The 288,358-nt window shown below is 42.3% G+C and overlaps 8 protein-coding genes across 14 annotated transcripts; 7 read left to right on the top strand and 1 right to left on the bottom strand.

Annotated features, from left to right (window-relative positions):
• Positions 1 to 22,771: 22,771 nt before the first annotated feature.
• LOC112222028 (von Willebrand factor A domain-containing protein 1) lies at positions 22,772 to 36,197 on the top strand. Its single transcript, XM_024384558.2, has 6 exons — positions 22,772 to 23,255; positions 26,066 to 26,623; positions 27,543 to 27,875; positions 33,431 to 33,706; positions 33,876 to 34,157; positions 34,597 to 36,197. Exons 1-6 carry the CDS (start codon positions 23,171 to 23,173, stop codon positions 34,623 to 34,625), a joined length of 1,563 nt encoding a protein of 520 aa, XP_024240326.1. The 5' UTR covers positions 22,772 to 23,170; the 3' UTR covers positions 34,626 to 36,197.
• A 13,071-nt stretch (positions 36,198 to 49,268) lies between these two features.
• On the bottom strand, positions 49,269 to 54,889 carry LOC112222027 (OTU deubiquitinase 3). Its single transcript, XM_024384557.2, has 8 exons — positions 54,733 to 54,889; positions 53,775 to 54,084; positions 51,775 to 51,923; positions 51,536 to 51,648; positions 51,007 to 51,129; positions 50,758 to 50,887; positions 50,258 to 50,448; positions 49,269 to 50,021 (listed from the first exon to the last, which is right to left on the bottom strand). Exons 2-8 carry the CDS (start codon positions 53,981 to 53,983, stop codon positions 49,857 to 49,859), a joined length of 1,080 nt encoding a protein of 359 aa, XP_024240325.1. The 5' UTR covers positions 53,984 to 54,084; positions 54,733 to 54,889; the 3' UTR covers positions 49,269 to 49,856.
• A 17,775-nt stretch (positions 54,890 to 72,664) lies between these two features.
• Positions 72,665 to 91,845, top strand: tmem240a (transmembrane protein 240a). The gene is made up of 4 exons (XM_024384556.2): positions 72,665 to 73,225; positions 73,646 to 73,752; positions 78,716 to 78,924; positions 90,745 to 91,845. The coding sequence occupies exons 1-4, from the start codon at positions 73,169 to 73,171 to the stop codon at positions 90,897 to 90,899; spliced, it is 528 nt and encodes a 175-aa protein (XP_024240324.1). The 5' UTR covers positions 72,665 to 73,168; the 3' UTR covers positions 90,900 to 91,845.
• A 13,988-nt stretch (positions 91,846 to 105,833) lies between these two features.
• On the top strand, positions 105,834 to 116,261 carry LOC112222024 (succinate dehydrogenase [ubiquinone] iron-sulfur subunit, mitochondrial). 2 transcript variants are annotated; one of them, XM_042303909.1, is made up of 8 exons: positions 105,834 to 106,010; positions 113,707 to 113,840; positions 113,974 to 114,059; positions 114,259 to 114,395; positions 114,572 to 114,688; positions 115,056 to 115,157; positions 115,390 to 115,512; positions 115,737 to 116,261. In XM_042303909.1, the coding sequence occupies exons 2-8, from the start codon at positions 113,707 to 113,709 to the stop codon at positions 115,839 to 115,841; spliced, it is 804 nt and encodes a 267-aa protein (XP_042159843.1). In that variant the 5' UTR covers positions 105,834 to 106,010; the 3' UTR covers positions 115,842 to 116,261. The 2 variants fall into 2 exon arrangements, with proteins under 2 accessions (XP_042159843.1, XP_024240323.1); XM_024384555.2 differs by lacking the exon at positions 105,834 to 106,010 and adding an exon at positions 112,436 to 112,589.
• An 802-nt stretch (positions 116,262 to 117,063) lies between these two features.
• On the top strand, positions 117,064 to 155,007 carry atp13a2 (ATPase cation transporting 13A2). 4 transcript variants are annotated; one of them, XM_042303905.1, is made up of 29 exons: positions 117,064 to 117,218; positions 126,622 to 126,704; positions 126,849 to 127,016; positions 127,103 to 127,161; positions 127,430 to 127,502; positions 127,627 to 127,706; positions 129,495 to 129,572; positions 129,749 to 129,818; positions 130,098 to 130,232; positions 130,460 to 130,526; positions 130,725 to 130,856; positions 131,088 to 131,249; positions 132,489 to 132,599; positions 132,768 to 132,814; positions 132,970 to 133,158; positions 133,991 to 134,197; positions 134,311 to 134,421; positions 135,136 to 135,292; positions 135,471 to 135,582; positions 135,734 to 135,858; positions 137,614 to 137,798; positions 140,566 to 140,658; positions 140,801 to 140,880; positions 141,146 to 141,298; positions 141,429 to 141,525; positions 143,429 to 143,652; positions 149,156 to 149,307; positions 149,647 to 149,819; positions 154,021 to 155,007. In XM_042303905.1, exons 1-29 carry the CDS (start codon positions 117,191 to 117,193, stop codon positions 154,186 to 154,188), a joined length of 3,519 nt encoding a protein of 1,172 aa, XP_042159839.1. In that variant the 5' UTR covers positions 117,064 to 117,190; the 3' UTR covers positions 154,189 to 155,007. The 4 variants fall into 4 exon arrangements, with proteins under 4 accessions (XP_042159839.1, XP_042159841.1, XP_042159840.1 ...); XM_042303907.1 differs by lacking the exon at positions 117,064 to 117,218 and adding an exon at positions 117,276 to 117,295; XM_042303906.1 differs by lacking the exon at positions 117,064 to 117,218 and adding an exon at positions 125,446 to 125,585.
• A 12,467-nt stretch (positions 155,008 to 167,474) lies between these two features.
• Positions 167,475 to 170,065, top strand: tmem82 (transmembrane protein 82). Its single transcript, XM_024384552.2, has 6 exons — positions 167,475 to 167,904; positions 168,066 to 168,138; positions 168,632 to 168,833; positions 168,942 to 169,356; positions 169,524 to 169,708; positions 169,831 to 170,065. The coding sequence occupies exons 1-6, from the start codon at positions 167,820 to 167,822 to the stop codon at positions 169,912 to 169,914; spliced, it is 1,044 nt and encodes a 347-aa protein (XP_024240320.1). The 5' UTR covers positions 167,475 to 167,819; the 3' UTR covers positions 169,915 to 170,065.
• An 8,643-nt stretch (positions 170,066 to 178,708) lies between these two features.
• On the top strand, positions 178,709 to 228,641 carry spen (spen family transcriptional repressor). 3 transcript variants are annotated; one of them, XM_024384550.2, is made up of 15 exons: positions 178,709 to 179,136; positions 187,924 to 188,244; positions 194,857 to 195,450; positions 206,391 to 206,548; positions 207,347 to 207,562; positions 207,715 to 207,866; positions 207,983 to 208,108; positions 208,241 to 208,354; positions 216,952 to 217,065; positions 217,196 to 217,296; positions 217,404 to 225,231; positions 225,402 to 225,740; positions 225,900 to 226,094; positions 226,291 to 226,449; positions 226,628 to 228,641. In XM_024384550.2, exons 1-15 carry the CDS (start codon positions 179,054 to 179,056, stop codon positions 226,757 to 226,759), a joined length of 10,632 nt encoding a protein of 3,543 aa, XP_024240318.1. In that variant the 5' UTR covers positions 178,709 to 179,053; the 3' UTR covers positions 226,760 to 228,641. The 3 variants fall into 3 exon arrangements, with proteins under 3 accessions (XP_024240318.1, XP_024240319.1, XP_024240317.1); XM_024384551.2 differs by having other exon boundaries at positions 206,388 to 206,548; positions 207,347 to 207,547; XM_024384549.2 differs by having other exon boundaries at positions 206,388 to 206,548.
• Positions 228,642 to 247,345: 18,704 nt separating this feature from the next.
• Positions 247,346 to 279,204, top strand: epha2b (eph receptor A2 b). The gene is made up of 17 exons (XM_024384547.2): positions 247,346 to 247,531; positions 248,293 to 248,372; positions 249,534 to 250,185; positions 260,936 to 261,091; positions 261,341 to 261,700; positions 261,934 to 262,061; positions 262,340 to 262,511; positions 269,972 to 270,071; positions 270,678 to 270,733; positions 270,825 to 270,950; positions 271,666 to 271,851; positions 272,007 to 272,068; positions 272,205 to 272,414; positions 272,615 to 272,764; positions 273,529 to 273,722; positions 274,637 to 274,792; positions 276,103 to 279,204. The coding sequence occupies exons 1-17, from the start codon at positions 247,450 to 247,452 to the stop codon at positions 276,209 to 276,211; spliced, it is 2,979 nt and encodes a 992-aa protein (XP_024240315.1). The 5' UTR covers positions 247,346 to 247,449; the 3' UTR covers positions 276,212 to 279,204.
• Positions 279,205 to 288,358: the final 9,154 nt, after the last annotated feature.

Genomic DNA, 288,358 nt, shown 5'->3' with positions numbered 1-288,358 from the left:
TTTAGAAGTTTAGCTTGCCTGAGAGAATATCTCATGATAAGCTGTAGACCACACTATTTACCAAGAGTTTTCATCTATATTTTTTGTAGCTGTCTATTTACCACCACAAACCGATGCTGGCATTAAGACCACACTCAACGAGCCGTATAAGACCATAAACAAACAAGAAAAAGCTCATCCAGAGGCGGCGCTCCTTGTGGCCCGGGGACTATAATACAGGGAAACTTAAATCAGTTTTACCTCATTTCTACCAGCATGTTATGTGCAACCAGAGGGGGAAAAAAATCTAGACTACCTTTACTCCACACACAGAGACTCGAAAAAAGCTCTTTCCCTTGCCCTCCATTTGGCAAATCTGACCATAACTCTATCCTCCTGATTCCTGCTTACAAGCAAAAACTAAAGCAGAAAGTACTAGTGACTTGCTCAATACGGAAGTGGTCAGATGACGCAGATGCTAAGCTACAGTACTGTTTTGCTAACACAGACTGGAATGTTCTGGGATTCTTCCGATGGCATTGAGGAGTACACCAGATCAGTCACTGTCTTCAACAACAAGTGCATTGATGAAGTTGTCCCCACAGTGATTGTAATTACATACAGCTTAGAAACAACCCCTACCTCCATACAGAGAGAATTGGACAGGTGTAACTCTACCAAGCCTAAGGTGGAACTGTCACCATGTCACCACCCATAAATCCCTCTCAGAGGATGTGAGGAATGAAGGAAATGCAATTGAGATTCTCCCCTTGTTTCCTCCATTCCTCACCTCCCTATCAAAGCACATTGGGGGAGAGGAGGGAAGGTTCCTCCCCTGGGGCTCCAATGCACTTTCAAGGAGAGGCAAGAAGTGGCGGAAACAAAGACACAGGAAGAATGTGATGTCTAGTTTTCACATGCACCCACCCACTGTTTGAAGAGTTTACTGATTTATAATGATTTCATTATTGGTTATTGTCAATGATTTTGTTGACAGAACTATTATATTATTGTGTGAATTGATTATATCAACTTATATATATATATATATATATAAAATAAATGCTGTTTTATCTTTTTCATTATTCTGGAATGTTTAGGATGGCTATAAATGACAGAAGTTGACCAAAGCACAACCAGACCTGGCTACTAAGAATGACAAAGAAACATGCAGTGTCCTTGTGAGATTATGAATGGCATGTAGATGTTTTGTTGTTGTTAGGTGTTATGCTCTCGTTGTGCCTATTTGGACTATTATTCCTGTAAATACACATGTGAAGCTGCAAGAAAATCATATTTAAATTAATATTTATATTAATATTTATATTAATATTTAAATATCAAACCATTTAGAGATGTTGACCCTGATGTCTCACATTGGCCCCTTTTATTTATAGAAATACCTATATGTTCTACTGTATTTGTATATGGTTATATTATGTAAGAACAATGTAGCCCTAAAAAGTCTGCAGTATGGTAGCATTTCATTGTAGTAAAGGATGACGCCAAAAGGTGGAATGCAAACCCTGCAAACAACAGTTTGCTTACCATAGTAATATAACATACCACTTGAAAACAGTAAATTAGCCAACTTTGTTTTTCTTGTTGCATGCCAAAATATTGACAGGTTTTATGTTTGACAGAGGATGCTGCAGTGGCACTCTCCAAGGTGCTGAACTGAATTTTCAGTGGGCGCTTTCTCCCACGTTGGATAGCGGTTGCTGTCCGCGGTTCTGAAACAATCTTTAGTGCGCTGTTGAATTGGCGCACTCTGCTGGTTTGCAGGTTAAAAAAAAATCTTCATTTTTACTTGGCCTTCTCAAATATATACACAAGGACTATTACCAGCAACTTCAAGAGCCTAACGGAAGAACCGATGAAGGCCAGCAGCACTGGGAGGAGGAGCGTCGGGAACAGATTTATTTTCTTCTGGTTATCTTGATCTCTGCCTCCCTCTTGGGTCATTTGTGTCTTAATTATTTCATCAAACAGTGCGCTTAAAGTATCAGACAAGCTCAGTGCTTGTAGTTGTAGTTGATTTTATTAAAGCACATAGGGTGTGTCTATTTGGAAAAATAAAAGTTTTCAAATTTCATCCAATCAATTGGCCGAAAGTACAGACTCGGCCAAGATTCTTTTTTTTTAGTCGGGGACAGCCCTACGCCACAGGCACAAACCTGTTCCATGCTAAAGCACCACCAGAAAGAAATATTCGAAAAGATTTGCCAGCATTTAGCCTCTGCCCAGGCTTTCAACATTATCTTTCGTCATGATTCATCCAGTTGTAGCATGCAATTTTGCGCTATATGGCTCAACCATGGTTTTTAGCTGTTTTTTTTTTCTTCACCCCAAATTATATTGGTTGGCCAATAGGGTGCGATACCATCACATATCACAATGCTTTGAGTACATAATCACAATAGGACAAGGGTTGACGTCTCGCTCAACTCTACCTGGCTGTGAACTGACAATGCAACATGCATTTACCGAACAGGTTTTCTTCAACTTTAAATAAATTGTATGACTCCATGTCTATTATATATATATATATATATAAAACAATTATTACTATAGAGACAGTATTGTCAAAAAGAGAGAAAGTACTAGAAAGCCTGACACCAACTAAAATGTACAATCGAACACGCAGCTAGTAGCCATCTCATCCCTCAAAATGCTTTAGTCTGCTGATAAACTCGAGCAATCAATGCATCCCGGCAGCACAATAATAACCGTCTTCAGATTTCAATAGATTGTCCTCTAACTACATTCCCAAGGCCGTGAAGTGATTTAAAGCCTGTTGCAATTGTGAAGCTACAGAGGTTTGGAGGATGAATGCATCACGATGTGAGTTGGTACTGCACAGTGATGTGTGTTCTCCATCTGCTCACACCTGGTAGTCATTGACCTTGAGGTAATTATTTTGTTAAGCAGCATCAGTTAGTGCTGGTGTTGGATAGAAAACAAATCGACTAAGCCCATGGCAACATTTTGGTCAAGCTTGAACCTAGTGTGATGTTGGTGCATCTACTTAAAAATGTAGCTAGCTATCACTTTTAATTTGTACAATAGTCTAACTCGCCACAGAAGATAGCCACGTTGAATATGCAGCAATCATTCAAGCTGATTGGCTGAAGCCCTGTGCGAGACATCTGTGCCGATGAACCCCTATACATGTATCCCAGGAGCCATTCCTCTCTGACCGGTACATGGACCAATGAATAAAAACCAATGCACTGTAACATGCTGTATACATCTTTTGCATCCCTAACAAAATCATCCAAGTGACAGAGAATCTCACTATCCATTCAACATAGGAAGCGCTGTGAATTTCAAGTTTACATAAGCTAATTTTCACCATTAAAATGCACCTTTTATAATAAAGCATTCCATGCATCATTGCATTTTCAGACTTATGTAAGATATCCTACTATTCCTAATGTGATGAATAGATTGGATAGATATATATATAACTCAAGCACTGTTGGCAAAAAAGGCCACAATCAGCCATGCAATTAACGTAGTGGCATAGAGTAGGCCTAAGCTATATCAGATATGTTTCTTCTCCTTTCTTTGCAGAGGAAAATGTGACCTTTTATGAACCCATTTCATTCAATTCTACCACACTATATTTTACTGGAGACATTTAACAGAATATGTTTTAATACAACAAAAATGACAGGGTAGCCTACCCTGCTGACTGACAAACATATCAATAAAAACAATGTTGTCCATATAATAGGCCTACGAGAAGGGAGACCCAAATACAGTATAACATCCATCTAACCTGGAGGAAATAATTGTCCAAAAACGAACTTTCAAGTGGCACTACCCAACAATGATAGAGTGAATACGCACAGTCACCGAGGATATGGCTGATGCGCTCCGCTGTTGAGAATTTTGATAACTAAAAGACAGATAAAGTAGTCTTTTCATTGGCTTCTCTTTTCAACAATAACCATTTGCTTTCCAAACTGTTTTCTCGCGATTATATTTTGAAATATTGCGATATGCCTGTCTGGGCCTCTACCTTCATTTGACAGTCGCAACTTAACAATCATCATTTTGGTAGGCTGTGCAACCTTTAAACCTTTTTACTGCCAAAATAATGGACACACTTGAGTAAATGAGGGCTACAAAGTGTATTGAAAACAGGTGCTTCCACATAGGTGTGGTTCCTGAGTTTACTAAGTAATTAACATCCCATCATGCTTAGGGTCATGTATAAAAATGCTAGGCAGGCCATTATTTTGGAAATATTCTGTTTTACAACTGTTTGGACAAAATGCTCTGCATTGTCAATCTGACATCTGCAGTGGCTTTACAGCATTTACTGTGATAAGGCCTCAGTCAGGGCATTCATACTTCATAATTCATACAGAGAAGCTGTCAAGGAAGGAAGTAAGTTTGTTTATACAGGACCTTCTGCCCCCACCTACCGTCAGCTATATGGAGCCCCCGGATTGACATGATTGGTTAACTGTAGGTGGGGGCGGGGATGTCCTATATAAACACAAACTAATTTCCTTGACAGCTCTGCTCCGCGAAGCACAAGAAGTATGAATGCCCTGACTTCTGCGGAGGACGGATCACAGTAAATGCTGTATGGCGACTGCAGACATCAGATTGATCATGCAGAGCCTTTAATGATTACACGCCTGATCAAAGAGCTGACGCGTCCACCTCCTGGCTAAACAGGGTCGTGTTCAATATCGTAACGTCGCGTCACAACTTGTACGGTCATATGCAGTGATCTGAAACATCTCGTCCATTCAACAAGAGCAAATTGATGGGGGGGGGAAATTATTTTAGAAAATTAATGGATAAAATTGTTAATGGACAAGTTCATGCTCATTCTATTGCATTTGAGACATTCTGAGGCATAGTGTTTGCACCTTTTGGATCTTGATAACAAAGTAAAAATTTAAAGGTATCAGATAAAGATTGGATTCATTTAGAACAGTGAGGATTAAGGGGTGCCCTGTCAAGCATAAAAAACGTAAATTTATTTCACCATCACTGCAAAGTTTTAAAAAAGGGTGAGAGCTTTAGCACATTCTAACATGCTTCAGTGAATTATTTAAGAAGATCAAGGAGGACAAGGATTTCTGGAATAATAATACAATACCATTTTGTTTGGTTCTGCCCCGCTCCCATTTGCTGAAGTCAGAATTTAGATATCGCTCAAGATATTCTTTTAAGCCTTCTTGGGAAGAAAAAGAAAGTGATAAAAAATATCCTCTTTGCTTGTTATCTATCACAAATATGGAATTCTGATGTCTATTTGTCACCCAAGGTCTGTACAATTACGTCTGTAAGACCTGTAACATGACATTTTGATTTATGATATTGGTACAATTGTCTTACCTTATCATAACCCCCCAAAAATGTAGGACCTAATCCTACATTGTTTATGTTACGTCATGGAAGATGTTGGGGAGGCAGCGTAACCTAGTGGTTAGTTAGAGTGTTGGACTAGAAAGGTTGCAAGATCAAATCCCCAAGCTGACAAGGTACAAAATCTGTCGTTCTGCCCCTGAACAAGGCAGTTAACCCATTGTACCTAGGCCGTCATTGAAAATAAGAATTTGTTCTTAACTGACTTGCCTAGTAAAATGTTAATGTTGCATGTGTTTTAGGCCTACAGTGATTCTGGTACATTGATGCTTTCCCAATCCCTAAAATGCTGTTTTTCATTCCAGTTAATCTTTAAGATAAGCATTAGTTGGCTATTGACCTACATTTGAAAGTGCTCTAGTGCTAATAAATGTTCCTTTTTCTCTCACGCCCGTTTCCCATATACCCAATGAGCAGAGAAGGCAAAAAACCTGCTGTCAAAATAAGTCACACTGTCAAATATACAGTGAGGATTGAAAGGTCGTACAAAGAAAATAAAAGTACAGACATTGTACAGACATTGTGATCTGACACGTCATTCTGGGTGAGTGGTAAAGGCAGGGCTCAAGGCTGTTTGGATCATTGAGGTTGTCAATGGTGAGTGAGTTGACATTGCTTTGTAGAAGAAGGTTTGTAAAGAAGAATCATCTAGTCTACCAGAAGAGAGAGGGTGTGGAGCTAAGGATACTTCTCACTGTCCTAACCTGTCACTCCCAGATGCCATCAACGTGACTTGAATGGGGAACATTCATGCTGAAGTCACTGTTTCTCAGCGAGAAAGGCAGTCAGCATGTCCATGTCAACTTCCTTGAGCCCTTCCTTCAGTTCGTTTTTGGCTCCAACAAAGTTGCTTCCTTGGTCAGATTTAATCTGGCGAACATCACCACGTATGACCATGAAGCAGCGCAGACCATTAATGAAGGCATCTGTTGACATGTCATTCAACATATATATATATATATTTTTTACATTTAACCTTTAACCTTTATTTAACTAAGGCAAGTCAGTTAAGAACAAATTGTTATTTACAATGACGGCCCACACCGGCCAAACCCGGACGACGCTGGGACAATTGTGCGCCACTCTATGGAACTCCAATCACGGCCGGTTGTGATAAAGCCTGGATTCGAACCAGGGTGTCTGTAGTGACGCCTCTAGCAGTGAGATGCAGTGCCTTAAACTGCTGCGCCACTCTTGGGTGGTGGTCTAAGGCACGAGAGCAAAAACAGGTGAAGAGAAGTGCAGTCTTCATCCTTTCTTAATGAGAAATGGGCCAAAACAATCCATACTGCAGTATGTAATGGGTGGTGATGAGTCCATGCGCTCTGGAGGGAGATCAGCCATCTTTTGCCCTTCTGTGGGTCTCCTGAGCTTTCTAGAAGTCACACATTGATGTAGATGAGGCTACGACCTGAATGATACTTAGGATAAGGTATCCCTTTGACCTGATCTCATTTATGTTGTGGCCTTTACTCTGGTGTTTGACCTTTTCATGGTAGTGAGCAATTATCATTTTTGCGATGTTGTGTTCCTTAGGAATGATTGCAGGTTGGTTGACTGAGTTAGGAAGAGAGGAGTCACAAAGTCTTCCTCCCACCCTGAGCACACCATTTTTGTCTAGGAAGGCATTGAGGAGGTCGTACTCATTTTAGTCTCAGCTGTCCCTTTACATAGTAACTTAGGCTCATCTTGATATAAAGTGCCTTGCAAAAGTATTCATCCCCTTTGGTATTTTTCCTTTTTTGTTGCATTACAACCTGTAATTTAAATGAATTTTTATTTGAATATCATGTAATGGACATACACAAAATAGTCCAAATTGGTGAAGGGAAATGAAAAAAAAATACAACATTTAAATGGAAAAGTAGTGCATGCATACAGTTGAAGTCGGAAGTTTACAAACACCTTAGCCAAATCCATTTAATCTCAGTTTCACAATTCCTGACATTTAATCCTAGTAAAAAATTCACTGTCTTAGGTCAGTTAGGATCACCACTTTATTTCAAGAATGTGAAATGTTAGAATAATAGTAGAGAAACGGATTTATTTCAGCTTTTATTTTTTTCACCACATTCCCAATTAGTATTTGGTAGCATTGCCTTTAAATTGTTTAACTTGGGTCAAACATTTCGGGTAGCCTTCCACAAGCTTCCCACAATAAGTGGGGTGACTTTCACCCATTCCTCCTGACAGAGCTGTACACAAATCAGGTTTGTAGGCATCCTTGCTCGCATGCACTTTTTCAGTTCTGCCCACAAAATGTCTATATGATTGAGGTCAGGGCTTTGTGACGGCCACTCGAATACCTTGACTTTGTTATCCTTAAGCCATTTTGCCACAACTTTGGAAGTGCGCATGGGGTCATTCTCCATTTGGAAGACCCATTTGCGACCAAGCTTTAACTTCCAGACTGATGTCTTGATATGTTGCTTCAATATATCCACATAATTTTCTTTACTCATGATGCCATCTATTTTGTGAGGTGCACCAGTCACTCCAAGTACCCCCCACAACATGATGCCCGCCACCCCCGTGCTTCACGGTTGGGATGGTGTTCTCCGTCTTGCAAGCCTCCCCCTTTATCCTCCAAACATAACAATGGTCATTATGGCCAAACAGATCTATTTTTGTTTCATCAGACCAGAGGACATTTCTCCAAAAAGTACAATCTTTGTCCCCATGTACAGTTGCAAACTGTAGTCTGGCTTTTTTTATGGCGGTTTTGGAGCAGTGGCTTCTTCCTTGCTGAGCAGCCTTTCAGGTTATGTCGATATAGGACTCGTTTTACTGTGGATATAGATACTTTTGTACCCGTTTCCTCCAGCATCTTCACAAGGTCCTTTGCTGTTGTTCTGGGATTGATTTGCACTATTCACACCAAAGTACGTTCATCTCTAGGAGACAGAACTCATCTCCTTCCTGAGCGGTTTAAAGGCTGCATGGTCCCATAGTGTTTATACTTGCGCACTATTGTTTGTACAGATGAATGTGGTACCTTCAGGTGTTTGGAAATTGCTCCCAAGGATGAACCAGACTTGTGGAGCTTTCTTTTGATTTCCCCATGATGTCAAGCAAAGAGGCACTGAGTTTGAAGGTAGGCCTTGAAATACATCCACAGGTACACCTCCAATTGACTCAAATGATGTCAATTAGCCTATCAGAAGCTTCTAAAGCCATTAAATATTTTCTGGAATTTTCCAAGCACAGTCAGCTTAGTGTATGTTTTTAATTTTTAATTTCACCTTTATTTAACCAGGTAGGCTAGCTGACAACAAGTTATCATTTACAGCTGCGAGCTGGCCAAGATAAAGCAAAGCAGTGCGACACAAACAACAACACAGAGTCACACATGGAATAAACAAACAGACTTTTTCTATTGTGTATGTACAGTGTGTGCAAATGAGGTAAGATAAGGGAGGTATGGCAATTAATAGGCCATAGTGGTGAAATAATTACAATATAGCAATTAAACACTGGAGTGATAGATGTGCAGAAGATGAATGTGCAAAGGAGCAAAAATAAATAACAGTATGGGGATGAGGTAGATGGATGGGTTATTTACAGATGGGCTATGTACAGGTGCAGTGATCTGTGAGCTGCTCTGACAGCTGGTGCTTAAAGTTAGTGGGGGAAATATGAGTCTCCAGCTTCAGTGATTTTTGCAATTCGTTCCAGTCATTGGCAGCAGAGAACTGGAAGGAAAGGCGGCTGAAGGAAGAATTGGCTTTGGCGGTGACCATTGAAATATACCTGCTGGAGAGCATGCTTTGGGTGGGTGTTGCTATGGTGACCAGTGAGCTGAGATAAGGTGTGGCTTTTCCTAGCAAAGACTTACAGATGACATGGAGCCAGTGGGTTTGGCTACGAATATGAAGTGAGGGCCAGCCAACGAGAGCATACAGGTCGCAGTGGGGGGTAGTATATGGGGCTTTGGTGACAAAACGGATGGCACTGTGATAGGCTGCATCCAATTTGCTGAGTAGAGTGTTGGGGGCTATTTTGTCAATTATATCGCCAAAGTCAAGGACCGTCAGGAGAGTCAGTTTTACGAGGGTATGTTTGGCAGCATGAGTGATGGAGGCTTTATTGTGAAATAGGAAGCCGATTCTAGATTTAATTTTGATGCGAAGCGCAGTCAGACAAGATGAAGAGTAATACAACGGGATGGTTAGTAACGGTGAAAGTATAATTTGTTTAGATCATATGTATAATGGATTATGCCACACAGAAAAGAAAATCAACATCACATTCACACTCTGTTGCCCCAGAAAGCCACAACGATTACTGCAACTTATAACATGTAACGTGTATTAGTCTCCTCATGGAATAATGCAGCACACCCTTATTATTTCATGTTATATAGTTCCATATGTTCTTAATTCAAGTCTGATTGTACATACGTTTGTATGACTTCTGTATGTGTCTTTGAGAATATCTACCATTTCCATAAGTCTCTCTCTCTCTTGGTATAGGAACTGCTTGGCATCCGACCGCAGATTGCTACAGAGGGTAATGCATATGGCCCAGTACATCACAGGGACCGAGCTCCCTGCCATCCAGGATCTCTATATCAGGCGGTGTCAGAGGAAGGCCCTCAAAATTGTCAAAGACTCCAGCCATCCAAGTCATAGACTGTTCTCTCTGCTAATGTACGCCAAGCGGTACCGGAGTGCCAAGTCTGGGACCAAAAGGCTCCTGAACAGCTTCTAACCCCAAGCCATAAGACTGCTAAACAGTTAATCAAATGGCTACCCGGACTATTTGCATTGACCCCCTTTTTTATTTGCACTGACATTTTTGCACTGAATCTATGCACACTCACACAGGACTCTCCCCACACACTCACACAGGACTCTCCCCACACACTCACATATACTACACACACACACGCATATTGACACCACACACACACACACACATGCATATTGACACCACACACACACACACACACACACACACACACACACACACACACACATAGAAACACTTTCATCTGTCCTGATTGCCTAGTCACTTTTACCCCAACCTACATGTGCATATTACCTAAATGACCTCATACCTCTTACCCCTGCACATTGAGTCGGTACCGGTAGTCCTTCTATATAGCCTCGTTATTGTTGTTTTATTGTGTTACTATTTATTTATTTTTTACTATTTAACTCTGCGTTGTTGGGAAAGGCCTTGTAGGTATGCATTTCACAGTAAAGTCTACACCTGTTGAATTCGGCGCATGTGACAAATCAAATTTGATTTGATCTCTCTCTGTCTCACCAGTTCATGCCTGGCACTGTCTGTGGGCCTGGCACATCTTGAGTGCATCTGATCTGTATAATAACAACGGAAAGACAGGAAAGTACACGTGGGTGGATTAAGAGCAAGGCCTTCATGTGGTGAAAATGTTACAACCTGTGTACTCTGTCAAGATAATATCCTGTCAGAGTGGAATCCCCAGCCTACGTACTGCATATTAAGTGTGCAGCCTAAAAGGCACTCTTTTCCCTATTTGGTGCATTACTTTTGACCAGGGCCCATAGGCCCATAGGCCTTTGGTCAAAAGTAGTGCACTAAATAGGGAATAGGATGTAATTTGGGATGTTGACTATTGTCTATCTGAAAGGCATCCTGTTTACACTGTCTTTCCAGTCTTGAGTCTCTCTTGTATCATAAACATTTCTTTATTTAGTAGACACAAATCATTAGTATACAAGTAAAGTAATTAAGTAAGTAGAACAAATAAGAATAAGGGGCATGTGAAATGTTTTCTAGTGAATCCGACTAGAATTGCTGTAATCTCGTACACCCAGCCGGCTCCCATATGCGGTAGCAACTGAGCCTGGGGATAAGGTTAGAATTTCTGTAGTCGGTGAAAAGAAGTTGTGGAGCAAGAAATGTCATGTTTGCCCTGCAATTATGTGCAGTGCAGCATTCAATTGAATCTTCATGTATCTGGCCATGCATTGTGTAGTTTTCTATAGCGCAGTCGATGGTACAAGACGGCACTGGCAAACATCAAGGGCGCGCTTGATTCACACAGCTGTTGTTAGACATTGACCGTGACCTTCAGTTAGACTTTCTCCACAGCGTCCCATGCCAGCTGTTCAGAAGGGCCATCAAGCTGCAGCTGATGTTGAAAGGAATAAAAGGAAAAACGGCAGCTTTGAGTAAAACAAATACTTCTATTTGGCAATTGTTCAAATAGCTCTGTTCACAAATGTTCCATTTCACTCTGGGAAAAATAGATTACATTGACTTACAACATGTGGCAGCAAATAGAAATGTTCTGATGTGGTTCACTGGTGACATTATGAAGTCAGTGTTTCCCAAAGGACCCACTGGTGGGTCGAGGCCCATTTACTTTTAGGTGTTGCAAGAAAAAAAAGGCGTGTTTACTTGGTGGCTAAAAGGAACATTGAAAGCCATACAACACAGTGAAATAAAGTTCTAATCGCTGTTATAAGCGATTGTTACAGTATATGTAGCCTATGTATGAAGTTTGCATTTGCAAAACAACTTTGGCATTATGTACTATAACAATTTTTGCCAATTAATTATATTCCTTGACACACAGTACGTCCCACTGATCCCATCTTGATTTTGTAGGAAACAACCCCTTAACCTTGGAACACTACTAACTCTGTCTCCTTTATCTATAACCCCAGGTAAACCATCCATTCTCCCATGCGTCTGAGCTATATGAAGCACGCTAGAAAGCCGTGTTCATGCAGACAAGTTCAAAGTTCAAAGTAACACAACCCCCCCCCTGGTACCATATCACTGACAAACAACGTGAGGACTCTTTTCGCCTCCTTCTGGTTCATTGACAAGTGAAAATAAGGCAGGCAGCTTCACCAACTGACCCTACGGCACAGAGGGAGGGAGAAAGAAAAGGGAGAAGATAAATGAGTGGAATAAGAGGAAAACATTAATAATAGATGACTGTGTTAACAGGCAGGATGAACTGGGCACATCAACTGTCATCTCCCTGTCATTAATAAGTGCTTTACACATATTGTGAGAGCTATGAGTACAGGTTTGCACTGCTGTATGTTTCCACAAGATGGAAACACAGACACAAACAAACAAACAAACACACATACACACACACACACACACACTGAATGAGGTCACACTACTGTTACGTTAAATTCAGGGAGATGTGGAGTTGTATGTACATCCGCAGTGGAATCTGTTAGCGCAACTTCAGAGAGGGAGTTGGAGAACTTGGCAACCAATCAAAGGTATCATAAAGCAAACCCACCCTTTCTTGCATCCGCTCAATCCAGAAACTCACAAACACATATAATTTAGCCCCCCACCTGGATCAGGAGAACACAATGGCCAACTCAGACTACCTTAGCAGATCTTTGCTTTGGTGACTAGTGAGTACATAGGTCCCAAGGATGTAATGGAAACTCAAATTTGCACATATGTGAATTGTGTGTGTTTTGTGTATTGATGAGTGTTACTCAGGGTGGAAGGCAGCTGTGAAACAAAGGGAGTGTGTGGGGTATGAAGAGTAAACTCATGATATCACAAAGGGAGGAAGGAATGGAGAATGCAGCTGCATTCGACCAAGGCCAAGGCGTGCTGGGAAATACACTGAGAGTACGAGATACGAGAGAACAGGGTCACATAAAAATACATAAAATAAGAGAGGAAAAACTCACACAGTATGGTTGGAAGATGGTCTGAGAAAATGAAGAATTGAGAGAGTTTAAGGGAAATGAGCACAGTGGTGTTTGAGAAGAAAATAGAAAATGAAGGATAGAGGTGGGCCTAGGTGGAGGAAAAGGGAGAGTGGCCCCACGGCCAGGTCGAGATGAGGAATCATTTTTAATGTAAACAGTGATATAAACACATCTGCACCGAGATGAGGGGTTTGTGAGCGCTTGTGGTGCTGTGTTACAATTTAATGTTGCATTCTTTTCCTCCAGATTGTATGATAGAACCTGGGAGTAAGGGCTTGGAGAACTCTGTCTCTGAAATTGGATGACTCATTGGGCCAGTAACCAAAAGGTTGCTGGATCGAATCCCCGAGCTTACAAGGTAAAAATCTGTCGTTCTGCCCCTGAACAAGGCAGTTAACCCACTGTTCCCCGGTAGGCCATTATTGTAAATAAGAATTTGTTCTTTAACTGACTTGCCTAGTTTAATAAAGGTTAAATAAATACATAAATAATACAAAAATGACACTGACCTTGGTCCATGGTTACTGAATAACGGGGCTTTAGTATTCCACATTTTAATGAACAAAATACTGTTTATTTTACCCAAGTACAAACTACTGAATGGACGTTCAAGTCACTATACAATAAAAAATGGCATTTGGCTGATGAACTTCCTATTAAATGTTATTAACAAAGTTAGTTTTAATAGTGATGTACCGAAATCATTGCGATTTTCTGTTTATACATAAAATGATAGAATAGCATTAGTATTGTAATCACATCTGTGCAAAATGTTTTAAAAAATGTATTACAAAGCAGTTGTCATAACTCTTGAACTGGTTATTTAAAGTAGATACAGTGCATTCAGAACGTATTAAGACATCTTGACTTTTTCCACATTTTGTTATGTTACAGCCTTATTCCAAAATGGATGAAATAAAAATTGTTCCTAATCAATAAACACACAATACCCCATAATGACAAAGCAAAAGCAGATTTTAAGAAATGTTTGCAAATGTATTAAAAACAAAAAACAGAAAAACCTGATTTACATAAGTATTCAGACCCTTTGCTATGAGACTCGAATTTGAGCTCAGGTGCATCCTGTTTCCATTTATCATCCTTGAGATGTTTCTACAACTTGATTGGAGTCCACCTGTGGTAAATCCAATTGATTGGACATGATTTGGAAAGGTACACACCTGTCTATACAAGGTCCCACAGTTGACAGTGCATGTCAGAGCAAAATCCAAGCTGTGAGGTCAAAGGAATTGTCCGTAGAGCTCTGTGTCAAGTCACAGATCTGGGGAAGGGTACCCAAAAATGTCTGCAGCATTGAAGATCCCCAAGAACAGAATGGCCTCCATCATTCCTAAATGGAAGAAGTTTGGAACCTCTTCCTAGAGCTCGGGAGAAGGACCTTGGTCAGGGAGGTGACCAAGAACCCGATGGTCACTGACAGAGCTCCAGAGTTCCTCTGTGGCAATGGGTGAACCTTCCAGAAGGACAACCATCTCTGCAGCACTCCACCAGTCAGGCCTTTATGGTAGAGTGGCCAGATGGAAGCCACTCTTCAGTAAAAGGCACATGACAGCCCACTTGGTGTTTGCCAAAAGGCACCTAAAGGACTCAGACCATGAGAAACAAGATTAATTGGTCTGATGAAACCAAGATTAAACTCTTTGGCCTGAATGCCAAGCGTCACGTCTGGAGGAAACCTGGCACCATTCCTACAGTGAAGCATGGTGGTGGCAGCATCATGCTTTTGGGATGTTTTCAGTGGCAGGGACTGGGAGACTAGTCAGGATCGAGGGAAAGATGAACGGAGCGAAGTACAGTGAGCTCATTGATGAAAACCTGCTCCAGACCGCTCAGGACCTCAAACTGAGGCAAAGGTTCACCTTCCAACAGGACAACGACCCTAAGCACACAGCCAAGACAACGCAGAAGTGGCATCGGGACAAGTCTCTGAATGTCCTTGAGTGGCCCAGCCAGAGGCCAGACTTGAACCCGATCGAACATCTCAGGAGAGACCTGAAAATAGCTGTGCAGCGAAGCTCCCCATCCAACCTGACAGAGCTTGAGAGGATGTGCAGAGAAGAATGGAAGAAACTCCCCAAATACAGGTGTGCCAAGCTTGTACCATCATACCCAAGAAGACTTGAGGCTGTAATCGCTGCCAAAGTTGCTTCAACAAAGTACTGAGTAAATGTGATATTTCCGGGGGGTTTTTAAAATACATTTGCAAATATTTCTAAACCTGTTTTTGCTTTATAATTATGGGGAGTTGTGTGTAGATTGAGGAAAAAACAAATGTCATATGTTTTAGAATAAGGCTGTTACTGTCACGCCCTGGTCAAAGTATTTTGTGTTTATCTTTATGTATTTGGTCAGGCCAGGGTGTGGCATGGGGTTTTTGTAATTGTGGTGTGTTTGTCTTGGGGTTTTGGTGGTGGTATTGGGATTGTAGCTTAGTGGGTTATCTAGCAAAGTCTATGGCTGTCTGGAGTGGTTCTTAATCAGAGGCAGATGCTTATCGTTGTCTCTGATTGGGAACCATATTTAGGCAGCCATATTCTTTGAGTTTGTCGTGGGTGATTGTCCTTAGTGTCCTATGTGTACTCTCGGTTAGTTTGCACTAGATAGGCTGTTTCGATTACGTTTATTGTTTTGTGTAGTGTTCGTGTTTCTTCGTTTGATTAAACATGAATCTAAATCGACACGCTGCAGTTTGGTCCGACTCTCCTTCATCACCACTAGAAAACCGTAACAGAATCACCCACCACCAACGGACCAAGCAGCGTGTTAACAGGCAGGAGCCACAGGAGAGGCAACAGAGGCAGCAGCAGCAGGAGCAGCAGCAGCTGCAGTGGGAGAGGCTGCACCACCTGGAGAAATGGACATGGGAGGAAGAACTGGACGGTAAAGGACCCTGGAATCAGCCTGGAGAATATCGCCGCCCCAAGGAAGAACTGGAGGCGGCGAAAGCTGAGAGGCGCAGATATGAGGAGGCAGCACGGCGTAGCGGATGGAAGCCTGAGAATCAGCCCCAAAAATTTCTTGGGGGGGGGCTCAGGGAGAGTGTGGCAGAGTCAGGAGTCAGACCTGAGCCAACTCTCCCTGTTTATCGTGAGGAGCCGAGGAGGAGACCAGAACCAGAGCTGGTGTTGGAGGTGAGCGAAACAGAGACTGTGAAGATCCATCAACCTGTCTGGTAGATCCATAATGGGTTAATGGGGAAATTGGAGGAGAGAGAAATGAGGGAGTTGCTGTGTTGGTGCTTTTTGCATGGAATTCGCCCGACGGAACGTGTTGGGGATTTGATGGCACCTGGGTTAGCGCTCCATACTCTTCCTGAGGTGCGTGTTAGTCGGCTGGTGAAGTTGGTGCCAGCCTCACGCACCAGGCCTCCTGTGCACATCCCTAGCCTTGCACGTCCTGTGCCAACACTGCTCTCAAGATCTCCAGTACGCCTTCACGGTCTAGCCCATCCTGTGCCACCTTCACACTCCAGTCCTCCAGTAGCAGCTCCCCGCACCAGGCTTCCTGTGCGTGTCCTCGATCCAGTACCACCAGTTCCAGCGCCACACACCAGGCCTTCAGTGTGCCTCGCCTGTTCAGCGCAGCCAGCGCTTTTCTCCTCTCCTGCGCTGCTGGAGTCTCCCGCCTGTTTAGCGCAGCCAGAGCCTTCCTCCTCTACAGCGCTGCCGGAGTCTCCCGCCTGTTCAGCGCAGCCAGAGCCTTCCTCCGACACAGCGCTGCAGGAGTCTCCCGCCTGTTCAGCGCAGCCAGAGCTGCCAGTCTGCATGAAGCAGCCAGAGCTGTCAGTCTGCATGAAGCAGCCAGTCTACATGAAGCAGCCCGAGCTGCCAGTCTGCATGAAGCAGCCAGTCTACATGAAGCAGCCCGAGCTGCCAGTCTGCATGAAGCAGCCAGTCTACATGGAGCAGCCAGAGCTGTCAGTCTGCATGAAGCAGCCAGAGCTGTCAGTCTGCATAGAGCAGCCAGTCTGCATGGAGCTGCCAGTCTGCATGGAGCTGCCAGTCTGCATGGAGCTGCCAGTCTGCATGGAGCTGCCAGTCTGCAAGGAGCTGCCAGTCTGCAAGGAGCTGCCAGTCTGCAAGGAGCTGCCAGTCTGCAAGGAGCTGCCAGTCTGCAAGGAGCTGCCAGTCTGCACGGAGCTGTCAGTCTGCAAGGAGCTGTCAGTCTGCAAGGAGCTGTCAGTCTGCAAGGAGCTGTCAGTCTGTAAGGAGCTGCCAGTCTGCAAGGAGCTGCCAGTCAGCACGGAGCCGCCAGAGCGGTCAGTCTGTAAGAAGCCGCCAGAGCTGTCAGCCTATATGGAGCAGCTAGTGCCGCCAGTCTGCCCAGCGCCACCAGTGCCCCCAGTCTGCCCAGCGTCGCCAGTCTGCCCAGCATCGCCAGTCTGCCCAGCACCGCCAGTCTGCCCAGCACCGCCAGTCTGCCCAGCGTCGTCAGTCTGCCCAGCGTCGTCAGTCTGCCCAGCGTCGTCAGTCTGCCCAGCGCCGTCAGTCTGCCAGCGCCGCCAGTCTGCCCAGCGCCGCCAGTCTGCCCAGCACCGCCAGTCTGCCCAGCGTCGCCAGTCTGCCCAGCGCCACCAGTCTGCCCAGCGCCGCCAGTCTGCCCAGCGCCGCCAGTCTGCCCAGCGCCGCCAGTCTGCCCAGCGCCGTCAGTCTGCCCAGCGTCGTCAGTCTGCCCAGCGCCGCCAGTCTGCCCAGCGCCGCCAGTCTGCCCAGCGCCGCCAGTCTGCCCAGCGCCGCCAGTCTGCCCAGCGCCGCCAGATCTGCCAGTCAACCAGACTCTTCCAGATCTGCCAGTCAACCAGACTCTTCCAGGTCTGCCAGTCAATCAGACTCTTCCAGATCCGCCAGTCAGCCGGGATCTGCCAGAACTGCCAGTCAACCAGGATCCGCCAGTCGACCAGGATCCGCCAGTCGGCCAGGATCCGCCAGAAGTGCTATTCAGCCAGGATCCGCCAGTCTGCCAGGATCCGCCAGTCAGCCAGGATCCGCCAGTCAGCCAGGATCCGCCAGTCAGCCAGGATCCACCAGTCAGCCAGGATCCGCCAGTCAGCCAGGATCTGCCAGTCTGCCAGGATCAGTTAGATCCGCCATTCAGCCAGGATCCGCCAGTCAGCCAGGATCCGCCAGTCAGCCAGGATCCACCAGTCAGCCAGGATCCGCCAGTCTGCCAGGATCCACCAGTCAGGCCAGGATCCGCCAGAGGTGCCAGTCAGCCAGGATCTGCCGGAACCACCAGCCAGCCAGGATCTGGTAGATCCATCAACCTGCCTGAGCTTCCTCTCACTCCTGAGCGAGCTTCCTCTCGGTCCCGGTCCCGCTTCCCCTCGGTCCCGAGCTTCCCTCGGTCCCTCGGTCCCGAGCTACCTCAGTCCAGTGGGGCCTGTTGTTAGGTTTCCTAGGTCAAGGTTAGCGGCGAGGGTCGCCACTCAAGGGACACTAAGGAGGTGGACTAAGACAATTATGGAGTGGGGTCCACGTCCAGCACCAGAGCCGCCACCGCGGACAGATGCCCACCCAGACCCTCCCCTACAGGTTTAGGTTGTGCGTTCGGGAGTCCGCACCTTAGGGGGGTTCTGTCACGCCCTGGTCAAAGTATTTTGTGTTTATCTTTATGTATTTGGTCAGGCCAGGGTGTGGCATGGGGTTTTTGTAATTGTGGTGTGTTTGTCTTGGGGTTTTGGTGGTGGTATTGGGATTGTAGCTTAGTGGGTTATCTAGCAAAGTCTATGGCTGTCTGGAGTGGTTCTCAATCAGAGGCAGATGCTTATCGTTGTCTCTGATTGGGAACCATATTTGGGCAGCCATATTCTTTGAGTTTGTCGTGGGTGATTGTCCTTAGTGTCCTATGTGTACTCTCGGTTAGTTTGCACTAGATAGGCTGTTTCGGTTTCGATTACGTTTATTGTTTTGTGTAGTGTTCGTGTTTCTTCGTTTGATTAAACATGAATCTAAATCGACACGCTGCAGTTTGGTCCGACTCTCCTTCATCACCACTAGAAAACCGTAACAGTTACATAACAAAATACTTTCCAAAGGCACAGTGTAAATTGCAAAACTTACCCCAATAAGTTTTTTTCTCTCCAAATAAGCCTTTCATTACTATGACCCCATTGAACACCAACTCTAATGACAGTCCACCATTCCCTGTCACAATAAGGCTATTTTCAGATCAGTCCTCTGGAGAATCCAGCACAGCTTTAGAGAGAACTTCCATTAGTCGATCTTGGCAATATGGGAAACTGTAATATTTCACTATGGAAACTTTAAATGTTACACAGAGGGTGTTGGCCCCTAGAATTTGGGAAAGACTCAGTGCAGAAAATAGCAAAACAGATGTGTATCCTTGCTAGTTGAATCTTGTAGTTGAATCATTAATTCACATGAAGACGGTACACAGATGAGTGTAGTATGTTTTCCTCCCTAAGTTCAACATACATGATGTTTGACATATCCATGATCTAAGTCAAAGGTACCATGCAATGTACAGTATGTTGTGTTTAATGTAACTTGTCATATTTGTTTAGGAGGTCTTATGATGAATCATTTCCTTTTGAGCTCGATGCAGTTTGGCTGTCTGGCTCTCAAAGCATGGTAGAATATCCTGCACTTGGTCAGCCATTTTGTCCTGAGGGGCTTCTTTAGAACCCCCCTATAAATCAGTCATCTATGTGGTAACAAAGTTCGCATGATGAGCAATGGGCAGGATGCACACCCCATGAAGAGCAGGAAGTTCCAGTGACGCAGGAAAGTAAGGATCACAGCGTGTCAGGAAGACGCTGGACATTTGGTCAATTAAGTTCAACACAGCCCAGTGATGGGAAACCTCTCTGACTTCCCCCTCCTAACTTATTTTTACTTTTATTTATGTCTGGTGTCCAAATCAAAAATAGTGCATGAGCTTTACACATGAGTGTTCTAGGCCTGGCATGCATGGGCTGTGAGTGTGAATGCTTTGGGCTTGCTTCTGACATCAAGCAGATTGGGGATTAATAATTGGTCTATTTTGTGGCCTATCAGATCGCCCTGTTCTTCACTCTCATATTTTCTCCCTTTGACCCACTTTCCCTCTTACTTCTCCTGATCAGATAGGGGCTCAATCTCTCCTCTCATTCATCGCCTGTCTCCTATCTTTGCGCTGCCGTTTGTTTCACCTAGAAAGGCCTGGAGAAAGTCCACACTCCACCTCTTAATTCTCACAACTCTACAAAACATGGCACGCTCATAAACCTAAAATTCCTCAAATTCGCGAAGGAAGGTGCAAAAACTGGCAAGGAGTGATGTGAAGAATTTGTCTTTACTACTGAAATTGTGTTTCCATTGTGATGTGATGCCAGAAGCACTGGAGCCAAAGTTTTAATGGTAAATAACAGCAGGAGCGCTGACAAAGTGTTAAGAGATTGTATAAACCCCAATTACAAATGGTGCATAGTTGTGTAAACTTCAAGTGTTCAGAATTTAACAAAATAGGTCCCTCCACTCACAAAATGCTGTGTGTCTGTGTTTCCATGTTGTCACACTGTGAAGGTTGAGCGGTGTCATACAGTAATAGACTTGTCATCCATTTGTCCGTCTCCACCTCCTTTACTCGTTCACCTCCCTTCCTCCCTTTTTCCTATTGCCTTGTCCACTGCCAAAAATGGTCAACTAACCTCTCTTTGCAGCTTTGCCCAATCGATTTCAATGACACTGTTCCAGAAAGACATGTGAATCTCAGAGGAGCACAACTACTCTTCCACAGGGATTGCTAGGGTATGTGCAAATAAGTGAAAACAGATAGCCAGTTTGGTTGCGTAACCTATGCTTACTGAGAGAAGATAGAAATGTGTCAACATGAGCTGGTGTGCGATTGAAATGATTTCCCTTACTCTGGTCTTTCTGTAACTACATGTGATGTGAATTGCATACAGCACAGACACTCACCTGATCCATTAGTCAAAACCTGCATGCCATAGATGCACATATGCGCACACACACACACATACAGTACACACATACCAATACAAAGTTATTCCAGGTGGGTATTTCTAACTGATTGACTGCTTACTGGACAGTGCAAAGAGCAGGACTCCCATATGCTGAGATAAACAGTGTGCTATACAGTGGACCAGACTGGGGGGGGGGGGGTTGTTAAGTTTAGTTCGGTTTGGCTAACGTTAGCTAAGTTAGGGGTTAGGGTTAATGTTAGGGTAAAGATTAGCTAAAAGGGGCAGGGTTAAGGGGCAGGGTTAGCTAATATGCTAAGTAGTTAAAGAGTAGTAAGTAGTTACAGTTGCTAATTAGCTAAAATACTAAAGTTGTCCATGATGAGATTCGAATTCGCAACCTTTGGGTTTCTAGACTTTCGCGTTCTATGCCCATCCATCCACCCCGTCCAACCACCCCCATTTCATTTTTTGCATTAAGTAATCATCTGTCTTCTGTAACCATACCAAAGTAACATTTCATACTAATTTGAGTGTCCCAGATTTATGTTTACTATGTTACGTCTAGTCTATGAGACCAGGCTGGTCAAACAAAACAATATTATTTTTGGAAAGGGTAAACTCCTTATCTTTCATAGAGCAGCCCCTATCTTTTACTGTTTTGTACAGACTCAGTGTTTAATTACTAGGTGTGTGGTGGAGTGTTCTGTTACAATGGAAATAAGCTTGGGTAATGTTGTGCACCGAGGTCTCTAGACATCAGACCTTTCCCACTGGGCATAGAAGTAATTTCAACCTCTTGTTTTGATTTCAGTTGACACCTGGTTGAGTTGTCAACTAATCTGAATTCAATGTGAAATCAACAAAACATTTCATCATGTCACTGGATTAAGGTAAAAATGTGGTTTCAAAAATCCAAAATTCCCTTACATAACTTTTCAAATCCAACCAGTTTTTCACATTGATTCAAATTATTCACATTAAGTTATTTTGTTGAAATGATGTGGAAACAATGTTGATTTAACTAGTTTTTGCCAAGTGGCTTGTTCCTTCTCTTAATTCCCACTTATGTCTTCTACCCTATTCCTACTCCTCCTCACCTCTCTCTCCCTCTCTACAAAAGCTGCCTGCTTTTCACTCTCATAGACCCCATCCCAATATCACATTCTCCAAGTCTCCCCTGAGGCACTATAGGCTGATGCAATTCAATTAAAAATAATATTTAATGGAATTTATTTTGACGACTTGAGCAAACCTGATGCTGAAGTCCAAGAGCTTGACCCCATTATTTTTGTCCACCAGTCAGTGAACAGTTTGTCATCATACTGTAATTCTATATTTAGAATTTTTTTACATGATCTTATAGTATCATATTTAACTAAGCATGCACATACACATTAAATAGAATATAGCCTACATTAGGCTTGTCATCTTGAGGAGGCACTCTTATTAAAATGATTTTGGTGCTGAAAGTCATTGGCCCTCTGGTAATAAAAGTATCCATAATTACAACGGCTCATAACTGAAATTCGTAGTTATAATAGGATAAGTGTACAGAATCCAGATAATTCTACCGTTGGCTAATTTCAAAGCTTAAAGTTACAATTCTTCTTTATGTTTCACATTTTCAAGACTCTTTACTTTTTTTGCGTGATTGACTACTCGCCATAAAATGTAAAGATAACCTTTATGAGAAAATGGGCACCTTTCCAGAGCAATGACGTTTGGCGAGAGCTCTCTTGAGCTTCTTGCTATTCGAAGTCTCTTGAAAGACTGGAAATAAAGACGATTGAACACTGGAAGGGGAGGACCTGGACTCACGACTGGAGTCAGGGCGAAGAACCGACTTGAACACTCACGCCCTAGTTCGCTCAAAGCGCCTTTTACCTCACAAACTCACGGAGGATACCCGAGCAACCAATTTTCTGGGGAAAATATTACGAGAATAAAATGTTCCAGAAAAACAGAAACAAAATTGGAAAAGTCTGAGTGAAAGTGAGGATATGTGAAGTTCCAATCTTTTTATAGCCTATTAGAAGCTCGAATGTAAGCCTGATTACCATTTCACTTGGAGCGACGGTCCAGGCAATGGACACTTTTTTGGAGGAAGCCCTTTCGATATCGTCATAATTCTTTATACTGGAATTGATCACAATTAACCCTTGCAATGAAGGGTCGGATTGTATTTACTTGCATGCTGGTTTGCGTGTTCCTGTGGTCGTCCAGTGGTCAAAACTCCGCACCAGAAGCAGGTGAGTTTTGCAGGTGATTGTCGGTGTTCTGGTGGTGGGTGGATGTTATAGCCTAGTTCTACATGACTGACAGACTAGGGAGGAGAGGTGCAGTCCGAGTATCTCCAAATGGTGTTATTAGATTGGCACAATCATTTTATCATAGACTACTGTTCATAGGTTACTGTCAAAATAGTAGAAATTCTATGTTGATACCTGTTCCTGGATTTTAATGAGAAGTTTAACGCTATGTTAAATGTATTTATGCATATGATTTATGGTGATGTAAATTAAAACATCTAATTGATTATAACACCATAATAATTACTGAACGCTTGTTACAACAATGCATGTGTTAGCTAGAGCTCATAACCGTAGTGGTGAAAACTAAACTTGGTGGTGAGTCAATTCAATCTGTCAGTGGTCTGTTTTTATGACTCAGTGTAAGGGTATAATGTACATAACTTTACACTTCTCACACCCTCTTCCATTTATAGACAAGACATGTTTTGTCTAAGAGCCTAATTACTTTCTATGCATCGCACTCAAACATAGAAATGCTTTTAATACTAAGGACTGGCTGAGAAGCACAATTTATTCAGGTTTAATCTCCTGTGATGTATTTTGATACTACATATAGCGGACTGATGTTTTTTCATTTTTATTTATTTAACCTTTATTTAACTAGATAAGTCAGTTAAGAACTAATTATTATTTACAATGACAGCCTACCCCGGCCAAACCCAGACAACGCTGGGCCAATTGTGCGCCGTCCTATGGGACTCCCAATCACTGCCTGTTGTGATACAGCTTGGTGATATAACCACATCATGTTTTAGAATCAAGAAGAACTGCGGATGAGGCCTTTTCTATCACATCTGGGCTGTCAATCTGAAGTACACACCTGTGTGTGTGTGTGTGTGGTGTGTGTGTGTGATCTTCCATGCATGTGAGAAAAAGGTCTAAAGTGTTATGGTCAGTTACTCCCATGCTCATCAAGGTTATGGGGTTTCATAATTTACATTCAGTGTAACCATTAATATATTAGTCAAACTTGTTCATGGTGGACTGTAAATCGAATACTGCGATAAAGCTAATACTGTACAAAGCAAATATTTGGTTCACAATCAATAGGCATGACCAGAGAGACACATACATACTGTAAATACAGTTTACAGGCGCTTTAACCTGGAGGCCACTAAGGCAGCTGGAGGAGTACAATGTCCAAACAAGAAGACAGATGTAGCGAATTCTTTAGGAAGCAAGAGAGTGAAAGAGAGAAAGGCAGTGTTTTCACACTCACTGCAATTCGTCCTTCAACACTACACACTTGTCAGTACAACCACCACAGATCGAGCGTCAAATTAAAGCCTGAAGAAATTCACTTTTAAGGGCCCAAAGAAAATAGTGCATTTCAAAAGTACTCATAGCTGGACAACGAACTTAGCATGTTTCGCTCTCGTTTTCTCTCTCTTTCTCTCTTTCTCTCTCCCTCACTCTTTCTGCTCTGAGCACATATGCTACTACTGCACATTCTTCCTCTTCTCTCAAATGGAACTGCAAAAACACACCTCCCCCTTATCCTCTCTCTCTCTCTCTCTCTCTCTCTCTCCACCTCCAACCCCTCCTTATACCACCAATAACTCCTACTGTTCCCCCCTCTCCCCTCTCTCCCCCTAAGCCCCTCTTCCTTAAATGAGAAGCCATGTTTCGTGCTACTGTTACGAAATATGGAAAATTGGCAAATCTGGAATATTTGGCCTAGTCTTCCTAAATGTTGTGACAGCATCTTTCATCCGTCCTTCATCCGCCCATTCCTACTCTGATCTATCTCACTTCATCCCTATTTTTTGTTTGTTTTGATCTGGTCTAATTTCTGTAATTACTTGGTTCTCGCTCATTTCCCTGTGTGGGTGTGCGTGCACTTGCATGCATGCACACTCACACTGAACAGGGAGGGGACCACTGGAAAAAGTTAAGGGAGGGAGAAGGAATCAGAGGGAGAGAGAAAATAGAGAGAAAGTTGGAAGTGGTAGTGGGTTTTTCCACAGATGCTCCACACCGTCTCAGTTTGCTCTAGGATTTTACTGTACATATCCCCGTAAATATGTGTGGCTAGGAGTTTGCCACTTCTCTATGGGAAGTTTGTAGGTTAACTAACTATACCACTATGTTTCCCACATACACAAATTGTTGTGTATCTCACACACTTATTATAAGCACTATGCTTATAGAAATTCACCCACCATGAAGTGGGGGAAGAGACAGACTGAGAAGGTGTAAATATTGCTACATTTAATCTCTAGGAGCATATTCTCATTCATTTTCACATATTATTAGCATGATGATCTGTAGCCGTAGCCTATACATACAGTGGGGCAAAAAAGTATTTAGTCAGCCACCAATTGTGCAAGTTCTCCCACTTAAAAAGATGAGAGAGGCCTGTAGTTTTCATCATAGGTACACTTCAACTATGACAGACAAAATGAGAAAACGAAATCCAGAAAATCACATTGTAGGATTTTTAATGAATTTATTTGCAAATTATGGTGGAAAACTTTTGTTATTGACCAAATACTTATTTTCCACCATAATTTGCAAATAAATTCATTACAAATGGTGTTCCCATTTTTTTTTCTCATTTTGTCTGTCATAGTTGGTGTACCTATGATGAAAATTACAGGCCTCTCATCTTTTTAAGTGGGACAACTTGCACAATTGGTGGCTGACTAAATACTTTTTTGCCCAAATGTATGTATCTATATTCTCGTATAGCTGTAAAAATCTACTGAATGTGTGTCCACCACCTGTAACCTTTCCTCTCCTCTTAGTGTTGAACTGCTGTGAGGGTGACGTCCTCTTCCTATTGGACTCCTCGGGCAGCGTCTCATCCTATGACTACTCCCGCATGCTGGGCTTTTTGTCCGAGCTCCTCCTTCCATTCTCATTGGGTGAGGACCAGGTGAGGGTGAGCCTTCTGCAGGTGGGCACCCAACCCCGCCTTGAGTTTGGTTTTGACAGCCACAATAGCCAAACTGGCCTACAGGGGGCGCTGGGGAACACCAAGCCTCTGAGGGGTGACACCAACACAGAGGAGGCCCTCAGGATGGCCAAGGACTGGGTGCTGAAGCCCGGGGGTGGTGCGGGGGCCAGGGAAGAACTCCCCAGAGTTCTAGTGTGGCTGACAGATGGGGTGAAGCCGGGTGATGTGATTGGACCAATGGAGAAGCTGAGAGAGGAGGGCGTGGCCGTTCTGGTGATCTCCACGGGCCACGGGAACTACCAGGTGCTGCGGCAGGTGGTCACCCCTCCTGTGGAGTCACACCTGTACTTTGTGGACATCGACGATATGAGTATCATCACTGAGGACCTGAGGGATGCCATTATTGGTGAGTGCGTGTTGGGTTCTGTGTGTGTGTGTCCATTTTGATTCCACAATTGACTGCAACTAACATGGACCTGACACCTTCTTTTGAGCTCTACTATAAACTGTGCTGCTGTACAAATCCATGTCTCTGTGCTACTCCTTTATCACATACCCACTCCTAGAGACAGTGAGACATAGAGGGAAGAAGAGACCGTGTGTTTTAGACTGTAATGAGAGAGGGGGGACTATTAATAAAGACATTATCCAACCCAGCCCCCTCTACCGTGCCCCCCTACGGTGCCAGACAGATATATATATATATATATATAGACAAGACGGTATTTTTCTGGTCAGATAGGGTAACAGTCATATCGACACACAGGCACTTCCAGTAAACATATGTAGCTCTAAGACATGATGCATTGTGATGGGCGGACGCAGAGTGTAAATACAGTTTGTTTACGACACAGAAGGAGAATCCAGGGTCCCTTTAGCGAGTGCCTGAGGTTCCTTTCCGCTGATACTGAAACCTGAATACTGGTTTGCTATTTGTTAGTGGTATCCTCCAGAACTGGTTTGTCTATTTCGAGGGTTTTTATGGCACAAGTTGTGAATGCATTGGAGAACCCACAGTTTGTCTGTCTGTCTGAGCTCCTCTCTTACTGGCGTGTCCTCCACAACTCATCCCTTTCCTCCCTCTCTTTTTTGCCATCTTGTTCTGGTTATCCAAGTATGAATGTTTGCCAGTGAGAGAAGGGAATCTGCACACTGTGTTAATATGGTATGGTACCGCCATCGTTTCAATATAAATTTCCATTCATTCCATTCCAGCCATTACAATGAGCACGTCCTCCGATTTAAAGTGAAACGAGTCTCCACTGGAGGTGTATATTGCACCAGTGGTTCAGTCCTTCGGTCTCAGTCTGTCTCTTCTCTAACAGAGATTCTCCGGGCTGAACGGCTCCAGGTGCGAGACGTGTCCACAGACAGCGCCATGCTGCAGTGGCGACCGGTTCTGGCCGGTTTGACCGGTTACTATGAGATCCGGTTTGGACCGGCTCCCAGTCTAGGAGTGAGCGAAAGAGAAGCAAGTGGGCCTGGTACCAGCCCCAGTACCAGTGGTAGTCATTACCAACGACTGACCCGGCCAGGGGACTCCAGCATGGCAAGGCTGATGGACCTGAAACCAGACACCACATACATGGCCACACTGACTCCCAAGTCCAACCTACAGGTGCTCAACCCCCTCTCTGTCACCTTCACCACTAAGCCAGGTAAGAGGAGGTGGCACGTTTACATTGTACATTTACATGGTTACAATTAACAATGTTGACTTGGAGTGTGATGTCTTTAGGGTTGTGTCTAGCATGGGCCTCACACTGTATATCGAAAATTCTTGAAGATGGAATACGCAGTAGGGGAAACAGCACCACTGTCCAATGCACGGCCGTTGTTATTGTTTTTGTTTTGTTGACAAGGTAGAGCTGGGGAAGATTGTGCCTCGTTGTAAAATTAGTACATGTGCTGCTGTTCTATTGCACTTGCAATGATGTCAGACGGGGAAAAAACTGTGTTGGTTGTTTGTAGTATCTTCTTTGTTGTAATATCAGAAACGGATGTGGCAGTTCCCCCGTTAAGGATTCCAGCTTTCACTTCCACTTTAGAATAAAATCACCTGGTAAATCATCATATTATATATATTTTATTATTACATACAGTTGAAGTCGGAAGTTTACATACACTTAGGTTGGAGTCATTAAAACTAGTTTTTCAAACACTCCACAAAATTCTTGTCAACAAACTATAGTTTTGGCAAGTCAGTTAGGACATCTACTTTGTGCGTGACACAATTAATTTTTCCAACAATTGTTTATAGACAGATTATTTCACTTATAATTCACTGTATCACAAGTTTACACACACTAAACAAGTTTACACACACTAAGTTGACTGCCTTTAAACAGCTTGGAAAATTCCAGAAAATTATGTCATGGCTTTAGAAGCTTCTGATAGGCTAATTGAGTCAATTGGAGGTGTACCTGTGGATGTATTTCAAGGCCTACCTTCAAACTCGGTGCCTCTTTGCTTGACATGAGAAAATCAAATGGAATCAGCCAAGACCTCAGAAAAATAATTCTAGACCGCCACAAGTCAAATCAAATCAAATCAAATTTTATTTGTCACATACACATGGTTAGCAGATGTTAATGCGAGTGTAGCGAAATGCTTGTGCTTCTAGTTCCGACAATGCAGTAATAACCAACAAGTAATCTAACTAACAATTCCAAAACTACTGTCTTATACACAGTGTAAGGGGATAAAGAATATGTACATAAGGATATATGAATGAGTGATGGTACAGAGCAGCATAGGCAAGATACAGTAGCTGATATCGAGTACAGTATATACATATGAGATGAGTATGTAAACAAAGTGGCATAGTTAAAGTGGCTAGTGATACATGTATTACATAAGGATGCAGTCGATGATATAGAGTACAGTATATACGTATGCATATGAGATGAATAATGTAGGGTAAGTAACATTATATAAGGTAGCATTGTTTATATATTTACCTCATTTCCCATCAATTCCCATTATTAAAGTGGCTGGAGTTGAGTCAGTGTCATTGTCAGTGTGTTGGCAGCAGCCACTCAATGTTAGTGGTGGCTGTTTAACAGTCTGATGGCCTTGAGATAGAAGCTGTTTTTCAGTCTCTCGGTCCCAGCTTTGATGCACCTGTACTGACCTCGCCTTCTGGATGATAGCGGGGTGAACAGGCAATGGCTCGGGTGGTTGATGTCCTTGATGATCTTTATGGCCTTCCTGTAACATCGGGTGGTGTAGGTGTCCTGGAGGGCAGGTAGTTTGCCCCCGGGTGATGCGTTGTGCAGACCTCACTACCCTCTGGAGAGCCTTACGGTTGAGGGCGGAGCAGTTGCCGTACCAGGCGGTGATACAGCCCGCCAGGATGCTCTCGATTGTGCATCTGTAGAAGTTTGTGAGTGCTTTTGGTGACAAGCCGAATTTCTTCAGCCTCCTGAGGTTGAAGAGGCGCTGCTGCGCCTTCTTCACGATGCTGTCTGTGTGAGTGGACCAATTCAGTTTGTCTGTGATGTGTATGCCGAGGAACTTAACTTGCTACCCTCTCCACTACTGTTCCATCGATGTGGATAGTGGGGTGTTCCCTCTGCTGTTTCCTGAAGTCCACAATCATCTCCTTAGTTTTGTTGACGTTGAGTGTGAGGTTATTTTCCTGACACCACACTCCGAGGGCCCTCACCTCCTCCCTGTAGGCCGTCTCGTCGTTGTTGGTAATCAAGCCTACCACTGTTGTGTCGTCCGCAAACTTGATGATTGAGTTGGAGGCGTGCGTGGCCATGCAGTCGTGGGTGAACAGGGAGTACAGGAGAGGGCTCAGAACGCACCCTTGTGTGGCCCCAGTGTTGAGGATCAGCGGGGAGGAGATGTTGTTGCCTACCCTCACCACCTGGGGGCGGCCCGTCAGGAAGTCCAGTACCCAGTTGCACAGGGCGGGGTCGAGACCCAGGGTCTCGAGCTTGATGACGAGCTTGGAGGGTACTATGGTGTTGAATGCCGAGCTGTAGTCGATGAACAGCATTCTCACATAGGTATTCCTCTTGTCCAGATGGGTTAGGGCAGTGTGCAGTGTGGTTGAGATTGCATCGTCTGTGGACCTATTTGGGCGGTAAGCAAATTGGAGTGGGTCTAGGGTGTCAGGTAGGGTGGAGGTGATATGGTCCTTGACTAGTCTCTCAAAGCACTTCATGATGACGGATGTGAGTGCTACGGGCGGTAGTCGTTTAGCTCAGTTACCTTAGCTTTCTTGGGAACAGGAACAATGGTGGCCCTCTTGAAGCATGTGGGAACAGCAGACTGGTATAGGGATTGATTGAATATGTCCGTAAACACACCGGCCAGCTGGTCTGCGCATGCTCTGAGGGCGCGGCTGGGGATGCCGTCTGGGCCTGCAGCCTTGCGAGGGTTAACACGTTTAAATGTCTTACTCACCTCGGCTGCAGTGAAGGAGAGACCGCATGTTTTCATTGCAGGCCGTGTCAGTGGCACTGTATTGTCCTCAAAGCGGGCAAAAAGTTATTTAGTCTGCCTGGGAGCAAGACATCCTGGTCCGTGACTGGGCTGGATTTCTTCCTGTAGTCCGTGATTGACTGTAGACCCTGCCACATGCCTCTTGTGTCTGAGCCGTTGAATTGAGATTCTACTTTGTCTCTGTACTGACGCTTAGCTTGTTTGATAGCCTTGCGGAGGGAATAGCTGCACTGTTTGTATTCAGTCATGTTACCAGACACCTTGCCCTGATTAAAAGCAGTGGTTCGCGCTTTCAGTTTCACACGAATGCTGCCATCAATCCACGGTTTCTGGTTAGGGAATGTTTTAATCGTTGCTATGGGAACGACATCTTCAACGCACGTTCTAATGAACTCGCACACCGAATCAGCGTATTCGTCAATATTGTTATCTGACGCAATACGAAACATGTCCCAGTCCACGTGATGGAAGCAGTCTTGGAGTGTGGAGTCAGCTTGGTCGGACCAGCGTTGGACAGACCTCAGCGTGGGAGCCTCTTGTTTTAGTTTCTGTCTGTAGGCAGGGATCAACAAAATGGAGTCGTGGTCAGCTTTTCCGAAAGGGGGCGGGGCAGGGCCTTATATGCGTCGCGGAAGTTAGAATAACAATGATCCAAGGTCTTTCCCCCCTGGTTGCGCAATCGATATGCTGATAAAATTTAGGGAGTCTTGTTTTCAGATTAGCCTTGTTAAAATCCCCAGCTACAATGAATGCAGCCTCCGGATAAATCGTTTCCAGTTTGCAGAGAGTTAAATAAAGTTTGTTCAGAGCCATCGATGTGTCTGCTTGGGGGATATATACGGCTGTGATTATAATCGAAGAGAATTCTCTTGGTAGATAATGCGGTCTACATTTGATTGTGAGGAATTCTAAATCAGGTGAACAGAAGGATTTGAGTTCCTGTATGTTTCTTTCATCACAACATGTCACGTTAGTCATAAGGCATACGCCCCCGCCCCTCTTCTTACCAGAAAGATGTTTGTTTCTGTCGGCGCGATGCGTGGAGAAACCCGCTGGCTGCACCGCCTCGGATAGCGTCTCTCCAGTGAGCCATGTTTCCGTGAAGCAAAGAACGTTACAGTCTCTGATGTCCCTCTGGAATGCTACCCTTGCTCGGATTTCATCAACCTTGTTGTCAAGAGACTGGACATTGGCAAGAAGAATGCTAGGGAGTGGTGCACGGTGTGCCCGTCTCCGGAGTATGACCAGAAGACCGCCTCGTTTCCCTCTTTTTCGGAGTCGTTTTTTTGGGTCGCTGCATGGAATCCACTCCGTTGTGCTGTTTGTAAGGCAGAACACAGGATCCGCGTCGCGAAAAACATATTCTTGGTCGTACTGATGGTGAGTTGACGCTGATCTTATATTCAGTAGTTCTTCTCGACTGTATGTAATGAATGTAATGAAACCTAAGATGACCTGGGGTACTAATGTAAGAAATAACACGTAAAAAAACAAAAAACTGCATAGTTTCCTAGGAACGCGAAGTGAGGCGGCCATCTCTGTCGGCGCCGGAAGTTGTCTGGTTCATCCTGGGAGCAATTTCCAAACGCCTGAAGGTACCACGTTCATCTGTTCAAACAATGATACACTAATATAAACACTATGGGACCATGCAGCCGTCATACCGCTCAGGAAGCAAACACATTCTGTCTCCTGGAGATGAATGTACTTTGGTGCGAAAAGTGCAAATCAATTACAGAACAACAGCAAAGGACCTTGTGAAGATGCTGGAGGAAACGGGTACAAAAGTATCTATATCCACAGTAAAACAAGTCCTATATCGACATAACCTGAAAGGCTGCTCAGCAAGGAAGAAGCTACTGCTCCAAAGCCACCATAAAAAAAGCCAGACTACGATTTGCAACTGCACATGGGGACAAAGATCACACTTTTTGGAGAAATGTCCTCTGGTCTGATGAAACAAAAATGGAACTGTTTGGCCATAATGACCATCATTATGTTTGGGGGATAAATGGGGATGCTTGCAAGCCGAAGAACACCATCCCAACCGTGAAGCACAGGGGTTGCATCATCATGTTGTGGGGGAGCTTTGCTGCAGGAGGGACTGGTGCACCTCACAAAATAGATGGCATCAGAGGAAGGAAAATTGTGTGGATATATTGAAGCAACACTTCAAGACATCAATCAGGAATTTAAAGCTTGGTCTCAAATAGGTCTTCCAAATGGGCAATGACCCCAAGCACACTTCCAAAGTTGTGGCAAAATGGCTTAAGGACAACAAAGTCAAGGTATTGGAGTGGCCATCACAAAGCCCTGACCTCAATCCTATAGAAAATGTGTGGGCAGAACTGAAAAAGTGTGTGCGAGCAAGGAGGCCTACAAACCTGACTCAGTTACACCAGCTCTGTCAGGAGGAATGGGCCAAAATTCACCCAACTTATTGTGGGAAGCTTGTGGAAGGCTACCCAAAACATTTGACCAAGGTTAAATGATTTAAAGGCAATGCTACCAAATACTAATTGAGTGTATGTAAACTTCTGACCCACTGGGAATGTGATGAAAGAAATAAATGCTGAAATAAATCACTACTATTATTCTGACATTTCACATTATTAAAATAAAGTGGTGATCCTAACTGACCTAAGACAGGGAATCTTTACTAGGATTAAAAGTCAGGAATTTAGAAACTGAGTTTAAATGTATTTGGCTAAGGTGTATGTAAACTTCCGACTTCAACTGTATCACTTTGTCTCCTCAGAGGTGTTGAGCCCGACTGTGGTGACGGTGTCTGAATCAGGGGCCAACGGTGTGAGGGTGAGCTGGGGTCCTCTGCAGCCAGAGTCTGTCCAGAGCTTCCAGGTGGAGTACATGGCCCTGCCGGGGGGGAAGCTCCACATGACTACTGTGGGCCAAGGGCAGAACTCCACCCTGCTGACTAACCTCCAGCCAGACACCCAGTACCTGGTCACCGTGAGCGCACGGCACTCCTCCGGCCGGGAGAGGGCCATGTCTGTCAAAGTGTGCACTGAGGAGGGTAAGGAGCATTGAGCATTGAGGATATAGTCTTAGGTATGAATGGTATTAGCCTTTAAGCTTAAACTGAAGTATTAAAAGGGGGAAATGCAAAATTGACTATTATACTTCACATAGAACTGTATAAATGCAGCACATAGGCCTTATTCCCTCCCTCCCTCCCTTCTCAGTGAGGCCGGCTCTAGCAGACCTGCAGCTGACCACGGTGGGCAGTGACTCTGTGCAGGTGGACTGGAAAGCCAGCGTGGACGGCCTCAGGGGCTACTGGCTCACCTGGGAGGGACAGGGCATCCACGGCTCTACCGCCGCCCCGCGCTCCTCCCTCTACTTGCCTTCCAACTCACTGTCCACGCGCCTCACACACCTGCCCCCCGCCACCCGAGTATGTGTGTCACCTGTCTACCGGACGGCACGCGGGGAGGGCCTCTGCTGCATGGCCCAGTTTCATTCAGGTGAGAGGACAGCATGCTGCCATTTTGAATAAGGAAGTGAACCCTTTCAGCACTGCTGGTTGGGGTTAGTTAATTTCAGTTGTTGAGTTGGTCAATTGGAGCGGGCATGGAATTTTTGGGGGCATTTCTAATTGGATCCTAGAATTTGCACTTTTAAATGCATCCAAGCCATCTCTCTGTTTGGATAAGGATGAGTTTTGAATAGCATTTTGAATCTGAAGAGGAGCAGTAGCCTATTTTTTTGCCTACATTTCAACAATGATCCGCTTATAGTGTGTCACCAAAACTTCTGATAATTTTTGGGAAACAACTGTCTGACCCCAAAGTAACCACACCAAAAATGTGTGGTTGTGGTTGTGCCAACTGGGGTCTCTTGGCTTGCTACTGGGAATGTCTGGTATGAGATTTTCATGTGTGTCTGTTTCCTTCTTCCTTTCAGATGCATCAGTTTGGGGCCACAGATCATAACATTGCTGAGCTCAACAGGCACTATGCCAAGGATGGAGGGATGAAGGAGAAGAAGAGAGAAGAACAATGCATCTGAACTTGCATCCCTCCTTCAGTTCATTCTCTCCTTTCTGGACAAGACACAAGGCCTTTGGCTTACAAAGCACTGTCTAATAGATACTGATACGATAGATAGATTGATAGATAGGCTTGCTGTACTATAAAGATCTTGCTATATTAGTAAGCACCCTAACTGAGTTGGGTTGCTATCTCCAGCGATATAGACATCTTGATTTTCACATTTACTTTACATTGCCTAAAACCTGTAATCACACTGTAAACATGTTTGTTTTAGATATAAGATGTAGAGAGTGGCCAAGCATATCAGTGTAGATCAAGGTCATTCTGCTTGATGGTATTTTGCATAATGTAGTTTTAATCAACAAGACCCACTGGGCACAGACATGGTGATTTACTAACTTGAATTCAACAGAAAATGTCACCAAGTCGTTGGATTTAGGTTCAAATTTGGGTGGGAAAAAACATGAAATTCCCTTAAATTGATAACTTTTAGCAAATCCAATCAGTTTTCCACGTTGATTCAACATCATCTCATACATTTTTGATGTTGTTGAAATGACGTGGAAACAACGTTGATTCAACCAGTTTTTACCCAGTGGGGAGGAATGTATTTTAACAAATTTTTCTAGCTTCTACAATACACAAGGAGCAACCATGTTTGCAAAATCATCTGAATATTTCCCAAAGCACCCACTCGTAATATTTTAGTAACACTTTTTACATGTGTGTGCCAACTCACTTTAATTGAAGGGCAAATGGACACAGAATCCTTAATAACAGAGGAACCCATCTAAACCAATGAAAAATCTGATTCTCTACATGGCTGCACTGATAAAACCACAGACAAGATGTTCTACCAGTGAGATGTTGCAGATGATTTTTCGATAAAGGATCAATCCATTATTTTCCAGGATTGTTTTGACACATCACTACCAAGACTTATACATGCAGGACTTACATTGGATGATGTTGTATATTCAGTGATACAGGTTGGCCATTTACTGATCCGTGAGGCCGGCTCAAATTCCTTGGACCGTATTCATACTGTAGGTGTAATGTTTCGACATCATTTCAACTTCAAAAAAGCTAAGCGATGTCGTTCAATCAACGCGGAAAACTGATTGGATTTGCAAAAAGTCATCAACGTAAGGAAATTCTGTCTCTTTTTCACCCAACTTTTAACTTAAATCCAATTGACATGGTGACATTTTATGTTGATTTCACATTGACTTCATGTTATTTGACAACTCAACCAAATGTAAATCAAAAATAGACGTTGAACTGACGTCTGTGCAGTGCGGTGGGTCTGTTATCAGCTGGTTTCTGCTGCCTCCCTGTGGAAGTTGTACTGATGCGTTTTAGATCCTTTTTAGATGGTTTCAGTGTTGGTTTGTTCATATTCATTACATTGAGAGTTGTTCATCACTATATTAAATGAACTAGTTTTACAACATAGCGGATTTTCTTTGAGAATTATCATGCATATCCAAAATGATTACAGGTGTAATACAATGAATTTGTTTGGTCATTTTTATTTTCACTCCTAACTAACTGCATCACATTTTTTTGCATTAACATTAACTGCATTAACTTCCAGAACTGTCTCTTAGTGCCTCGTATTGATGGATGCTGTTGGGTTGTTGCAGTCACCTCTCACAGTGGTACATCAGTTAAAGCACAGGGACTGAATGACTGACCATTTATTGAGGATCAGGATGCTAATTAGAGGAATTAATTGAGGAAGGGATGATATCAAAAGGGATTGTATAAATGATGATGAATATGAAACATTCATATCTGATTTGTGAGAAAAAGCTGGAAATAGAGGTTGTCAAAGGATGAGTCTTATTTCATGGCCTTCCCCTGTAAGACATTCTATGCATCTCTAACTCCCATTCTAATTTTCTCATCTCCTCACTCTTCTTTGCCATTTTTATCTCTGGCCTTAGTTATCTTTGTTTTCGTTATTATTTTGGTTAGGTCAGGGTGTGACATGGGGGATTTATGTGTTTTTTCCGTTCTAGGTAGTTTTGTATGTCTATAGTTGCCTAGATTGGTTCTCAATTAGAGGCAGCTGTCTGTCGTTGTCTCTGATTGGGAACCATATTTAGGCAGCCATGTTCTTTGGGTATTTTGTGGGTGATTGTCTTCTGTCTTTGTGTCATTGCTCCAGATAGGACTGTTTTGGTTTTCACATTTGTTATTTTGTAGTGTTCTCGGTTATCGTCTATATTAAACATGTTGAACACTAACCACGCTGCATTTTGGTCCTCCTCTCCTTCAACGGAAGAAAGCCGTTACAATCATGCTCATTTTCTTTTAATTGTCGCCTTCTCATCCTCGTCGTTCAATTGTTTTTTTTTCTCCTCCTCAGCTCTCTTTTTTTGCATCTTTTGCATTTTGTATCTCTTTCCCCCTCTTTCTTCTCCTGCTTATTTTCCCCTTCCCTTCTGTCCTTTCATTCTCTTCCATTTTCTAAAACTCTCTTTATTGTTCATTCTCTGTAGCTCCCAATGTTTTTTTCTCCTCCTTTTCCGTCATATCCAGTTCTTTCTTTTGCCTTTTCTCCTCTGCCTCCTGTTCTGCTTTTGCCATCCTGCTGCAATTTCTTGAGGATCTGCTATTTGTTCTTTAACTCCTGTTCTATGAGTTGTCTTTGTTTAACAGTCTATCCTCCTTTGGGTTGGCAGTTCCTCACTTCTCCTCATCACGATCACTCTCAGAGGAGGTCTCCTCTTTTTCGCACATTCTTTTAGGTACTCCTTTCCCTTCCTTCTCTCCTCACTCTCACTTAACTGAACAGAGACGGCAACTAGGCTATTACATTCCACTCCTGTCATTTGCTAAAGAGGTCCAGAGGAGGAGCAGCCATTGGTGAAAACAGCAGGAGGGGCTTGGTGTGTGTGGTACTGGAGGAGGGCAATGAGGGTGTCCATTGCAGGGGAGAGCTCCCCGGTCTGTCCAGGGGGAGGTGCAGATGCGTGTGGCAAGGGGGACAGTGGGGCATGCGGGGAGCTTGGTGCAGGCTCTGGCTGGGTGTTGGTGGTCTGGTCGGGCCCGAGTGGAAAATACCAGCTCTGCCGTGAGGAAGGATCGGCAGAGTTGGTGAGACGGGGCATGATGGAGGATGCTGACCACTGCTTCACCACGCCTCTCTGCGTGGAGACAGATAGATAGATGGACGGACGGACGAAAAGACAGTTCGGAAAGAGGCCAGAGGCCAAAGCTGGTTAAAGATTACATTAGGGGTGATGGTCTGGCCTTACCTCCTCCAATATGCCTCTTAGAGTCTTCAGCTCCTCCCAGATCACACCATCAGAGGCTGACTGGGACAAGAATTCAGCACTGGCAGTTTATCCACACCAGCCCATATCACTCCGGGAACCACCAATGCCAACTTTTTTTTTTCAATAGAGATGAATTACATACATCTTTATGTGCACTAACTAATATCATAGGCTAATTAATTTGGGGTTCAACACCTGAGGAAGTGGAAACTCAAAACACATTAACTTTGTAGATCTCTAACTAAATATTCCACTGCTAGTAGCCATGTATTCATCCAATAGTAAATTGAATATTGCAGTTGTAGGCTACTACCCATGAGACCTTTAGGCCTATGGCCAGGGCGCATTTAACATGTTGCTCCATATCACAAAGCCATATCAAATATCTTGGTTGTAAAATAGTTGCTATTGAGCTGAATATTGAGAGTTAAGAAGTAAGGATACCTACAGAAAGCTGTGTTTTTCCCTTAATTGCATTTAGAAATGTTATACGATCAGAACGTATTTCTCTCAAGCGCATGGGGGAGATAGGACTGGCTCACTCATCACAGCAGCATGCCACACCGAGGGCAAAGGCACAGGGGCGGATACTTTCATTACAGGCATCATGAGGATAATGCACTTTCCTGTTTGACCAAATCATGGTTTTAGTCGTCCAAAAAACAGGACGTTTTGAATGAGGTGACAATGTAGAATATGCTCTTTCTACGTTTACAGGCACCCTTTCCGTTTTTTTCCGATCAATGATCTTGGCTGTCTAGGAGCAGGTCTCTTTGCTGCTGCCGTGTTAGACTTTGCAAGTGAGTTTGTGTGACCCCAGCCCACCCAACAAAAAAACATTCCAGCCCATCTGGCATTTGCTAGAACTGCCAGATGGCCAATAGGCCCCTGCATATCAGTCCTCCTCCCTCTTCCTGAATACTGTTCACTCTCTCACACATGTCCTCCTGCCTCTTCTGCAGTGGCCATTCCACAGTCCCCTTCCATTTACAGATACTGGATATAACAGAATACATTGTTCTCCCTTTGGCTCTCCTCCTGAATCACGATCACACCATCCTACACCTCCGCCATGTATTTCTTCACAGCCTGGTCTCAGACTAGACGTAACACATGAAATGTAAATCCGGGATACTCAAATTAGTATGATATGGTTACATAAGACAGAAGGTTACTGAACGCAAAAATGAATGTAGGGTTGTTGGTCGGGGTGGATAGACGGACGTATGAAGCGAACATCTAGCAACCCAAAGGTTGCGTGTTCAAATCTCATCTCGCAAATTAGCAACTACTTAGCATGTTAGTTAACCCCTAACCCTAAACACTAGCCTAGCTGGCATTAGCCATCTAGCTAACATTAACTACAACAAACTGAAATTCGTAACATATCATACACTTTGCAAATTCGTAGCAAATTGTACTTTGTAACATATCATATGAAATGGATGATGGACATACAGAAATGAATACATACCATATGAAATGTAACATATCATACTCATTTGAGTGTACCAGATGTACATTTACAATGCTATGTTTACCCCTGGGACCAGGTTGTGCTGCATCTCTGTCTGAAAGACTCGGAAGACACATTTCAGTTGAATGCATTCAGTTGAACAACTGACATGGTATGCCCCTTTCTGTCTCCATCTGCAAGGCTTTCACTTTGGTTGTTGTTGCGACTCCATGCTGGAGAGTCCTGATCATCGCTGTCCATCATCCCCAGACTTTGCCTCAGCTACACCATGTCCCAGGGTACCCTAGCGATCTGGTTGAGCTCTGCCATCTTCTGGTCAAACTCAGAAAGCTTCTGGTTCCTCTCCTGAGCAGGAGAAACATGTTTCAAGATTCCAGAGGTGAATTTAGACAAAGATGTTGCAATATAGCTTTGCTGCGTAGCCTTGACATGTCCTCTCTAAAAAGGAAAACTATGCTTTTAGCTTGTGACCAGACTGCTTTGTCAATCAATCAATAAAATGTATTTATAAAGCCCTTCTTACATAAGCTGATGTCACAAAGTGCTGTACAGAAACTCAGCCTAAAACCCCAAACAGCAAGCAATGCAGGTGTAGAAGCATGGTGGCTAGGAAAAACTCCCTAGAAAGGCCAGAACCTAGGAAGAAACCTAGAGAGAAACCAGGCTATGAGGGGAGGCCAGTCCTCTTCTGGCTGTGCCGGTTAGAGAATATAACAGAATATGGCCAAGATGTTCAAATGTTCATAGATGACCAGCAGGGTCAGATGATAATAATCACAGTGGTTTTAGAGGGTGCAACAGGTCAGCACCTCAGGAGTAAATGTCAGTTTTCATAGCCGATAATACAGAGTATCTCTACCGGACCTGCTGTCTCTGGACAGTTGAAAACAGCAGGTCTGGGACAAGGTAGCATGTCCGATGAACAGGTCAGGGTTCCATAGCCGCAGGCAGAACAATTGAAACTGGAGCAGCAGCACGACCAGGTGGACTGGGGACAGCAAGGAGTCATCAGGCCAGGTAGTCCTGAGGCATGGTCCTAGGGCTCAGGTCCTCTGAGTGAGTGAGTAAGTGAGAGAGAATACTTAAATTCGCACAGGACACCGGATAAGACAGGAGAAATACTCCAGATAAAACAGACTGACCCTAGCCCCCTGACACAGACTACTGCAGCATAAATACTGGAGGCTGAGACATGAGGGGGTTGGGAGACACTGTGGCTCCGTTTGACGATACCCCCGGGCAGGGCCAAACAGGCGGTATTATCTGCCATGACTACAAGATCCGATAGGAATTCTGGGAACTCAGTGAGGAACGCTGTATACGGCCCAGGAGGCCTGTAAAAAGTAGCTATAAAAAGTGATTGAGTAGGCTGCATAGATTTCATGACTAGAAGCTCAAAAGATGAAAACGCAGTCTTTTTTTTTTTTTTTTTGTAAATTGAAATTTGCTATCATAAATGTTAGCAACACCTCCGCCTCTGCCCCGGGGATATGGTCACTAGTGTAACCAGGAGGATATTTCTCATTTAACACAGTAAATTCATCAGGTTTAAGCCATGTTTCAGTCAGGCCAATCACATCAAGATTATGATCAGTGATTAGTTAATTGACTATAACTGCATTGGAAGTGAGGGATCTAACATCAAGTAGCCCTATTTTGAGATATTGCAATCTCTTTCAATAATGACAGGAATGGAGGAGGTCTTTATTACAGTGAGATTGCTAAGAAGAACACCGCCATGTTAAGTTTGTGGAACTTACACGGCGACACTGGCAAGCTGTGGAGTGTCCTTTTTTTGTCCTCCTATCAAAACACACAAACAGACTCATAACTACAGCCCAGTGCTAATAGCCTTGGATTATTTACCTGGTCTGAGAGAGCTACAGTTATGTCAATAGGATCAGCAGATCGAACCTTCGGGAGCCGTTGGGAATTCAAATCAAATCAAATTGTATTTTTCACATGCGCCGAATACAACAGGTGTAGTAGACCTTACAGTGAAATGCTAACATATCAGCCCTTAAGCAACTATGCAGTTTCAAGAAAATATCAACAAAAAAAGTAAGAGATAAGAAAAACAAATAATTAAAAGAGCAGCAGTAAATAACAATAGCGGGGCTACAGTTGAAGTCGGAAGTTTACATACACCTTAGCCAAATACATCTAAACTCAGTTTCACAATTCCTGACATTTAATCCTAGTAAAAATTCCCTGTTTTAGGTCAGTTAGGATCACCACTTTATTTTAAGAATGTGAAATGTCAGAATAATAGTAGAGAGAATGATTTATTTCAGCTTTTATTTATTTCATCACATTTCCAGTGGGTCAGAAGTTGACATACACTCAATTAGTAGCATTGCCTTTAAATTGTTTAACTTCGGTCAAATGTTTTGGGTAGCCTTCCATAAGCTTCCCACAATAAGTTGGGTGAATTTTGGCCCATTTCTCCTGACAGAGCTGGTGTAACTGAGTCAGGTTTGTAGGCCTCCTTGCTCGCACACACTTTTTCAGTTCTGCCCACAAATGTTCTATAGGATTGAGGTCAGGGCTTTGTGATGGCCACTCCAATGCCTTGACTTTGTTGTCCTTAAGCCATTTTGCCACAACTTTGGAAGTGTGCTTGGGGTCATTGTTCATTTGGAAGACCCATTTGCTACCAAGGTTTAACTTCCTGACTGATGTCTTGAGGTGTTGCTTCAATATATCCACATAATTTTCCTACCTCGTGATGCCATCTATTTTGTGAGGTGCACCAGTCCCTCCTTCAGCAAAGCACCCCCACAACATGATGCTGCCACCCCCATGCTTCACGGTTGGGATGGTGTTCTTTGGCTTGCAAGCATCCCCTTTTATCCTCCAAACATAATGATGGTCATTATGGCCAAACAGGTCTATTTTTGTTTCATCAGACCAGAGGACATTTCTCCAACAAGTACAATATTTGTCCCCATGTGCAGTTGCAAACTGTTGTTTGTACAGATGAACATGGAACCTTTAGGCATTTGGAAATTGCTCCCAGGATGAACCAGACTTGTGGAGGTCTACAATTATTTTTCGGAAGTCTTGGCTGATTTCTTTTGATTTTCCCATGATGTCAAGCAAAGAGGCACTGAGTTTGAAGGTAGGCATTGAAATACATCCACAGGTACACCTCCAATTGACTCAAATTATGTCAATTAGCCTATCAGAAGCTTCTGAAGCCATGACATCATTTTCAGGAATTTTCCAAGCTGTTTAAAGGCACAGTCAACTTAGTGTATGTAAACTTCTGACCCACTGGAATTGTGATACAGTGAATTATAAGTGAATTAATCTGTCTGTTAACAATTGTTGGAAAAATGACTTGTGTCATGCACAAAACATTTGTGTAGTGGTTAAAAATCAAGTTTTCATGACTCCAACCTAAGTGTATGTAAACTTCCGACTTCAACTGTATATACAGGGGGTACCGGTACAGAGTCAATGTGTCAATGTTTGGGGGCAACGGTGGAGGTAATTGAGGTAATTATGTACATGCAGGTAGTTTTTTTAAAAGTGGCAATGCATAGATAATAACATAGAGTAGCAGCAGCTTGGGGGTGGGCAGTTTTTAGGGCCTTCCTTTGACACTGCCTGGTATAGGGGTCCTGGATGGCAGGAAGCTTGGCCCCGGTGATGTACCGGGTCGTACGCACTACCCTCGGAGGCCAAGCAGTTGCCATACCAGGCAGTGATGCAACCAGACAGGATGCTCTCAATGGTGCAGCTGTAGAACCTTTTGAGGATCTGAGGACAATGCCAAGTCTTTTCAGTCTCCTGAGGGGGAATAGGTTTTGTCATGCCCTCTTCATGACTGTCTTGGTGTGCTTGGACCATGTTAGTTTGTTGGTGATGTGGACATCAAGCTCTCAACCTGCTCCATGACAGCCCCGTCGATAAGAATGGTGGCGTGCTCGGTCCTCCTTTTCCTGTAGTCCACAATCATCTCCTTTGTCATGATCACATTGACGGAGAGGTTGTTGTCTTTGCATCACACGGTCAGGTCTCTGACCTCCTCCCTATAGGCGGTCTCATCATTGTCGGTGATCAGGCCTACCACTGTTGTGTCATCAGCAAACTTAATGATGGTGTTGGAGTCGTGCTTGGCCATGCAGTCATGAGTGAGCAGGGAGTACAGGAGGGAACTGAGCGCGCACCCCTGAGAGGCCCCTGTTTTGAGGATCAGCGTGGCGGATGTGTTGTTACCTACCCTTACCACCTGGGAGCGGCCCCTCAGGACGTCTAGGATCCATTTGCAGAGGGAGGTGTTTAGTCCCAGAGTCCTTAGCTTAGTGATGAGCTTTGAGGGCAGCTAGATGTTCTTTACCATTCGGCCATCAGATTTGCCACCAATGCTCCTTACAGGACACATCAATGCGCTCTATACTCCTCTGTCAACTGGTCATCTCTGTATACCCATCACAAGACCCATTGGTTGATGCTTATTTATAAAAACCCTCCTAGGCCTCACTCCCCCCTATCTAAAATATATACTGCAGCCCTCACCCTCCACATTCAACACCCGTTCTGCCAGTCACATTCTGTTAAAGGTCCCCAAAGCACACATATCCCTGGGTCGCTCGTCTTTTCAGTTCGCTGCAGCTAGCGACTGGAACGAGCTGTAACAAACACTCAAACTGGACAGTTTTATCTCAATCTCTTCATTCAAAGACTCAATCATGGAGACTTACTGACAGTGGCTGCTTTGCATTGTCTCTACCTTCTTGCCCTTTGTGATGTTTGTGCCCAATAATGTTTGTACACTCTTTTATGCTGCTACCATATTATGCTGCTACCATATTGGGTTGATACCATGTTGTGGTGCTACCATGCTGTGCTGTCATGTGTTGCTGCCTTGCTATGCTGTCTTAGGTCTCTCTTTATGTAGTGTTGTCAAAAATCCAATCAAACTTTATTTGCCACATGCCCCGAAGACAACAAGTGTAGACTTTACAGTGAAATGCTTACTCACAAGCCCTTAACCAACAGTGCAGTTCAAGAAGAATAAAATATTTACTAAAATAAAAACAATAACGAGGCTATATACAGGGGGCACCGGTACCGAGTCAGTGTGCAGGGGTACAGGCTAGTTGAGGGAATCTGTACATGTAGGTGGGAGCGAAGTGACTATGCATAGGTCATTTTCCGGTGGAGATTGTCATGTGTGTTTTGCCCTATATTTATTTTTAATCTCAGGCCATCATTGTAAAAAAAAAAAAAAGTATTTGTTCTTAACTGACTTGCCTAGTTAAATTTAAAATATATATATTTTTTTTAAATAAAAAAATGTTCTTTGCACTCTGAGAGGGGAACACCATGGAGTTGTCAACTTTGATGGAGAGGTCTTTGATCTGGCAGGCCTTCCTTGGGAGGAAGAGCAGCTCCATCTTGTCGAGGTTGAGCTTGAGGTGGTGGAACGACATTCAAGCTGAGATATCTGCCAGACACGCAGAGATGCATGTTACCACCTGGATGTCAGAAGGGGGAAAGGAGAAAAGTAGTTGAGTGTCATCCGCATAGCAATGATAGGAGAGACCATGTGAGTATATAACGGAGCCGAGTGACTTGGAGTATAGAGAGAAGAGGGCCTTGAACTGAGCCCTGGAGGACACCAGTCGTGAGAGTACATGGTGCAAACACAGATCGTGCACATTTCCATTGCACCAGAGTCCAATGCCGGCAAGCTTTACACCACTCCAGCTGAAGCTTGGCATTGCGCATTAGTGATTTTAGGCTTGTGTGCGGCTATGGAAACCCATTTCATGAAGCTCCCGACGAACAGTTCTTGTGCTGACATTGCTTCCAGAAGAGGTTTGGAACTCGGTAGTGAGTGTTATAACTGAGGATAGATGATTTGTATGTGCTTCAGCACTCGGCGGTCCCGTTCTGTGAGCTTGTGTGGCCTGCCACTTCGAGGCTAAGCCGTTGTTGCACATAGACATTTCCGCTTCACAATAACAGCACTTACTCATGCAGGTCAGAAATTTGATGAACTGACTTGTATGGAAAGGTAGCATCCTATGACGGTGCCATGTTGAAACTCACTGAGCTCTTCAGTAAGGCCATTCTACTGTCAATGTTTGTCTATAGAGATTGCATGGCTGTGTGCTCGATATTATATACCTGACAGCAACAGGTGTGGCTGAATTAGCCAAATACACAAATTTGAAGGGCTGTCCACATACTTTTGTATATATAGCGTAGGATGCAATCCAAGAGTGCGCAGAGCCTGAGACTCCCAGCCCTGAGAGGGTGGAGAGAAGGATCTGCTAGTTCACGGTGTCGAAGGCAGCGGGTAGATCTAAGAGGACGAGAACAGAGGAGAAAGAGTCAGCTTTGGAAGAGCAGAGAGCTTCCGTAACACAGAAGAGCAGTCTCGGTTGAGTGACCCGTCTTGAAGCCTGACTGATTTGGGTCAAGAATATTCTGAGAGAGACAGAGAGAGTTGGTCAGAGGCCGCATGCTCAAGTGTTTTGGAAAGAAAAGAAAGGGATACCAGTCTGTAGTTTGATGTCAGAGGAGTCAAGTGTTGGTTTCTTGAGGGGAAGCGACTCCGGCCATTTTCATGTCAGAGGGGATGTAGCCAGTGGTCAGCGATGAGTTGCTGAAGTAAGTGAGGAATGGGAGAAGGTCCAAAGATGGTCTGGAGAAGGGAGAAGTAGATGTGGTCGGGCGGGCAGATTGTTGGGCAGCCAGACCTCACTAGTCGCAGAATTTCATTTGGAGAGAGAATGGGTCAAGGTGTAGGGTAGTTCTGTGTGAGTGGGACCAGTGAACTCAAGCTGAGTGAGAAGCAGATGTCAACCTTCTTTTCAAAGTGGTTGACAAAGTTGTCTGCAGAGAGAGAGGGGAGGATTAAGGAGGGAGAAAAAGGTGGAAAATAGTTTCCTAGGGTTAGAGGGAAGAGAGTAGTGTTGAAGAGCCAGAATCAGGAGACAGCAAAGAAGGATTAGCAGAAGGGAGAGGGGATAGGAGAGAGAGTAGTGAGAGAGAGGGAAGATAGTAATGTGCCGTCACAATCTGGATTTGGGGTTGAGTGGCTAGGGTTGGAGGAGAGGGAGGAAGGAAGAAAGGGAAACAAAGTAGTGATCAGAGACCTGGAGGGGCGGTATTGCCTGCCTTGTGAGTGGGAGGGGACTGGTGAAGGGATAGGTCAAGAGGCAAGGAGGGGAAAGAGTTGGAAAGAAATTAATTGAAGGCAGACGTCAGGAGGTTGAAGTCACCAAGTACGAAGAGCGGTGAGCCATCGTCAGGAAATGAGCTTATATTGAGGAACTCTAAGGGGATTTGGTGGTCCATAAATGACAACAACATTATGCTTGAGTGAACTAGTGACAGAATGGAATTGAAATGAGGAAAAGGACAGGTGAGAGAGGGAGTAAAAAGAAAATCTCCACTTAGGAGGAATGAGTAGCCCTGTGCCACCACCTCAACGACCAGATGCTCTCTGACTAAGAGAAAACGTAGTCAGGTGGAGAGAGCAGCTGGAGTAGTGGTGTTCTCTGGGGTGATTCATGTCTCCATCAGGGCCAAAAAGTCAAGGGACTGAAATGCAGAATAGGCTGACATGAGCGCTTTGTTCTTGACTGCAGATTGGCAGTTCCAATTGCTGCTGGAGACCTGGAAATCCACATGGGTTATGCACGTAAGGCACACTAAATTACAAAGATTGCAGCCAAGGGGTGTGGAGCATCTGTAAAGCCTACAGGGAAGGGAGCAAACTGGGATAGAAAACAGTTGCCAAAGCTACAAAAGAGCAAAATGAGATGATCTATAAATAACTAGGTAGGATACTCAAGTGAGAGAGTAGTGTGGAGCCTTCCTCTCTTTCCTTCCTTGAATAACTCTGCAGAACTCGTTAGAACGGTCTTTGCTTCAGCGATGGTCTTACTTTTGCAATCAGACATCGCTTACAGCTGCCGCTGAGAAAAAAGGAGACAATGAAGTATTATTACTAATTGCCTTGCAAAGGTGAATTGCTGATTGCCTAGGAGAGGAAAAGCCACTCCCCCGCCAATACAGCCACTGATTACAAAAACAACAAGTCACAAATTGCCCTGCCCCTTAATCCTAGTTGATGTGTCAACAATCTGCAATTAATAGCAGTCAGCAGTTCACACAGCAAGTAGGCTACTGGGAAGACAGGCAGCACTTAAAGTAGATGGCCCTAGCTAGCAAAAAGACAGTACTAGACAACAGTTGAAGACCAAAATTATACTTACCACCCCTGTAGGTACAGTATCATGATAATGAGAAACTGACTAAACTGCCCTTAGTTGCTTACATAGAATTTATGTATTTCACAATGACATGTGTTCTATCTATTAAGTTGTTTTAATAATTTGCTAGCTGGTCAATTGCAGACTGGCAAGCCAGTATACATTTGTTTAAAGATAATTTGATTTATGCAAGTGAAAATGCATGACAATAATGGAAATACAGTAGGCCTGTAGCCTAACAAAATACTGTTTGTCCTCTAGCCTCCTATTCACCTCAGAGCCTAAAACTTTTGATACATTTATGCTTCTCACACACATTGCTCTCAAGGCCTACATGCCACTAACCTTAACATCTGTCCATCATGAAGAGGTTGTTACGGTTCTCTAGGTGTGAAGGATAGTCGGACCAAAATGCAGCGTGTAGATTGCGATCCATGTTTAATGACAAACACACTAAACGTAACAAAAACCGAAACAGCCTATACTTGTGTAAACTAACACAGAATAAGGACAATCACCCACGACAAACTCAAACAATATGGCTGCCTAAATATGGTTCCCAATCAGAGACAACGATAAACACCTGCCTCTGATTGAGAACCACTCCAGACAGCCATAGACCTTGCTAGATAACCCCACTAGCTACAATCCCAATACACACACACCAAAACCCCAAGACAAAACACACCACAATACAAAAACCCCATGCCACACCCTGGCCTGACCCAATACATGAAGAAAAACACAAAATACTTAGACCAGGGCGTGACAGAGGTACTCGCCACCTTCCAGATTCAGAAAATAATTGGAGTGTTTTAACCTCAATCCATAATAATCCATAATGGAGATTTTATAAATGCAACTGTGTTTTTTGTTTGCAGTGTGGACCACTGATGATGTCATACTATGTCATAATATATGTACCCATGTTGTGACATCACACTACATAGAAAAAGGGAGGAGTCAGTCAGCATCCTGAACATTGATACTGCTCCTATCTACATTATCCACTGTGAAATGATCAATCAGTTTTAAAAACATACTTGCAATGATGAGTATTGGCCAAATGTTGCCCAAAATATCAGATAAAATTACAGTGCAGCCAACAACAATATACGCTATCTTGTATAATCTATTGAGGACATCTATTGATTCAGTGATATGTAACTTTTTGTGCGACACAAGCAAATTCACAGCAAAATTGAAGTTTTAGTTTCATTCTCATTGAAAGCAAGTCAAAGAAGCGCTACATCTGTTCTATGTGCACTATTTATATGCTTCCCGGTCTGAAGTTTTGTTTTTGCATACTTTTGCATACTTCAGTTTTGTACAGCAGCTTCAAACAGCTTGTAAATACAATATTTTTGGTTATGGAAAAGATATTTCATAGCAGTTTAGATGGTACAATGATTCTCTACACTATACTTCCCTACATTAAACTGAAATTACGCAAACTATTAGAATTTTTGCAAAAGGGAAATGGTGGAATTGATTTCGGCATAGTGCATCTTTAATCAAATCAGAAATAAACACCACAACCATTTAAGACAAAATATATCAAAAATATGAATAAATCAAACTGTACATTTTTTTCATTTATTGCCTCATTACATATCATACCAGACAGAGTGCATCCCAATCATTCATCAGCAAATCTCCCAACTGAATAATTTATTTAAGCTTGATTAATAATACTGTAACTGCCATTAACCAGATAAAATATCAATTATTCACATACTGTATCAACTACATCATTTCAGTATCATTCAACAAACATTTCATTCTGTTTACAATGATGTCTCTTCCCGTTCCTTTCTTCTTTGGCTGGAATCAGAGAAATTCAACTCAAAACAAAAGCAAAGGAGCCCAAGATGTACTGCATGGTCGTAGTGAAAAGCAGCCCTCATTCACCAGCATATAAAGAGTCTAGACAGTGTGTCTCTAAAAGAGGAAACTATGTACACCATCTTGGGTCACTATCAAACACCCTCATAATCAACCACAACCCCGAACACATTCACACACAACCTATCGCAGGCACCATACATTTGCAAAGAAACTAAACGGTTTATGTAAGTCATCCAATGTGATTGAGATTGAAATTGATTCTGTGAGCAAAACATTGTAATCAGCCACCCGGTATAGCTTTATTTGGCCATGCTCTGTCTGTCTATATACTAAGTGTATTTAGAGCTGGCACTAGAGTGACCGGCTCCGAGAGGTTCTGGTTTTGGTCAGGTGTTCCTTTGCTTTGAAGAACCTTCTGTCGATGTCTTTCCTCCTGTCGCTTTTTCTTTTCCAAGCGCTGCTGCTCTTTCCTCTGCTTGTTTGAAGCCTGAGAGGTGTAAAAAACAGGAGTCAAGATGAAAAGGAGGGACTTAAGTCCCTTCTCAATTGAATAGAGAAATGCAGATTAATTTAATTTGGAACTTGAATTGAAAGTCACACAGACTCAGAATACTTATTCAGAATTGGAATTTGAGTGGAGAGTCATGGTGTAGTGGTTCCTTACTTTCTGAATAAAATGTGTTAAAACACCTTAAAAATATTTATTTAACAATTACAATTTACCTTGGATGTGTGTATGTTGCCTCCATCTGGTGGTACTTTGTGCTCACTGCACTCTGTCGCTGCCTGTCTACACGCTGAGCATGAACCAGAGGCACACTGGCCGTGACACACTTGGACAGCTAGCTCAGAATCCACCAGCCACTCAGCGTTGATGGTGGCGGCACTCAGCTGAAATAGATTCTCCTCTTCACCTGAGAGACATGGCACACAATACACATGGGGTCAGTTGCAGTGAATATACTGCATCAGATGCTCCTGTTGATCATTATCAAATGGTTTTTGGATGGTAGCTCCCTCTAAAAGATGGAAATCCCCAAAATAGTCAATAAACATCAGTTGTATTTACTATCAATGTTTATTATACACGGTAGGTGTAGACTGCAAATGAATGAAAGTTTTATATGAGTTGGGGTTAGAAAAGGACCTAAAACCTGCCCAAAACAGCTAGTAGACACTGATAATCACACTGCACTGGGGGAGAAGACAGAGGGGCCACTCACAGTTTGGGCCCCTGTTCTTCAGGGAACTTAGGATCACATTGTCCTCCTCGGAGGGGGTGGGCGAGGGGGCTTTCCGTCTGTCCCTCTGGCCGTCACCAAACTCACGCTGCCCACTCGAATTATGAAGATTCTGAAACGACACAAGAGAGGTGTGGGGGGAATAAGGAACATTTTATGAATAAGACTAATCCAATAAAATATTGAAATATTTGGGAGTGTGTTTTTAAATGAACCGCTTTTTCCCCGTACCTCTAAACGCAGCTGAGCAGGGCTCTCAGAGTTGTCACCGATTGGTCGTACACTGTCGTAATGGTCTCCATAGCGATAGGCAATGTGTAGCTCTCGGCCAACCAGCTTCTCAGAGCCATTTATCTGAATTGAAAAAACATAATGAGTAGGGCTTATCAATAGTGGTATTTCATACGGTCTGTTACATTAGAAGAGGACTTCGGCTTAAAATACAGTACAGTGTGCTACAATGTGGTCTAGTGGTAGGACCACATATACCACCTGGCGACAGGGATTCACGCCTCTCCTCCCCAACTTTATAAACTATGCCGTTTTTTTTTTTTTTACTACATCCCCATCCACTTTCCCATTCTTTCATTTAAATAAAAATGTAAAACATTTTTGGGGATTCCAATCTCCTTTAAAAACAGATACATAAAATAAGTGTGAATTTACCCTATTATGCACTACTTTAGCTTTTATACAGCTATGCGTCTCTTGACAAAAGTAGTAAACTATATGGGCAATAGGGTGTCACTGAGCTTCCTACCTCCCACAGTGGGGTGTTGAGCTGATGAATGACCACCTTGAGCTGTTGACTACGGGCGAACGCCACGATGGCATCATTGCCAGCAAACGTACCAGGCTGGGAGAGGTTTGACACTGATAGGAAGAAAACAACAGAGAAATATTAGTGAGAAACACTCGTCAGGATGACTGGCATACCATCAAAAACTTGGGCATCCCACAACATTTTTACATGGAAATAGCATTTGGTTTCTATCTTACAATGCTGGGCGAAGGGCACATCATCCTCCACAAAGGGCTCAAAGTCCTGCCGGTGTGCCATCATGTACTGCACAGTCTCCTGGCGCAGGCGCAGGTGTCCTCGAGAGTGTCCCTCCAATTGGTCACCCAGAGCCCGGAACAGGCAGTTACTATAGGATGGACACACAGTATTAGTCAACGCTGTAACAGCCATTTATAAGAGCACTTTGGTTGCATTCCAGGCTGACTACATTTTAGATGTTGCATTGCATCAACCAATGATTGTGTGCCATGTCATCGATTACTCAGTCTGGCATCAGATTGCTAGATCATATAATACAGTGGGGCAAAAAAGTATTTAGTCAGCCACCAATTGTGCAAGTTCTCCCACTTAAAAAGATGAGAGGCCTGTAATTTTCATCATAGGTACACTTCAACTATGACAGACAAAATGAGAAAAACAAATCCAGAAAATCACATTGTAGGATTTTTCATTAATTTATTTACAAATTATGGTGGAAAACAAGTATTTGGTCACCTACAAACAAGCAAGATTTCTGGCTCTCACAGACCTCTAACTTCTTCTTTAAGAGGCTCCTCTGTCCTCTACTCGTTACCTGTATTAATGGCACCTGAACTTGTTATCAGTATAAAAGACACCTGTCCACAACCTCAAACAGTCACACTCCAAACTCCACTATGGCCAAGACCAAAGAGCCGTCAATGGACACCAGAAACAAAATTGTAGACCTGCACCAGGCTGGGAAGACTGAATCTGCAATAGGTAAACAGCTTGGTTTGAAGAAATCAACTGTGGGAGCAATTATTAGGAAATGGAAGACATACAAGACCACTGATAATCTCCCTCGATCTGGGGCTCCACGCAAGATCTCACCCCGTGGGGTCAAAATGATCACAAGACCGGTGAGCAAAAATCCCAGAACCACACAGGGGGACCTAGTAAATGACCTGCAGAGAGCTGGGACCAAAGTAACAAAGCCTACCATCAGTAACACACTACGCCGCCAGAGACTCAAAACCTGCAGTGCCAGACGTGTCCCCCTGCTTAAGCCAGTACATGTCCAGGCCCGTCTGAAGTTTGCTAGAGAGCATTTGGATGATCCAGAAGAAGATTGGGAGAATGTCATATGGTCAGATGAAACCAAAATATACATTTTTGGTAAAAACTCAACTCGTCGTGTTTGGAGGACAAAGAATGCTGAGTTGCATCCAAAGAACACCATACCTACTGTGAAGCATGGGGGTAGAAACATCATGCCTTGGGGCTGTTTTTCTGCAAAGGGACCAGGATGACTGATCCGTGTAAAGGAAAGGATGAATGGGGCCATGTATCGTGAGATTTTGAGTGAAAACCTCCTTCCATCAGCAAGGGCATTGAAGATGAAATGTAGCTGGGTCTTTCAGCATGACAATGATCCAAAACACACCGCCCGGGCAACGAAGGAATGGCTTCGTAAGAAGCATTTCAAAGTCCTGGAGTGGCCTAGCCAGTCTCCAGATCTCAACCCCATAGAAAATCTTTGGAGGGAGTTGAAAGTCCATGTTGCCCAGCAACAGCCCCAAAACATCACTGCTCTAGAGGAGATCTGCATGAAGGAATGGGCCAAAATACCAGCAACAGTGTGTGAAAACCTTGTGAAGACTTACAGAAAACATTTGACCTCTGTCATTGCCAACAAAGGGTATATAACAAAGTATTGAGATAAACTTTTGTTATTGACCAAATACTTATTTTCCACCATAATTTGCAAATAAATTCTACAATGTGATTTTCTGGATTTTTTTTCTCATTTTGTCTGTCATAGTTGAAGTGTACCTATGATGAAAATTACAGGCCTCTCTCATCTTTTTAAGTGGGAGAACTTGCACAATTGGTGGCTCACTAAATAATTTTTTGCCCCACTGTATGTGGTTAGCTGATATACTAAATACCTATTCAGCCATTTATAGGTCTGCCAGGTGTCTGCAATGTAGTCAGACCTTCTCTCTCTGAATCTTACCCATCTCCAGGCACCTCTCTAAGTTTGAGCCCCAGCGCTTGGAGCTGGTTGGAGAAGCTGACAAACTCCTCTCCCTCGTCCCCGTCCTGGGGCCGGTTCTTGCGGTCCTTGGCGATTGCCCTGCGCGTGACCCGCTCATCCCGCTTTCGCTCTGCATCACACTTTCTGTTGCTGCCACGCAGTGGCTTTCCTGTCTGCTTCCTAGACATGGCTGCCCTGCCTACAGACACAGATCTCTACAGATGCAAGTAGATCTCTGTCCGTCACTCACTGGCAAATGTAGTTGGGTTACTTCCACACAGGTGGAATCCTGTGTTTCAGAAAGAAGAGGGAAAGAATAGAGAGGAGAGTTTGAATGTTACTTAGATGAGCTATGCGTGACAACTTAGTTACTTCCACATTTCACTGACACGGATTGGTACAGTAGCCAGCTACAAAAATATGGTTAGGATTAGCTAGTTGTTACACAGTCCGTTTAGTCAGTTGATATACCTGGCACAGCACGCAATTGCAACTCTACATGGGTTAGCTAATTATCTACAATGTGATAAGGACAACCAAAGACATCTACTGACCAGTTGTATTAGCGTGGTGTCTAATGCCGTAGCTGTCATGCTAGCTAGCTGGTAGATCTGGCATCCTGAATAACAGCAACAGCTGATAGGGTTTGATTTCGACTAGCTAGAGAGAGAGAGCCTACTGTACTGGCCAGGTTTGACGTAAGCTAGCTAGCTAATTATATCGGATAAGTAACTGGTTAACTAGCAACTGTTATGCTAGCTGAATATGACTGCTGGTTAGGTTAGCCGACTACTTAGCTAGTTAGCTAACTTTAACGTTAGGTAGTTTACAAAAGTCAGCGGTTAATGCTAATAGCGTTCTCATTGATTTGGAGTTAAACACAACAGTGATTAAATGTCAAGCAACCAGAATATAAGGAACATAACAAGTTACTCACATTCTACAGGGTGCATCCAATGATACGCAAACCACGTCCTATACGGCAGTACGTTCTTTTTTTTAAACTAAATAAGATCTGGCTCATGAGTTTGTTTACAATTCATGTTTAGCACTTCCGGGACTCGTCGTAAGAGTACGGAAGCCTGAGAGCATCATACTTTATACATTACCGTCCAAATTCATAACTGTCAACGAAATACAATACATACCCTTTTATTAAAAATCCTATCAATTTGTAAAACGTTTAGCTCACCTTAAAACCCCTACTTTCAACTGTCTTGAGAAATGTTCATTACTTGAATTTCACTAAGCAAGAATGGTGTAGCTAATGTTGGGAAAAACAGGGAACAAAGTAGGGCATTTTTACAGGGCAGGATGACCACTGTATAGGCCTAATTCACTATCTTTACGACATTTACGTAATAGTTATTGTGCAGACAAGGCCTACTTATTAAAGTTGGTTATGGTAAAGTTCAGAACAAGCTTTCTATGCTATAAGAAAGTGTTGCATGTCTATCAACTGAGATATGAAAACAGCTGGTACATGACAATCAACAGTTATCAAGTTAACAAGCTCTGAATTATGTTAATGTCTGAAATCTGTGTCTTTCAGTGTATGACTCAAGATAAAGTGGGAGGGTGTGTTATGTGTTGTAAAGGGAAAAGACTGCACTTTATTATCACTCTCTTTTCTCCTCTCCTCCATTCTCCTCTTAAAAATCTGTTATATTTTGAAACACCAGAATGCAGGCCCTCTTCTCCAATTCGCTCCTCCTTATGACAGAATGCAGTTGGAAAGAGTTGTGTGGAGGAGGAGTGGGTTGAGGAGGACAGAGAGTGTTTGCTATGTAGAATTATATCAGACAGTGTCAAAGAAGTCGCCTCAGGGCCTAAAAATGCATCAGCAGGCATTGAAAGGAAATAAGAATATATAGATCACAAAAACAAGAAAACACAGTCAGGTAAATACCTTCCCAGTTGTAATAAAGATTTACATTAGAAACTATAACGATGTGTTCTGGTTTACATGGTACGAATGTATTTGCTTGTATTTGTTTATGCACTGACATCTTGTACATAAAACAGCTATCTGCTTTGTTTAAATTCCCATATGAAGGGACGTCCTATACCTGCTCTACTCATTACCTTAGTCTTATACGAGGAGGTAAGGATCAACAACAAGGTTAACATGATGCCCCTTTGACTAAGTGTAGCCTACATAGTATATTGTTAATCTACAACTCTCATCTCAACAAATAGTGTACATTACTGAAGTATATTCATTCTAGTACATACAGTCTGAACACACTTTACAGAGAAGTACAATTTATAAATAAAAAGAACACCTGCTCTTTACATAGACTGACATGGTGAATCCAGGTGAAAGCTGTGATCACTTATTGATGTCACTTGGAAAATTCAGTTCAAAATGTGTAGATGAAGGAGAGGAGGCAGAAAAAATAAGGATTTAGTTTACCATCCAGAGGGTGAAAGGGCAAGACAAAAAATGTAAGTGCCTTTGAACAGGGTATGGTAGTAGGTGCCAGGTGCACTAGGTTGTGTAAAGAACTGCAACGCTGGGGTGTTCCTAATGTTTGGTATAATAAAATCAAATCAAATGTTATTTGTCACATACACATGGTTAGCAGATGTTAATGCAAGTGTAGCGAAATGCTTGTGCTTCTAGTTCCGACAATGCAGTAATAACCAACGAGTAATCTAACCTAACAATTTCACAACAACTACCTTATACACACAAGTGTAAAGGGATGAAGAATATGTACATAAAGATATATGAATGAGTGATGGTACAGAACGGCAGAGGCAAGATGCAGTAGATGGTATCGAGTACAGTATATACATATGAGATGAGTAATGTAGTGTATGTAAACATTATATTAAGTGGCATTGTTTAAAGTGGCTAGTGATACATTTTTTACATCCATTTTTCCATTATTAAAGTGGCTGGAGTTGAGTCAGTATGTTGGCAGCAGCCACTCAATGTTAGTGGTGGCTGTTTAACAGTCTGATGGCCTTGAGATAGAAGCTGTTTTTCAGTCTCTCGGTCCCTGCTTTGATGCACCTGTACAGACCTCGCCTTCTGGATGATAGTGGGGTGAACAGGCAGTGGCTCGTGTGGTTGTTGTCCTTGATGATCTTAATGGCCTTCCTGTGACATCAGGGGGTGTCGGTGTCCTGGAGGGCAGGTAGTTTGCCCCTGGTGATGCGTTGTGTAGACCTGACTACCCTCTGGAGAGCCTTACGGTTGTGGGTGGAGCAATTGCCATACCAGGCTGTGATACAGCCCAACAGGATGCTCTCGATTGTGCATCTGTAAAAGTTTGTGAGTGCTTTTGGTGACAAGCCAAATTTTTTCAGCCTCCTGAGGTTGAAGAGGTGCTGCTGCACCTTCTTCACCACGCTGTCTGTGTGGGTCGACCAATTCAGGTTGTCCGTGATGTGTACGCCGAGGGTCTTAAAACTTACTACCCTCTCCACTACTGTCACGTCGATGTGGATAGGGGGTGCTCCCTCTGCTGTTTCCTGAAGTCCACCATCATCTCTTTTCTTTTGTTGACGTTGAGTGTGAGGTTATTTTCCTGACACCACACTCTGAGGGCCCTCACCTCCTCCCTGTAGGCCGTCTCGTCATTGTTGGTAATCAAGCCTACCACTGTAGTGTCGTCTGCAAACTTGATGATTGAGTTGGAGGCGTGCATGGCCATGCAGTCGTGGGTGAAAAGGGAGTACAGGAGAGCTCATAACGCACCCTTGTGGGGCCCCAGTGTTGAGGATCAGCGGGATGGAGATGTTGTTACCTACCCTCACCACCTGGGGGCATCAGGAAGTCCAGTACACAGTTGCACAGGGCGGGGTCGAGACCCAGGGTCTCGAGCTTGATGATGAGTTTGGAGGGTACTCTGGTGTTGAATGCTGAGCTGTAGTCGATGAACAGCATTCTCACATAGGTATTCCTCTTGTCCAGGATGGGTTAGGGCAGTGTGCAATGTAGTTGCGATTGCGTTGTCTGTGGACCTATTGGGGCGGTAAGCAAATTGGAGTGGGTCTAGGGTGTCAGGTAGTCTCTCAAAGCACTTCATGATGACGGAAGTGAGTGCTACGGGGCACGGTAGTCGTTTAGCTCAGTTACCTTAGCTTTCTTGGGAACAGGAACAATGGTGGCCCTCGTGAAGCAGTTGGGAACAGCAGACAGGGATAAGAATTGATTGAATATGTCCATAAACACACCAGCCAGCTGGTCTGAGCATGCTCTGAGGATGCGGCAGGGGATGCCGTCTGGGCCTGCAGCCTTGCGAGGGTTAACACGTTTAAATGTTTTACTCACGTCAGCTGCAGTGAAGGAGAGTCCACAGGTTTTGGTAGCGGGCTGTGTCAGTGGCACTGTATTGTCCTCAAAGCGAGCAAAGAAGTTGTTTAGTCTGTCTGGGAGCAAGACATCCTGGTATACTCAGTGTGTGTATGTATATACAGTACCAGTCAAAGGTTTGGACACATCTACTCATTCAAGGGTTTTTATTTATTTTTACTATGTTCTACATTGTAGAATAATAGTGAGACATCAAAACTTTTAAATAGCCACCCTTTGCAATGATGACAGCTTTGCACTCTCTTGGCATTCTCTCAACCAGCTTCATGTGGAATACTTTTCCAACAGTCTTGAAGGAGTTCCCACATATGCTGAGCACTTGTTGGCTGCTTTTCTTTCACTCTGTGGTCCAACTCATCCCAAACCATCACAATTGGGTTGAGGTCAGGTGATTGCAGAGGCGAGGTCATCTGATGCCGCACTCCATCACTCTCCTTGGTCAAATAGCCTTTACACAGCCTGGAGGTGTGTTTTGGGTCATTGTCCTGATGAAAAACAAATGATTGTCCCACTAAGCACAAACCAGATGGGATGGCGTATCACTGCAGAATAATGTGGTAGCCATGCTGGTTAAGTGTGCCTTGAATTCTAAATAAATCACAGACAGTGTCACCAGCAAAGCACCACCATACCATCACCCTTCCTCCTCCATACTTCACGGTGGGAACTACACATGCGGAGAGCATCCGTTCACCTATTATGCGTCTCACAAAGACACAGTGTTTAGAACCAAAAATCTCAAATTTGGACTCATCAGACCAAAGGACAGATTTCCACTGGTCTAATGTCCATTGCTCATGTTTCTTGGCCCATGCAAGTCTCTTCTTCTTATTGGTGTCCTTTAGTTGTGGTTTCTTTGCAGCAATTCGACCATGAAGGCCTGATTCATGCAGTCTCCTCTGAACAGTTGATGTTGAGATGTGTCTGTTACTTGAACGCTGTGAAGCATTTATTTGGTCTGCAACCTGAGGTGCAGTTAACTCTAATGAACTTATCCTCTACAGCAGTGGTAACTCAGGGACTTCCTTTCCTGTGTCAGTCCTCAGTAGAGCCAGTTTCATCATAGAGCTTGATGGTTTTTGCGCCTGCACTTGAAGAAACTTTTAAAGTTCTTGAAATTTTCCTCATTGACTGACCTTCATGTCTTAAAAATTAATGATGGACTGAATGAAACCAAACATTAGGAACACTGATATATACCACTGAGTGGTATATGTCATACCACTCATATATACCATGCTGTAACCCCGGATAAAGCGGCGACAGAAGTTGACAAACCCCAGGAAGCGTTGCAGCTGCAACCTGGAAGTAGGCTGGGATACATTTGCACACGCCCTGTGGCGATGATGAGCCCCAGAAATGTGATGGTGGAACGGTGGAACTTGCACTTCTCTGCTTTTACAAACAGCTGGTTCTCCAGGAGGCATTTGAGAACCTGTCGGATGTGGAGCACATGTTCTTGGGTGGAACAGGAGAAGATGAGGATCGCATTGAAGTAGACGAAGATGAACCGGTTCAACATGTAGCGGAGAACATCATTGACCAGAGCCTGGAACACAGCAGGGGCGTTGGTAAGGCCAAAAGGCATGACCAGATACTCGTAGTGACCGCTGACCATGTTGAAGGCGGTTTTCCACTCATCCCCTTCCCGTATCCACACAAAGTTGTAGGCATTCCGTAGATCCAGCTTGGAAAACACAGTGGAGCTGCTCGAAGGCCGAGGAGATGAGTGGCAGCGGATAGCAGTTCTTCACTGTTATGTCCTTGAGACCCTGGTAGTCGATGTACGAGCATATCGTGTTCTTCTTCTCCACAAAAAAAAGAACCCTGCGCCAGTGGGAGAAGAAGGACGGATGAATCCTGTAGAAAGGGAGTCCCTGATGTAGGTCTCCATCGCCTTGGACTCTGGTCCTGACAGAGAGTACAGTCGTCCCCGGAGTCGTGCCAGGGAGAAGGTCAATCCTGCAGTCATAAGGTCAGTGCGGCGGGAGCGAAGTGGCCGGCCCTTGCTGAACAATTCCGGAGGTACTGGTACTCTGCGGGAATGGCAGAGAGGTCCAGGGCACCTTCCGAGCCCCCAGGAAGACGTCCCAGGGCAGGTTGTGCTGACATCAGGCAATGGGCATGGCAGAACAGGCTCCAGCCCAAGACAGCACCAGTAGACCAGTTAATTTATAAGAATCATTACTGTGCAGCCGTATTCATTGATCTGGCCAAGGCTTTCGACTCTGTCAATCACCACATCCTCATCGGCAGATTCGACAGCCTTGGTTTCTCAAATGATTGCCTCGCCTGGTTCACCAACTACTTCTCTGATAGAGTTCAGTGTGTCAAATCGGAGGGTCTGCTGTCCGGACCTCTGGCAGTCTCTATGGGGGTGCCACAGGGTTAAATTCTTGGACCGACTCTCTTCTCTGTATACATCAATGATGTCGCTCTTGCTGCTGGTGAGTCTCTGATCCACCTCTAAGCAGACGACACCATTTCTGTATACTTCTGGCCCTTCTTTGGACACTGTGTTAACAACCCTCCAGGCAAGCTTCAATGCCATACAACTCTCCTTCCGTGGCCTCCAATTGCTCTTAAATACAAGTCAAACTAAATGCATGCTCTTCAACCGATCGCTGCCTGCACCTGCCCGCCTGTCCAACATCACTACTCTGGACGGCTCTGACTTAGAATAGGTGGACAACTACAAATACCTAGGTGTCTGGTTAGACTGTAAACTCTCCTTCCAGACCCACATCAAACATCTCCAATCCAAAGTTAAATCTAGAATTGGCATCCTTCACTCATGCTGCCAAACATACCCTTGTAAAACTGACCATCCTACCAATCCTCGACTTCGGCGATGTCATTTACAAAATAGCCTCCAATACCCTACTCAACAAATTGGATGCAGTCTATCACAGTGCAATCCGTTTTGTCACCAAAGCCCCATATACTACCCACCATTGCGACCTGTACGCTATCGTTGGCTGGCCCTCGCTTCATACTCGTCGCTAATCCCACTGGCTCCATGTCATCTACAAGACCCTGCTAGGTAAAGTCCCCCCTTATCTCAGCTCGCTGGTCACCATAGCATCACCCACCTGTAGCACTCGCTCCAGCAGGTATATCTCTCTGGTCACCCCCAAAACCAATTCTTTCTTTGGCCGCCTCTCCTTCCAGTTCTCTGCTGCCAATGACTACAAAAATCTCTGAAACTGGAAACACTTATCTCCCTCACTAGCTTTAAGCACCAACTGTCAGAGCAGCTCACAGATTACTGCACCTGTACATAGCCCACCTATAATTTAGCCCAAACAACTACCTCTTTCCCTACTGTATTTATTTTATTTATTTATTTATTTTGCTCCTTTGCACCCCATTATTTTTATTTCTACTTTGCACATTCTTCCACTGCAAATCTACCATTCCAGTGTTTTACTTGCTATATTGTATTTACTTTGCCACCATGGCCTTTTTTTTGCCTTTACCTTCCTTATCTCACCTCATTTGCTCACATCGTATATAGACTTGTTTATACTGTATTATTGACTGTATGTTTGTTTTACTCCATGTGTAACTCTGTGTCGTTGTATGTGTCGAACTGCTTTGCTTTATCTTGGCCAGGTCGCAATTGTAAATGAGAACTTGTTCTCAACTTGCCTACCTGGTTAAATAAAGGTGAAATAAATCAAATAAAAATTTGGGGATTGTGTCGCTGGAGTCAGGAGAATCTCAATACCACAGGAATCTGAGGGGACTTGATGAGCAGGAACTGGATAGCCTCGTTGAGGTTCCCTGACACACATAGTTTGATGGGAGTGGTGTTGTGGGTGACTCGGCCTATAGGATGTGGTGACTTCGGCAGCCCTCGGGGCAGGTAGGGAAGTCTCGGGTTCTCTCGGCAATGAGACCGTTGGAGACTTCAAGGATGACTCGAAGGCAAGGGTAGGATCCCTGGGCGTGCGAGCAAAATCCAATTTCCTCTCCCTCCGTTGTTCCCGTAATCGCCCATTGATATGGATGGTCAAAGCGATGAGCTCATCTTTGACTTCCTCCGAGACGCTGTGAAGGAACATATTGAACAGTGCCTCTTGATTCCAAGCACTCTCCGCTGCCAACGTGCGGAAATCCACTGCATAATCAGCTACACTGCGGGAGTCCTGCTGAAGCTGGATTAGCTTCCAGGCAGCCTCTCGCCCGGAGGACGGGACATGAAAAACCTGCCCCACTTCTCCCACGAACCCCCCCAGACTACTGCATATAGCCGACTGTTGTTCCCACACCGTAGTAGCCCAGGTGAGAGCACTCCCGGACATCAGAGTGATGAGGTAGGCTATCTTGGAACAATCCAAGGGGAAGGAGGAGAGCTGAAGCTCGAAGACGAGGGCACACTGAGCTAGGAACGCCCGACAGGTGCTCGGCTTTCCATTAAAGTGTTCCGGAGGAGGTATGCGAGGCTCCCGAGAAGGTGGAGTGACTGATGAGACAGTGCTGCTAGCAGCTGAGTCTCTGAGGAGCTGTGGGGTTACCACTGTGGTAGGCGGCCTCCCAGACAACCCGTGGAATTACTCCAGCAAACTGTCCAACGCCCGGTCATGGCATTCAGCCAAAGTTTGGACCCTCTCCACAAGGCCACGAAGCAATTCCTTGTGCCTACCAATGGTGGCTCCCTGGGTGGAGATGACATTGAGCAGCTGGCCCGGGTCTGCTGTCATGGCCAGTTTGTGCTATCAGGTATGAAGGTAAAGCCCAGATGCAGACAACGTCGAATTACAATAGCTTAATGATCCAATAGGGGCAGGCAATAGACAGGTCAAGGCAGGCAGGGGTCAGAAAACCAGAGGTGGAGCAACGATACCGGATGGCAGGCAGCCTCATCGTCAGGGTAGGCAGAGGTCAATAATCCAGAGGTGGGACAAAGGTTCAGGTCGGCAGGCAGTCTCAGGGTCAGGGGCAGGCAGAGTGGTCAGGCAGACGGGCTCAGAGTCAGGACAGGCAAGGGTCAAAACCAGGAGTGTGGAGACAATCACAAAGACAGGTGAAACAAATCAGTGTGTGACATATACAGTTGAAGTCGGAAGTATACATACACTTAGGTTGGAGTCATTAAAACTCATTTTTCAACCACTCCACAAGTGTCACGTTCTGACCTTAGTTCTTTTATTATGTCTTGGTTTTAGTATGGTCAGTGAGTTGGGTGGATGGTCTATGTCATTTTTTCTATTGATTTGGGATTGCTGTGTTTGGCCTGGTATGGTTCTCAATCAGAAACAGCTGTCAATCATTAGTCCCTGATTGAGAATTATACTTAGGGAGCCTGGTTTCACTTTTGAGTTGTGGGTGTTTATTTTCCGTGTTAGTGTTGGTGCCACACAGGACTGTTTCGGTTTGATTACTTCACGTTTATTGTTTTGTTCAGTGTTCATTACTTTATTAAAAAACATGAACACTTACCACGCTGCGCTTTGGTCCTCACCTTCTTCCACCACAGACAATCATTACAGAAACACCCACCACCAAAGGACAAAGCAGCGTGGTGACGAGAGGCAGCGATACCTGGAGAACTGGACTTGGGAGGAGATATTGGACGGCAAAGGACCCTGGGCACAGGCTGGGGAATATCGCCGCCCCAAGGCAGAGCTGGAGGCAGCAAAAGCAGAGAGGTGGCGGTATCAGGAGGCAGCATGGCAGCGCGGCTGGAATCCCGAGAGGCAGCCACAAAAATGTCTTGGGGGGGGCACACGGGGAGTGTGGAGAAGTCAGGTAGGAGACCTGCACCAACTCCCCGTGCTTACCGTGGAGAGAGAGGGACCGGGCAGGCACCGTGTTATGCTGTGAGGTGCGCGTGCATAGCCCGGTGCGGTACATTGCAGCGCCTCGTATCGGCCGGGCTAGAGTGGGCATCGAGCCAGGTGCCATGAAGCCGGTTCAGCGCATCTGGTCTCCAGTGTGTCTCCTCGGGCCGGGGTACATGGCACCAGCCCTACGCATGGTGTCCCCGGTTCGCCAGCACAGCCCAGTGCGGGCTATTCCACCTCGCCGCACTGGCCTGGCTACGGGGAGCATTTAGCCAGGTAGGGTTGGGCAGGCTCTGTGCTGGAGACCTCCAGTGCGCCTTCACGGTGCGGTCTATTAGGTGCCACCTCCACGCACCAGCCCTCTGGTGGCAGCCCTCTGCACCAGGCTGTCTCTCCGTCTCCTCCCTACAGGTGCTCCCGCCTGACCAGTGCTGCAAGAGCCTTCCTCCTGCCCAGCGCTGCCAGAGTCTCCCGTCTGTCCTGAGCTGCCAGAGTCGCCCGTCTGTCCTGAGCTGCCAGAGCCGCCAGTCAGCCAGGAGCTGCCAGAGCCGCCAGTCAGCCAAGAGCTGCCAGAGCCGCCAGTCAGCCAGGAGCTGCCAGAGCCGTCCGTCAGCCAGGAGCTGCCGGAATCGTCCTTCACTCCGGGGGGGCCGGAGTCTCCCGCCTGTCCGGTGCTGCCGGAATCTCCCGTCCGTCCGTCCAGTGCTGCCGGAATCTCCCGTCTATTTGGGGCCCGTGGCTTGGGTCCCCAGTCCGAGGTCGGCGGCGAGGGTCGCCGCGTTAAAGAGGCCACGGAGGCGGGTAGAGAGGCGGAGAAGGACTATGGTGGAGTGGGGTTCACGTCCCGCGCCAGAGCCGCCACAGCGGACAGACACCCACCCAGACTCCCCCTATAGGTTTAGGTTTTGGGGGGGTACTGTCACGTTCTGACCTTAGTTCTTTTATTATGTCTTGATTTTAGTATGGTCAGTGAGTTGGGTGGGTTGTCTATGTAATTTATTCTATTGATTTGGGATTGCTGTGTTTGGCCTGGTATGGTTCTCAATCAGAGGCAGCTGTCAATCATTGTCCCTGATTGAGAAACATACTTAGGGAGCCTGGTTTCACTTTTGAGTTGTGGGTGTTTATTTTCCATGTTAGTGTTGGTGCCACATGGGACTGTTTCGGTTTGATTACTTCACGTTTATTGTTTTGTTCAGTGTTCATTACTTTATTAAAAAACATGAACACTTACCACGCTGCGCTTTGGTCCTCACCTTCTTCCACCACAGACGATCGTTACAACAAGTTTCTTGTTTAACAAGCTATAGTTTTGGCAAGTCAGTTAGGACATCTACTTTGTGCATGACACAAGTAATTATTCCAACAATTGTTTACAGGCAGATTATTTCACTTAACATTCACTGTATCACAATTCCAGTGGGTCAGAAGTTTACATACACTGAGTTGACTGTGCCTTTAAATAGCTTGGAATATTCCAGAAATTGTGTCATGGCTTTAGATGCTTCTGATAGGATAATTGACATCATTTCAGTCAATTGGAGGTGTACCTGTGGATGTATTTCAAGGCCTACCTTCAAACTCAGTGCCTCTTTGCTTGACATCATGGGGAAATCAAAAGAAATCAGCCAAGATTAAAGAAAGAAAATTGTAGACCCCCACAAGTCTGGTTCATCCTTGGTAGCAATTTCCAAACGTCTGAAGGTACCACGTTCATCTGTACAAACAATAGTACACAAATATAAACACCATGGGACCATGCAGCCATCATACCCCTCAGGAAGGAGACGTGTTCTGTCTCCTAGAGATGAACGTACTTTTGTGCGAAAAGTCAAATCAAATCAATCCCAGAACAACAGCAGAGGACGTTGTGAAGATGCTGGAGGAAACAGGTACAAAAGTATCAATATCCACAGTAAAATGACTCCTATATCGACATACCCTGAAAGGCCGCTTTGCAAGAAAGAAGCCACTGCTCCAAAACCGCCATAAAAAAGCCAGACTACGGTTTGCAACTGCACATCGGAACAAACATGGTACATTTTGCAGAAATGTCCGCTGGTCTGATGAAACAAAAATAGAACTGTTTGGCTGTAATGACCATCATTATCAATTAAAGCTTGGTCGCAAATGGGTCTTCCAAATGGACAATGACCCCAAGCACACTTCCAAAGTTGTGGCAAAATGGTTTAAGGACCACAAAGTCAAGGTATTGGAGTGGCCATCACAAAGCCCTGACCTCAACACCATAGAACATTTGTGGGCAGAACTGAGAAAAGCATGTGAGAGCAAGGAGGCCTACAAACCTGACTCAGTTACACCAGCTCTGTCAGGAGGAATGGGCCAAAAATCACCCAACTTATTGTGGGAAGCTTGTGGAAGGCTACCCGAAATGTTTGACCCAAATTGAACAATTTAAAGGCAATGCTACCAAACACTAATTAAGCGTATGTAAACTTCTGACCCACTGGGAATGTGAAAAGCTGAAATAAATCATTCTCTCTACTATTATTCTGACATGTCACATTCTTAGAATAAAGTGGTGATCCTAACTGACCTAAGACAGGACATTTTTACTAGGATTAAATGTCAGGAATTGTGAAAAACTGAGTTTAAATGTATTTGGCTACGGTGTATGTAAACTTCCGACTTCAACTCTCACTCTCTCTCTCTCTCTCTCTCTCTCTCTCTCTCTCTCTATATATATATATATATATATATATATATATATGTATAAACTCAGCAAAAAAAGAAACATCGCCTTTTCAGGACCCTGTCTTTCAAAGATAATTCGTAAAAATCCAAGTAACTTGTACACCTGTGGAATGGTCATTAAGACAGTAATAGCTTACAGACAGTAGGCAATTAAGGTCACAGTTATGAAAACTTAGGACACTAAAGAGGCCTTTCTACTGACTCTGAAAAACACCAAAAGAAAGATGCCCAGGATCCCTGAATCATCTGCGTAAACGTGCCTTAGACATGCTGCAAGGAGGCATGAGGACTGCAGATGTGGCCAGGGCAAAAAAATTGCAATGTCCGTACTGTGAGACGCCTAAGGCAGAGCTACAGGGAGACAGGACGGACAGCTGATCATCCTCGCAGTGGAAGACCACGTGTAACAACACCTGCACAGTACATGATGTTCGGTACATCTGAACATCAAACCTGCGGGACAGGTACAGAATGACAACAACAACTGCCCGAGATACACCAGGAACGCACAATCCCTTCATCAGTGCTCAGACTATCCGCAATAGGCTGAGAGAGGCTGTACTGAGGGCTTGCAGGCCTATTGTAAGGCAGGTCCTCACCAGACATCACCGGCAACAACGTCGCCTATGGGCACAAACCCACCGTCGCTGGACCAGACAGGACTGACAAAAAGTTATCTTCACTGACGAGTCATGGTTTTGTCTCACCAGGGATGATGGTCGGATTTGCGTTTATTGTTGAAGGAATGAGCGTTACACAGAGGCCTGTACTCTGGAGCGGGATCGAGGTGGAGGGTCCTTCATGATCTGGGGCGGTGTGTCACAGCATCATCGGACTGAGCTTGTTGTCATGGCAGGCAATCTCAACGCTGTGCGTTACAGGGAAGACATCCTCCTCCCTCATGTGGTACCCTTCCTGCAGGCTCCTCCTGACATGAACCTCCAGCATGACAATGCCACCAGCCATACTGCTCGTTCTGTGCTTGATTTCCTACAAGACAGGAATGTCAGTGTTCTGCCATGGCCAGCGAAGAATCCCATTGAGCACGTCTGGGACCTGTTGGATTGGAGGGTGAGGGCTAGGGCCATTCCCCCCTGAAATGTCCGGGAACTTGGAGGTGACTTGGGGGAAGAATGGGGTTACATCTCACAGCAAGAACTGGCAAATCTGGTGCAGTCCATGAGGTGGAGATGAACTGCAGTACATAATGAAGCTGGTGGCCACACCAGATACTAACTGTTACTATTGATTTTGACCCCCTCTTTGTTCAGGGACACATTATTCCATTTATGTTAGTCACATGTCTGTGGGACTTGTTCAGTTTATGTCCCAGCTGTTGAATCTTGTTATGTTTATACAAATATTTACACATGTTAAGTTCATTGAAAATAAACGCAGTTGACAGTGAGAGGACGTTTCCTTTTTGTTGAGTTTATATATAAACAGTGCATTTGAAAAGTTTTCAGACCGCTTGACTTTTTCCACATTTTGTTATATTACAGCCTTATTCTAAAATGTATTACATTGTTTCTTTCCCCTCATTAATCTACACACAATACCCCATGATGACAAAGTAAAACAGGTTTTAAGACATTTTTACTAATTTATAAAAATGTAAAATGAAAAATCACATTTAAATAAGTTTTCAGGCCCTTTACTCAGTACTTTGTTGAAGCACCTTTGGCAGCGATTACAGCATTGAGTCTTCTTGGGTATGGCACTTCAAGCTTGGCAGACCTGTATTTGGGGAATTTCTCCCCTTCCTCTCTGCAGATCCTCTCAAGGCCTGTCAGGTTGGATGGGTGTTAGAGGAATTTAATTCCTATATGTTTATTAACCAATTCAGTTAATACACTCAGCCCATTTCTAAGGATTTGTAAGATACTTATTTGCATAAAATGGGCAGAGACCAGTCTCAAAAATCAAGCAATAGCGGTTATTCTCGAGAGTACTGAACATGATACAATTTACAACAGGTTATAAACTGAAAATGACGTCATCGGTTTTAAACTGTCCGTCCCTCCTCCATTCTGATACAATGGCAGTATAGTTCACAAGCCTTCCTACACCGTCCCCACTGGTTTAGATAATTTACGACCAGGCCAAGGTCTGCCTGTGTAGATACGCATTCTAGCCAGTCTGACGATAAGTTAATTCGTTTCTACCAAGGAACAGACAGTCTTTGTTCTGATTCTTGATTATAATTACACACATTATATTCAGTACTAGGATTAAAATAAAATTCATACATCTATACAGTAACATAATAGTATTCTGATTAGTCAGTCCTGATTGAAATGTATACATAATTGAGTCATTATTGATAAAAATCCCTTAACAATGGGGAACGTTGCTGCACAGCTATTTTCAGGACTCTCCAGAGATGTTCGATCGGGTTCAAGGCCCTGGCTGGGCCACTCAAGGACATTTAGAGACTTGTCCCGAGCCACTCCTGCGTTGTCTTGGCTGTGTGCTTAGGGTTGTTGTCCTGTTGGAAGGTGAACCTTCGCCCCAGTCTGAGTTCCTGGAGATGGTTTTCATCAAGGATCTCTCTGTACTTTGCTAATTTCATCTTTGCCTTGATCCTGACTAGTCTTCCAATCCCTGCCGCTGAAAAATATCCCCACAGCATAGTGCTTCCACCACCATGCTTCACCGTAGGGATGGTGCCAGGTTTTCTCTAGACGTGACACTTGGCATTCAGGCCAAGGAGTTCAATCTTGGTTTCATCAGACCAGAGAATCTTGCTTTTCATGGTATGAGAGTCTTCAGGTGCCCTTTGGCAAACTCCAAGCGGGGTGTCATGTGGCTTTTACAGAGGAGTGGCTTCCATCTGGCCACTCTACCATAAAGGCCTGTTTGGTGGAGTCCTGCTAGGATGGTTGTCCTTCTGGAAGATTCTCCCATCTCCACAGAGTAACTCTAGAGCTCTGTCAGAGTGTTTATCGAGTTCTTGGTCACCTCCCTGACCAATTGTCACCTTCTGTGGGTTCTTGTCACCTTCTCCCCCGCTTGCTCAGTTTTGCCAGTGGTTCCAAACTTCTTCCATTTAAGAATGATGAGGCCACTGTGTTCTTGGGGACCTTCAATGCTGCAGACATTTTTTTCTACTTTTCCCCATATCTGTGGCTCGACACAATCCTGTCTTGGAGCTCTTCCTTCGACCCCATGGCTTGTTTTTTGCTCTGACATGCACTGTGAGACCTTGTGTAGACCGGTGTGTGCCTTTCCAAATCTCCAATCAATTGTAGAAACATCACAAGGGTGATCAATTGAAACAGGATGCACCTGAGCTCAATTTTGCATCTCATAGCAAAGGGTCTGAATACATATGTCAATTTTTTCAGTTTTTTATTTTGAATAGATATGCAAAAATTTCTTAAAAACCTGTTTTTTGCAAGGTCATTATGGAGTATTGTGTGTAGATTGATAAGAAAAATGTGTGTTTAATAAATGTTAGAATAAGGCTGTAACGTAACAAAATGGAGAATAAGTGAAGGGGTCTGAATACTATCTGAATGCACTGTGTATATATACAGTGCCTTGCGAAAGTATTCGGCCCCCTTGAACTTTGCGACCTTTTGCCACATTTCAGGCTTCAAACATAAAGATATAAAACTGTATTTTTTTGTGAAGAATCAACAACAAGTGGGACACAATCATGAAGTGGAACGACATTTATTGGATATTTCAAACTTTTTTAACAAATCAAAAACTGAAAAATTGGGCGTGCAAAATTAGGTTAAATAAAGGTTAAATAAAAATATTAGAAACTCAATCGAGATATCAACTTACTGCTGAGAGTTAGAAAATTAAAATGCACAAAGTGGAATTTAGAAATTTGGTAGTGCATCAACAGTTACCTCTTATGTCAGTTACTCAAATAGCCTATGTCAGCTAAAAAAAATGGATTTCTAAGTAAGATAGTTTAGCCAGCTTTCTAGACCTTAAACTGCAAGAGTTTCCCACCACCCCCTGGCAAAATGTGTAGAATTGCAGGAAAATAGCTTTAAAAGTACAAAATGTTCTCTGCCCCATGGCAAAATGTGAATAATTGCTGAAACGTTTTGCCGGTGAGGTCAGGAGCCCCGACCGAATCACGCTTAGGGCCACCAAAAGACTAGAGGTGGCATTGCATATCATTGAGGAAAAGTTTTGAATTTGTTTTTTCTTTTGAAATACATAGGCTATTATTCATTTTTGTGGCCATTTTGAATTTGTTTTTTCTTTTGAAATACATAGGCTATTATTCATTTTTGTGGCCATTTTGAATTTGTTTTTTCTTTTGAAATACATAGGCTATTATTCATTTTTGTGGCCATGGTAGAACAACATGATAAACAAAGTAAATATATTCAAAGACTAGTACATAGTATTTAGAGACAAAGAGGGAGAAAGCCATTGGCAGCATCGATTTCCATGGTCCCGAACTGTGTTGGGAGAAACCCGTTAATAATGGTGCTCTCCATGGTCCTGAACTGATAGCAGCCTAGTAGCACAACACAAAGGGAGAGTGGCAGGCTAATATTCAAGTTCAGTATGAGACTAGCCTCATGGCTAATTTTGATCGTTGAAGAACGTACAGCTATGACTATTGAAGCTCAAATGTGAGTGTTTCTACTTTGTGTAAATAAAGTTGATCTTCTAACAGTTAACGGGACGTCCTTGAGATTTTGTCCAGAATCGAACAACGGGTAGCCGTGTTTGATTTTCAATTGCTTTGACGTTTACGCTATAAAAGTAGCCTGCTAAGTAGTGCTAAAGACATTTGGGATTTAGCCTAAATATTGTGACATTTGTCCTCGGGTTGTTGTTACACATTTAGTGGATTTCGGTTGGGTCTGAATGAATGGAGCTCCTGGGAAGTGAATGAGAGTTATTTTAAGGACATCTGTCTTGCTTTTAACGGGGAAAGTACGCTCATCCACAACAGACTTGGCTATTAGGAAATGCAATTCGTATTGATTTCAACTAATACATCAATAGATCTAGTGAATGGCTAATACAATACGAGTATATATGCGTAGAGTCCAATAATGTACCATAGCATACAGTGCCAGCCAGAAATTCAGCCCGGCGAAATGGCGTAGAATCCGAAAATGAACTGCAACGATGGAGAGGGTAGAGACTAGAGAGACCGTGGTAGATCGAAGGGGAGGGGGTGATCAGTAAAGCTGGTGACGCCTCTGGAGGAACGGTATAGAGGTTAAACCATCGCGAATATTCTTGGAATTATTTGCTTGAATGTCTCTGAGTGTTTCACAGAGTAAAATGCCATAGGGGGGCACAGAATCGCCCTCTTTCTCTCCTTCCTTCCTTCCTTCCTTCCTTCCTTCCTTCCTTCCTTCCTTCCTTCTGTCCATCCTTCCGTCATTCTCTCTCCCCCCTCTATCTATCTATCTATCTATCTATCTATCTATCTATCTATCTATCTATCTATCTATCTATCTATCTATCTATCTATCTATCTATCTATCTATCTATCTATCTATCTATCTATCTATCTATCTATCTATCTATCTATCTATCTATCTATCTATCTATCTATCTATCTATCTATCTATCTATCTATCTCTCTCTCTCTCTCTCTCTCTCTCTCTCTCTCTCTCTCTCTCTCTCTCTCACTCACACACACACACACACACACACACACACACGCGCTCGCAAAGGGATGGTGGTGGATGCTCCTGACTGCGATAGCTAAAACAAGATGGGATAATCATGCGTGTCTGGCCCCGGGCGTTGATGCAGCTGCCGTTGCCTGATCTTTACTGGACTGAGGATAGGGTGGGTCTGGTTCCGACTTGATCTACATCTCGATTTGGCTTGACATCGATGTTATCAAGCCATTTACATGGTAGAAGACAACGACTGTAGCCCAAAACGCGCAATCGCAATAAATATGAATAATCTGAGTGATAGATTAATTAAATGCTCCCATCGATTGAGAACCGTATATATTGACAATTAATAAATTAACTAATTGATAAGACAGACGGGAATAACCTGCTGTCTTGGACGAAAGGTGGTGGTGGTGGTGGTGGGAGGGAGGAGGGGGGGGGGCAGTAGCCAGGGACATCCCCATGAGGCGACCGGATCACCCTTTCTCCTGTTTGCTGAGATTTTTTTGAATGAGAACGGTACCTGGCCTTCCGGGAAAAGAACATCATTGCATTTGTAGTCAGGCTAGGACACCCTCTCCACCAGCACCCAATTTTCGCCGTTCCCGCCACAGCAACCGCGGCACCGAACAGTCCACGACCCGGTCCGCGTCATCGAATCGACGCATCACTGGATGGGGTGTAGACTGTGAAGACCGTGAGTGCGTGTGTCAAAGGGGGTACTGAGGGAGACTGGGCGATCTCATCCCCTGTGCACTGGGTAATTGCACTCCAACCTGGCGAGTTTGGAGGGACGGAGAGTCAGGTACAGTAAGGGCGCCTCAATGACCGTCTCCTCCCGGGACAGAGCGCCTAAAGCCCAGCGTTTGCAGTGCGGCGGGTAGAGAAGGCTAGAGAACAGCGGCGAGTTTGGAAGTTTTGATGCATATGATCACAACCACCATGATTTTTATGATTCTTGGCGCTTCAGTTGTAATGGTAAGAGATCCACTTTTTTTTTGCACCCCGCATGTGTGTTTAACGCCTACAGCAATGATATATATGTTTTTACTTGTGTAGCCTATAATAATGAATAATGTAGTTATAGGCTAGATATTACAACTACAGAGCACATTTTATATAAGGACACTGAAAATAATTATGGTTAAATGCATATAGACTTGAGGAAGTAGGCTACACATAGTCTGCCAACAATTACATGGCTATCACGAATAAATCATCTAAATACCATTTAATAAGAGCGAGGGAGTTTTCCCTCGCAAATGATTGCAAGGTGGGTTTCCAATGGATTTTTCTATTTTCTCTTATATGGACTTTAGCTTAATGCAAGTCATATAATGGTGCTGCTGTGTTGGGAATAGTTATTGTGTCCCAGTTGACTCTTTTGGTTCTTTGCAGGCGATAGCCTGTTTAATGGACATGAACGCACTATTGGATCGCTTTCACAACTACATCTTACCGCATTTACGAGGGGAAGACCGCGTCTGTCATTGCAACTGTGGAAGGTAAAAAACAATATAATATATTGATTCATTTGGATAGCTACAATGTGCTGCATCTGCAATGAAAGGGTCGCCTAACAGAGTCAAGAAGGCTGCTATTTTTCTCGTCTAATCATAATCCCTCAATAGGCCTCTCGAATGATTTCTCCTGCTGAACTGTTGGTTTTAATAAGCATCCCAACCTGCTCCATGCATAATCTCTTGAAAATGTGCCTAATTGATGTCGACTGTGGTTTTATTCGAGGTATATGTGTGTCTGATGGTAGGCTACAGCCTCATGTTTGTGATGCCTAGGTTGTGACGGTGTTTTCAAGCCTATATTCAGTGATTTGTCTTTTACTGCATACGAAGGTGGTTGAGCCATAAATAAAGTATGTTATGATTTATGAGGAATGGGCTAAGGAATCATTTTAAACGAAGACAGCTCTCAATGATCGTTCTCGTGCTGTTTTGCATTTGCAATATTACCATATTTTTAGGAGGAAATGTTTTTGGAGAATGGACATTAGGCCTACCTATATTGAATCAGTTGTGAGAATTATAATATATAGGTATACAGTGATCTATTATTGATAACCCATGTTATGAAGGCTGAAAATGGAATGAAACATAAAATAACTATAGTTGAATGGTGATTAGGCCAGGTATCATATTGCTGTTGTGATTAGACGTGTAAATGTTATATGTGGCCTCACATTTTCACAATTGCTGGTAGAGACTCCTTGCAACACTGCAAAATCTTTCTAAATTCAAGTTCTACTCAAACATTTTGAGGAAAACGATCACCTAAATGTTGTTAAGAAACTTAAATAGCTGAAGTGAGCAGTACTATGAGAAATACAATAAAACATGCATTTATTTTTAGTAAGGTATACTTAAATTGAATGCCCCCACTAAGCCACGCCTCCAATAATTTCCCAGTGTGCCTTTTCGATTAAATTGTAGCGTAACCAACCATGACTGTATTTGTTAGTGACATGGGGTTGTTGAATTCGTTCATTTTCAGTCCTATGAACTTAACAAAGTAAGTTCCTAGGCAAGTATGCCAAGAGTGTGTAAAGCTGTCATCAAGGCAAAGGGTGGCTACGTGAAAGAATAAAATATATATTTTGATTTGTTTAACACTTTTTTGGTTACTACATGATTCCATGTGTTATTTCATAGTTTTGATGTCTTCACTATTATTCTACAATTTTGAAAATAGAAAAAATAAAGAAAAACCCTTGAATCAGTAGGTGTGTTCAAACTTTTGACTGGTACTGTAATTCATTAGAATATTAAGCCATGGATAAAGGCAAGTTTAGGCCTGAGTCTGAACAACTACAGTGGCTTGCGAAAGTATTCACCCCCCTTGGCATTTTTCCTATTTTGTTGCCTTACAACCTGGAATTAAAATTTATTTTTTGGGGGGAGGTTGTATCATTTGACTTACACAACATGCCTACCACTTTGAAGATGCAAAACATTTTTATTGTGAAACAAACAAGAAACAAGACAAAAAAACAGAAAACTTGAGCATAACTATTCACTAGAACCACCTTTAGCAGCAATTACAGTTGCAAGTCTCTTGGGGTATGTCTCTATATGCTTGGCACGTCTAGCCACTGGGATTTTTGCCCATTCTTCAAGGCAAAACTACTCCAGCTCCTACAAGTTGGATGGGTTCCGCAATCTTTAAGTCACACCACAGATTCTCAATTGGATTGAGGTCTGGGCTTTGACTAGGCCCTTCCAAGACATTTAAATGTTTCCCCTTAAACCACTCGAGTGTTGCTTTAGCAGTATGCTTAGGGTCATTGTCCTGCTGGAAGGTGAACCTCCGTCCCAGTCTCAAATCTCTTGAAGACTGAAACATGTTTCTCTCAGGAATTCCCTGTATTTAGCGCCATCCATAATGTCTTCAATTCTGACCAGTTTCCTTCTCCCTGAAGATGAAAAACATACCCACAGCATGATGCTGCCACCACCATGCTTTACTGTGGGCATGGTGTTCTCGGGGTGATGAGAGGTGTTGGGTTTGCGCCAGACATAGCATTTTCCTTGATGGCTAAACAGCTCAAATTTAGTCTCATCTAACCAGAGTACCTTCTTCCATATGTTTGGGGAGTCTCCCACATGGCTTTTGGCAAACAACAAATGGGTTTGCTTATTTTTTTCTTTAAGCAATGGCTTTTTTTCTGGCCACTCTTCCTTAAAGCCCAGCTCTGTGGAGTGTACGGCTTAAAGTGGTCCTATGGACAGATACTCCAATCTCCGCTGTGGAGTATCTTTGGTCTCTTTGTTGCCTCTCTGATTAATGCCCTCCTTGCCTGGGCTGTGAGTTTTGGTGGGCAGCCCTCTCTTGGCAGGTTTGTTGTGGTGCCATATTCTTTCAATTTTTTAAATAATGGATTTAATGGTTCTCCGTGGGATGTTCAAAGTTTATGATATTTTTTTATAACCCAACCCTGATCTGTACTTCTCCACAACTTTGTCTCTGACCTGTTTGGAGAGCTCCTTGGTCTTCGTGGTGCCCCTTGCTTAGTGTTGTTGCAGACTCTGGGGCCTTTCAGAATAGGTGTATATATATTGAGATCATGTGACAGATCATGTGACACTTAGATTGCACACAGGTGGACTTTATTTAACTAATTAAGTGACTTCTGAAGGTAATTGGTTGCACCAGATCTTATTTAGTGGCTTCATAGCAAAGGGTGTGAATACATGTGCACGCACCACTTTTCCGTTTATTTATTTATTTATTTATTGAAACAAGTTATTTTTTAAATTTAATTTCACCAATTTGGACTATTTTGTGTATGTCCATTACATGAAATACAAAAAAATACATTTAAATTACAGGTTCTAATGCAACAAAATAGGAAAAACGCCAAGGGGGTGAATACTTTTGCAAGGCACTGTATATATTGTAGCTTTCTGTACATGTTGGGTCATTGTTGTTCAGTGCAGAATCTGAAACAAATTGTTCACTTAACTAACATTCACAGAAGAGAAGAAAATCTGCTCTTGGCCCTGTATGAATACTGCTCCTTTGTTTTGACTGCCTACAGTCTAACAACCTGAGAAATGGTTCATGAAGTGTTAGTAAGATTAGTAATGGGTCATGAAGTGTTACTAAGATCATCATACAATAATATTGGCCAAACTTTTGAGAGGGCCTCTCTCTCACTCCCTCTCATTTCAAGATTTCCTCATAGTTAATGTTCAGTAATGTGCTATATTAGGCCTGTATGCCTTTAGACCAACATTTTTTTTTAAATTATACAAAATTATAAACGCAACATGGGAGTGCTGGTCCCATGTTTTATGTGCTGAAATAAAAGATCTCACAAAAAAAAAACGTATTACTCAAAATTTGTGCACAAATTAGTTTACATCCCTGTCAGTGAACATTCCTCCTTTGCAAAGATAATCCATCCACCTGATAGGCATGTAAAGAAACTGATTAAACAGCATGATCATTACACAGGTGCACTTTGTGATGGGGACAATAAAAGGCCACTCTAAAATGTGCAGTTTTGTCGCACAACACAATGCCACAGATGGCTCAAGTTTTGAGGGAGTGTGCAATTGGTATGCTGACTGCAAGAATGTCTACCAGAGCTGTTCACAGAGAATTGAATGTTAATTTCTCTACCATAAGCCACCTCCAACGTTGTTTTAGAGAATTTGGCAGTACTTCCACCTGGCCTCACAACCACAGACCACGTGTAACCACGCCAGCCCAGGACCTCCACATCTGGCTTCTTCACCTGCGGGATTGTCTGAGACCAGCCACCAGGACAGATGATGAAATGAAGGAGTATTTCTGTCTGTAATTAAGCGCTTTTGGGGAAAAATGTATTCTGATTGGCTGGGCCTGGCTCCCCAGTGGGTGGGCCTGGCTCCCAAGTGGGTGGGCCTATGTCCTCCCAGGCATGGCTGCGCCCCTGCCCAGTCATGTGAAATCCATAGATTAGGGCCTAATTAATTAATTTAAATTGACTGATTTCCTTATATGAACTGTAAATCAGTAAAATTTAAATTATTGCATATTGCATTAATATATTTTTCAGTGAACATTATCGCTGTCTATCATAGCAGCATTTTTTTGTGGTTTATTTTAAGTCATTTTTAAATATTGATAAAACCTCTGATACTCAATATTCAATGTGCAATGCTCACAATATTCCTAGCTTTGAATGAATTATATATTTTCATACTTGTGCTTGTTACCTTCCTGTTCCTGGGGAAATACAGTACATAGAGTCCTAAACTAGATCCCAACAACTGCATACAACACTGGTTGTCATTGCCTTTAATTAAGTCAATTGAAAGCGAGTGACACAGTGTCTGCTTCCAGGCTCTGGTCAAAAGTAGTGCACTATGTAGGGAAAAGGGTGCCATTTGGCACACAGCCACTTTGTCTTTTAGTGACCTGAAAATGCTCTTCAATAAGAGTTACTAATTTTACCTAAGATGTTTATCCTCTCAGTATAAACATTTCATGGAATAGACAGTCTGATGAGAGGCCACCTGATCTTGAAAGCCTACTTTTAGTGCATGTGGTGTTGAGGCGTCATCCTGGCGATGATGCACACCTAGTCAGGCCTGAGGCCACATCCAATGTCATTCCTTTACTGCTTGTAAACCTCAGGTTGTCATTTTATGAGATGTGCCTTTGAGGGGCACGTTAGGTAGATCGTTATGTTAGGCTTGGATAACACTCTGTGACAAAAGTAATGGTAATCATTTACAGAAGACAGGCTACACACCTTTCTGGAAATTATTATTTACCAGCACTGTACTGTGTAAATTCAGCATGTATTCCATGCCTTTGCATTCTCCCATTTGTACCAAATCAGTGTTGAGAATTCAATTTCATCACCTACACCCCCTAATTTGTCATCCCTTGCCCTATCCCCTCTTTTCCTTGTTCTTCCCTCCACCACTAACACTTTCTAACCTCCAGCTTTGTCTCTTCCAGGCATCATGTCCACTACGTGATCCCGTACAATGGGGACCATTCTCTGGTGGACTCGTCGGAGAACTACTTTGTGAGTGACAGCGTGACCAAGCAGGAGATGGACCTGATGCTGGGGCTGCTGCTGGGATTCTGTATCAGCTGGCTCCTGCTGTGGCTGGACGGAGTGCTGCACTGTGCTGTCAGGGCATGGAGAGCCAGTCGCTACTATGGTGAGTCAACCAGAGACTTGGTCTGTTTGACTGGGAAAAGTTCTATATGGACTGACTGGAACGTCAACAAGGTTGACAAAATGTGCAGCAGAATGAGAAAAACATTTCTCAATCATCTGATGACAGAAGTATTGTTTGGTTGATTCCCACGTCTGCAAAAAGAGAGATGTTGAGTGATGTGGTGTATGTGTTAATATTTCGACTGCCATATTGATCAGTGTTTCTCCTGCATATTTTCTTGGGGATGTAACGTGGGTGTGCAAATGCCCAGAATTGACATACAGGCTGCTATTGACCACTGTACCATTCATTGAAACCAGGCTTTCTTGGGTGGGCGCAACACACCTGGCTATAAGTGATGGTTATGGGAAACTTTACAGAACTTGAGGACATAAGGACTCAGTTGTTTACTCAAAGAAGCATTCATAGGGGAAAGTATATTCCAGACTAAATGTATTGTCTCACAGGATATTTACTGTTCAGTACTGTATACAGTGTGTTGTGGTCATAAATTAGAATTAAGACATTATACAGGTAATTACTACTGTATAACTGGGAGAAGGAATTTGGAAAAAGATTACTTTGTGTCCGTTGAGGGGGGATATATATGTGTGTAAAGTAGGCATAGTGAAACTGTAATGTTAATTATGCTGTGGAAATATTGCTGCCCTCAGATGTCATATGTTCAGTACATACTGATTCACTGAAACAAAGATTCCTTACCCGTAGCACAGAGGGCATGTGTCTGTACACCAGGAAGACATATAATTATTAACTGTCTCAATTCTTACCAATTTTAGTCTAGCAAGCCAGACCTTACTGGGGGAGAGTGTATGCCAATGTGAACATATTACATATTAGAGGACTTCTTGTCCATACTTCTTCTCCTGATTCAATAACTTGTCCAGTCCCACTGGGCACAGACGTCAGCTCAACGTCTAGTTTTGATTTACATTTGGTTGAGTTGTCAACTAAGGTGAAAACATTTTTTCACCATGTCATTGGATTTAGGTTAAAAGTTCAGTGAAAAAAAGACTAAATTCTCTTACGTTGATGACTTTTTCCAAATCCAATCAGTTTTCCACATTGATTGAACGTCGTCATTTTTGGTTGAAATGACAAGGAAACATCGTGGATTCAACCAACGTTTGCCCAATGGAGTGTTCTTATAATGTGTTGGAATAATCCAGTTGCTTCAGCTACACATTATCGTGTGCAGCTCTCAATGTCAAAACAGGTCTATATTTTGTAGCTGGCCTGGATCCTTTAGATATAAGACATTGCTGAAAGAGGTGATGTGACCTGGATATTTCAATTGCTGTTACGGTCAGAAAATAGAGGGGCATAATGTCTAGTGAGTATACAGTGGCTTGCAAAAGTATTCACCCCCTTGGCATTTTTCCTATTGTGTTGGCTTACAACCTGGAATTAAAATGGATTTTTTGGGGGGTTTGTATAATTTGATTTACCCAACATGTCTACCACCTTGAAGATGCAAAATATTTTTTATTGTGAAACAAACAAGAAACAAGACAAAAAAAAACTGAAAACTTGAGCGTGCATAACTATTCATCCCCCCCCAAAGTCAATATTTTGTAGAAACAGCTTTTGCAGCAATTACTGCTGCAAGTCTCTTGGGGTATGGCTCTATATGCTTGCACATCTAGCCACTGGGATTTTTGCCCATTCTTCAAGGCAAAACTGCTCCAGCTCCTTCAAGTTGGATGGGTTCCGCTGGTGTACAGCAATCTTTAAGTCACACCACAGATTCTCAATTGGATTGAGGTCTGGGCTTTGACTAGGCCCTTCCAAGACATTTAAATGTTTCCCCTTAAACCACTCAAGTGTTGCATTAGCAGTATGCTTAGGGTCATTGTCCTGCTGGAAGGTGAACCTCCGTTCCAGTCTCAAATCTCTTTAAGAGAAACAGGTTTCCCTCAAGAATTTCCCTGTATTTAGCGCCATCCATCGTTCCTTCAATTCTGACCAGTTTCACAGTCCCTGCAGATGAAAAACATACCCACATCTTGATGCTGCCACCACCATGCTTCACTGTGGGGATGGTGTTCTCTGGGTGATGAGTACCTTCTTCCATATGTTTGGGGAGTCTCCCACATGGCTTTGGCGAAAACCAAATGGGTTTGCTTATTTTTTTCTTTAAGCAATGGCTTTTTTCTGGCCACTCTAGCATAAAGCCCAGCTCTGTGGAGTGCTTAAAGTGGTCCTATGGACAGATTCTCCAATCTCCGCTGTGGAGCTTTGCAGCTCCTTCAGGGTTATCTTTGGTCTCTTTGTTGCCTCTCGGATGAATGCCCTCCTTGCCTGGTCCGTTTAATTTTGGTGGTCGGCCCTCTCTTGGCAGGTTTGTTGTGGTGCCATATTCTTTAAGTGTTTTAATATGGATTTAATGGTGCTCCATGGGATGTTCAAAATTTCAGATTTTTTTTATAACCTGACCCTGATCTGTACTTCTCCACTTCTTTGCCCCTGACTTGTTTGGAGCGCTCCTTGGTCTTCATGGTGCCGCTTGCTTGGTGGTGTCCCTTGCTTAGTGGTGTTGCAGACTCTGGGGCCTTTCAGAACAGGTGTATATATAATAAGATCATGTGACAGATCGTGTGACACTTAGATTGTACACAGGTGGACTTTATTTAACTAATTATGTGACTTCTGAAGGTAATTGGTTGCACCAGATCTTATTTAGGGGCTTCATAGCAAAGGGGGTGAATGAATATGCACGCCCCACTTCCGTTTTTTTATTTTTTAGAATTCTTTGAATCAAGTTATTTTTTACATTTCATTTCACCAATTTGGACTATTTTGTTTATGTCCATTACATGAAATCCAAATAAAAATACATTTAAATTACAGGTTGTAATGCAACAAAAATAGGAAAAACGCCAAGGGGGATGAATACTTTTGCAAGGCACTGTAAAAGTAAGAGATGGCCAATTAATCACCTCTGATTAATATGAAACCACCACACAAAGATGGGGTACTAAATAACCCTATTATTGTATGTCTTGAAAAGACTACATTAAAAAGTAGGGATGCCGTACTCTTTTGATGTGTCTTATTATTTATTTATGATAAACAAGAATTTGGAGATGTGAAGCATACAAATATTGCCAGACTTAGATTCTGTGATTCTATAAGTATTAGTCAAGATAAAACTGCTTCATATTTGCAGCACAGAATCAACCCATCTGCTATTCAGTGCATAACATCCACATAAAAAAAATACACCCAGATTTTCCATTCAAATGTTTCCCTCGAGGTAGAGGGGTGGCTCATGGCTTTTCTTGTGCTGGAATCCTTGTGAACGGAGGGAATGCCCCTTCACTGGTGTGTTTGGCTGTGACATTGATTGTGGGTCAGACTTGTTTAGCCTCCCCGAGATGGGGAGTGAAGGTGAGGCTGATGAAGCGGGAAGGTAGGGGGGTGTGGATATACTGTCAACCCCCCACACACACACACACACACCATTGCTCTCTCCTAGGGAGCTATAAATAGAGTGAGAGCAGCTGGAATGGCGGGTGAGGAAGGAACATGCACACCACACTGACACAGACTGCATTGAGGTGCACACTGATTCCTTTAGCTTTTTCTAATTCCATCTGTAGACCCTGCGTCTCCTGCTCTCCATTCAGTTATTGAATCTCCTTATATCCATTTTCTTTAAAAAGCATCCTTTTGGTGACCTTACTGTCTATTTCTCATGAATAACTGATTCATATTCTTTGGCACCATCAGTGATGAAACCATCAGTGGAAAGACATTTTATTTAGCAAAATAAGGAAAGAAAATATGATAACAAAAGAGGTAAATTATGATTTGGATAACAATGACCCCCCTTCCCTCCCTCTGTAGAAAGACCTTAACATTTCTACCCCACCCCATTTTCCGCATTATATTACCATTTACATTTTTCCCCTGACTCCATCTCCATCTCTCCATCCTTTTATTCAAATGAGAAGAACCTGTATCGTTCTCTCTTTTCCTTTGGATACCCTTCTGAACTGTCCTTGTGGATTGCATACCCATTCACAGCTATAAATAACTCACTCCTCCCTCCCGGCCAGCGACCCCCACTTCCCACCACCTGCCTCCCCGTACTCCCCCCTCTCCCCTGCCTCTAGCAGGGCCATGTGCTAGTGGGTGTGCTGCCTTGGGATTTCCGTCTTCTTTCTCTGCCATCTCAGCGGGACTCACCTCGCCAACTAAGCCTGACAGAGACAAATTCCTGCACTTCCATTTCTACAAATTCTACCTCACACTCATATACTTAGTGAAAGAAATCCTAAATCATTTTTAAAAAATCGCTATTTATTCATGCATATCAGGATATAGAAACTGAAACATACACAAACATGACCAAAAGTATGTGGACACCTACTCGTCGAATGTCTCATTCCAAAATCATAGGCATTAATATGGTGTGGTTGATGTGGTTGAGGTCAGGGCTCTGTGCAGGCCAGTCAAGTTCTTCCACACCAAAGGGTCTACCCCAAACTGTTGCCACAAAGTTGGAAACCCAGAATCGTACAGAATGTCATTATATGCTGTAGCGTTTAGATTTCCCTTCACTGGAACTAAGGGGCCTAGCCCGAACCATGAGAAACAGCCCCAGACCATTATTCCTCCTCTACCAAACTTTACAGTTGGCACTATGAATTGGGGCAAGTAACGTTCTCCTGGCATCTGCCAAACCCAGATTCGTCTGTCAGGCTGCCAGATGGTGAAGCTTGATTCATCACTCCAAAGAACCCTTTTCCACTGTGTCCAATGGCGGCGAGCTTTACTTCACTCCAGCCAACGCTTGGCATTGCGCATGGTGATATTTGGCCTGTGTGAGGCTGCTCGGCCATGGAAATCTATTCCATGAAGCTCCTGACGAACAGTTCTTGTGCTGACGTTGCTTCCAGAGGAAATTTGTAACTCGGTAGTGAGTGTTGCAACCAAAGACAGACCATTTTTGGGGGGGGGCGCTACGTGCTTCAGACCATTCTGTGAGCCAGTGTGGCCTGCCAGCTCGAGGCTGAGCTGTTCTTGCTTCTAGACGTTTCCACTTCACAATAACAGTACTTACAGCTTTTTTTCTTTCGTTTTTCTCTCTCATTTTGTTAGGGGGTGGATCAGCTTTAATATTGGGGATAGATTGTTGCTTCCATCAATGTAATATATATACTGTATATATATATATATACACACACACATAAACATTCATACATATACACATATATACATACAGTTGAAGTCGGAAGTTTACATACACTTAGGATGGAGTCATTAAAACTAGTTTTCAACCACTCCACAAATTTCTTGGTAACAAACTATAGTTTTGTCAAGTCAGTTAGGACATCTACTTTGTGCATGACACAAGTCATTTTTCCAATAGTTCTTTACAGACAGAAATTGTAGACCTCCACAAGTCTGGTTCATCGGAAGTTTACATACACCTTAGCCAAATACATTTAAACTCAGTTTTTCACAATTCCTGACATTTAATCCGAGTAAAAAATCCCTGTCCTAGGTCAGTTAGGATCACCACTTTATTTTAAGAATGTGAAATGTCAGAATAATAGTAGAGAGAATGATTGATTTCAGCTTTTATTTCTTTCATCACATTCCCAGTGGGTCAGAAGTTTACATACACTCAATTAGTATTTGGTAGCATTGCCTTTAAATTGTTTAACTTCGGTCTGTCACGCCCTGGTCTTAGTATTTTGTGTTTTTCTTATTTATTTGGTCAGGCCAGGGTTGTGACATGGGTTTATTTTGTGTTGTGTTTATGTATAGGGGTTTTTCGTAGGTTTTGGGATTGTGGCTTAGTAGGGTTGTTTAGGAGAGTCTATGGCTGCCTGAGGCGGTTCTCAATCAGAGTCAGGTGATTCTCGTTGTCTCTGATTGGGAACCATATTTAGGTAGCCCGGGTTTCACTGTGTGTTTGTGGGTGATTGTTCCTGTCTCAGTGTGTTTGTATTCACTAGATAGGCTGTATAGGTTTTCACGTTCCGTTTCTTGTTTTTGTCGTGTTTATTCATTCATTCATTAAACATGTATCGAACTAACCACGCTGCATTTTGGTCCGACTCTCCTTCGACGGAAGAAAGCCGTTATAGAATCACCCACCACAACTGGACCAAGCAGCGTGGTGACAGGCAGCGACAGCAGAAGCAGCGAAAGGAGAAATGGACATGAGAAGACGTTTTGGATGGCAAAGGTTGTTACACTTGGGAGGAGATACTGGCTGGAAGAGATCGCCTCCCATGGGAACAGGTGGAGGCACTTAGGAGAGCAGAGGCAGCCGGAGATGGGAGCCGACGATACGAGGGAACACGGTTGGCAAGGAAACCCGAAAGTCAGCTCCAAAAATTTCTTGGGGGGGGGCTCAGGGAGAGTGTGGCAGAGTCAGGGTTCAGACCTGAGCCAACTCCCCCTGTTTATCGTGAGAAGCAGCGATCAAAGGACTTCTGGACTTGGGAGGAAATATTGGACGGAAAAGGACCCTGGGCACAGCCTGGTGAATATCGACACCCCAAAGAAGAACTGGAGGCGGCGAAAGCGGAGAGGCGCTGGTATGAAGAGGCAGCACGGCGACGCGGATGGAAGCCCGAGAGTCAGCCCCAAAAATGTATTGGGGGGGGGGCTCACAGGGAGTATGGCTACGCCAGGTAGGAGACCTGCGCTAACTTCCTGTGCTTACCGGGGGGCTAAAGAGACCGGGCAGGCACCGTGTTATGCTGTGGAGCGCATGGTGTCTCCAGTGCGGGTGCATAGCCCCGTGCGGTACATACCAGCTCTTCGTATTGGCCGGGCTAGAGTGGGCATCGAGCCAGGTAAGGTTGGGCAGGCTCGGTGCTCAAGAGCTCCAGTGCGCCTACACGGTCCGGTCTATCCAGTGCCACCTCCACACACCAGTCCTCCGGTGGCAGCTCCCCGCACCAGGCTTCCTGTGCATGTCCGCTACCCAGTGCCAGCACCACGCACCAGGCTTTCAGTGCGCCTCGCCTGTTCAGCGCTGCCGGAGCCTCCCGCCTGTTCAGCACAGCCAGAGCTTTCCTCCTCTCCTGCGCTGCCGGAGTCTCCCGCCTGTTCAGCGCAGCCAGAGCCTTCCTCCTCTACAGCGCTGCTGGAGTCTCCTGCCTGTTCAGCTCAGCCAGAGCTGCCAGCCTGCATGGAGCAGCCTGAGCTGCCAGCCTGCATGGAGCTGCCAGCCTGCATGGAGCTGCCAGTCTGCATGGAGCAGCCTGAGCTGCCAGCTTGAATTTTGGCCCATTTCTCGAGACAGAGCTGGTGTAACTGAGTCAGGTCTGTAGGCCTCCTTGCTCACACATGCTTTTTCAGTTCTGCCCACAAATTTTATATAGGATTGAGGTCAGGGCTTTGTTATGGCCACTCCAATACCTTGACTTTGTTGTCCTTAAGCCATTTTGCCACAACTTTGGAAGTGTGCTTGGGGTCATTGCCCATTTGGAAGACCCATTTGAGACCAAGCTTTAAATTCCTGACTGATGTCTTGAAGTGTTGCTTCAATATATCCACATAATATTCCTTCCTCTGGTGCCATCTATTTTGTGAGGTGTAGCTCCCCCACAACATGATGATGCTCCCCCACAACATGATGATGCAACCCCCGTGCTTCACGGTTGGGATGGTGTTCTTCGGCTTGCAAGCATCCCCATATATCCTCCAAACATAATGATGGTCATTATGGCCAAACAGTTCTATTTTTGTTTCATCAGACCAGAGGACATTTCTCCAAAAACTACGATCTTTGTCCCCATGTGCAGTTGCAAACCGTAGTCTGGCTTTTTTATGGCGGCTTTGGAGCAGTGGCTTCTTCCGTGCTGAGCAGCCTTTCAGGTTATGTCGACATAGGACTCGTTTTTACTGTGGATATAGATACTTTTGTACCTGTTTCCTCCAGCATCTTTCCAAGGTCCTTTGCTGTTGTTCTGAGATTGATTTGCACTTTTCGCCCCAAAGTATGTTCATCTCTAGGAGACAGAACTCATCTCCTTCCTGAGCGATATGAGGGCTGCATGGTCCCATGGTGTTTATACGTGTCTACTATTGTTTGTACAGATAAATGTGGTACCTTCAGGTGTTTGTAAATTACTCCCAAGGATGAACCAGACTTGTGGAGGTCAACAATTTTTCCTGAGGTCTTGGCTGATTTCTTTTGATTTTTCCATGATGTCAAGCAAAGAGGCACTGAGTTTGAAGGTAGGACTTGAAATACATCCACAGGTATACCTCCAATTGACTGAAATTTTGTCAATTAGCCTATCAGAAGCTATGAAAGCCATGGCATCATTTTCTGGAATTTACCAAGCTGTTTTAAGGCACAGTATAACTTAGTGTATGTAAACTTCTGACCCACTAGAATTGTGATACAATGAATTATAAGTGAAATAATCTGTCTGTAAACAATTGTTGGGAAAATTACCTGTGTCATGCACAAAGTAGAGGTCCTAACCGATTTGCATAACTATACGCTGTCAGCAATACATTTGTGGAGTGGTTAAAAACAAGTTTTAATGACTATAACCTAAGTGTATGTAAACTTCCAACTGTAGTACACTTATCATAATTTGTTTTTAATCCAGAGAGGTTAGCAAAAGTATTTTGATCCTTTAGGAGGCTGTGGAGAGATTCTAATTGTGGTTTTAAAAGAAAACATGAATCATCAGTGTACAATGACACTTTTGTTTTTAATCCATGGGTTTCTAACCCCTAATACTATTGTTGGATCTCATTTTAACATAATAATATTAAATAGATATCCCGATAGTGGACAACCTTGTTTTATTCCTCTTGACAGTTTAAAACTTTCTGATATGTAGCCATTATTTACCATTTTAAACATAACTTTAACCCATTTTACAAGAGATTCTCCAAAATTGAAATATTCTATACATTTATCCAGTTGTACTTTAAAAGCCTTTTCAAATTCAGCTATTAAAACCAGGCCTGGTTTCCCCGATATGTAATAGTTGTAACGGTTTTCTTTAGGTGAAGTAGAGGCGGACCAAAATGCAGCGTGATTGTTATTCATGATTTTTAATGAAGAAAACTATACATGAATAAACTAACAAAAAAAAACAATAAATGTGAGAGAACCTAAACAGCCTATCTGGTGACAACAAACACAAAGACAGAAACAATCACCCACGAAACACTCAAAGAATATGGCTGCCTAAATATGGTTCCCAATCAGAGACAACGATAAACACCTGCCTCTGATTGAGAACCACTCCAGACAGCCATAGACTATGCTAGATACCCCCACTAAGCCACAAACCCAATACCTAACAAAACCCCAAGACAAAACACACCACAATAAACCCATGTCACACCCTGGCCTGACCAAAATTATAAAGAAAACACAAAATACTAAGACCAGGGCGTGACAATAGTATTCTATTGTTTCCAGTACTTGTCTTACATTATCTCCAATATATCGTCCATGTAAAAAACCTGTCAGATTAGGATGAATGATATCTGACAATACCCTTTTAATTCTATGCGCCAAGCATTTAGCTAGAATTTTTGCATCACAACACTGAAGTGTAAGAGGCCTCCAATTTTTTTATGAGCTGGATCTTTATATATAACACTTGGATCCTATTTCAGTAATAATGAAATCAGACCTTCTTGTTGCGTGTCTGATAATCTACCATTTATATAGGAGTGGTTAAAATATGCTACATTTTTTTTGGTATACTTCCCCTGGTATGCCATCCAGCCCTGGAGTTTTCCTGGACTTAAAAGCTTTAATTGCATCAAGAAGTTCCTCCTCTGCAATTTGGCCTTCAATTTGGTGAGTCTTTCTGTACAGATGTTAATTTTACATTATTAATAGGAAAGTTAGTGGAGGTGGAGGAGACTGAAATGAAAACATAGTCTTTAAATTGTTTTATCCCCTTTTTCATGGTATCCAATTGTTGTTAGTAGCTACTATCTTGTCTCATCGCTACAACTCCTGTACAGGATTGGGAGAGACGAAGGTTGAAAGTCATGCATCCTCCGATACACAACCCAACCAAGCCGCACTACTTCTTAACACAGCGCGCATCCAACCCAGAAGCCAGCCACACCAATGTGTCAGAGGAAACACTGTGCACCTGGCAACCTTGGTTAGCGTGCACTGCACCCGGCCCGCCACAGGAGTCACTGGTGCGCGGTGAGACAAGGATATCCCTACCTGCCAAACCCTCCCTAACCCAGACAACGCTATGCCAATTGTGCACCACCCCACAGCCCTCCTGGTCGCGGCCGGTTACGACAGAGCCTGGGCGCGAACACAGGGTCTCTGGTGGCACAGCTGGCGTTGCAGTACAGCGCCCTTAACCACTGTGCCACCCGGGAGGCTGAAAACATATTCTTAAAGTACTTTACTTCCTCTTTCAAAATATAAATCAGTGAATCATGCGTGAATCCATCATTTGTAACAGGTTTCAATACATTTTTTTGTTAGCATTTCTATGTTGAAGATTGAAAATTAATTTGGTGCATTTTTCCCCATATTCCATACACGTGGAAATTCTGTAAGAGTACTATATATGCCAAATTATGATCCGACTGCATTCTGTCCCCATCAACATTTCTTTAACTTTTGGTGCCAGAGAGAATGACATAAGAAAGTAATCAAGATGACTAGCTTGAAAGCTTCCGCCATGTATATCTCACTGGTTCAGGGTATTTAAGCCTCCATATATCCACTAATTCCAATATATCCGAGACATTCATGATTTCCTTAAGGGTGATAGTTTGCAATGTGATTTCCTATACACTTACAGTTGACTGGGGCAGCTCTAGCAGGGCAGAAATTTGACGAAATGACCTGTTGGAAAGTTGGTATTCTAACATGGTGCCACGTTGAAAGTCACTGAGCTCTTTTGTAAGGCCGTTCTACTGACAGTGTTTGTCTATGGAGATTGCATGGCGGTGTCCTCGATTTTATACACCTGTCAGCAACGGGTGTAGCTGAAATAGCCAAATCCATTATTTAAAGGGGTGTCCACATACTTGTATATATAGTGTACATACCACATACAGTATGAGTAATACTGCCATACCAGGCAAAAAAAGGAGTAACTGCTCATAGCATGGAACTGAGAAAAATGGCTTTTATTTACCTTGGTTTCATAGTAACCTTCTGCAGTTACTGCTAACATGACCCCTATTTTCTTCAAAACACAACACAATAGAGGCAGGATACTTGTCCACATGATTAAGCATGTATTTAATGTAGCAAAATGACATTAACTCCTTTTAGACCAAATGAGCAGCTACTGCCTTTTTGCTTGTTAGGGCAGAATAGTAATGTAACATTTTATATTTGGCATATTAATGTGTGTGTGTAACAGTATTGCAACCATCCCATTTTGGGCTTGAACCAGGGACCCTCTGCACACATCGACAACCATAACGCTCAAGGCATCGTTACCTAGCTCTCCACAAAAGCCACAGCCCTTGCAGCGCAAGGGAAACAACTCCTTCAAGGTCTCAGAGCGAGCGACAACACCAATTGAAACGCTACTAGTGCACATTGCTAACTAGCTAGCTATTTTACACCGGTTACATGGGCAACACATGAGTATGTAGGATTGATGTATTGTACTACCAACAATTAGGTTGGTGGGAGCATCAAGGATGTTTTGGACATACAGTATTGGGCATCTAATATACCTAACCAAATGCACTACCATTCTCTTATTAACCCCACAATGAGATAAATGTTCTAATCATTTATCTTTCTTCTCTAGTTTCTACCCTCCTATAACAACCTCCCTCTCTCCTCTTGTCCACCAGACACCCCTTCTTGGTCATGGCTCCCCTCATTCTGCAACCTTCGAGATCTGCGTCGACGAGCCCAGCTCAGACAGCTGGAGGACTCCAGTGGCAACATGGTCCACATCAAGCAGAAGCTCTACCACAACGGCCACCCCAGCCCACGCCACCTCTGACTCTAAAACAAGAATCCCCCATCCCAGCCCCCCCAAACTGCCCCATGGCCAACTGCTGCCTCAGAGACCCTGGAAGACTGCCCTCTCACTGTTCATAACACCCCTGTCACTGAGACTTTCTTATGACAACCCTGACACAAGTCAGCACCAACCAATCCAAACTCGAGCAGAAGAAGAAGATAGTCGCTACTGAAATCTTGTCTATGTCCACATTTTCTGTGTTCATTGTTGAAACTTGGCATGGGTACGATGCGGGCAGTGTCCAGAAAGTGGGGGGAGTACGAATGGGGTGCCACAGTGTGGGTTTTTCTCTATGGGGAGGGTCTTTGTCTAAAGTGGGAGGGAGGTAAATGGAAAGGGGTGTTTTTCAAGATTTTGTGATGGAAAGATTAGATTGCTGCTTCTGTAAATACTAATAAATATGGGGAAGTGGGAACACAGGGTATGGGGGGGTTTGTTTGTGAGTGTGATGAGTCAAGTGTTACGAGTAGAGCTGATGGACTGTATGGGAGGATAAACGGAGGGTAGGGAAGATGAGGATGACAGCCATCTGGGGTTGAAGAGTGTGATTTCTGCTAAAAACACAGATTAATTAGCTTTGTTACTTTGTGAATTAAATGAATGTATTAATTTACATGTAAATATAAGAAGGGGAGGGGAGCATACGTTTGTGGTCAGGGTTCTCTGCGCTGTGTTATTATTTATGAGAAGGTAGAAAATAAATTGATGCCAGCCCATATAAGACGGAGAGACAGTTCAGTGCTTCCCTTGTCTTCCCAATACTGTGTCCAATAGCACTTCCCAATTTGCTACATCCAATTGCCTCATACTTATCAGGAGCAACCAGCCTAGCAGCAGCGGGAACCTTCACCTAGTCCCCCTCCCCTCTCTGTCCAGACATTGCTGTTGTGAGGATAAAATGTCTGTTTTATTAAAAGTGCCATTGAAAAACAACAGTGACCCCTAATGTTTGAATGTGTCATTGCCTCAACATCAGCAGATATACTGTTCAATAGATATGCTTCCACACACAATTATTTAGTAGTGAAGTTAAATCTTTTAAATTGGTTCTATACTCCAGCATTTTGAATTTGAGATCAAATGTTTTATATGAGGTGACAGTACAGAATGACACCTTTTATTTGAGGGTATTTTCATACATATCTGTTTTACCGTTTATAAACTCAAGCACTTAATGTATCTGGTCCCCCCATTTGAAGGTGTCATAAGTATTTGGACAATTCCCTTAGTTCAATTTAGTCAAAAGTTTAGTACTTGGTCCCATATTCCTAGCACACAATGACTAAATCAAGCTTGTGACTTTACAAACTTGTTGGATGCATTTGCATTTTGTTTTGGTTGTGTTTTGGATTATGTTGTGCCCAATAGAAATGAATGGTAAATAATGTATTGTGTCCTTTTGGAGTCACTTTTATTGTAAATTAAAATAGAATATGTTTCTGAACACTTCTACATTCATTACGGATAATCATGAATGAATCATGAGTAGTGATGAGTGAGAAAGTTACAGATGCACAAAGATCATGTCCCCAAAACATGTTAACCTTGCATTATTACCAATAACAAGGGAGTTTAGCATTTTTTGGGGGGGTATGAAATTTACACCTCTGTAACTTTGACTAAATGTAATACACTATAAGTGAATTTGTCAAAAATACTTATGCCACAAATGGTGGAACTAGATACATAAAATGTTTTCATTTCTAAACAGTAAATTATATTTATAAAAATACCCTCAAATAAAAGGTGACATACTGTATTGGTGCCTCATATAAAACATTTGATCAATCCAAAATCCTGAGTATAGAGACAATTCAGCAAAATGTAAAGCTTCACTAAATAATTACATAGGGGAGTGTATGTATGGGGAAAAAGCATTCCCAGGAACCTTACTATTCAGCATCCATCCCTTCACCCATCCCTGTTAACTAGGATAGGATATAAACAAGGTACATTTGTAAGAATTGTTTATTATAACTGTATCATAAACAATGCATGCATTTATTATGACTGCTTATTGTTCACATACACTGAGCATACTCTTTCCATGATAGACTGACCAGTGAATCTATGAAAGCTATGAGCCCTTATTGATGTCACTTGTTAAAACCACTTCAATCAGGGTAGTTGAAGGGGAGGAGACAGGTTCATTAAAGAAGGATATTTAAGCCTTGAGACAATTGAAACATGGATTGTGTATGTGGGCAATTCAGAGGGTGAATGGGCAAGATGAAAGATTTAAGTGCCTTTCAAACGGGTTATGGTAGTATGTGCCAGGCACATCGGTTTGTGTCAAGAACTGCAAATCTGCTGGGTTTTTCACGCTCAACAGTTTCCTGTGTGTATCAAGAATGGTCCACCACCCAAATACATCCAGCCAACTTGATACAACAGCATTTCTAAGTTTTATAGAAAAAAAATAAAGTGAAAAAGTTCTACCTGATGACATCATCAAAAGTTTAAACATTTTAAAAACAGTGATTTTGCAAACACTAGGATGTGGGGAGCAAGAAAATACCCTCCCTCTAGCTAGAAAGTTGTTGCAGGTTTTGAAAATCACCGTTTTTCTTCATTTTAATCCTACCTTGTGATGTCGACAAAACAAAATACGTCGGTAAAATGTATTATGCGAGAAATGGTGGTGGAAGCGCTTTTATGCGCAAATATTGATATGATAACCATTAAATCGAAGTGAATTTGGAGTCACGTGATGACATGTTGTGTGATCCTGCCACTACGACTCGTCAGGAAAGTTTGCAGTTTATTAGGCTACAGATGAAATTAGTGATGATGAACTTCACAGGGGGGTAAAAGTGCAAGGAGATGAGCTTTATGCTGATTTCCAATAAATATCAAGTGTCTTATTCTGGTGACATGATCATCGATGCTTGACTGCCTTTTGACAAATAAAAATAATCTCGCTCTTTTGTCCATAATAATCTATACATGTAAATATTCCCGCACTGTATCAGCAAGCTGTTGGCTAGAGCGCACATGCCAACAATACCAGAGTGAGCACACTTCCTATATAACACAATTGTTTTTGTGAGAAAACCATCAGTAGAATAAAATGCAATGGAAACACATTTAAATTGTATTTTTTATTCGGTACATAGAAATGTAACTGCAAAAGTTATTTTTATATGCAATACGTCATCACACAGCCTTTTATCTACAACAAGTCAATTTGTTTCCTGCACAATTTTTCCCCTCATAAAGCTCTTTTGTGGAATAATTCAGACATAACTGTAAGGAATTAGTCATTGTTCTACCCCAGCTGGCATGAGAGAAATATTGACTTTGTTCTTGATATTTTCGACAACAAGGGTAATATTCTCACATATGAACAATATATAACATTGAAAGAGTTTCCAATACCTTTCAGAGAGTTTATTTCTGTGATCAAAGCCGTTCTCAGTGGTCTAACTACACTTATGAAAAGTCATCTTAATTTTGGGAATGATCACAAAGTAAATCCAGAACTCAGATTGGAAGGTGAGAAATCTTGTTGTAATAAATACACTGCTGAAAAAAAGGGAACACTAAAATAACACATCCTAGATCTGAATGAATTAAATATTCTTATAAATACTTTTTTCTTTACATAGTTGAATGTGCTGACAAATACTTTATACACAAACAAAAATTCCAAAATTCTATACCAGAATTTAATTATCTTATTAAAATACTAACCCTAGTGAATAACAAAAATAATAACATCTTCATGAATCATTATAATAAGATATTTTCAGAGTGAATATACAGTAATTGCACTTAAATTGTTTCTTTTTCGTATTTTCTTTTTATTTATATTTTTTGTATGTTTGAGCATTGTTAATACCTGTGTTTGGTTTGCTAGACATGTTTGATGTAGCAATGTAAGTTGATTTTTGTATTATGAATAACAAATATATATATATATATATATATATATATATATATATATATATATATATATATATATTAAATAAAATGTAAAAAATAAAAAAAAAAAAAAAAAATAAAAAGTCAATTTGATGGAAACACATCTCTAGTGGGAAAATGTCCATACTGTTTTTATGCAGATTTTAGAATATTTGCATGGAAATCTGTCTCCAATTGGATGGAAACATAGCAACCGAGAAGCATTTTTTGGGGACCTTTCTTCTTCTCTTTTTAACCACAGATCATAGAAATGTGCTGTTTTATAATAGGCACACACTGGTATGGTGCTGGAGATAATGAATGGTGTTGAAAAGTGGTGGAATTGTAATAGGGCGCTCCATCCCAGTCCATTTGATGTTGAGATGTATACAGGTCCGATCTGTTGTCATTTTCTTATGGCGTCCACTCTAAAAGTGCAATAAGACACCATTATTAACCAGGTTTAATCCAACCATTTAATGCAGCTGAATTACCTGATGCATTTAAAAAAAAACTCACGACAGGTCTTATGCAAACAGATCATTTGAATGATGCCGGTGACATGATGATCGGTGATCGGCTGTCAATTATCAAATAATCTGTCTTTTATCCGCATCTCATCATATCTTTTATCCGCATCTCAACTGTCTAGACCAGAGCATACGCCAAAACCAGATTGGGCATATTTTCTATATTATTGCAAAAATGTATGTGACAAAACCATCAGTAAAATCTAAAATGTAATGGAAACCCATTTAACTTGGGCAATTAAAGAACAACTGCCCCTAAAAAGCAACTTCTCGTTTTGAAAACTCTATGTGGCATTGATATGAGTAAGAAACATTTATTATTGTGTGAAAACTGTAAATGGGATCATTTTGGTCATAAAGTCAGTCTCATACAAAACTGAGATTTGCGAGATAATAGAGAAAAAGGGCATGTCACGGAATGAAGGGTATAGTAATCATTTTCCTTGGGCTGGGTTTATTTCCACATACCCACAGCTGGCAGCACCCAAGTAATCATCAGTTCAGAGCTCAGCTGGACGTGACCCGACTGTAATGCCCATGGTCAATTTAGGTTAACAGTTGATATCCCTATGGGGGCTGGTTAGGGACCATCAGTAAATTACGCAATATACATGGGGCAAATTTTTAAAAGGTCAATAGCTCCAAATTTCAATGACTTAAAACAACAGAACCAACAATAAATTGTAGAAATTCATATACAAATATTGAAAGCATTTAAATGGAAATGTTCTACTTCATATTCATTATCTCCAGCACCACCCCAACATCAACATAAGCGAAAATGCGCATTTCTATGTCTTGTAGTGAAAAAAGATGAGTGTTTCCAATGACATCAACCAGTTAGTCGACAATTAGTAGGCAGGCCCTACTCACAATTGGTCAATAACACTGATGATGTCATTGGAAACACTTACCTTCCTTTACTACAAAACATCACATATGTTGATGTTGGGGTGCTGCTGGAAATTATTTTATGTAACCTTTATTTTGAGAGGGAGTCAAAGCTGAGACCAAAGTCTGTTTTCCAGATGACCCCTGTACAGAACCACAAAACACATCAAAATACAATAAACACATTCAAATACATGTTATTATACACAACAATACACAAAAAGCAAAACACAATCATAAAAAACAGACACATTCTTCAGTAAAATGGTCCCCTAACAACTGTCTGAAATGACCTAGAGGCAACAATTCCTCCAATTTTAATTTTACAATTGTATTGTAGATCATTCCACATGTAAGGTGCAAGGAAATTAAAGGCTGATTTACCTAACTCTCTAGACACCCAAGGAGTCTCCAGAGTTAACAAACCTTGTCACCGGGTTTGATAACTTGTCATTTTAAATCATGACAGTGATAAATAAGTAAGTCAAAAGTTTGAGGAGCAGAGCTTTGTAAACAAAAAGAGTATAATGATGTGATCTACATGACTTCAAAGGGGTCCAGCCAACCTTTTGGTAAATAATACAGTGATGAGTAATAAAACAGTCTCCTGTGATAAAACAAATATGATGAATATGAAGTTGAAAAATTGTGAAGATTCCCTTTAACGAGTACTCAAAGGTGTGCAACATGAAAATATTCTCCCATTTACATTGTGTAATTTATTAACGGTCCCTAACTAGCCCCAGCTATAGGCTATCCAACGTCAAAACAACTTTGCCATGGTTGCACACCAGCTGGCTGAAGCTAATTGGCGAAAGAAGCCAGCTAGCACTAGCTAGCCTAGGCGACTTCAAGACAAGACCTGGTTAGGCTGTTTCAAGTTATCTAGAAGGGTGAGTGATGTACTGTGTACCGCTTTGGCAGACAATGTACAAACACTTGCCTTATGCAAGCACACACAAGCACGACACCCACATTAAACCAACCCACCAAGACAACTCTTGTTTGGCTTCAGTCTTGGCCACTGCATTTTTTAATGGTCAAGCCAAAATTGAGACCAAATCAGGAAGTTCAGCCCTCCTTCAATTGCAAAAGAGGTTGTGGTTTTTATTTTTTCATTATTTTACCAGGTAAGTTGACTGAGAACATGTTCTCATTTGCAGCAACGACCTGGGGAATAGTTACAGGGGAGAGGAGGGGGGATTAATGAGCCAATTGTAAACTGGGGATTATTAGGTGACCATGATGGTTTGAGGGCCAGATTGGGAATTTAGCCAGGACACCAGGGTTAACACCCCTACAATAAGTGGCATGGGATCTTTAATGACCTCAGAGAGTCAGGACACCCGTTTAACGTCCCATCTGAAAGATGGCACCCTGCACAGGGCAGTGTCCCCAATCACTGCCCTGGGGCATTGGGATATTTTTTTAGACCAGAAGGAAAGAGTGCCTCCTACTGGCCCTCCAACACCACTTCCAGCAGCATCTGGTCTCCCATCTAGGAACTGACCAGGACCAACCCTGCTTAGCTTCAGAAGCAAACCAGCAGTGGTATGCAGGGTTGTATGCACTACATCATCACACAGCCTTTTATCCGCAACAAGTCAGTTTGATGGAAACATCCCTCTGAGGGAAAAATTTACATATTTTTTTAATGTGGATTTTAGAATATTTGCATGAAAATCTGTTGGCAATTGGAAGGAAATGTAGCTACTGAGACAGAATAATCAATAGCCGTTTAATCGCATGACAAAACTTCATATTTTTTGTTTCAACATATTTCATCTTGCTCCCTACCAATGTGTTTCAGTAGCTTCACCATCATTTTTTTTAGGAGGGTCTTTTGGTTTGGTTGGGTCGTCACTTTCCTGGTCCTTTGCTAGAGGTGTTTCAATTTTACTAGCATCTGCCTCCAGAGTGCCAGAGGTTTCCGTTGCACCGCTGTGGAAGCTGTAATTTAAGTCGCCTCAGAATCCTTGCCACAGCAGTTGCAAGGATCCCAGCTGCAGTTTCTATGTCAACCTTTGCTATAGTGGCCTCTGCCGCCTTGGCTACATGGGTTGCTGTGGCCTCAGTCACCAGGGCAGCGGGGGTTGCTGCAGCCTCAGTCTCCAGGGCAACAGGGGTTGCTGTAGCCTCAGTTTTCTTGGCAACAGAGGTTGCTTCGGACTTACAGGGGTTGCTGTGGCCTCTGTTTCTGCAACAACAGGGTTTGCTGCTGCCTCTGTTTTTGTGACAACAGGGGTTGCTGGGGCTTCCTTCACGTGGCAACGGGGTTGCTGCGGCTTCTGTCTCCGTGGCAAGGAGGGTTTCTACTGCCTCTTTTTCCATGACAACAGGGGTTGCTGCCGTCTCTGTCTCCACAAGAATGTAGATCTCCTGGACAATGTAGGTTGCTGCGGCCTCACTCTCCTGGGCAATGGGAACTGCTGTTGCCTTGGTCTCCTTGGCAACAGTGGGTGCTGTGGCCTCTGAGTCTCGAGCAGTAGTCTCCTCAGTAACAACCTCTACAAGGGCTTCTGACTCCGGGGCTGCCTCTGCCTCCTGCGCAACGACTGTGGGTTCAGATTCCTGGGTAACCACATTTGATGTGACTTCTGCTTCCTTGGCAACAGCAGTTGCTGTGGCCTCTGACTCTACTGTAATGGCTTCTGACTCCTTGACTGCTTCTGTGGCTTCCAACTCTTGGGTGGTTTTAGTTGGAGCTGGTTCTTCTTTAAAGATAGGGGCTCTATCTACAAGTACCTCAGCTTCTGTCTCCTTGGGTGCAGACACATCAACCTCCTTTACCTCAGGCACTGCTACAGTCTCTGGAACAACAGATGCTGCAGCCTCTTCTGGTACATTCTTGATGATCTCTACCTTCTGCACCAATGGGATAGCAGTCTCAGTTTCCACACAAACCTCCACCACTTCTGCCTCTGAGGGCTGGAGCTGCAACTGCAACTATCTCAGTGACCATGGGGGTAGCAGCCTCTGCCTCCTTAACTAGGGTAACTGCCTCCTCCATAATTGCAGCTGCCTCTTCAACCTTCACTAGCTCAGCTGCGGCTGCGGCCCGAGTGTTGGAGATGATGGCCTCTACGACAGGGATGGGGGTAGCAGCCTATGGGGGTAGCAGCCCCCACTTGGATGGTGGGGGCTGAATCCAGGGCCTGTGGTAGAGCCTCCTGCACCACTGTGAATGCTCTTGCACTCGCTGCTGCCACCTCCTTTGGCTTCACCACCCTGTGCATCGTTCATAGCAGCAGCCTGACATGGTATATGGGTTGAACATCATCTTGTATCCGTTATCCTGTTCTGTTATTTAGACACAACTCAACCAACTAAATGGTTTGGAAGCTTAACTGAACAGGTCACATGTACCCACCAAACATGCCACACCCAGGTTAGAGATCTCACACCCCGACATGCCCGCTGCACGAATTGCAATGTCTGAACACTTTCTGGCCATAGTCAAACTGGGCCAATTCATTTTCCTGCAGGGGATATAGTTTTGTGAAATAAACCTTCAACTCAACACGGTATTGTTTCATCAGATCAATCATTCATCTAAAATAGATCTAGCTCATAAATATCACGTTGCACATTTGTAGTCATTACCAGAATCATTATGCCACTTATAGATAATGGAATTCTAGTACAAGTGGAGAAGGGTTCACTCACTGTCTCCCTATGGTGGCGGGCTCCAGTACTAATCTGTCAACACTAGCATAAACCTGGGAAGAGAGAGATGGTATTATTCAAACATCTTTTTAGTCAAGTCAAGCTTTTCATACTCTTCCTCAAAACTAAAATATAATCACCATTGTAACTTGCTAGTGTAAAATCACTTGAAAGGAATACATTTTTACATTACAAAATGATTTTGGTTGGTACCAAATTGTTGCTGCTCTACTCTCCAGTGTGGTCAAGGAATGCGTTATGGATGGCTCCGAGGTCCTCACTGATTTTCTCCTGTAACACAAAGTAATCGACGTGATCAAATCAGCTGACATGTTAACTCTTGAAAGCATAATGTGCTTACCGTTTACTGGACTCACTGTGGATCTCTTGCGTAGGAATGCATATGTTTCATCTACAAAGAGCAGGACGCTACAGATGAGACAACAGATTAGATTAGCAATTATAATTGCTTTATAAGAAACATTTGGGAAGTTATGTATTTATTATTATATTTGGGAGTAGGGGCTTGTTGATGGAATTTATGTTTAAATGAATGATTAGAATATTCCACCCTAAAATAAAAGTATTTAGTCAGCCACCAATTGAGCAAGTTCTCCCACTTAAAAGATGAGAGAGGCCTGTAATTTTCATCATAGGTACACTTCAACTATGATAGACAAAATGAGAAAAAAAATCCAGAAAATCACATTGTAGGATTTTTAATGAATTTATTTGCAAATTATGGTGGAAAATAAGTATTTGGTCAATAACAAAAGTTTATCTCAATACTTTGATATATACCCTTTGTTGGCAATGACAGAGGTCAAACGTTTTCTGTAAGTCCTCACAAGGTTTTCACACACTGTTGCTGGTATTTTGGCCCATTCCTCCATGCAGATCTCCTCTAGAGGAGTGATGTTTTGGGGCTGTTGCTGGGCAAAACAGACTTTCAACTCCCTCCAAAGATTTTCTATGGGGTTGAGACTGGCTAGGCCACTCCAGGACCTTGAAATGCTTCTTACGAAGCCACTCCTTCGTTGCCCGGGCGGTGTGTTTGGGATCATTGTCATGCTGAAAGACCCAGCCACTTTTCATCTTCAATGCCCTTGCTGATGGAAGGAGGTTATCACTCAAAATCTCACTATACATGGCCCCATTCATTCTTTCCTTTACACGGATCAGTCGTCCTGGTCCCTTTGCAGAAAAACAGCCCCAAAGCATGATGTTTCCACCCCCATGCTTCACAGTAGGTATGGTGTTCTTTGGATGCAACTCAGCATTCTTTGTCCTCCAAACACGATAAGTTGAGTTTTTACCAAAAAGGTATATTTTGGTTTCATCTGACCATATGACATTCTCCCAATCTTCTTCTGGATCATCCAAATGCTCTCTAGCAAACTTCAGACGGGCCTGGACATGTACTGGCTTAAGCAGGGGGACACGTCTGGCACTGCAGGATTTGAGTCCCTGGTGGCGTAGTGTGTTACTGATGGTAGGCTTTGTTACTTTGGTCCCAGCTTTCTGCAGGTCATTCACTAGGTCCCCCCGTGTGGTTCTGGGATTTTTGCTCACCGTTCTTGTGATCATTTTGACCCCACGGGGTGAGATCTTGCGTGGAGCCCCAGATCGAGGGAGATTATCAGTGGTCTTGTATGTCTTCCATTTCCTAATAATTGCTCCCACAGTTGATTTCTTCAAACCAAGCTGCTTACCTATTGCAGATTCAGTCTTCCCAGCCTCTACAATTTTGTTTCTGATGTCCTTTGACAGCTCTTTGGTCTTGGCCATAGTGGAGTTTGGAGTGTGACTGTTTGAGGTTGTGGACAGGTGTCTTTTATACTGATAACAAGTTCAAACAGGTGCCATTAATACAGGTAATGAGTGGAGGACAGAGGAGCCTCTTAAAGAAGAAGTTACAGGTCTGTGAGAGGCAAAAATCTTGCTTGTTTGTAGGTGACCAAATAACACATTTTTAATGAATAATAAATTCATAAAAAATCCTTCAATGTGATTTTCTGGATTTTTTTTCTTCTCATGTTGTCTGTCATAGTTGCAGTGTACCTATGATGAAAATTACAGGCCTCTCCCATAGTTTTAAGTGGGAGAACTTGCACAATTGGTGGCTGACTAAATACTTTTTTGCCCCACTGTAATTGTATGAAATTGATTAGAATCATAAAATTATTATGCATGATATGTGTAGTTTTAGTCAGAATTAGGGTGAAGGGTAAAGCAATAGATCTGTACAATATGTCTTTATAGTATCTTAAACACAGGCTGTCTTAGCAGAATCCGGTGCTGACCTGGCTAGGGGCCTCTGAGAGATTGGGGAAAGGACGGGAAGTACTTCCCACGGTCTCCCTATATTGAGGGAGGACGGGGAGTGATTCTCACGGCCTCCCCTAATCTTTGTCGGATGGGTAGTGGGACAGTATGTGTGTAGGATACCTTCTGTTTGGGTGTGAAAGTATTTGCAGAGCTAGTATAAAAGGAATGGTTTTGTACAACGAACCAGCGTTCTCGCGAATAAACATTTTGACTATTTAGCTGGACCTCTGTCTGTTTCATTCAACCAGTATCTTACAAATTCTGGGTTGCAGACCGAGTAGTTTAATTGAATTGGGTTATGAACATTGAGAACATAATTCTCGTGACAGGGCTTTAAAGGGATATTTAATTTTTTTTCTTCATATTCATTATCTCCACCCAAACATCAACATGAGTGAAAATGGTGTGTTTCTATGATTTGTAGTAAAAAAGAGAGGAAGATAACTGTTTCCAATAACATCATCAACCAATTAGTAGACAATTAGTAGGCACTGCCTACTCATAATGTGTTAAAATCACACGATACACACCGTTGATGTCATTGGAAACACTTATCTTCCTCTATCTTTTTTACTACAAAAAATATAAATGCGCAATTTTCACATATGTTGATGTTGGGGTGGTGCTGGAGATGATGAATATGAAGTTGAAACATTGTGACATTTCCCTTTAATATTGCAGCTAGATTGTGGGTTCTATCAATTGAATTGTCTGCATCATTTCACACCCATAGATCTTTACATATAGCTCTGATTTGACGTGAACACCAATATGATTTGTGTCAATGAGTATCTGTAGATTTAACTTTTGACATTTAATATGACACAGTGCTAAGTGGATGAATGTCCTACCAAGCCGGCTTGTGCTGGTCAAGTCAAAGACCTTGTGCATGGCCGTGGCCCTGTCACAGCCTTTGGGGGCTACGTCTCCGCCTGTCATGATGGCATAATCCATCCCAGAATGGAGGGCCAATTTCTGCAGGGCAACTTAACGTAACAGACCATCGGTCAGCATTCATAGTGGATGTAGAAAGTGTGACCCCGTTGACAATAGACCGCTCTTGTGGTGACTGTACTGTCTGTTGGCGTGAAGTTAATATCCTGCACCTAACCAATACCATTTAAGAATGTTAAACAATTTTTCATTATTCTAGTAAAGCACATATTAAACTATACTAACAGGTTTATACTAAGTGTCATTCAAAGCATTATAAAGCACATAAATAGGTCTATGTCTGGATTTGATTAGAGCTTTGATTGAAAATTCAAGCCTGATGATACCTGAGCCGGATAAGCCATTAAATACATTAAATACATTTTATGAGCCCTATATGAAATACATTTAATGAGCCCATGCCCACAAAAGCACAAATTATTGTGCCGTTATCCAATACACATATGATATAGACTACTGCACAGAAAAAAACAGGTCTCTATTTTACGAAATTTACTTGTACAAAGATTTCTGATTGAAAGGCCGTTTTTTTCTGCCTTGAGCTGCTCGTAAACTGTAGCCTACACCTTTCTGGAGTTGGAGCTCGCCGTCATGAGCGTCTGTCAAGGCCATCTACTCGAGCGCAGTTGCGCACTGAAGGCCAGGAGCGGAGAAGCGGTTGCCAGATGGAAAAACCTGATGCACTACGTCTACTGGTCGCTGCGCACCTGTGCTGAAATACCTCTAACCGGCATTGTGTATCTGTTACTGTGCCTGCTCTTTACGCAATGCCACCCTAGATTAAATAGACTGAATAATCGATGGGTGAGTGAATTATCTTTGCTTTATGCCCCCTTGGTATTTCTCTTTGCGTTTGTACCACTCTCAAACGCAATTGGACCCACACTTGATGGCATAGCCTACTTCCAAAATATTAAACTATTGAATTAGTTGTCTTTGTGGAAAGCCTTTATTGACAATGGTGCTGGCCCTGCCTAGTCCTCACGCATTGGGCAACTGAGATATATTGTTATGTTTTTATTGTTGATCTCTGGTAATGTGCGACCAAACCCTGGGCCGGTGGATACCATGCAATCTCTACCGACTCCCTATGATTTTAAAAACAGAGCAGGTTTTGGCCTCTTGTATGTTAATGTCAGAAGTCTATTTAACAAAAATATACATTTTTAGAATATGGGCCAATACGAAAAATGCAGACCTAATGGTTTTATCAGAAACTTGGCTAAATAAATCTATGTCAAATAACTCGATTTATATTGATGAGTACACGTCTTTTTAGAACGAATCGGAAGAGTAAAGGAGGAGGGGTTGCAATTGATGTTAAATCCAAGTTTAACACCTCGGAAATTATCTCAATTACCAAAGCCAAACATTTTGAATTGCTTGCGGTTAAAGTGAAAGTATATAAGGACTCCCACATCACTGTAGTCGACTGCTACAGACCGCCATCGGCTTCGGGAGACGCACTAAACTATTTCTGATGTCCTGCACAAGCTAAATGACTCTGAATTCATTATTTTAGGAGATTTGAACTGGGACATGCTTACATCTGTATCGGACTCTTTTAAAGAACTGTGTGACTCTCTGAATCTCGCGCAATTAATGAATGCGCCTACCAGACCGAATCCCAGAGCACCTAACAAATCAACGCCATTGGACATTCTTCTAACAATACCCCTCACAAATACACATCGACTGGGATATTCTGTAATTATGTCAGTGATCACTGTGCAATTTCTTGTGTTAGAAGTACAAAATGACCAAAGCCAAACCCCGTTATATTTCTAAAAGACATTTTAGACAGTTTGATCAGCAAGCGTTCTTACATGATCTGTACCATGCAATTGACAGAGTAAGTCTCATTCCCGATTTTGACACTGCCTGGGAGTATTTTTCTATGCAATTTGTGTCCATTTGTGATAAACATGCCCCTGTGAAGAAATGTTGAATCAGTGGAATGGGCAATCCCTGGTTTTCAGATAACTTGGCAGAATTAATTAGAAAGAGAAATGTCTCTTGGGCTCAAGCTACACATACAAATGCTCCTGTTGACTGGGCCTCCTTCAGAGTGCTAAGAAACACATGTCCAGGATTTACCAGGAAGTCCAAATCAGATTTATATCTAAATGAAGTCACAGAGAACCTGAACAACCCTACCAAGTTCTAGACGCTAATCAAATCTGTGTCAGGTTCTAATGAATCCTCTTGCGTTCCTGACCATTTAATGATGGATTCTAATGAAGTGAAGGATAAAGTTGATATTGTAGTTTTTTTTAACTAGCACTTCATATCTGCTGGTTCAGTTTTTGATAATGGTGGTGCCCAGGCCTATAATGTAAGCTCTGTTACAGTAAACTACGATAAATAGATCCTTATGTGAACCATTTTATCTTTGAGCCTGTTTCTTACATGCTGACTAGACCGGACACGTCGCGTGCGCGATCGTCGCAAATTAAATGTAGAAATCCATGTTATTCAATTATTGCGCCAACGAGCGTCTGAGACACCAAGGGCTAAAATAGAACTCATTCCTATTTCTGACGCAGTTTGCGCTGAAAGTCATGCTCTCCCATCTCCTCATTGGTTTATAGAAGCATGTACCCAGCGTGTCATATCCTCATTGGTTATACCCACGTGGGTGACTGAAAGACGAACTGTTTTGCCTGTAGTTGTGTTAATACAATGAAAGTTTAGATGCGATCACCATATAAGTTAAACGATGAAAAGGCCTGGAATGAGGAGAGATGACTAGAAACGATTCGGTTGGCCATTTTATGTGTGGATTAATTGTCGGAGTAGAGGTCCTTGTGCATTTCAGGTAAAATAACAACTCAATGTTTATATCCCAGGACAAATTAGCTAGCAACAGCAAGCTAGCTAAATAGGACAAATTAACGTTAGCTAGCAAGTACAAGCTAAATTGCCATACATGTTTAATGATTTTCGACCTGTCCCCAAATTAATGTCATTGGTTAAGAGTTTGTTTTGATATTTTAACCTGCTTGTCGTGAACGCGTTTGGTGTGGGGGGGGCAAAATAAATGTATGCACGATGGCGCACACGCGCAGCCGGTTTGGGTTCCGTGTTATGCTGAGGTATATAAAGCACTAAAGGCAATAGACACTCAAAAGTCTGCAGTTCTAGACAACCTGGATCCCCACCTCTTAAAGATAGCAGCTGGTATTATTACTGAACCTCTGGTTCACATTTTCAACTTCAGTCTCTTGACCAATTCCATACCCAGCATTTGGAAATCAGCTCATGTCCTCCCACTGCTAAATGCCGCCATCCTATCTCCAAACTCCCTATCCTGGCCAAGGTCTATGAATCCCTAGTGAACTTCTTCATTGAAAAGAACATACTGAGCGTGGTTCAGTCTGGCTTTAGATCGGGGCACAGCACCACAACTGCAAATATGGCAGTGGCAAATACACTTGATAAAAAGCAACGTTGTGCTGCTCTGTTTGTTAAATGTATCAAAGGCATTTGATTCAGTTGACCATGAATTATTGTTGCTAGACTCCGTAACATTGGTTTCAGTGAAGGGGCAGTGAATTGGTTTAGGAACTATCTTTCTGACAGAACACAATGTGTGTATATATACTGACGATCACAAGTCTAGCTTTCTTGAGATTAGTAGAGGTGTGCCCCAGGGTTCCATTTTAGCTCCTGTGTTCTCAATTTTTATGAATGAGATGGGAAATGGGATACAACCAGCAAAGTTACATCTCTATGCAGAGGATAGTCATATATGCATGTGCTCCTTCTCTGGTTCAGGCTGTTGAAGAGCTCCAGACTGCATTTCTTGTCACTCCAGGCCTCCCTTTATGGTTTCTAACTGGTCTTGAATGTACAAAAACATCATACAAATACCTAGGTATATGGTTGGATGACAAGTTGTCCTTTAAAGTTCATATGGATAATCTTGTGAGGAAGCTTAAATTGAAATTGGGTTTTTATTTTCATAATAAGGCTTGCTTAGGGAAAGAAAGAAGCTTGTTCAGGCCACTTTTCTCTCTGTAATTGATTACGTTGACTTGATATATATGCATGCAACCTCCTCCGTCTTACAGGGACTGGACTCTTGTTTATCATGCATCCTTGCGCTTTATTACAAATGCCAAGTCACTCACCCACCATTGCACCTTGTACCAAATAGTAGGTTGGCCCTCACTTTATATGCACAGTAAGCTACATTTGTATGTGTTCATCTACAAAGCCCTTTTGGGTAAATTCCCTCTGTAGTCTGGTCTCCTTCACCACCAGCAGTAACTATACCTGGTCTACTAGGTGGTTTCTACCTTACTTAAAGTCCCCAGGACATTCACAGTATTAGTTAAGACTGCCTTCTCTTCTTGTGCACTAGAGGCATGGAATAGTCTACAATCCATGCTTCATCTAGATATGTTAGTGCCACTGAATGAATTTAAAATATTGATTGGAGACTCTGTTATGGAGGATTGTAAATGCTTTTTTTAGTCTGGATCAGATCATGTTGTATTGTTTGTTTTAATTCTGTAATGTATCGATTGTAGCTGCCTATTGGCAAGGTCTCCCTTGAAAAAGAGCTTTTCTTGGTTAAATGACGGTTAATAAAAAATGAAAAAAGAACCGTTGCATATTTTGAATGGAGTTGATGGCGAGATAAAGCCTGCGAGAGAGCGCTCACACGTGCACACATAGGCCGTTTTAAAACAATGCAGCTGCAATTTAAAAATATATTATTTTTACAATTAAATAGTGACCCCAAAAGACAGATGGAGATGGGTAAATTAGATGAGCATTCTGTCTTTATATTACTGTAGCATAGACTATGCTGCACCAAATGTTGGCCTACCTGTCACAAGAAAAAAAAGTTCCCATGAGATGATGGTTCTACATGCCTGTCTCCACCCTGAGCGTTGCTGATTCATTATGGAGAGGATGTATAGAAGCCAGACATTGCATATAATTTAACAGTTTCATTTCATGCCAAACTTTATAAAAATAAAGTTGCTACTCAATATATGCTCCCAACAATTTGATGGATAAACCTAATAACCAGACATTTGAAAGTGACCCACCTTCACTTTACTCAAATGCTCCAGTTGTACCAACTGCTCTCGCATGCTTGCCAGATCAAGTGCCTCTTTCGCATGGCCTATAGAGTTGAGGTGGAAACATGATTAAGACACTTCTCTTTCAGTTTGTAACTTGATACTACGAGTTTGGCTGTTCCTTTGGGGAACAACATTAATTATTTAGCTTCAAGATTTATGGCAACATTTTTGCCATTAATTCACAAACAATACCACTGTTTCTGTAATGAGTTGCAAGCTTTGGACATCTGTTCCTCAAAAGTACTGATTAATGTACACTAGTCTCATTAGCTGGGGGGCAAGGTTAATGTACACAGGATGACCGTATGTGCCGAACTGACATTTATTGGCTTAATATACACCCCCATACTGTATATGCAACAGCAGGCCATAGGTCTAGATCAGGGATGGGCAATAGATCAATCAGCCGGGGTCTCAACTTTACTGTTGCACGAGGTGCAATTTCGAAATTTGGTTGTGCATCAGCAGTTTTTCTCTTTATGTTAGTCACTGACAGTCACTCAATTAGCCCATGTCAGCTAATTTATTTTTTATTGGTAAATGTGTCTAGCGGCCTGCTACCTAAACTTAATCATGGTAGTAATCATGGAGGAATTACTGATTGGAGGGTCCCTATTGATTTTGTTAGTCACTCTTACTCAGATATCATATTCAAAACTGCAAACATTTCTCTCCACCCTATGACAAAATGTGTAGAATAGCAAGAAATTAGCTTTGAAATAGTTATTTTTTTCCGCTACATTCCATGGCAAAATGTGTAGAATTGCAGGAAATGTACTTTCAAACTTAAACATTTTTCTGGCTGCTGTCAAGAGAGGGACCACTAAAATGTTTTGCTTTGTGGGGTACGCAGACTCTCAAGCCTATGCGGCCACTCAGTGGTCTAGATGCAGGTCACACATGCTCTTTTGCACACATTGACAGGAATGTGTCTTGAACAAGTGGAAGGACAGACAACATCCCCATGAAGAACACCTTTGTTCTTTCAATCACTGACACGCCCACCAAAGCCTGTCGCAGATAGTATGTTGATCCAGTCGACTCTAGTTCATGCCATACTGTATATAGTTGATTGACGTTAAATGTATATTTGTTGAGGTAGTCGTTTCATTGTTCATTTTCTGCAACGATATCGCAATGGTATATTTGCATTAGATTGCAAAATGTACCTCACGCAACACAGTCTGCACGTTACTCATGACATTACTCATATGGAGTCGTCTTCTTGCTCCTCGTGTTGAGGTTGCCTGACGGGTCCAGTTCTTCTACCGCAACTATTCTTCACAGGATCCTATACAGTACACACCTCCACCACTATAGCTCCATGTGTGTCTGGAAGACTCTTCCAGGCAAACGTGAAGTGGTGGGCAGGGTTGTCTAAAATACTGCATCCTTATTGGTTAGTAAACCGATGACGCTCTCTCCCGCTCAAGATCATCAATGTGCAGTGCTGCAACCATACTATATTCGAAATCACTTGGACCTCCTGAGTTGTATCAGTAACACACTGGGTTCTACTAATCCAACCCTTGATTGAAAACTCTGATTTGGTGATTAGTATGAGATATCTCTCTGCAAGTACACAGAGGGTAAGATTACCCACTCCTCTCCTAAACTCTTAACAGCCTTAGATTGTATAATTATGTGTATACATCATAAAGAAACCTAATATCCAGTGCTCTCTAGGCTATATATGGCTTGCCATAGCGTCTTTGGATAACTTCACATACATGAACAAGCCTTTGGAACTAGTTTCATCCTTGAGATGAGCGTGTTATAGAGCTCACAAGCTTGTAGTCCTAAAGCAAAATGATTTACCTCTAGTTCATTCAGCCATTCATATGGGCAAAATTAATGGAGAAAGAATAGGGTTTGGGAATAAACACAGGCTTATGACATGTTATACCTTTTTGTTCTATGAGATATCAGTCAGTTAACATGACCTTTATGAATGATTAAATCTTTGCGTGATTACATAATCTTAAAATCAGCTGAATTTAAGGATATCATAGAACAAAACGTTTAAGATTTCCGAAAACTGTGTTTACCACAGACCTAATATTCAGCGTTTATCCAAAAACGACATTTTCCCATAAGCTTTGTTCAACGAACCATAGCGGAGTTAGTGCCTACAAAAAGATGCCATTACTATTGCTCTTTCTGTATCTTTGCCCTTCTTTGAGACTGTACCCTACACTGTGACGTGGTAAGGTTGGACCAAGGTGCAGAGAAGAGACCAGATGAGGAATCAGTGGTTAAGGATAAACATAATACTTTACTGAGATTTGGTAGCCGCCGGATCACAGTAGACTTGAAAAAACAGCAAACACTAAGTCTCAAACTCACTCAGGAAATGAACGCACACAGTAAACAATTCAAGCTTCTGCAAAGGACCAAAAAAAGCACACTTATTTTAACAGGGACACAATCATGAAATATGGTGCCAGGAGGAACCATGACATACACACTGTTCACTATGTTCATGCTTATCTCTGGTGGTGTGTGGCAATGGCTCTCTCCAGACCAGCCAGAGTGTAATGGGTATCCTTTAAGTAGGCTCTTTTGACAAAATGGTATGCCATGGGGGTTTGGGCACAGCATGCCCATGCAATGTGATGGATAGATGGTTGTTATGCAACCGCATGTAATACAACTATTTTCATCCCAATGAAAATATTATAATAAGGCACATATTACATTGTCAACCATTTAGGCACATTGGGCTGGGGAAGTGGAATAGGTCTACCTTCTTGAGGAGAGATTCTGAAATTGTCTGAGCACAGCAACACACATGAAGTGATGGTGGTGACCACCAATATAATACAATAAATAAGAATTAGGGGATATATAGATTTTAAGATGTCCATAATCGCAGACTCTTTAAACATCCACGATAACCTGAATATGTTCAGTACCAGTCAAAAGTTTAGTTATTTTTACTATTCTCTATATTGTAGAATAACAGTGAAGACATCAACTATGAAATAACACATGGACTCATGTAGTAACCAAAGAAGTGTAAAGCAAATCAAAATATATTTGAGATTCTTCAAAGTAGCCACCCTTTGCCTTGCTGACAGCTTTGTGTACTTTTGGCTTTCTCTCAACCAGCTTCACTTTGAATGCTTTTCCAACAGTCTTGGAAGGAATTTCCACACATGCTGAGCATTTGTTGGCTGCTTTTCCTTCACTCTGCGGTCAAACTCATCCCAAACTATCTCAATTGGGTTGAGGTCGGGGGATTGTGGAGGCCAGGTCATCTGATGCAGCACTCCATTACTCTCCTTCTTGATCAAATTGCCCTTACACAGCCTGGAGGTGTGTTGGGTCATTGTCCTGTTGAAAAACAAATGGTAGTCCCATTAAGCGCAAACCAGATTGGATGGCATATCGCTGCAGAATGCTGTGGTAGCCATGCTGGGCCTCCTGAGTGGCGCAGTGGTCTTAGAATTGCATTGGTATACATTTTATATGCATGTGTAGGCTATATGCTTAAAGCACAACACAAGAGTGCAACAAAGTTACCAATGCAAGAGATTTTCATTACCCTTGATTAAATTATGTGATTTCAAATTTGACTGAATGCAGCTAGCAATACATATATATTATATCTGACAATAATAACCTTCTACAGTGAGCTCAAGGTATTAGGACAGACACATTTTTGTTGTTTTGGCACTGTTCTCCAGCACTTTGGATTTGAACTTATACAATGACTAGGAGGTTAAAGTGCAGACTGTCATCTTTTTAATTTGAACAGTTTAGAAAGTATAGCAAGTTACAGATGCACAAATATCATACCCCCAAGACATGCCATTTCAGAATGTCCCCAGTGAAAGTTGTGACCCTGAGTTTTTATTTTATTTTTACGGTTCATCCAATATGGATGAAAATACCCTCATATTAAAGCTGACAGTCTGCACTTTAACCTCCAGTTATTGTATCATTTCAAATGGAATGTGCTGGAGTACAGAGCGAAAACAACAAAATGTGTTACTGTCCCAATACTTTTGGAGCTCACTGTATATAACCGACACCCAGTCTAAGCAATAAGAGTTGTAAAAGAGTCTGACATAATAGCCTGCAGTGCACGCATAGCTTTCAGTAAGTAGGCTACTCCTGAGTCGTGACATAAACTGACGTCATGCTTGGGGCGGGACAGCGACAAGATACATAAACTGGAACAGGCACCGCGCTGTATCGGTTAGAATATTCTACCTGAAAATATAAGCATGTCGGTCGTGTGCACCTCTTTAGCCCGAAACGCCGTGGCATTACGGAACACTGGGGCGATGGTGGTAAGTAAAGGAGAAAAATAATGAAGTTGGAGAATGGAAAGAAAAGACCTATGACTGGGATAGGTAGACCCCTATCAGTCGTAGACCACTTGCCTGCCTGGCCATGCAACGTGTTTTTACTAGCTGTCAATGGGTCCATGTCTGGTTTATGGCATGGCTTCAAATAGTATGCTGTTGTTCATATGGTTTACTAGAAAGTTCCTCTAAAAAGAACTCACAAACTGTTGTCAATTGGAGGTTTACCTTACATCTGAGTAAAGCACAGTAGAAAAATCAAAGATAAGCTATTCTTTAATTTGAGTAACTTTGTTAAAGTAAATGATATATTCAGTTACGAAATATTATTTGCCTAATCGATTTTGAAATAGAGCATGTTTCAGTTAGGTTTATAGGCCTATGCATCTTTTGTGAACGACTGTTGCGCAAATTGTGTTTCAGATTAGAGATTTTTTTCATATAATCGTTCAATTGTTTTCTTTCATAAATTAGTTTTAATTTTTAATAACAGCGTTACTCTTAACTTAAGGTTTATTTATCCTTATCGAACGTATTGTGGACAAAATGTTAGTTATGAAACTTGAAATTGAGGGTGATATAACAACTCAGAGCAGTACATATGTCCTACCGCTAGAGGGAAATGTCTACCTTGTTATGAAAGTAGATATTTTCCTTTAGCGTAAAACCCCCCCCATATGAATATACAACTGTCTTTTTGACATACGGTAGAAATTTTTATTTCCGAATGAAATCCATTTTAATTTCAGTTGATCTATTGTGTAAATCTGGTGTAGTATACTTTCACTCACCCCATGTCTTGCCTATCTATTGATATCAAAGCAAAGCCCATAAACAGCTGTATGAATCAAATCAAATTTTATTTGTCAGATGCTTCTAGACTAACAGTGAAATGCTTACAGGACCTTTTCCAACAATGCAGAGTTAAAGATAAGATTAAAACATTTAAATAGTGAATAACTAATAAAAATAACATGGCTATATATAGGGTGTAGTATTAGATACTAAAACCAGAATTTAACACCAAAAACAATCATGTAAGCCTAATTTTAAAATTTAATTCCTCCTACATTGATACATGTTGTCTATGTCTCGTCTCCAGATGGTGCGCTATGCACAGACCGCAGCCGCCCCGGCATCTGAGCCCAGGATCAAGAAGTTCCAGATCTACCGTTGGGACCCAGACACAATGGGGGATAAGCCACGCATGCAGACATATGAAATTGACCTCAACAAGTAAGTACAACGACAGAAAGGGTCTTCAGTTGTTTAAAACCTATCAATGTCAGCGTATAGTCTGCATTGATGGAATTGCTCTCATTGATTTAATATCTGCATGGTTAACAAATCCTTCTCCCTACTATTACAGCTGTGGCCCCATGGTTTTGGATGCCCTCATTAAAATCAAGAATGAGATGGACCCCACGCTCACATTCAGACGCTCCTGCAGAGAGGGTAAGGCATGAAGAGCAATTTGCAGAGTGGAGAGAAAAGTGGGTGTCATCATTATAGGTAGAAAGTAGAAATCATACATTATATCTATAGGTCTATATTTTATCCTATTCTACAATGACAGAGCGTCATGAAATATGAAATGAGCCTTGGTGTGGAGTTGTCCTTTTCAGTGGTGTGATATACATGCATCTTGCTTTAGGTATCTGCGGCTCATGTGCCATGAACATCAACGGAGGCAACACACTGGCCTGCTTAAACAAAATAGACATCAATACCAGCAAACCAATCAAAATTTACCCACTCCCACACATGTATGTTGTCAAAGATCTGGTGCCGGTGAGTATTATGGTTACATTTAGAAGCAAATGAATACTGATTATTATAGCTGCATTAAAAAAGTAACAAATCTAAAAGACAAACACTGAATAAAATAATGCAATGTTTAGTCACCATGTGGTAGCCTATATTTTGTTGACTAAGGGTGTACATGTATTGTGTGTGTGCCTCTACAGGACATGAGTAATTTCTATGCCCAGTACAAGTCCATTGAGCCCTTCCTGAAAAAGAAAGATGAGTCTCAGGAGGGCAAGGAGCAGTACCACCAGACTGTGGAAGACAGGCAAAAGCTGGTACATATTTCATCCCCTGGCCATTGGCAGCAGATTTCAGTAGCTATACTATCAATGCATCATATGCAATTTTCATGTCTAGTCTGAAACACAAGTACATATACCCATTTGATTAAGCTATCAGAAAGGGACAATGTACTATTTTGTAGGGTTGACGTAATCTAGTCAGTTGAAGCAATTTAATTTGCTGCATTGAAACCTTGTCTCGCCCTTGAGAAGGAAATCATTTTATACACGTGAACCACACTTTGCCACACCTTTCTGGAATTTCAACTTACCACTTTGTATATTTGAACATTATATTGTTAGAGCGCAAGGAGTTTTCATGACAAAATAAATCTGACCTCTAATTGTCCTCCTCTCCCAGGACGGTCTGTATGAGTGCATTCTCTGTGCCTGCTGTAGCACCAGCTGCCCTAGTTACTGGTGGAATGGAGATAAGTATCTGGGCCCTGCTGTCCTCATGCAGGTATGTATTGGGTTTTTAGTCAATATAGGAATCTTTTTTTTAATGCTTTTACTTTTTTGACAGGGAGAACCGATGTCTGTCTGAAAACAAAGTAAAGCTGACGTGTGAATGCATTTTCAACAGGCATGTAATTGGATGATTGATTCACCTAATGAGTTTGTCTGGCATCTCCATCCCAGAGATGAGCATTTTATGTAAATTAATCTGATTAATGTGTTTCCTTCCTCAACAGGCCTATCGTTGGATGATTGATTCACGTGATGAGTTCACAGAGGAACGACTGTCGAAGCTCCAGGACCCCTTCTCTCTCTACCGCTGTCATACAATCATGAACTGCACTAAGACATGCCCCAAGGTACACTCAACATCTGAATAGACTGCATCTGGTTTAGCCTTCATTTGCTAAACCAAACCACCATTTCTAAATACAGTAATAAGACTAGTGTAGAGTTCAGCACAGTGGACTTCAGACCATTTATACAACTCATGCAGTGTAAAGGTAGTTATCGCCGATCCCTTTCTGTCATGTTACTCATCTTTCCATCTTTATTTACCTTTTATTTTGTATTAATTCCACAGGGACTCAACCCAGGAAAGGCTATTGCTGAGATCAAGAAAATGATGGCAACATATAAAGAGAAAGTCATTAACCCTGTGAACATTGTGGATAACCACCGGACTTGAAATCTACTAGTAATGACTCTAATGCTGAATTTTCGATTAAACATTAGCCTTTCAACAGTGTCTGTCCCTTTCATTAGGCTTTGCACATGAAAAAAGATACAGGCAGCCTAGAAGATACTGCTGATTTTATATATGTGAGAGTGGAATAACTGCTCCTCCTTCTAGAAATGTTTTTTTTTTCTTCTAAAAATACATACAAAAGTAATGTTTGATGTGGTGATAGAGCTTATTACTCAGTGTGTGTGTAGATTGTACAGCAGAGGTTGGCACAAGGTACTGGTCTACAAGTATTTAAGATTTTGGGGGGGATTTTAGTTTTTGGAGAAAAAATACTAAAACCACCAGGAATTCAGCAAAAAATGTGTTTCGTTTAGGAAATCTGTTCAAGTATTCCCATTAATAAAAAAAGATGTGATTGTGTCTCAATGTAATCAGGTTCTGAAATTATTGCTATTTCAAATACAATCTCTTTTGGTGCTTAGTTGTGGTCAATTTGCAGTGTATAAATGATTTTTAATTCTGTTCCGGCACCCCCGACTATCCACTTCTACAAAAATCAGCCAACAGCTGATTCTAGTTACCTACCCATGTTGTGCAGCCTTATAACCACATTATGGGATGAGCTCTGGACCACAATTTGATGTTTGTTCATTGGATATACTGTATGTATATACATAATATTTTAAGGAAAACCAGTTAAATGTTATTTAAATGCTTATCAATAAAGGAAGTAGAATTAAAACAGGCTTTGGAGATGTCTTAATTTACCATTGTAACACATTGATAGGTTTCATGAACGAAACTGAAATGGTTTAGTTGATTTTTAAAAGGATTGATACTTTATCTGGTTAATGGCTGTTAGAATAGTTTTTGGGCCAAAGATCTACTCAATGCAAGTATGTTTTCAAAACTATGATTTATCATTGTCTCATGGGGAATGGAGTTGGGAAAAATGTATGTTACATCTCGTAAATATTGTATGGCGAAATTTGATTTCATGTCTAGGTGTGGGGCTCTATTTTGGTGGCAACGCCCCCGAAAAGATCTGCCCTGTCATTTTCAGATTATATACACTATGCTTACTGATCAAAATAAACAAAAACAAACCCCATTGCATACCAACCCCTATTTATTTATTACATTTTTGTTGTTGTTGAATAAACTCTTTATTATTGTCAAACTATTCGTAGGCTTCCGTAGAAATGCGTTTGGTGTCACATGACGGGATAGAGAGGCAAAACGGAAGATAACGGTTTCGCTAGTATCGGGTACTTGTTGTGCTAGTCAAAGACATCATTTTGCCAGTTGTATGACTGGCAACTAATTATGGTATTGATTACTAAATTATCATGACTAAAGGAAGGATGGACACGCTTGGTGAGTTTTGCAGTATGGCCGTTACGTCACCCCCTGACAATCCTGCTTGGGGAATGAACATTGGATCTAACGTTAATGTATGTAGCTACCAAATTTAGCCGATTAAACTCAACGATTTATGTTGGAGTTGAGCGGTACCTAGCGTGGGCGGACTGAAGTGCAGACGTCACATAAAATGCATTTTTTTATTATTATTTTTTTAATGCTTTCAGCACCCAAAAAAATAGCCCGAAATTACACATGACATTGTTCTGGGTGCTGAAAGTAGTTTCAGATAGAAACGGACTTGTATGACGTCAGAGCCCCGCCCACACCAGTCGCCGCTCAACTCCTACATAAATCGTTGAGCTGAGTCGGCTAGTAACTAGCAAACTCTTGAATTTCTGGCTCCAGCAAATATCTTCTCATACAGACTCAATGAGACAGGATGTGGACTGGTGCCAGATAGGATGGTGCGTTACTTTCACCAACAGAAGTGGTGGTGAAATCACATTTAGAATTAGAAGCTAGGTACTAACGTTAACTAGAATGCTTAATACTGTATGCTAGCTAGCTAAAGTAGTGACGTGTACTAGCTAGCCTAGTTCGTGTGTACTAGCTAGCTGCAATAGCAACCGTGGTTAATATAACGCCCTGGACCAGATCTAGTGCCTAGCACACTGACACCACAGAGTTTCTAAACCCTGAGCGCATCTGTTTTGAGGTTCGCAGACCACACGGAGTTGGCACCCATAATCTGCAGCTGAATGCTTCTCTGCAGTATTTGTATTGGAAAACACTGGTGTTGAACTACAAACTAATCCAACATTTTGCTTTTGGGAAATGTGCAAAGTCGGTGTTGACCAGCTGTAGCAACCGTAGCTGAACCATTTATTGTGAACACAGTTGTAGCTAACTGACACTGGAGCAGGTTTTGTTTACCTCTGTGTTGTCTAGCTATGGGAGTTGCCGGCTTAACTCTTTCTGACAACTCGCCTGTCAAGGCACAATCAGTTTTATAATAATTCATTAATTTGGAATTAATAGGATTTAGCTCAACAAAATTGAACTATGATTATTATTATTTTTAAAACTGCATGCACAACTAAATCTTTCTCTCATGATGAAATGATCATGGGACATGGTTACAACAGCACAAGCTGAATTTGCTAACATGTGACAACTCCAGCCATGCCTCTCCAGTAAGGGCTGAATCATGATCTAGTCCTGATTCCTTGAACCCTCTCAGTGTAGTGATTGTGGGAACAGCCTGTGCCAATTAGCTTAAGCTTGGGCCTCTTGGCAGAGGTAGTAGCACACATGCAGGGAAGTTACTGACCAACACTTTGCCAGGTCTCCGTGTGGCAATCAATATTTGTTTGCTTTTGACCTACTGTAAGGCACGTGCACAAGACAAAAGTACATTTTATGTATTTTATTTATTTACTTCACCTTTATTTAACCAGGTAGGCAAGTTGAGAACAAGTTCTCATTTACAATTGCGACCTGGCCAAGATAAAGCAAAGCAGTTCGACACATGCAACAACATAGAGTTACACATGGAGTAAAACAAACATACAGTCAATAATACAGTAGAAAATAAGTATATATACAATGTGAGCAAATGAGGTGAGATAATGGAGGTAAAGGCAAAAAAAAGGCTATGGTGGCGAAGTAAATACAATATAGCAAGTAAAACACTGGAATGGTAGATTTGCAGTGGAAGAACTTGCAAAGTAGAGAGAGAAATATTGGGGTGCAAAGAAGCAAAATAAATACAGTAGGGGGAGAGGTAGTTGTTTGGGCTAAATTATACATGGACTATGTACAGGTGCAGTAATATGTGAGCTGCTCTGACAGCTGGTGCTTAAAGCTAGTGAGGGAGATAAGTGTTTCCAGTTTCAGAGATTTTTGTAATTCGTTCCAGTCATTGGCAGCAGAGAACTGGAAGGAGAGGCGGCCAAAGGAAGAATTGGTTTTGGGGGTGACCAGAGAGATATACCTGCTGGAGCGAGTGCTACAGGTGCACATGGTGCATAATAAACATAGTCTTGCAGGTTGTTTACATGATTTTGTGCATGTGCCAGGTGATTGTACTGACCTGTTGCACCCTCTACAACCACTGATTATTATTTGACTCTGCTGGTCATCTATGAACATTTGAACATCTTGAAAAACAATCTGGCCTTAAATAGCCATGTACAGTGGCTTGCGAAAGTATTCATCCCCCTTGGCATTTTTCCTATTTTGTTGCCTTACAACCTGGAATTAAAATATATTTTTTTTGGGGGGGGTTAGTATCATTTGATTTACACAACATGCCTACCACTGAAGATGCAAAATATTTTTTATTGTGAAACAAACAAGAAATAAGACAACAAAACAGAAAACTTGAGTGAGCATAACTATTCACGCCCCCAAAGTCAATACTTTGTAGAGCCACCTTTTGCAGCAATCACAGCTGCAAGTCTCTTGGAGTATGTCTCTACAAGCTTGGCACATCTAGCCACTGGGATTTTTGCCCATTCTTCACGGCAAAACTGCTCCAACTCCTTCAAATTGGATGGGTTCCGCTGGTGTATAACAATCTTTAAATTACACCACAGATTCTCAATTGGATTAAGGTCTGGGCTTTGACTAGGCCATTGCAAGACATTTAAATGTTTCCCCTTAAACCACTCAAGTGTTGCTTTAGCAGTATGCTTTGTCCTGCTGGAAGGTGAACTGCCGTTCCAGTCTCAAATCTCTTTAATACTGAAACAGGTTTCCCCACAAGGATTTCCCTGTATTTAGCACCATCCATCATTCTGTCAATTCTGACCAGTTTCCCAGTCCCTGCCAATGAAAAACATCCCCACAGCATGATGCTGCCACCAACATGCTTCACCGTGGGGATGGTATTCTCGGGGTGATGCGGTGTTGGGTTTGCACCAGACATAGCATTTTCCTTGATGGCTTAAAAGCTAATTTTTTGTCTCATCTGACCAGAGTACCTTTTTCCATATGTTTAGGTTCTTATATAACTCACGGACACTGGAGAAGCTTAACCAAGTTGAATTCTTCTCAAAAGGTCGACACAGCTGTATTCAGACAAAAATCAAGTATATATACCCCACTTTAGACACTCCTTCTCTCCAATCCTTACATCATATGGTTCCACAGGAAAAGGGTAACAGGATAATAAACCCTTATTACTCCCTTCAAGGGATCTGGCCTGACCTCTTGACATCAACCCCTCCTTTGCTCTAATCCACAGATGTCCATCCGCTCCCCTATAGCAATCCTGTGATCTCCTCCCGTCCACCCAACACATTCCAAAGCCATCTGTCTTTCTACAGTAAACCATTATCTTCTGACATAAAACCCAGTCTCTTCCACTCCTTATATTCTATGCTTCTGATCTATCGCTTATTTAATATCTCAATGTTCAAAGTTTATCCCGAATCCAACAATATGTTTGGGGAGTCTTCCAAATGCCTTTTGGTGAACACCAAATGTGTTTTCTTATTTTTTTCTCTAAGCAATGGCTTTTTTTCTGGCCACTCTTCCATAAAGCCCAGCTCTGTGGAGTGTACGGCTTAAATTGGTCCTATGGACAGATACTCCAATCTCCGCTGTAGAGCTTTGCAGCTCCTTCAGGGTTATCTTTGGTCTCTTTGTTGCCTCTCTGATTAATGCCCTCCTTGCCTGGTCCATGAGTTTCGGTGGGTGGCCCTCTCTTGGCAGGTTTGTTGTGGTGCCATATTATTTCCATTTTTTAATAATGGATTTAATGGTGCTCCGTGGGATGTTCAAAGTTTTGGATATTTTTTTATAACCCAACCCTGATCTGTTTGGAGAGCTCCTTGGTCTTCATGTGCCGCTCGCTTGGTGGTGCCCCTTGCTTGGTGATGTTGCAGACTCTGGGGCCTTTCAGAACAGGCGTACATGTAGTGAGATCATGTGACACTTAGATTGCACACAGGTGGACTTTATTTAACTAATTATGTGACTTCTGAATTGGTTGCACCAGATCTTATTTAGGGGCTTCATAGCAAAGGGGGTGAATACATATGCACGCACCATGTTTTCTGTGTTTTTTTTTGTAACAAGTTGTTTTTTTCATTTCACTTCACCAATTTGGACTATTACATGTCCATTACATGAAATCCAAATAAAAATTGATTTAAATTACAGGTTGTAGCACAACCAAATATGAAAAACGCCAAGGGGGATGAATACTTTTGCAAGGCACTGTACTCTTATATTCTCCATTCGTCAAAGCCAGAAGAGGACTGGCCACCCCTCAGAGCCTGGTTCCTCTCTAGATTTCTTTGCTGGGTTCCTGCCTTTCTAGGGAGTTTTTCCTAGCCACCGTGCTTCTACATCTGCATTGCTTGCTGCTTTGGGGTTTTAGACTGGGTTTCTGTAAAAAGGGCTTTATAAATACATTTGATTGATTGAAATTTCAACGGCAGTACCGGTGCTCTAAAAAGTTGGGCAAATAATACTTAATAATACCTGTGGATATTCTATCTAAAATTTCGACCAGCTGAAGGACTTTTATTCAATATTCTGTCTTGTAAGGAAATAGGAATTGGTATCACAGTCTGATTTATTTGGCAACTGATCTGCATGCTTTGCCTAAAGGAAAAGTTGGCTGGACTGCCTTTTCATTATCTTCAACTAGAGAATAGGCTTTGGGTCAACTTCTAAAGGCAAGGAGTTGCACAGATGTGCATATCATTAGGCTAATGAGTACGCTAGGATATTTGTTTGGAATGCAAGGTGATAGATCAGTGAGTCTGCAGTACTTTGCTCAGGCTGATCGAATGTACAGATGAGGCATAAATGAGACAAAGATTACCCTCCCCAATCCTAGTTTTATAACCATTTTCTCCAGTGAATGAAAGTTCCAAATGTCCTGACTCTCAGCTGACACTACAAGACCACTAGTCAGCAGGTCCAACAATGTCACAGATGTCTCAAGTTTTTTTTGTTTTTTTGAATTTGACCCCTTTTTCTCCCCAATTTTGTGGTATCCAATTGTTTAGTAGCTACTATCTTGTCTCATCGCTACAACTCCCGTACGGGCTCGGGAGAGACGTAGGTTGAAAGTCTTGCGTCCTCCGATACACAACCCAACCAAGCCGCACTGCTTCTTCACACAGTGCGCATCCAACCCAGAAGCCAGCCGCACCAATGTGTCGGTGGAAACACCGTGCACCTGGCAACCTTGGTTAGCGCGCACTGCACTCGGCCCGCCACAGGAGTCGCTGGTGCGCGATGAGACAAGGATATCCCTACCTGCCAAACCCTCCCTAACCTGGACGACGCTAGGCCAATTGTGCGTCGCCCCACGGACCTCCCGGTCGCGGCCGGTTACGACAGAGCCTGGGCACGAACCCAGAGTCTTTGATGGCACAACTGGCGCTGCAGTACAGCGCCCTTAACCACTGCGCCACCCGGGAGGCCCTAGATGTCTCAAGTTTTGAGGGAGTGTGCAATTGGCATGCTCACCGCAGGAATGTCCACCAGAGCTGTTGCCAGAGAATTGTATGTTTATTTCTCTAACATAAGCCGCTTCCAACGTAGTTTTAGAGAATTTGATAGTATGTCCAACCGGCCTCACAACCGCAGACCACGTGTAACCATGCCAGCCCAGGACCTCCACATCCGGGTTCTTCACCTGCGGGATCGTCGTGAGACCAGCCACTCGGACAGCTGTGGGTTTGCACAACTAAAGAATTTCTGCACAAACTGTCCGAAACCGTCTCAGGGAAGCTAATCTGCGAGCTCATCGTCCTCACTAGGGTCTTGAACTGACTTTAGTTCGGTGTTGAAAACAATTTCAGTGGGCAAATTCTCACCTACGATGGCCACTGGCAGGCTGCAGAAGTGTGTTCTTCACGGATGAATCCTGGTTTGAACTGTACCAGGCAGATGGCAGACAACGTGTATGGCGTCGTGTGGGTGAGTGGTTTGCTGATGTCAACATTGTGAACATGGTGGGTTTATGGTATGAGCAGGCATAAGCTACAGACAACGAACACAATTGCATTTTATTTTTGGCAATTTGAATGCACAGAGATACCGTGCCCATTGTCTTCTGCCCATTGTCTTGCCATTCATCCGCCGCCATCACCTCATGTTTTGCAAGGATCTGTACACAATTCCTGGAAGCTGAAAATGTCCCAGTTCTTCCATGGCCTTACCAGACATGTCACCCATTGAGCACGTTTGGGATGCGCTGGATTGAGTGTTCCAGATCCAGTTCCAGCCAATATCCAGCAACTTTGCACAACTGTTGAAGAGTGGGACATTTCATTTGTAGACTGCAAATTAACTGCAAGAAACCCAATCCGATATATTTGACTAAAACATAATCATTTCAAACCTTGCTTACATTCGTATAAAATCACTTCTCTCTATTATGCATGGAAATACTTGAACAGATTACGAAATTAAAATCACTTGGAACTGATTTCCTGGTGTTTTTAAAAGTATTTTATGTCCAACAATGAAAATTCAACAACAAAACAACTTGAGGGGCCAAATAAAACCACCCTCAGCAGTTGGGCCTAGTCTTATGCAAGGAGCATTTTTTTCTCTTACCCTGGATTTACGAGTTCCTGGGTGTGGGAGATAGAGATGGTATCCGATTTAACATTTGCTGAGGGCTTTGGAGGAACGACTGGTTTTACCTCTCAGTATTCGTAGGTCTCGTGAGCTCAGATTTCTGCCCAGTGCTGTCACTTTTAGCACTATAATTTCCTGTGTCTTCAACTGGAAATGAACATATTAGGTTTTACTGAAGAAGTGGAACTTAGGGGCATTCATTATGAGCTACTTATGAGCTACTTAGTGTGAACATTATATTGAAGAAAATATGAGCAATGGTAAGATAAAATATAACGAAATATCAAACTTTTAATTGGTTCAGTCAATGGTGTGGAGGAACAGGATTATGTTAACATTGACCTAGATGACACACACTATAATAAACTTAACAGAATAGCCTAGTTCCTCTTTGCGTTAGCCCTGAAACTACTGTAGGCAGCATGATCCAGATGTTTAGGATTCTTGTGCAATGTCAATTGAATAGTTACTTGAAGCCAGGAGAACTCTAGTTTATAGGGACTGGTTTGGGCTTCATATGTTTTGAATGAAACTAATATTACTACATTAGCCTACGCTGGCACCAAGAGGTCAATGTAGCTCCATGTATGAACTAATAATGCACAGACTGTTCTGTCTGCTGAGATTGAGAAGTTAGTCATGGTGTATCTGATTAACTTTCTAAAATTTATGTCAGTCAGCCCGTTGAGTTGCAGTTTCCGCTCTGTAAAATCCTTAAAGGAATGTGGTTTTATAAGAAAATACTACTACGCTGTGGTTTCTGTACCAACAAAAACATCAGCTCTTAGAGCACCACCACAGGCCTTTTTATTTTAGATGACTGAGAACACATTCCAGCAACAACCCGGGGAATAGTTACAGGGGATGAATGTGCCAATTGTAAACTGGGGATGATTAGGTGACCTTATAAGGGCCAGACTTGGAATTTTGCCAGGACACTGGGGTTAACACCACTACTCTTACAATAAGTGCCATGGGATCTTTTAGTGACCGCAAAGAGTCAGGACACCTGTTAACATCCCATCCGAAAGACAGCACCCTACACAGGGCAATGTCCTCAATCACTGCCCTGGGATATTTTTTAAGAACAGAGGAAAGAGTGCCTACTACTGGCCCTCCAACACCACTTCCAGCAGCATCTGGTCTCCCATCCAGGGACTAACCAGGACCAACCCTGCTTAGCTTCCAAAGCAAGCCAGCTGTGGGATGCAGGGTGGTATGTTCCTTATGAACAAGTTTGGGAGCTAGCCAAAAGTGGTGTGTATGGAAACAAAGTGGTCATTGTGAAGGCGATTCCAGATATTGGCAGTATTAAATTGATGACAAATGTATATTAGCCCACACATAGTGACTTTGTTTCTGTAGAAAAGCAATGTAGCCTAATAATGCAATATCATTCCATAAATCTTTCTCAAAGGAATCAATCAGATGACAATTGATTCAATACTTTCCCGGACAGGCTAATACCCATGTGTGTGGCACCTGATAGGACCTCAGAAGTTGAAGCCACTACTGTGTGCCAGTATTACAAATCAAAACATTTTAAATGAACGAGGGAAATACAGTATGCGTAGGCCTACATGTTATTATTAGTGTGTAGGCCATAATGAATGGTAGCGGAACTCGACAGTGAAACTGGACAGACATGCGTATCGGAGCATTGCTACGTAGACAGGTAAACACAGGTGCGCTTTTGACACGCGACGCAAAAATAGCATTGCCAACTACTCTAATCACAGTTTCGGATATAATTATGAGCAGATAAATAAGGTAAGTACTACTTTCGTTGATATTTCAAATAAATAGAAAGCCAACATATGTGATGATATTTACATTGTCACTAAAACAGGTTACTGATACGTGTATACCCGGAAGCCAAAACAGCTTCAACATTTCTGTTAATATATTATTTATTTCGATAGGATATTCGAGTCGATGAAATTAGTTTTACCCTCACCTCGACCGCACTTATGGTGATCTATTCAGACGGGTCTCTTTTTCATCGTTTACCGGTCGTAGCTGCTGAAGTGAGAGAGAGGGGAGAGGGGTCTTGTCTTTCCAAGGGAATAATATATCTGTTGTCAGATTACTTTTTCTGGTATAAACTGGTAATGATAATATCTAGGCTAGTGTTGGCTTATCAAATATCCTATTTTCGCTGTGTATAGACCTTAACATTGTGCAGGCAAGCACGAGTTGGATAGATTTAACTAATTTTAGGCTATCCACTGTAACTGTATAGTTTATTAACTGAATATTTGCCCCCTAAAAATGTCTGTTCTATAACCTGAATAAGTATTGTAACCCCATGGTCTTCCTTGTTTTATTACAAAAGCTTTATTTTGAAAAATTGAGTTTGTTAACTTGTAGAACCAAATAGATAAACCCTACTGTATTTGAAACTAGGCATGGAACAACACCCTCTTATTTGTTTGAGTATCTAGGCCACATCAATCATATGCCCACCCGTGTCAATTAATGTGTAAATGAAGGATTACACCAATATATAAGAATTTTTCTATTAATTAATTTAGTTTACATTCACCTACTTGAGCTGATTGAATGAAAAGTGGAATGGACCCCCTACACTGATTCCCAATTGGTTCATTCATTCATACTGCTAGTGTAATACATTTGCCTTTCTTTCATGTGAGCTGTGTGTGACATTGGTGACTTTTACAGCTTATGTGTGCCTTGTTAATGTTAACATAATGGGTGTGTGCATGCAGTGCAGTGTTATGTTGTGTTTGCAGTGGCGTCATTTTGTTGACTGTGTCTGTTGACTAACCTCAAGCCTGTTCCACAGGTTGTCCGGAGGAGGAGCCACCGGGAGGGTTCTGCTCCCCTAGTCCAAGGGGAGAACCCCACTGCAAACCCGAAACACACATGGTAGGAGCCTTTAATTTTGTGCTGCAAGCTAATCAATGGGTCCCATATCAACTTGTCTGCAATGCAAAATGACAGCTGGAAATCAATGTGCTGCTTTTGAATGAATGACATCTAATCTGATTGCTCTCTCTGTCTGTGTGTCAGGATGTCCAGGGGTTCAGATGGGTGCGCTGGCGTGTCTGGCTGTGTCACATTGGGTCCGTGTTGTCCCTGGGTCTGTTGCTGGTGCTGTTTCGCTGGCGCCCTCGTCTAGGGGTCCTTGCTCGCTGCAACTCCTGTCCCCTGGCCTTCGCCAATATTCTGCTTCTGAGGGTAATGTCAATGTCATGATTCAGTGTTTTTTGGTAGTTTGGGAAGCAGCACTTGAGTTAATGGTTTTATTCTTGATCTTCTCTCAGGACAGTTTCGGACAGCAGTACGTCGTGGAGGTCCTCACAGAAGAGCTGGAGGAGGGCAGGTTAGATATACGTCTTTATCATCAGACCATCTGTTGTATGTTGACATGAAAGATTTTCCATATTATTAGCCATAATAGAATTGCTCTGTCAGTGCTACCATAAAAAAACACTGTAATTTTCAAATGTTCAGTGTTTGGATGTTGGTCAGCTGGAATACACTGACTCCTGTACAATGACTCCTGTATGTAGTTGAATCTGTTGCTCTGTAACAACTCATGTTGGTCGTCCTGACTTCTGATGTAGTGTTTCTCCTTGTGCTCTCGGTAGTTTGGAGTCGGCAGGGAGTGAGGCGGAGGACAGTTCAGACTGGAGAGATACTGTCCAGCTACACAAAGAGGAGGTAAGGAAGGGGTAGTAAAGTTGTATGAACAAAGTTGAATTGAATTAAATTATATTGAAGGTGCAGCTAGAGAGCCAATGGCTAGAGAAGTCTGCAGCTTTTATGCATCCTGAATGGCTTTCAGGTACCGCTGCTGCATTACTACCTGTTTGAGGGGCTGCGCTACGTATGGATGGCCAGGAAGGGAGCCTTCTGTCGTGTTAGGTACTGTATGGGGGTGTAAACAGGTGTGGGCTAGAGTCAGTGGCAATTATTTATATATATACAGTGCCTTGCGAAAGTATTCGGCCCCCTTGAACTTTGCGACCTTTTGCCACATTTCAGGCTTCAAACATAAAGATATAAAACTGTATTTTTTTGTGAAGAATCAACAACAAGTGGGACACAATCATGAAGTGGAACGACATTTATTGGATATTTCAAACTTTTTTAACAAATCAAAAACTGAAAAATTGGGAGTGCAAAATTATTCAGCCCCCTTAAGTTAATACTTTGTAGCGCCACCTTTTGCTGCGATTACAGCTGTAAGTCGCTTGGGGTATGTCTCTATCAGTTTTGCACATCGAGAGACTGACATTTTTTCCCATTCCTCCTTGCAAAACAGCTCGAGCTCAGTGAGGTTGGATGGAGAGCATTTGTGAACAGCAGTTTTCAGTTCTTTCCACAGATTCTCGATTGGATTCAGGTCTGGACTTTGACTTGGCCATTCTAACACCTGGATATGTTTATTTTTGAACCATTCCATTGTAGATTTTGCTTTATGTTTTGGATGACAAATCTCCGTCCCAGTCTAAGGTCTTTTGCAGACTCCATCAGGTTTTCTTCCAGAATGGTCCTGTATTTGGCTCCATCCATCTTCCCATCAATTTTAACCATCTTCCCTGTCCCTGCTGAAGAAAAGCAGGCCCAAACCATGATGCTGCCACCACCATGTTTGACAGTGGGGATGTTGTGTTCAGGGTGATGAGCTGTGTTGCTTTTACGCCAAACATAACGTTTTGCATTGTTGCCAAAAAGTTCAATTTTGGTTTCATCTGACCAGAGCACCTTCTTCCACATGTTTGGTGTGTCTCCCAGGTGGCTTGTGGCAAACTTTAAACGACACTTTTTATGGATATCTTTAAGAAATGTCTTTCTTCTTGCCACTCTTCCATAAAGGCCAGATTTGTGCAATATACGACTGATTGTTGTCCTATGGACAGAGTCTCCCACCTCAGCTGTAGATCTCTGCAGTTCATCCAGAGTGATCATGGGCCTCTTGGCTGCATCTCTGATCAGTCTTCTCCTTGTATGAGCTGAAAGTTTAGAGGGACGGCCAGGTCTTGGTAGATTTGCAGTGGTCTGATACTCCTTCCATTTCAATATTATCGCTTGCACAGTGCTCCTTAGGATGTTTAAAGCTTGGGAAATCTTTTTGTATCCAAATCCGGCTTTAAACTTCTTCACAACAGTATCTCGGACCTGTCTGGTGTGTTCCTTGTTCTTCATGATGCTCTCTGCGCTTTTAACGGACCTCTGAGACTATCACAGTTCAGGTGCATTTATACGGAGACTTGATTACACACAGGTGGATTGTATTTATCATCATTAGTCATTTAGGTCAACATTGGATCATTCAGAGATCCTCACTGAACTTCTGGAGAGAGTTTGCTCCACTGAAAGTAAAGGGGCTGAATAATTTTGCACGCCCAATTTTTCCATTTTTGATTTGTTAAAAAAGTTTGAAATATCCAATAAATGTCGTTCCACTTCATGATTGTGTCCCACTTGTTGTTGATTCTTCACAAAAAAATACAGTTTTATATCTTTATGTTTGAAGCCTGAAATGTGGCAAAATGTCACAAAGTTCAAGGGGGCCGAATACTTTCGCAAGGCACTGTATATATATATATACATTTTATGTTTATGTATGTATGTATATATATATATATATTTCTATACATACATAAACATAAAATGTTGATGTAAAGACAGTTGCCTCTTCCTCCACAGTGTCCTCAATGAGGACTGGACATGTGCCGACATTTATCGTTTCCGGGAGGGCCTGAGTCGCCTAGAGCAGAACACCAGGTACACTGCTCCACATTATGGTATCACACCCTTTCCTCAAGGGTCCTCTCTTGGACCTAGCTCTTTTTGAAGGCTTACCTCAAATGCTTACGTCAAACATACTTTAATTTCCACACACTTCACCCCCCCCTTGCTGCCTCATCCAGTGTCTGACTCCAGTTCTCTCCATCTTCCAGGAGGAAGGTCTATGGGACCAATCTCATCGATGTGCCTGTGAAGTCCTTCATGCGACTACTGATTGAGGAGGTGATTGGCTTGAACAACAATTGACGTTTTCTCATTGATTTACATGTGCAGGACTAGATTTACTGACCATTTGCAGTGGTGCACTTGTTTATATTCATAAAGGAAATATACATTCACAAAAGCCGAATCATGAAACTTAGGCTTAAGGTCTCATTGCTCCACGTAAACGTTCATCTACCAACAGTTACATACAATAATACAGGTTTAAGGCCTGCTCACTCTGTACCCCTCTCTCTTTCTCCATCCATCCCTCTATTTTCCCTCCCTCAATCTCTGTAGGTGCTCAACCCATTCTACGTGTTCCAGGTGTTCAGCATTGCTTTGTGGCTGACAGATAGTTACTACTACTATGCTGCTTGCATCGTCATCATCTCCCTTATCTCCATATGTGTGTCTCTCTACGAGATCCGCAAGGTGAGAACACCAGGAGGCTCCTCCCATGTCTTCTGTGCTCCCATGAAAGCTTTCAGATAAATTTACAAATAGGTATTTTTGAGATTGTTATGGTTCTGTTATCGTGGGTGATACATTATGCAACACTCCTTTTTATATTCATATTTTCCTATTACCTGTTATAGGGCAGACTATCATCTAGCTGTCTACATGTTCACCACTGAATTGTCAATTCTGTGGTTCCACAGCAAAGCAACACGATCCGTAGCATGGCTCAGCAGATAACCAATGTTACCGTGCGCAGAAGCTCCGGGGGTGAGCTTTCCCTCCATTTTTGACTTCCACAGCCAGCGTACACATTTTAAGCAGATGTTATCGTGGGTTTAGCGAAATGTTTATGTTCCTATCTCCAACAGTGCAGTAATACCAAACAATGCACGCAAATCCCCAAAACAAAAGTCTGCATCCTCTGCTGTAGTAGGAGCCAATTGATGTCCTGGCCCTGTCTTTCAGAGGAGGACAGTTTGAGCTCTGTGGAGCTGGTCCCGGGGGACTGTGTGCTGATCCCTCAGGAGGGGCTGCTGCTGCCCTGCGATGCTGCTCTGCTGGCCGGGGAGTGCATGGTCAACGAGAGTATGCTAACCGGTGAGGCCAAACAGAACTCGATCACAAAATGACTTCAGTCATGAACTACACTGAGGTCTGGCTGAAATGTGCATTAAGTTGAAACTTTCTCAACTCTCGTCACAAAATATCTAGTTGAACTTGCCAATGATCAACTCGTTAAATGTCTCCTCCGTTGATTGTTGAACCTTTTGAAGCTCTTAGTAGTGAGCAATGTGAATCCATTGTAATAGCCACCTGCCTTACCTCTAGGTGAGAGTGTCCCTGTGATGAAGACCCCTCTGCCGGCTGCTGGGGGGCGTTACAACCCTGAGACCCAGCGCAGACACACCCTCTTCTGCGGCACGCAGTGCATCCAGGCCAAAGGGGGCCGGCCAGGAAGGGGCGGGGCCATTGCCGTGGTCACAAGCACAGGTGAGACAGATACTTTTACACTACCAATATGAAAGGTCAAACAACAGACAATTAAATCGTGCATATGTGCAGTGTATGTATGTATGTATGTACAGTACCAGTCAAAAGTTTGGACACAACTACTCATTCAAGGGTTTTCCTTTATTTGTACTATTTTCTATATTGTAAAATAATAGTGAAGACATCAAAACTATGAAATAACACATATGGCATTATGAAGTAACCAAAAAAGTGTTTAACAAATGTAAATATATTTGGGATTCTTCGAAGTAGCCACCCTTTGCCTTGATGACTGAGTGGCGATCCTGAGTGGAGCAACTGTCTAAGGCACTGCATCACAGTGCTAGATGTGTCACTACAGACCCGGGTTCGATCCCGGGCTGCATCACAACCGATCTGGAGTCCCATAGGGCGGCGCAGAATTGGCACAATGTCGTATGGGATGGGTTTGGCCGGGGTAGGCCGTCATTGTAAATAAGAATTTGTTCTTAACTGACTCGCCTAGTTAAATTAAGGTTTTAAAAAAATCCTGGAATGCATGTTCCTACATGTGCTGAGCACTTGATGGCTGCTTTTCCTTCACTCTGCACTCCAACTCATCCCAACCATCTCAATTGGGTTGAGGTTGGGTGATTGTGGAGGCCAGGTCATCTGATGCAGCACTCCATCACTCTCCTTCTTCGTCAAATAGCCCTTACACAGCCTGTGAGGAGGTGAGTTGGGTCATTGTCTTGTTGAAAAACAAATGATAGTCCCACTAAGTGCAAACCAGATGGGAAGGCGTATCACTGCAGAATGCTGTGGTCGCCATAGTGGTTAAGTGTGCCTTAAATCCCTGACAGTGTCACCAGCAAAGCACCATCACACCTCCTCCATGCTTCATGGTGGGAACATCACATGCAGACTAGCCACCCTTTGCCTTGATGACTGGGTGGCGATCAGTTAACACTTTTTTGGTTACTACATGATTCCATATGTGTCATTTCATAGTTTTGATGTCTTCACTATTATTCTACAATGTAGAAAATAGTACAAATGAAGAAAAATCCTTGAATGAGTAGGTGTGTCTGAACTTTTGACTGGCACTGTATGTACAGTGGGGCAAAAAAGTATTTAGTCAGCCACCAATTGTGCAAGATATTTAAGTGTTTTGTTTGTACATAATTAGACCTCACCATATTACATTATAAAAGGACTGTATTTGTCCTCCACTCAATGTTGTTGGTTTTTGTCCCTCAGGGTTCTTCACAGCCAAGGGAGACCTGGTCAGCTCCATCCTCTACCCCCAACCTATCAACTTCCGCTTCTACCAAGACGCTATTAAGTTCTTGCTTTTCCTGGGGGGTGTAGGTAAGCCCCGACACACAGTAGAGTTGCACGTCGTAAAATAACTCACTTTTGAATTATTTTAAATGGGTGCTAGACAAGTTTTGAGAAGTATAAAAGTATTACCAATTAGCCCCTTGTATTGTGTAAACATATAATTTCAGCATGAACCAATATTTAATTGTGTTTCAGCATTGTGTGGCACAGTATACAGCATCGTGATCCTAAGCAGAACCAACGTAAGTATTTGCCATACCAACCTTATTAATACAATGAGTTCATTTCCACCCTAATTGATTAGATAAACAAACAACAATGTGGTGATCTTGGACCTGGGCAAAAATATTTGACCCTCTGAGGTTTATTTCTTAATAAAATGTAATTGTGTCTCTAGACCACGTGGTGGGAGCTGGTGATTCGGGCTCTGGATATTGTGACCATTGTGGTGCCCCCTGCCCTCCCCGCTGCTATCACCACCGGTACCATTTACGCCCAGAGTCGTCTGAAGAGAGAAGGGGTCTTCTGCATAAGCCCCCCGCGCATCAACATCTCTGGGAAGGTCTCGCTCTTTTGCTTTGACAAGGTGAGGCCCCAAACCAGTATGCCCTAGTGTTTGTGTGTGTGTTTTGGGGCGGACGCAGCTAGGAGGACTGACAGCAGTTGAAATCATATCTTAGTTGTGTTCTGTAAGCACACAACAGGAGAAAACATTTTGAAACGGAGCTACTACCCGAGTTTTTGTTTTTCTTTGCAAAACGCTCTGCTACGTTACGCTCTACTGAACATTTTTATTTTATTTTATTTATTTCACCTTTATTTAACCAGGTAGGCTAGTTGAGAACAAGTTCTCATTTGCAACTGCGACCTGGCCAAGATAAAGCATAGCAGTGTGAGCAGACAACAGAGAGTTACACATGGAATAGACAATTAACAAGTCAATAACACAGTAGAAAACAAAGGGGGGAGTCTATATACAATGTGTGCAAAAGGCATGAGGAGGTAGGCGAATAATTACAATTTTGCAGATTAACACTGGAGTGATAAATGATCAGATGGTCATGTACAGGTAGAGATATTGGTGTGCAAAAGAGCAGAAAAGTAAATAAATAAAAACAGTATGGGGATGAGGTAGGTGAAAATGGGTGGGCTATTTACCAATAGACTATGTACAGCTGCAGCGATCGGTTAGCTGCTCAGATAGCTGATGTTTGAAGTTGGTGAGGGAGATAAAAGTCTCCAACTTCAGCGATTTTTGCAATTCGTTCCAGTCACAGGCAGCAGAGTACTGGAACGAAAGGCGGCCAAATGAGGTGTTGGCTTTAGGGATGATCAGTGAGATACATGTAGTCAGTGAGAACATGACCCTGGTGAAGAACTATTTTGAAGAAGGAAGTGTGTCTCTACTCTCTATTCAGACTGGCACTCTGACTGAGGAGGGACTGGACGTGTGGGGGGTGATGGAGGGTAGTGGAGCTGGGTTCTCTGAGCTGGTCCCTGACCCACGCCTCCTGCCCCAGGGGCCCATGCTCTCTGCAATGGCCTGCTGCCACTCTGTGGCCTTGCTGGGGGGACAACCCCTGGGAGACCCTCTAGAGCTCAAGATGATCGAGTCCACTGGCTGGGTAAGAGAGAAACCAAGAACCATATTTATGGAGTGTTTGTACTAGGTGCAAAGTCAGTTCTTCAATAGCGGCTGAGTATTTCATCTATGTGACTTACTGACTTTTCCTGCCAGGAGCTGGAGGAGCCTGCAGGAGATGACAAAACGTTAGACTCAGAGTTCGGGGGTCACAGGGTTCTGGCAGTGATGCGACCCCCTGCCTGTCCGCTCCAATCTGAGAGTGTAGTGAGTATCCCACGTGGTCATGGCCCCTGAGGTGTTCACAGATCTGAAAGAATTGAATAAGTGAATTCAATCAATGTGGTGGAAGAAGCTCTTAGCTTTTATTGTCGGCCCAGATCTGTGGACACCAAAGGGGTTGGCACTATGAAAAAGTTAGCACTATCTAGGCCTAGGGCTATGTGGGCCTGTTTCCATAGTGACAGACTTCGAGTCTGGCTCACAAGGTTAATAGTGACCTACCTAGCCTTCCCCATCTACTGACAAGGTGTTCTTTGTTCTTGGGTTCTTCTCAGATTATTAATTAATTATTCATAGGAACTCTGCAATGTTTGTGTCAATGGGTACACTTGAATCCCTTTACCCAGATCAGCTTTTCCCAAACTCGGTCCTGGGGACTCCAAGGGGTGCACATTTTGGTTTTTGCCCTATCACTACACAGTTGATTAAAATAATCAAAGCTTGATGAGTTGATTATTTGAATCAGCTGTGTAGTGCTGGGGAAAAAACCCTAATGTACACCCCTTGGGGTAGCCTGGACTGTGTTTGGGAAACACTGACCTACAGTAGATAGTGGTTTGTGTTAGGGCCATTGTCATAAACTGACTTCCAGTTATCATGACATCTGTGAAATCGCTTTAACACTGTTATGAAAGCCTTATGATGAAGGATTCAAGCCAGGGAGTTTAACCATGCTTTTCTTCTCTCCTGTCCCATCAGTCCATCCATGAGGCGGTGGCCCTCGTGCAGCGTTTCCCTTTCTCCTCGTCCCTCCAGCGGATGAGTGTGGTGACGGTGAATCCTGAGGGACAGTCGTCCCTCGCCTTTATCAAAGGGGCCCCAGAGATGGTGGCCAGCCTCTGCCTGAGAGAAAGCGGTATGGAAGAAAGAGGGAGACAGAGTGAAGAGAGCTATGAATTGAAATAGATATTTCACAGAAAGAATAAGTTGCTGTAAGATTAGCATTGGCACTGGTTTGTGATGTAATTGTGTTTTAAGTCTGTCTTTTTTTGGTTATTGTTTACTTCTACTGTCTTTTAACCCGTGACTTGCAGTGCCTGCACAATTCTCAAACACCCTGCGTACTTTCGCAAGTGACGGCTTCAGGGTGCTAGCTCTCGGCTACAAAACACTGTATGGGCAGACTGACTTGAGCACCATTGAACGGTAGGATATTTTTATGAAGAAATCAAATGCGGTTATGTCCCTTCTAGCTACTACCCAAGTCCTCAATGAATTCTTCTAAACCTGTGCCTATAGCTCCGCGGGTGAACTATCACGTTAGTAGGTGTTGATGGAGCTGTGTTGGTGTCCACAGGGGAGAGGTAGAGAGAGACATGCAGTTCCTGGGTCTGCTGGTGATGAAGAATCTGGTCAAGCCGGAGAGTGCGGAGGTCATCACTACCCTCAGATTGGCACATCTTCGTACCGTCATGGTCACTGGTATGAAACATAATTTGACTATTATAAATATCAGTCATGGCCATAGAGGACTGCAGTGTACAGGATTTTTTCCCCCCCAGGAGGGTTAGTGCTGGTGTCGTGACGTTGTATTAGTTAATGTGACGACTGTTGTTGATCGAATGATTACAAGTTTCTAATTGTGTGATTATCTGAATCAAGCAATTATTAACTCATTAACCTGGGGCACCATGGGAAAACTAGTTTTTATTGAGTTTCTATTTCCCAGATTAAATCAAAGAATATCAGAATATCGATTTTACAACAGCCGCTAATTAACCAGTTACCTCTACCAATCTCGTTCTGAACGTCGTATAGCCCGTGAATCTGCACGGACCCAGGTCTCACCAATGAGTTCGTACCACACCAATCTTAGTGTAATATTTATTTACTAAAAAGCTAAAATGATGATAAAAGATACACATAGACAAAACACATTATAGGCTATTGGTTAGAACTTAGTATAACGGGCCAACACACTATGGCGCTTGTTACCCAAAATGGGGATTTCAAAGAGAGAGAGATTTTTTTTTGAATTTGTCAGCTATGCTTATTCTAACCCTAGCCTTGCCCCAAACTGTCGCTCTTATGGGTCAGAATATAATGATGTAATTACGTGCGGTAGACCTCCGAGGATGCTCTGCGTGGACCGTTAAGGGGACCGTTCAGCTGCTCGATGACGCACTTCTACTGTGCACCTCTCTGATCGTCCTCCCGATGTCAGTGTCCTTTTGGCTTAGGAGTCTGTTCCCTCACCCTTGCTATGGAAGGGGTCTTCTGAGGACAGACAGCTCTGTAGCTCAGAGCTCACAGCATAGGAATGAAACCTTTTAGATACCATGATTCGATGGGAGATGGAGTCTAGGTGGTTTGACTTGAATTCACCCGCTTAGACACAGCTACTCATCCGTAGCTTGGGTAGAAAAGGATATCTTTGTCTTCAAACTTGTGTTGCGTTCTGGGTTTGTTGACTTTTTAGACCTTGGCTGCAGCTTGGGTCACGTAGTCTTCTCTGTGAATTCTTTACTCACAGGTTTTTTACCCTTGGGTCAGAAGTGGGCGTAACCGCCTTTAGGGCAATTCTCTGGGCGTACCAAGTTAATGAGGGCAAGTTCTAGATTTCACTCAAATCCAATTTTAGACAACTAACTTAACATTTCATCTTTACCAAAACATTCCCTTTGATTTGGACATTTTCCACACAACGTACAATGTATAAACATCAAACATATACTAGGAAAACTCTTCACGTTTCAATGTTTTCGTAATAACGTCATCTATTAACCTTTAATAACAAAAATGACATACATTTTCATATTCCATCTATCGTCATGACCACCATTGTGGCTGACGGAAACCATTGTTCCAAAGTCCCTTTATTTCATGTTTAATGTTCTGAGGCTGGTTCTCCATAGTAACAGGACAAAGGAATTTGTCTGTGGCTTGAGATTTATCAGGGGTTTGAGGGGTCATAAAACCCCCCACATCTTCAGACCCCTAGATCTCTCCTCCTCTGCTGGGGTTGAGAGATAATCTGTAGGGTTGTGGTCTCCTGTAATCTGAGTTGATCAGGACAGTCATGACACTGGGCTAGAACAAAACATGCACATGCTATGGCCCTCCAGAGCAACCCACTCTAAGGCATACACTCTTAAGTCCAATCCTCTCACTCAAAAATATTACAGTATGTCCCACAGCAGGCCATCTAGTCTAAGTATTTCCTTTCCTACTTCACAGGTGACAACGTTCTGACTGCAGTCAATGTGGCTCGAACCTGTGGGATGTTGGGCTCAAACGAGAGGGTGATTTTTGTTCACGCCACCCCCCAGACGGCCCAGTCTCTGCCCTCACTGCGCTTCCACCTGGGGGAAGGAGGGACGGAGGACACAGCTACACCGAGCTCCATAGACATGTACACTCAGGTTTGTCTTTACCTCATGCTAGGGCGATTCGTAACTTCCACTTAAGTCAAAATTTCACTTGGTCATTCATAAGGCTGTTACGGTGACCGTATTACCGCCACACCAGCGGTCACGAGTCATGATGACATTCAAATTCCATGTGACCACTGAGTCACGATAATTAGGCCTCTGATAGTCATTAGTAGCCTACCAAACTTTCTAACTGCCTGGCACTCAGCACTCTATTGTCCCTTTAATCACTCTGACATCAATACAAATGTAATCAAAAACTTATTGAGAGCCCATGAGCTCTTGTTGTGCAACATTTCTATAGGCTATGCAATTGCATGAGAAAACAGAGTGATGGCCTCTATTAAAAATATGAGGATCCCATAAGCTTTCTATAAGTTAGGCCTACTATATTTATTTCTAAACTTTCCTAATATTAAGCACATTGCTTATCTTTACAACAGGAGTATAGCCTATCTGGCTGGCATAAAAATTAACCACGGGGAAAGCATCCTCCATTTGCTATTTAAGTGCAGAGATGACATGTATTTTTTGCCCCTGTTTTGAAACAGGTGCATGATAATCGTCCATTCGAAATCAAAATGAATTTCACACACATTATTTAGTATGTGTAAAGATGAGATAAAATCAAAAATAATCTAATGAGTAACAATATTGGCCTATCACTTATATATATATATCACTTGGGAAATATGCCCAGTTTAAGGCAAGAAACAGGCATAACTATTTTTTTTACTTTTACAAATCATCATTGCACACCTTATGTTGCCTGGCCTATACGTTTTGATTAGGTTTGTATCACAACTAAAGTGACCAAATAACTTCTTAAAATGAAACACATTAATCGGCTTTACAATGTGTGTAGAGCCTTAACTGGCATACATACGCAGCATGTGAGTTTCAAGTTTGGGGAAGATTATTTTCACCATAAAAATGCACTACCTAATTGAACATTTGCGCTTATAGCCTACTGCCGTGTCCACATTGCTGTGCTTGTAATGTGATTGAAATGGCCTAATAGTTTATCAACATTTTGAGCTAAATGTTCTGAATTGTTGTGTCAGGCTCATTGCTTAAAATAGTTTTTTTTATGCTAGTGGTTGTATTAATTTGGGATCCATCTCATCCTACAACTGTCCCAGACTATGTTTGGAATATTTATTTCTCGCACAGAATAGAATTTGTCAACTTTTGTACAATGGAGGATAGTAGATTGACATAGGCTAATGCTTTTGCTGTTCATTAGGCCTACTCATCTTGTGGGCTGACAAAAAAATAAATGTGGACAGTTCTTCCAATATCTTCAATATGCACCTCGGAATTGGATAGGTTTCCTTCCCGATGTGTCAGGCTTCACTTGTAGCCTGTGAGAAAGATCCAATCATGTGAGTTAGAGGTGCTTCGGCACACAGTCGGGAGAAGGGAATTATTATATTCAGCCCAAGGGCACAATGGCCACTGGCCGTAAAAGGCATGGCTTTTCTTAGTGGGCATTACCGGAAGGTTGCAAGTTCAAACCCCGGAGCTGACAAGGTACAAATCTGTCGTTCTGCCCCTGAACAGGCAGTTAACCCACTGTTCCTAGGCTGTCATTGAAAATAAGAATTTGTTCTTAACTGACTTGCCTGGTTAAATAAAGGTAAAATAAAAAAACAAAACAATTAAAGAACAAATTCTTATTTAGAATGACAGCCTACCCTGGCCAAACCTTAACCTGGATGACGCTGGGCCAATTGTGCGCCACCCTATGAGACTCCCAATCACGGTTGGTTGTGATACAGCCTGTAATCGAACCAGGGTCTGTAGTGATAACTCTAGCACTGAGATGCAGTGTCTTAGACCGCTGCGCCACTCGGGAGCCCAAAGGGGATGCAGCCGGGAAATTCGAGGCATTATCAAGTGCTTTTAAAATTGTGAATGGGAGACTGATGAAGTGTGTACAGCCTGCGCATAAACAAAAGGCAGAGCTCATGCCTTTTATGCAACTTTTGTCAAATGATCATTAGTTGCATCATGCAGCCTTAGAATGTGTTAAAAAATCATAACATATAGGACAATATTTGTATCACAACTAAAGTTACATAAATAACTAAATTAAGCATATAGGAGTGCCTGTTTCTCTCCCTCAAATCATTTGGAGAATATCCTTTCTATTTTATTCAGCTATGTTCAGTTGTTTTCTTCGACTACAAAATAATGCCACGGAATTCTAAGCAAATCTTGTCTGCTAAAGGAACCAGTGTAGCCATAGCCAAATCAGGGCTTAACATAAGGACAACTTAGAGTATGATATTCTGTTCTTCTGAAATAGACTACATTTTCTTCATAACATGTTTCTTTAGACCTATTTAAAATAAGTCATGGATGTATTGTAATGGTGTAGGCTGTATTACATGGATTTATTAGACTTTTTAAAATGTAAATGTTCCAAAGGTCTGCATCAGTGGCGTGTAGGCTGTGCGTGGAAGCCAGGAGATACTAAATGTGTTTATGTTAATTAACGGTCAATTACAGTGAGACCGGCAGTTATTTGCTTGACATTCACCAGCTGACAAAATTTCATGACCGCCACAAGTCTAGTCATGCATTGATGTCAATGGGAGACTAAGTGAAACATTTTAAGAAGTGGAAGTTAAGATCCACCCCACTGTTCTTTCATGTTATAATTTTATTTTGAGACAGACCTATGCCTTGTGCCATACCTATTACGAAAGGTACTGTTTGTAATACTCCAGTTCATCGCCCCTTGCTTTCTCAGGGTCTGTACCAGGGTGTTATCAACTATCACCTGGCCATCAATGGAAAGTCCTTCTCCGCGCTGTGTGACCACTTCCCTGAGTATCTGCCAAAGGTGAGGCCACCTTCCCATTGTTCACTCAACTCAACAGCCACCCAGTTAGCTGAATAGTTTTAACACATACTGGGGAAATGGTTCTGAATGGTCAGTTATTGTGTAGAATAGACAATGCATTATGTGTGCGTTGTGTTTTCAGGTGTTGATGCGGGGAACGGTCTACGCACGGATGGCCCCTGAACAGAAGACTCAGCTGGTCACAGAGCTGCAGAAACTGAAGTAAGAGAGGGGGAGCAGAGGTGGAAAGAACAGAGGAAACCAGTCAGGGAAGAAGAGACCAGCCTAGAATGAGAGAGATGGAGGGTAGAGTCATGCATAGGGAAAAGGAGGAAGACACAAAGGAACTCAGTAGCAAATTAAGGTACATGAAAGGATAGATGGACAGACAGGCAGATTCTTCCATTGATTGGCTGTCTTCGGCACAGCTCGGTAGTGTGAAAAGGGAACAGTCCTAAGTTTTCACCCTCTCTCCCTTAATGTGCAGCTACCGTGTGGGCATGTGCGGAGACGGGGCCAACGACTGCGGAGCCCTAAGGGCCGCAGACGTAGGCGTGTCTCTGTCAGAGGCAGAGGCATCCGTGGCCTCTCCCTTCACCTCCAAGTCAGACAACATCAGCTGTGTGCCTCTACTCATCCGGTAAGGACACCACACTCTGTTCAAGAGTAGCCTGACATCCAACAGTAATGAGTACTGTAATGTCAAAGGAAAAATAATATGTGCCATTGTCATTCTTTTTAACAAGGGTGATTCTTCCTCTGTCTCACAGGGAGGGCCGGTGTTCTCTGGTGACATCATTCAGTCTCTTCAAGTACATGGCCTTGTACAGTCTCATCCAGTTCTCCTCTGTGCTCATCCTCTACACTGTGAGTTCTGCCAAGCTTATAGTGTTTCTTTACCCCTGGAAAGAAAGACAGGAGATATGCCAGATAATGTGTGCAGTAGTTTGGAGGGGTTCATTGTGCATACTTTCTCATGTTTCATCGCTTTAGAAAAAACATGCTATAGTCTTTTAAACTTAATTATTGTATGTACAGTTGAAGTCAGAAGTTTACATACACTTAGGTTGGAGTCATTAAAATTTGTATTTCAACCACTCCACAAATTTCTTGTTAATTAACAAACTATAGTTTTGGCAAGTCGGTTAGGACATCTACTTTGTGCATGACACAAGTCATTTTTCCAACAATTATATACAGACAGATTATTTCACTTGTAATTCACTGTATCACAATTCCAGTGGGTCAGAAGTTTACATACACCAAGTTGACTGTGCCTTTAAACAGCGTGGAATATTCCAGAAAATTATGTCATGGCTTTAGAAGCTTCTGATAGGCTAATTGACATAATTTGAGTCAATTGGAGGTGTACCTGTGGATGAATTTCAAGGCCTACCTTCAAACTCGGTGCCTCTTTGCTTGACATCATGGGAAAATCTAAAGAAATCAGCCAAGACCTCAGAAAAAAATGTGTAGACCTCCACAAGTCTGGTTCATCCTTGGGAACAATTTCCAAACGCCTGAAGGTACCACGTTCATCTGTACAAACAATAGTGCGCGAGTATAAACACCATGGGACCATGCAGCTGTCATACCGTTCAGGAAGGAGACACATTTTGTCTCCTAGAGATGAACGTACTTTGGTGCAAAAAGTGCAAATCAATCCCAGAACAACAGCAAAGGACCTTGTGAAGATGCTGGAAGAAATAGGTACAAAAGTACCTATATCCACAGTAAAACGAGTCCTATGTTGACATAACCTGAAAGGACGCTCAGCAAGGAAGAAGCCACTGCTCCAAAACCGCTATTAAAAAATCCAGACTACTGTTTGCAACTGCACATGGGGACATAGATCATACTTTTTGGAGAAATGTCCTCTGGTCTGATGAAACAAAAATAGAACTGTTTGGCCATAATGACCATCATTATGTTTGTAGGAAAAGGGGGGATGCTTGCAAGCCGAAGAACACCATCCCAACCGTGAAGCACTGGGGTGGCAGCATCATGTTGTGGGGGTGCTTTGCTACAGAAGAGACTGGTGCACTTCACAAAATAGATGGCATCTTGAGGAAAGAAAATTATATGGATATATTGAAGCATCATCTCAAGACATTAGTCAGGAAGTTAAAGCTTGGGTCTTCCAAATGGACAATGACCCCAAGCATACTTCCAAAGTTGTGGCAAAATGGCTTAAGGACAACAAAGTCAAGGTATTGGAGTGGCCATCACAAAGCCCTGACCTCAATCGCATAGAACATTTGTGGGCAGAACTGAAAAAGCGTGTGCGAACAAGGAGCCCTACAACTCTGACTCATTTACACCAGCTCTGTCAGGAGGAATGGGCCAAAATTCACCCAACTTATTGTGGGAAACTTGTGTAAGGCTACCTGAAACGTTTGACCAAGTTCAACAATTTAAAGGCAATGCTACCAAATACTAATTGAGTGTATGTAAACTTCTGACCCAATGGGGATGTGATGAAAGAAATAAAAGCTGAAATAAATCACTCTACTATTTTTCTGACATTTCACATTCTTAAAATAAAGTGGTGATCATAATAAAGTGGTGATCCAAATTTTTACTCTGATTAAATGTCAGGAATTGTGAGAAACTGAGTTTAATCTATTTGGCTAAGGTGTATGTAAACTTCCGACTTCAACTGTATCTAACAGGCACAACATTTGTCTGGATCTGTAGAATGCCTTGGAATGTTATTATACCCTCCCCCACCTATAGCATGTGTTGATTCTATTTTGTGTACCCCATTCAGGAGAAGACTAACCTGGGCGACCTGCAGTTCCTGTTCTTTGACATGGTCCTGGTGACGCTGCTGGCTATCGTCATGGGGAAAGGGGGCCCAAGCACAGAGCTGCACCCCCAGCGGCCCCCAGCCAGCTTGCTGGCGCTGCCAGTCCTGGCTAGCCTGACGCTGCACACCCTGCTTCTCATCCTGGGCCAGGTGTCTGCTCTGCTGATCACCACCTCCCAGGACTGGTAAGAACCATTTATGAATAGTGATTATGATCAGCTAGATTTGTATAGCACCTTTTAATACTGTATAATATTTAGGGCTGTCCCCGACAAAAAAAAAAAAAAAAAATGTTAGTCGACCGAGAGCCATCTGTTCGATTGGTCGACATTTTAAAACGTGTATTTTTCCATATTTAGACACAGCCTATGTTTGAATGAATCAACTATATGTAGGTTACTGAGCTTGTTAAGACACAAATTACTAAAGAGGGCGCCAGAGATCAATATAGCCTAACCAGAAGAAAAATAACCTGTTCCCGGCCATCCTCCCACTTGCAGCCCGCAGGTAGAACATTTTAAATCACATTGGCTACGCATGGCCTTGTCTGCAAGAAACCTAAAACATTGTATCAACTATTGTATTAATTTGGTCTGGTGGGAAGCTTGTGCTAGCAAACTTGCAACATTGTAGAAAATATTCTGGGCCCTTAGTTTCCAGCGCCAATGAGCTCCGGACAGACAATGCAGTAGGCATTTTAGCACAAGGGATAAGAAGTAATCCGGTATGCCTATTTTATGACATTTCCACCAGATCACAGCACAACTTTTTCCCCCCTTTTATGCTGAGTGGTATTCGAAAGGGAGAGTTGGAAAGATTTTTCAAATAGGCGATGTTGAGGAACTATTGTCAACAGGGCCGGCAAAAATCTGCCACCCCCCCAATAGGTTTGGCGTTGGGCCAATTTATTTCTCAGATAAAAGTCGGAGGAACAGAAAATAATAGCAGCCCAATTAATAGGCCTATGCTACAAATTAAACACAATTTTTAACACATCTGGTTAGTAGGCTATATAATCAGTTCAATGTCAATAACATAGCCTAATATCTTCAATCTGATTACATTGATAAAATCACCAATGCCCTGGATGTTCTGCCGCCCTAGGCGAGACCAAAATAATTACATCTTAGACATCCCTATGAATCTAAGCATGGCACCTTTCTACCCAGACAGAGGCTGTACTGACACAGAAAACTGTAAGATTCAACTGCTGGCTACTCATCCGTTGTATAACCCAACAACACAAGTGCTTCCCTTAAAGCTGCCTGGGTTTAAACAAACATCTTCTCTTTTCAGAAAGAGAAAAGCTCAATTAACAGAATAGCAAAGTCAATTTTATTTTTCTCGTCTCCTCGAATATTATAGGCTGCAGTTTTAGCTTCAGATTGTCATAGAGAGGAATCAATATATCCCCATATGCAGAGTCACATCTTTCGCGGGCATTTTAGTGCTTGTTTCTACTATAAGGCATCTCCGAGTTAAGCATAGCTATAGAACGCTTGATATAATCTGGATACGTTTTATTTTATTTCAACAGTATTTGGCTATACAGACATCTATGAATAGGATAATTGTGTCTGTCAAACAGGAAGGCTTACCACTTATTTTTTGGAAGAGGAAGAAATAAGCTCCAATTATATATGCAATTCTATGTTTATGCCCATAAAAATGTTTGGTGCATGCGAGCACATATAGGAGGTCCCTTACCAGGCAGAAGATCATTTTACTTTAACCTCTGCATTGGGGAGTTACAATGTTGCTATCACTATGCAACCTACTACCTATAGTAGGAAACCGAGTTTCTTCATAATAATATCCCACCTGTTATCTTGGCACGACCCCATAATTGTTAAAATTACAATAAAAAATAACACTTTTATATAACATATTTAACATACAGTTGAAGTCGGAAGTTTACATACACCTTAGCCAAATACATTTAAACTCAGTTTTTCACAATTCCTGACATTTAATCCTTGTGAAAATTCCCTGTCTTAGGTCAGTTAGGATCACCACTTTATTGTAAGAATGTGAAATGTCAGAATAATAGTAGAGAGAATTATTTCAGCTTTTATTTATTTCATTACATTCCCAGTGGGTCAAAAGTTGACATACATTCAATTAGTATTTGGTAGCATTGCCTTTTTTAAAATGTTTTACTTGGGTCAAATGTTTAGGGTAGCCTTCCAAAACCTTCCCACAATAAGTTGGGTGCATTTTGGCCCATTCCTCCTGACAGAGCTGGTGTAACTGAGTCAGGTTTGTAGGCCTCCTTGTTCGCACACGCTTTTTCAGTTCTGCTTTTCTATAGGATTGAGGTCAGGGCTTTGTGATGGTCACTCCAATACCTTGACTTTGTTGTCCTTAAGCCATTTTGCTACAACTTTGGAAGTATGCTTGGGGTCATTGTCCATTTAGAAGACCCATTTGTGACTGAGCTGTAACTTCCTGACTGATGTCTTGAAATGTTGCTTCAATATATCCACATAATTTTCACTTCTCATGATGCCATCTATTTTGTGAAGTGCACCGGTCCCTCCTGCAGCAAAGCATCCCCACAACATGATACTGCCACCCCAGTGCTTCACGGTTGGGATGGTGTTCTATGATCTTTGTCCCCATGTGCAGTTACAAACCGTAGTCTGGCTTTTTAATGGTGGTTTTGGAGCAGTGGTTTCTTCCTTGCTGAGTGGCCTTTCAGGTTATGTTGAAATAGGACTCATTTTACTGTGGATATAGATACTTTTGTACCTGTTTCCTCCAGCATCTTCACAAGGCCCAACTCTAGGAGACAGAACGCGTCTCCTTCCTGAGCAGCATGATGGTTGCGTGGTCCCATGGTGTTTATACTTGCGTACTATTGTTCGTACAGATGAATGTGGTACCTTCAGGCTTTTGGAAATTGCTCCCAAAGATGAACCAGACTTGTGGAGGTCTACAATTTTTTTGATTTTCCGATGATGTCAAGCAAAGAGGCACTGAGTTTGAAGGTAGGCCTTGAAATACATCCACAGGTACACCTCCAATTGACTCAAATTATGTCAATTAGTCTATCAGAAGCTTCTAAAGACATGACATTTTCTGGAATTTTCCAAGCTGTTTAAAGGCACAGTCAACTTGGTGTATGTAAACGTCTGACCCACTGGAATTGTGATACAGTGAGTTATAAGCTAAATAATCTGTCTGTAAACAGTTGTTGGAAAAACTACTTGTGTCATGCACAAAGTAGATGTCCTAAGTGACATGCCAAAACTATAGTTTGTTAACAAGAAATGTGTGGACTGATTGAAAAACAAGTTTTAATGACTCCAACCTAAGTATATGTAATCTTCCGACTTCAACATTATATATTTTAATATTCCTGTAGAACTGTAAAACAGAGTAAGATCATTTGAGCTTTGGAAACAAGTGCTTTCATAAATGCATGGTGGGCGTTATTTCGCTGGAGCAGGGTAATATAAGCTTTATGTCATTGACCCAGCCTTAACGAATTTAGTTTATTTACATATCGAATTTGATTGTCCAACATCAGTTTCAGCATTTATTTATTTTGCCTCCGCTTATATTGGCCTCTTTCCTCTGCTGTGGTGCTGCATTGCAGTCAGTGATGTTTTTTCTCGGTAGCTGTCCATAGTCCTGAAGTCAAATCATCAGAGTTTGCTTAGACACCAGCCTGATCTCCTGCTCCTTCTACCCCTGGAAACTATCTAGGTGGTCATGCAACTTCTCATGCGAGTTGAGGAGGCGGAAAGCTTCTTCCAGTCCCTGGTTCCATCCCTGACCAGCGTAGATCTCCGTGAATGGCCGGGCCTTTTTAGGCTTGTCATTCTCCACACTGGTGGATGTACATTGCTGTACACTGATACATTTCACCAGCGAATTTCTTTGGTTTAGAGATTGTGCCTCTTTTCTCATTTTTAATTTTATTTTTATTTGCTTCCTGATAGTTTTTGTCTCTTACACATGGTAGCAAATAGTTTAAAATCTCTATAGATTACTTTTAGCTAAAATTATATCCACTAGTAGTATCTAGCTAACATTAACAGGCTAGGTTATGCTACTGCCTTAATCACTAATTGTTTGTCACACACAACACCCCCCCCAAAAATACAATAATTTAATTGGCAGATTCATTTTTAATATTTCACAATTGTATAATCCCATATAACATACACGTCACCATAGCTACCAATGATAGTGGGAGTGAACTTCTGGAGAAGCGGGAATGGGGTGGGGATGGGAACTGCAGCAACGCTATGTTGGTGGCTGGGGTGCTGCGGGCGGTGTAGCAGCCGATCAGGGGCGCCGGAGGGTGGCAGCCAATTGTCAAAATTCCACCCCAAATTCAAGTGCCGCCATAGGTGGCCGCCTAATGGGAGGGCCGGCCCTGATTGTCATTATCAATGGATGTAAAAACAGACTTTGTTTACTTGCTGTTTGATGCAAAGAGAAAAATACTTTGAGAAGCTCCACAGTGATGGTGAGTTAAGAAAATCAGAAATAGTATCAGATCCCCAAATGAGTACATTTTACAGGCCTACATTTGCACTCAGGCCAGGTAGATTAGTCCTACTTCTATATGCGTAATCAGTTGCGTGTCCTTACTCAAGATTGACAAGAGCACCCCAAACAAAAGTCAATTAATAAATTCACAAATGGAATGAAATAAACAAACTTTTCTCACAAGTGTAACCAAGGTTGTGCACTCTGCAAACAACGTGCCCACTCCGACAATGGCAACGGTAAGACTGTAATAATAATATATTGAATGCATTAACAGAAATAAACCAAACAAACATTGTAGATTAGGAATTACCGGTAAATGTTCTACTGGTGATACTGGTGTCATCACCCGCAGCCTCCGCAATAGATTCTGACAGGCGTGAATCAGACAGTTGTTGTCTCAGTGCCATAATTGTTTTTATAAACATTTGCCACTACTCGACTAAAAACAATCTTTATCGACCAAGAACCAAACAATTAAACAATCAACCAGTCGACTAAATGTGGTCAGCCCTAATAATATTAGTAATTAGTGATGGGGGATCAAAACAGGATCTCAATGTAATTTTTGCCGATTTAAAAAAAATATATATATGATACTGACTCCACTTATCGATTCTAAAAATAAAATATTTGTTTTAATAATTGGTTGGTAGTTAACGTTAGCTACCTCTAGTTTAGTCGGCTGTACCTGCTCCAAAACTCGTCCTATAGCTTGTTCTCTGTGTTATTATTAAATGGTGAGCCAACATGTTTTTAGCACTTATTTCCATGGCTGGAAATATTTTTTAAACAGTTTTTTTCATGGCTCTCTCTTGTCCATCTGAAGCAGACATAGTGTGCAATATGTTTGGAACATAGAATCCCAATAAAATCCTAATACATATTGTATCAGCACCGAAGTATTGTGATGTCCCTGACAATTCCCAGCCCTATTCTTAATGACACAGGATAATGTTCTGATGTTTTGAGGAGGGGGAATTAAGGAGTTCTCATTGGAATAGATCCTTGAGAAGGACCAAAGGAATAATAAGAAGGGTTTTGGGTGTGACTCAGTCACATTGAGGTTTAAAATTATGTATCAAAAGCACAACAGCTCAATTACTTTCAACAAATGCAGTGCATTGTGGGAGAATGTCTAGGTAAATTAATATGAATTATTCCTCTCTTCATCCATCCTTTCAGGTTTGTTCCTCTCAATTCAACAATGTCAGGAGCAGCAAACCTGCCCAACCTTGAGGACACCAGTGTGTTTGACCTGTCAGGGTACCAGTACATCATCATGGCGGTGGTGGTGACTAAAGGATACCCCTACAAGAGACCTCTGTACTACAACGGTGAGGCACCAACCAAGGTGCTCCAGACATATCACATCATTCTTTGTGGGGTTTGGTAATGCTGTATGAACGTGCCTTGCAAATCAAAGCCACAAAAAAAGCACCAGTTGCTGGGTCTCCTTTCCCCTCCTTGACGTTCATTCAGTGTGCTGTAATGGATAGTTTACTTGATTGGTCAATTTAAAAAGTGGTTTTAAATCCACTTAACCAATGTTGAGGTACTTAACCATCTGACACTTAGATTTGAGTGAACTATCCCTTTAAGCAGTAAACTCTGATAATCACAGTAGCTGCCAAGGTCTCTTACATGATGCCCATCTTTTCTCTCTCTCCTAACAGTGGTTTTTGTGTGTGTACTGCTGGTCTTGTTCGCTCTGATGAGTTGGCTGGTGCTAGCTCCCGTGCCTTTCCTGCGCAAGCTGCTGAAGCTTTACTACATCCCTGATATGAACTTCAAAATCCTGCTGGTGGCCCTGGCCGCACTCAACTTTGTCTTCTGCTTCCTATTGGAGGTAATGTATAGAATCAACTATATATGCATTGAGCTTGTCTGATGCTTTAAGCATTCTGTTTGATGAAGTAAGACGCAAATGACCCAGCAACATTAAGGAAGTTATATACAATTTAAAATACGACATGACATTACATTTTTGTATTTATTAGGGATCCCCATTAGCTACTCTTCCAGGGGTCCAAACACATTAAGGCACTTACATCATATAACATTATTACACCATTACATATCTACAATGTATGTGTGTGTAGAGAGTGTGCTAGTGCTTGTGTGCGTATGCGTGTGTCCGTACCTGTGTGTATCTTCACAGTCCCCGTTGTTCCATAAGTTGTATTTTTACCTGTTTAAAAAAAGAAAATCTGATTCTACTGCTTGCATCAGTAACCTGATGTGGAATAGAGTTCCATGTAGCCATGGCTCTATGTAGTACTGTGTGCCCCCCATAGTCTGTTCTGGACTTGGGGATTGTGAAGAGACCTTTGGTGGCATGTCTTGTGTGGTATGCATGGGTGTCCGAGCTGTGTGGTAGTAGTTTAAACAAACAGCTCAGTACATTCAGCTTGTCAACACGTCTTACAAAAACAAGTAGTGACGAAGTCAATCTCTCTTCCACTTTGAGTCATGATAGATTGACATGCGTATTATTAATGTTAGCTCCCTGTGTACTTTTCCTAAGTCCCTCTTTGTGGCACCTGACCACACTACTAAACAGTAGTCCAGGTTTGACAAAATTAGGGCCTGTAGGACCTGCCTTGTTTATAGTGTTGTTAAGAAGGCAGAGCAGCGCTTTATTATGGACAGACTTCTCCACATCTAAGATACTGTTGTATCAATATGTTTTGACCATGACAGTTTACAATCTAGGGTTACTCCAAGCAGTTTAGTCACCTCAACTTCCTAAATTACCACTTATTGTAAGATTTAGGTTTTAGTGAATGATTTGTCCCAAATACAATGCTTTTATTTGGAAATATTTAGGAAAAATGTATTCCTTGCCACCCATTCTGAAACTTTTTGTTTGTTCAGCTTTTTGTTAAATGTTGCCGTGATTTCACTCTGTAGTAGCTGACGTGTATAGTGTTGAGTCAACCGCATACATAGACACACTGGCTTTACTCAAGGCCAGTTGCATGTCATTAGTAAAGATTGAAAAAAGTAAGGGACCTGATTCTACCAGGATTATGTTGGAGATGCTTCCATTAAAGAATGCCCTCTGTGTTCTGTTAGACTGTTAACTCTTTAACTCTTTATCCACAATATAGCAGGGGGTGTAAAGCCATAAAACATATGCTTTTCCATCAGCAGACTATGATCGATAATGTCAAAAGCCGCAAATAAGCTCCCTCAATCTTTCTCTCAGCCAATCATCAGTCATTTGTGTAAGCGCTGTGCTTGTTGAGTGTCCTCCCTATAAGCGTGCTGAAAGTCTGTTGTCAATTTGTTTGTCCACTCCAGGCCTTAGGACACACTTTCTTATAGGCTTAGATTGAAGATATGGCAAATAGGAGTGGCAATATCAGCCGCTATTATCCTCTGTAATTTCCCATCCAAGTTGTTAGATCCCAGTGGCTTGTCGTTGTTGATAGATAAACAATAATTTAACTTCTTCCACACTCACTTTATGGAGTTCAAAATTACAATGCTTGTCTTTTTCATAATTTGATCAGTTATACTTGGCCCCCCCAAAAATGAAATGCTAATTTGGCTATCATAAAGAACTACAAATGCCTGGTCTGGACGAGACTGCCGGATCGAGGAAAATGTAAGAATCTCTGGATTAACTATCTAATGTTACCTAAATGTAGTAATGAATACATTGGCAAAATGTCTTTAAATTGACAATTCTGTGAATGGTCTTGTGCAAGTTATGTATTTTTGTTTACTTTGATGCTCATTATCATTTTGGAATCTATTTTTATTTTTTACCTTTATTTAACTAGGCAAGTCAGTTAAGAACAAATTCTTATTTCAATGACGGCCTAGGAACTGCCTGTTCAGGGGCAGAACGACAGATTTGTACCTTGTCAGCTCGGGGGTTTGAACTTGCAACCTTCCGGTTACTAGTCCAACACTCTAACCACTAGGCTACCCCAATGTAAATAGAGCCAAATATATTGACATAATTCGATAGACACTGCCACGGTGAGCCTACATGAAACACTGCCCTTATTTTCAGTCTTTCTAAAAAATCCTCTATGGGGGAAAAAGCAATTAGAACCATTTCCCTGTTTGACAGCTAGGTTTTATGGGTATTATGACACACACCTCCACTGTGGGGCTCTATAGGCTAAACAAGGAGTCAGCAAAGATTTTTCTCATGTGAAATGTCAATTTCTCTTGCCAGTTATGGTTTTCATATGCACAGTTTAATTTAAATGTATAATGTCTTCGCATCTTAAAATCATTGTCATGTGGTTATCCAAATCTAAATGAAAATTATAAACCTAAAAAGTAACTTCTATTGCCAACTATGTAAAAATTGCCTATAAAGCAAACAAATACGATCATTGCAACCTGCAATTATAAAATATCCTGATAAAAATAAATATCCTGATAAAAATAAATATCCTATAAATCACATTGGCTATGCATGGCCCTGTCTGCAATGAACTTGAAACGTTGTTTCAACTATTTTGGGCCGAAGGATCAGAGAATTACATTTTTCTCTTTCACGCTGAGTGGTTATCAAAAAGGAGAGAACTGTAAAGATTTTTCAAATACATTGAGTAACTATTGTCATTCTCAATGGATGTAAAAATGGACTTTGTTTGCTTGCCGTTTGAGGTAAAGAAAACATTAGCCTACTTTGAAAAGCTCCACAGCTCATTAGTGGTAGTGCGTTAAGCCAATCAAAAATACAATCAGATCCCCAAATGGAAACATTTATATGCATACATTTGCGAGCATATAGGCCTACTTCTACCTGATTGTGAACATCCTTACTCAACATTGACAGGAGCACTCCAAACAAAGACTGACTAAGTTTACTTGTTTCTCAAAAGTGTAGCATAGGTTGTGTGCTCTGCTAACAATATAATAATATATTGAATGCATTAACAGAAATTACCGTAGACAAACAAACAGATTAGGAATTAACGGTAAATATACTACTGGTGATATGTAATGGGGAATTGATAGATGCAAACAATTCACACAACGATGTTATGAAACAATGAATGTACACATATTGTTGGGGGAGAGCGCATTCTGGAGAGAGAGGTGCATTGTGCATTTTAGCCACACTACACTTCTTCTTGTACTGTGCCATCCCCGTGGCCTCCACAATGGATTAAATACAATTTATGCTTGAGACGTAAATATGGTTGGTGGCTTCGTTTGGAGGGTGTGATGCAATTGCGGAACCTCTGGAGGCCAAATGAAGGCGGAGGGCTCCTTATAGCCCCGCATTGACATGATTGGTTGATGGTAGGTGTGGTGCGGGAGGTCCTGTATGAACACAAACTCACTTCTTTGACAATAGCTCTACTCCGCGATGTGCAAAATGTATGTTTGCTCAGACTTCTGCGGAGGCCTCATCACAGTAAATGCTGTACGGCCACTGCAGATGTCAAATTGACCATGCAGAGCCTTGGTCTCAGTCTCCGCTATGGATTAGTTCACTAAGATGGGTGCAAATAAGACAGGTCTCCCGTGTGCCATGAAAATATATATATTTGCTTGGTCGACTGACTAGTCGACTATTTGGGTTCAGCCCTAATTATTATCGTAGCAAATCCACTGTGGTCAGATTATGTGATATAGCCTGACCAGATACTGTATGTTGCATGAATTCACAATGAAAATGCAATGAAGTAGAAAAAATGTATATTATTACTCACAATTTCACACATTTTCCCCATTCTACGCTTGACAAATAGTTCCCTTATTCCACCACTTGGCACTGTGCCTACGCATGGCTGTGCGTGAAATGTATGCACTCAAGCAAATGTTCATATTGATAAATCACATTTTGTGTGGAAATGATTCCAGACATGGTTTATGCAGATTTGTGCCAACGCATGATTGATAAGAGGCCCCATATGCTTACTTTAAACTTGACCTTAAGCCAATTAAGATAAGCAGAGTAAGGTGTTTACGTGACTATTGTATAATCTGCATACTGCCATAATCAGTTTAATATAAAATTATCACTATGCATTTAAACGTACTCAATGACTGTGTGACTATATCTCCTGTAGATGCTGATAGACCGAGGTATGCTGAACTGCCTGCGTCTGCTCCGAGGGAGGCGCCAGTCCAAGAAGCAGTACAAGCGCCTAGACGTCCTCCTGTCAGACTCTCCCTCCTGGCCCCCCCTGGACCAACCACTAGTCCCGCCCCAGTGCACAGTCATTGGCCTGAGCTAGCATCAGCCTCTCCTCCCATTGCACAATATTGAGAGATTTGATTATCTGGCCCAGGTTGCCTCGGTGGGAGGAGTCTAAACCGATAGCATTCGTTTTGGAACCCTGCTGCCTCCTGTGGATGAGTCAGCCAAGTGCCCAGCTCTGTCCGATGGCGACAAAAGTGATGTAGGTGAAGTAATGAGTAGGATTCTGTGTTCACGTGTAAAAGTGATTGCTTTAGATTAACGCTTTCTGTCTTCCCAATGAAAGTTAGAAAATTCTAACATTTTATCGATTAACCATGCTCCATTGTTGACATGACCGAGCGGTGCAGATTACTCTTCAATTTGATAAAGGCGCTCCTCCCTCACTGCTTTCGCCCATTTACATCACAAGCCATAGACCATTTTAATCAAACTCTCTCAATATTTCCCCAGCCAAAGAGTGCCTAGGATCTGAGCCACATCCACAATGTCGCAGTGAGGACAGTGAACAAACCTCTGAAGTCTGTTTCACACATTTTTCCTTTTCAACAGCAGTGTGAAGTACAATACTGTGCCACTGGGCTGCCGAGTGGCGCAAGGTACTGCATCTCAGTGTTAGGTGTCACTACAGACCCTGGTTTGATTCCAGGCTGTATCACAACTGACCGTGATTGGGAGTCCCATAGGGCGGCGCACAATTGGCCCAGCGTTGTCCGGGGTAGGCCATCATTGTAAATTAGAATTTGCTCTTAACTGATTTGCCAAGTTAAATAAAATAAATACCAGCCAGTGATATAAGATTATGAAAAGCTCAAATGTTCAATAGCATTAGGAATAAAACTATTTTTTAAATGTTCTTGTCAGGTTGTATTAATGTTTCTCAGAGGTAGGTGGTTGCAACACTTTAGAGAAAAGTGAAATGTTTACGAGAGAGCTAATTTGATCCCATCAATGTGTTCAATACGGGACACCAATGGACAACAAATGTGGATGTTATACAGTGGGGCAAAAAAGTATTTAGTCAGCCACCAATTGTGCAAGTTCTCCTACTTAAAAAGATGAGAGAGGCCTGTAATTTTCATCATAGGTACACTTAAACTATGACAGACAAAATGAGAAAAAAAATCCAGAAAATCAATCATCACATTGTAGGATTTTTAATGAATTTATTTGCAAATGATGGTGGAAAATAAGTATTTGGTCAATAACAAAAGTTTATCTCAATACTTTGTTATATACCCTTTGTTGGCAATGACAGAGGTCAAAACGTTTTCTGTAAGTCTTCAAGGTTTTCACACACTGTTGCTGGTATTTTGGCCCATTCCTCCATGCAGATCTCCACTAGAGCAGTGATGTTTTGGGGCTGTTGCTGGGCAACACGGACTTTCAACTCCCTCCAAAGATTTTCTACAGGGTTGAGATCTGGAGACTGGCTAGGCCACTCCAGGACATTGAAATGCTTCTTACGAAGCCACTCCTTCGTTGCCCGGGCAGTGTGTTTGGGATCATTGTCATGCTGAAAGACCAAGCCACGTTTCATCTTCAATGCCCTTGCTGATGGAAGGAGGTTTTCACTCAAAATCTCACGATACATGGCCCCATTCATTCTTTCCTTTACACGGATCAGTCATCCTGGTCCCTTTGCAGAAAAACAGCCCCAAAGCATGATATTTCCACCCCCATGCTTCACAGTGGGTATATGGTGTTCTTTGGATGCAACTCAGCATTCTTTGTCCTCCAAACACGACGAGTTGAGTTTTTACCAAAAATGTATATTTTGGTTTCATCTGACCATATGACATTCTCCCAATCTTCTTCTGGATCATCCAAATGCTCTCTAGCAAACTTCAGACGGGCCTGGACATGTACTGGCTTAAGCAGGGGGACACGTCTGGCACTGCAGGATTTGAGTCCCTGGCAGCGTAGTGTGTTACTGATGGTAGGCTTTGTTACTTTGGTCCCAGCTCTCTGCAGGTCATTCACTAGGTCCCCCCGTGTGGTTCTGGTATTTTTGCTCACCGTTCTTGTGATCATTTTGACCCCACGGGGTGAGATATTGCGTGGAGCCCCAGATCGAGGGAGATTATCAGTGGTCTTGTATGTCTTCCATTTCCTAATAATTGCTCCCACAGTTGATTTCTTCAAACCAAGCTGCTTACCTATTGCTTACCTATTGTCTTCCCAGCCTGGTGCAGGTGTACAATTTTGTTTCTGGTGTCCTTTGACAGCTCTTTGGTCTTGGCCATAGTGGAGTTTGGAGTGTGACTGTTTGAGGTTGTGGACAGGTGTCTTTTATACTGATAACCAGTTCAAACAGGTGCCATTAATACAGGTAACGAGTGGAGGACAGATGAGCCTCTTAAAGAAGAAGTTACATGTCTGAGAGCCAGAAATCTTGCTTGTTTGTAGGTGACCAAATACTTATTTTCCACCATAATTTGCAAATACGTTCATTAAAAATCCTACAATGTGATTTTCTGGATTTGTTTTTCTAATTTTGTCTGTCATAGTTGAAGTGTACCTATGATGGAAATTACAGGCCTCTCATCTTTTTAAGTGGGAGAACTTGCACAATTGGTGGCTGACTAAATACTTTTTTGCCCCACTGTACATATAATTTCTGTGGTGAAATCAATATCACTCTAAACTGTCATGGCCATTTTGAGATATAAAAGAAACGCAGTAGATTATTTTATAAATAATTTGAATTCAAATGTAAAATTTACCGGCAGTTTTGTTCTCACTCAGAGCTTCACAAACCCTGTTTATCCTGTCTCCCCCTCTTAGTGCAGACAGAGGACTTTCAGAAAAACCTTAATATCCAGGGTTACCCTCTGGCATGTAAAGCTTTCACAACCAACATCGGATGAAAACGGAATAGTCAGTTGGGAGGTGATGTTACTGAACACTAGGTGAATGTTTGATAGATACAGTACTATGAAAAAGTATTTTCCCCTTTAATTTGCTCTACTTTTGAATAGAGAATCAGAAAGGGGGCAAATACTTTTTCACATTTCTATCTGAAGCAGTAATGTGGCTGCTAAAGAGGCAACTGGACTCACCTGAGTTCTTTGGAATAGTGTGCTGATATTCCTCCCATTCAAATATCATCATGGCATACTGAAGAGGCCAGAGGCTGACCACCTGACAGACTTGGGCTGACGCTCATGGATTCCTTTCATTCCAAACATACATTAGTTTAACATTTGGGAACACTTTCAGATATCGGTGTAGCATTAAGTTTAAAGTAGGTGCTCACTAAAGCTTTTATGGACATCAGTTTTTTTGCACTCGATCCCACCCCAAAATACAGTCTGACATTGCACCCAAGTTCCTACTTCAGTGAAATACATTACAAGAAATGAACGCAGTTGACAGTGTGTGTAAATATGATTCATCGATACGTATGCTACGATGCTGGTAAAGTTGTATCGCACCTGATGTTACAGTGCTGGTCATAAAAAAAGCAAGCTAGCTCATGGATGCAAACAATGTAGTTCTTCCCCAAAAACATAGCAAAACGACTCTGTTTCAGTACTGTAGCTATAGTTAGCATCTAAAAATAGCCCTCATTTATAAGACAGTTCTTATTTGATTAATGGTGGTCGAACCCATCTGAAGCTAGCCACAATAGTGGACTTTCCGGTTAGCCTTCAACATGAAAGTATGGCATAATTCTACTATTCGTATTCATTTGCATCACTGTCAATGACACGTATTTTGAAAGCAAACAGCAAATTCCACTATTGTGTCTAATCCTTATTGTGGCTATCTTCATAACCCGGTCGAGCCACTAGCCAGATGAAGCTAGCTGGCTGCTTATAACGTTATCTTTTGGCAACAGGGTTCAGTAGCTGCCTATGTATTTTCATGAACTGAAGTTCAGTTTCAATAGGCGAACAACAAGTGGCTACCTAGCTAATACTTACAAGAATTCCTAAATCATTGCAACGAGTAATGAAAATGACTGCAGTTTCTACTGGTCATTGTTTTCAGTCTGGTTGTATTGGTGCTAGCTTGGTACCAAGCTAAAGCTAGCTATCCCACAAGTTGCGGTCAAACAAATTAAGCTTTATTACTAACGCGGTATTGTAAACACATCGTTTGTGGCCGGTGTTTGCAGACTTTTTTAATACAGCTTTGACAGTGCTACTGTATTTTTGACACATAAAGACCCAAACGGAGTTCCATAGTATGTATGTCGTGAAGCTAATTGCAGTGACGCCATTACTGTGCAACTCCGGTAGGGCAACATCTGAAAAATAGCCACTTGGTAGTGTGTACCAGTGCTCGACCAGTTGGCAAAAGCCAACATCACCCATGACAGTGAACGGTTGATTGTCAAGGGCAATGCATTCCATTATCGTGGCTTTAATGGATTTCGCCTTGGAGTTGTCTCGCTGAAATTCTTACACTTTCAAATGACTGCTCGACTTATTGACTGCTCGCTCGATCCACACAGCAGACATTGTGGGCTATGTTAGGAATGCTGTGTTGCACGTGTAGCGCCAAATTTTACGTGGCATCATAATGTCATGTACCTACGTTTATATAGGTATATGCACGGGAGCGTTGACATCAGTTTTTAACATTGGCATTAAACTAGACATCGGCCTGATACCGATGTTGGCATTTTTAGCTAATGGCCCGTTACGATATGTGCACCCCTAGTCCTGAGCTACAGGCAGTTAGATTTGGGTATGTCATTTTAGGCGAAAATTGAGAAAAAGGGTTGGATCGTTAACAAGCTTAGTCGTATGTTTTTTAAATGATTGACCTCAATCCATATGCTAAGGTGTTTGTATGCAGGGACTCGTTCGATTATAGAACCATCCGATGAGTAAAGATGTAATCCATCTGAGACAATCTTATGAAGACTTAAACAACATGTATCTAGTTTTGCCCGTATTAAGTATGAGTTAAGTCAAAGGGCTTCCTGCAAAACTGGAAAATCTGATTGTAGCTTTGTCACAGCAGTCGGGGAAATTGCATACATAATAGTATAATCCGCTTCTAGATGAAGTTTAGAATTAACATATTGACCAATAAAATGTATATAAATAGTGAAAAGAAAGGTCTTAGTATCGATCCCTGCGGAACACCTTTATGTACTTCAAGAAATTCAGACAACCCCATCAATCACGATGGCCTGAGATTTGTCACTAAAATAATCATGAAACCATGAACAGGCCTGAGCTCTGATGCCTATCAAGGACAACTTATTCAATAAAATAGCATGGTCAACAGTATCAAAAGCTATTGACAGGTCCACAAACAAAGCAGCACATTTCATTTTAGTGTCTAAAGCATTGACAAGAACATTAACAACTAAAGTGGTTGCTGTAATAGTGATGTGCCCAGGCCTAAACCCTGATTGGTTTACATTCGAAATTCATTTCTCAGATAAAGAGAAAAGTTGTAAATTTACCAAGGATTCAAGAATCTTAACTAGCCAAGGAAGCCTTGAAATGGGTCAAGAACGCAGTCCAGACCAAACACAGGAAAAGAACCAGAGTCGCACAGCAGGCCTATTATTGGTTATTTGACTATGAGTATTTGATGAAATGCAGCATCATAACTTTATCTCTGAAACATTGAGTACAGCAGCACATTTATGAGCACATTTTATGCAGATTCGTGGAGACGGGGCTCTACCGGGGTTATAGGCTACTGAATAGCAAAAGTAATATGAAGATCGAGACACAAGTGAAGCTTCATTATATAGATTATTTAACATTAGCATTTTTGTACAATAAAGAAATTGTACAAAAAGTTTTTTACATTTGGCAATCTGAAACCAACCAGACCAGATGAAAAAAATACAATGTAACAAATAACCGAACTACACCCCAAAACTGTGTGAAAACGCCCTAAGTCAAATGTCTTCCACACATCTGACTTCCCCTTTCCCTCCCGGGCAACCATTTCGAGTTTCTTTTTCACTTCCTCCGCCTCCATTATGCTGTCACGTGTTATAGTGTTGGAGCCTGTAAAAACCTATTTATTGCTGTGATTATGCTATAGGGCAGGCCCTATTGGTCACGTGTATGCGATGCATACGTGTCACGTAAAGAGAGCAAGGGTTGAGGGAATATGGAATGTTTTTTTTCTAAACAAATGAGGGATTTTTTTGGTAACAGAACCTTTCAGTCAGAGAAACAAGTAAGAAACAAGAAATGGATGAAATTATGTTGTAGCTTTAGCACCACAGACAGCGCAATAAACACTGTTGCTGTGCTGTGGTGCCTGGTTACTCTAGCAGGGAGGCGAGAAAGACAACGTGCGCTAGTCACAGGCACTCGCTGTGTTTATTTTTTTTAAACAGAGCGGTAAGTCTGAGCCCGGTCCGTCCAAATCAATTGCCATTGAGCTCCCTCTGTGTCATTGTGTCTTAATTATTTAATCAAACAGTGCGCTTAAAGCATGAGACAAGCTCAATAGTTAGTGTTGATTTTATTAATACACATAGAGTGTTTATATAGGGAAAAATAGAAGTCAAACAATTTCAACCAATCGATTGACTCTCAGTTGACCAATATTTTATTTTTTTCGGGGACAGCCCTACACATGTTTATATAGATTGGTATCGATTGAGTAGCATTTAGGCAACTGGTCAGTAGTTCAATCAGATTTCAACCAAAATGTGATTTGCTTATAAGACGTCCCAACCAGATTTCAACCATAAAAAATGTCTTTATCATGTTGTATAGATGTTTTGGTTGTTTGGCAACAAAACCACTGTGTGCAACTATGGTGCAAAACAGACATGCATCCAGAATCGCGCACATGTTGATTTTTGTGCTCCACACCAGATGTGATCAGGACACGCAGGTTTAATATCAAAATTAACTCTAAACTAACTAAACTCAGCAACAACAAAAAAAATTCCCTTTTTCAGGACAGTCTTTCAAAGATAGTTCGTAAAAATCCAAATAACTTCACAAATCTTCATTGTAAAGGGTTTAAACACTGTTTCCCATGCTTGTTCAATGAGCCATAAACAATTAATGAACATGCACCTGTGGAATGGTCATTAAGACACTAACAGCTTACAGACTGTAGGCAATTAAGGTCACAGTTATGAAAACGTAGGACACTAAAGAGCCCTTTCTACTGACTCTGGAAAAACACCAAAAGAAAGATGCCCAGGGTCCCTGCTCATCTCGGTGAACATGCCTTAGGCATGCTGCAAGGAGGCATGAGGACTGCAGATGTGGACAGGGCAATAAATTGCAATGTCCATACTGTGAGACGCCTAAGACAGCGTTACAGGGAGTGCTCAGACAGGATGGCAACAACAACTGCCCGAGTTCCACCAGGAACACACAATCCCTCCATCAGTGCTGAGACTGTCCGCAATAGGTTGAGAGAGGCTGGACTGAGGGCTTGTCGGCATGTTGTAAAGCAGGTCCTCACCAGACATCACCGGCAACAATGTCGCCTATGGGCACAAACCCACTGTTGCTGGACCAGACAGGACTGGCAAAAAGTGCTCTTCACTGACGAGTTGCAGTTTTGTCTCACCAGGGGTGATGGTCGGATTCGCGTTTATTGTCAAATGAATGAGCGTTACACTGAGGCCTGTACTCTGGAGAGGGATCGATTTGGAAGTGGAGGGTCCGTCATGGTCTGGGGCAGTGTGTCAGCATTATCAGACTGAGCTTGTTGTCATTGCAGGCAATCTCAACGTTGTGCGTTTACAGGGAATGCATCATCCTCCCTCATGTGGTACCCTTCCTGCAGGCTCATCCTGACATGACAATGCCACCAGACACACTGCTCATTCTGTGCGTGATTTCCTGCAAGACAGGAATGTCAGTGTTCTGCCATAGCCCACGAAGAGCCCGGATCTCAATCCCATTGAGCACGTCTGGGACCTGTTGGATCGGAAGGTGAGGGCTCGGGCCATTCCCCTCAGAAATGTCTGGGAACTTGCAGGTGCCTTGGTGGAAGAGTGGGGTAACATCTCACAGCAAGAACTGGCAAATCTGGTGAAGTCCATGAGGAGAAGATGCACTGCAGTACTTAATGCAGCTGGTGGCCACACCAGATACTGACTGTTACTTTTGATTTTGACCCCCCTTTGTTCAGGGACACATTATTCCATTTCTGTTCGTCACATGTCTGTGGAACTTGTTCAGTTTGTCTCACTTGTTGAATCTTATGCTCATACAAATATTTACATATGATAAGTTTGCTGAAAATAAATGCAGTTGACAGTGAGGATGTTTATTTTTTGCTGACTTTATATTGAGTTGAGGACAGGTCGAAACACATGAAACACTCATGGACATTTAGCTAGCTAGCTTGCTGTTGTTAACTAATTTGTCCAGGGATATAAACTTTGGGTTGTTATTTTATCTGAAATGCACAAGATCCTTTTTTTCTGGATCTTTGTATAATTTTTACCCATTTTGAGTCACAAAATTGTGTGTTCTCTCCTCAGACAACTAATCCACAGATAAGGGGACATCTACTTCGTTTCTAGTAATCTCTCCTCCTTCAGGCTTCTTCTTCTTTGGACTTTACATATGGTGGTTGGCAACCAACTTTAAGGTGCATCACCACCACCCACTGGACTGGGGAGTACCTCAGTTCATCTTTCAATCCCCCACATGGGTATACGCTCCTAAAAACCAATGAAGTGATGGGAGAGGCAGGACTTGCTTCTCGTCAAGCGTCAAAAATAGAACCAAATTCTATTTTAGCGCCTGGCTGAGCAGACGCGCGTGAGCAGACGCGCGTGAGCAGTTTAGATTAAATTATTGAATAACTTCTACGGGATCGGTGACCCTACCCCCCACGGGACGACTGAGCTAATGTGCGCTAATGTGATTAGCATGAGGTTGTAAGTAACAAGAACATTTCCCAGGACATAGACATACCTGATATGGGCAGAAAGCTTAAATTCTTGTTAATCTAATTGCACTGTCCAATTTACAGTAGCTATTACAGTGAAGGAATACCATGCTATTGTTTGAGGAGAGTGCACAGTTATGAACTTAAATGTATTAATAAACCAATTAGGAACATTTGGGCAGTCTTGATACAATATTTTGAACAGAAATGCAATGGTTCATTGAATCAGTCTAAAACTTTGAACATACACTGCTGCCATCTAGTGGCCAAAATGCACCTAACTTGGAATATTACATTTTGGCCTTTCTCTTTCAAAGATGATGGAGCAAAAACAAAACAATAACTCACATTTTTTTCTTGGTATTATCTTTTAGCATATATAATGTGTTATTCTACCTACATTAATTTCACATTTCCACAAACTTCAGTGTTTCCTTTCAAATGGTATCAAGAATATGCATATCCTTGCTTCAGGTCCTAAGCTACAGGCAGTTAGATTTGGGTATGTCATTTTAGGTAAAAAATTTAAAAAAGGGTCCAATCCTTAAGAGTATAAAATGTATGTGTACATTTATTTTGCAACACTCGCGAATGCAATGTGGGCAGTGTGGTCAGCATGTTAGATTGCTGACATGAATTGACCTAATTAGTCAAAACATCTGAAAACAAGACATGGTATCAAAAACAGGATTAAACTAGCTGCAATGAGTCACTAACAGTTTCCCACTATGCAATTTCTTGTCATTGCTTGTAGCAATCTGGCCAACCAGAATCACAACTCACAGACTACTGCTTCATTGAAGCGTGCGCATCGTTTGTGACATTGTCAGCTAACCCAAATATGCCCACAGAGTCATCCATCATAGTCCTCTCAGACTTGAAGTGCACATCAAATCAAATGTATTTATATAGCCCTTCTTACATCAGCTGATATCTCAAAGTGCTGTACAGAAGCCCAGCCTAAAACCCCAAACAGCAAGCAATGCAGGTGTAGAAGCACGGTGGCTAGGAAAAACTCCCTAGAAAGGTTAAAACCTAGGAAGAAACCTAGAGAGGAACCAGGCTATGAGGGGTGGCCAGTCCTCTTCTGGCAGTGCCGGGTGGAGACTATAACAGAACATGGCCAAGATGTTCAAATGTTCATAAATGACCAGCATGGTCAAATAATAATAATCACAGTAGGTGCAACAGTGTTGAGGGTGCAACAAGTCAGCACCTCAGGAGTAAATGTCCGTTGGCTTTTCATAGCCGATCATTAAGAGTATCTCTACCGCTCCTGCTGTCTCTAGAGAGTTGAAAACAGCAGGTCTGGGACAGGTAGCACGTCTGGTGAACAGGTCAGGGTTCCATAGCCGCAGGCAGAACAGTTGAAACTGGAGCAGCAGCACGGCCAGGTGGACTGGGGACAGCAAGGAGTCATCAGGCCAGGTAGTCCTGAGGCATGGTCCAAGGGCTCAGGTCCTCTGAGAGAGAGAAAGAAAGAATTAGAGACAGCATACTTAAATTCACACAGGACACCGGATAAGACAGGAGAAGTACTCCAGATATAACAGACTGACCCTAGCCCCCTGACACATGAACTACTGCAGCATAAATACTGGATGCTGAGACAGGAGGGGTCAGGAGACACTGTGGCCCCATCCGATGATACCCCCAGACAGGGCCAAACAGGCAGGATATAACCCCACCTACTTTGCCAATAGCATTAGGCCTATGTCTACATGAATGGCTTAGCACCCCAGTTTTGAAGAAAATGGGTTTTTAATTCAAGTCATTTTAGTTGATATTTACAGTTAAAATATATATAAATACTGTAATTTAATTCATTGCTGACAATTTTGGGGATTTTCTGGCCCGGAAAATTAGGCTACTTATGTTTCCATACTGTAAAATCTTCGACGTACTGTCACCCATTGGCGGTATTATTCCTTACGTGATAATTATGGAATATTACCACCATCTGGCGGCATTCGGGCTAGTAAAATATTTTATGAACAGCGCTGAAAATAACCCTTTTCATGGCTTTCTGCCTGACATCCTCATGAAGACAGTTGGCAATAATTGTAACATTTGGAGAGATCTCGAGTACATTTAAGTACAGCTACAGCATAGGCAACCTCAACAGACCAATATAGTCACATATCATTAATCTTAGCTCTCTGATAGGTAGGAAAGCCCGACAGTCAAAGACACCAAACAAGGATGGTAGACAAAGATCAAACTAAGTTAAGAGGCAAGCCACATTTGTTTTGAACGTCTAAGAAACTGTCTTTGCAAGAATAACCATTTGACATAGACTACTGGTTATAAACTACATGCATAAATCTGTCGTTGGCTATTTTATTGCTATAGTATATGCTCAATGCAAGCTTGTGCTGATTTGTAGACTACAGAAAGTACAGTAGGGGAGAGTGGGGTAAGTTGAGCCAAAGGGGAAAGTTGAACTTGAGCCTCCCTTATTTCTAGAAAACCACACATAAAAGGTATTATTTATCAGTGAAGGAAGAAACATAAAAAAAAGTGGAAAGCAAGTTAGGTAAAAAAAAGAAAAGAAAAAAAGATTTTCACCAAGTCAAATTAATTTGTGTTAGAGGTATCGTGATGCTTGTATCTAAACCAAAGTAGTTAATTTTAAGATTGTTCTATGCACCAGTTGGTGGTCTCTATAAGCTTCATTATGAGGTCCTAAACCTAGCATGAAAGTGCATCATTGTAGTTGTGTGGGCTAATATAGTCAAAATGTTTGCCATTGGGTAAGTTGAGCCAATGGCCATGAGTTAAATTGAGCCAGTGTTTGAGACAATGGCCAGTTAAGAAAATTCAAGTGTTGTCTTCCCAGGTGTAACGCAAGCATTATTGCTGGGATATGAGGTAACAGGACCTGGCCTATGTTAAGTGTTTAAAAAAGTACAAAGTGTTTGGTAGTTGTCAAGCCTGTGTTAAAAGATGCTAAATAAAATGATTAAAAGACAAAAAAACAATTGTGATTGCGAATATTGTGTTTGGGAAATAAAGATTAGACATGGTTTGAAAAAGTACTGGTAATATTTTATTCTGCACAAAAATGTGTAGGTTGCTTAACTTACACTGTCCTGCGGCTCAACTTACCACATTCCTGGGGTAAGTTGTACCAAGAGGCCACTTTATATGGACAAGCTATGTTTTCAAAACTGTATAATGTTTACATTAATTATGATTATTTCCAGGGATACACAACATCCTGAAATATATGTACTATAGATGTTTTCAAATGGTTGAAACTGTTATTTAAAGGCTCAATGCAGCTGTTTTTATATCAATATCAAATCATTTCTGGGTAACAATTAAGTACCTTACTGTAATAGATTTACATTGAAATGGGAAAAAAATGGCTTTTTAGCAAAAACTATTTCTCAAGCAAGAATTTTGCTAGGACTGTCTGGGAGTGGTCTGAGTGGGGAGGGGAAAAATGAAAACTATGTTTGGAAATCTCTTTGTTATTGGTCTTATTGGCCTAGGCTACCCTGCCACCCCATTGATGATTACACATGAGCTACACTGTTAGAATTTAAGTTAGAATTTATTGAAGTTTTAGAAGAAAATTTGAACGCTCACGAAATGCCTCTGAAGTCGTGAACTCAATGATATCACAACATATAAATCAAATCAAATTGTTTTCGTCACATGCTTCATAAAACAACAGGTTTGGGCTAACAGTGGAATAGTTACTTATGGGGCCTTCCCAACAATGCAGAGAGAACGGAAATAGAAAAATAATAGAAAAGTAAAACAAGTAATGAGCTCTAGTCAATGAACAGCATTCTCACGTACAATAGGTGTTCCTTTTGTCCAAGTGGGAAAGGGCAGTGTGGAGTGCATATAAATTGCGTCATCTGTGGATCTGTTGAGGCAGTAAGCGAATTGGAGTGGGTCCATGGTGTCTGGGATGACGGTATTGTGAGCCATTACCAACCAGCCTTTCAAAGCATTTCATGTCTACAGATGTGAGCTCATTGAAGGCATCTAGCTCATCTGGTAGGCTTGTGTCACTGGGCAGCTCATGGCTGGGTATCCCTTTGTAATCTGTGATAGTTTGCATGCCCTGCCACATCCATTGAGCGTCAGAGCCTGATGGTAGGCTTTGCCTGTTTGATATAGGTGACTGAGTTATGCTACTGGGACAATCACTGGATTTTTGATACTCTTATACAGAGTGAATATACAGTAGTGAATTTTTGTTGTACTTCCAAACACATTATTTACACTATTTTCTCTAGTGAAGGTTTATTTAATTAAAATATAACTTTTACATTTAAGGTATTTTTGCCACACATTTTTGGTTGTAGAGTAATTACATTGGTTGTTTCTACAACAATTAAACGTTGTTTATTTAAAGACACCTTTTTAAAAATGAATTTCACATACATTTTTGTCTCACAATGACTGCCCACGACTGACCTTTGAACGGCACAATGACTGCCCACGACTGACCTTTGAACGGCACAATGACTGCCCACGACTGACCTTTGAACGGCACAATGACTGAGCAAAGCGTAGTTATTTAATCACAGAGAAATAGACAGAGATAGTCATTTAAACTTTTGAAATGATTCAAGTATTTTGTCAATTGACCAACTGGCATGGTCTTATCTTTTATCGAAATTAAACTGTTGCAATTAAATGACCCATTTCTGAAATTAGCCTATTTTTCAATTCAAAGTGTATTGGTCATGTGTACACGATAGGGTGTAAACCGGCAATAGGTTTGATATCGAAACTAGCTATAGCTTTAGGGAATCATTAGTCCAAAATTCTAGCGATTTAACGAAAATGTTATCTTTAATTACATCGTTTCTTCCGAGTTTACCTGGATGGCTGACGCTCGATGCAACCCCCCTGGACAGTCTACTCCAAGGTGAGATGTTTGTATCGTTCTAGGCTACTCCGGGTAAAGGGCCTTCTTGCTTGGTTTGTGCCGAATGCCTTTTTGCAGGTTGCTACTCATGCTGTACGTTTATTTTAAGAACCGATATTTTATAATACAATTATGTTGATGACATGTTTTGTGTGACACAGGACTTATCGGCGCATGTGGGATCTCTGTTCTCTGTAACCTGTTGAGAGTACACGTATTCTTAGAGGCTGAAAGGTGAGAAACGTATACAACTATGGACAACTCCCAAAATATGACATTAGAAGATATGATTTCACTTGGGTCTCAGGCTACACTTCTTGTTATTATACCTTTTTAATTACATTGTAGTTAGGCAACTTCAGTATATAGGTTAGGCTACATTGTTAGTTGTAATAGCGTTTGATAAATAAACAAACTGATTGTTGCTATACCTGTTTCCCTATAATTAGAATCTGGATGCAATTACCATATTATAGACAGGGACATTTAAAAACACGTGAGAAACAGGACCAAACCATATAGAAGATGTGGATGTAGATAACTAACCTCATACCTACTAAGGCCTCTTGACGTAGTTTAATAATTTGTGCTATTGAATATTGTGCTTGATTTCGTCACTATGAACAAAGACTGTAATGTGATTTACATTGTCAATAGTAATCAATGTATCCTTAGAAATCATTGATTTGTATTTCACTGCTTTGAAATTAATACTTTCTCTACTCAGTTCAAGCAACAAAAGCAGCAGCAAAGAGACATCTATGCAGAAGAAATCAAGGCATCAAGCAAGTGCTACATTTGGGCTGAGTGGAACTCTCCAGTTCTTGTTCCTGTCAGTGATGCTGGCTGTAGTGGGCTCTCGGGTTGCCTCCCTGGTGGTTCTAGAGTTCTCCCTCAGAGCAGTGTCAGCTTGGGTCACAGCTGGACCAGTGAGGCACTTGCAAGATAATAACATAAATGTCACCTATAATTATATGAAAATCTCTCTCATGTCACCCATTCATCAGCCTTGATCCATCTGCTCTCTGAATATGCAGGAGTCCAGTAGGTTCCTACAGCAGCTGCTGGTCCAGTGCCAGTTCTCCCTGGGTTGTGCCCTCAGCTGCAGTCTCCATTTCCTCCACGAGGGGGCGCCGCAGCGCTGGCTCTGCCTCCTCCTAGCTGCAGGACTGAGCTGGTTCCTTGCCAGCCAGACTGGGCGCCTACGGCTCCATGTCACTGCACTGTACAAACTACACAGTTCCCAGCGCTACTGTGGAGTGTGCATTGCACTGCTCACATCAGGTTGCTCTTTGTTACCACACCTGACCAGGGCCCTTATGCTCAGCTTTGCAGTGGCTGCCATTTCCTCCATATCTATAATAAACAAACACTTCCTCTCAGCTACAGAAGCCCTCAGGTTCTGGACTCCACTGACAATCTGCTACACACTGCTGGTGGTGTATATGCAGGGTGAGAGACTGAACATACTGTATCCTGTATGGGGAAACGTTTAAGCAGCAGATTGTCAGATACTATTTGGGTATTTTGTAAATACCACAAAACAAGTAAATTACAAGCATAGTGTTGTCATTCTCATTGAGAAAGCGTTCAACTGATGATAATTATTTTCTACTCAGAGGAGCAACATCGCCAGCCAAGTGGCCAAGCTGTTATAAACACAGTGGTGGTGCGTCTAGGGGGGCTCATGGTCCTGATGCTGACTGTCGGCCGCTGGGCAGATGTGCTCCATATCCTTCTGTGCTTCCTGGGTGAGGCTGGCTGTCTGATACCCTCCAGAGACCTGTTGGATGCTACAACACAGGTGAGAATGCTTCTCCTTCAATTTACCGTGCTGTTGCAGGTTGCCCTGCATCCATCAATCTATGTAAATATTTCTGTCATTTCAATTTATCTAACATAATATAAATGCGTGTTTGTATGCAGGATATGGAGGAAGTTCCCAGACATTCCCAGGGTAGTGAGAACCGTAGGAAACACCTGACACCTGGCAAAGACCACCAGAGTTAAGTCATGGGAAGAAACTATTCGTGCTAGGAATCTTTCTTAGCAATAGTCTATTATATTCTATGATTATAATCATATGAATTATTGACAAGTGTTGCCTTTTATACCTAGGAAGGATATAATGAAAATAATAATAAAATTGTATTATGACACATATACTAACCTTTTGAATAAGGTACCTTGCAATAATGTTATTTTCACATAGAAATGCAGAGCTTTTGGGAGATAGGAATGATGCTCTTGCCTTTGTTTTCAAATATCACTGCCATTAAATTAAGCCAGAAGCTGTTTAGAATGCACAGAATAGACCTTATCAGCCCTGAAGTAATCTAACAAATACTGCTTTAGTGTAAAGCATTGGTTAAGGCTACATCATATCATGTAATAGTAGCAGCTGCTGTAACAGTATCACTTCACACCAGAGATGTGATCATAATCCCCTGAACACAGGATGTTTATGGTATACAATTTCCTCTACTTTCTTTGGGTAGATTGTATTTCATCACAGGCAGGCTCTCCAGCGCAAGCTATGTCATATTATGTTACAGTGGCAAGGAAAAGTACGTGAACCCTTTGGAAATACCTGGACTTCTGCATGAATTGGTCATAAAATGTTATCTGATCTTCATCTAGGTCACAACAATAGACAAACACTGTCTGCTTAAACTAATAACACACAAACAATTATACGTTTTCATGTCTTTATTGAACACCGTGTAAACATTCACAGTGGAGGGTGGGAAAAGTATGTGAACCCTTGGATTTAATAACTGGTTGACCCTCCTTTGGCAGCAACAACCTTAACCAAACGTTTTCTGTAGTTGCGGATCAGACCTGCACAACGGTCAGGAGGAATTTTGGACCATTCCTCTTTACAACACTGTTTCAGTTCAGCAATATTCTTGGGGTGTCTGGTGTGAACTGCTCTCTTGAGGTCATGCCCCAGCATCTCAATCAGGACTCTGAGGTCAGGACTCTGACTGGGCCACTCCTGAAGGCGTATCTTCTTCTGTTGAAGCCATCTGTTGTTGATTTACTTCTGTGTTTTAGGTCGTTGTCCTGTTGCATCATCCAACTTCTGTTGAGCTTTAAATGGCGAACAGATAGCCTTACATTCTCCTGCAAAATGTCTAGATAAACTTGGGAATTCATTTTTCCAGCGATGATAGCAAGCTGTCCAGGCCCTGAGGCAGAAAAGCAGCTCCAAACCATGATGCTCCCTCCACCATACTTTACAGTTGAGGTGATGTTTTGATGTTGGTGTGCTGTGCCTTTTTTTCTCCACACACAGTGTTGTGTTCCTTCCAAACAACTCAACTGTAGTTTCATCTGTACACAGAATATTTTGCAAGTAGCGATGTGGAACATCCAGGTGCACTTTTGTAAACTTCAGACGTACAGCAATGTTTTTTTTGGACAGAAGCGGCTTCTTCCGTGATGTCCTCCCATGAACACCATCCTTGTTTAGTGTTTTACGTATCGTAGACTCGTCAACCGAGATGTTAGCATGTTCCATAGATTTCTGTAAGTCTTTAGCTGACACTGTAGGATTCTTCTTAAACTCACTGAGCATTCTGTGCTCTTGCAGTCATCTTTGCAGGACGGCCACTCCTAGGGTGTAGCAACAGTGCTGAACTTTCTCTATTTATAGGCAATTTTCCTTACCATGGACTGATGAACATCAAGGCTTTTAGATATACTTTGGTAACCCTTTCCAGCTTCATGCAAGTCAACAATTCTTAATCTTTGGTCTTCTGAGATCTCTTTTGTTCAAGGCATTGTTCACATCAGGCAATGCTTGTTGTGATTAGCAAACTCAAATTTTGTGAGTGTTTTTTAGGTCAAGGCAGCGCTAACCAACATCTCCAATCTTGTCTCGTTGATTGGACCAGGTTAGCTGACTCCAATTAGCTTTTGGAGAAGTAATTAGCCTAGGGGGTTCACATATTTTTTTCAACCTACAGTCATTGCCAAAAGTTGAGAATGACACAGATATTAATTTTCACAAAGTCTGCTGCCTCAGTGTCTTTAGATATTTTCGTCAGATGTTACTATGGAATACTGAAGTATAATTTCAAGCATTTCATAAATGTCAAAGTGTTTTATTGACAATTACTTGAAGTTGATGCAAAGAGTCAATATTTGCAGTGTTGACCCTTCTTTTTCAAGACCTCTGCAATCCGCCCTGGCATGCTGTCAACTAACTTCTGGGCCACATCCTGACTGATGGCAGCCCATTCTTGCATAATCAATGTTTGGAGTTTGTCAGAATTTGTGGGTTTTTGTTTGTCCACCCGCCTCTTGAGGATTGACCACAAGTTCTTAATGGGATTAAGGTCTGGGGAGTTTCCTGGCCATGGACCCAATATATCAATGTTTTGTTCCCCGAGCCACTTAGTTATCACTTTTGCTTTGCCTTATGGCAAGGTGCTCCATCATGCTGGAAAAGGCATTGTCCGTCACCAAACTGTTCCTGGATGGTTGGGAGAAGTTGCTCTTGGAGGATGTGCTGGTACCATTCTTTATTCATGACTGTGTTCTTAGGCAAAATTGTGAGTGAGCTGAGAAGCAACCCAACACATGAATGGTCTCAGGGTGCTTTACTGTTGACATGACGCAGGACTGATGGTAGCGCTCACCTTGTCTTATCCGGACAAGGTTTTCTCCTAAATGCCCAAAACAATAGGAAAGGGGATTCACCAGAGAAAATGACTTTACCCCAGTCCTCAGCAGTCCAATCCCTGTACCTTTTGCAGAATATCAGTCTGTCCCTGATGTTTTTCCTGGAGAGTAGTGGCTTCTTTGCTGCCCTTCTTGACACCAGGCCATCCTCCAAAAGTCTTTGCCTCACTGTGCGTGCAGATGCACTCACACCTGCCTGCTGCCATTCCTGAGCATGCTCTGTACTGGTGGTGCCCCGATCCCGAAGCTGAATCAACTTTAGGAGACGGTCCTGGCATTTGCTGGACTTTCTTGGGCGCCCTGACGCCTTCTTCACAACAACTGAACCGCTTTCCTTGAAGTGCTTGATGATCCGATAAATGGTTGATTCAGGTGCAATCTTACTGGCAGCAATATCCTTGCCTGTGAAGTCCTTTTTGTGCAAAGCAATGATGACGACACGTGTTTCCTTGCAGGTAACCATGGTTGACAGAGGAAGAACAATGATTCCAATCACCACCCTCCTTTTGAAGCTTCCAGTCTGTTATTTGAACTCAATCAGCATGACAGAGTGATCTCTAACCTTGTCCTCATCAACACTCACACCTGTGTTAACAAGAGAATCACTGACATGATATCAGCTGATCCTTTTGTGGCAGGGCTGAAATGCAGCAGATTTTTTGTTGTTTAGATTCAGTTCATTTGCATGGAAAAGAGGGACTTTGCAATTCATCTGATCACTCTTAATAACATTCTGGAGTATATGCAAATTGCCATCATATAAACTGAGGCAGCAGACTTTGTGAAAATGAATATTTGTGTCATTCTCAAAACTTTTGGCCACAATTGTACACTGTGAATGTTTAAATTATGTATTCAACATATACAAAAATATGATACATTGTGTGTTTATTAGTTTAAGCACACTGTTTGTCTATTGTTGTGACTTAGATGAAAATCATATGAAATTTGATGACAAATTTATTCAGAAATCCAGGTAATTCCAAAGGGTTCACATACTTTTTCTTGCCACTGTATATTAATGTGAACCATGCCAACTCATCTTGAAAATAAACTTGTACAAAATGGCTGAAGCATAATGTTGGCACTTGTAAGTCACACAAAATGGCGTTATACAAAATGACTCTTCAGGCTATTTTCAGAAAAGAGGAACAAACCAATCCCATAACTCACTGCATAGAAGGTGTCAAATCTAATAGTTTGAATTCTGATTGTTTTGAGTGTCTTCAGACACTCAAGTATATTACGTGTATGAATAAATTGACAATAATTACATCGTATATTCCCGAAACACTCAAATGTCAATTATGCCTCTCACAAAAAGCCTATTCGGCGCTGTTTTCCTTGCTGTATGCAGTTCTCGTTTAAATCCGAAATTTATATCACCCACAAACCAGATTTTTATCAGTCCTTTATCTTTTGATAGCAGTTTTGAGAAACTGTTTATATGCGCCGATTTTAATTGACAGTGGGTGATTTATTTGCCTGCATCCAAAATGGGGCTTTGTTTATTCCGTTAATTTATTCCATGATCTGTTGAAGAAATGTGGATAATAAAACGGTGCCGCATTTTCAAAATAATCCAGGGTCGACCAAGACCGAAGTTGTAAAGGACATTGGCATGGTATAGGTTCGGTAGTTCCACCACAATGTTTTTAGGCAATACGAACATTTTACAATCCACGATGTTATTGGTAGACTTTATTAAGCTGTTCCTTTTTACATCAGAACGATGAATTCGTTGAGTTTACTGGAAGGACACGATTATTTCCAACAGCGCTCAAGTATGGATTTCTTAAAATTAAAATAAACTGTGGGAATTATAATTTTCCTGTACCTCCTCTGACGGCTGGACTCTACTGTAGCTTATTTCTAGAAATGTCTCTATTGACCCCTTGGTAGCATGCCATACGCATGCGTCCTTGTTCCAAAATGCAGATCCTTTTTTTTACCGCATTGCAGCGCATGCCTACGTAGGCCAACTCGTTTTCAAAATTCGTTATCAATCTTTATTCAAACTGTCCATTAGATTTCATGAAACTTTCACTGTAAACTGTATCATTCCTTCAAGTAATTTGATATTTAACTAGCCTACTGCACATGCAACACCATGGACGTTGACCTATAGGCTATCATATCTTATCACATTGTATACTTGTTTTTTTGGACTTGTTGTGCCTGATTTCTGCTGGCAAAAGTGTTTAATTACTGAAATTGTGGTATAGGCACTAAATTGAAATGGCATTGCAACTCGTTTACTTATTCAAAAGGGCAAAGATATATTTTGTACTGGTAATGCACTGCTAGGTATGTTATAGATTCAATGGTAAAAAACGTTGAAACAACAACTTAAAAATAGGTGGGGACACCATATTCACTAAATACAAAGGTGCTGGATGAAGTTCACCCTCCACTATATAATTGGTTGTCATAAGTTATGATCCTTGAGGGGCAGTTGAGCAGTACAATGATCACTGTTATAGAGGTATCGGTTAACCATTCTCTCTCGTGACAATTGTGTGATATTATTCTCTTGTTTTCACTCTGTGTTACTCATGTGGATTTCAAACTATGTTCTGCTCATTCAGAAGAACAGAAGTTAGTTATATGTTTAGTTCTTGCAGATATGAAAAAAGTATAGTCTGTTTGTGCTTGCTCCAATACTGCATTTTTCAGGTATAGCCTGTCTTATTCACGGTTCAAATCGGGGTTTGTAGGTGGTGGTACTGTCCACCAAATTGGTGGCCCTTCCATTGTGGTTTTGACTAGAAATCTGTTTAATTCCTAATGTTAAAGGTCCAATTCAGCCGTTTTTATCTCAATTTTAAATAATTTATTTGTAACAATTATGTACTTATCTGTGATTGTTTTCAGTTAAAATGTAAAAAAAAAAAAAAAAAAAGCTTCTTAGCAAAGAGCAATTTCTCAAGCAAGAATTTTGCTATGACTGTCTGGGAATGGTCTGAGTGGGAAGGGGACAACTGTAAACTAGCTGTTATTGGTAGAAAGGTTTTACTCTCTTTGTGGGTTTTTAACAAATTTACCGCCATGCGCATGCACATGTCTCAGAGGGTATCTTTGTGTCTCAGTTGCTATGTGTGCAACCTTAACTTGTGACGTGTTCCAGGGCATCAGTATTAACACAAACATTTGAAGTCGGAAGTTTACATACACCTTAGCCAAATACATTTAAACTCAGTTTTTCACAATTCCTGACATTTAATCTGAGTAAAAAATCCCTGTTTTATGTGAGTTAGGATCACCACTTTATTTTAAGAATGTGAAATGTCAGAATAACAGTAGAGAGAATGATTTATTTCAGCTTTTATTTCTTTCAGACCCATTTGCGACCAAGCTTTAACTTCCTGAATGATGTCTTGAGATGTTGCTTCAGTATATCAACAAAAAATTCCCCCCCTCATGAAGCCATCTATTTTGTGAAGTGCACCAGTCCCTCCTGCAGCAAAGCACCCCCAGAACATGATGCTGCCACCCCGTGCTTCACGGTTGGGATGGTGTTCTTCAGCTTGCAAGCATTCCCCTTTTTCCTCCAAACATAACAATGGTCATTATGGCCAAACAGTTCTATTTTTGTTTCATCAGATCAGAGGACATTTCTCCAAAAAGTAAGATCTTCGTCCCCATGTGCAGTTGCAAACCATAGTCAGGCTTTTTTATGGCGGTTTTGGAGCTGTGGCTTCTTAGGACTCGTTTTACTGTGGATATAGATACTTTTGTACCCATTTCCTCTAGTATCTTCACAAGGTCCATTGCTGTTGTTCTGGGATTGATTTGCACTTTTTGCACCAAAGTACGTTAATCTCTAGGAGACAGAACGTGCCTCTTTCCTGAGCGGTATGACAGCTGTGTGGTCCCATAGTGTTTATACTTGCGTACTATTGTTTGTTCAGATGAACGTTGTACCTTCAGGTGTTGGAAATTGCTCCCAAGGATGAACCAGACTTGTGGAGGTACACCCCCAATGACTCAAATTGACTCAAATTATGTCAAGTAGCTTGACAGAAACTTCTAAAGCCATGACATAATTTTCTGGAATTTTCCAAGCTGTTTGAAAGGCATAGTCAACTTAGTGTATGTAAACTTCTGACCCACTGGAATTGTGATACAGTGAATTATAAGTGAAATAATCTGTCTATAAACAATTGTTGGAAAAATTAGTTGTATCGTGCACAAAGTAGATGTCCTAACCGGCTTGCCAAAACTATAGTTTGTTAACAAGACATTTGTGGAGTGGTTGAAAAACAAGTTTTAATGACTCCAACCTAAGTGGATGTAAACTTCCGACTTCAACTGTACCAGTCGGCACACTAGATCTGATCCAGGGCATTATGTTAGTGTGTTTAGTAGCATAGTGGTTGAAGTTGGGAGAGTTAGCTAGCTAGCTTTTTTCAGGATGAATATATTGTTTTTATAATTTTTGGATACAATGTTATTATTAATGCAAAAAAATCACTACAACCATGCAACCACTGTTGCTTGTACTTTAGCTGTCACCTTGATAAATTAGCTACACTGGATAGCTAGTACTACTAGCAAAGATAGACAACTAACCTCTTGTCTGCACTACTTTTAATTTGAAATGTAATTGCACACCGATGCTGTGGTAATGCATCATCCTCTCTGTCACCATTCGACATCCTGTCTCATCTTGTCTCAGAGCGAAGGTACAGTGCCTTCAGAAAGTATTCATACCCCTTGACTTATTTGAAATGTTGTTGTGTTACAGCCTGATTTTCCAAATGGATTAAATACAACTATTCTCACCCATCTACACATAATACCCCATAATGACATAGTGAAAACATGTTTTTAGAAATCTTTGCACATTTATTGAAAATGCAATACAGAAATATCTCATTTACATAAGTATTCACATCCCTGAGAATACTTTGTAAAAGCACAGTTGGTGGCAATTACAGCATTGGGTTGTCTTGGGTATATCTATCAGCTTTGGGGATTTTCTTGCATTCTTCCTTGCAGATTTTCTCAAGCTCTGTTAAGTTAGAAGGGGAGCAGCAGTGAACAGCAATCTTCAAGTCTTTCCACAGATTTTCAATGGGATTCAAGTCTGGACTTTGGGCACTCAAAGTTTTTTACTTTCACATTCTTGTTCTGAAGCCATTCCAGCTTTGCTTTGGCTGTATGCTTGGGGTCATTGTCCTGTTGGAATGTAAATGTTCACCCTAGTCTAAGGTCATTTGCACTCTGAAGCAGGTTCTCATTAAGGATTTGCCTGTATTTGGCTCCATTCATTGTTCCCTCTATCCTTACCAGTCTCTCAGTCCCTGCCGCTGAAAAGCATCCCCATAGTATGCCACTACCATGCTTCACAGTAGGGATGGTATTAGATGGGTGATGAGCTGTGCCTGGTTTTCTCCAGACATAGCGCTTTGCATTCAGGCCAGAGTTACATTTTTGTCTCATCAGAACACATAATCTTTTGCCTTATGCTCTGAGTCTTTCACATGCCTTTTTGCAAACTCCAGGCATGCTGTCATGTGCCCTTTTCTCAGGAGTGGCTGCCGTCTGGCCACTCTCCCATAAAGTCAAGATTGGTGGAATGCTGTAGAGACTGTTAAGGAACTCTGTAGTTCTGTCAGAGTGGTCATTTGGTTCTTGGTCACCTCCCTAACCAAGGTCCTTCTTGCCCGGTTGCTCAGTTTGGTCAAAAGACCAGCTCTAGGCTCGTCATTTATTTATTATTTTCAAGAATTTGTAATTCTTGAAAATAATACATTTCTATAAACTTATAAATACCGTATGAGCTTAGTACAAATGTCTAATAAATGTTTTATTCTCCATTGTTTGTTTTTGTCATTTGGGTCTTTGAATAGCAACTGAAGCCTACAGTTATTTTTTTTTCTTCTAATACCACTTCTTATGTATACTTTGTGACACAGTTCAATGTCACAAAGTAAAACATTCTTCAGTGGCCTGTTGTAGGACTGCTTGCCAGGTGCTATCTGTCTCTGTGAAACAGTCTATTCACACCCTCCTACCCAAACCCCAAACTCACACATCGATACCCACGCATGCGCAAGACGAAAGGCGATCTCGTCTGAAAGCGAAAAAAATAGTTCTCACACAGTGCCACGCGTGCGCTGTGTGCGCCTCATTACGAGCAAGGTTGCTGCATCTTTTTTAGGTAGCTACAAGCGTTCTTTCGACAGCCAAAGGGTCGCATGGTGTCAGGGACGCGCCTAGTCACGGGAACAGTAATACAGCGCGTGCTCGTAAGCCCGGATCGCGCTTAGACAGCAAAGGGAATCAAACAGCGTGCAAGAATTGAACCCCAATGGTTACATTGGGCCAGAACATGCAGTCGATGATCTACGCACAATACTTCGCTGCGCTCAATTTCACAACGTATTTTACTTTGTATCGGAGAAGATAAGGACATCAAACTCATCTGTATGATCGGGGGACAGGAGCGCACAGTATGGTCCGGGAAACCAGACATTTATGGGTGGGAAATTTACCCGAAAATGTACGAGAGGAGAAGATCATTGAACATTTCAAACGGTGAGTAACGCCAAATATTTCACCGAGTAACGTTATCCCACAACTGTCAGCATCTGTCTGCCTGATTCCCCTTAAATCAGAAGATCAATTCTGGATCGAATTGCCCAGGCAAGTGACAGCCTGGCTAACCCACTGCCAACAAACCAGCAACCCAATGCAAACAACTCGGGTGAAGAGGAAGATAGATATTATAACTAACTAAATAACATGAGCTTACCAATTGCTATCTTATGGCCCATTTACCTGGATTTCGAGGTCTTGCAAGCCACTTCTCACACGCGGTGGACTTAGAAATAGCTTAGGTAGCTAGTTAATTACTTTAGAAAACAGCTAGCTAGCGCCACTGAACAATCGTGCGACTGTAGCAGCCTGCTGGTTGCGGTGTGTTAAGACCGAGCGACTTGGCTTGTTTCAAAGTTATGCCATGGTATAGCCTAATTAAAACTTGCCAGTTGTGGAGTGTCTCCTGCAATGGAATTGTAACGAGCCATGCAGTGGCTAGACGTCTGTCAGCAATCAATCATAGTTCTAAAATCAAAACATACTGCCCACGTGCAATGTACTCACACCTTCGAAGCATGTTAATCACTACTTCGCATCAATGTTTTTCCTTGATGCAATTGCTCGCTGTTCAGCCAAGTGATGGTTCATTGTGAGATCAACTGCCATTGCTGGGCCCCACCGCAACATTTGTTGCAAATTTCAAGTAGTTTCAAAGTGTCAAGTTCCGCTGAGGCTCTGCAACGTAAAACATATTGAGGTGATGCAGAGCTGCCTTGCCAGCAGCATCATACTGTGTGTGACTATTGGCGTCAATTAGCCAAATAATGGAATTAAATGTCAGTGGTTTGCAGTTGACAATCAACATGTTTTTCAAAATAAACTGAAATGTTAATTGAATGCATGTATGGTTGCTATGATTTGTTATTCAAATGAGTAATATAGCCTAACATTTCGTAGGCCTATAGGTAACAGCCTACAATTTCAAGATTGTCCCCTTCTTTACATTGGTTGCATTCATAAATTGTGTAAACAAACGACAATAATGACGACCATAAGCCCTAATTAAACTGTCAACGTAGGAATAAGAATCACGGTGATTATAAGGCACTGATCTTATTCCCTATTGGTAGCCTACATGATTGTCGATATAGCTAACCCTATATAAACTATAGGCTATTGGAACATTATGTTTCACTTCTGAAATGTAAAGGGCGATGTTATTGCCATCGCTCCATTATTATTACTTAACATTTTTACAATTTTTGTCAAATCAGACTGTGTGATGGATGGTAAACTATATAGCTTTTGTGCATTTAACAAACATTTCCCAACATCTGAATTGGGCTAAATTTGGTTATTGTCTTGACACTGTGCGCTCTAGTTCCTACTGGCTGTCAAAGAAAAAACAGGCCGCCTATCTGTCGAGCTAGGCAGGAGGAGTAGCCTAATTAAAATACGCGATATCCGTATTATTTCTTTCCGTTAGCTGAAGTGCTGCATTTTTAAGTTACAACATTATGGCTGTATGTCCTAAGTGGCCTATTTCTGCCACGGTTTCCAGCGCAGGTTTTGCTATAGAGACAAACAGCGTATTCTCATCAGACCATTATGACTGGCAATTTCTGACTGTATTTTGTAGGTTAATCTCAAACGGATGCTCATTTAGGCCTAGTTTCATTGAATTTAATCCTTAATCTTTTATGTTATGTACAGATGCATGCATGAATTCTGGTAACCTATCTGCTTTTCAAATCTTGCGGTGCATTTGTCATCCTTATGACTTTAATGCATTATGTCATAGAAATGTAATATGCATAGACTATTAAAACATTTGACAATTGATCACAGACATTTTGATTTTGTTTTGAAGATGAGGCATTCATCGAGGTAATGAGTGCGCATGGAAAAACATTTCGGGTGCTCACTGCTCGTCAAGCAGCTTCTGGTTATATTGTAACAAACAAAGAAGCAGACAGCGTATGCAGGTGCATGACAGCTGAGTGTGTGATAGGAGTCATTGAAGATGGGGGACGGCAGAATGAGTAAGCAGTGTGAACGGGTTTCTAAAATGGCGTCGGAGGCTATTCAATGTGGGAACTGGCATACCTTAGATTTTACACTTATGGGCATTCTCTGGGTGTCGGTCGGACAATAAGCAGAAATAGATAGATGTGTGTTCTGTGGTTTTCATTTTCTCCCTGAATATAAAAAAGTGTTGTATTGAGTAGCCTAAGCTCCCCAAGACGTTGGCAAATAACTCGAATCAGAAATAACATCGTAACTGTAATATTCCAGTTGTTTTATAGACGCCATAGGCTACAATGGAAATACATTTTAAGGCAATATCCCATTTTAATTATAGGCTATATCCAGGGAAACGATTGAAATCACGTTTTCCTCTGTGAAATAAACGTTAATTTTCCTTGCATAAAACAGTTGCACTTTCCGTATTAAAATGTAGAAACCCATATAGCTATTTTTCTCTTTAGCAAGCCTTATTGGAAGGACAGTGAAATGATCCCATATTGCGTAATGCATCGGGTTTGCACCCACAAGCAAGAGGAGGGCTCCACAGTGCGACCATTTTACTCTTATATGCGCCAAAATATATATAGCTTTCAGACCTGATATTTTAATTTAGGAGCACCAGTGCGCTTAGACAAATGAAGGATTCAAGCATTCATTTTTTATTGTGCATGTATTTGTGTGCGGCTAAGTTTTTCAACTTACGCGCACACGTGCTCCTTGTAACAACAACAAAACTCAGTGTAGAGCCCTGGGTCCTCATTTATAACCTTTAAGTAAATTAACACGAAATATCTGAGCACAAAAATATTGAGAATTGTTTACATGGCGCACGCCATACATCCCCATGTTTCCCGTTATAAATCAAACCTGTCATTAAAAAAAAGTGCGCGCGTTAATGAGCATTATAACGCTGCCTGAAACTTGCCCATAATTAATATTTTGTTGTGACAAAACCAGCTTGTATACTTTGGAAGTTTTGGAACTAGACCAAGACCGTATCTAAAGGAAATGGCAATGGCGAACTTGATTAGCATTTATTTGGAGTTGTTGGCCGAACGTTTTTTTTTTTTCAGTGACATTTGCTGTATTCAATTAATCAATCCAATGTATTTATGAAGCCCTTATAACATCAGCTGAAGTACTGTACAGAAATCCAGCCTAAAACCCCAAACAGCAAGCAATGCTGGTGTAGAAGCACGGTGGCTAGGAAAAACTCCCTAGAAAGGCTGGAACCTAGGAAGAAACCTAGAGAGGAACCAGGCTATGAGGGGCGGCCAGTCCTCTTCTAGCTGTGCTGGGTGGAGAATATAACAGAACTCAAGATGCTCAAACGTTCATAGATGACCAGCAGGGTCAAATAATAATCACAATCATCACAGTGGTTGTAGAGGGTGCACCTCAGGAGTAAATGTCAGTTGGCTTTTCATAGCTCATCATTCATATTAATAAAATAGTATCTCTACCACATCTGCTGTCTCGAGAGAGTTGAAAACAGCAGGTCTGAGACAAGGTAGCACGTTCGGTGAACAGGTCAGGGTTCCATAGCCGCAGGCAGAACAGTTGAAACGAGCAGCAGCACAACCAGGTGCACTGGGGGACAGCAAGGAGTCATCAGGCCAGGTAGTGGGGAGAGGGATAGACACTTAAATTCACACCGGATAAGAAAGGAGAAATACTCCAGATATAACAGACTGACCCTAGCCCGCTGACACAAACTATTGCAGCATAAATACTGATTGCAAATTGTTGTGGACCTGTTAACAAATCATTTGAATGCAGCAATGTTTGCATTCACTTTTTCCCTAACCTAAATATGCTGCACTGTCTGAGAATTCTGAAACATTTTCTGCTTTGAAGAAAACTACGGTAGACCTAGTTAGTTTGCATTGAAGTGTGTAGGCTACCACTATCTGTTCACCAATTACATTCTACTGTATACTATAAACTGTGCTCCCTGCCCGATGCATAGAGCAAAAGCTTGAAATTATAATATCCTTTCTAATAGGCCCAATTTAAATGAGAGATGGACATGGTCATTTGTTGTATGGCTACTTCGGGAATATGAACTCTGCTGTCTCAACATGGCCAGAAAAGGTGAGGAATTTATTCTGCAACGGTTATGAAAAATGTATATGTTTATAAATTAAATATTGTCTACTCGAGAGATTTGACTTGCAAAGGGTATCTACTTTGAAGAATCTCTAATATGAACTATATTGTAACACCTTTTTTTGGTTATTACATGTGTGTTATTTCATAGTTCTGATGTCTTCACTATTATTCTACCATGTAAAAAATAAAGAAAAACTGAAAAATGAGTCGGTGACCAAACTTTTGACTGGTACTGTATACTGAACAAGAATACAAATGCAGCATGCAACAACTTCAAAGATTTTACTGAGTTACAGTTCATATAAGGAAATCGGTAAATTTTAAATTAATTGGGGCCTTTTCTATGGATTTTACATAACTGGGCAGGGGCACAGCCATGGGTGAGCCTGGGAGGGTATAGGCCCACCCACTGGGGAGCCAGACTCAGCCAATCAGATTTTTTTTTCTACCACAAAAGGACTTTATTACAGACAGAAATACGCCTCAGCGTTAACTTGAAACGTATAAATGCCAACTTTTGCGTGAAAACAGGCGCACACATATTTTGGGGCATATTTTGTGCGTACCCAAATATTTATAAATGAGGCCCCGGAAGAGCAAACCAGGAAATTTCACGTGTGTGTATATATGCTGCATTGTGCAGACCTCAGAGTTCCATCATTGAATAACTTAAGGGACCTTTCTCATAACTAGAATACATGATATATTGAATGTATAGTATATCGCAAAAGATGAGTACACCCCTCACATTTTTGTAAATATTTGAGTATATCTTTTCATGTGACAACACTGAAGAAATTACACTTTGCTACAATGTAAAGTAGTGAGTGTACAGATTGTATAACAGTAAATTTGCTGTCCCCTCAAAATAACTCAACACACAGCCATTAATGTCTAAACCGCTGGCAACAAAAGTGAGTACACCCCTAAGTGGAAAATGTCCAAATATGGCCCAAAGTGTCAATATTTTGTGTGGCCACCATCATTTTCCAGCACTGCCTTAACCCTCTTGGGCATGGTGTTCACCAGAGCTTCACAGGTTGCCACTGGAGTCCTCTTCCACTCCTCCATGATGACATCACGGAGCTGGTGGATGTTAAAGACCTTGCACTCCTCCACCTTCCGTTTGAGGATGCCCCACAGGTGCTCAATTGGGTTTAGGTCTGGAGACATGCTTGGCCAGTCCATCACCTTTACCCTCAGCTTCTTTAGCAAGGCAGTGGTTGTCTTGGAGGTGTGTTTGGGGTCATTATCATGTTGGAATACTGCCCTCAGTATGTCACAGTACATGTTGGCATTCATGGTTCCCTACATGAACTGTATCTCCCCAGTGCCAGCAACACTCATGCAGCCCCAGACCATGACACTCCCACCACCACGCTTGACTGTAGGCAAGACACACTTGTCTTTGTACTCCTCACCTGGTTGCTGCCGCACACGCTTGACACCATCTGAACCACATAAGTTTATCTTGGTCTCATCAGACCACAGGACATGGTTCCAGTAATCCATGTCCTTAGTCTGCTTGTCTTAAGCAAACTGTTTGCGGGCTTTCTTGTGCATCATCTTTAGAAGAGGCTTCCTTCTGTGACGACAGCCATGCAGGCCAATTTGATGCAGTGTACGGCGTATGGTCTGAGCACTGACAGGCTGACCCCCCACCCCTTCAACCTCTGCAGCAATGCTGGCAGCACTCATACGTCTATTTCCCAAAGACAACCTCTGGATATGACACTGAGCAAGTGCACTCAACTTCTTTGGTCGACCATGGCGAGGCCTGTTCTGAGTGGAACCTGTCCAGTTAAACCGCTGTATGGTCTTGGCCACCGTGCTGCAGCTCAGTTTCAGGGTCTTGGCAATCTTCTTATAGCCCAGGCCATCTTTATGTAGAGCAACAATTATTTTTTTCAGATCCTCAGAGAGTTCTTTGCCATGAGGTGGCATGTTGAACTTCCAGTGAGGGAGTGTGAGAGCGATGACACCAAATTTAACACACCTGCTCCCCATTCACACCTGAGACCTTGTAACACTAACCAGTCACATGACACCGGCGAGGGAAAATGGCTAATTGGGCCCAATTTGGACATTTTCACTTGGGTGTACTCACTTTTGTTGCCAGCGGTTAAGACATTAATGGCTGTGTTTATTTTGAGGGGACAGCAAATTTACACTGTTGTACAAGCTGTACACTCACTACTTTACGTTGTAGCAAAGTGTCCTTTGTTCAGTGTTGTCACATGAAAAGATATACTCAAATATTTACAAAAATGTGAGGGTTGTACTCGCTTTTGTGATATACTGTATGTACAGGTAACTCCCAAAATACAGGAAACACTTGAGTACATGAGGGATAGGCCTACAAAGTATATTGAATGCAGGTGCTTCCACACAGGTGTGGTTCCTGAGTTAATTGAAACATTTCAGCTTTAAAATCTATGCCAAACAAAGTTTAACAAACCATACAACTCGATGCACAAGGACTACGTTGAACAATTTAAACAGGACATTTCACAAAAACACGTTTAGTGGAGGAACTTTGCAGATGCAAAGTTTGATAACAGAATTACAGTATAATCTCCCTCAGTTTATGGGACTAAGTTTTCCAAAAACTCTTTAAGTATCTGCCCCGAATTAAGATTCAGAGATGTCTGCAGAAAGAATGGGGTGTCAGCTATGACGTGACACCTTGGGTTTCATTATTATTCTTTTTGGCTATTGAACTATGGTAGGTGAAGTGGATTCACATCCGGTAACGGAATTACATCATGGGTCTCTGATCTGTATTATACAGAAATGCCTAATTACGGATATGGATATCATTCTCTTACTTCATGGTAATGTATCATGGTACACAAAGGTAGATGTATGCAATATTCTTCTTTTGCATATCTGGGTATTATTTGATACGCTGGCTATTATTGTAATGAGTTCTGCCACAAAACAAGAACACTTTTGTTAGTTTCAGATTTGGTCTGGTCAGGACCAATCATAGACATCTATGTTTCTCAAGTTTGGACATCACAGTAGAGTACCTTTTAAAGTCTATCTACATTATACTGTACTGAACTCTGCTCTACTGTACTGTTCTCTACGGTGCTGTCCAAACTTGTGAAACATAAATGTCTGTGATTGGTTCAGATTTGGTCCGACCAGGGTGGACTGACCCAAACTACTTTTTGAAGTCCAGCGTTGGTTGGTGCTCAGTAGTTGAGGATGCTTGTTACAGTACATGTAACTAGGACAGGTGTCATGGTAGGTGCCAGTAAGAGCTGGGTGAGGTAACATTTAACTTGAAAGTAAAAGAAGGGAGAGATTGTCCAGATGGTTTTCAGTCTTGCTGTGGCCACCAGAAGACAGAAAGAGAAACAGAACAGTTATGACTTGAACATAACAGTATGCCAGTGGAAGGGAATACAGTAGCAGGTGACCCAACTGTGGTTTGTCTCTAGTATGATTTCCCATTGTAGCGAATTAAATTGCAGTAATTCCGATACTGATTTGGTAACAATTCCGAGTTTTAATCACTTAATAATTCATGAACTTGATATCAGTAAAATCATTATAACTAATCGGCAGTCTACCTTTACTTGTTGCTTCTATGAACTTTCATTATCCTCCCCCATGAGGGAGAGAAATGAGAAAATATCTTAAAGATATGTGCACAAGGCAATTGTTTCTTAAACTTACAGAAGGCAAATAATTTCTCAAACTAAATAGAAGTGTTGATATTAGTTGTCAGGGGTCTTCAACATTTATTGTGTTTTGATGTATTTCTTATACCGTAAGACTTTTATTGGTAGGTGTTGTCAAAGACCCCTTTTCCATCTGTTTGACCAGAAATTAAAGCTGTTGGTTGTTGTATAACAAATGATCTATATTTTTAAAACATACTCTTAGCTTTCGTTTGACATTCTCCTATGAACTTCACATGTTAGTGCTCATGGGTCAAACGCATTCTATGAAAGAGCCTAGTGTCTGTGGGTTTTGGGGTTTTCCTTTCAATGAAGACAGACAACCAGGTTAGGGAAGTTCCTTACCAATTAGTGACCTTATTTCATCAAACAAGTACAAGGGAAGAGTAGAAACCCGCAGACACTCGGCCCTCCGTAGAATGAGTTTTAGAAGTGTTTTGGATGGAAATGCCCTTAAGCAATTAACATAACATCATGCTTAAGGTCATGAATAAAAATGACCAGTTGCCCATTACTTTGGCTACCATGGCTAGAAGAAAACATCTCAGTGACTTTGAAAGAGGGCCTCGAAGAGCATAGGAAGTTTAAACTACGTGTGCTTGTCACCAGATCTCAAAGCAAATGAGGCCCAACATCCTATTTAGACACTATGTTGGTGTTTCCTTTATTTTGGCAGTTACCTGTATATCGTGCTATGTGCCAAGATTTGTAGTTGCTTGGTTACTGTTGCCTGGTGAGGTTAGGAAATGATAGTGGCCTAATAAATATTTTGTAAGGACACCCCTTTGTGGACCCCCCTTCACGCACATACACACCGTGACTCAATTTTATAAAATGCATAGGTCTACTTTACCTATTGACTTGTTTCCATTTCCAATAAGACATTCCAATTGGTATACAACTTAAATCAATAAATAAACCGTTTTCTTTTCATTCTCCATTTCCTCCCTAGATATGGACGGGTGGAGAGTGTCAAGGTCCTTCCAAAGCGGGGGTCAGAAGGTGGAGTCGCAGCCTTTGTGGATTTTGTGGACATTAAAAGTGCTCAGAAGGCACATAATTCAATCAACAAGATGGGGGACAGAGACCTGCGCACTGATTACAATGAGCCAGGCACAATCCCTAGTGCCGTGAGAGGGCTGGACGATAGCCTGTCCTTAGGCTCTCGTGGACGGGATGTTTCAGGGTTCATAAGGGCGGCAGGGGGCCCGGTGTATGGGCCCCCTGCATCTCTCCACAGCAGAGAGGGACGCTATGAGCGCAGACTAGACGGGTAAGTGGACAAAGTTTCTCTGAAGGCAGGGGGAACTTGGTTTCTGATAACTCCTTACCCCCAAGCATTTTTCCATCTATTAATTTATAAGCAGGTTCATAAACAGGATTAAATCAGTAGGCATCCCTTCTAAAGTCCTCAGAGCATTGCCATCGCTCATGGATTGATATGGTAGACACCAAGCTACACTGTAAATGAGCATGTATGTACATTATGCACACAATTGTACTTCTATGTGTGTGGTAAATAGCGTATTGGCTGTTGGGGATTATCTTTGTGAGTTTAAACATTCCTGTCAGGTGGATATCCCATTTGCGGAGAGTACGGGGCATATTGGATATCGTAACATTCCTGGGATTAATGGATGCTGGAGAGAGTTTGTTCCAGCGGCCTTCCCTGGGATCTCCCTGATCTGGAGTACCGTGCCCTCCTTGGTGGATTAATGGGTCACCCTATTTTCGTATAACGACCAAGAATACATATTTACACATTTTAAGACGCATTAACTAGTTTTTGGATTCATAGAAATTGGGTTCTCGATCATTCTGCAACCCTTCCAGTGGTGTTTTCAAGTGCAGCGCTTTCCTTGTGGTCCGGAGTCATGTGGATAACCTAACCCGGATATGTATTCCCCTATTGGATTAAAACTGGCCAATCACGAAAGGATATTCTATCATTCGATAAAGGTATGGGTTTTCCGGTTTTGTGATGGGATTATGTTTTATATCAGGGTTTAACAATTAAATGCTGGGAGACCTCAACTGTTGATCAACTTTGTAGAGAAACGACAAAGGGTGAGCAAATTATACACTTTTTTTTTATCCAAACAAATTTTTGTTGGTGGTTCAAATAATTTGTTATATTTTGCTCTTGAACGAGTGAGACTTTCCAATGGATGTAGGGGGAAGCATTAAACAGAATCGCGTAGTAGAGGATTGGATTATTTTGGAATCATACAAATCAATACAATTACATGGAAATATGGGGCTGAAGAACATGGTACTGGATGTCAGTGGAGATACCTGCCTTCTGTCAGTGGATTACCTCCCTTCTGAATGTGGAACTACATCTGTCCATCCTTGGATACAATTATTCTCAGAATCAGAAAAGAAAACATCCTGTCAACATCAAATAATTAGCCTACTGCCTTTCAGGCAACTGTACCTATGAGGGAGAATCATGGAGTTTAAGACATGGATTACTACTGACAAATAAACTGTGTTATTACAAGATCATTTTTGCTTCAATGGATCTAGTTGGACAATTTCTCAATTTTGCACATAAAATGTGGCGGACTATTAAAGATTAAATACTTTTTTCCCACTAGTTGTGTGCCATGATGTTCCAGACTCATTGCTCATGGGGAATCAATAGAGCACTGTTTACAGAAGTTGGACAATTGTATATAGATTATTGATTTGACTGGACTATGTTGCCTATTTTCCATGAACATTTAAAAATTGATCTGTTATGTTTTATGTAACCATTTTTGAAAGAATAGTTTAGTCTGACTTCCTATGACTATTTTCCACCACAGCAAAATCTTGTTACAATTGGATTAGATTTTTGGATTAGTTGATATTCCAGTCCCTCAAAGCAAGTGACGATTCCCGCCATACTGATGAGGATGACTATTTTGAACATAAACCTGCCTGGGATATATATTTTTTAATATAATTTTTTATACCAACCCTACAGTTTTTTCCTTTTTGCTCACAAAGTTCTGTCTCCCTAGATTGTATTTGGAATTGTAGATCGGGTTACCGCTGTTTCAAAAGGTTGGTATATCCTGCCTTGTGTATTTTAGCTGTTCTCTCTAACCCCTAGTTTGAACCCCTGTCTCTCTCCATATTTCCTACTAACAGAAATTGCTTCTTGTTATTTGCAGATTATGTACCTTTTTCCGGCTGTCCCGCTCACCCTGAACCTACTCGACCCACTTCCCAGCTTCTAATCCCCTAGTCAATAGTACCTTGTTACTTAGGCATGTTTCACATTAAGTGAAATGAGAGTGAAAAATTGACACAGATCAAATGTTCTAAACAGAGGGATGCACCTCGAATGTTTTTTTTTTTAAACCATGAACGATTACATCATTTAATAGTTGTGTGTGTTAACAAAAATAAGATTTAGATTCAACCTCATTTGAATTGCTACTGTATATTACATTTCACTGTCAGATTTGTCATGACTAAAGGGTTTATGACAATGTTTAGAAGGCTATGGCAACGTCTTGTTTTGTCAGTGGCTGAACCTTTTTCTTCTGAGCCAAAGAGTAGGATATCTCCAGGAACAGATTAACTTGTGCATACCATTTTCATGTCTCCATGTCCAGTATGACGGAAGTTAGCATTGGCTTTTAAAACTACCTCTAACTGGCGTTACCCATAGACTTCCAGTCATTGGGCAATCTGCTAGCATGCTTTGCCCAAGATTATCACAAGACGTGAACAAAATGCTTCAGTGATTTGTATTTTCCTTAAACTTTCTGAAGAGGCAAAGCGGGAATGCCCCCTTCTGTTTGTTTACCACTTTGTGTAGCTGTTAGGGATAATGCTAATGATAACCGTCTTCTGGTAGATGGAAAAGCTTTCTCAATTAAATGTTAACTACAAAGTAGCCTATGCCTGCCTGGTAGAATTACATGATTATTTGCATCAATCCAGTGGCAATTATTTATTTATTTTGCTTTTAGCAAACTCCGTAATAACGTGCACTACAGAAACACCCCAAAACAAACAAGTCTCTTGCTGGTGCAGACTTGAATTAAAGAGTATCATCTCCACATCTCCAAAAAATTTACATTTTTCTTAGATTTTTCCCAGACCTCTAAAGTGGTCTCCTGATGTCGTTTGAGTGTTGTTGTGGACTTAGGACATCCACTTTTGTTATTGTTCTATTAAAGGGATTTCTAGAGAACCTGAAAAAACTAAATGGAATTTGGGGAAAAAATCAATAGAATTATGCAATAAATAAAACCGATTTTATAGTGCCCTACAATAGGTGTGGTTTTGAAACGTATCATTAAACTTCCATCATACTCATCACTAAATTCAGAAAGGAAGTTATGGTAAAGGTTTATTTTACAGATGGCTTATGTACCAGGTAGTTATTTTAGTTGTTATAATTTGGTTTCTTTGAGATTCATGGACTTAAATGTCACTATCTACCATTTAGTACCAGGCAGTTACCAATTGTTTTATTCCTTCAGGTGCAAAAAGTACAAGAAAGACCGTATCCCATTGTTACCACAGTTTTTTTTAAAAGGTACCATCTTAAACTAGGCTGTATAAAGTGTTACTGAAGTTAGATCCAGCACATTCTAAACTGCATCTCAATAAGTCTGATTCATCTCATACTTATGAAATGGGTAACTAATCATCTAACATGCTGGCCACACCGCTCGTGTCACGTGCGCGGGCGCTACAAAATAAATGTACACGTACATGTTATTCAATCATTGCACCGACACTGCTCGCGCATGTCAACGAGTGTCTGTTTAGCCAGGCACTGAAATAGAACTTGCTTCTATTTGTGACGCGCTGCAAGTCCTGCTTCTCCCATCCCCTCATTGGTTTTTCGGCGCAAATATCCACACGGGTGATTGAAAGATAAGCTGAGGTTCCAACTCCAGTCCAGTTGGTGGCGGTAATGCACCTTAAAGTTGGTTGCTAACCTCCATATAAAGTCCAAAGAAGAAGAATTCTGAAGGAGGAGACATTACTGGAAACAAACTCTGTTTACCCTTTTATTTGTGATTTAATTGTTGGTGTAGAGGACCTTGTGCATTTCAGGTAAAATAACAACCCAAAATTTATATCCCAGGACAAATTAGCTAGCAACAGCAAGTTAGCTAGCTAAATCTTTTCAACCTGTCTCCAAATTAATATAGTTGGTTCAAAGTTCTTTTTGATAATTCAGCCAGCGTGTCATGATCTTTGTCTGGTGTGGGTGAACAAAATCAACATGCGCGCGGTCTGGTCAGCATGTTAGTGTGATTCTTACATTTTATTCTCAGTGGAGAAGACTTGTTTTGTGTTCAATTTTTAAGTAGGCATGACATTTCTTAAAAATGTATTCCTCCCCCTCTAATATTTGTTGATAAATCGCCACCTCGTTAACTCACACATTTTTGATAGACCCCAACTGCCTCTTTATTGAAGTGGTGGTGTACCTGCTGTAAGAACATACATTAGTATAATTGTATTCATCAGCAGAGCAGAGCATATGATTACATTTCAGTGTACATAAAATCTTTAAAATTGGAATGGTGTTTCTACTGTTTTAGGCATTCCGACAGATGAAGGCTCTCGCACCTTGGCAATCTACCAGTTAGGAGGTCTGGTGATTTTTGTAGTTGATCCTGCAAGTTAACTTGCTATCTAATCTTTAGAAACTGCTGCATTTTTGTAATGATTCCAGTAATTGAATATGGATCAGTGCAGTATATTTCTAGCTAGCAGCTACCGCTGCGCAATTCCCTAAAAGCTAAAATAACTAGTTGTGCAAAAACATTATGATCTTATTTGTACAATACAGTGAAAACCCTAAAAAATAATTGCAATTACACAGTTATCATAATATCAAAATCTTATTCTCGACATCCCTAATGGCAAGCTCAGTAGATTATTATTATTATTGAGCTTTCGTCAAAGAATCCTCCATTTGCAGCAATTAGTCTTGCAGACCTTTGGCATTCTAGTTGTCGATTTGTTGAGGTAATCTGAAGAGATTTCACCCCATGCTTCCTGAAGCACCTCCTGCAAATTTGATTGGCTTGATGGGCACTAGTTACGTACGATATGGTCAAGCTGCTTCCACAACAGCTCAGTAGGGTTGGGATCTGGTGACTGTGCTGGCCACTCCATTATAGACAGAATACCAGCTAACTGCTTCTTCCATAAATAGTTATTGCATAGTTTGGAGTTGTGCTTTGGGTCATTGTTCTGTTGTAGGAGGAAATTGGCTTAAATTAAGCAACGTCCACAGGGTATGGCATTGCAAAATGGAGTGATGGCCTTCTTCAAGATCCCTCTTACCCTGTACGAATCTCCCACTTTAACACCACCAAAGCACCCCCAGACCATCACATTGCCTCCACCATGCTTGACAGATGGCGTCAAGCACTCCTCCAACATCTTTTTTTTTTTTTCTGCGTCTCACAAATGTTCTTTGATCTGAACACCTCAAACTTAGATTCGTCTGTCCCTTGTCTGTTCTTTTGCCCATCTTTATCTTTTCTTTTTATTGGCCAGTCTGAGTTATAGCTTTTTCTCTGCAACTCTGCCTAGAAGGCCAGCATCCTGGAGTCGCCTCTTCGTTGTTGACGTTGAGACTGGTGTTTTGCGCGTAGTATTTAATGAAGCTGCCAGTTCAGGACTTGAGCGGCGTCTGTTTCTCAAACTTGACACTCTAATGTACTTGTCCTCTTGCTCTGTTGTGCACCGGGGCCACTCGATCCTCTTTCTATTCTGGTTAGCGCCAGTTTGCGCGGTTCTGTGAAAGGAGTAGTACACAGCATTGTACTTCAGTTTCTTGGCCATTTTTTGCATGGAATAGCCTTAATATTTCAGAACAAGAATAGACTGACGAGTTTCAGAAGAGGTCTTTGTTTCTGGCCATTTTATGCCTAAAATCGAACCCACAAATGCTGACGCTCCAGATACTCAAGTCAAAAGAAGGCCTGTTTTATGGCTTCTTTAATCAGAACAACAGTTTTCAGCAATGCTAACATAATTGCAAAAGGGTTTTCTAATGATCAATTAGCTAATCCAAGTTGATAATTTTAGGCTAACACAACGTGCCATTGGAACACCGGAGTGATGGTTGCTGATAATGGGCCTCTGTACGCCTATGTAGATATTCCATAAACAATCTGCCGTTTCCAGCTACAATAGTCATTTACACCGTTAACAATGTCAACACTGTATGTCTGATCAATTTTGTTATTTTAATGGACAAAAAATGAAATTTCCTTAGTTTCTAAGTGACCCCAAACTTTTGAACGGTAGTGTATACATTTTTTTGTGTTTAGGTTTTAGCATTAAATCCATTGGGAATGCCCCAGACTCTTGTTTTTCCAGATCAGGGTGTGCTCTATATTATGGGCCATAAGGGCCATAAGAAATATATCAACTTTCTTTTCAGTCGAGTACATGTAATACAGTGTCTAAAATATCTACTCCTTTTAATTTAGGTTCTTACCAGTTTTCAATACATTTCCAAAGATTTGATATAAATTGCTATGCCTAGTCAGTAGCAGTTAAACATTTTCATTTAGATAATCTGAAAGTATCTAGACAAATATAGGTGACATTCTGCAGAAATTAATGAGCGATATGAATTCATTAGAACATTTTACAAATATTTTAAACAAAATATATTGCTAATGTAAAGTATATGTCAATTGAAATGTTTACTGTATACCGTTTCAAACAGATACCCCATTTGAACACTCAACTTGACTGCTGTCTTAGTTATTTGATAACCTGATATACTTTTATTTACCACAATGTGAAGCTCAACTAGTTTTGTATTTAGTGTCAAAAAGCATAATGTGTATCTCTTTCTCTCTCACCATTTTCTCCTTCCATCCCTATCCCTGTCACTCAGGACTGCTGAAATTCGGGATCGAGCATATGATCACAGTGCCTATGGTCATCACGAGCGTGCTAGCAGCAGCTTTGACCGGCAGCGTCACTACGACACAGACTATTACCGAGATACCAGGGAGAGAATGCTTAACTCTGTGACTGGAACTGCCTGTGGAGGTGGTGGGGCTGTCTCTGCAGGGATCGGTGGAGGGGTTGTAGGTGCTGGCATCAGTGGAACAGGTGGTGGGGCTGTGGCTGGAGGAAGTGGAGGATCTTCATCTGTTGGTGTGGGATACTATCGTTCACATAGCCGAAGCCCTAGCCACTTTGATACACCAGAACCTCGATATGAGCCTCGTGCCAGAGAACCATTTATACTGGCCAGCGTAGTTCACAGGGATTTGTACCAAGAAGAGGGAGGTCGGCGTAGAGATCGGTCTTACCACGACAGTCGCAGCCGATCTCCACACTCTACACATTCACGTAACACCTCTCCACAAAGGTTGTCGACTCAGGCATCCCGGCCTCCCCGCTCCCACAGTGGCTCTGGCTCTCGCAGCCGTTCCTCCAGTTCCGACTCAGTCAGCAGTACCAGCAGCAGCACCAGTGGCAGGTAGGTAGAGCGAGTGCTCATTAGTTTCACTTTCATGCATTCCGTCCCCTGCAGTTATCACATGATGTCTGTGCCCATCTTTCTGCTTTACTCAGAGCTTGCTCAATGAAATAATGAATCTAAAATGTTTCTTTAACCAGAAGCATAGTTAGCCACCCAAATTTAGTACTTAGCCACCCACATTCTAAATTATGTTAATCTCAAAATGCAACCCAAACTCAGCAAAAAAAGAAACGTCCTTTCACTGTCAACTGCATTTATTTTCAACAAACTTAACGTGTAAATATTTGTATGAACATAACAAGATTCAACAACTGAGCCATTAAACTGAACAAGTTCCACAGACATGTGACTAACAGAAATGGAATAATGTGTCCCGGGAACAAATGGGGGGTCAAAATCAAACGTAACAGTCAGTATCTAGTGTGGCCACCAGCTGCATTAAGTACTGCAGTGCATCTCCACCTCATGGACTGCACCAGATTTTCCAGATCTTGCTGTGAGATGTTACCCCACTCTTCCACCAAGGCACCGGCAAGTTCCCGGACATTTCTGGGGGGAATGGCCCTAGACCTCACCCTCCGATCCAACAGGTCCCAGATGTGCTCAATGGGATTGAGATCCGGGCTCTTCGCTGGCCATGGCAGAACACTGACATCCCTGTCTTTCAGGAAATTACTCACAGAATGAGCAGTATGGCTGATGGCATTGTCATGCTGGAGGGTCATGTCAGGATGAGCCTACAGGAAGGGTACCACATGAGGAAGGAGGATGTCTTCCCTGTAACGCACAGCTTTGAGATTGCCTGCAATGACATCAAGCTCAATACGATGATGCTGTGACACACCGCCCCAGACAATGACGACCCTCCTCCTCCAAATCGATCCCGCTCCAGAGTACAGGCCTCGGTGTAACGCTCATTCCTTCGACGATGAACGCGAATCCGACCATCACCCCTGGTGAGACAAAACTGTGACTCGTCAGTGAAGAGCACTTTGTGCTAGTTGTCTGGTCCAGCAACGGTGGGATTGTACCCATAGGTGACGTTGTTGCCGGTGATCTCTGGTGAGGACCTGTCTTACAACAGACCTACAAACCCTCAGTCCAGACTCTCTCAGCCTATTGCGCACAGTCTGAGCACTGATGAAGGGATTGTGCGTTCCTGGTGTAACTTGGGCAGTTGTTGTTGCTGTCCTGTACCTGTCCCGCAGGTTTGATGCTCGGATGTACCGATCCTGTGCAGGTGTTATACGTGGTCTGCCACGGCGAGGACAATCAGCTGTCCATCCTGTCTCCCTGTGGCCCTGTCTTAGGCGTCTCACAGTACAAACATTGCAATTTATTGCCCTGGCCACATCTGTAGTCCTCATGCCTCCTTGCAGCATGCCTAAGGCACGTTCACGCAGATGAGCAGGGACCCTGGGCGTCTTTCTTTTGGTCTTTTCAGAGTCAGTAGAAAGGCCTCTTTAGTGTCCTAAGTTTTCATGACCGTGACCTTAATTGCCTACCGTCTGTAAGCTGTTAGTGTCTTAACGACCGTTCCACAGGTGCATGTTCATTAATTGTTTATGGTTCATTGAACTAGCATGGGAAACAGTGTTTAACCCCTTTACAATGAAGATCTGAAGTTATTTGGATTTTTACGAATTATCTTTGAAAGACAGGGTCCTGATAAAGGGACGTTCATTTTTATTTTTTATTTTTTTCCTGAGTTTAGTTATGGGTGATTCCTTATGAAACTAGAACAGAACAAGACCATACATTTTTTTGTTTTTCATATAATATTATCTATAGAAGTGACATTTAGAGAAAGGATTGTTTACATATATTTGACGTTTGTATCTTAAAGCATCTGGACTCTCTCTAAAATGATCAGCCGAAATTGTTGCAACCCCTATTACTAGCCGGTTCAACCTCTCTTTGTCTGAGATTCCCAAAGATTGGAAGGCTGCCGCGATCATCCCCCTCTTCAAAGGAGGAGACACTCTATACCCAAACTGCTACAGACCTATATCTATCCTACCCTGCCTTTCTAAGGTCTTCGAAAGCCAAGTTAACAAACAGATCACCGACCATTTCGAATCCCACTGTACCCTCTCCGCTATGCAATCTGATTTCAGAGCTGGACATGGGTGCACCTCAGCCATGCTCAAGGTCCTAAACGATATCATAACCGCCATCGATAAGAGACATTACTGTGCAGCCGTATTCATCGACCTGGCCAAGGCTTTCGACTCTGTCAATCACCGCATTGTTATCGGCAAACTAAACAGCCTTGGTTTCTCAAAATACTGCCCCACCTGGTTCACCAACTACTTCTCAGACAGAGTTCAGTGTGTCAAATCGGAGGGCCTGTTGTCCAGACCTCTGGCAGTCTCTATGGGGGGGGCCACAGGGTTCAATTCTCGGGCCGACTCTCTTCTCTGTATACATCAATGATGTTGCTCTTGCTGCTGGTGATTCTCTGACCCACCTCTACGCAGACGACACCATTCTGTATACTTCTGTCCCTTCTTTGGACACCGAGTTAACTAGCCTCCAGACCAGCTTCAATGCCATACAACTCTCCTTCCGTGGCCTCCAATTGCTCTTTAATGCAAGTAAAACTAAATGCATGCTCTTCAACCTGCCCACCTGTCCAGCATCATTACTCTGGACGGGTCTGACTTAGAATATACAAATACCTAGGTGTCTGGTTAGACTGTAAACTCTCCTTCCAGACTCACAGTAAGCATCTCCAATCCAAAATTAAATCTAGAATCGGCTTCCTATTTCACAACAAAGCATCCTTCACTCATGCTGCCAAACATATTCTCGTAAAACTGACCATCCTACAGATCCTCGACTTCGGCGATGTCATTAACAAAATAGTCTCCAACACTCTACTCAGACTGCATCCTATTTGCTATCACAGTGCCATCCGTTTTGTCACCAAAGCCCCATATACTACCCACCACTGCGACCTGTATGCTCTCGCTCGCTGGCCGTAGCACGCACTCCAGCAGGTATATCTCACTCGTCACCCTCAAAGCCAATTCCTCCTTCGGCCGTCTTTCCTTCCAGATCTCTGCTGCCAATGACTGGAACGAACTGCAAAAATCACTGGAGCTGGAGACTCAGATCTCCCTCACTAGCTTTAAGCACCAGCTGTCAGAGCAACTCACAGATCACTGCACCTGTACAAAGCCCATCCAACTACCTCATCCCCATACTGTATTTATTTATTGGTCTTGCTCCTTTGCACCCCAGTATCTCTACTTGGACATTCGTCTTCTGCACGTCAATCACTCCAGTGTCTAATTGGTATATTGTAATTACTTCGCCACCATGGCCTATTTATTGCCTTACCTCCCTTATCTTACCTCATTTGCACACACTGTATATAGATTTTCTTCAACTGTGTTATTGACTGTATGTTTTGTTTATTCCATGTGTAACTCTGTGTTGTTGTATGTGTCGAACTGCTTTGCTTTATTCTTGGCCAGGTCGCAGTTGTAAATGAGAACTTGTTCTTAACTAGCCTACCTGGTTAAATAAAGGTGAAAAATAAATAAATTGAAATCAAAATACTACTCATATTACAGAGCAAGCAGTAAAGCTTTATATGACACCAACTTGTGCTTTGTAGCACTTACACTTAAACATTATTGAGTCTTAAAGGAGGCCTGGGTGCGGCCAAAATAGTACAATTATTCCAGCTTCATTTAATTATTTCTCAATTATGTTAAGGATCGGACCCTTTACCCCCTAAATGTTCACCTAATATGACACCCTAATCTAACTGCCTGTAGCTCAGGACCTGAAACAAGCATATGCATATTCTTGATACCATTTGAAAGGAAACACGTTGAAGTTTGTGGAAACACGAAGTTAATGTAGTTGAATATAACACATTTAGATCTAGTAAAAGATAATACAAAGAAAAAAATGTGTATTTTAAATGTAATTTCTTTGTAACTTCTTTGAAATGTAAGAAAGGCCATAATGAATTATTCCAGCCCAGGTGAAATTTTGATTTTGGCAGCATTGTGTGCAAAGTTTTAGACTGATTTTTGTATTATGAACAAATTCTTATTTTCAATGACTTCCTAGGAACAATGGGTTAACTGCCTTGTTCAGGGGCAGAACGACAGATTCTTACCTTGTCAGCTCGGGGATTCGATCTTGCAACTTTTCCGTTACTAGTCCAACACTCACCACTAGGCTACCTACTGCGCCAATGAACCATTGCATATCTGTTCAAAATGTTCTATCAAGACTCCCCAAATGTGCCTAATTGGTTTATTAATACATTTTCGAGTTCATAATTGTGCACTCTCAAACAATAGCATGGCATTCTTTTCACTGTAATAGCTAGTGTAACTTGGACAGTGCAGTTAGACTAACAAGAATTTAAACTTTCTGCCCATATCAGATATGTATATGTCTTGGGAAATGTTTTTGTTACTTACAACTTCATGCTAATCATATTAGCCTACGTTAGCTCAACCGTCCCGCGCGCGGGGGGGGTTACCGATCCCTTGGAGGTTAAAGGGATACTTCAGGATTTTGGCTATGAGGCCCTACTTTCCCAGAGTCAGATGAACTCGTGGATTCCATTTTTATGTGTATTGTGCAGATGGAAGGAAGTTGCTAACTAGCGCTAGGGCAAATGCTAACTAGCGCTAGGGCAAATGCTCACTAGCGCTAGGGCAAATGCTCACTAGCGCTAGGGCAAATGCTCACTAGCGCTAGGGCAAATGCTCACTAGCGCTAGGGCTGGAAGTCTATAGTATCTGCTATAATGAAACTACCTCCAACTTCCTTCATACTGGATGCAGAGACATATAAATGGTATCCATAAGTTCATTTGACTCTGGGGAAGTAGATAAAGGGCCTAATTTGCCAAAATCTCGAAGTATCCCTTTAAGATACAATCCTTCCTCCAAAGGACCATTCTATAGATAATTGTGAAAATTCCCAAAATCATGGTGGTGTTTTGTTCTAGAGTTGTGAGGAATCACCCTTATGTAATGCTTTATGATAACCAATTGTTTTGAAAAGCATGCCTCCGCAATAACTTAAAAGGGCTAGCTTATTCATCTTGCTTGTGTCATATGATTTGAATTCACTCAACTCAAATTGATAGTAGTTTAAGCGCCTCTGGCTCACAAACTTCTGAGTGAAATTAAAGCTAGTTAGCGTTATTAGCATCGGAACTCCTGTTCAGTGTGCACCTACTTGGCTTTGACGAATGTAATGCAGTGAACTCAATAGTAGAAAATGGTTCTAATTTGTGTTTTTTTAAAATTGTACAATACTATTTCCACTTGCTTATTCGGTGTGAATTTCTCAGACCCACTAAATTCCTTAAAAATTTAGGTGTGAAATGCTAAAACAAGGGTATTCAAATCTTACCCTGGTAGGTCCGGAGTACTGCTGGTTTTCTGTTCTATCTGATAATTATTGCACCCCCCTGCTGTCCTATGTTTAAATCAGTCCCTGATTAGAGGTGACAAATTAAAAAGCAGTGGAACTGGCTTTGGGTTCCAGCTTTGAATTTGAGGGGGCTAGAATTTAAAGCCCCACTAATCTTGAGCTGAAGTAACTCCTTGGAAATCTGGTATAAATGTGATAACAAATTCCAAAAACCGGCTTCAAAAAGGAAATTGATATGGTATGACAGTGAAAATATGCAAGGAGACTTCTTTAGCATGGCAAGAATAAGTAGGTTATATAATTTAAGCAGTTTCATTGGTTATTTGAGAGCATTGCGATCTGACACACCAGACTGTGCAGCTTGACATGCTTGGTGGTTTCAGGAAGAAATGCTACAGGGAATTTTTTTGGAGACTGCTGGTGTATTTTCTCACTGCCCACCTCTGTGTATGGGTAATGCTCCCTCCCACCCTGAGATCCAGTTAGAACTGGACATTTCTAGCCACTGCTGGCTCCCTGCCCACTCCCACAGGCCAGGCTCCATAAGCAGCACTTATGGGAGTGTCTGAGGGAAGGAGGAGGAGCAGAGGCAAACAAATAGCAAAGGGAAGGCTGGAAAAATGAGAAGGGCATGAGAATAGTGGGGTGTACTACTAAAGGGATGCACGGCTTATGAAATGTCTATTGCAAGTGTGAACATATCTGGTCATGTTTACTACTCTGGGACAGTATACTGTGATATTAAAAACTATTTGAGCATAATTTAGCAAAGCAAACTAAATTACCATCTCACAAGAGATTGAAGTGGAATGGTAGAACTGTACAATGAAAATACGAAGGTAATTGTTTCATTTTTATGCCATATGAGGGTTGCGGCTCATATATTTATTTTCTAAAACATTTCCTTTTTTTGCTCCCTTTGTTACTTCTGTTGTAAAATATATTATTCCATCTAACACAAGCAGTATAATTTCAAAACTGCTCTCTATTTGCTCTATAAAAGCCAGTGTCTTTCCGTTTTGTCATCTACCTGGTGAGTCACTGTTTTCTAAAATTGGAATCTATGCACTTGTGATCTATTGTAGTTCTCAGCGGCTCTCCAACCTTGGTTGTTAGTCATGGTGATTTGATTCAAATCCATATGGGTACGATCTGCTGAATGGACTCATGGATAACTCATATATTCACAAACACGGTGAACAGATGTACAGAATATTCTGCTTCAACAAATAAATAGGAAAAAACAATCTCAACAGATTTGATTCCATTTGTATGAATTGTGAGAACAGTGCCACTCAGACAGGTAATGGTATTACATATTCCTTTATGCTAGGGTAACCTTCATTATTTCCAACTTCATAGAAGTTTGTTCAACATGATTGTTGAGTGTACTGGGTGATTCTCACAACTGGCATGTGACAAATGTTTTACCAAAAAAATAGATTATACACCATAATTCCTCTTGGATCAATAAGATTAGCTTCTGTAGTTATCTATTTCATAATGATTATGTTTATTGATCAGATATTATGCATTTAACCACAATTTCCACAACTATCAATACAAAAACTCTCATTACCACAACAGTTGTCGAAGTCCAAAAAAGTGGGAAACAAATCTATTTGTAATATTTAACATTGCTCACCTAATGAAAAGGCTTAAGTTAATGTATTTTGTAATATATCTCATTACCGCAACACAACCTTCTTCTGAATCTTGTTTTTTGTCATAATTACTTGTGTCTGTAAAGTTGAAGTCGGAAGTTTACATACACTTAGTTTGGAGTCATTAAATCTCATTTTTCAACGACTCCACAAATGTCTTGTTAATTAACGGGAAGTCCGTTATGACATACTTTGTGCATGACACAAGGAATTTTTCCAACAATTGTTTACAGACAGATTATTTATCTTATAATTCACTGTATCACAATTCCAGTTGGTCAGAAGTTTACATGTGTAACAGTATAGCTTCCGTCCCTCTCCTCGCCCCAGCCTGGGCTCGACCAGGGACCCTCTACACACATCAACAACTGACACCCAACGAAGCATTGTTACCAACCGCTCCACAAAAGTCGCGGCCCTTGCAGAGCAACGGGAACAACTACTTCAAGTTCTCAGAGCGAGTGACGTCACCGATTGAAACGCTATTAGCGCGCACCCTGCTAAATAGCTAGCCATTTCACATTGGTTACACATGCACTAAGTTGACTGTGCCTTTTAAACAGCTTGAAAAATTCCAGAAAATTGTCATGGCTTTAGAAGCTTCTGATAGGCTAATTGACATAATTTGAGTCAATTGGAGGTGTACCTGAGGATGTATTTCAAGGCCTACCTTCAAACTCAGTGCCTCTTTGCTTCACCTCATGGGAAAATCAAAAGAAATCAGCCAAGACCTCAGAAAAACAATTGTAGACCTCCACACATCTGGTTCATCCTTGGGAGCAATTTCCAAATGCCTGAAGGTACCACGTTCATCTGTACAAACAATCGTACACAAGTATAAACACCATGGGACCACACAGCCATCATACCGCTCAGGAAGGAGACACTTTCTGCCTCCTAGAGATGAATGTACTTTGGTGTGAAAAGTGCAAATCAATCCCAGAACAAAAGCAAAGGACCTTGTGAAGATGCTGGAGGAAACGGGTACAAAAGTATCTATATCCACAGTAAAACAAGTCCTATATCGACATAACCTGAGAGGCCTCTCAGCAAGGAAGAAGCCATTGCCCCAAAACCACCATAAAAAAGCCAGTCAAACCACATTTCTATCGGCATGTTACATTTGCAACAAGAGGAAAAAGACCTCTGATCCACCTTTACTCCACAAACAGAGACACATGCAAAGCTCTCCCGTGCCCTCCATTTGACAATTCTGACCATAATTCTATCCTCCTGATTCCTGCTTACAAGCAAAACTTAAAGCAGGAAACACCAGTGACTAGATCAATATAAAAGTGGTCAGATGAAGCAGATGTTAAGCTACAGGACTGTTTTGCTAACACAGACTGGAATATGTTCCAGGATTCCGCCGATAGCATTGAAGAATACACCACATCAGTCATTGGCTTCATCAGTAAGTGCATCGACAAAGTAATCCCCACAGTGGCCGTATGTACATACCAGAACCCATGGATTACAGGCAAAAGCCGCACTGAGTTAAAGGGAGGAGCTGCCGCTTTCAAGGAGTGGGACTCCAACCCGGAAGCTTATAAGAAATCCCACTATGCCCTCTGACGAACCATCAAATAGGCAAAGCGTCAATACAGGACAAAGATCGAATCGTACTACACCGGCTCTGATACTCGTCGGATGTGGTAGGGCTTGCAAACCATTAGACTACAAAGGGAAGCACAGCAGAGAGCTGCCCAGTGACACGAGCCTATCAGACCAGCTAAACTACTTCAATGCTCGCGTCAAGGCACATAACACTGAAACATGCATGAGAGCACCACGCTCTCCACAGCCGATGTAAGACCTTTAAACAGGTCAACATTCAGACGGATTACCAGGACGTGTACTGCGAACATGCGCTGACCAACTGGCAATGGTTTTCACTGACATTTTCAACCCCTCCCTGTCCGTGTCTGTAATACCAACATGTTTTAAGCAGACTGCCATAGTGCCTGTGCCCAAGAACACTAATGTAACCTGCCTAAATGACTAACGACCTGTAGTACTCACGTCTGTAGCCATGAAGTGCTTTGAAAGGCTGGTCATGGCTCACATCAATGCCATTATCCCAGAAACCCAAGACCCACTCCAATTTGCATACCGCCCAACAGATCCACAGATGATGAAATCTCTATTGCACTTCACACTGCCCTTTCACACCTAGACAAAAGGAACACCTATGTGAGAGTGCTCTTCATTGACTACAGCTCAGCGTTCAACGCCATAGTGCCCTCAAAGCTCATCAATAAGCTAAGGACCCTGGGACTCCCTCTGCAACTGGATCACACCTCCCTCTGCAACTGGATCCTGGCCTTCCTAACGGGCCGCCCCCAGGTACTAAGGGTAGGTAACATTCTGGGGCCAAGCTTCCTGCCACCCAGAACCTCTATATCAGGCGGTCTCAGAGGAAGGCCCTAAAAATTGTCTACGACTCCAGCCACTCCAATCATAGACTGTTCTCTCTGCTACCGCACGGCAAATGGTACCGGAGCGCCAAGTCTAGGTCCAAGAGGCTTCTAAACAGCTTCTAACCCCAAGCCATAAAATTCCTGAACACCTAATCAAATGACTACCCAGACTATTTGCATTGTCCCCCCCCCCTTTTTTTTTACACCGCTTCTTCTCTCTGTTGTTTATCATCTATGCATAGTCACTTCAATAACTCTACCTACATGTACATACTACCTCAACTAACCGGTGCCCACACACATTGACTTTGTACCAGTACCACCCTGTATATAGTCTTGCTATTGTTATTTAGCTGCTGCTCTTTAATGACTTTTGTTTATTATTCTTATCCGTATTTTTTTTAAACTGCATTGTTGGTTAGGGGATCGTAAGTAAGCATTTCACTGTCAAATTTACACCTGTTAGATTCGGCGCATGTGACTAATAAAATTTGATGTTTTACAAAAATATATAATCAATAGTTGTAACAGTGGTCCTAGTAAATAAGAAACACCCATTGGCTATACATTAGAATTTAATTATTATCATTACCGAAAAAGACCTGAAAAATGATTCAATAATGAGATGTGTGTTTCGGTAATGAAAGCTCAATCTGCAAGTAATAGGAGACACAGACATTGAGTCAGCAAACAATTGACCATCACTAAAGCCCATTCATGCCTCCATGTTGGTAAGGTAATGGTTTTCTAAGTTTTTCCCAATTGGAGCTTTTTTGTCATTTCGGTGAAAGGTCAAGTGTCTTAAAGGGATGTTTGAGAAGAAGATCCTCATTCTGAAGGCATATACATTAAAATAACTTGTGCTCATCTAAGGACTACTCCTCTAGATGATGCATCATGGGTGAATTAAACTTTATTTTATAGCAACTTGAAAAGTGTTACGGTAATGAGAAACATCCACAGACACTGTTTTAAGTAATACATATAACTTGTAGGATTTATGAACAAACTACAGCAACATATTTTGTTTTATTCAACATTTTCTAAAGTTACCTGAAAATTTAATTGGACTAATTTCAGTAAAAAATGTACAATTTATTTAAAATAAGACACTGTGCCATAAACTAGGCATCTTAGTCTTCAGAATGATAGTTGATTGTTGCAGATGCATCAATTTGTTACTGCCATGGTTATCTGGTTTCATGAGAATCACCCGTATAATGGATTGACGATGATTCCGATATATATCACATCTGTGAGCTATATCTTTGTGCATAGAGATGTCTTTTAAATGTAACATTTCAGACAAAAGCACACTATCTGAGTCATCAGTAGTTCTTTACAGTGATTTACTCTTCTTATGACAGATATATGAGATTCTGTGACATGCACACTAATCTATTTCTCATTAAGCCTCTGTGTTCCTCTTTGGCAGCAGTGATTCCAGCAGTAGTTCAAGTGATGGCTCCCCAGCACGTTCAGTTCAGTCTGCTGCCGTCCCTGCACCTTTATCTCTGCCTTTATCTGCCCTTGACAAGGATGAGCCTCGAAAAAGCTTTGGTGTCAAGGTCCAGAATCTTCCTGTGCGTTCGACAGGTGAGGATTTGATCCCTTAAGCTGTGCAGCGGAGGGAATAAGTACCCAAAGGTCATACTTGAGTAAAAGTAAAGTTACCTTAATAGAAAATGACTAAAGTAAAATTTAAGTCACCCAGTAAAATACTACTTGTCTAAAAGTATTTGGTTTTAAATATACTTAAGTATCAAAAGTATAAATCATTTAAAATTCCTTATATTAAGCAAACCAGACAGCTTCATTTTCTTGTTTTATAAATGTACGGATAGCCAGGGCCACACTCGGACATCATTTATAAATGAAGCATTTGTGTTTAGTGAGTCCGCCAGATCAGAGGTAGTTGGGCTGACCAGAGATGTTCTCTTGATGAGTGTGTCAATTGGACCATTTTCCTGTTCTGCTAAGCATTCAAAATGTACCAGATACTTTTGTGTGTCAGAAAAATGAATGGAGTAAAACTACATTATTTTCTTTAGGAATGTAAAAGTTGTCAAATTATATAAATAGTGAAGTACAAATACCCCCAAAAATGACTTATTTTTATTGAATATTTTATTTAACTAGGCAAGATACCCCCCAAAGTACTTTAAAGTATTTTTACTTTAGTAGTTTACACCACTGCTGCTGTGTATATACCATATATTATCTACTCCACGCTACATGTGGGCAATACACTGCTAGGTTTTGGTAATAATATAATTTGTTGAGTTAATTACATTGTTGATGATTTTTGTACTGCAGATAAGAATGAGTCACTCTGTATGCACTAGAAGGTATTTAGTCAACATTTATTTTAGTATTTGTTCCCTCTGCTTTCAGATACAAGTCTAAAGGATGGCCTGTTCCATGAGTTCAAGAAGTATGGGAAGGTGACGTCTGTGCAAATCCATGGAGCTTTAGAGGAGCGCTATGGACTAGTGTTCTTTCGCCAGCAGGAGGACCAGGAAAAGGCCCTTGCTGCATCAAAGGGGAAGCTGTTTTTTGGCATGCAAATTGAGGTCATTGCCTGGAACGGCCCTGGTGCGTCCACAACTGGTATATAAAGGGGCTTGAGTTTTTCCTAACCATGTAACCTGACCAGGAAAATCTCTGGGTTCTATTAAGATTATGTAAAAAAATATATATATATTTTATATTTTTTTTAATGATTTGTACAGGTTCATGAAAACATATATTTCTCTTTTCAGAGACTGAAAGCGAGAATGAGTTCCGGCCTCTGGATGAGAGGATAGATGAGTTTCACCCCAAAGCCACACGGACTCTGTTTATTGGCAACCTGGAAAAGACCACCAGCTACCATGATCTGCTCAATATCTTTCAGCGCTTTGGGGAGATAGTGGTAAGTGAAATACATTATGAATCTGCATGCTGCAAATGAGATTTTATGAGGAACACATTTCCTAATTCGAAACTGCCTCTCTTAATTCAGTTTTGCCTTTCTTTCCATTCACATAGGATATTGACATCAAGAAAGTTAATGGTGCCCCTCAGTATGCCTTTCTACAGTACAGTGACATTACCAGTGTCTGTAAGGCCATAAAGAAGATGGATGGAGAATACCTCGGCAACAATAGGCTAAAGGTGAGAAGAGCATAAAACTAGAATTTCACGAAACACATCTTTTGAATGTACAACTGAGATTTTTTTGTTGTTGACTGGAGTGATGTCAACAGGATAATATTGTTGGTATGTTAATTTTCCATCTTTCTACAGCTTGGATTTGGAAAAAGTATGCCCACAACTTGTGTTTGGTTGGATGGTTTAGCCTCCAACATCACAGAGCAGTATCTCACTCGACATTTCTGTCGTTATGGACATGTTATCAAGGTAAGCCCGGTCCTTATTCATGTTTAAGCCTTTCTCTTGTGACACATCCCCATGTCATTATTTTGTATATATCTATATGCATAGTTGGAGTTATTATCACTCATTTTGCGACCACTACACACATTTCTTATAAGAAAACTATAGTTTTGGCAAATCGTTTAGGACATCTACTTTGTGCAAGACAAAAGTAATTTTTCCAATAATTATTTACGGACAGATTATTTCACTTATAATTCACTGTATCACAATTCCAGTGGGTCAGAAGATTACATAAACTAAGTTGACTGTGCCTTTTTAAACAGCTTGGAAAATTCCAGAAAATGTCATGGCTTTAGAAGCTTCTGATAGGCTAATTGACATAATTCGAGTCAATTGGAGGTGTACCTGTGGATGTATTTCAAGGCCTACCTTCAAACTCAGTGCCTCTTTGCTTCACCTCATGGGAAAATCAAAAGAAATCAGCCAAGACCTCAGAAAAACAATTGTAGACCTCAAGTCTGGTTCATCCTTGGGAGCAATTTCCAAATGCCTGAAGGCTCCACTTTCATCTGTACAAACAAACAATAGTACGCAAGTATGAACACCATGGGACCACGCAGCAGTCATACCACTCAGGAAGGAGACGCGTTCTGTCTCAAAGTGCAACTCAATCCCAGAACAAATGTAAAGGACCTTGTGAAGATGCTGGAGGAAACCGATACCAAAGTATCTATATCCACAGTAAAACGAGTCCTATATCGACATAATCTGAGGGGCCGTTCAGCAAGGAAGAAGCCACTGCTCCAAAACCGCCATTAAAAAAGACAGGCTAACGTTTGCTGCACATGGGGACAAAGATCGTACTTTTTAGAGAAATGTCCTCTGGTCTGATGAAACAACAATAGGACTGTTTGCACATAATGATCATCGTTATGTTTGGAGGAAAAGGGGGAGGCTTGCAAGGTGAAGAACACTATCCCAACCATGAAGCACGGGGGTGGCAGCATCATGTTGTGGGGGTGTTTTGCTGCAGGAGGGACTGGTGCACTTCACAAAATAGATGGCATCATGAGAAGTGAAAATTATGTGGACATATTGAAGCAACATCTCAAGACATCAGTCAGGAAGTTAAAGCTTGATTGCAAATGGGTCTTCCAAATGGACAATGACCACAAGCACACTTCTAAAGTTGTGGCAAAATGGCTTAAGGACAACAAAGTCAAGGTATTGGAGTGGCCATCACAAAGCCCTGACCTCAATCCTATAGAAAATTTGTGGTCAGAACTGAAAAAGCGTGTGCAAGCAAGGAGGCCTACAAACCTGACTCAGTTACACCAGCTCTGTCAGGAGGAATGGGCCAAAATTCGCCCAATTTATTGTGGGAAGGTTGTGGAAGGCTACCCAAAACGTTTGACCCAAGTTACACAATTTGAAGGCAATGCTACCAATTACTTATTGAGTGTATGTAAACTTCTGACGCACTGAGAATGTGATGAAAGAAATAAAAGCTGAAATAAATAATTATCTCTACTGTTATTCTGACTTCACATTCTGAAAATAAAGTGGTGATCCTAACTCACCTAAAACAGGGAATTTTTACTCTGATTAAATGTCAGGAATTGTGAAAAACTGATTAAATGTATTTGGCTAAGGTGTAAGTAAACTTCCAAATTCAACTCTATGTACATACATACAGTGGCAAGAAAAAGTATGTGAACCATTTGGAATAATCTGGATTTCTACATAAATTGGTCATAAATTGATCTGATCTTCATCTAAGTCACAACAACAGACTGCTTAAACTAATAAAACACATTATTGTATTTTTCTTGTCTTTATTGAACACATTCACAGTGTAGGTTGGGAAAAGTATGTTAACCCCTAGGCTTATGACTTATCCAAAAGCTAATTGGAGTCAACTAACCTGGAGTACAATCATTGAGACGAGAGTGGATATGTTGGTTAGAGCTGCCCTTCCCTTTGAGTTTGCTATTTACAAGAAGCATTGCCTAATGTTGAACCATGCCTCTAGCAAAAGAGATCTCAGAAGACCCAAGATTAGGAATTGTTGACTTGCATAAAGCTGGAAAGGGTTTCAAAAGTATATTTAAAAGCCTTGGTGTTCATCAGTCCACGATAAGACAAATTGTCTATAAATGGAGAAAGTTCAGCACTGTTGCTACTCTCCCTAGGAGTGGCCATCCTGCAAAGATGACTGCAAGAGCACAGAGCGGAATGCTCAATGAAGTTAAGAAGAATCCTAGAGTGTCAGCCATAGACTTGCAGACATTTCTGGAACATGTTAACATATCTGTTGACAAGTCTATGATACGTAAAACACTAAACAAGAATGGTGTTCATGGGAGGACATCACGGAAGAAAACATTGCTGTATGTCTGAAGTTCACAAAAGAGCATCTAGATATTCCACAGTGCTACTGGCAAAATATTCTGTGTTCAGATGAAACTACAGTTCAGTTGTTCGGAAGGAACAAACAACACTGTGTGGAGAAAAAAAGGCACAACACACCAACCTCATCTCAACTGTAAAGTATGGTGGAGGGAGCATCATGGTTTGGAGCTGCTTTACTGCCTCAGTGTCTGGACAGCTTGCTATCATCGCCCAAAAAATGTATTCCCAAGTTTATCTAGACATTTTGCTGGAGAATGTAGGGCTATCTGTCTGCCAATTGAAGCTCAACAGAAGTTGGATAATGCAACCGGACAACAACTCAAAACAGAAGTAAATCAACAACAGAATAGCTTCAACAGATGAAGATATGCCTTCTGGAGTGGCCCAGTCAGAGTCCTGACCTCAACCCGATTTGAGATGCTGTGGTATGACCTCGCAGTTCACACCAGACATCCCAAGAATATTGCTGAACTGAAACAGTTTTGTAAAGAGGAATGGTCCAAAATTCCTCCTGACCATTGTGCAGGTTTGATCTGTAACTACAGAAAATGTTTGGGGTTGAGGTTATTGCTGCCAAAGGAGGGTCAACCAGTTATTAAATCCAAGGGTTCGCATACTTTTTCCACCCTGCACTGTGAATGTTTACACGGTGTGTTCAATAAAGACACAAAAACTTATAATTGTTTGTGTTATTAGTTTAAGCAGACAGTTTATTGTTGTGACTTAGATGAAGATCAGATAAAATTTGAGGACCAATTTATGCAGAAGTACAGGTATTTCGAAAGGGTTCACATACTTTTGCTTGCCACATGCATACATACATACATACATACAGTACCGTTCAAAAGTTTGGGGTCACTTAGAAATGTCCTTGTTTTTGAAAGAAAAACACTTTTTTTTGGTCCATTTTTAAAATAACATCAAATTGATCAAAAATACAGTGTAGACATTGTTAATGTTGGAAATGACTATTGTAACTGGAAACGGCTGATTTTTTATTTTTTTTAAATCATGAAATATCTATATAGGTGGACAGAGGCCCATTATAAGCGACCATCACTCCTGTGTTCCAGTGGCACGTTGTGTTAGCTAATTCAAGTTTATCATTTTAAAAGGCTAATTGATCATTAGAAAACCATTTTGCAATTGTTAGCACAGCTGAAAAGAACCACTAAAACTGGCCTTCTTTAGACTAGTTGAGTGTCTGGAGCATCAGCATTTGTCGGTTCAATTACAGGCTCAAAATGGTCAGAAACAAAGAACTTTCTTCTGAAACTCATCAGCCTATTCTTGTTCTGAGAAATGAAGGCTATACCATGTGAGAAATTGCCAAGAAACTGAAGATCTCATACAACGCTGTGTACTACTCCCTTCACAGAAAAGCGCAAACTGGCTCTAACCAGAATAGAAAGAGGAGTGGGAAGCCCCGGTGCACAACTGAGCAAGAGGACAAGTACATTAGTGTCTAGTTTGAGAAACAGACGCCTCACAACTCAAATAGCAGCTTTTATTTTTTACATTTTATTTCACCTTTATTTAACCAGGTAGGCTAGTTGAGAACAAGTTCTCATTTACAACTGTTACCTGGCCAAGATAAAGCATAGCAGTGTGAACAGACAGCAACACAGAGTTACACATGGAGTAAGCGATAAACAAGTCAATAACACAGTAGAAAAAAAGGAGTCTATATACATTGTGTGCAAAAGGCATGAGGTTGGTGAATAATTACAATTTAGCAGATTAACACCGGAGTGATAAATGATCAGATGGTCATGTGCAGGTAGAGATACTGGTGTGCAAAAGAGCAGAAAAGTAAATAAATAAAAACAGTATGGGGATGAGGTAGGTAAATTAGGTGGGCTATTTACCGATGGACTATGTACAGCTGCAGCGATCGGTTAGCTGCTCAGATAGCAGATGTTTAAAGTTGGTGAGGGAGATAAGTCTACAACTTCACCGATTTTTGCAATTCGTTCCAGTAACAGGCAGCGGAGAACTGGAAGGAAAGGTGGCCAAATTAGGTGTTGGCTTTAGGGATGATCAGTGAGATACACCTGCTGGAGCGCGTGCTACGAGTGGGTGTTGCCATCGTGACCAGTGAACTGAGATAAGGCGGAGCTTTACCTAGCATGGACTTGTAGATGACCTGGAGCCAGTGGGTCTGGCGACGAATATGTAGCGAGGGCCAGTCGACTAGAGCATACAGGTCGCAGTGGTGGGTGGTATAAGGTGCTTTAGTAACAAAGCGGATGGCACTGTGATAAACTGCATCCAGTTTGCTGAGTAGAGTATTGGAAGCCATTTTGTCGATGACATCGAAGTCGAGGATCGGTAGGATAGTCAGTTTTACTAGGGTAAGTTTGGCGGCGTGAGTGAAGGAGGCTTTGTTGCGAAATAGAAAGCCGATTCTAGATTTGATTTTAGATTGGAGATGTTTGATATGAGTCTGGAAGGAGAGTTTACAGTCTAGCCAGACACCTAGGTACTTAGATGTCCACATATTCTAGGTCGGAACAATCCAGGGTGGTGAAGCTAGTCGCGGGTGCAGGTAGCGAACGGTTGAAAAGCATGCATTTGGTTTTACTAGCATTTAAGAGCAGTTGGAGGCCACGGAAAGAGTGTTGCATGGCTTTGAAGCACGTACCCGCATAACACCAGTCTCAACGTCAACAATGAAGAGGCGACTCCGGGATGCTGGCCATTTAGGCAGAGTTCCTCTGTCTGGTGTCTGTGTTCTTTTTCCCATCTTAATCTTTTATTTTTATTGGCCAGTCTGAGAAATGGCTTTTTCTTTGCAACTCTGCCTAGGAGGCCAGCATCCCGGAGTCGCCTCTTCACTGTTTACGTTGAGACTGGTGTTTTGTGGGTACTATTTAATTAAGCTGCCAGTTGAGGACTTGTGACACACACACACACACAGTACCAGTCAGGTTTGGACACACCTACTCATTCAAGGTTTTTTCTTTATATTTACAATTTTCTACATTGTAGAATAATAGTGAAGACATCAAAACTATGAAAAAACACTTATGGAATCATGTTGTAACCAAAAAAGTGTTAAACAAATCAAAATATATTTTAGATACTTCAAAGTAGCTCCTCTGCCTTGCTGTCAGCTTTGCACACTCTTGGCATTCTGTCAACCAGCTTCACCTGGAATGCTTTTCCAACAGTCTAGGAGTTCCCACATATGCTGAGCACTTGTTGGCTGCTTTTCCTTCACTCTGCAGTCCAACTCATCCCAAAACATCTCAATTGGGTTGAGGTCGGGTGATTGTGGTCGTCTGATGCAGCATTCCATAACCCTTACACAGCCTGGAGGTGTGTTGATTTATTGTCCTGTTGAAAACAAATGATTGTCCTGTTGAAAACAAATGATTGTCCTGTTGAAAACAAATTATAGTCCAACTAAAGGTGGTGGCCATGCTGGTTAAGTGTGCCTTGAATTTTAAATAAATCACAGACTGTGTCACCAGCAAAACAACCCCACAACTCCTCCATGCTTCACGATGGGAACCACCGATGCGGAGATCATCCGTTGTTACCAAAAATCTCATATTTGGACTCATCAGACCAGAGGACCGATTTCCACCGGTCTAATGTTAATTGCTTGTGTTTCTTGGCCCAAGCAGATCTCTTCTTATTGGTGTCCTTTAGTAGTGGTTTCTTTGTAGCAATTTGACCATGAAGGCCTAATGTATGCAGTCTCCTCTGAACAGTTGATGTTGAGATGTGTCTGTTATTTGAACTGTGAAGCATTTATTTGGGATGCAATTTCTGAAGCTGTTAACTCTAATGAACTTGTCCTCTGCAGCAGAGGTTACTCTGGGTCTTCCTTTCCTGTGGCGCTCCTCATGAGTAGCATCATAGCATTTGATTGTTTTTCCGACTGTACATGAGAGAACTTTTTTTTAAAGTTATTTTAATTTTCCGCATTGACTGACCTACATGTCTTAAAGTAATGATGGACTGTCATTTCTCTTTGCTTATTTGAGGTGTTTTTGCCACACTATGTACTTAGCCCTATTTGGAAAAAGACCATCTTCTGTATACCACCCCTAACTTTTCACAGCACAAATGATTGGATCAAATGAAATAAATTACACAAATTAACTTTTAACAAGACACACCTCTTAATTGAAATTCATTCCAGGTGACTACCTCATGAAGCTGGTTGAGAAAATGCCAAGCATGTGCAAAGCTGTCAAGGCAAAGGGTGGCTACTTTGAGGAATCTCAAATATAAAATACATTTTGATTTCTTTAACACTTTTTCGATTACTAGATGATTCCATAAGTGTTATTTCATAGTTTTGATGTCTTCACTATTCTAAAATGTAGAAAATTTAAATAAATAAATTAAAACCCTTGAATGAGTAGGTGTCCTAACTTTTCACTGGTACTGTGTGTGTGTGTGTGTGTATTCGTACAGTGGCTTCAGAATGTTGTCAGACCCATTCCGCTTTCATTTTTTTGTTACGTTTACAGCCTTATTGTAAAATGGATTACATTTTTTTTTAAATCTCAACCTGCACTCAATACCCTATAATGACAAAGCAAAAAAAGGTTTTTAGAAATTTTTGTAAATTTACTACAAATTTTACAAAACATCTTATTTACTTAAGTATTCAGACCCTGGGCCAATAACCGAAAGGTTGCTGAATCAAATCCCCAAGCTGACAAGGTTACAACTGAATGCCCCGTTTTGCCCATGAGCAAGGCAGTCAGCCCACTGTTCCCCGTGCACCGATGACATAGATGTTGATTTAGGGCAGCTCCCCGCACATCTCATATTCAGAGGGGTTGAGTTAAATGCAGAAGACACATTTCAATGTAATGCATTCAGTTGTAATACTGACTAGTTATCTCCCTTTGCTATGAGACTCAAAATTGAGCTCTGGTTCATCCAGTTTCCATTGATCATCCTTGATGTATCTACAACTTGATTGGAGTCCACCTGTGGTAAATTCAATTCATTGGACATGATTTGCAACGGCACACACCTGTCTACAAGAAGGTCCCACAGTTGACCGTGCATGTCAGAGCAAAAACCAAGCCAAGAGGTCGAAGGAATTGTCCGTAGAGCTCCTAGACAGGATTGTATCGAGGCACATATCTGGATAAGGGTACCAAAACAAACATTTCTGCAGTAATGAAGGTCTCCAAGAACACAGTGGCCTCCATCATTCTTAAATGGAAAAAGTTTGGCACTACCAATCCTGTTCCTAGAGCTGGCTGCTCAGCCATACTCAGCAATCGGGGAGAATGATCTTGGTCACCTCCCTGACAAAAAACCCGATGGTCACTCTGACCGCGCTCCAGAGTTCCTCTGCAGAGATGGGAGAACCTTCTAGAAGGATCACCATTCAGGTCATTTACGGTAGAGTGGCCAGACGGAAGCCACTCCTCAGTAAAAGGCACATTGGAGTTAGCCAAAAGGAACCTAAAGGACTGTCAGCCCATGAGAAACAAGATTCTCTGGCTTGATGAAACCAAGATTGAACTATTTGGCCTGCATGCCAAGTATCACGTCTGAAAGAAACCTGGCACCATCCCTATGGTGAAGCATGGTGGCAGCATCATGCTGCGGTGATGGTTTTCAGCAGCAGGGACTGGGAGACTAGTCAAGATGAAGGGAAGGATTAACGGAGCGAAGTACAGAGATCCTTGATGAAAACCTGCTCAGACTGAGGCAAAGGTTCACCTTCCAACAGGACAATGACCCTAAGCACAGAGCCAAGACAACACAGGAATGGCTTCGGGACAAGTCTACGAATGTCCTTGAGTGGCCTAGCCTGAGCCTGGACTTGAACCTGACTGGAAAATAGCTGTGTTGTGACGCTCCCCATCCAACCTGACAGAGCTTGAGAGGATCTGCAGAGAAGAATGTGAGAAACTCTCCAAATACAGGTGTGCTACGCTTGTAGTGTCATACCCAAGAAGACTCTAGGCTGTAATCACTGCCAAAGGTGCTTCAAAAGTACTGAGAAAAGGGTCTGAATACTTACAGTAAATGTTCTGTTTTTCCCTTAGTAGTTATGTGGTATTGTGTGGGGGGGACTATTTAATCCATTTTAGAATAAGGCTGTAATTTAACCAAATGTGGAATAATTCAAGGGGTCAAATACTTTCCGAATGCACTGTATATAAGAAAGATAATTTTGGTTTTTACTAAATATGTTTTTCTTCTCTCCCCTCCCACCACAGGTTGTATTTGACAGACCCAAAGGAATGGCCCTTATACTGTATAATAACATAGAATATGCACAGGCAGCTGTTAAGGAGACCAAGGGGTGGAAGATTGGTGGCAACAAAATTAAGGTAGCAAAAAAATGTCTTATGAATTAGAATCCCTGTTGGTTGGGGAAATAGGCCAGGTGATTGAAGACCATAGTCCAAACAATGATATTTGTCTCTGATTTATCAACTTCCATGTGTTTTTGCTTGCCAGGTGGACTTTGCCAATCAGGAAAGTCAGATGGCTTTCTATCACTCAATGCAGGCATCTGGGCAGGACATTCGCGACTTCTATGAAATCCTATCTGAGCGACGGTTTGGATCATTTTAACTAGATTAATTTTGTCACAAATCCCCATTTGAAAAATTCCAATGACATTGAATAATATGAATTTGGTTCCTCTTTTTTTTGTGTTTATCAGGGATGAGCGCAGGCCGCAATATGAGTTTACAGCTGAACGACCATTCTTTGACAATAGTGTACGAACACCTGGAGGAACCTTCACAGAAGATCCCCGTCGCAAGTTACCTGACAGAGGCCGCGAGTTCTACACAGAATGGGACTCATACCAGGGGGATTTCTATGACCCGCGTTACTTTGATGATCCGCGTGAGTACAGAGATTACAGAGACCCCTATGAGCAGGACATCCGCAAATACAGTTACTTGCAGAGGGAACGTGAGCGTGAGCGCTTTGAAACAGACCGTGAACGTGACCATGGGCGGAGAACAATGGAACACAGCCAGAGCCCTTCTCACCCTCATCGCCCTGCCAGTCCTACAGCGTCCCACTCCCTCTCTGAGCGTCTACCAAATGACTCTGATCGCCGCATTTGCTGTAGATCCTCAGAGCGAAGTGCCAGCTGCAGTTCACTCTCACCTCCAAGATTTGACAAGGCACGAACCGATCGGTATAATAAGAGTGATAAGCCAGAGAAGGATAGACCATTTGAAACTGAACATGGTACTGGGGGTGATAAGGAAAAGTGGTCTGGGCGCAAGGAGAAGGGTGAGAAACAGAGGCTGAGAAAGCTTAAATTGCAATCTCCCAGCGTTCCATCGCCTGAGACAGTGCCTAAACTGGAAAGAGAAGTTAGTCCAGATGCAGTCCTTCGAAGCAAAGTCAGCAAGTTTCCCCTTAAGGAAAAAGAAGGCTCAGGCAAAGGACGGCTAGACCTACCACCTTGTGTGGTGCAGCTAACACGTGTGAAGGAGAAGGAAGTGAACTTGCTTGGTCATGCTGTCCTAGAAAAACAAAGCGTTAGAGGTGGGAATGACAGTATCCGGCTTGCATCACCTTCAAGGGATCAGAAAAGTCCTCCCTTCCGCATAGATCACCAAAAAGGAGATATAGTCAAGCATGGGAAGGTGCCAAAAGACAACCACCTTGAAGTTGTTGACAAGGATGGTAAAATGAAAGCCAAAAAACATATGAAAGCTGACCCTAGGTATGATGGTTCTAACTCTGTGGATGTTGACCGTCTAGCTGCACGAAAGAGGCGTTTTGAAGACTCCATGGGGAAGACCGATCAACTGAAGAGGGAGATTCCGGAAGAGGGCAGTAGACTGGGACTTAGGAAGACACCTGACAGTGCTATGGCAAAGGAGAATGAGGGTGAAAAGAGCCTATTGCGCAAAGTGGTGCATAAGATGGAGCATTGCAAGGCTAAATCTGAGAGACTTGTTACTGTTTGCAGTCCTAAAGATGAACAAGAGTCTGAAATACTCTCCATGGGAATGGGGCTTGGACTCAGTTTGGAACTTCAGTCACGACTTGGAGAACCAACAGAAGAGGCAACAGATCCATTAGACCCAACCTGTCTGAAAATTCAGTTTTGGGGATCAAGTCTCACGAAAATCTCTGATGGGAGTCTTGACCAGGACGCATTCACACAACTGCCGCAACAAGACAATGCCGAGCAGGGTGTAGGACTATACAAAAGTAGAGGGGAGACTGAGGAACGACTTAAGTCTGACCTTGACCACTCTCAGACCTGCAGAAAACAAATGGAACAGAGCCGACAAGAGCCTGACAAATCACATAAATCAGAAAGGCCACAAGACGGCGACACAGAGGACTTTGAACGGTGCAGTCTGGTGCATGAGGTAGGAAAAACACCTCAAGATGTTACAGACGATTATCCATCTAGCAAACGTAAGAAATCCGAGAGTTTTGACTTTGACTTGCTAAGTGGTAAGAGAGACCGCAACTACAGGTCTTCCTGTGAATTAAATGAAGACCTTGACCTGAGTGTCATATCTTTTTCTGGCTCTGGTCCCTTTCCTTCAAATGAAGAAGAGTGTGCCTCCCGGTTAGCACAATCAGTTACCAATAAAAAGATTAAAGACTCTCCAAAAGAAGAGGACAAAGTCTACTCGCATGTAGATTCATTGAAATACAGCTTGGACATGACACCTAATTGTTTCCGTTCCCCTATCACAGAATTTCCTAAGCTTAAAACAGCATTGCTTGGGTGTAACGAGCAATTACTTCAACGATGGGAGAGTAAAATCAAATCTGACTGCCTCAGAATGGACATGACCTTCCCCAGTAGCATTGTGAAACAAGAAAGCATTTGCAAACGTCTTGTGTGTGAACTAGAGCCTGGAGAAGTATCGTCAGATTCAGATGATGATGGTGAGAACAAAAACCACTCCCCTAAGCCCAACACCTCACTGTCCTCTATCCTCGGGGAACGTGAAGAAAGGTTGACAGGCCTCAAGCTCTCATGCTCCCTGGAGAAGAACAAGTTCTATTCTTTTGCATTAGACAAGACAATCACTCCAGACACACAAGCACTTCTTGAGCGAGCCAAGTCATTGTCCTCCGCAAGGGAGGATAATTGGTCTTTTCTTGACAGAGACTCTCGCTTTGCCAGTCTTCGCGGTGGCTCAGACAAAGAAAAGGTAGAGTCTGTACCACGACCTATCCCGTCTTGGTACATGAAAAAGAAGAAGATTCGTACTGACTCTGAAGGTAAACTGGATGACAATAAGAAAGACCCCAAAGCAGAGGATCTGGAACGGCAGGAGCTGTTTGCATCTCGTTTTCTTCATAGTTCAATCTTTGAGCAAGATTCACGGCGTCTACAACATCTTGAGCGCAAAGATCCTGAGTTGGGAGTTGGCAGACATCCTGCCAAACAGGATGCTGTCAAAGGACAACCTGGGCCATGGGGAGGGGACCTTCAAGAGCCCATAGTTCTTTTTCATAGCCGCTTTCTGGAGCTTCAACAACAGAAGGAGACCTCATGGGGCCACTTTCCACAAGAAATTGAAAGTGTTGATGAGAGTGAACAAGAAGCGTCTCCCAAGGTTTTAGAGTTCATGCAGAAGGCTGATATTAAATCAGTCAGCCCTGCTCTCATCTTGCCAATTTCACAGTTTCTTTCTTCACCCAGAGAGATTTCTCCACAGCAGGAGAAAGAGGTTGTTTTAACTACTTCATCCTCTGAACAGACTCTTTCACTGATTGAAGAGGAAAAAGTAGAACATAATCTTGAAGTGTTCCCACCCCAATCTCCTCTAGTAGAGATCCAACCCCCTGCCTCAATTTTAATCACACCCTTATCACCTTTCCTTTCAGATGCTGAGGTTAAAGTTGAACCTAAAGAGGTATTATGTGAACCCAGAGTTACAACTGAAGGCAATCTTACAGTGGATCATACATCTTTCCTTGATAATAAGCCTCCCACTCCTGGTGCCTCATTAAGTAGTTTTGAGGCAAATGCTGCTGAATTCACCAGTTCTGCTTCCCCCAAGGTTGACAAAAATATAGAAATGGTAAAGATAGAGACCCAACCAGAGAAACCATATTCTAAGGACTTTGACAAACCTCAGAAATCTGATGATTCCCAAGAGGTTCACATACCAGTTTCAGAGGCTGGAATCAAACCAGCAAAGCCAATTCGCAAACAACCCAAGAGTAAAAGAGCTAAGCCAAATGTGTCAGTAACACAAATCCTGGAGCCCCCCAAAACCGCTGTCTCTGAGAAACCAGTAACTCGAAAGAGTGAGCGAATTGACAGAGAGAAGCTGAAAAGGTCTTCATCTCCACGAGGAGATGTATTAAAGGCATCATCAGAACCTAAAACCACAGCCAAGTCACCAGTTAATGTCCCTGACTCTGAGAATGAATCAATCCTAATCCACGGAAGGAGCAGACGACGAAATATTCGGTCAGTTTATGCCACACAGTCTGAAGGGGATGCCCAGCCACCATGTAAAGAGGTGGTGGAGTCCTCCTGCTCCACCCGTAAGTGTGGTGTCGACAAGGATCTAGTGCTGCAGCAGGATGCATTGAACACATCTACCTACACAAGGCGAGGTCGCCCACCCAAGTCACGCAGGCGAGGGGAAGATGTGTCACCAGTGAAAGGGGACTCGCAAAAATCATCAGAGGAAGACAGTGACATAAAAGAGCCTGCGAACACTGGACAGGGTTCCAGAATGTCTGAGGGGTGGTGTTCACCCCTTATGCAGAAAGTGCAGACAGCTCAAGTGTCTTCACTTACTGGGGCTTCAATTGGTAGGAAAGCAAGTAGACTAGACAAACAATCCAAGACTGAAACATCATCAGGAGAGAAGTCAGTTGATAGTACAACTACTGAAGAGCCTGAGCCCAAAATAAAAGATGAGTCCGAAGAAGCAGGGAAATTATTAGAGGAAGCAATGCAATGCTTGCCAACACAGAAAGACGAAGGAGACAAAGTGCTAACTGATCAAATTGAGAAAAAGTATTCTGAAGGGGACATTGAGAGGCTAGAATCTACCCATGTGGAGAAAAGACAACAATCTGAAAAGAGTGGGAAAGTAAAAGCACCAAGGTTTACACGAAATGCCAAATTGGCGACAGAGGATAAATCGCTTGGCTTGAGAAACCTTGAGATTCGTGTAAGCTTAGATGATGTGAAAGGGTTGCTTTGCTCTGAGGAGGATGAGGCTGTATCTTTTGAGACCACTGCTAAAAATGCCAAACCAGGAGTACCAGATAAAGAAGAAGCAAGGACTCAGTGTTATCTGAAAGATGCTGCAGAGTTCAGCCCAGAGGAAAGGGAAGATGCTCTGTTAGACCCTGAACAAACGGTAGACCCAGCAGCCGCTATTTTGGCACGTCAGATGGAACTGGAACGGGCAGTGGAGAATATTGCCAAACTTACAGTTGTGCAACCTCTTCAACCCTATAAGGAACCACCTGCAGAGCCACCTACCCTGCTGCCCCCTGTCACTATAGAACCAGAGAATGAAATGGAGGGGGAGAAGTCAGCTATTCCTGCCAGTGAAACCGAACTAGCTGCTGCTATAGATTCCATTACTGCGGAAGACATATCTACTGATACAGATGGTTTCACAGCTCCTTCCACTTATACTGCAATTGTTCCTACCCCAGAGCCTCTGGTCTTACCCTCTGCCAATGATGTCTTGGAACCAGAAACACACATGGCTATCAGCAACATTATTGACCCAGACCCAGAGATGGGAGTTTTGATTCCCAGTGCCAAACCCCTGATGACAGATGCTAAAGCCTCTGAATCAACAGTCTCTGGGGCCTCTGCCGAAGATGAGTCTCTTCCATCAGAAACACACACAAAAAAAGGGAAAGCCGTCAGACCTAAGACTCCAAAGAGGTCCAGAGGACGAAAGGCTGTCAACCGGAAGGGAGAGACTGCTGAAGAGGTATCAGAAGCTGAGACCTCCCCCTTCAAGCTACCAGAGTCCATTCCTGAAGAAATTGAAGTCATCAACTCTAAGGCAGCTACTGCTACAGCAACAGCCACTGTTGTCACCTCAGCTGCTACCTGCAAATGTGATATCACATGCACCATGACTGTGAACACTCCCAAGGAGGCAGAACAACCTGCTGTGGAACAACCCGTACCTGAAGAATCAGCCTTTCACTCTAGCACCAAGAGACTTCCTCATTTCAAAAAGTTTCAAATATCCGCAGTAGCCCCTGCTCTCTCTCCATCCCCTGCTCTCACACCTTCTCCAACCCAATTGAATGTCCCTCCACCCTGCCAAGGCAAGATGCCTGTTTCACCAGACTGGCTTCACAGATCTGAAGAAAGTATAATACATGCTACTCCTGCAACTCTAGTTTCTGTATTGACTCCCTCTGCACCAGCAGTAACAGCGCTTGGAAGCCAGTCGGCAAATCCACTTATGCCTCCTGATACTAAGGCATCGGATATTGACCCTAGCTCCAGCACTCTCAGAAAGATCCTCATGGATCCCAAATATGTGTCGGCATCAAACAGCAATGCCATTCCTACTACAGTGCTAACCACAACGCTGGCAGATCCTCGCATGTCAGAGAATGAAAACTCATCTGACACAATGGCTGCTCGGCACACGCATCCTGAAGACAGACCCTTGCCTTTCACTCTTCAAAAACCATCCCCGCTCACCGAGACCCAGCAGAACTTTGGAGAGAAGATGGTGCATTCAGTCATTTCATCTCCTACTACCTCTGTCATCAGCCGGATTCCAATGCCCTTTGACACTGAGGAAGCACCTCGAATCTCCCTAAGTAACCGTAATGCTGGCCTATCTCTAACCAAACAGAAATCCAGATCAAGTATGAACGAGAACAACTGTTACCATGGAGTGGATGTGGCAGAGGATGTAAACTGCAGAGGACGGTCTGTAGTTGAGAGCACACCCTACAACACAGGCTCCAGTCGTGGCCTCAGGGTAAATACATCAGAGGGTGTGGTAGTACTAAGTTACTCAGGGCAAAAAACAGAGGGACCTCAACGGATCAGCGCTAAAATTAGCCAGATCCCACCGGCCAGTGCAGTCGACATAGAGTTTCAGCAGTCTGTGTCTAAATCTCAGATTAAGCAAGAACCATTTGCCCCATCCCAGCTTTGCACCCCCAAGGGACCCCTGACACCCACAGAGTACGGACACCCGGGGGTACTCTTAACTGGCCATACATACAATTCTCAGCCTGTCATCTCCACCATTAAGCAGGAGAGTCCTGGTTCTGAAAAGTCAGTGTCGTCATATCACACTGGACCCCAGGGTAGCGCAGTAAAGATGTTTCAACAACCAGTCACTAGTCCTCAAATATTGATGTACAATCGGGCTGTGATGCAGCAGCATGTAAAGAAAGAGCCTGGAGCAGAATCCAAACCAATGATGATGGATATGGCAAAGGCACACCAGACATCCAACCTCAGCCCAATCATGAATCCACATTACCCATCTTTGACTGGAAACCGCATGAGTCCTAGTCCCAGTACCCCTTCTGATCGGTCAGTCCCACACCTCAAGCAAGAGCCTCATTCCCCTCGAGCAACGGGCCACTCACCTTTACCCTTTGCGAAAGTTTGCTCTCCCAGAAACTCAATGTCCCCCCATGCCAGCTCTATGGTTTTGCATCCTGGCATGCCTGAGATGTCTCCATATGTTGCTAGTATGCACCACCCCCACCCAGAGCAGTCTGTTATAATGACCCCGGTGTCACACAGCGTCACCCAGTCAGTGTCTATATGTCACCTCTCGCACAGTGATGTCAGGATGAATACCCCACAGCTCTCTGGAATGAGTCATGGAAGACGGGCGAATTCCCTGCCATCTCCCCGCACTGGACCTCCTCAGCACGCCAGCACCATCAGAGAAATGGTGCTGCAGTCACATGCAGGCCCCACTCGGGGAGCCTCAGACAGCTGTGCTGAAGAGAACATGAAGCACTACCACCAGGGGCTGTGCAGACCCTCTGCACCCCAGCTCCATTCAGATGTGATGATGATTCAGGCAGAGCAGCACAGAGGGCTGCATCATGCAGGCCTACGTCTGGACCAGTACAGCATGGCCTCCCGAGACATCAGAGACATGCGCGACATACGGGACATGCGCATCCTGATGCACCATCAGCTAGGAGAGCACACCATTGCAGAGGGACGTCGGTCACCAACTCCTGAGGCAGGAGCAACCTCAATCACCAACCTCTCTGCTGCCTCCAAGAGTCCAAAAGGAATGACGCAGATGCGGAAGGAGATTCCTAAAACATTGGAGGCAAAGATGTCTCACCCACCTCATACTGAGAGCAGCAGGATCATGGGGGTCCATCCATCTGTCCCTGTTATGGTGTCTCCTCATCATCCTCAAGGTGTTCAGATGATTCATCCAGGTGGCACTGGCTCCTTCCCAGTGTACCGGGATATGCAGGGCTTCCACTCCCAGTTTTCCCGTCACTCTTCGATGGGATTGAACTTGGCTCCCCGCGGCATCACACCTTCCCAGGTCAGAGAACTATGCATTCATGTTTACATTTAGTTCATTAGTTTATCAGCTTTTTAGTGGTTTTGCCAGTGTTTTCAGTTGGGATTGACTTTGACAATTATTTTCGTGTTTCTCTCCTACAGTACATTACTTCTATGTAGATAGCACTGAAGTCTTATTTATTTCCTCAGGATGGTGATCTCAGCCACAGGGGCAAGCTATCTCAGTCACTCTCTGCTGGGTCACTTGGTGGAGGAAGTGAAACCAAATCGGACAACTCCCACCTCCGTCACACAGCCTCCATGGACGTATCCCACATGCCCCGGATGCAGAGGGACACCATTTCACCCTCTTATACTTCTCCCATGGCTCTCTCCCACAAGCAAGAGCTAGCTCTGCAGAAGGGCCCACCACCAGTCTTCATGCCGAGCCCTCCAGTAGCACCCCTCGCAAGTTCCTCACAGTGGCACCCTGAGAGTAAACTGGGGCACTCAGGATACCGGTCCGTCGATATGGTGCAGCTTTTAATGGTAAGGAGGCTGATCATGGGAATTAAAACAATCCTGAAGATTTTTAGTCATCATTAGTAAGGATAGATTAGAATTAGAAATCAGTTTAGATAATATTGCTTATACTTAAAATGTCATATATTTCTCTGATCTATCTTTGCTCCACTTTTGTTTGTGCAGAAATACCCCATAGTATGGCAAGGCCTGCTGGCACTGAAGAATGACTCGGCTGCCGTGCAGCTCCACTTTGTCTCTGGCAACAACGTTCTTGCCCACCGTTCACTGCCGCCATTGGAGGGAGGGGCCCCGCTCCGCATCGCACAGAGGATGAGGTTGGAAGCGTCCCAGCTTGAGGGCGTGGCTCGCAGGATGATGGTGAGTTGCTAGTTGTCTATCATTGAAATTATGCATTTTAGCACAGTTCTTGTAGAAAGTTTTCAAACTAAGACACTCTTTGGTAATGTTTTCTTTGCAGGCAACTAGTTCTCATTACAACTGAATGTAAACATGCTTAATATTTCAGTAACATTTCAGGTGAAAGCACAACCGATTTGATGATTGTTGTTTATAGGTGGAGAGTGACTACTGCCTCCTGCTAGCTCTGCCATGTGGACGGGATCAGGAGGACGTTCTCAGTCAGACCCTTCTCCTGAAAGGAGGCTTCATCACCTACCTACAGCAAAAACAGGCAGCTGGGATCATCAATGTCCCCAACCCCGGCTCCAATCAGGTATGTGGTGTGTTCTGACTGTTAAGCCATATCAGCATCCATTTCAAATGGACCTGTAATGATGGCCCTTCTGTATTCAAGTAAATATTAGGTGGAGATGGGAGTATGGTACTGAACTGATTTCAAACAATGAGGTTGGAAACCCAACTGACACGTGTCTGGTCTCTTCCTTCCCCAGCCGGCATATGTGGTGCAGATTTTTCCGCCATGTGATTTCTCTGAGAGCCACCTGTCGCGGCTCGCCCCCGACCTTCTCAACAGTATCTCCAGCATCTCCCCTCACATCATGATTGTCATTGCCTCTGTGTAATACCTCCAATAGAAAAACACCATTCTCTAGAACCCAACCGAATCAAGCCAACACCAGCCTTTTTGGACTTTCATCCAGGTTAGAAAACTGGAAATGCCTCAGTTTGGATGGGTTTGACCTCTTTTTGTTGTTTTTAAAACATGCATTCACTCTTACTTCTCTTCACCAAGTCCTTAAGTCATCCTTCCACCTCTGATTCCACAACTCCCTGTCTTTACGGAGAGCATACGGAAGGGTGGATTGGGGGTTTCATGATCAATTCTATGATCATACGTTTCACTTTTGCAATCGTTGGAAGTCAACCGGATTGCGTCTTGATTTTGAAAGTATTCGAGGAGACGAAGGAACGAAAAGAGAAAGACTGCTAAGGGATGTTTTTACTCTCATTGAAATAATGATTGTGATTTTATTTACATCTTTTGGGAATTTTCTTAGAAAACAGATCAAATCAGTCATTGCACTATGTTGAGAAAAAAAACATGATCTTTGTACCGATTTAGAGAGTAAAATGCTACCTATTATAATAGACATGCACCAGTGACCAGCTTTACTTGTGCAAGAGAAAAATAGAAAAAGGAATAATGTCTGCTTCATCAATCTTCTGTACTGCTTTTACTCTTCTACCATCGGCCAACTTGATTTTCTTCTACTTCATTTCCAGAGTCAACTCTATCCTCAGAGGTTACTATTTGAGTTGTACAGTTTGCACTTAATGCCTCAACAGGCGACCTATATATATATATATATATATATATGTATATGTATATGTATCATTTGTTTATTTTTGTTTGTCTTATTTACAAGTCAAGGTGTCGTAGACAATTGCAAAACTGTAAATATTATAAATATTTAAAGATTAAAAATATGTAAGGAGGCCAAGTGGATTATATGACAACTCATCACTATCAACCTTTTCGGGGTGGCAACTGGCAAGGACCCCTACAAAACTCCTAGGAGTGACATTTACAAACTTTTGTTATTAGAATTGATTCTGTGCCAAAATCTCTTTTTCAATGAACCCCCAGAACCTATTTTCATACTTGATTTTGTATTTGTCACCCAGATCTACTGTACCAGCCTCTGTTTGTACTTTGTTTTTTAAATATATTTTCTTCATCAGCCCAACCTGTTACAGCATACATACTACTACTCCATTGTGAAATCCTGTCCTCATTTCCATGGAGTGCCATAAACTGTTCTATTTGATGATGGTGAACATAGTCCTTCTGTCTCTCTCCTTGTGTCCTCCACTGCCCTCTACCATTCCTCTGAAAATACTCCTGGATACCAATATGTGCTCCCAAAGTCAAAAAGCAAATTACTCAATGACAGCTGTAGCATGCAAACTTGAATAAGTAAAGGGTAAATAGAATCCGTAAGGCAACGAATGTGACTAAAACTTTAAACAATGCTGGGAATGGATGTGTAAACGGTCTCTTTCCTTTCCCTGAACTAGTGTCTCCCTGAGCCAATTTTGTAAATACTCATGTTCTCAATATGTGCTCTTGTGTACTTTCCCTTATTACTGTCTCCGTTCAGGGTCCTCATGTTTTGTGTGACAAAACAAAGCAGTCCGAAAGACGAAGCTAGTTGTGAACCGATGCAGGAAGTAAAACCCTGATTCTCAGTTTTTGTGGTGTAAATATTTCTATGACTGCAGGCTGAATACTTTCATGTTGATGTTGAAGGCACTTATAATTTTTGTATACAAATTACAAGAAAATACCCCAAAAACAAAATTATTTATCTTAAACTGTCTTTTGATCAATCTTATTTCATAATTTTCAGTGTATTTTGCTGTTCCTCCATGAGGACATTTTTAAACTGTAAAATAAATGGTTGTTTAACATCTACAGATCATTAAATGGTCCGTCACTCTTGATTTGTGTTTGCTTGCTTTTGCCCGTTGTCTTGGTATGCCTTGTTCCACTGCAGATACATTACTGTATGATATATTACCAACAGTATTATCTAGTCGTTACTCCGATTATGCAGAACATTGTTTTCAGGTTACTACTTGTTCTGAAAATATCCAGCGTCTTCAGGTTACTACTTGTTATGAAATACGTTGCAGTTCACCTTGAAGTCACAAGATGTCAGCATAGGATAATACCCACTGGGCACAGACATCAGTTCAATGTTTAGTTTTGATTTCCATTTTGCTGAGTTATCAACTAATGTGAATTAAACATGTAATCACCCTGTCATTGGATTTAGGTTTAACATTGGGTGAGTTATGTGAATTAAACATGTAATCACCCTGTCATTGGATTTAGGTTTAAAATTGGGTGAAAAGACAACTCCTTTACATTGATGACTTTTGCAAATCCAATCAGTTTTCCAAATTAATTTAATGTCATTACACAGATTGTGTTTTAAATTTCTGTTTGTACTTCTATAGTGCCTGTAGCCTAAAGCTTACAAATCAAATCAAATTTGTTTGTCACATACACATGGTTAGCAGATGTTAATGCGAGTGTAGCGAAATGCTTGTGCTTCTAGTTCCGACAATGCAGTAATAATCAACGAGTAATCTAACAATTCCAAAACTACTACCTTATACACACAAGTGTAAAGGGATAAAAAATATGTACATAAAGATATATGAATGAGTGATGGTACAGAACGGCATAGGCAAGATGCAGTAGATGGTATCGAGTACAGTATATACATATGAGATGAGTAATGTAGGGTATGTAAACAAAGTGGCATAGTTTAAAGTGATATATGTATTACATAAAGATGCAGTAGATGATATAGGGTACAGTATATACATATGAGATGAGTAATGTAGGGTACGTAAACATATTAAGTAGCATTGTTTAGAGTGGCTAGTGATATATTTTACATCAATTTCCATCAATTCCCATTATTAACGTGGCTGGAGTTGAGTCAGTGTTTTGGCAGCAGCCACTCAATGTTAGTGGTGGCTGTTTAACAGTCTGATGGCTACCATGCTCATTTTGTTTATTTTTTGAGTTAGAGTCCTCTAACTGCACTATTAGTTGACAATCCTAGTTTATGTAGACAAATAGCTCTCATGAGTTTTGGAAAAAATACCACTAATTCATAAACATAGCAACTGCAGTGAAAAATCCACAATACAGCTGTGTGTACATGCATAGGAGAGAGCGAAGAGAAGTTGATTTCTCCAACAATGCATTGCATTGTTGGTCTTCCAAAGAAAGTCAGACATTTATCTGATAGTATGTGCCCATATTTTGCATTTATGTGAAGCAGTCTGAAGATAAGTGACTGGAGAAGTATGTCTAAAACTGGGATCGGCGCAAGGGAAGGGCAATTAAAGTTGCACTTTTGTACTTATCCTCCCCGAGGCTATAGGGCTCTATAGTTTAAAAATGTTAAGACTAATGCCTGAACATTAGGGTGTCCTGCTGCTCCTGTTACATTGAAAAGCACACCGAAGAATCCTCTATTGGTGAGGAATGTTTGGCGGACAGGCCTGTGTGGACTCTCATCACATTTGGAGGTACTGAAAAGGCTAAAATGAATGTCCTCAAACGGGGACTGCCTGCAGCGAAGAGACCCCAAGTACCCCAACTGTACATTATGGTTTTATAACCCTCAATTTCAGCCATCAAAGGATGTTCTAGAGTTCCAAAATGGTGGCTTCTTCCTGAAATGTCAACTGTGGTTTTGGCTTATTTAAACACTCATCCCACATGCTTAATGCAATCATATAGAATTTTTCATAACAGTATTTATATCAGAGAGAAAACAGCTACAAAGAGAAGTTGTGAAAATAAAGGTTTTCAAACTGAGGCCACTGGATATCTGAGGGAGGGAAAGAGGATCATGCTGGAACTCATCAAAGACACATCACGCCTCTCCTCTCCTTCTCTTTTCATTACAGGAGGAAGAAGGGAGTGTGACCATGGAAAAGAGGGCAAGCGATTTATAGTGCCTCGACAGGCTAAGACAAGGAATGTTAATTGAGGCCCAGCATGAGAAGAAGCAGAGATGGTGGAACACAGTGTGAAGAGAGAACACAGAGAGCAAAGGGGAAACTCAAGATGCTGTTCCTCTCCTCACTTTGTCCCCCCCTCCTACCCTGCCCTCTGAAATTACAGACCTAGCCTATGACAAAGGAGATGGGGAAGCAGCAGCAGGAAGAGTACGAAGGAAAAAAGTTATGCGTCCTTCATGCTTGCTCAACCACCTCCATCTTTCTGTAATTTTAGTCTGTCTTTTGAAGTCTTAGCCCACAACATTACATTCCAAAGGCCACATTGAGCTATTAAAAGAAGATGCAAAGAACTTTGAAAATACTGATTTTGGCTTTTTCTGACATTGATAAGTGCTTGTTTTCATGTTTTGGGTTTTAGGCTTTTTGCTGACATTCCATGCAGACGTTGCTCTGAATGTATTATCCACAGACACATTTCAACACATGATAAACACAACTAGATGGGAAGCATTACAATTATGTAATGCATTTTTTAAAATTCTTTCTTCTGGGTCTTAGGGATACCCTAAAGTTACATAATGTAGGGGTAAACACACTTCATCTATGTCAATGTGGAGCATCAACCTGGGTGGATCCTCAAATGGTTCTACAGCTGCACCATCGAGAACATCCTGACGGGTTGCAACACTGCCTGTCATGACAACTGTTCGGCCTCCGATCGTAAGGCACTACAGAGCGTATGGCCCAGTACATCAGTGGGGCCAAGCTTTCTGCCATCCAGGACCTCTATACCAGGCGGTGTCAGAGGAAGACCCTAAAATTTGTCAAGACTTCAGCCACCCCAGTCATAGACTGTTCTCTCTGCTACCGCACGGCAAGCGGTACCGGAGCACCAAGTCTAAGTCCAAGAGGCTTCGAAACAGCTTCTACCCCCAAGCCATAAGACTCCTGAACATCTAATCAAATGGCTACCCAGACTATTTGCATTGCCCCCCCCCCCCTCCTTTTTACGCGGCTACTCTCTGTTTATTATCTATGCATAGTCACTTTAATAACTCTACCTACATGCACACATCACCTCAATTACCTCGACTAACCGGTACCTCCGCACTTCGACTCTGCACCGGTACCCCCTGTATATTGCCTCACTATTGTTATTTTACTGCTGCTCTTTAATTATTTGTTACTTTTATTTATTTATTTAAAAAGAAAATTGAGGTATTTCTCTTAAAACATTGTTGGTTAAGTGCTTGTAAGTAAGCATTTCACTGTAAGGTCTACACCTGTTGTATGTGACAAATCACATTTGATTTGATTTGGATCTGGATGCAACAGCAAAATCATAAAGACCTCTTGAAGACTCTTACATGTTCTGTTTATATTGTTGCAGATTTTGTCACATTGGCATTGGAATTGTCTGAACAATAACCTTCGCTGAACCATTCGGAAGAGGTCTAGAGTGGGGGCAGCAGTTGTGCCCTGGAGAGCATTGTGACTCCAAATGATGAATGGGAGGATGTTCACTATTCAGTAAGCTCTTCATTTGGAAGATTAGACCAATGAGGCCTGTGTTTTACATATCTGGTTGGTGGATACTCTGGGTTGGGAGATTTTAGCGGCATGTCTCGCCTCTCCCTTAACTGTGTGTGGGAGGACTTGATAATAGGGTGGTGTGGAGAGTTCCAGGTCCTTGTCAAAAACAGCCTCATTTGGTGGAGCAGCTATATTGAATTGTTTTAAGGTCTTATCAATGATCACTTTGCTGTTTGATTTAGAATTTTAAAACCCCTTGAAGTATCGAATACAAATGTGAAACAATTATTTGTTGAAATGCTTTGAATAACAGATTCACTCCACGGAACAACAGATAGTCCCCCAAAAATCAAATGGAAGTTTTTTTTCTGAAGTGTCTGTCCTATATTTGAGAGATATAATAAAGATCAGGATTGTTATTTGTGTCATCTTTATTTAACTAGGCAAGTCAGTTAAGAACAAATTCTTATTTATAATGACGGCCTACAAAAGCCAAACCCAGACGACGCTTGGCCAATTGTGCGACGCCCTATGGGACTCCCAATCACAGCCAGTTGTGATACAGCCTGGATTCAAACAAGAGTGTCTGTAGTGACTTCTCTAGCACTGAGATGCAGTGCCTTAGACCACTGCGCCACTCGGGAGCCCAAACATTTATTTTTTTGGACATGTATTTAACCAATTTAATCAATTTTAGAATTAAGACTGTAACGTAACAAAATGTGTAAAGTCAAGGGGTCTAAATACTTTCCGAATGCACTATACTTACATACATTTTTTCAACTGGTACCGGGGGACCTTCAGATGAGTCTTGTGAGGCCTGTGGGCGTCCTAGAGCAAAACAACCCACGTGTACGTGTTTGTGATAGTCTCACCTTTACACAGAGGGTTAATATTAGGCGAAACCGTATTGACTCTACAGACGATTTTGTGAGCTGACCGATTTTCAGGATGTCTCATGGTCTGACAAACACTGCACTAGCTCTGTCACCTTTCAGATGCATCCAATGCAAAAAAACAGATACCGCATGTCTATCTTACATTTATGAATTTTTATGGGGATTATTTTATTATGCTTATTAGACGTCCCCGGGGTCATGGACATCGACCTTAGGGGGCTAATCCAAGAGCCTAGATAAGAACACAGACAATGTGGAAAGAGACAGATGAGAGGCTGCTTGTGGTAGCAGAAAAATAACAGAAGCAGGAAGTACAAGGGAGCAAAGGTCATGTGTATACATATTTATTCAGTAACACACAAAATGTACAAAATCACACAGCCCAATAGGCCTACTGCTAATACTGCATTTGGTCGATTTTTCTCAGTAGAACATGGCTATACCTCCATACACTCTTCTATGTACAGTCTAGTACCTCCCAGTCCTCTTTTGTCCCTATTACCTGGTTATAAGAGAAAGGTGTCAGCCCACCCAAGGTGCATACTACATGTATGACCCATCCCACACACTTCACAATAAGTGAGCTCATGTCTGGAGGCCTTGTTGTCAGAAAGGTCAATGTTGTCATGCTAACACGATAGAACCAGTGAAAGGATGAGGATCCACCTTTTCCAGCCTCCAGTATTTATTTTAATTTTATTTCACCTTTATTTAACCAGGTAGGCTAGTTGAGAACAAGTTCTCATTTACAACTGCGGCCTGGCAAAGATAAAGCAAAGCAGTGCAACACAAACAACAACACAGAGTTACACATGGAATAACAAACATACAGTCAATAATACAATAGAAAAAGTCTATATACAGTGTGTGCAAATGAGGTAGGATAATGAAGGTAAGGCAATAAATAGGTCATAATGGCGAAATAATTACAATATAGCAATTAAACACTGGAGTGATAGATGTGCAGAAGATGAGTTTACAAGTAGAGATATTGGGGTGCAAAGGAGCAAAAATAAATAAAATAGATAACAGTATGGGGATGAGGTAGTTGGGATGGGCTATTTACAGATAGGCTATGTACAGGTGCAGTGATCTGTGAGTTGCTCTGACAGCTGGTGCTTAAAGCTAGTGAGGGAGATATGAGTCTCCAGCTTCAGTGATTTTTGCAGTCATTGGCAGCAGAGAACTGGAAGGAAAGATGGCCGAAGGAGGAATTGGCTTTGGGGGTACCTAGTGAGATATACCTGCTGGAGTGCGTGCTACGGGTGGGTGCTGCTATGGTGACCAGTGAGCTGAGATAAGGCGGGGCTTAACCAAGCAAAGACTTATAGATGACCTGGATCCAGTGGGTTTGGTGACGAGTATGAAGCTAGGGCCAGCCAACGAGAGCATACATGTCGCAGTGGTGGGTAGTATATGGGGCTTTGGTGACAAAACGGATGGCACTGTGATAGACTGCATCCAATTTGCTGAGTAGAGTGTTGGAGACTATTTTGTTAATGACATCGCCGAAGTCGAGGATCGGTAGGATAGTCAGTTTTACGAGGGTACGTTTTGCAGCATGAGTGAAGGATGTTTTGTTACGAAATAGGAAGCTGATTCTAGATTTAATGTTGGATTGGAGATGCTTAATGTGAGTCTGGAAGGAGAGTTTACAGTCTAACCAGACACCTAGGTATTGTAATTGTCCACATATTCTAAGTCAGAACCATCCAGAGTAGTGATGCTGGACAGGTGGGCAGGTGTGGGCAGCAATTGGTTGAAGAGCATGCAATTAGTTTGACTTGCATTTAAGAGCAGTTGGAGGCCACGGAAGGAGAGTTGTATGGCATTGAAGCTCATCTGGAGGTTAGTTAACACAGTGTCCAAAGAAGGGCCAGAAGTATACAGAATGGTGTCATCTGCGTAGAGGTGGGTCAGAGAATCACCAGCAGCAGGAACGACATCAATGATGTATACAGAGAAAAGAGTCGGCCCGAGGATTGAACCCTGTGGGACCACTATAGAGACTTCCAGAAGTCCGGACAACAGGCCCTCCGATTTGACATACTGAACTCTGTCTGAGAAGTAGTTGGTGAAACAGGCGAGGCAATCATTTGAGAAACCAAGGCTGTTGAGTCTGCCGATAAGAATGCGGTGATTGACAGAGTCGAAAGCCTTGGCCAGGTCGATGAAGACAGCTGCACAGTACAATCTTTTATCGATGGCGGTTATGATATCATTTAGGACCTTGAGCGTGGCTGAGGTGCACCCGTGACCAGCTCGGAAACCGGATTGCACAGCGAAGAAGGTACGGTGGGATTCGAAATGGTCGGTGATCTGTTTGTTAACTTGGCTTTCGAAGACCTTAGAAAGGCAGGGTAGGATAGATATAGATCTGTAGCAGTTCGGGTCTAGAGTGTCTCCTCCTTTGAAGAGGGGAATGACCGCGGCAGCTTTCCAATCTTTGGGGATCTCAGACGAAAGAGAGGTTGAACAGGCTAGTAATAGGGTTTGCAACAATTTCAGCTGATAATTTTAGAAAGAGAGGGTCCAAATTGTCTAGCCCGGCTGATTTGAAGGGGTCCAGGTTTTCTATAGGGGTCCAGATTATGCTGCAGTAGTTTATGTGTCGGGGGCTAGCGTCAGTCTGTTATATCTGGAGTATTTCTCCTGTCTTATCCGGTGTCCTGTGTGAATTTAAACATGCTCCTTCTAATTCTCTCTCTTTCTCTCTTTCTCTCTCTTTTCTCTCAGAGGACCTGAGGCCTAGGACCATGCCTCAGGACTACCTGGCCTGATGACTCCTTGCTGTCCCCAGTCCCCAGTCCACCTGGTCATGCTGCTGCTCTAGTTCTGCCAGGCAGCTATAGAATCCTGACCTGTTCACTGGACATGCTACCTTGAACTGGACCTGCTGTTTTGGACTCTCTCTCTACCACACCTGCTGTCTCTAACTCTGAATGATTGGCTATGAAAAGCCAACTGACATTTACTCCTGAGGTGCTGACATGTTGCACCCTCTACAACCACTGTGATTATTATTATCTGACCCTGCTGGTCATCTATGAACGTTTGAACATCTTGGTCATGTTCTGTTATAATCTCCACCCGGCACAGCCAGAAGAGGACTGGCCACCCCTCATAGCCTGGTTCCTCTCTAGGTTTCTTTCTAGGTTCCGGCCTTTCTAGGGAATTTTTCATAGCCACCGTGCTTCTACATCTGCATTGCTTGCTGTTCAGGGTTTTAGGCTGGGTTTCTATACATCACTTTGTGACATCGGTTAATGTAAAATGGGCTTTATAAATACATTTGATTGATTGATTGATTGAATATCGAATACAATGCCACAGGAGGAATCATGAAATGGATCAAATAGCTCTAAGGGGTCATAGTACATGTTGTAAAGTAGACTCCTAGGTGGGGACAGGGAGGGAGAGCTCCAGGTATGGATCTTAACCAGATGACTCAGAGTCACCATGAATACATTAAATGTGTCACCATCCGGCTACATCAGCTCCTCTCATCCCAGGCTGAAATTGGATTTTGGGCCATATGTATCAAGGCATCTCAGAATAGAATAGATACTTCACACTGGTTGAATCAACATTATTTCAACGTAACTTGTCAATGTATTATGACGTAGAGTCAACACGGAAAATACACTCAGTGAATCCAGCTGATTGCTGTGATCCCTTATTGATGTACTTTGTTAAATCCACTTCAATCAGTGTACATGAAGGGGCGGAGACCATCAACAGTTTCCCATGTGTATCAAGAGTGGTCCACCACCCAAAGGACATCCAGCCAACTTGTAGTGAACATGGGCCAGCATCCCTGTGGAACGCTTTCGACACCTTGTAGAGTCCATACCCTGACGAATTGAGGCTGTTCTGAGGGCAAAAGGGGTCCAATCAATATTAGGAAGGTGTTCCTAATATTTTGGACAGTCGGTGTACACACACACACACACACACACACACACACACACACACACACACACACACACACACACACACACACACACACACACACACACACACACACACACACACACACACACACACACACACACACACACACACACACACACACACACACACACACACACACACACACACACACACACACACGGTGATAGGCAGTGCAGCGCCCCTGGCTGGAGAGCAATAGGGGGGAGTAGGAGGGATAATTTACGATCAGTTCCCCCATGTCCATGTAACGTTTTCATTGTAATCTAAAAGGCTAAACCTAAACTAATCCTAGGTCAGCACTCCAATTCTGAGACACCTGATTGACATGAATTTGCCCCTGAAATACAAGTAATACGCAGATTTATCTGAATTATATGATTTGTCATCACCCCTCTTAGGTTCTTGTTTTCCTCCCCTGTGTTGCTGTGGAGGGGATGAAATGGGATGTGTCTTTGGGGGAACTTGGGGAAGTGATCTTGTTTTGCACCAGTTTCACTTTTTTTGTTGTAAATAAAATAGTGTATTTGTGGTTTATCAGTTCCATGGAATTTAAGAATTCTGTGCCCCTTCTCTTTTGGCTATAGCCGCTCCAGAATTGAATCCCAATATGCCAGTGACATTGAGTGTGAGAGAGTGTTATCTGTTGGGTTTTACAATAGGTAGGAGGTGAAGCAGGATTTACATCACCTTTTTCATTTTGTAACTCAGGACTTTAACTGCCTTTTCAACTTCCTTGTAACTCAGTGTCTATGGCAAGAAAGCATAGTATTTGAGTGGATAGTGAGAGGGCTATTAGGCCGATGATGCTGTATCTACAGTAAAGCAGAGGGTGAGTGGACTTATACAATTATCTATCTATCCATATCTATCAAAATATTCACTGATGATGGATTATAAAGATCAAAGTAAAGGATTATTTCAGGATGAGGTAAAGTGGATGTCAAAAAGAACAGATATGTAGGAAGAGGGAACTTTTGAGGAGAATTGAAATTCCCCAATGAAGGTTTAGTGCAGGGCTCTTCAGAGAATTGTTGGGGTGGCGGTGGGTAGCAGTGAAGGGGTTAGGAAGGGACAGAAACATTTACTGGACTGTTCAGGCCATCAGTATTTGTTTGTTAGGTCCACTTTGCAGATATGCTGGTTGAAAAGTTCCCTTTTCCTGCCTGCGTCGCAGTGTGTGGTGACCACTGTGGCAGCAAACACAATTTGCACAGTTTGATTTTCTTCTCACATTAAAAGGTCAAGTGAGTTTTGATATCAACATCACAAGATGCAAGGAATTGACTGTAGAACGTCAGGTATTCATTGAATTAGCATTGGGGACGATACAAAAAAACTCCCACATATCGCCAGGGCTAACTTGCCTAACTGTTATGGTTTTCTTCTGGTGAAAGAGAGGAGGACCTGATGAGGTGATAAAGTGAACAACATACAATACATGTGAAAAACCGAAACAGTCCTAACTGGTGCAAAACACAGAGACAGGAAACAATCACCCACAAAATACCCAAAGAATATGGCTGCCTAAATATGGTTCCCAATCAGAGACAATGATAAACACCTGCCTCTGATTGAGAACCACTCTAGGCAGACAACTCTACTAAACACAACCCCATAAATCTAATAAACCCCTAGACAAGACAAGACACATAAATCACCCATGTCACACCCTGGCCTGACCAAAATAATAAAGAAAACACAAAATACTAAGGCCAGGGCGTGACAGTACCCCCCCCAAAGGTGTGGATTCCCGGCCGCACACCTAAACCCATAGGGGAGGTTCTGGGTGGGCGTCTATCCGCGGCTCTGGCGTGGGACGTGGACCCCACTCCAACTTAGTCTTTGTCCACCTCCTTAGCGTCCTTAGATTGGCGACCCTCGCCGCCGACCTTGGCCTAGTAACCCTAACAAAGGGCCCCACTGGACTGAGGGGCAGCTCGGGACTGAGGGGAAGCTCGGGACTGAGGGGAAGCTCGGGACTGAGGGGAAGCTCAAGACTGAGGGGAAGCTCAAGACTGAGGGGAAGCCTAAGACTGAGGGGAAGCCTAAGACTGAGGGGAAGCCTAAGACTGAGGAGAAGCTCAAGACTGAGAGGAAGCTCAGGACTGAGAGGAAGCTCAGGCAGGTTGATGGCTCTGGCAGATCCTGGCTGACTGGTGGTTCTGGAGGATCCTGGCTGACTGGCGGATCTGGCGGATCCTGGCTGACTGGCGGCTCTGGTGGATCCTGGCTGACTGGCGGATCCTGGCTGACTGGCGACTATGGCTGCTCCATGCTGACTGGAGACTGTCTCCCTTGCTGTCTCTGCCTGGCCGGTTCCCCTCTTTCCACTGGGATTCTCTGCCTCTAACCCTATTACAGGGGCTGAGTCACTGGCTTACTGGGGCTCTCTCATGCCATCCCTGGAAGGGGTGCGTCACCTGAGTGGGTTGATTCACTGATGTGGTCATCCTGTCTGAGTTGGCGCCCCCCCTTGGGTTGTGCCATGGCAGAGATCTTTGTGGGTTATACTCAGCCTTGTCTCAGGATGGTAAGTTGGTGGTTGAAGATATCCCTCTAGTGGTGTGGGGGCTGTGCTTTGGCACAGTGGGTGGGGTTATATTCTTCCTGTTTGGCCCTGTCCGGGGGTGTCCTCGGATGGGGCCACAGTGTCTCCTGACCCCTCCTGTCTCAGCCTCCAGTATTTATGCTGCAGTAGTTTATGTGTCGGGGGGCTAGGGTCAGTTTGTTATATCTGGAGTACTTCTCCTGTCCTATTCGGTGTCCTGTGTGAATCTAAGTGTGCGTTCTCTAATTCTCTCCTTCTCTCTTTCTTTCTCTCTCTCGGAGGACCTGAGCCCTAGGACCATGCCCCAGGACTACCTGACATGATGACTCCTTGCTGTCCCCAGTCCACCTGGCCGTGCTGCTGATCCAGTTTCAACTGTTCTGCCTTATTATTATTCGACCATGCTGGTCATTTATGAACATTTGAACATCTTGGCCATGTTCTGTTAAAATCTCCACCCGGCACAGCCAGAAGAGGACTGGCCACCCCACATATGCTCTCTCTAATTCTCTCTTTCTTTCTCTCTCTCGGAGGACCTGAGCCCTAGGATCATGCCCCAGGACTACCTGACATGATGACTCCTTGCTGTCCCAAGTCCATCTGACCGTGCTGCTGCTCCAGTTTCAACTGTTCTGCCTTATTATTATACGACCATGCTGGTCATTTATGAACATTTGAACATCTTGGCCATGTTCTGTTATAATCTCCACCCGGCACAGCCAGAAGAGGACTGGCCACCCCACATAGCCTGGTTCCACTCTAGGTTTCTTCCTAGGTTTTGGCCTTTCTAGGGAGTTTTTCCTAGCCACCGTGCTTCTACACCTGCATTGCTTGCTGTTTGGGGTTTTAGGCTGGGTTTCTGTACAGCACTTTGAGATATCAGCTGATGTACGAAGGGCTATATAAATACATTTGATTTGATTTTGATTTGAGACTCTGGCGGCTCATGCTGACTGGAGACTCTGGCGGCTCCATGCTGACTCTGGAGACTCTGGCGGCTCATGACAGACGGGAGACTCTGGCGGCTCATGACAGACGGGAGACTCTGGCGGCTCATGACAGACGGGAGACTCTGGCGGCTCATGACAGACGGGAGACTCTGGCGGCTCATGACAGACGGGAGACCCTGGCGGCTCATGAGAGACGGGAGACCCTGGTGGCTCATGACAGACGGGAGACCCTGGCGGCTCATGACAGACGGGAGACCCTGGCGGCTCATGACAGACGGGAGACTCTGGCGGCTCATGACAGATGGGAGACTCTGGCGGCTCATGACAGACGGGAGACTCTGGCGGCTCATGGCAGACGGGAGACTCTGGCGGCTCATGGCAGACGGGAGACTCTGGCGGCTCATGACAGACGGGAGACTCTGGCGGCTCATGACAGACGGGAGACTCCGGCAGCGCTGGCGAGGAGGAAGGCTCTGACAGCGCTGGACAGGCGAGGCGCACTGTAGGCCTGGTGCGTGGTGCTGGCACTGGTGGTACTGGGCCGAGGACATGCACAGGAAGCCTGGTGCGGGGAGCTGCCATCGGAGGGCTGGTGCGTGGAGGTGGTACTGGATAGACCGGACCGTGCAGGTGCACTGGAGCTCTTGAGCACCGAGCCTGCCCAACCTTACCAGGTTGAAATGCTCCCGGTCGCCCTGCCAGTGCGGTGAGGTGGAATAGCCCGCATTGGGCTATGCAGGCGAACCGGGGAAACCGTGCGCAAGGCTGGTGCCATGTAAGCCGGCCCAAGGAGATGCACTGGAGACCAGATGCGTAGAGCCGGCTTCATGGCATTTGGCTCGATGCCTACTCGCCATACTCCCTGTGTGCCACCCCCCAAGAAATGTTTGGGGCTGACTCTCGGGCTTCCTTGCCAACCGTGTTCCCTCGTATCGCCGGCTCCTCTCTCCGACTGCCTCTGCTCTCCTAAGTGCCTCCACCTGTTCCCATGGGAGGCGATCTCTTCCAGCCAGGATCTCCTCCCAAGTGTAGTAACCCTTGCCGTCCAACACATCATCCCATGTCCATTTCTCTTTGCGCTCCTCCTGCTGCCGCTGCCTGTCACCACGCTGCTTGGTCCTGTTGTGGTGGGTGATTCTGTTACGGTTTTCTTCTGGTGAAAGAGAGGAGGACCAAAATGCAGCGTGGTTATGGTTGAACATCTTTAATAAAGATGATAACGTGAACAACATACAATACAAAACAAAACAAGAAAACGTGAAAAACCGAAACAGTCCTAACTGGTGCAAAACACAGAGACAGGAAACAATCACCCACGAAATACCCAAAGAATATGGCTGCCTAAATATGGTTCCCAATCAGAGACAACGATAAACACCTGCCTCTGATTGAGAACCACTCTAGGCAACCATAGACTTTCCTAGACAACTCTACTAAACACAACCCCATAAATCTAATAAACACCTAGACAAGACAAGACACATAAATCACCCATGTCACACCCTGGCCTGACCAAAATAATAAAGAAAACACAAAATACTAAGGCCAGGGCGTGACAATAACTGTAGATGTAATCATGAAATATTATTGATGTTATTTCACAAAACCAATTCTATCCCTCAAAGCGCTCCCATTCTGATTTGCAGTAAGTACACTGTGGTATGACCGTGGTTGAGACAATTATCATTGTCTGGTATTGTTGTCCGATTTTTACATAAATATGTGATTTACACCTTGCAAAATGCACTGGGGCACAGTGTCCAGACTAAGATCTTTGGACTCCATGCTTGCTTAATCCAACAATCACGTGTTACATAACTGTTTCTCTTCACGTGCTTTCACTGAATCACTGCTGTCTCAGAAGGACACACTTTACATGCCAACCGTTTCACAGACTTTCAGAATTCTGTCTTGTCCTGGAGAAAATATAGGTTTCTCTGTGGTTTGGAACTGGGAGCTGTTGAAAGAGAGCAGACAAGCAGGAACAAGCTTTCTGAGACATGCTGGAGGAGTGACAAGCGTTGATATGAGCTGCCATTCCACAGGCAGCTGTCATACACACTACTTTGTTCCCCCAGCACTGTATAACTATCTAAGTCCCATTGACCCTTAGCTTAGCACTCATATGGCTGGGCAACACCTGTTTGTATGCTCGCTCCCCTTTCTCCCACACTTGCCTCACTGGAGGTTACGGCTGTATTTGGTCACCTAATTGTTGAAATCTACTCTCTGTTTTCACCCGCAGAGCAGCATGAGAAAGTGAATGTGTGTGTGTGTCTTTTTGTGCATGTGTCTGTGCATGTGTGTGTGTTGGCTGGTGTGTTAAGGGAAACATCACTGCTTTACAACCACCTCCCCTGGTGACCAAGAAGATGACAGCTGTATGGCACCACCCGTGTGTCTGTAAACAGGGACACTAATTGATATCTACTCATATGCAGGTTCTAGCCACACACACTCCCTACATCCTCCTGGGTAACTATAGCCTTATTTGGCACTGCAACTATTATATACAGTACAGTACACAAGCCTTTGTTATGATGAGATGATTAGATGATATTGTTGAAAGGCCTACTGTAAAAGAACACCACTTATCTCAATCAAAAAGGCTCTGAAATATTTTCCCTCTGAGCAGTGATTGTTTAATCATCTTTCCAAGTAACAATGTAAGCCTGATTTATGAAGCTACCTTTTTACCAACCCTGCTTCTCCTGGTCTACTTAAGGCAAATTGCTGGTGAGCAAAAGTACCACATTCCTACACAACAACAACTATCAACACTTTGTGAAATTCTTACTTTTGGTAACAGTCTTGCGTGTATGTATGCACACACACAGGCATACACACACACTTTATATAGTTGTCCTAACACTTTCATTGGCACAACCCCCCTTCTTTGCCAGGAAGTGGGGGCCGGTAACATATGGAGGAGGGTCAGACATGCTTCACATGCCTACCTCAGCAAACCGCAGACCACCATAGGTCTGCAGGGGCAACTACAAGAACAGGTGCTGCCTAACAGCATGACATCACTGATCAGCATCGTCAACCATTTTGCCTGGAAACCCCCTGAAGAACCTGGCCCTTCTCTACTACATCTCTCTCACTTTCTTTTAATTATTTCTTTATGTTTATGTTTATCTTTCTCTTCCTCATTCCCTCTCTCTTGCTCTCTCTCGCTCTCTCTCTGTCACACAGACACAGACACACACACAAACACACACATAGACCTGATCGAGTAATCTAAAAAAGTTTAGGTCATTTGGAACAGAATCAACAGGTGGCTATCAATGGGCACCCCTCATGCCTCTCTTCCGCCCTAAGCCCTCGGGGGTCCATCTCACACATTCTGGATGCACTTTCTCCAGTGCACTTCCTTCAAGGCATTGTCTTGAATGTATTCTGACCCCAGTAGTGTCATTTGATATCGAGGAGGTACGCATGGCCTCAGGATCAGCTCATTCTACTTGGGTGAGCAAATACAACATCTGCTCTCACTAACCCTCTCTAGCGTGACCTGTGTCTCCAATAAAAAGGGAGGCAACGAATATGAGTGTGTTCCAGCTCAGGGCATCGGAATGTTGTGATAATGACTGAATTAATATATAGCGCCTATTCACTTCAGCCCAGGGGGATGGATGATCTGTAATTTCCAAAGAGGAGTTCATTTAGATGAGATTTCTGAATAACTTTGTTGTTGTGTCATGATTCTCATATTCTCGCACAAGATTAGAGAACTTTGAATATGAGAGAGAGCTCCTTGTTACAGGTGTGTAGATACACTTAGTGTACAAAACATTAAGAACACCTTCCTAATATTGATTTTCACACCCTTTTGCCCCAGAACAGCCTATATTTGTCAGGACATGGACTCTACAAGGTGTTGAAAGCGTTCCACAGGGATGCTGGCCCATGTTGACTCCAATGCTTCCCCCCATTGTGCCAAGAAGGCTGGATGTGCTTTGGGTATTGGACCATTCTTGATATATATGGGAAACTCTTGAGCATGAAAAGCCCAGCAGCGTTGCAGTTCTTGACACAAACCTTGCAGCTACTACCATACCCCATTCAAAGGCACTTAAATATTTTTGTCTTGCCCATTTACCCTCTGAATGGCACACACACCATCCATGTCTCAATTGTCACAAGGCTTCAAAATCCTTCTTTAACCCATCTCGTCCCCCTTCATCTACACAGATTAAGGTATCGTAGCTTTCCTACCTGAATTACCCTGGTCAGTCTATGTCATGGAAAGAGCACAATGTTTTGTACACAGTGTATTTCAGTATAATAATGATTGCTATGTATTGGGTTTGTTGACATTTGGATTGTAAAAACCTATGCCATCCTTTCCTCTCTATTCAGAGTATGAGTGTTTTCCAGTCCCAGACTTTCATAACGCAAAACTGACCTTAGATCAGTCTCTTCTCCCCCAGTATAGAATTGTGTAGTATACTGTAGAATACTGTAGTATTCTTTCTTTTTTTAACAGCACTGTAGTAAGTACTACAGAAATGTCCGCAAAAACACAACATTTATTTTACTCTAGTAAATACTACAGTATGTAATTTGCATAAAACCTGCCCATTCCCCTTCCAAATCCCAAGTTGTGCCACCCATAAGTTAGAAACCTACACGCCAAGTATAGACCATATATTGTGTTCCCTGTGGTTATAGAAAAGAGCAGAAGCTCTGAACTCCCTTTTCAGAACCCAGACCTACATACTTACTTACTTACCTATCTACCTTCCTACTTACCTACCTACCTACAGGTTATGGAACATTTATAGTATTGTAGTATTTTTTTGTATTTCTGTAAATACCACATTATACTACAGTCACTACTATAGTAAATTCAGCAACAACACTGCAGTGAATACTACAGTATTCCTACCATAGTATACAGTACACTGTAGTATTTTTTCAAGTGGGATCTTTCTGAATAGTGTATAGTATATTGCTGGGATGATAGTGTTCAATCCCGACTCACTCTGTCAGCCTTTAGCTACCCCACAGATAGTTTGCTCAGCACTTTGCACTTTGGTATCATTGTATAATTTTTTTTATCTTGACTACTTAGGAACCGAATAGTTGTAAATCTGACAGGCAGTGGAGAACAGTGCTGTATACAGAGCCCAAAACAGGTATAACATAGGCCCAAATCAACAGTGTCATGTGTTTGGTATCATCTGTAGGGTATTGGGGGGTAATCAGACTAACAGATGAGGCTCTCACACATGCTCTCTTGGTCGGTCCACACTTTCTGGGTAACAATCGGCCTGCTGTCCCCCCCACTCTGATGCTGCTGAGTTGAGTTACTACACCTGTGCTTGGCAGCTCTCCCAACCAAGTCAGCCCCCTTGAACCCCCTTCACTGGGGGACAGCAGGCCCATTGTTACCCAGCCCCAACAACACACAGCAGCAGCAGTAGAAAGTGTGGACCGACCAAGGGAGCATGTGTGAGAGCCTCATCTGGTAGTCTGATTACCCCCCAATACCCTACAGATTTGTAGCATTGGCAGGTAGCCTAGTGGTTAGAGCGTTGGGCCAGTAACCGAAAGGTTGCTAGATTGAATCTCCGAGCTGACAAGGTAAAAATCTGCCGTTCTGCCCCTGAACAAGGCAGCTAACAGAACCCACTGTTCCTAGGCCGTCATTGTAAATAAGAATCTGTCCTTAACTGACTCGCCTAGTTAAATCAAGGTTAAATAAATAAATAAGCTAACTTTGATCAATTCTTTCTAATTATGCTTTTAGATACAAATGTTAAATATATGCCAACAATCCTTCCTGCAAAGGACTATTCCATGGATTACATTTTGCGAAAATTCCCAAAACCATTGTCTTTTTTGTCTGGGTTTCATGAGGAATCACTCTTATGTGGCATTTCATAAGGCTCCAGGCATTCTCCCTGGTGTGAGAGGAGCTTTATAATACCAGAGCCCCGGGGTAAGGGGAGGTCGGATGGGGAGGTCGGATTCGCACATGGCTGGGGCCAGTCTGCCGGGGAAACAGAGAGAAGCTCAATCTTTCCCACAGAGTTGGGCCCACGGTTGTAACCCATGCAAAATCAATGCCATACTGTATTGTAATAATTTATTGTGAAGACAGCGCAATCAATGGTAAACATTTACCAAGAAAATCTAACAGTTTGACAAAATATTCAGGAGGTTTTTAGTGAAAACTTCAAGATACAGATAAGCATTCATAAATCACATAGTTACACTGTACTACAAATAATGAAGGTTGACTGGGTTGACTCCCAAATTAATTTGCGAAAGAGTTGCTAGGTGATGGATTATTTAATTCACTATGTTCATACTCATACCAGCACACCCTCCTACTCCCCATTCTCCCACCTCTCTATCTTTCCCATTGAAAATACAGATGTATCACTTCACTTATATTCATCAAGAGTATGGCATTTCAAATTCTAAAGCCAATTAGTACAATTATTTGCCATTTTATTTCTCTTGACTATGGATTCAGTTGTCTTTGCTTCAGATTCGAGATTATATGAATACGATAATAATGTGATTGATAAACTTGTATCATGAGTTTCATGCAGAATTCTCTCTTCTTATTTTTGTACACAAAAAAAAGAATAACAAAAAGGTAAATAGGCCAACATTGTATTGATATCTGCTTCTCTTGTCGCTAAGGTAAATGGCTGAGGCCATCAAAACCATAATGCCAATGTCACTTTCCTCTTTGCCACACCCCCTCCTTTATGGAATTGATTACATTCTAACAGGCAGAGTTGGTGACGTCCTCATTTGTGAATGAGGCTTTCGCGAGCTCACGGTTCAGTTGAGCAACTGATGAGAGCGTGGAAGGGTCCCAACCAAGCTTAGAAATAAGAAGAAAACACACTCAAATGGATTCCCGTGGAATTAAGCGCTTGTTGTTTTCCTATGTATTAATAAACGGTATATTTATTACACTGCAAACTAAAGAAGGTAAGCGAAAGTCTTGACTACTTTTCAAACTTTGGTAACTATTTGAAATCAAAATGTTCTTGTTGCAAGAAGTATATCCTGCTCTGTTCAGGTTGTGGGACCACGAAGAAGTGGATGTTTAAAGCACAGGGCAAGAACATGGGCTATTGATACAATGTCGCAACTTGTAGAAGTTTTTAAGTTTGTTGATTTTTACCAGAAACTGTTTTTAATGCAATCCTTTATACTTTATTAGATCAAGTTTCGCCCGTATTCGATTCGGGATCTATGCTGATCTCTTTATCGAGATGAGGGTGTGTTGAGAGCAGTCTTGCTACGTTATAGAGTGCCACTACCTGTTGGTATTTTGAACTTTTATATTGTCTCTAGATCAGTAAGATATTGTGAATATATTAAATATAACAATATAAAATGAATAATTATCAGCATGGTTGGGCTGAACATTTATGCCTGGTACCACTTATTGCGCAGCAAAGTTGAATGATGAGAAAGTTAGGATATTCCATCTCAAGTTAATGATTACACCCTAAGCTTCCATTGTAAAAGTCACTAACATAGGCCTATGTTTGAGCCTCACTTGAGGAAGTGTACGGGATTTAGACAATTACTATTCTTGGGGTAAGATATTAGAGTTCAAATTATAATTTGCTTCTTTCTATTAGGTATTAACTTCAAAATGTACATGTCCCAGCTTTCTGTGGTAAGTCAATCACATTTTAGTAGGTTAAGACATATATTTGATTGAATTTTCCCCTCTGCAGAGGTGCTGTTGGATATGAGGGCATCAGGGAGTGAGCTAGGCTGGCTGACCTGGCCCTATGAACAAGGATCCAAGCAAGGGGTCAGTATCCATCCATTCTTTCCATTGCCCTGTCTCTGTGCTTTTCTCTTTGGGTAAGTATGGATGGGGTAGCACATAATATGCCATGTCTGACTTTCTTACCTTCACACATCTACTTTTCTGGGTGCTATAACTTGGTGCTCATGTATAAACATTACTAAAAGTGTAATGTTCAAGTTGAATATGTGAAAGGGTCACATTATTCTAGTGGGGGTTGGGTTTTAGATGGCAGCATGTCAGGAGTATTCCAAGGGAGAGAATGGTAGCTATAGCAAGTGTGGTAGAGAATACTTGTGGTTTTAAGTCCCTCATTTCAGAATTGTATGTAAGGGTGCAATTGACCTAAAGTTTGGAGCATATAGTGCTTTTTGGGAAATGTAGATGTAGTGAGTTAAGATGGCTATCATTTTCTCATAAGAAGAAAATGTTGTCTTTCGTCACAGTAAAACACAACAGATTATTGTTTTTTGCTATCGTGTGCTTTTGTGTAGTATGTGTGCTTGGGTCCCATTTTGTTTCATTTACATTTGAGTGGTCATTCACTTTTGACTCTCCCTTGTTCAGTAGTGTTATGGAGGCGCTCTCTCTCCTGTTGCATGCTCCCGTTCATGTGATGCCACACAGTCAGCCAACAAAGCACATTCCTTTAATTAATAGCAGTGGTAACATGCAGAGAGAACCCCTGTGTGGACACATGGATTTCAGCAGCTACTATTAAGCTGAACGTTGAAGACTTCTCACTAAAATGTCTAACTTCTGTGACAGCAAGAGTTGGTTGCGTGGATCAACATATGTTGAATAAGATCTTGACAGACCTCAGTGTTATTTCAATGGCATTGTCAAAATCAGCTGGCTTCAATCCTTTGCTAAGGCCTTGTCTTTTCTCGCAACTCTTATATCTTAATATGTTCCTTTGGGGTCTCCCTCACTCTCTCACACGCTTTCCCTTTGTCTCCAGGGTTCAAATGACAGGAGTGCCGGGGGTCTTGGAACTCGTATAACAAATTAAGGCACACCATTAGCATTTAAGATGTCAACATGGGCAGTTGGGCACCCCCCATAAGCATTGAACATTTTAACTTTTTTCCAGCCCACTCTTAGTCATGTATCGCCAGAGTCAGTATATGACTGGAGTCCTGATGGTCTATCTGTGTGTTTCAGTGGGAGGTGGTCCAGAGGAGTCTGAATGGCTCCCAGTTGTACACCTACTCTGTGTGTAATGTGGGTGAGCATGAGCAGGACAACTGGCTGCGCACCACCTTCATCCAGCGCCGCCCGTCAGCCTCTCGCGTCTTTGTGGAGCTGCAGTTCATTGTGCGTGACTGCAACTCATTCGATGGCTCGTCGCTCACCTGCAAGGAGACCTTCAACCTGTTCTCCTCTGAGTCGGACGCCGACATCGGCACCAGCTTCCGCAAGGGCCAGTTCAAGAAGGTGGCCACCATCGCGCCGGACGAGATCACCAGCCGCAACGAGCTGCGCATCAACAGAGAGACGCGGGTGGTGGAGAGCCTCAGCAGGAAAGGCTTCTACCTGGCCTTCCAGGACATTGGGGCCTGCATGGCACTGCTCTCTGTCAGGGTCTACTACAAGACCTGCCCGGCCACCATCAAGAGCCTCGCAGCCTTCCCTGAGACAGTGGCGGGTGGGGGGGTGAACCAGGCCCTGAGGGAAGTAGCGGGGGCCTGCGTGGAGAACGCGGTGAGTGAGGAGTCTCCCCGCATCTACTGCACGATGGACGGAGAGTGGGTGGTGCCTGTTGGACAGTGCCAATGCAAGCCCGGCTACGAGGCCGTCAACGACACATGTCGAGGTAAGATATAATGTTCCTGTGTTCTCTTGGCTCACTGACAGCTGGGCATTCTGAGAGCTGGCCTCTAGCATCATGGACTCTAATGCTGTGTTTGCCCGTACGTGCGTGTGTGAGCTGACGTGAGTCTCATAGAGATATTTAGCAGAAGGTGTTTACCATTTGTGTTATAAAACATGCATGTCACTACATTATCCCTGACCTTGAACCCAAACTACAATGTAGAAACATTGTAACAAAATTCAGCTACTCTTAGGCCATGCATGTGATATCAAATGTATCAAGATAAAAGTACTTTTTATTAAACTTTTAAGTCAGACATTTTCCTCTTAACTGAAACGGGTTTGTGAGGTGCTCAGTTTTGGTAATAGCCATGCATATCAGGACCTCTGGCCCTCGTAAGCTAGTATCCTACTAGCGTAAGCTAGTATCCTACTAATTTGTCATTCATTCTCTATTCTAAGATACTCATAGGTAGTATTACCGTCACTCAACCCCTTACCGTCACTCAACCCCTGGGCTTTGTAGTTACATTGCAACCATGTTGCATTCAAGTCCTCATCAGAGGCCCTCTAGTCTACATTCTTCTGAGTCCTGACTAAATGACAGATGTTGATCAAAGATGGGAGGTTCCCAAGTCAAACTCGGAGACTATACTGGTGATGAATTTACTTCTTCTAGGTGGCAAGGGAGGATGATGAGGAGGAGGAGAGAAAACAACCCCCCCATGGTTGTCTCTGACTTTGTTGGTTACATGCATCAGAGAAATATGCATTCCTTAAGCCATTGGGCATGCTCTCTCTCTCTGTTCTTCACTCTCTAATTCACATTCCACTTTTCACTCTATCTCAGAGCTGCTGTGAGAGACGAGGTTTCAACATTTGAGGGCTTTGTGTGGTACTGCAGCAGGGTGTGTGAGAGAGTGTTTGCATGCTCAGGCCTGTTGGGAGCTGTTCTCTGATAGAGCACCACAAAACTATCATCACCTGAACACGAGGCATGTTACTGCACCACTGATTTTGGAACACACACACACATTTTCTTAGCTTCCCCTCCATTGGTAATGGATATTTCCTGTCATTTTATTTCTGTCAGGGCATAGTTTTAGATGAAAGGATAGTGGGGTGGGTGAGTGAGAAACACTCACACACAGAGACTGAGGAAGGTTGTGATAAAAATGTCAGGAATGGAATGTAAAGGTAGAACAGTGAGGTGCAGTGTTGAGCTGTAGGCACTGGCTCCCCTCGTCCTCCCCTTCTTCTCCACTGCATTCCTCTTCCATTTACTGAGGAACCTCCCAGATTACTGCAGGTCTGAGGAATTCCTTAGGGAGAACTCCTGCAATGCATCCCAAATGGCACCATATCTAATATAGTGCACTACTTTGACCACAGCCCTATACATGGGGAATAGAATGCCATTTGGAGTGTACTCCATCTTACAGGACAATGAATTGAAGTGATGGATTGAGAAAGGGAGTGGATAGCATCAGATGGATATATTAATTCCATGGGAGGTTGAATACAGACAGCTACAGTGTAAGTTGAATGAGCTTGGCATTTTAAGTTGAAAAAAATCATGGATGCAACCATGAATGCAGTACACACACACACATACAAACACGCAAGCAAGCCTACGTATGCATACACACACACGCGCGCATGCACGTACCCCCCCCCTTTCCCCCATGCTGTGTGTTCCAGTTGACTCACTGTTGACATTGACACAGTTTTCCTCCTTTAAAAAGAACGCCCTTCCTTACACAATCTTCGCTGGCACAAAGTACACATACCTTGTGTTACCACAGAAAGATAAACATCTGGCCCAGCTGCTCCTTGGATTGTGTCGAGCTGTCCATGCCCACACCCTGTCACCCACAGTAAAGCCGTGTGCACACTCATCCCGGAGCTGGGCAAATATGACTTAGGACCAACTATATGCGTTCCAAATTGCACCCTATGGTCAAAAGTAGAGCACTATATTGTGAATTGGGACGCACACTCAGTTTCCAAATGCTCGTGTTTACACTCAGTCAATGTTGGGTTCTTTTTTTAGAATACTTTCTGTAGGAAAAATCCTGATAGAACCAGTAAATGAGTTCTGGTAAGGTTATTTTCTCCCAAAGGAGGAGTTCCCTTTTCCAGTAATCTAGGCCTAGTTTTCCTCCCCCCTAAAGTGATGTCAAGTTAAACTGTCGGTGACACTGAAGCTGAATGACTGTGCCTTCCATGTGGTGAGTGATTTGTGTGGGTAGTAAATTACTTGGGTGTGTGTTTTATGTGCAGTAACTACTGGTACTGCCTGCATCTTTGTCTTCCTGATAAGAGAAGAGTATCTTAAATAAGACGTCTCAGTCATTCTTATTCCCTTGTCTGTTCCTACTAGCACTGACTTTGCTAATAGCTACTTTGAGGAAAAGTTTACCTACTACAACTGTGATATGTGGTTCTCTCACCTAGCCATCTTAAGATGAATGCTCTAAATGTAATGTGAAATCCTGCCTCCATATTTATTTAGCTCCTTCTGTTGTTTTTTCTTTCTTTCCCCCTCATTCATTCGCTCTCTCTACATATATTTTATTGCTCCCAGGCTCTACCACCCCCCCTCTTTTCACATCTCCATTTTGAAACTCTCCTGTGAGTTTATGATCATAAGCAACATCATTACTGAGTTTTTATTGTAACCAGCTACAAGATGACCACATTCCTTGTTTTTCTATTTCTCTCTGAATTATGGTTTTATTATGGTTGGCCAGTGTGCAGGACCTGAATGTGACACTTTGAATCGCAACATCCCGTTTCACACGACCCATATGTGACTGACTATTTAGACTTTGCTCTGTTCTGTGTATACTAGTAAATAAATAAGTATTTTTGCTTATTTGACAACTGTCTCTTAAAACGATAAGCAGACCTTACATTTGAACAGTATTCCCTATATGGATCCCACAGTTTTGGGTGGATACACTTACATGCAGCAAAAAATTGTTGCCATTCTTCACATATTGACCCAGAAACATAAACCTATAATCCTGATAAAATGCGAACTGAAATATTTTAATGTTCTGAATATGTTTATTGGGATTACAGCCTTGATATATGACAGACGATTCAGTGAATACGTGACAAAATGAGAGGATTCACCCCAGTTTACTCCCCGGAGAGTCATTATGAAGAAGACCAGCACAATTGTTATTTTGGTGCAACATCATATCAGCAGTGCAGTCTCTGTTGCTGGAGCCAAGGAAGGAAACCTCCCTGGGAACCTCTCTCAGACTGGTTTGTTGTGACATTTCGTTCCTGATCAGATTGGTTGCATACACCTACAGTGTTACATACACTTTATGTCCCTCCTTGCGATCCATAGCTTAAGTCATCATTATGGATACTGTGGATTTACTAGGCCTATGATCACATTGTGTTCATAGTCCAATAAATCATTAAGGATCTTCTTATCAGACTAGTTTTGCACTTTCAGCATGCTCATATCAAAGCACATTTCTTTCTTACCCTTTGGAAATGGGGAATGGGGAAGTTTTGGGAGATTGGCTGCGATTACTTTTAATGTGATTCTGTGATCTTGTGCCAAGTTGATGTTGACCTCTCACATGGAGGTTCAGAGCGTGGGCTAGAAAATGGAGGGACTGAGTAAATTGCCTCTCGACACTATCATGTTGAATTTTGTGCCCATTATAATTCAATGAAATCTATAAGAGATGACAGGAAACTGAGTAGTGGCCAATATTTATCTAAATTGTGCATTTCAAAATGTTTTACTGATTTTTGAATTGATTTAGCAAGTTTAGCCTTTTGCTTTAGAATTCATTCAATAGGCCTGTATGTTGTGGTTGCAATGTTGTATGTCAAATCCTATTACTTTTCTGATCCAGACATACATTTCATAAGTAAGTAAGGGTTATGGTTAGAAACTCATAGTAAGCATTTAATATGGCATAATAGCATTCGCTAGTCATGAGGATGAGCAAAGATGGCTCTTCTCTGGGCATATGTAGACCAAAGAGATTCCTACTTTCTGGTATGACTGACAGTGCAACAGCAGAGTAACTTGAACAAAACACAGAGCAATAAACCTTTTGGTGTCTGTGTTCTCATACAAAGACATTTGTGCCATTTTATTCTAACAGTATCCAGGCATACAATTACAACTAGGTGGCATGTAGCGCCATTTCCCCCTATGTTGGTACTTTACTGAAAAGGTATTCCGGGGCATGTTTTTGGTGCATATTTCCTCTGTATGGCATTCCTGTGCAACGTGGTTGGGCTGTGGAGATTTGTGTATTGTGCTGCCGGTGTGAGCTCAGCACTTTCCGTCCCCCCACCGGACAGGACAGGCTCCAACGGAAACCGGACGCCACCTAATCCTCAACCACTCTCCAACCTGTTGGCTCAGGGCTTTCCATTGTTGCGCTGCAGTCAGTCCCCCCCTTTCACTCCTTTGGTTTTTGCGGCCCACTGATAAGTCATTTTGTTTATTGGTTCATTAATTTGGCCTCTTAACAGGAAGCAGACATGTTGGAATCCAGCTTGCGTGGCCACCTGGATGTCTGGCCTTGACTTTTAGGAAAGGCAAAGGAAGTGTGTCCTAGATGACTGTGGTGGCTTTTGTTGGGCAGTGTAGTCGAAGGACAGGACATGAATAGAAAGGAAAGAAGAATATTATTTAATCAGACCATGACATCTATTTTGTGTTGGACCTATTTGTTGGTTTGTGTGATGATTGTTTTAATGCATGCATTTCTGCTTTCTCACTGTTTGTACCCCTCTCTCATTGCCATTTGCAATCCTCTCACGTCCCCTGTTCTCTGTGAGCAGCACAAGGGAAGAGGAGTGTGAAGAAAAAGGTATTAGGGAATTTATTGTGTTTGTTGACAACCAGATGAAAGCCTAAGTGGAATTGTAAAACGGATGTAATTCACTTACAGCTGCTCCATCGGTCAGCTTATCCTTTTGACTAATGTCCCTACACACCTTAACCCCCCCCCATTCCTCCATCTGTGGCTTCATGTTACCACTACCCCTCCCCCATCAGATACACACCTTGTTCTACTCAACCACCCCCTAATACACCTATGACAAGTTGTCCTGCACATGTAAACATGGCATTAGTGACATCACATGGGAAAATGGGGAGCAGAAAATGCATTTTAGCAGATGCTCTTTTCCAGAGCAACTTAAATAAGTGCATTCAACCAAGGTATATGAAACTACCACATATTACAAACATTGCAAGTAAAACCTGCTTCAAAATAGCCGATACCTGCAAAATCTGATGGATGCTGACTTTCCCTGGATATCTACAATTAGTCATGATAATGATCTCAACATTGCTGCTTTTCTGGGGCTTTATTTTTATACCCTTTTTTTGTCTACTCCCCCTCCCTGTGAAACAAGCTGTGGTTTCCCCTTTCTAGCTCCTTCCCTCCCCACTCTCGCTCCTACCCTCACTTCTCTCCTGTGTTTGTTTTAGTAGGCCATCAACTCCCTGTAGTCGAGGACAATTTTACTACTACCCTGGGGCAGACATGACCCTATGCTTTAAAACCAAAAGAGCCCAGGACTTGACTTAGGCTTTTTGTTTTGCACCTCTCCTCTAGCGCACCCCCACTTTATTCAAGGGCTTGGGGGCTTTCTGTTGTCCGGTAGCTGTGTACCCATTCATCCATTCATCCGTGCATTTATCCCCGTCTCCATCTCATACATCTTAACTCTGACTGACAAACCAGCCCACTCAACACCCAGAATCCACCAGGACCCGCCAGTCACTCACTATAAACAAACACCCAGGCTCTTTAGGCACAGGGCCTCTCAAATGACAAACAGGGCCTACATCCCAGGGGATTCCAAAGGGCAAAAAAAGGAGGCATTCTCACTTAGGTTTCTCGGCTGTCTGACTCTTAGAGGTTGACAGACTTTTATTTACTTGAGAAATGCACTGGGTTTTCCTCAAGTCTTACTCCCTCTTCTGTTCTTTACCAACAACATTTCAGCTCTCTCCCCTAATTTTTCCCTGGACTCTATCTGTGGCCCTCTTCCCTCGCATACTATGATTGGCTGCTGGAGGAAGGAAGCTCAGCGTTAGCCTCGCGCTTCCTGTGTCCAACAGCAAAGACGAACCACTCTCTCACTTTCAGAGGAACATTCTTTGACCCTTCTTCAGTTCCTATTCCTCCTCAAAAACAAATCAGCTGGTGGTCACCGATACCTCTTGATCACATTCTTTGGATTCATTTCCTATAATTGTGAGTGAGTTTACACATGCTGACCTTTCTAGAGAAAAGCAGTAAAGGAAATGGGCCTGAACTACAGTGGGGCAAAAAAGTATTTAGTTAGCCACCAATTGTGCAAGTTCTCCCACTTAAAAAGATGAGAGAGGCCTGTAATTTTCATCATAGGTACACTTCAACTATGACAGACAAAATGAGAAAAAAAAATCCAGAAAATCACATTGTAGGATTTTTAATGAATTTATTTGCAAATTATGGTGGAAAATAAGTATTTGGTCACCTACAAACAAGCAAGATTTCTGGCTCTCACAGACCTGTAACTTCTTCTTTAAGAGGCTCCTCTGTCCTCCACTCGTTACCTGTATTAATGGCACCTTTGTCTGTCATATTTAAAGACAGGGTTTAAATGATTTAATAGGCCAATAATTTAATAATAATAATGACCAAACAATTGATAATAAATACGGAAATATATAAATGAAAGTTAACGTTCTCATCTTTGTCCACTAAAACTTGTCTCCAAAGACATTTCTGTTATCAGCTTCTTTTCACAATACAGTTTTTTCCTCTAACTTTTTGGGGTTTTATTTCGAAGAAAAAATTCTCCCATCTTGAACAGCCTGGGCCAAGGCTCCTTTCACTCGCTCTCCTCAGCAGCAGGCACGTGATGCGAGCAGCCAGAACCAGTTTCAGCTGGACATAAGCTATACATTTTATTGAGTGGCAGTTGGCTGAGACAGAGAACAAGCTTGCGCAGTTCTCATCACACAAACACTAACGGTCCAATCGGGTCCCGTCGGTAAATCAAATGAAGCATTTCTAGAACAGCAGCACACAATTTTTCAGCATCGGCACACAGTCCTAGTAATGTAGCACATCCGTCGGTGTGAATCTACTCCTCTCCCATTCACCCGGCTTGGGGAGAAAGGGGTGCATATCCAGAGACCAGTGGCAATTATATCAGACCTGAGCCAGACCCGAGACAAACGTCAGAATTTAGTACCCGGACCCACTTGGGTCCCGGGTCAGATCTCAGAATTTTGGGTCTGTTGAAACCGTGAAGACCTCTATTCTAGGCCCATGGGCCTCCCGTTGGGTGGTGTATTCTGGACTGCTTGTTGATTACAGAGTCTGCCTCTTAGTGTAAGGCCATCTCACCACAGCCCTGACCATACGCATTTCAGCCACTTTTTTTTTTTTTTTTTTTTTTCCTGACGCTGCTGTGCAAAAAGAGCATATTCCCCTCTATTCAGTTGCCATGTGGCATTTCTACTATTTGCAACAAGTGTTTTTTTTCCTTCTTCCCCACTCTGGAGTTTAATGGCCTGGCATTCTCCTGCCTGCGTGTTGCTAGTGAAAGGAGATTCTAATGGGTTAGCTGGAAACCTTTGGTGAGGGTGGAAGGGAGTAGCAGGGAGGACAGAGGAATTTGGGGATTATGAGAGGGGAGGCAGAGGCCTATGAATTGGGGTTTGAGACAGCAGCTGTTTTGTTTGCCCACTCAATGCAATTCTCCTCTCGCTCCCCCTTTTTCTTCTTAAGTCTCCAGCAGGATTCGATACCCCTCTGTCTTTCTATCAATCTACTCTGCTTCTGTTTCTCTATCCCTCCATTTCTTTTTGGCCTTGAAGGTGGTGTTAATGAGTATTCGTGAATGTTCTAGAAACAGAATGCAGAGAAAGAGAGAAGGGTAACATGAAAGAATGAGCAACGTGCAGGCTGCATGCAGGACGTCAGTCACAATCCGAATTCTTTTCATGCTAGGAATTTTCTGTCAAACAAAGATTGCACCATTGCCGCCCATGTTTGCTGTAATGTATATCCTTTGTTCACCTCCTATTGCTGACAAATGGCTCGACCGCAACTTGGAGGCCCCTACGAGACAAAGGATGAATGGAGCAAAGGAAGGGGAATGTCTCAGTCACTTGAGTTAATACCCTCGAAATAAACGAAACGCAGGCAGTTTCTTTCAGGCAAGTGTGAGGTTACTTGCCATTTCCAAGTAAACTTCAGCCAAACCTGACCACAACTAAGGCGGCAACTGAACAAAGCTGATATTTGTCTGAGAATAGACATCTGTTTCTTTCTTGACTTGTCCCTGTGTTCGTCTTTTGGATGCAGACACTGAAACCATCTGTCATTTATTCTTGACATATTTCACCTTTCTCAGGTCATTCCTCAATTGCCTGTAATCTCTTTTTCATTTTAGCATTCTCTCGTTCACACACACTCCAACTGTCCTTTTTTCTAACACCTTGTTACCTGGTACCTACTTTGCATACAGTTGCTCACATCAAACATATCATCCATCTACATGATATCATTCATCTATCCATCTGTCTTAAATTAGGGCCTCAGACTTCATGTCTGATAAAGCAATGAAGTCAACCTAGGTAAAGAGAGCTGGCTAAGGAAGAGCTGCTATTTGAGATTATTGGGACACAGCTCCGTACCGCAGGATCTGGAAATAGATGAACGAAAGTAATGTGTGTGAGGTGAAGAGAACAGTAATCCTTCCACTGAAGTCAGATTCTCTCCAAGTGTGTGTGATAATGTAAGGGGATATAGCAAGGACATGACCAGCAGCCATTGGAATGTTTTTGGAGCGTTTTAAGGGTGGCCTTCTCATTTTCACTTTCCTCCATGAGACCCTCAGAGATTTCACAACGTCTTACTCTGATTCCCCTACTGTTGGTGCACAGCTGGAGCTTACCTGCAGCTCTCCCACTATATTCTCCCACGTGTGAAATCAGCAGACATCTAATCTAAGCGATACGGTTTCATATCTGCACAGGGGTCTTTTTAAAATACGGCTGAATTATGCACAATGGTTCCGCTCAGTTTTTCATTTTCTATCTCTTTCTGCCTTTTCCCACTTGATTCTGTCTTGCTCTCTGTTTTCTCTCCTTGTGAAGTATTGATGGCTGACATACTGTCCTGGAATGTGGGACGACTAGTTGTATTAGTTTAGAGCGATGGAGAGAGAAGGGGGATGGTTTAAAGGAAGTGTAGGAGTTCAAAGTACACTGAACAAAAAATAAACAAAATAATGTAAAGTGTTGGTTTCATGAGTTGAAACAAAAGATCCCAGAAATGTTCCATATGCACAAAAAGGTTCTCAAATTCTCTGCACAAATTCGCTTTCCAAGATAATCCATCCACCTGACAGGTGTGGCATACCAAGAAGCTGATTAAACAGCATGATCATTACACAATAAAATGTGCATTTTGTCACAACACAATGCCACAGATGTCTCAAGTTTTGATGGAGTGTGCAATTGGCATGCTGACTGCAGGAATGTCCACCAAAGATGTTCCCAGTGAATTTAATGTTAATTTCTCTACCATAACGTGTAACCACGCCAGCCCAGGACCTCCCCATCCGGCTTCTTCATGGTCTGAGACAAGCCACCCTGACAACTGATGAAATTGTGGATTTGCACAAACTGTCAGAAACCGTCTCAGGGAAGCTCATCTGCGTGCTCGTCGTCCTCACCATGGTCTTGACCTGACTGCAGTTTGGTGTCGTAACCAACTTCAGTGGGCAAATGCTCACCTTCGATGGCCACTGGCACGCTGGAGAAGTGTGTTCTTCGTGGATGAGTCACAGTTTCAGCTGTACTGGGCATATGGCAGACAGCGTGTATGGCGTTGTGGGTGAGCGGTTTGCTAATGTCAACGTTGTGAACAGAGTGTCCCATGGTGGCCATTTGGTTATGATATGGGTAGGCATAAGCTATGGACAACTAGCCCAATTGCATTTTATCGATGGCAATTTGAATGCAGAGATCCCGAGGTCCATTTGTCATGCCCTTTGTCCGCCGCCATCACCTCATGTTTCAGCATGATAATGCCCGGCCCCATGGCGCAAGGATCTGTACACAATTCCTGGAAGGTGAAAATGTCCCAGTTCTTCCATGGCCTGCAGACTCATACTCACCATACTCATGTCACCCGTTGAGCTTGTTTGGGATGCTCTGGATCGACATGTAGGACAGCGTGTTCCAGTTTCCACCAATATCCAGCAAAGTCCCACTCTTCAATGGTTGTGTGAAAACATTCCACAGGCCACAATCAACAGATCAACTCTATGTGAATGTCTCGCTGCATGAGGCAAATGGTGGTCACACCAGATGCCAACTGGTTTTCTTATCCACGTCCCCTACTTAAAAAAAATATCTGTGATGAACAGATACATATCTGTATTCCCAGTCATGTGAAATCCATAGATTAGAGCCTAATCTGCACCAAAATTCCTACTCGGATGTAGGAAAACACTATATTAGTCATCTACGTAACAATGTTGTGTTTGCGTCCCAAATAGCACTCTATTCCCTTAGTGTGCTACTTTTGACCAGGGCCCATAGGGCAGTGCATTATATAGGGAATAGGGTGCCATTTGGGTCATACACTGCATGTTTTCCTGGACATATTTTAATTTGCAATTTCTCAACTAATTTCCCTCCGGTCCTCATGAAAGTCTCCCCTATCTGCGTGTTGTGTTTTCAGATTGTCAGCCAGGCTTCTTCAAAGCGTTTGTCTCCAACGATGCATGTGAGCTTTGTCCTGTTAACACCAAGCTGCTGAGCTCCGGGGCACTGTTCTGTCCATGTGCAGAAGACTTCTATCGTGCTCCCGATGACCCAACTACAGGGCCCTGCTCAGGTGAGGACATTTTGGAAAATTACTTTTTAATGCAGTCAGCATTGGTGGATCCTACACTGAAAACAAATGAGAGATTTGCTTTTCATTGTGCTCAAAGTGCTCTCTTGACCAAAAAATAATGACACTAAAAAGATTAGAATGACCGTAAGCAAGAGAAAGTCGCAGAATGCTACAGTTTAACAATGTTAATGATGACATCAATCATACAATAACTAACATGCTTCTATTTTCCTGCTCCTGTTTCCTCAGGCCTGCCCTCAGCACCGCGAGAACTGGTCGCCACGACCACCCAGCTGGCGGCAGGCAAGCTGCAGCTGTCATGGAGTCCGCCGGAGGACACGGGCGGCCGCAGTGATATCAGCTACAGCGTGGAGTGCCGGCGCTGCGAGGGCACCGCGTGCCAGCCATGCGGGGAGAAGGTGCGCCTTGAGCCGGCCAGCTCAGGCCTGGTGGACACCAGGGTGGCAGTGAGCGAACTGGAGCCCCACCTCAACTACACGTTCACTGTTGAGGCCCACAGCGGAGTATCGCTGTTCGCCAGCCAGGGGACGCCACGCTCCAACAGGCCCCCATCCACCAGCACATTGACCACTGCCCTGCACTACACAGGTAGGTCACTGTACTTGGGGGTAATAGTGGTGGTGGTGGTGGTGGTAGTAGTAGTAGAACTCTTATATTACGCTTGATCTGAAATGTAGTTGTATGGCCTTATAATACAAGCACAATCACTAAATACTCCATCAAACATAATGCAGTGAAAGCATTTCAAAAGCTCTTGGTTGAACATGTGAAGGACATTGCAGTCTCCGAAATTGTTAACATCTCCCCTCCTCTCTCCTCAGACCCCCCCAAGGTGACGTCCATGCGTCTGGACGAGCGGAGCCTCACCAGCCTTTCCCTGTCCTGGGCTGTAGCCCCCCGCAGGCCCGTGCCCCAGCCCACCCGCTACAAACTCACTTACCGCAAGAAGGTACAGTAAACCATCCATGCCAAACTAGCTGCTGAAAATGTTTGCAATGTTCTATTTGGATATGTCTTTTGAAACATAATATGACTTAAAGGGAATTTTGTGGTAGTGGGTGAAGAAAGGGTGGGAAAAATAAAGAAAATGAGAGGGGTTTCGGGGATGACAAACACCACAGGGGGAGCAATACCGCACAACAAAAGTGTACCTTTATTATTATAATTCCTTACCGAAAGGCATGTTGGTTCACTGTGTTCTCATCTTTCAATTCCCTTCTCCACCAGGATGACAATCTGGATGTGACCACGTACACTGTTCTGATTCTGGAGAAGAGCTCTGTGCAGATCAGTGACTTGTCCCCAGGCACAGCCTACCTATTCAGGGTACAGGCCCTGAGCCCCGAGGGCAGCCCTGGAGGATCCAGCATAGAGGATGAATTTGAGACCCTGACTGAAGGTAAGGAAGACGGCCATATATCAGGTTAATAAGGAGAAGGGAGAATGAATGGATGCTACAGTATTTGAGATGATTGGGACACAGCCCCATACCCCAGGGCTTTGAAATGGAAGAACCAGTGTGTGAGATGGTGGACCAAACCTGACGTAATTTAGAATTAAATTAAGATAAATAAATCCACACAACTAAATAAATGGGCAAGGGAAAACAGATACTGACATGCATTCGTTTTCTATACATATCTATATATATTTATTTTTTGTATACAGTTGAAATCAGAAGTTTACATACACTTTGGTTGGAGTCATTAAAACTTGTTTTTCAACCACTCCACAAATTTCTTGTTAACAAACTATAGTTTTGCCAAGTCGGTTAGGACATCTACTTTGTGCATGACACGTTAATTTTTCCAACAATTGTTTACAGATTGTCACTTATAATTCACTGTATCACAATTCCAGTGGGTCAGAAGTTTACATACATTAAGCTGACTGTGCCTTTAAACAGCTTGGGAAATTCCAGAAAATGATGTCATGGCTTTAGAAGCTTCTGATAGGCTAATGGACATCATTTGAGTCAATTGGAGGTGTACCTGTGGATGTATTTCAAGGCTTACCTTCAAACTCAGTGCCTCTTTGCCTGACATCATGGGGAAATCAGCCAAGACCTCAGAGGGAAAAGAAATGTATACCTCCATAAGTCTGATTCATTCTTGGGAGCAATTTCCAAACTACTGAAGGTACCACATCTGTACAAATAATAGTACGCAAGTATAAACACCATGGGACCACGCAGCTGTCATTCCGCTCAGGAAGGAGACACATTCTGTCTCCTAGAGATGAATGTACTTTGGTGCGAAGTGCAAATAAATCCCAGAACAACAGCAAAGGACCTTGTGAAGATGCTGGAGGAAACCGGTACAAATGTATCTATATCCACAGTAAAACGAGTCCTATATCGACATAACCTGAAAGGCCGCTCAGCAAGGAAGAATTCAACTGCTCCAAAACCGCCATTAAAAAAGCCAGACTACGGTTTGCAACTGCACATGGGGACAAAGATCATACTTTTGGGAGAAATGTCCTCTGGTCTGATGAAACAAAAATAGAACTGTTTGGCCATTATGACCATCGTTATGTTTGGAGGAAAAGCTTGCAAGCCGAAGAACACCATCCCAACCATGAAGCACGGGGGTGGCAGCATCATGTTGTGGGGGTGCTTTGCTGCAGGAGGGACTGGTACACTTCACAAAATAGATGGCATCATGAGGTAGGAAAATTATGTGGATATGTTGAAGCAACATCAAGACATCAGTCGGGAAGTTCAAGCTTGATCGCAAATGTGTCTTCCAAATGGACAATGACCCCAAGCATGCTTCCAAAGTTGTGGCAAAATGGCTTAAGGACAACAAAGTCAAGGTATTGGAGTGGCCATCACAAAGCCCTGACCTCAATCCTATAGAAAATTGGTGGTCAGAACTGAAAAAGTGTGTGCGAGCAAGGCCTACAAACCTGACTCAGCTCTGTCAGGAAGAATGGGCCAAAATGCTACCTGAAACGTTTGACCCAAGTTAAACAATTTAAAAGCAATGCTACCAAATACTAATTTAGTGTATGTAAACTTCTGACCCACTGGGAATGTGATGACAGAAATAGAAGTTGAATAATCATTCGCTCTATTATGACATTTCACATTCTTAAAATAAATTGGTGATCCTGACCTAAAACAGGGATTTTTTACTAGGAATAAATGTTTTTAGAGCGAAAGTTAAGGTCTAAGCTTCGAGAGAAGCCTCATGAGGTATTGGTCGGTCACATGAATGAAACGGTAACAATTAATGAATTATGTTAAATCATGCAAATATACCTTGTCTGTGTATAGCCATATATAAGACAACTGCTGGGACTGCCCAAGCAGAGCTCCGGATTGACACGTGTACTATGGTACATTGAGTTGGTTGGAACCTTTCCAGCACGCTGACAAGTAAATGATTCAATTAAGATTGACTGAGTGTCCCTGTGTAAGAATTTCTACAGACTACTGATTATACCCTAGATCAGCTAGATGCAGGCAATATTGTGCAAGGCGGTATTGAATTTTAATGTCTCATCTTCATTACTCAAATGTTCCCCTCGACCTGTGCACCTACGTTGTAAACTTTCATTAGGTTATAGCAACCTCTGTGATGGGTTTTGGGAATATTTGAGTATCATGTAGTAAACTAAAGCTATCGATGTTACATTGAGTTGGGTGAATGGAATATGAATGACAGTCATCCAATATGCTGTAATAGAAATATAGCCTTGATAGTTGCATCCTTACTCTGGAAACTGTCTGCTGATAGTTGACAACAGGGTGGCAGGTTTTCCTGATGTGCTGCACTAGAGTTCCATAGCCCAGCAGACTCCCCTAGAGGAAAGGACACATGTTAGTTTTGAAATGTCTGGGAGACTCTTAAAGGGAGGAGAGAGCATGAGTACAGTAAATCCAATCCAACCAGTGGCTATGTGTAAAATGTCACCACACAGGCAGACTGCCGCAGTGAAGGAGGTTTACATGGTGCATTAAGTATACTATTCGGGGTGTAGCTAGCTTCTCTGTGCTCTGGAGAGATCGCAGGTAGTTGGTCAGAAGGCTCTGGAGGTCCTTTGACCTTTCTGTCTCTAGCACCTGGAGAGAGATGGATAGAGGTAGTCAGTGCTAGAAAGAGAGAAAGCCCCGACCTCCCACTGGCCCAGGGCCTCCTGCCTAGTATCGTGCAATGTAAAGGAAAACAATATCATGACTTACTGACAGTACTGCATATTCCTGCTGGTAGCAAGCCTCAACATGGATGCAGAGGAACTCTGGAACTCTGTCAGTGTGACCATCGGGACCACCGATTGCTCAGTTTGGCCGGGCGGCCAGCTCTAGGAGGAGTCTTGGTGGTTCCAAACTTCTTCCATTTAAGAATGATGGAGGCCACTTTGTTCTTGGGAGATTTTCAATGCTGCAGATTTTTTTTTTGGTACCCTTCTCCAGATCTGTGCCTCGAAACAATCCTGTCTAGGAGCTCTACTGACAATTTCCTTCGACCTCATGGCTTGGTTTTTGCTCTGACATGTATGGCCAACTGTGGGACCTTTATATAGACAGGTGTGTGTGCCGTTCCAAATCATGTCCTATCAATTGAATTTACCACAGGTGGTAAATTCAATCAACCAAGCACTGTATGCACTTAATAGATTTGATTTAAAAGTATGCATGCCATTTTGTGATAACGCTATGACAAATTATATGGCATACATGTGAATTTATAGCTAGCTAAGATATTATTTTATGTTATGGCACCACATCTCACTAACAATTGCTAAGGAGAACCGCAAATTACACTTGTGGCTAATCAGTATTGTGGCTAACTTCACATAGGTGACTTCCATCATGACATTCATGCTTCTCTTTATTTGACTGTAGTTAGCTAGCTTATTAAGAATACACTTGCTTAAGTGATCTAGTTTTAACGTGAGCTAGCCAACATGCATTGCGTATGTCATGCCACGATCCTGCTTGCTTTACATCTGACAGATATTTAGTTACTATAGCTAGCTAGCTAAGAATGGTTTATTATAATTGCAGTTTAGTTAATTATCTAGCTAGCTAAGTGTAAAACTGAGAGTCTGGCTGTAAAACGCAGCTAACTAGCTAGCTAGCCAACTCGACTATCAGTTGTAGCCAAGCTAGCTAGCTTGATACTCAGTAATGTTAGCTTACCATGCTGTTCTAGCCAACTGGGCATTCCTCTCGCCCATCGCGGTCGACTCCTCCTTGCCTACTCCCGTCTCTTGATCTTCTTCTAGGTTCAAAACTATATGACTGTAGTCCGGTGGCTTATTGTCAAAACCAACCCACTACTAACACAGGCGCCTGGTACAGGAAGGCAGCCAATGCCTCAGTGTTTCAAAACTGTTCACCTGTTTCTATGACGAGCAAGGACAATGTTCCATTAGTTATTTTTGTGTGTTTTTATGATGCGCGTGCGGCGCAGCATATAATTAAGCAATAGGGCCCAAGGACGTGTGGTATATGGCCAATATACCACGACTAAGGGATGTTTGCAAGACGCAACATGGAGTGCCTGGACACAGCCCTTCGCCGTGGTATATTGGCCATATATCACAAACCCCTGAGGTGCCTTATTGCTATTACAAACTGGTTACCAACGTAATTAGAGCAGTAAAAATAAATGTATCACCCGTGGAATACTGTCTGATATACCATTGGCTTTCAGACAATCAGAACGCAGGTCTCAAACCACCCAGTTTATAATAGATTTTATCCCAAATTTCCATCCAAAAAGTGATAACATATTGATGACTAGCTATATGCGCTCATTATTATTGTTGGGGGGTTCTAATGTGAAACATGGCCTTTTGAACATGTTTTGTCATACAAATCAAATCAAATCAAATCCTTGGGCCCTCATACTGAATGCAGCCCACGCAAAAGCTGTCAATCAATGCGCCATGGCATGTTAGATACCACCCACATACACTACCGGTCAAAGTTTTAGGCCAACTACTCATTCAAGGGTTTTTCTTTATTTTTACTATTTTCTACATTGTAGAATAACAGTGAAGACATCAACACTATGAAATAGCACATGGAATCATGTAGTAAGCAAAAAAAGTGTTAACCTCTAGCGTCGAGCAATCCCGTATCCGGGAGCGTAATTATAGCCTCAAGCTCATTACCATAACGCAACGTTAACTATTCATGAAAATCGCAAATGAAATGAAAGAAATAGATTCACTCACAAGCTTAGCCTTTTGTTAACAACACTGTCATCTCAGATTTTCAAAATATGCTTTTCAACCATAGCTACACAAACATTTGTGTAAGAGTATTGATAGCTAGCATAGCATTAAGCCTAGCATTCAGCAGGCAACATTTTCACAAAAACAAGAAAAGCATTCAAATAAAATCATTTACCTTTGAAGAACTTCGGATGTTTTCAATGAGGAGACTCTCAGTTAGATAGCAAATGTTAATTTTTTTCCAAAAAGATTATTTGTGTAGGAGAAATTGCTCCGTTTTGTTCATCATGTTTGGCTAAGAAAAAAATCTGAAAATGCAGTCTCTACAACGCCGAACCTTTTACCAAATTAACTCCATAATATCGACAGAAACATGGTAAACGTTGTTTAGAATCAATCCTCAAGGTGTTTTTCACATATCTATTCGATGATAAATCATTCGTGGCAGCTGTGTTTCTCCTCGAAGCAAACTAAAAATACACTCAGCTGGAGATTACGCAATAATTGCAACGGAAGACACCAAGCGGCCACCTGGTAGATGTAGTCTCTTAAGGTCAATCTTCCAATGATTTGCCTACAAATACGTCACAATGCTGTCGACACCTTGGGGAAACGACAGAAAGTCTAAGCTCATTCGTGACCCATACACAGCCATATAAGGAGACATTGGAACACAGCGCATTCAAAATCTGGGGCACTTCCTGTATGAAATTTCATCTTGGTTTCGCCTGTGGCATTAGTTCTGTGGCACTCACAGACAATATCTTTGCAGTTTTGGAAACGAGTGTTTTCTTTCCAAAGCTGTCAATTGTATGCATAGTCGAGCATCTTTTCGTGACAAAATATCTTGTTTAAAACGGGAACGTTTTTTTATCCATAAATTAAGAGTGCCCCCTATATCCAAGAAGTTAAACCAATTCTTCAAATAGCCACCCTTTGCCTTGGATGACAGCTTTACACACTCTTGACATTCTCTCAATCAACTTCACCTGGAATGCTTTTCCAACAGTCTTGAAGGAGTTCACACACATGCTGAGCACTTATTGGCTGCTTTTCCTTCACTCTGCGGTGCGACTCATCCCAAACCATCTCAATTTGGTTGAGGACGGGGGATTGTGGAGGCCAGGTCATGTGATGCAGCACGCCATCACTCTCCTTCTGGGTAAAGTAGCCTTTACACAGCCTGGAGATGTTGGGTCATTGTCCTGTTGAAAAAACAAATGATAGTCCCACTAAGCCCAAACCAGATGGAATGGCGTATCACTGCACAATGCTGTGGTATCCATGCTGGTTAAGTGTGCCTTGATTTCTAAATAAATCACAGTGTCCCCAGTACAGCACCCCCACACCATAACACCACCACCTCCATGCTTTACAGTGGGAAATACACATGATGAGATCATTCGTTCACCCAGACCGCGTCTCACAAAGACCTGGCGATTGGAACCAAAAATCTCCAATTTGACTCCAAACCAAAGGCCACATTTCCGCTGGTCTGATGTCCATTGCTCGCGTTTCTTGGCTCAAGCAAGTCTCTTCTTATTGGTGTCCTTTAGTAGTGGTTTCTTTGCAGCAATTCAAACATGAAGGCCTGATTTACAGTCTCCTCTGAACAGTTGATGTTGAGATGTGTCTGTTACTTGAACTCTGAAACATTTATTTGGGCTGCAATTTCTGAGGCTGGTAAATCTTATTAAGTTATCCTCTGCAGCAGAGGTAACTCTGGGTCTTCATTTCCTGTGGCGGTCCTCATGAGAGCCAGTTTCATCATAGCGCTTAATGGTTTTTGCGACTGCACTTGAAGAAACTTCAAAAGTTATTGACATTTTCAATATTGACTGACCTTAATTTCTTAAAGTAATAATGGACTGTCGTTTGTCTTTGCTTATTTGAGCTGTTTTTGCCGTAGTATGGACTTGTTATTTTACCAAATAGGGCTATCTTCTGTATACCACCCCTACCTTGTCACAACACAACTGATTGGCTCAAATGCCTTAAGAATGAAAGAAATTCCACCAATTAACTTTTAAGAAGGCACACTTGTTAATTCAAATTCATTCCAGGTGACTACCTCATGAAGCTGGTTGAGAGAATGCCAAGTATGTGCAAAGCTGTCATCAAGGCAAAGGGTGGCTATTTGAAGAATCTCAAATATAAAATATATTTTGATTTAATACTTTTTTGGTTACTACATGATTCCATATGTGCTATTTCATAGGTTTGATGTCTTCACTATTATTCCACAATGTAGAAAATAGTAAAAATAAAAGATGAACCTTGAATGAGTAGGTGTTCTAAAACTCTTGACCAGTAGTGTACGTTTGCTTGACCACCATCTCATCATATTGGAGGAAGAAATACAATACAATAACATAAATAAAATTAAAGTGGGATTAATTATTTAAATAATTGTCTGTGTGCAATCATTCATCCATTTATTTATGTGTATTTAATTATTAATTTAATTCGAATTACTGCAGCTTTTGTGTTTAAAATCAATGGTGCAGCTGATTTTAACACACACACAGCTGCACCATTGATTTTAACACACACACACACAATGGTGTGTGTGTGTGTGTGTGTGTGTGTGTTAAAATCAGTGGTGCAGCTGTGTGTGTCAGTGTGTTACCATTGTGTAAGTGTTTGTTTGTTGTTGTTGTGCCACAGTGCCACTGTCCCAGAGCAACACAGGGGTCATATTCGGAGCAGCAGTTGGCGGAGCGGCCATGCTGATGATTGTGGTGGTCGTCCTGCTCATACGCAAACGGTCAGCAACAACCTTCTTTTCCCCCCTCTGCCCCTCGTCCTTTTTTAAAGCACATTCATAACACCCCTTCACTGGTTTCCTTTCACATTCATCTCTTTCCTTTGTCAATGCTTCAAATGACCTTTCTTTCCTTTTAGCCACCTCTCCACCTCTCTCTCCCCTTATACTTATGCTACTCTCACTCTTATCTGTTATCCAGCATTCACTAGGGGAGAATTAGTGTTGAGTTTGGCTTGTCGTTGCTCAGTGAGTGTACTCTAACAAGTAGTGGATTTAAATTGAAGCGGGCCCAAGAGGCACATTGTTTTAGGATAAGAGCTGGTTGGCTCTTTCTGTAGAAGCTAGAGGTGACCCTGCTCCTTCAGCACAGCAGCACACCGCCATCTCTGTCTGTGTCCTTCAGGTCTGTCTCTGACACAGCTTAGCAAACACAGACAGGCTCCAATCTTTTATCAAAGTGTTCCCTCCGTGAATCGAGGTGGCACACACCAATGACTTAGGTGCCTTTTGAAACTAGCTGGAAATGAAAGGATAAAATGAGAAACTGACCATTTTGGGGTTTTGAAGTGAGATGATAATTACTGATGTTTATTTTCTGTTATTCAGGAGAAGGCGATCTCATACAAGACAAGGACCAGAGGATACTTACTTCTCTAGCTCAGGTAGACAAAAGAAAATAAGTACCCCCCCTGTGTCTGTCATGTATTTGTATCGTTCTTTCAATAATGTCCATCTATTCGTATTCTTCTCCAGAGCAACTGAAGCCGCTGAAGACCTATGTGGATCCGCACACGTACGAGGACCCCAACATGGCCATCCTCAAGTTTGCCAGCGAGATCCATCCCAGCCATGTGACCAAGCAGAAAGTCATTGGAGCAGGTGAGTGAGAACCCAGTTAAAACAATGTGCTTAGGACGAAGGTGTTAAAGGGATTTTCAATCCAAGTAAATCTCTGTTTATTTTCAGTTGCATTAGTGCTACAGCTTGAGGTCTTGAGTGACAGTGGGTAGACCATCCAGATTAGTATCAATGGATTAAGTCCTCACCCTGCATGTTTAGACATAATTTGGTGTGGCAATTGCTTGGCTTTGGGGACCAGTGCTTTGTCTCAAAAGACCCAAATCCGCAATAATAATTAAGATAAACAGAAGTATCTGAAGCAGAAAACTGAGTATTTAAGAGGCTATACTATACCTCCTTGGGCCCAAACTCCTACTTCTCAGATGATGGGTTTATTGCAGTGTGACCACATCTGCCCTTTGAACCCCCAACCCCCCCCTTCCCACGACCGTGCTCGGCCCTCCCCTGTGTGACAGCTGATTCCCATGCTCCCAAACACACCACAGGCGTCAACCGATGGGAGATGGAGACTCCAATTTATTTTTTTACCCAATCCCACAATAACACACCTCTGTGAATGTCCCCGGGGCAAAACCACTCATGACACCTTCCTTGTTTACTTTCCCCTTAACTAATTTCCCAAACGCCTGAGAATTGAGAAACACTGCAAGCCACATCCCTATAAAGATTTGAGCAATATTTCAAGCACTATCTTGTCATTGGGTTTTAAAACCATTTTCCTCAACGCCTCTAGGGGAGTTTGGAGAGGTGTACCGTGGTATTCTGAAAGCGCCAGGGCGGAAGGAGGGGGCGGTGGCCATTAAGACGCTGAAGCCGGGCTACTCAGAGAAGCAGAGGCAGGACTTCCTGTCAGAAGCGAGCATCATGGGACAGTTCTCCCACCAGAACATCATTCGCCTGGAGGGAGTCGTCACCAAATGTAAGAAGGCTCTGTTAGCCTACGACCTTTACCAAGAATAGTATTCTCCTGTGAAGCATTCACTTGACCTGTCTATATATAAATTCTATATGTATATATTTCCTGTCTGTTTTGTGCAGTAGTTAACAGTATTTATGCCCTTTTTTTGGTTCCAGTCAAGCATGCCATGATTGTGACTGAGTATATGGAGAACGGCGCACTGGACAAGTACCTAAAGGTGACTAGGCCTACAGTACATTGTATGCAAGTTACCTTTATAAGTGAAAGACAGACTTACTACAGATCAAGTTACCACAGCTTCAAAATATTTCTCTCTAACAGTATGTGTGTGTTACAATGCGTTTCCCCTTCAGGATCGTGATGGCGAGATGCCCTCCTTCCAGCTGGTGGGCATGATGCATGGCATCGCCGCTGGCATGAAGTACCTGTCTGACATGAGCTACGTTCACCGGGACCTGGCTGCCCGCAACATCCTGGTCAACAACAACCTGGAGTGTAAGGTGTCTGACTTCGGCCTGTCCCGAGTGCTGGAGGACGACCCTGAGGGCACCTACACCACCAGCGTGAGTTAACATTGCATGTTACAACGTTTGGCTTTACTCAGCTCTTGCAAACACCTTTGCCTTGTTAGCAGTGTATTTCAGTGTAAACTGCTCATAGAGGACTGTCATTGTATTAGATGTACCTTAATTTAATTGAACAAAACAATGTATTTTTTGGGCTCTGACCTGAGTGTATTGTACACTTGGTTCCCCTCCAACAGGGTGGTAAGATCCCCATCCGCTGGACAGCCCCAGAGGCCATTGCCTACAGAAAATTCACCTCGGCCAGCGACGTGTGGAGCTTCGGCATCGTCATGTGGGAAGTCATGGCCTTTGGCGAGCGCCCCTACTGGGACATGAGCAACTGCGAGGTACACTACAATACTAATGCTAACGAAGCCAAACAAGGCAGGAAGCCTTATAGTTCCAATTAGAGCCACACTGCTAACACTAACGTAAACCAATGGAAACCCATGAAGTAACAGCTAACAGGAATGCTAGTGCCAACTATCATAACAGCTCAGTGAAACTCAATTCAAGTGTAGGGTCTCAAAGTGCACTACCGCACTTCACGTAGTCAATTCTCTATTAGGTAGAGAGGTACCATACTCTGGAATTATCTTCTCATTGCCAAAACATCATCATCCCTCAGTAACTTCAAGCAAAGACTGGGGGTCAGCCTGATGAAACGAACTACTCAGTAATCTCCTCCATATAGCCTAACACTCACATGCGCGCACATACATTTACTTTTCATACTTAAGTATATTTACTTATTTATTTTATTCAAGTAGTATTTTATTGGGTGACTTTCACTTTTACTTTAGTCATTTTACTTATTGGGTACTTTTTCCACCACTGCTTTAAAAAAAAAATATTTTTTGTGGATCACTAATCAATTAATTTATACATTTATAATTTGTAGGTTTTGTTATCTGTTTTAACAAACCTTATTTATTTATGTACTTTTGTATTGTATAATAGTTTTGTGGTGTGGCTTTCATATCAGCCCTTGGGCATCCAACCACACCTGCACACCGTTTATTTTAATTTTATTATTTTCTGTATTGTTGTCTATTACTTGTTTTCTTTGGTGCGAATAAACTAAACTTAACCTCTAGCCTCTGGTTGTCAGGTGATGAAGGCCATCAACGAGGCGTTCAGGCTGCCAGCGCCCATGGACTGCCCATCAGCAGTCTACCAGCTCATGCTGCAGTGCTGGCTGCAGGACCGCTCCAAGAGGCCCCGTTTCCCGGACATCGTCAGCCTGCTGGACAAGCTGCTCAGGAGCCCCGAGTCCTTGAAGGCTATCGCAGACTTCGACCCCCGGTATGAGTCCTTTACTCTCTAGAAGGAAATTACACAGCAAAGTATATCCATGAAACGGTGAAACCGAGTGGAGCACAAGAAAAAGCTAATTATTAGGAGGATAATGTGGCAGCATAATGTGTGCATGTTTAATAATAATTTGTTGGGTGCTTATATTTGTCCAATTTCACACATGTACAAGTGTGTATTAACACTCATCTGTGAATTGGAAATGTGTTTATTGCATATCCCATCAGCCTTACTTTGGGCTCCTGAGTGACACAGCGGTCTAAGGTGCTACATCTCAGTGCAAGAGGCATCACTATAGTACTTAGTTCGAATCCGGACGTTATTTGGAGTCCCATAGGGTGGTGCACAATTTGGCCCAGTGTCGTTGGGGTTTGGCCGGAGTAGGCCGTCATTGTAAATAAGACGGCCTACTCCGGCCAAACCCCGACGACGCTGGGCCAATTGTATGCCACCCTATAGGACTCCCAATCACAGCCGGATGTGATACAGCCTGGATTCGAACCAGGAACTATAGTGATGCCTCTTGCACTGAGATGTAGTGCCTTACAAAGTTATGTTGCCTAGTTAAAAAAAGGTTCAATAAAAATCAACGGCAACTCTGGAGCTAAGTGTCTTGCTCAAGGGCACATCGACAGGTTTTTCACCTTGTCTGCTCGGGATTTGAATTAGCGACCTTTCGGTTACTGACCGAACGCTCTAACCACTATGCTACTTGACGTCTCTGTATGTGTGCTGGTGTCTGAACATGTTTTAGACACAAAAGACAAAGATCTGTCAGTTTCCCCATAGCTGCACCAACCGGTTTTTATCTCACCGTTTCCTCGCTGGGTAATCAGTCATCTCTGTCTATTGTCAGGCAGCTGGTGATGATGATCACTCACACTGCCCTACTTTCCCTCCTCCAGCGTATCCATCCGCCTGCCCAGCACAAGTGGTTCGGACGGCTTACCCTTCAGGTCGGTGTCAGAGTGGCTGGAGTCCATCAAGATGAGCCAGTACAGTGAGAACTTCACCTGCGCTGGAGTGGTCACCATGGACCAGGTGCTGCAGATGAAGAATGTGTGAGTAGTGTTTTTTTTAAAGCTTTTTATTAGATTTTTGTGGGACATTCTGTCTGTTACTTAATATGATGTTCATCAAAACAATTGATCACAAACAAGACAAATCTAAGATTGGATGAGAGTATAGGAATATATTAAATAGAGATGTATACACTATTTTCACAATGTAGAACAACTGGTTCCCAAGCTAAGTCCTTAGTTTTCCAAGTGTTTGGGGTTTTTGATTTTGAAAAAGGAGCCTTTCGACAGCCAGAGAACCGTTTACGGACAATATAAACTCTGGCCTCTACAACTCAAGAAAACTAGTGAGATGGAAAAAAATAATGGAGTGCGAGAAAGAGCAGGCTCGTTTGTGGTGGCCTTGTGGTGGTGACTTGTGATTTGCTCACTCCCCTCTCTTTCTCCCTCCCTTCCTTTTTTCAATTATTCCTCCATCCCTCCTTTGCCCACACCAGCAGCCCATGGCAGCACTTCTGCAGCAGCCTGAAACCGCTGGTCCTGGCTGTGTAGGGCAAAGGCCCTCATGGCTTATGCAACATGAAAGGAAAGGAGGAGGAGGAGGATAAGACGAGAGAATAGCCACTACACTAGAAGGGGCAATGTGGAGATAAGGGAAATTAAGAAAGCGTAGCACATTTGTGGATAAGGAGAGGACTTTGCACCAACGCACACCCCAAAAAATGAACAAAATACCCAGACGAAGGCACTGTAACCAGATATATATGTCACTCATTCAATAAACACAGTATCTGGGAGGTAGATAGTCTACAGAACATATCTACCGACGAGGCTTTCCTTTTAATCCTAAGAAAGATGGCTGTGCGGAAACGGGAAACCTCTTTTGAAGTGTGTGTCATATTCCATGGTGAGATTTTACGGTCCCATGCTCCATATCTTGTCATCTGGAAGCACTCGACTGAACTATTTACGACACTCCCTCTGCTTGCCAGGCAACTGATTCATAGGCGATATGGAGAATCCTCATTAACTAATTAAGACTGTAATTATACCTGGAAATGAGGGACTTGGATGTGGCACACCTTCACCAGATTCTGTCACGTGTGCCTGTCTGAGAGGTTTGCCTCATGTTTGCCCTTTCTTGAAAATTAGAAACTGTCCTCCTGGCTAGTCCCTAGAGGTTATTTTCAATAGGGTACTAGCTTTGCTTTCACATCCAGTTTCATATATATATTACCTAAAGGAAGGGAACACTGAAGAATGAGTTTGAAGGGAATCCAAACCAGGTCAAGGTGTGAATTCCTCCGTTGCTATCCAGTGGCTTTATATCTGAATTGCTTTCTTTTTCACAGGGATATCAAGAACATTGGCGTAAGACTGCCCGGCCACCTGAAGAGAATTGCATACAGCATCCTGGGCTTGAAAGACCAGACCAGCACCCTGAGTGTATTTGCAGTGTGACCCAATGCTAGTGGTGCAGGAATTTGAGTTGGGCAGCACTCTGACTGAACTTTGAACTTTGTGTTGGACTGGACTGGAGCGGAGCTGCGGGGACGGCTTTGGACAGACAAACTGAAAACCTCTTAGGGGCATGGTCTAGCCAAAAGAGACTGACAATACTGTGCAATCTTAAAGATTTCTAACAGACTTGTTAAGCGCATCTAAAAAATAAAAAAAAAGGAATGGAGTATTTTTACAACAATAGATGTATTGATTAGACTGTGTATATTATATACTGTATATATGTTATTATCCATGTCAGTTGTATAGATACAGTTCAATCCCCAATCTTTGTTAATATTTTGTTTGCATGCTTCCCCTCTCTCCCCTGAAACTAATCAAGTGATAAAAGTCTTGGAATAGCTTGTACGGAGGTTGTCTCTTGTTTCCATAGCAACTAATATTGAGAAGAGAAAATTAAGAAGTCACAAAACCACTTACACCAAAGCAATTATTTGTGTGAAGTGGACTGCTGTGGCCTTTTGGGTATGAGTTTGGCGGTGTTGGTGCCAGTGAAATGCATTGTGGTCCATGTAATCTCTTGCTAAACTAATGAGAATGGATTCGAAGCAGAGATTGGACCTGAATGGGCCTGGGCAGGATGTATGTTAACATGATGGTGCATTTGTGTATGCCACAGTCTTGAGGTTATTGTCTTAGTCCAGTTTGGGATGTTGTTGGCTACTGTTGTGCCTTATCTGGGCTTGATTTAGATGTTAAGTTATCATATGAATTTGAGTTTATATGAAAATAGCGTGAAAAGATATGAGGTACACCTCATGTTCAGTTTAACTGGCCGCAAATGCTTGTGTTAATTGATTGGGATCAAGAACATCACTTACATTGAAGCACTTAAATAAGTAACAATTGGGATGAGTTGTCTCATCTAAAACATCTATCTTCTTGCCATTATTATTATCATCATGCCATAGGAAGATCATTTGAAATAAAATGAGGCAGCTGAAAGAATTTGTTTATATCTGGGTCGTTCCACGAAATTAATTCTTTTTCGTCCCTTTGATATTTTAGTAGACATTGTGCACAAATAATAAGCATGTTATATTTAATATAGACCACATGGAAAATACAACAAATCTGATTTTTTTATGTGAATGAATACTTGCTAAAGTGCCAAAATGCATCATTTTGACATGTCCCTCAGTTTATCCTCTTTGACTCCCTAGGAAAAATTTAACCCGCTTAACCCCAACATTTGTCCAAATGATCACCATCATTGTAAGCCCTAGTTATTTTGTGGCTTTGACAGTCATTTCTGAAGATTATTATTTATTTAATGTCAGTGATTTCATTACTTTTTTTTAAACACCTGTCCCTTATTTTATGGTCAACCCTGTTATGTGAAATGAACTCTCGTTTTAATATGGTGAAACTATTCCATGTTGGAAAAAAATTGTTTCGAAAGAGACATTGAACATTTAATGGTCAAATCTGAAAGCAGGTGAGCTAGTTCTACTCATTTTGGACGTTTTGTGTTGGGAAACTGAGTGGGTCGAGTATAATACATCAACCCTGTTACCCATGGATAGACAGGCTAGAAATCTTTTAACAATTTCATTGTTAGTGAAATTGCCACTGCTGCACACAAGCTTCCATTCCCTCTGTCACAAGGGGATTTATGGCTGCTTTAAGGTTAAGTCGTCAACCCTGTTACTTTATTTGGCACTTAATAAGCAGTTAATATAGTCATTTTTTTATTTAACATCCTGAGATGGGGATTTAAAAAATATATATATTTATAATTTGAACATGTGCTTTTTATGACAGAATGCTATAATTATGTGAAATAAAACTTATTTTCACCAAGTTACGCTACTCAAAAGGTACCTATTTGGTGGAACGACCCATTTAATGATGGATTTAATTTTGAAAGGTATTGTGTCAAGCTTTATCAAGTGCCCAACATGTTTGAATTAAATAGATGATTTAGGATTAGAAATGCTTGTTGCGATGATTTCAGAGAATGTAAAGTGTAGTTTGATATGCAATTTCAATGTGACAGTAAAAGTTTTTTAATTTTTTAATCACAACTTAGATTTACCATTCTTTTCTTGTTCTAATTGCTTTGTCCTTATTTCTTATTTTGGTGTTTAGTAACAAGTGTTTTATGGGATGAAACAATTTGCTTTGAGAATGCAGATAATAATACCATTGTATTATTTTTCCTCAATGCATTTCATTGATAAAGTGGTTGCTTCTGGTAATGCCAAGAAAGTATCAGTTTTCTTCAGTCTTAATTGATCAGCTCATCCATATCCAATAGTTTTCCCAGATCAGTTTGTGCTCTTGCCAACACACCAAACAATAGTTGGCAAGAGAACAGATCTGGTACCAGCCTATATCCAAAAGACGGTGTGCATCATTTATCCCAATGCTCTAAAAAGATGACGGTTTGTTAGTGACTCTCTCTTCACTAATTGACTTTTTGCTTTAACTTTTTTGATCGTCTTATTTCACATCTTATGCTCCTTGTTTCATTTATGAACATAGAAGTCTATAGTACTTTTTTTATTAGTTTACTAGATTTTCATTTGGAAAAGGGATTTTCTGGGGGGGAGGGGGTTTATTGCCTTTTGTATAATTGGACTTTGTAAGCATATTTTACTGCTTTTTATAGGAAAATTACAAATTTTATGTTCAATTTAGGTAACTTTCATCAAAGTTACATCACTCTTATTGTTGCTGACTTACAGACAAATGAACCATTTCTTGATTTCAAAAGTAAACTCTTTGTTTTATACTTTATTTAATAGTCTATTTATTTTTTACTTTTATTTATTGTTCATAATTACACTGAGCTGGGATTTATTCGTAATTGAAGGTTGTCTTGTCACAAACTATTCGTTGCCCTTCATTCATATTTGATTCCATTCGTTGCCGTTGACCAATGATTGACGCGCCAAAAAACACCACTTACAATAAAGCCTGAAATTTGACTTCCTTTTGCATTGTTCACTTATTGATTGTATTTTACACACACACAGTACTGAGGATTTAGATTTTCTGGATCCTTGTTTTTTTCCCCCAGATTGGCTACATGGGAAAGAATGTGCAAACTAAACCTGGATAGCATTTTAATGTGGCTGTTTACTCATTTTGAGTCACAAACATCCATTTGCTTATGTTAAAGAGTAGAGCGTTACAATAACTTAATTCCAGTATTGGCTTGATATGAATGCAGTTCGTGTCAACATCACTGAAATAATTTGAGATAGAAAGGGCATTAGATTATCATAGCAAATAAATTAACAGTGAAAAGTTGGACTTAATAACAGATTAATCACAGTTGGTCCAAACGTTAAACATTCTCAATTTCTTGATCATTATCTTGTGTTTTTGTTTGTTTCAAAAGAGATGATATCTTGATCTACAATTAAATGACTTTCCCCATTTGGGAAATCACCAGCGTAGTATCAGAACTTCTCCCAAGAACTTATGGCTTATGTTTAACTCAAAATAATAAGACCGATCATTAGCCACTTGCTCAACTGGCATCATTGACTTTTCGAGATTTAAGATCTCTAATGAGTCGGGTCAAAATGCAGATGACTGAAAACCGCTGTGCCATGCAGTCTAGCAAGACCAGACCTGCCCTTCTAAATTGCACTTTGTGGTGTTGACCAAGCCTCTCCTAATCTCATTCAGGCTGACCTTGGGGTCTGGCGTTGTCCATTTTGAATTAGCTGGGATTGATTAATGCAGGTAACAAAGCCTATAATGCCTTCCATTAGATAAGATGAACATAGGAGAAAAGTTATGTAAATATTTAAATACGGAATTAATATAGCTGGGAAAGTCGGCCAACACAGAACTAACAGGTAGACCGAGCATGGGAACAGTGATAGTCATGTAAGCATGACCTTGTCATGGTCTTTGTCCTTGACTTAGCCTAGAACACAGTGTGTGTTCTAAGGCGCATGCAATGCCTAGAAATGGTCAAGAAAGTCTACCATTTTCCATCCTTAGGGTTCTCATATGTGGTGGAACCTTTCTTTAAATGGTCCCAGAGTGAAAAACAAGAGCAGAACCACAAGCTATTTCTTTGCTAAATGTGTGTATCGATGTTTGTGTGGGAATTCATGTGAATGTATTTAAGCCAACAAACAGTTCCTGTGACTACACAGACTGAATTGGCCTTTTGTATTTGTTTTCTTATTTTTGTGCTGTGTATATGTATCCTGACAGGGCCCTACACACTATGCACACTGATATTCCAACACACATACAAACACTTCATCATTTGCTCAAACACACATAATGTGCACATGCATTTATAATGACCCTAGACACACTCACATACAGTCATCATATATGGCGGCATGTAGCCTAGTGGTTAGAGCGTTGGACTAGTACCCGAAAGGTTGCAAGATCAAGGTAAAAATCTGTTGTTCTGCACAGAACCAAGCAGTTAACCCACTGTTCCTAGGCCGTCATTGAAAATGAGAATTTGTTGACTTGCCTGGTAAAATAAAAAAATATACACTGCTGCTACTCTGTTTATCATTTATTCTGATGCCTAGTCACCTTACCCTTATACATATCTACCTCTATCGATCCAGTATCACTGCACATTGTGAATTTGGTACTGGAACTGACCTTGTAAGTATGCTTACTTACTTTATCGTGTTTTTCTTATTTTTATATAGTGTGTTTTTGGTCTACCTTGTTATTTTTAGTATTACATTGTTATTGATTAGTGCATTCTTGGGTTTGGAGTTTGCAAGAAAGGCATTTGACTGTATTACAACATGTGACATTAAAACTTGAAACTTTTCAGTGACTGTATGCAGAGTAATTTCTTTGTGTGTGTGTGTGTGTGTGTGTGTGTGTGTGCATGCATGCATATATTTGTGCGCGGCTTAGCTGCAGGCCACAATAGCATGTGTGGTGATTGTGTTGAAGGCTGTGAGTCGATGCCTGCGAATGGGACACATGGTTAAAGTAAAGCCTACTCTGTGGATTCTTCTGTGTGGTGGCCTGCTGTGGCTTTCCCTCTTTTTAGCTTTCCTGCTTTTTGTGGCTTTAAAGATGTCTCTGTTCATCTGGAAAATGGCCATTGTGGAAAAGAAATGACCATGCTACTGTTCATGTATGACTTCTCCCGTCCACTCCTTTTTAATTCTGCGTAACTATCATTTTCATGTGTGGATTCAAAACCGGCAACACCGTGGAATTTACATCCATACTAATTTTAGAGATGGGTTCCTGACCAAAAAACACATCCTCCAATTTGTGTCTATATTGGTATTCCTTCTTCTTTCAGCTCTCCTTTCTTTCCCTTACTCTCATGCTTTTGAAAATGATTCTCTTTCCCCAATTTTCCAGTTTTCTTTGCATTTTCATCTAAAAAGTCCTATAAGATTATTGCAGTGTTTCCGATTGCATACATTTTTTGGGGTACTTTTACCCCTTTTTCTCCCCAATTGGTAGTTAGTCATGTCCGATCGCTGCAACTCCCCTACGGACTCGGGAGAGGCATGCCTCCTGCAAAACACAACCATGCCAACCCGCACCGCTCACTTAACCCGGAAGCCAGCCTCACCAATGTGTTGCAGGAAACACCATCCAGGCAACCGAAGTCAGCTTTCAGGTGCCCAGGCCCACCACAAGGAGTCACTACAGAGCGATGGGACAAGTAAATCCCAGCTGGCTAAACCCTCCCTTAACCCGGATGAGGTTGGGCCAATTGTGTGCCGCCTCATGGGTCGCCCGGTCACAGCCAGCTGTGACACAGCCTGGGATCAAACCTGGGTCTGTAGTGACGCTTCAAGCACTGCAGTGCCTTAGACCACTGTGCCACTTGGGAGGCTAGTGTTTCTGATTGCTAGCACAATTAATGATTTAAATGGATGCCTGAATACTGAAGGTAAAAGCTACTTTTTGTCTCTGTTTTCTAGTACTATCCTCGGGCCCCAGGGACACCTTTCCATACCCGGCGCGGTACCAGAAAACAGAGACAAAAGGTTTCAGTCTGTGCTTCTGAAAAAGTCTTCACTCCAGAACTTCTTTTACCTATTTTACAGAATACTGTTTAATTGCCATTTATATGTTTGCATTTTCATCTGTGGAGTCTCATTGGTGCTTCATCGCAGGAGGATTTTGCTCTGCAAAACACACAGCCTGGGTGGTATAGTCTTAAATAGTTGTACATATGGGGTCCAGGTTCGGTCTAAATTATTTTCAGTTTGGATTAGCCATTTAACCCCCTGGAGTCGATTGACGCACCATCTAAGTAACCCACAAAAAAAAAAATCCACATCAAAATCTGTCAGTTTAAGCTATATCAGTTTTTTTGCTTTGGATGTGTCTCAATCCACCACATCCGCCGATTTCACACAAGGTGGCAGAGCAAGAGCAGTGTTTGTCAGACCATGAGACATCCTGAAAATCGGTCTTCTCACGAAAACTTCTGTAGTGTCCGAACGGTTTGACCTAGAAACTATTATGGTCCCCACTCTATGGAAAGGGGAGAGTGACTCTCCCAAACATGGCAGTGTTCTCCGTTTTGCTCTGCGATCACCACAAGTGTCACGGGACTCACCTGAAGGTAACCGGTACCGGTTTTAAAAAATGAAAGGAAGTATGAAGATAGTTTTGAGCCTACCCAAAAAAGGGGTAAAATATGTGTCAAGAAATAAAAATATATTTCCTGAGCTTTCCTATATCGACTAGATATAGGACAGACACCTCAAAACTTTGTTTCTTATGATTTATATATATTTTTTGCCATTTATGAATGTGTTATTCAGTGCATTTCTCTAAACTATAGTAGTAAAGGCCAAATTCAATATTTTATTAAATACATGTTTTATATATTTATATATATATATATATATATATATATATATATATATATATATATTATTAATACATGTTTATATATATATATATATATATATATATATATATATATATATATATATATATATATAAATAAAATGTTTTATACCTAAAGGGGTCCTAAAATTCAAAATCAAATAGCTAAATGAGCCATAGTATGACCATCTTAAAACAATTCCATATGTCAGCTTAGAACCCCCCACCCCTCCCCCAACAGTTTAGACTTTTAAGAATTAAGCCTCAATATTATTCACTCTCCAGTGTTGCTACCTCCTCTGGATATAGGAACCTTCAGGGTTTAGCACATTTCACAGAAAACAAAGAAACACAAAAATGATAAGACCATTCTTCCATTTCTCTTTTTCATTTCTCCACAGTCTTGCGCAGCCCCCCTAATTTCCTCCTGTCTACATATGTTTTGGGGGCCATTAATCGTTGGTGCACAATGTGAACTCCACCAGATAATTACAGTCATTAAACCAATTAGGAGGCAGATGGAGGAGGAGGCTTCGTCTGGCCCTGAGGCCTCCTGTCCCTGTTATCCAGGACTGAGCCTCAGCTCTGGCATCGCTTTAAGAACCAAGGGAAATTACTTCAGCCCAGTTTTGGATTAATGCAATTTCCTGACAGTGCAACCAAAGACCTTGCCAATTTAGCTGCAGGCAAAGCATCATAGCCCAAAAGCCCACGCTTTTGAGGACAAAACGGCCATTTAGGCTTGTGTCATCGAAACGTGTTGTGCGGAGCTAAAAGTGCTACCCGTAGTTTTGGAGAGAAAGGGAAAAAAGGGAGAAGTAGATTAGGAAAGACAGGAGAAGGGGAAAAAGAGAGCAGTCAATTCTCTCCACGTAAGATAAGCTCCTTTTTTATGGAGGTATATGAGAGAGTTTCTAATTACATGAGGCTTATTTGATCGACTAGAAGTTTCATAATGTTTAAGCTGTTACAAATGTACTGATATAAGTGGATGCACGTGAAATTCCAGCAACTTTGAGAAAAACAACTTAGTTGTGTCTGTTGTTCACACGCGCATCTGCCCTCTCATTGGCTAGAATGGTCCCACCTGATCTCGCCTGCCTTCCATCATTGAGGACATGTATTCATGCGGTCACTTGAATATCTTGTCAATATAATAGATAATCTTTCCAGTGGTTTTCAATTCCATCCTGCAATCGTTGAGTCAGTGTTTTGGTTTCATTGTGCTAGGAACAGTAGAAGCATTATGCATGTTTAGGGAACACGGTTCTAAGCCATCAGCGAGTCAAATGGGTCAAAACTCTCCAGTAGCTCCACATGTTGGGACAGCCACAGACACCTCCCTGTAAATCTTAGTGGGCTACTGCTGCTACACCTGGCTAACATAGGAGCTTTGTATGGCAGCAAAACAGTTAATTCAGCCTCATTTACTGACTTTTAAACAAACATAGCTGATATGGCTGACTTGCTTAAACAAATATGGTTTCTAATGACAATTGAGATGTACAAGCTATGGCATAAGGGGACGACAAGCAGATAAGAGGCAATATGTAATTTAGATTAAGACATCAATGAACGAGGCATGGGCGGACATAGTCAATATAACTATTTGTATAGCACTTTTGAAATGTACAGCGACAGAATTCAAAACATGAGCCATTCTTACAGTGTTCTCCCTGTACACCAATTCAGAACCGTAGGATAAATAAAGGGGCACATAAGCAGACAATGAAAGCTCTTACAGTATTTGTCACGCCCTGGCCTTAGTATTCTGTGTTTTCGTTATTATTTTGGTTAGGCCAGGGTGGGACATGGGGATTTATGTGGTTTGTTTTGTCTGGGGTTGTTTGTAGTTATGGGATTGTGGTTAGAGTAGTACTCTAGGTAAGTCTATGGTTGCCTAGAGTGGTTCTCAATCAGAGGCAGGTGTTTATCGTTGTCTCTGATTGGGAACCATATTTAGGCAGCCATATTCTTTAGGTCTCTTGTGGGTGATTGTTCCTGTCTTTGTGTTTGTGGCACCAGATAGGACTGTTTTGGTTTTTTCACGGTTCTTATTTTGTAGATTGTTGTATTTTCATCTTTATTAAAGATGTACAAAACTAACCACGCTGCATTTTGGTCTGCCTCTCTTTCACCGGAAAACTGTTACAGTATTCAATGATTACATTTCTCTAAAACAGGTTAAATGCTACATGTGCACCACCAAGTCAGAACAGTAGGTGAAATTAAGAGAGGTAAATAGACCAAATTATTAGGGTGAGGCACATGGGCTACTAACATCTTACTACACAACATACACTTAGTATTACTCTCTTGACTACAGTGTACATATATCCCTGGCATATTGACAATATTTATACAGCAGCATACAATATATTTTTGGATTCACCTTGTGCTTCAACAGGAAGGTGGCGCTGCGGTCCTTCGTGGGCAAATTTTATCAACAAAGTCTGGCATTCTCTGGATTTATGGTACTTTCAAAACAACTGGGAACAAGGTTGAATCATGATGACGTCATTGATCTTCAGGTCGTAGCTCTTGAAAGAGGCCGGATTTACAATTTCGAGTTGGATGACCGTTCAAAATGTAGTTTCCCAGTCAGAGCTTGTTTATTCCTACTTCCCAGTTGTCTTGAACTCACTGAAGTCAAGTTTTCTCAGTTCAGAGTTAACAGTTGTTTTGATAGCGGCACAAATCATGCTTCCTTGACAGCATGGCCAATGTTGAATGTTTATCATTTTAAACACGGAAAATAGCCCCTTCATCCCAGATTTGGGACCAAAGAGCACTGTCATTGATTCCTTCCAAACCACTCATTGTTGAATTTGCGATTTCCAACTTGTTGTGTAATGTTTATGTCCTATGGATGATGAGCACTGATACATTTTATTTATAATTTCTCTTCATGTGACATGAATTTAAAAGGATTTGCCGACTTTATTCATGATGATGACTGCTAGCTAAGATTTTGAAAGTATGATGTTGACATGTATGATGTTGTCAGTCCAATCAAAGCTACTGTACATATAAAATGATTTGACGTCAATTTATCTGTGGCCAACGACCTTGAACCTTCTTAGATAGGCACTTCTAATGTAAGTCTATGGCAGCACCCATGGGGTGAGAATTTTCAAGGTCTCCACTTAGACTCGGCGGTGACGTAGTGTCCCCATGGGTGACAGAACACTGAGCCAATCACGGCGCAATGCTCCGTATTTTCTGCTGGCTTGCCCCACCACCACAGAAAGCACTGAGCTAGGCTGAAACACATGCATTTTGGAGCTGCCTTAAGAAAGAGACCAAGGTTTATTTATTTTTTATTTATTTTTGTTTAAAAATGTTTGCAAAAAATGTGGGGTGGGTTGCTACTGTATGTTGGTCATGTATCTGTACCCTTCGTTGTTTCAGTCAAATGTTTCCCAGTGGTCATATTGTTGTGCTTGGTCTATGTGTCGGTGAACTCTGAAAAGAGTGCAGTTGTGATGTTAGCAGATTGAGCAAATAACGGTCTTCGTGGACAGTCTTTTGAATTATGACACTTTTTAAATACAACTAGTAGATGGCCCCGGCAGAGATGGTCGCCTCGCTTCGAGGCTTTGAGTCCGTAGGAAACTATGCAGTTGTCACGTTCTGACCTTAGTTCCTTTATTTTGTCTTTTGTTTTAGTATGGTCAGGGCGTGAGTTGGGTGGGTTGTCTATGTTAGTTTGTCTATGATTTTCTATTTCTGTGTTTGGCCTGGTATGGTTCTCAATCAGAGGCAGCTGTCAATTGTTGTCCCTGATTGAGAACCATATTTAGGTAGCCTGTTTTCCATTGTGTTTTGTGGGTGGTTGTTTTCTGTCTTTGTGTGTCTCCACCAGACAGAACTGTTTCGGTTGTTTTCTTTGTTGTTTTGTTATTCAGTGTTCAGTTTGCATTAAAAAAGATGAACACGTACCACGCTGCGCATTAGTCCTCACCTTCTTCCCAAGACAGCCGTTACAGCAGTATTTTGTTTTTTATGTATTATTTCTTACATTGTTAGCCCTGAAAACATACAGCCCAATTATTACATACAGCCGGGAAGAACTATTGGATATAAGAGCGATGTCAACTTACCAACATTACGACCAGGAATACAACTTCCCCAAAGCGGATCCTTTGTTCGGACCACCACACAGGACATTGGACCTAATCCCAGAGGCCGACCCAAAACAACATCGCCGCAGGAGAGGTAGACGGAGCGGCCACCTGGTCAGACTTCGAAGGCGTGAACTCCACCCACCACTTCCGAGTATGTTACTTATCCAGTCTCTAGAAAACGCGGTGGACGAAAATAGGGCAAGGGTTGCCTTCCAGAGAGACATCAAGGATTGTAACGTTCTCTGTTTCACGGAAACATGGCTCTCTCGGGATGTGTTGTCAAAACCACAAAGTCTCTTTTAATGAACTTTCTGATACATTTTTGTCCCTTCATTTGTGTCGTTTTTGGCGTCAGAAGCATGTCAACACACTAGCGACAGAGAGGAACATGGAGAGTCAATTCAAGCTTCTCAGTAATAACACACTCTGACAATAGAAAGTTGTTGATTTAGACTCTGGATTTGAGAATAGTTATTTATCTACGCTCCCTAGAAAGAGCTTTACAAAAGGCGTGGGGTTGAGACAGGTTATGGGATAGAGGGGAGAGGACATGAGGAGAGTTGAGGGCCAGGCTAGTGCACTCCAGGGAAGGCAATGATTGACACATCTGGGATTTCTCCAGAAGACATATTCTTCTAGCGTATGTTTCAAGTAGAATCCTTGGCATAAAGTTGGGTGACGTGTGTGTGTGTGTGTGTGTGTGTGTGTGTGTGTGTGTGTGTGTGTGTGTGTGTGTGTGTGTGTGTGTGTGTGTGTGTGTGTGTGTGTGTGTGTGTGTGTGTGTGTGTGTGTGTGTGTGTGGTTATTTAATTTATTCAGTGTTGGAAATGCTGCACTTTTATCTGAATACCAGCAGAGGTCAGGCTCCTCCTACATACTATTCTTCCTCCTCTTCCACTTAGATAATATAACTTAGCCACATCGCCTTCAAAGCTTCACTGCTTTAATCTTGCTACTTTAAAGGATATCTCTGCAGGCTCTTTTCAGTTAGCTGATCCTAGGAATGCAGGAGATTTTCAGTAATTACTCAATTTATCACAACTACATTTACTACACACATTCACCTCCTCCCTCCTTACCCGACTAGCACAGGAAAGCTGGAACACATAGAGTAGGGGGTTGTCATGGGAACAGGATTTTCCCAATG

The sequence above is a fragment of the Oncorhynchus tshawytscha genome, linkage group LG22 (genome assembly GCF_018296145.1).
Source record: "Oncorhynchus tshawytscha isolate Ot180627B linkage group LG22, Otsh_v2.0, whole genome shotgun sequence".
Lineage (NCBI taxonomy): Eukaryota > Metazoa > Chordata > Actinopteri > Salmoniformes > Salmonidae > Oncorhynchus > Oncorhynchus tshawytscha.
The sequence above is the reverse complement of the archived record's forward strand: the minus strand, read 5'-3'. Positions and strand labels throughout refer to the sequence as shown.

Excerpts from the sequence above, each read along its gene's own strand:
- LOC112222028 (XM_024384558.2), top strand. The coding sequence starts at position 23,171 with ATGAAGGGTCGGATTGTATTTACTTGCATGCTGGTTTGCGTGTTCCTG. Across the intron at positions 23,256-26,065 it reads AAACTCCGCACCAGAAGCAG|TGTTGAACTGCTGTGAGGGT; the intron begins GTGAGTTTTGCA and ends CTCTCCTCTTAG. Across the intron at positions 26,624-27,542 it reads CCTGAGGGATGCCATTATTG|AGATTCTCCGGGCTGAACGG; the intron begins GTGAGTGCGTGT and ends CTTCTCTAACAG.
- LOC112222027 (XM_024384557.2), bottom strand. The coding sequence starts at position 53,983 with ATGTCTAGGAAGCAGACAGGAAAGCCACTGCGTGGCAGCAACAGAAAG. Across the intron at positions 51,924-53,774 it reads AGAGAGGTGCCTGGAGATGG|TAACTGCCTGTTCCGGGCTC; the intron begins GTAAGATTCAGA and ends TCCATCCTATAG. Across the intron at positions 50,449-50,757 it reads GAAGAACAGGGGCCCAAACT|GTGAAGAGGAGAATCTATTT; the intron begins GTGAGTGGCCCC and ends CATGTCTCTCAG.
- tmem240a (XM_024384556.2), top strand. The coding sequence starts at position 73,169 with ATGCATATGATCACAACCACCATGATTTTTATGATTCTTGGCGCTTCA. Across the intron at positions 73,226-73,645 it reads TTGGCGCTTCAGTTGTAATG|GCGATAGCCTGTTTAATGGA; the intron begins GTAAGAGATCCA and ends GGTTCTTTGCAG. Across the intron at positions 78,925-90,744 it reads GAGAGCCAGTCGCTACTATG|ACACCCCTTCTTGGTCATGG; the intron begins GTGAGTCAACCA and ends CTTGTCCACCAG.
- LOC112222024 (XM_024384555.2), top strand. The coding sequence starts at position 112,524 with ATGTCGGTCGTGTGCACCTCTTTAGCCCGAAACGCCGTGGCATTACGG. Across the intron at positions 113,841-113,973 it reads TATGAAATTGACCTCAACAA|CTGTGGCCCCATGGTTTTGG; the intron begins GTAAGTACAACG and ends CTACTATTACAG. Across the intron at positions 114,396-114,571 it reads TTGTCAAAGATCTGGTGCCG|GACATGAGTAATTTCTATGC; the intron begins GTGAGTATTATG and ends GTGCCTCTACAG.
- atp13a2 (XM_042303905.1), top strand. The coding sequence starts at position 117,191 with ATGACTAAAGGAAGGATGGACACGCTTG. Across the intron at positions 135,583-135,733 it reads GACTTGAGCACCATTGAACG|GGGAGAGGTAGAGAGAGACA; the intron begins GTAGGATATTTT and ends TGGTGTCCACAG. Across the intron at positions 149,820-154,020 it reads TCTTCTGCTTCCTATTGGAG|ATGCTGATAGACCGAGGTAT; the intron begins GTAATGTATAGA and ends TATCTCCTGTAG.
- tmem82 (XM_024384552.2), top strand. The coding sequence starts at position 167,820 with ATGTTATCTTTAATTACATCGTTTCTTCCGAGTTTACCTGGATGGCTG. Across the intron at positions 168,139-168,631 it reads GTATTCTTAGAGGCTGAAAG|TTCAAGCAACAAAAGCAGCA; the intron begins GTGAGAAACGTA and ends TTCTCTACTCAG. Across the intron at positions 169,709-169,830 it reads TGTTGGATGCTACAACACAG|GATATGGAGGAAGTTCCCAG; the intron begins GTGAGAATGCTT and ends GTTTGTATGCAG.
- spen (XM_024384549.2), top strand. The coding sequence starts at position 179,054 with ATGGTCCGGGAAACCAGACATTTATGGGTGGGAAATTTACCCGAAAAT. Across the intron at positions 225,741-225,899 it reads ATATGGTGCAGCTTTTAATG|AAATACCCCATAGTATGGCA; the intron begins GTAAGGAGGCTG and ends TTGTTTGTGCAG. Across the intron at positions 226,450-226,627 it reads CCAACCCCGGCTCCAATCAG|CCGGCATATGTGGTGCAGAT; the intron begins GTATGTGGTGTG and ends TTCCTTCCCCAG.
- epha2b (XM_024384547.2), top strand. The coding sequence starts at position 247,450 with ATGGATTCCCGTGGAATTAAGCGCTTGTTGTTTTCCTATGTATTAATA. Across the intron at positions 247,532-248,292 it reads TACACTGCAAACTAAAGAAG|AGGTGCTGTTGGATATGAGG; the intron begins GTAAGCGAAAGT and ends TCCCCTCTGCAG. Across the intron at positions 270,072-270,677 it reads GTCCTGCTCATACGCAAACG|GAGAAGGCGATCTCATACAA; the intron begins GTCAGCAACAAC and ends TCTGTTATTCAG.